This window comes from Odocoileus virginianus, chromosome 3, assembly GCF_023699985.2.
Source record: "Odocoileus virginianus isolate 20LAN1187 ecotype Illinois chromosome 3, Ovbor_1.2, whole genome shotgun sequence".
NCBI lineage: Eukaryota > Metazoa > Chordata > Mammalia > Artiodactyla > Cervidae > Odocoileus > Odocoileus virginianus.
In genome coordinates, this window is record NC_069676.1 from 15,845,171 (window position 1) to 16,071,488 (window position 226,318).

Genomic DNA, 226,318 nt, shown 5'->3' on the forward strand with positions numbered 1-226,318 from the left:
GGCTTGGCCAATGAGAGTCGGGTGGGGGCCCCAAAAAACTTTGCCTGAAGTCTGGTCTTGCAGGAAGGGAGAAGCAGACAGAGCCCCAGCAGACCAGTTCCCCACCCCTTCATCCCCAGCATTTGTCCCACTGGGAACTTGGGGAGCAGGGCACTCCGGAGGGTCCTTGGGGACAGGTGTTCCCATGGATACAGCCTGCCGCTGCTGGAACAAACCCACACAGTGCTTTACGTGATCCGGTCCTCACTGTGGCCTGTTTGGCTGGCGAGCCCTGAGGTGGAAACCTGGCCTGTCCAAGGGAAGGACATCTGTCCCAAGGGTTGGCAGCCTCAGGATGAGGATGGGAGATGGGAGAGCGGTCGTGGAGGACCTCTTGAGCTGTCTGGCCCAGAGCCGGTCATCCAGAGGCGTACTTTGCTGGGAGAGTTCTGGGAGGTATGGTCAAATTCCAGCAGGGAAAATCAGGTGTCGTGGTGGGCTGTTCGAGGCCCTCGTGACCTCCCATGCAAGGCTCCTTAGGGAACTACCCCTGTGGGAGTGCCCCCAGTCAGCCATTTGTGGGCCCAGGAAAGGGGGAGGGCTGTAACCCTTGGGTCACATGGAGCCTCAGCTTAGGTTGGAGCCCAAGGCTCCCCTCACCAGCATCTCACCTCAGGCAGTGTACCCGTTCTGACCTCTGGGATGAGGGGGAAGTTGGGGCCCCTAGCCCTCTCCCAACTCACTGCAGGCTTTCGATGACAGAGCATCACTTGGCAAAAATGTTTTCTGGAACTTCGGCCAAGATGTAGACAAGGGGTAGCAGAGGGGGTCAGTTCAGAGTAAATCGAGGTCATGGCCCCCACACCTCTCCCTCACACGAGGGGAGAGCAGGTTCCCCTTCCAGTTGCTTGAGCAGGACTGACAGGTGCAGCCCCAGGGCCACACAGGTGAGGGGAGGGGAAACGGTTAGAAAGGCCACACAGCGCTGGGCACTCACTCGGCCGCACAGACTGCATGGGGGCGCTGTCCCCTGGAACAACCCATGGGATGGGAGATGCGCCAGGCTGGCTCACCACCTTCCCGCCCCACCCATTGATGCTCCAGGCTCCTTCCTCTCACTCTCGATTTTACCCTTGGTTGTGGGAGGGGACCAGGAATGACACCAAAGTTCTCTTAGCTCCATTGCAATGTATAGGAACTGCATGGGTCACTTTAAGAATTAAGAGATCCACACTTTGGAGGACTTCACTGATGATCCAGTGGTTAAGAATCCACCTTCCAATGTAGGGGACACAGTTTTGATCCCTGGTCTGGGAACTAAGATCTCACAAGCTATAATGCAACTAAGCCCATACGCCACAACTTCAAGAGAAGTCCACGTACCACAAGTAGGGAAAGCCTGTGTACCGCAATGAAGACCCAGCACAGCCAAAAATTCAAACTGAAACAAAGATAGTCCTGCTTCCTACACCTTGAGGATCCATGGCTGCATTGGAGCTGAGCTGTGGTTGGCTGGTTGTCATGATCCTTAATTTTGTAACATCCCACGGAGAAGAAAATGGCAACCCACTCCAGTATTCTTGCCTAAAGAACCCCATGGACAGAGGAGCCTGGTGGGCTACAGTCTATGGGGTTGCAAAGAGTTGGACATGAATGAGCAACTAAACTACCTCCACCATGTTCTAAAACACTTAATAGTGTGGTTTTGGAGCCAGTCATTCTGTTCAGACCTTCAGCATCATCTCTGGGAACCCACGCAGCTGCACCCATTCTGCCTAATGGAAGAGATGGAACCCCCCAGTGTATGTGCTTGGGGAAACTCAGGCAGGCCCAGAGAGGTCTGGGACCTAGGTAACAGTGTAACACCTGCTCTGTTTCACCTGGACTTGGTCCCCTTGAGGGGCTGGGATTGGAGTGAGGGGGTGGTACTTACATTTCGGAGCAGGTTCTTCTACTGGTAGAAGGTCAGGACAGGTCCATACAGGGTGTAGTACGTCTCCAGGTGCTAGCGGAGGGCCGCCTCACAGTCATCTGCCCAGTGTTCCATGTGGTCCTGGCTTAGGGCAATCCATCATCGTCTCCATCGAACAGTCAAATGTGATGATGACGTTGGGGGCCCAGCCCACCTGGGCATCCATGAAAGGGGGCTGGGTGAGGAAGAGGCTGAATGAGGTGGCCTCCTATGCCCACCCCTGCCCCGCGATCAGGGATCTAGGGTGGTGCTGCCCCAGTAAAAAACCAGGCCCCCCCTGGGTCTGTTTTATTCTTGTCATTCCAAGTTTTTCTTCTATGTGTTTGTATTTTGGACAGGTAGGGTGTTTGCAGAGCTCATAAGCCAAACAAGACCAGTGGGAAAGGGTGAAGAGTCTCCTTGCTGCCCCCAAGCACCCAGTTTCACCCTCCCTGGATGCAATCAAGTTAATCTGATTCTTGTTTCTCCTTCTGGAACTCATTGGGCATATACCAAGCAAGTTTGGTTCTGATGTTATTTTTCCTGCTTTTTCATAAAGACACTGATTTGCCCTTTCACTTAGTAAGCTGGAGATGGTTGTGTATTTGACACACAAGGAAGATACTTGTGTGTATTTTATTTAATCACTAGATAGTATTCTGTTCTGTTGTTGCTTTGTTTAGTCACTCAGTTGTATCCAACTCTTTGGCGACCCCATGGACTGTAGCCCGCTCTGTTCATGGGATTCTCCAGGCAAGAATACTGGAATGGGTTGCCATTTCCTCCTCCAGGGGATCTTCCCCACCCAGGGGTGGAACCTGAGTCTCCTGCATTGCAGGTGGATTCTTTAACTCCGAGCTGCCAGGGAAGCCCATTCTGTTGTATGGATGTGTGTCATAATTTACTTAACTGGTTCCTCGTTGATGGGTATTTCTATTGAAATATTCCTTTTAAAGGGCTTCCCTGGTGGCTCAGATGGTTAGGAATCCACCTGCAATGCAGGAGAACTGGGTTCCATCCCTGGGTCATGAAGATCCCCTGGAGAAGGGAATGGCAACCCACTCCAGTATTCTTGCCTAGAGAACCCTATGGACAGAGGAGCCTGGGGGGCTATAGTCTGTGGGGTCGGAAAGAGTCAGACATGACTGAGCAACTAAACACACACACGTTCCCTTTAAGACGGATTTAAGCAGTTTTCCATTGCTTTCCTCTCCTACAAGCACTTTGGGGAAAGAACAAGCGTTTCCAGCTCACTGCTGCCCTCTCCTAACTCCAGGGAGACCTCCCAGGATCTCCAAGGCCACCCAGCTTCATTCATCGTAAGAGAAATGCCCATTTCAAATCACTAAGAGGGACTTCCCTGATGGTATAGTGGATAAGAACTTGACTGCCAATGCAGGGGACATGGGTTCAATCTCTGGTCAAATCCCTGAACCCCACTTCTTAGTTCTTCCAGAATTTCCTTTCGAAACAGAAACTGTCAGCACATTAAAAAACAAAATAACAACAACAACAAAAACCCCACAGCCCCGTGGGATTCATTCTAGGAAAGCAAGGACGGTTCAGTACAATTTATTGTGTTATTATCTTAACTAAAGAAAAGTCATATAAGAATCCTTTTAAACAGAGAAAGAGCAATTTAATTGACAAAATTCACACATTCTTGATTTAATTTTTAAAAAAACACTAGAACTTGATAAACATCCTAAGCCAGCATCTTATTTAATGGAAACATGCTTTCCGAGTAAAGTTGGGAATAAGATAAAACTGCCCACTTTGGGGACTTCCCTGGTGGTCTGGTGGCTAAGACAACCCTCCCAGTGCAGGGGGCCCAGGTTTGATCCCTGGTCAGGGAATGAGATCCCACAGGTCACAACTAAGAGTTTGCATTCTGCAACCAGGCACAGCCAAATAAATATGTAAAGTCACAATAAGGAACACCCTGGCAGTCGAGTGGTTAGGGCTCAGTGCTTTCACTGTCAGGGCCCCAGTTGCATCACTGGTCAGAGAACTAAGATCCCACAGGTCAGGCATCACGGCCAAAAAAAACAAAGGCACAATAAAACAAAAAAATAATTGACAAACCGGGGGGTGGGGGGTCAGGAATTTTGCAACCTATATTACAAACAGCTAATATATAAAGAGTTCCCTAGACTCAAGAAGAAAAAAAGACCAACAATCCTCTAGGATGGGGAAAAGTGAGCAAAAGATATAAAGAGTGCACTGAAGAAGAAATGAAACTGGCCCAGAAGTTTGGAAAAGATGCCCAGCTTCATTCATCATAAGAGAAATGCCCATTTAAAGCCACTCAGGGGGACTTCCCTGCTGGTACAGTGGATAAGAACCTGCCTGCCAATGCAGGGGACATGGGTTCAATCCCTGGTCCAAGAAGATGCCACATGTCTCCAAGCAGCTAAGCCCATGTGCCACAACTATGTAGCCACAACTATTGTGCATTCCAGAGCCCGCTAGCACAGAGTTTTAGCCAGTGGACCAGTGGGGAAGTCTGAGGAAGACTTCTTGACATTGATGTAAAAATCTCAGAGTATACTGTAAAGTTAAACAAAAAAAGTCTGTTGTATATGGAACGCTAGTTTTTATGAGGAGGGACACACACACACACCTATATTATATTTGCAAAAAGAAACATCAGAAAGGACAATCCAAAACTTAATGAAAATGTTTGCATACAGGGAGGGGAGGGCACAGTTGGGGGCAGGGGTGGATCTACTTTTTTAATGTGACTTTGAAATCATTAATCATTAAGTGCATATGCAAAATGTTAATTTAAAAAAGCAATCCCTGAATGTTGAAAGCCAAGCTGAAACGAATGAATCCTGTGTCGATGTCATGCCACAAATGCAGGGAGAAAATAATTATCGTTTTTGTGGTCCATCCACAGGGAGAGCTATTATAAGGAAAACCAGAAAGTGTTAGTTGCTCAGTTGTGTCCGACTATTTGTGACTCTAGGGACTGCAGGCTGCCAGGCTTCTCTGTCCATGGGGTTTCCCAGTCAAGAATACTGGAGTGGGTTTTCATTTCCTTCTCTAGGGAGTCTTCCTGCTCCAGGGATTGAACCCCAGTCTCTTGCATTGCAGGCAGATTCTTTACCATCTGAGCCACCAAGAAAGCCCAAGGAAAACCATAGCTGCAAAGAAGTCTTAAACTTCCTATGGTAGTTTAATTCTCAGTAGTTACCACTGGCATGTTACTTATTTGGAAACTATTTTGCATCTAATAGAATAATGCAACTGAGAATATCAGTGGTTTTAGGAAGCAGACTTTTTAGGGAAAAGAGAAAAGTAAAACACTGTGATGTTAAATGTGAGCTGGAAACAACAGTATGAACTTGTGATATATATATATATTTTTTTTTTTTTCCTTTCAAAAGTATGTGTTTCCTGGCCCTGTCTGCTGGAGAGGCCTGGAAACGATGAGCACCCATAGCAGTGAGTGCCCCTGGGCCCCAGATGGAACACCACTGCCCAGAGGCCTCCAGGAGAAATGGCTGATTTTCCAGGGCTGGGCCAGAAATGTGAAAGGTTGGGGTAGGAAGTCTTGCACAGAAAGAAAGCGAGAAGGTGAATGTGAAATGGAGCTGTGCCCTGGAGGGCAATGTGCAGCATGAGGGAACTCCTAATGGCCCCAAATGAGACACGTTGACTAACAAAAAAGAAGACCGATTATGGGCATCATCAAAAAGTCCACAAACAATAATGCTGGAGAAGGTATAGAGAAAAGGGAAGCCTCCTACACTGTTGGTGGGACTGTAAATGGGTGCAGGCCACTATGGAGAACTGTATGGCAGGTCCTCAGAAAACTAAAAATAGAGCTACCGTAAGACCCAGCAATCCCATTCCTGGGCACATATCTGGAGAAAAGCATAATTCAAAGATACATACACCCCTATGTTCACAGCAGCCCTATTTACAATAGCTAAGACACAGAAGCAACCTAAATATCCATCTATAAATGAATGGATAAAGAAGATATGGTTCATATATACAATGGAATATTACTCAGTCATAAAAAGGAAAGAAATAGTGACTTCCCTAGTGGTTCAGTGGCTAAGACTCTGCACACCCAATGCAGGGGACCTGGGTTTGATCCCTGGCTAGGGAACTAAAATCATACATACCATGCAGTGTGGCCAAGAAATAAACATTGGAAAAAGAATGAAATAATGCCACTTGCAGTGCCATAGATGGACCTAGAGATAATCATACTAAATGAAGTAAGTCAAAGACAAATATCATATGATATCAGTCATATGTGAAATCTGATTTTTAAAATGGCACAAATGAACATATTTATAAAACAGAAACAGACTTACAAACTTATGGTTTCCAAAGGAGGCATGTGGGGAGGAGGGGAAAGATAAATCAGGAGCTTGGGATGAACATATACACAGTATTGTATACAAGACAGATAAGCAACAAGGACCTACAGTACAGCAAAGGGAACTCCACTCAATATTCTGTAATAATCTATGTCAGAAAAGAACCTGAAAAAGAATGAGTATATATACAAACGAATCATTCTTCTGTACACCTAAAACTAACACAACATAGTAAATCAATTAGACTCCAATAAATTAAAAAAAAAGAAGACTCACTTTAAATACTTTAAGTACACTTATTTTACTGAGATGGTCCGGAGAAGGCACTGGCACCCCACTCCAGTACTCTTGCCTGGAAAATCCCATGGATGGAGGAGCCTGGTAGGCTGCAGTCCATGGGGTCGCTAAGAGTCGGACATGACTGAACAACGTCACTTTCACTCTTCACTTTCATGCACTGGAGAAGGAAATGGCAACCCACTCCAGTGTTCTTGCCTGGAGAATCCCAGGGACGGGGGAGCCTAGTGGCTGCCATCTATGGGGTCGCACAGAGTCGGACATGACTGAAGTGACTTAGCAGCAGCAGCAACTGAGATGGTAAGGATGCAAGAGAACAAAAACATGGGGAGACAAAATAACGAACCTCACTGTCACCACTGGAGGCAGCTAGGACACCCCCAACCCCTCAGTCTGAAAATGGGCTCTTGGAAGGGAGAAGATGATCTTGTGTCCCACCTGTCTGGCAGGAACCAATATATTTCAAATAGCCCTTGTTGAGGAAGGACATTCCTTCTTTAAGGGAAGAATATCAGCTAATTGATGTGGGGGAAACCAATGACTGATCTGGAACATGAAGTTACTGACTCCGATCAGCAATGAATGAATCTATAAGATAAGGGGCCGGCGGGGGTGTATTACGGCAGCCCTTGATTGACCCGCTATCCTAAATTTGTGAGGACTGTCACACCAGGTACCACCGTTGAATGACTCCAGCCACAGAAATTCCATTTCCTGGAGACTTCCCTGGTGGTCCAGTGGTTGAGAATCTGTCAAGGCAAGGGACGACGGTTCCATCCCTGGTCCGGGAATTTAGATCCACATGCTGCGAAACAATTGAGCCTGTTCACCGCAAAGGCTGAGCCTGTTCTCGAGAGCCTGGGAGCCTCAACTACTGAAGCCTGCGTGCTTCAGTTGCTAGAGGCGGTGCTCTGCAACAAGAGAAGGCGCTGCAATGAGAAGCCTGCGCACCACAACTAGAGAAAAACACACTCACAGTAACCAAGACCCAGAGCAGCCCAAAATAAATTTTTTTTTAAAAAAGAGATTCCAAAAAAAAAAAGAGATTCCACTTCTTCACAGTTCTGGAGACTAGAAATCTGAGACTGAGGTGCTGGCAGGATGGAGTCCTCCGGAAGCCTCTCTCCTTGGCTTGTTTTCTCCCTGTGTCCTCAGTGGCCATTCTGTCCACGTGTAAGTCTCCTCTTCTTAAAAGGCCACCAGTTATATTGCGTTAGGACCGAGACAAAGCAACTGATCACAGTGGGCCAACCTTACTTCAATCCTGATTAAGACAAGATGTGAAAAGAAAAAGATTTTGAGGTGTTCACAAGAATTTCCATAATGATTGGTTATTTCACAACATGGAAGATATTAAGGTGTGATAATGGAAGCATGATACAATTTTTACAAAAGCCTTCACTTTTTAGGAAGTATGTACTAAAATATTCATGGATTAAAAAGAAAAGAACAGGGACTTGCCTGGTGGTCCAGTGACTAAAACTCCACTCTCAGTGCAGGAGGCATGGGTTGGGGAACTAGATCCCACATGCTTCAACTAAGAGTTCTCTAGCCACAACAAAAAATCCCACCTCTGCAAGGAAGATTGAAGATCCCATATGCTGCCACTAAGACCCAGCACAGCAAAACAAAACAATTTTTTTTTCAAGAATTAAGGACTTCCCCCGGCTTCCCTGTGAGTCAGACAGTAAAGAATCTGCCTGCAATGCAGGAGACCTGGATTCAACCCCTGGGGTAGGAAGATTCTGCTGGAGAAGGGAATGGCTACCCACTCGAGTATGCATGCCTGGAGAATACCATGGCAGGCTACAGTCCATGGGGTCTCAAAAGAGTCAGACATGACTGAGCGACTACGACACTGGTGGTCCAGTGGTTAAGAATCTGCCTGCCAATACAGGGGGCATGAGTTCCATCCCTCATCAGGAAGATCTCAAATGCTGCGGAAGAGCAACAAATCCTGGGAGCTGCAACTACTGAAGCCCTAGGATTGTTTCAGTGCTCTGAAACAATAAAAGCCTGAGTACCACAACAAAGTGTAGCCCCCACTGTCTGCAACTGGAAGAAAAAGCCCACTTGCAGCAACGAAGACCCAGCACTGCCCTAAATAAATAAATAAATTTTAAAAAAATTCATTGACTGACTTGAGTTCACGTTTCACTGCCTGCACTATTATTTAAGGCTTTGAATTCTATCCACTTCCCTTTTCTACTTTTTTTTTTTTAAGATAATGGTAGCAGTTTGGGAAATGGAAGGTGGATGTCACTTGCAATGGAGGTGACTGTGAAAACAAATACAAACCAGGGCTGACAGACTGGTTCTGATATTGGGTGAGCATTGCATGAGATGTGGCCCTCCCTCGGAGCCAGATGAAGGGTCCGGCAGAAACCCTCCACCATCTCGGCAACTTCCCGTGAGGCTATACTTAGGAAAAAGTTTGAAAACACACATCATTATTGTAAAACCTACTTCTGGAGCTTCCCTGGTGGTTCAGTGGTTAAGACTGCAGGCTTCCAGTGCAGAGGGCGTGGGTTCAATCCCTGGTGGGGGGACTAAGAGTCCCACACGCCTCAAGGCCAAAAAATTAATAATAAAACATTCTCTTGTGAACTTCCCCAAATCATTGGTCTCATAATATAGCTGATCCTTGGGGGGAAGCATGATTGGGCCTTCTGTCCCTGGGCGTCTTGGGGAGACTGTTCATGGATCTCCTGCACAACCCGACCTGATGCAGATAGTCACGGCTACTGGTGTCTGGTCTGGTCTGGCCCACTGGCCCTCAAGCCAGTGCTTCCTGGGGGCTTCCCGTGTGCTCATTCAACAGACGCTGCTTGGGGACTTCTCTGGTGGTCCAGTGGTTAACACTCTGCATTCCCACCTCCAGGGGGCACAGGTTCAATCCCTTGTCGGGGAACTAAGATCCCACTTGCTACAGGATGTGACCAAAAAAGTAAAAAACAACAAAAGCAACAACAGCAACAAACAGATGCTTCTTGCCACGAGCCAGGCCAAGTTCTAGACAAACGGCCAAGGACCCCTCAGTTCCCCAGAGCATGTATTCTCAGGATGGGAGCAGATGTGACTGCAGTCAACTCAGAAACAGACGTGACAGCTTCCCTGCATCAGCTTCACTCGCAGTGAGGAGATGCTGGTGGTATTTCTGTGCACGGACGAGGAAACAGTCTGGGAGTGCTGACCCAGAGTGGACACATGGAGACAGCAGCGGAGTGGGACCTCAGCCCCGGTCTCAAGGACTCCAAGGCCAGCATGTGAACTAGGCCAGCCCACCACCTCCCACAGAGTAGGGGCCAACCTCAGAGAATGTTCTCTGCTTGGGCTTCAGTTTTCCTGTCTATAAAATAAGGATGCTGCTCTTTTGGGAACGCCGAGGCAGTGTCTAGCTCTGGGTTCCTGTGAATTTCAGCACCTTTGTCTCCCCAAAGCACAGAGAAAGCAGGAAGGATAACAGGAAGAATTCCCGGGCATCGTGTTCTTGTTGTGGAGCTTCAGCCTCAAGCCAGACTCACTGCTCCAACTCACACCAGCCAGAGTAGCCTGAAACAGGCTCAAAAGCCTGGCGGGATCAGGGCTGGAGGTCTAAACTGGGTGGCTCCAGGGACGCCTTTTAATGCAGACCCTAGATGGACCCTAAGGCAGGGGCCAGATGGCTCACAGAGATCAAAATTCCCTGTAAAGAAAACACACTCTTGGGACTTCCCTGGTGGTCCAGTGGCTAATCCTCAGCACTCCCTATGCAGGGGACCCAGGTTCCATCCCTGGTCAGAGAACTAGATCCCACATGCCACAACTCAGAGTTCTACATACCACAGCTAAAGATCCTGAATACTACAACTAAGGCCTGGCGCAGCCAAAATAAATAAATATTTAAAAAAGAAAAAGAAAGAAAACCCACTTTTGGAAATACCCTGGTTGCCCAGTGGTTAGGACTCCAAGCTTTCACTGCTGAGGGCAAGGGTTCAGTCTTTGGTCAGGAAACTAAGATCCTGTTTATTTTCATTTTCTCACTTCTTAGAGCCACACGGGTACCAGAGAAAAGCATGTGTGCTGTGCTTCTTAGCGTGAAGCTACCACACAAGCAGGATCCTAAATGGGCCTCTGTAAAGAAGAGGGAGCGGGTGGGTGTAGGGGAGCCGGCAGGGAACAGAGGGAGCACATCCCATCCACGTGTTAAAACCGGAGCCCTGGTCCTGCCTTGGCTGCCTGAATGGTGTGACCCGGGCTAGCTCCCTGATCCCTCTGTGAAAAAGCAGGGTGCCTGGAACGTTCCGGAAGATCAGAGTTCATCTGTGCGGAGTGTGGAGAACAGTGCTGGGCTGGTGAAAAGCTCCGGAGGACTTCAGGCTGCAGTTGCCATGGGGACCAGCAGGCTCCCGTGTTGCCAAGTCAGGCGTTTTTTTCAGGAGGAGCCGGGAGTTTTCATGTGGCATCTCTGGATTTTTGAAGGTTGGCCACGAATTTTAAAAAAAAGTGTGAAAAGCTGAATAGTCCAAACTGAACATGTCAGTGGATCACGTGGGACCCGAGGCCCTGGGGGTTTTGCAGCCTCTGTCCTGGTGCTTTGCAACGACCTGTGGAGACCATTCAGCTGGCATGGGTGACTGGGTGTCTACTCTAGGCCAGGTGCTGGCTAGAGTCATTCATTAGCTTGGCCTTTGCCCTTCAAGCTCCCAGACCTGGAGAGGGAGCCACTATTTGCCTTTTAGCTTCATCACAACAATCTGGACAAAACTGCTTCAGTAGAGAGGTGCATACAGAGGGCAGGATGAGGGGGCAGGGAGGGCGGGGGGCAGCCCCCTGCGACCTTTGTCTGATTCCTTCCCCACGCCTGGCACCTGAATGCGTTTCTACGACATTCAGCAAGCCCAGCAAGTCCCAGGAAAGCCTGGAGGCCCCTAGCCTGCCACAGTTTCTCTTTTCCTGCCAGGTATGCTGCAGTCCCTGGGATCGCGAAGAGTGGGATATGACTTAGAGACTGATCAACAGCCTCTCTGGGATGTCATTCTGTTTTCTGTTCTTCACTGCACTTATTGCTACCAGAAATTCTGTTGTATTTTGCATGGAACATATTGCTGGTCCCCGACCCATGTGTCTGGTGAAGTCCAGAGGACTTAGCTTGTCCTCAAGAATTATTTTGGGCACAGGAGGTTGAATAAACGGGTAAGTAGAGAGCTACAGTCCATCCTTACGATCCAGAGATGATGCTAAGCCCACATGCCACTCAGTGGGCAAATAGTTTGTCTACCAGTTGCCAGGGACTGTGTGGAAAGTGCGAGAGTTAGTCACTCAGTCGTGTCTGACTCTGCCATCCCATGGACTGTAGCCTGTCAGGCTCCTCTGTCCATGGAATTCTCCAGGCAAACATACTGGAGTGGGTAGCCATTCCCTTCTCCAGGGGAATCTTCCTGTGCCAGGGATTGAACCCAGGTCTCCTGCAAGCAGATTCTTTACTGTCTGAGCCATCAGGGGAAGGATTGACTGTGTGGGAAGATGCTAAAATGACTTTGTCCTCACCCTTGAAGAGCTCACCTGGGGGTCTAGACACTTCCAACCATCTCCCGACCATCCCCTAATTAACACAAAACTCCATTTCCCTGTCATCAGCTCCTCTTGCCTGATATCTCCATCTGAGGTGGGGACGAGGCCTGGTTTCATGCCCTCTCGGGGTCACTCACAAAACGCTCAAACTCCTTGGCTTGCCTCAGCTCCTGGGGGAAGCTGTCAATGAGGAAGCCCTGGCTCTCTGGGCAGGACAGTATGCGGATGCTGATCACATCAAGGATGACTCCCTGGGGAGAGAAGGGGAGGCTGTATTCAGTGCTTAGGGGGCCCCTCACCTACGAGGTCACCTAGGCAAGTTCTGGTGAATTCAGGGGAACATTTGCTGGGTGCCCTGGATCCTGAGTCAGCTCTGATGAGCTGGGGCCTATGGGGGCACTTCTGAGAATGGGGCTCAGCGACTGTCTGCTGGGGCGGGGGGCGTCTGCCCCACGCCAGGCTTATTGGGCTCCTTTGCTCATCACTATCATGAGGAACTGGGATGACCTCCATCTTATTGTGAGGAACTGGGGGCAGAAGGGGCCACTGACAACATGCCCAAGGTCACAAAGTGAATAAATACTAGCTATGTTTACTGAGGGCTTCCCGGGTGGCTCAGCAGTAAAGAATCCCCCTGCCAATGCAGGAAATGAGGGTTTGATCCCTGGGTTATGAAGATCCCCTGGAGGGGGAAATGGCAACCCACTCTGGTGGGTTGCCTGGTAAATCCCAAGGACAGGGGAACCTGAAGGGATCAAGTCCAGAGGTCTCAGAGTCTGACACAACTTAGTGACTAAAACAACGATAAAGAAAGTTTACTAAGTGCGTCTTAAGGGCCAGGCACTCTGCCAAGCCCTTTATAGGAACGAACTCATTCACCCCGCACCCCAGCCTTCTGCTGAGGGTCCAGCTGCTCTCCCATTTTACAGTTGAGGACACAGAGGCTCGGTTGACAAAGCAGCAGCCAGTGGCCTCTGCCCTCGAGAGGCCCCTTGGCTCCTACAGGGTCCTCCTGGGAAGCTCCTCCCAGTGGGCCCCCTCATCCCTCTGCTCCCCTGCCCGAGAGCTCTCACTGTGGGCACTGGGATCCCTGCAGCATGAGGTCATGGACCTTCCGGCCCTGCTGGGTGCCCCGTTGGGCCTCCTGCCGCAGCAGCTGGCCCAGCCCCATGTGGCAGAAGCCATACTTGGTTGCCATGTATTTGCACTGTGTCCCTTTGCCGCAGCCTGGACCACCCATCACCAAGACAGTCGGGGGACTTGAGGATGTCTGCAGTGCCCGAGAAAGAGACAGGGGAGAGGGGTTGGTGCCTGTAGGGGTCAGTTGGTGCTGAGGTGATTGTGCCCACAGCTATAGTGGGTGAAACTGGACACATGTCTGCTGGCAGACCTACTTCTGCCCTAGGGTGGTATCTGGGGGTGCATGTCCACACCCAGTGACATATCCAGGCACAGCACCATTAATACTGCTACAGGTCATGTGGATGAGGTGTGAACCCAAGCAGGTCAGGCCCTTTGTGTGCAGCATCTCCTTGAAGCATCACCCCTTTTCACAGTTGAGGAAACTGAGGCTCTGAGATGGACATGGACTTGTCCACCCCTCCAGTCTCAAACCATACCACCCTCCCTTTCTTTACTGTGTTTCGGCCCAGTGGCCTCCTTTGGGACCCTTGTACTCATCACCTCCCTGTTGCTCCTCCCCCACCTCCACCCCCGCTGGAATTCCATACGGCAGTCCCTTCAGGTTGCAGCTCACCCCTCAGGTCTTCTCGAATCTCTGTCTAAAGAGATTGTTGTGTTACTATAACGTAGGGGGCCGGGAGGAGGGGCGTGTGCACACCTGGACTTGAGGGGGGTTACCTGCATTCTCCGCCCTCCACGACCTCCTTCCCTTCCCCCGAGTAAGCCAGCCACCCCTGCGACGTTTCCCTTCTTCTGGGGCCCCAGGGGCCTGCCCATTTGGGGCAGCTTGGACTTGCAGAAACCCAACCCGCCTCCGGACCGTGGGATGATCGCGCTCCATCCCCTACACAGGCCCTGACCCCTCCTGGTTCGATTCAACGTCACAAGAGCCCCTGGCCCGATTTTTTGGCGAGATGATAGGGCTACCCCCGAGGGCAGTGGGGAGAAATGAACCCCAAAGAGGCTCAGGTAGAGCCACAGCAGTTGGCTGCCAAGGAGGCCTCGGTTGCTGTGGTAACGCGGCCTCCTCGGACTCACTTCCGGAGTAAAGTGGCGCATGCGCAAATAGCCCGACAGGCCGCAAGGGTGGCGGGTTTCCTCCCTTCCTTCCCAAGATACCCCGCGGTCCTGAGATGTAATGTCACTGGGGGCGTCCCCACACCACCTGATTGGGTTACCCGCATGATGAGGTTATCGGCTTGATGGAATTATCGTGATATTATATATACCCTGCGGGCCGCCAGAGCGCTAGATACAGAAGGCGCTAGCTACCTTCAGTTCGGAGTAGGTTACTTCGACTAGGCCTGCAGGATTTCGATTCCGGTTTAGGCGGCTGCGCAGGCGCAGACTTGGCACAGGCGGTCTCTAGCTGATCGCCGACCCAGCTCGGCCTCCGGATAGCTTTTCCCAGGATCGGTTGTATCCCGGGCTTAGGGTCCGCGATCGAGGCCAGAGACCCGACACTTTGAGGGCGGCCTCCGCGGGACCGAGGGACGCGCACCCCGAGGGAGGCGTAAAGAAAGGTTCTGACCGGACCCGGGTCAATCGCGCATCTCCCATGGCGGCCCTTGTAAGTGTGCGGCAAGGCGGTTCGGCTGCGGTCCTGGTGGTGGCCTCTGTAGCCTCTCACACACTGTCCTGCTTTCTCTCCCCTCAGGGCCCCAGCAGCCAGAATGTCACTGAGTATGTCGTCCGAGTTCCCAAGTAAGTCCCTGATCCTGCCAACCCCCTCTCCCTCCAGAAAATGTTTAAATCTCGAGCCTCCAGGAGTGTCTGATTCTTCTTCCAGGACTGGGGTTGAGCCGAGGCCTCTGGGGCATCACTGTTTTTTTAATAGAGTGAATGAATGAGTACATTAATATACAGTAACACGCAACCTCCCTGCCTAGGATTCCCTCAGCCAGGAATGGCAACTGTGACTCTACTGGGTGGAATATTTTTGATCCTGCAAAATTCCGTTACAGTATTTTCCTCCAGGAGGCATTCCCTGGCTGTCCACCCCCCTGCCCAAGGCTGAGTTCCCAATTATCCCATCTTGGGTTCCCAGAAATATTTGTCCCTAACTGATCTCTGGTTTTTTTTTCATGGGTCCCTAGCGTTGCCCAGCACAAAGGACTGAGCCTGGGAGGGTTTACTGAATTAATGAATGATTGACTGAGCACTGCCTCTTCTTTCTTGTCCATTCCAGAAATACCACCAAAAAATACAATATCATGGCTTTCAATGCAGCTGATAAAGTCAACCTCACTACTTGGAATCAGGTAAGTCCAAGTTCTGAGGATGTGAGAAAACCTGACCCTGGATTTGATGTAATAGTTGCTTGGTTGTGATAGTAACTAAGGCTTAGTATCCTCCTCTCTCCCCATATGCAGATAAATAATAACTAAGGCCCAGGCTGAGCCTCTGGGCACCCCTGAGGGCAAGAAATGTATGACCGTGCAGGAGGTTTTCTCCTGAAATTTGTGCCCATTGATGGGCATTTGGGGTCGAGATCTATCTGGGCAAGAGAGGAGGGGGCTGCCTCCTAGAGGTGACAGAGCTCCCATTGTAGGAGATTCCAGAACGGTCTTTAGAAGCTGTCTTAGTTGTTGCAGGCTGCTTTAGCAGAATTCCAGAGACTGGGTGGTTTATAAACAACAGATGTTTATTTCCCACAGTTCTGGAGGCTAGAAGTCCAAAATCAGGGCGCCAGCAGATTTGGTATCTAGTGAGGGCAGGCTTCCTGGTTCATAGCTGATGCATTTGCACTGTACCCTCACCTGGCAGAAGAGGGACACAGCACTATGGAATCCTTTATTAAAGAGGGCACTTATCCCATTACTAATAGGCTGCAGCCTCATAACCTAATCATCATCTATCAGAGGCCTCGCCCCCACATACCATCACACTGGAGATTAGGTTATATGCATTTTGGGGAAATTCCCTGGACATACAGCGGTTAGGTCTCCAGCTAGGACTCCAGCCCATTCACTGCAGGGGCCCAGGTTCCATCCCTGGTGGGGGAACTAAGATTCCAGAAGCCCCGGATCACAGCCAAAAAGAATGCATTTTGGAGGCACGTAAACATTCATCCATAGCAGAAGCCATTAAAGGGTTACAGTCTGTAAAGAGATTTGTCCACTGTGGGGTCGAGGGCAAGTGAAGGGAGAACGGTGGGGGTGAAGGCTCTGGACCAGGTGAGCCTGTGATGGGGTTTGCAGCTTACAAGTGATTTGACTCTGGGGTGTCTTTTTTCTTTTTTTTTTTAAATTTGGAAATAACTTCAAACTTTCAAAAAGCTGCAAAAACAGATATCGCAGTGGGCTTTAGACAGATCCCTTCGCCCACATTCACAGAGCCTCTTTTCGCCAAGCGGGAAGTTGGCTCTGAGGGTCCATCTCTCAGCCTGTGGGGAGGAAGGGGTATCGTTGGATGAGGAGCAGGCTCCCTGATGAGAAGTGTCGCCTTCCGTCCTCCCAGGCCCGGCTGGAACGAGACCTGAGCAACAAGAAGATTTACCAAGAGGAGGAGATGCCTGAGTCGGGCGCCGGCAGCGAGTTCAATCGCAAGCTCCGGGAGGAGGCGCGGAGGAAGAAGTACGGCATTGTCCTCAAGGAGTTCCGGCCAGAGGACCAGCCCTGGCTGCTGCGGGTCAACGGCAAATCGGGCCGCAAGTTCAAGGGCATAAAGAAGGGCGGCGTGACAGAAAACACCTCCTACTACATCTTTACCCAGTGCCCTGATGGGGCTTTCGAGGCCTTCCCTGTGCACAACTGGTATAACTTCACGCCGCTGGCCAAGCACCGCACGCTCACGGCCGAGGAGGCTGAGGAGGAGTGGGAGAGGAGAAACAAGGTCCTGAACCACTTTAGCATCATGCAGCAGCGGCGACTGAAAGACCAGGACCAGGACGAGGAGGACGAGGAGAAGGAGAAGCGCAGCCGCAAGAAGGCCAGCGAGCTGCGCATCCACGACCTGGAGGACGACCTGGAGATGTCGTCCGATGACAGCGAGGCCAGCGGCGAGGAGGGTGAGGCGGGTGGAGCCAGCCCTGGGCGGTGGGGGTGGCAGTTGTAATTAATACAGGTCCTGTGTGATGACAGAGAGGTGAATGCCCCTGAAAGGATTGCTTGATTACTTGCAGACCCTTGGATTCCCTCAGGAGTTTGGCCCCTGGGGGAAGCACTAGGGTTGGTTAGGAGGCCCCAGGAAGGTCTCTCTCGGCCATGGCCTCGACTGGGATTTCCATGGGAATGGCCTTAGGACTGGCCAGTTTGAGTCGTACCAGCAGGCTCTGGGCCAAGGGGTGGTCTCTGGTTGCCCAGTGGCTGGCTGGCCCAGGTGATTTAGGGCAGTTTGGCGGCCCTAAGTGTGAGTTAGAGGAAGGGGTTGGCTGGGGGTGTGGAGTTGGGATCTTGCTTGGCAGTGGGTGATTGGTACAACCCTGGGCCAGCTCTCTGCCTCCTGGAGGAATTGGGGCTGGTCCTGGCATCACCATGGCCCCTGAGATGTCCAGGCATCATTAGATACACACAACACGATGCATGTCCATCTGAGCCCCTCACGTCGTGTATTCTTCCCCAGGTGGCAGAGCCCCCAAGGCCAAGAAGAAGGCACCGCCCAGCAAGGGGGGCCGGAAAAAGAAGAAGAAGAAGGGCTCAGATGATGAGGCCTTTGAGGACAGTGATGACGGGGACTTCGAGGGCCAGGAGGTGGACTACATGTCTGATGGCTCCAGGTGAGGCAGGCGGGAGGCGGGTGTGAGACCCTGGGCCGGCCTGCGGACGCGCTCACTCACCCTCTGCCCGCTCTCTGTCTTACAGCAGCTCCCAGGATGAGCTGGAGGGCAAGCCCAAGGTCACCCAGCAGGAGGAAGGTCCCAAGGGCGTGGACGAGCAGAGTGAGAGCAGTGAAGACAGCGAGGAGGAAAAGCCTCCCGAGGAGGACAAGGAGGAGGAGGAGGAGAAGAAGGCGCCCACGCCGCAGGAGAAGAAGCGGAGGAAAGGTGGGTTGGCCCCTCTGAGCCCCGATCAGGGACAGGGCCAAAGGCTGGCTCAGGGGTCTCCAGTCCTGACGCCCCCTCCTCTGGCCCCTTGCAGACAGCAGCGAGGAGTCCGACAGCTCAGAGGAGAGTGACATCGACAGCGAAGCCTCCTCGGCACTCTTCATGGCGGTAAGGCCTCGCCAAGGCAGGGCCGGCCAGGGAGGATGGTGGGGGGACCCTCTCCCGACATGCGTGCTCAGCCCCAATCTCCACAGAAAAAGAAGACGCCCCCCAAAAGGGAGCGGAAGCCATCAGGGGGCAGTTCCCGGGGTAACAGCCGGCCAGGCACGCCCAGCACTGAAGCAGGCAGTACTTCTTCCACCCTCCGGGCAGCTGCCAGCAAGCTGGAGCAGGGTGAGTAGTGCGCCCCATCCCACCCCGCCCACCCTACCCTGCCCTCTTGACCCCATCCTGGTCTTCCTGTTCCGCATCCTCTGAGCCCCTTGCACACATGATCCCAGCACTCTCCCCCCACCCCCCCCACCCAGTGGTCCAGCCTCCCAGACCCAGTCTCAGTCCCACCGCCACCTCCCACAGGGAAGCGCACCAGCGAAACACCAGCAGCCAAGCGGCTGCGACTGGACACCGGGCCCCAGAGCTTGTCTGGTAAATCCACTCCTCAGCCCCAGTCTGGGAAGTCAACCCCCAGCAGCGGCGACGTTCAAGTGACTGAAGACGCCGTGCGCCGCTACCTGACGCGGAAGCCCATGACCACCAAGGACCTGCTGAAAAAGTTCCAGACCAAGAAGACGGGGCTGAGCAGCGAGCAGACAGTGAATGTGCTGGCTCAGATCCTGAAGCGCCTAAACCCTGAGCGCAAGATGATCAACGACAAGATGCATTTCTCCCTCAAGGAGTGATGCTGCCCCCAATAAACAGGCTCTGTTTTCCATAATCCTCAGTGTCTTCATCCCCACACTCGCTGTCTCTTGTCCCGCAGTCTGTAGATGCCTCTTAGAACTTAATTCCAGAGAAGGCAATGGCACCCCACTCCAGTACTCTTGCCTGGAAAATCCCATGGACTGAGGAGCCTGGTAGGCTGCAGTCCATGGGGTCGCTAAGAGTCGGACACGACTGAGCGACTTCACTTTCACTTTTCACTTTCATGCATTGGAGAAGGAAATGGCAACCCACTCCAGTGTTCTTGCCTGGAGAATCCCAGGGACGGGGGAGCCTGGCAGGCTGCCATCTATGGGGTCGCACAGAGTCGGACACTACTGAAGTGACTTAGCAGCAGCAGCAGCAGAACTTAATCCTCTCCTGACCCCCTCAGTCTCCTCCATGGAGCTGCTGGGTGATTTCTTTCAGCTCTGTCTTCCACTTGGCTGGTTCTCTCTTCAGCTGTGGCTTATCCACCACCTGAACCCATTAAAAGTAGGGCTCCCCAGGTCGCTCAGCAGTAAAGAATCTGCCTGCCTGTGCAGGGGACGCAGGTTCAACCCCTGGGTCAGGAAGTTCCCCTGAAGGAGGAAATGGCACCCCACTCTAGTATTCTTGCCTGGGAAATCCCATGAACAGAGGAGCCTGGTGGGGCTACAGTTCATGGGGTCCCAAAGAGTTGGACATGATTGAGCACACGTGCACAAACCCATAAGTACTCAGTGTCTGTCTTTCAGTTCTGCAAATATCTTTCTTTTTCAGATCAGTGGCTCTGTTTTGAGTGTATGGCCCCTTCTGTTTTTGATGCCTTCTTTTCCATTGTTAGTTTAAACATCCTTGTCTTACAGTCTCCATCACACTCACCTAGTACCTGAAGCAGACGGGCACCCTGTTGTTTTCTGATGCCTCTTTATGATTGTGTTTGTGACCTGGGATGGGAGACTCGTTCCTAGTTCCAGGTTCTGTCTGTGGAGCTCCTGGGTGGCCTGATTTGCAGGCAAGTTCTTTTTTTTTTTTTTTTTTTTTAATAATATTTGCTTTTATTTATTTATTTGACTGTGCTGGGTCTTAGTTGCAGCATGTGGGATCTAGTTCCCTGACCGGGGATCAGACCCTGGGCCCCCTGCATTGGGAGCATGGAGCCTTAGCCACTGGACCACCAGGGAAGTCCCAGGCAAGTTCTTCCAGATGGTTTTTGCATGTGCCTACCAGGTGCCCCAGAAGTGGCTTCTAGGTGGCGCTACTGGTAAAGAACCCGCCTGCCAGTGCAGGAGCCTTAGACCTGGGTTTGATCCCTGGGTTGGAAAGGTCCCCTGGATGAGGACACAGCAACCCACTCCAGTATTCTTGCCTAGAGAATCTCATAGAGAGAGGAGGGTGGCGGGCTACACTCCATAGGGTCACAAAGAGTCGGAAACGACTGAAGCAATTTAGCATGCACACATGCCCCATATGTGTCATTCTAAGATTCTCAGCTCTTGATTCTGTCCCAAATGGCCACAAAATCCCAAACCCCTGTTACTGGTCTTGGCATCTGGACCCTACTTTTCAACTTCCCAGTGGGGTTTCTGGGGCTTCCCTTAGAGTCTCACAAGTTGGTAAGGTGTTTATTTTATCCAGTATGGCTAGGCATTCTGTAAGCAAGAGGGTTCTTTGCGTTTGTGGAGTCTCATTGCTGGAAATGGAACTTGGCAGCAGGAACAACGTTGAAATCCGTTTGAGTGATCCGGCTGGTGGCAGGATGCTGGAGACGGCAGGTGGAAAACCTCCCCACCCAGTTCTACATGCCCTTGGCTGCCGAGCCGGAATGCCTGAGATGGCCGGCTAATTCCCAGGAATGTCCCAGCTCGTTCCAACCTCCCTCCCATCCTTCCGCCAGGACTTTCGTGAAGGAAGTGCCTGTCCCTTACCCTGACAATTTCACCCCTGCTCTGCCTGCCATGTGGACCGAGGTCTGAGGCCTCCCCCACCACACCGGTCTATGTGCCCCAGTGGTTCACATCAGGAGTCTTGCATTCAGTAGGACTTGGGGTTCAAACCCCACCTGTGTCTCTTAATTCTGGGTGACTTTGGATAAGTGACATTCCTCCCACCGACACCCATCTGAAAGTAGTCTCAACAAGCAGTTGAGAAGAAAAAAGCACACCAAAATCACTGAAACAGCCCCCCGTGGGTGGTGCTGCGGTCTTTTCCTACTTCTTGATACAAAGGGCAGCAAAAAGCCCCGAGCTTGCATCTTGGCTCACCTGAAATGGATGAGCTCCTGAAGCACGTGTCCTGGATCAAAGGGATGGGATTGGTGGTTTCTGTAGCCAGTGTTCAACTGCCACTGGTTTACACTGCTACCAACAGGCGTGCCCATTACACACACACACCCAGCCACGTGTAAGCAGACTCTGATGTTTGCCGGTCTTAGGGGCAGTCTCACCTGAGTTTTCATCTGGTCTTGCCTGCACTGAGTTCAAGCACCTTGTCAAACCTACACAAATTGCTTGTATTTCAGGACTTCCCCTGGTGGTCCAGTGGTTAAGGCTCTGGGCTCCCAATGCAGAGACACAAGTTGGATCCCCTGTTCGGGATCTTGCATGACACAGGACATGTCCTAAAATTTTTTAAAAATTGAAAATAAAAAAGATGCTCTTATTTCCTTTGCCTCAAGCATTTTCTGTGTGCTTAGTTGCTCAGTTGTGTCCAACTCTTTGCAACCCCATGGACTGTAGCCCACCAGCCGCCTCTGTCCATGGGATTCTCCAGGCAAGAATACTGGAGTAGGTAGCCATTCCCTTCTCCAGGGGATCTTCCCAACCAAGGGATCGAACACCGAGTCTCCATTGCGGGTGAATTTTTTGCCACCTGAGCCACCAGGGAAGCTTCTAAGAGGCTCTCAACTGCTCAGTACCAGGCACCCTGATACACACTAAATATGTCTTCTGTTTGTCCTCAAGACCTCATGTGGGAGGGCCTCTGTTAGCCCCCTTTCATGGCTGAGGATGGAGGCTCGCTTCCCCAGGGTGATGGAGAAGGGCTGGGAGATTGCCGGAACCAGGGCGGGGCTTAACCTCCCCTCCTGCTCTGATGCCCTCCAACCCCAGGTAGGGCTGGGGTCCCAGGGGACTCAGGTTGGCCTTCTAGAGACAGGAGTCCCTGCAGGGTGAGTTTCCTGCCCCTGTGTCCCAGCTCTTGGCTGTCCCCAGGCCTCTCCCTTTTCCTGTTTTGATACTGCCTGGGCCAGACCCGGAGGCAGGGCATGATGTCTTAATCCTCCAGGCAGGAGCCATGATGGATTCCCCGTCAGCTCACCCACCTCTTCCCTGCATGCACATCCGCTCTATCTGCTGCACAATGTGGGGGCTACTGGGCCCCAGCACCCTGCCCGAGAGGGGAGGACCCCCACTGGGAGACCCTTGGGCCCCCCAACCCTCCCTCCAGACAGCAGGTGGGGTGGGGACCCTGAGTTGCCCTCTCTGAGCTCGGCCCTGGCTGCCGACACAGCCCTCATAAATCAGGGGGCGGAGGGGGTGTTGGACATGGGTCTGTGGAATGTCTGGATGGGGTGTGTGTGTGAGGGGGTGTGCGCCCTTAACTCTTGGAAGGATGGGATGTGAGGCAGGGGAGTGGGGCTGCCTGGGCCTGAGGTGTGCGACGTTGGAGCCTTTGCAACGAGCAGCAGCCGGAAGTGATGAGGTTAATTCCCCAGCTTGGGCAGAGAGGGGATAAATTGAGGGTGCCGGGCATCCGCATCCTCAGGACCTGACCGTCACCATGGCCACAGGAAGAGTCTTGCTAGGCTCTCTGCTTCTCCTGATCCTCCACTTGGACCTTGGTGGAAGCCGGGGGGCCTGGGAGGCTCTGGTGGCGGAGAGAGAGCTCTCATTTGAGCCAGCGGTGGACAGAGAGACCCAGAGGCCACAACCGGGTAAGGACTCCCGGAACCCCGTGCGCTCCCCAACTCCTTTCTGCCCAGACCCTGCCTGCTGTCAGCTGCCCCTTGTCCCTGCAGGAGCCCGCCTGCGCCGATCGCTGACCAGCCCGTGCCAGCTGTGGAGCCTGTCCTTGCCTGTGGCTGAGCTGGGCCTGGGCTACATGTCGGAGGAGACGGTCATCTTCCGCTACTGCGCTGGCAGTTGTCCTCGCGGTGCCCGCACCCAACACGGCCTGACGCTGGCCCGACTGCGGGGCCAGGGCCGAGCCCATGGAGGACCCTGCTGCCGGCCCACCCGCTACGCCGACGTGACCTTTCTCGATGACCGCCACCGCTGGCAGCGGCTGCCCCAGCTCTCAGCAGCGGCCTGTGGCTGCGGTGGCTAAGGATGGCCGACCCGGAGCCCTGCAGCCGCTGGAGAAGCTCAGCTGACTTATTTACTGGAGGCCCAGAGGCCGAGGCGAAGAGAAGGGAAGGTGGGCTGGGGCCACCAGCAAGGGGCTCAATAAAGGAAACTGCTCCTCCAGCCTTATGACTGTGTGTTCAGCTGGGAATGCTCCTGGTTGGGGAAGGGGGAGGAGGGGAGGCAGGTGAGTTCCTGGGTTTCCCCTGCAGATCCTGGCCTTCTTGCAAACAGCTGGCAACAGGAGGCCAGCTTGTCCATTCTCCAACAGTATTCACAACTTTATTCACAAACACGGTGTCCTGAACAGCTTGGGGTAATGGTCCAGGGGGTCAGCAGGCTGGGGGCGGCTGCCCAGGCTCCCCTGGCCCCATCCCCTCAGGGAGGGAGCGGCAAATCACCGAGATGCGACGGCCCCGGGGAATCCGACGCTCCCCAAAAAAGGACTCTTCATCCCGAAGGATCTCGTGGGAGAAGTCATAGCGGGCCGAGCCCCTGCAGGAGAAAACAGAGGATGTGGCTGGTGAGGGCAGCCCTGGTTCCAGGCAGACCAGCCCTAGGGGTAGAGTCTGCTATCATGGCTGAATGACAGAAGGTGTTCCAAATGTTGAGTGGGTGTCTTGTGAGTTACTGGTGGAGTGCAGGCTCCTTGGCTGCCAATACCTAAGAATGTAGAGGGAGCCCGGCTCCAGCAAGAGTTCCAGCCACTCCCCTGGCTCCTGGGTGTGCACCAGTCGCATGACGCTAGGAGACAACAGGGATAGGCCGGCAATGGTGGATCCACAGAACTGGAAGAGAGGACATGGTAGAGGGTGGGTTTTGGCCTGGCCAGCCCATCCCCAGCTGGGAGCTCCAAGCCACTGCCCTCTGCCCACCTTGACGCTGTCCACGTGTGGCTTGATGTAGCCCTGAGGTTCTAGGTCCAGCACGTGCACTGAGGAGAGGAGCGTCTGGCCAGGTCCAAAGGCAGCTGCCTGCACACGCCGCAGGATGGCCTGGCTTGCCTCTGACCAGCGCGACTTCTCTGTCTCTCGGAAGCCGTGGATGGCCTGCCCAGAGCACTCAGGTCAAGCCTGGAAGCTTCCAGGGCTGGGGAGGGATTGGGGGGAGGGTGGTGGAAGTGCAAAGCAAAGGCCTGGTTTTTCCAGGATGACACTTGACCCCAACCCTCAATTCTCAGCTTTGATTCTATCTACCCCATGATGTTTTCTCAAATCCCAACCCCTGCCACATCTGGGTCTGGCTTTAGTCCTTTCTACTCACCATCAGGGTCCAGTTCAGACCCACATTCCATCCCTAACGTTGGCCCGGTTCCAATATTCACAACTTGATTCACCGGGTCCCCGGTCAGCACCCCTCAACCCGTGACCCTCCCTTATCTCGCTCCACACCCGTTTCCACCCCTAACTTTGGTCCTGTCCCTCAAACACCCCCTCGGTTCTGCCTCGTTATGGCCCTGCTCACATCTCCAAAGCGCTCTTCCAGCCCCCAAGACCCCAAGTATCAAGACCGCGCCCCCATTCCCAGGCCCCGCCCAGATGAATCCCCGCCCACCCCAGCGCTCCACTCCCGCCCGGTCTCTAACGTCCCAAGCCACGCCCCGGTGGCTCCGCCCCAGCGCCACCCGCCTCACCGCATCCCAGTGGTCGTATTCGTATCTGCGGCGGCGCAGCTCGGGTTCCAGCTCGCGGCTCAGTGTCTCCTCCTCGGCCGCGCTCAGGAAGCCGGGCCGCACCACTGCCGCGTCTTGTAGGCGGCTCAGCACGGCTGCGCCCGAGCCCCGCACCCAGCCCTGCTGGGAAAGCGTCCGCAGTACCACCTGCCCACCTCCGGCCATAGCCCCGGAGCCGGGTCTTGGAAGAGGGTGGGGCCAGGGCCACGGCCCCTCCCAGGGTTATTGGCTGTGGCTGCACCGAGTCCCTCCAGCAATTGGCTTTCCTCAGAGTCCCGCCTCTCGTTCAAGGGTTATTGGTTGTTACTCGGCTCGTCCTCTCAAGCTATTGGCTCTTCCCAGAACCTGCCTCCTCTCCGGCGCTATTGGGCCCTTTCGACCACAGAGACTCAGACTACTAGTTGTGCCTCAGGTCCGTCTTCCAGAGGGCGGTTGTGTCAAAGGCTAGCTATGCTCGGGGGTCAGAGGTCAAGGGTCAGAGAAGGATTGGGCCAAGGCTATGAAGTTAAGGCTAGAGTCCGGTCAGGCTGAGCTGTAGGAGTTACGGGAGTGACATTAAGGCTACGATTATGGGGTGGGACCAGGTTTGTGGACTTAGGGGTTTCAGTCAAAGGTCAAGGCGAGGCGCCTCCCATTCCGACCCCCCTCTCCCTCATCCGCATACAAACAGGCTGGCTTCCAGTTTAAAACAGTATATAAACTGTTTATATACTTTGTTTAAAAACAGTAAGCAAAAACTCCTCTCCCTTTAATGGTAGAATTGGAAGGTCATCATTTTTCAGCCCTTAGACAACTGGTTTTAAAATATCTTCTGCTAGAAGCCACCCTCACGCCGAGGTAATCGGCGGAAAAGCGGAACCTGAATCGGATCAAACTTGTCTAGATTCAGACACCAGGTACCGAAAGTACCAAGGACAGACTCGCATCCTCAAAATTCAGAGGGAAAGTTCATAAGACACACGACCCTGTTTCTCCAACAAGTTAAGTTCAAGAAAAGAGAAGAAAAAGAGGGAGAGAGAGATTTGAGAGACTAAAGGGAAAAATCGCAATAACAAGACACTTACAGATTTATCAGCCAGTGGCAATGCCTGCACCTTATTTGGATCCTGATTGGAAAAATTTAAAAAAAAAAAATAGTGATCACCAGGGAAATTTGGACGCGGTTGAATATTCGACCACGGTAAGTGTTATTTTTTCCTGGTTGAAAATGATATTGTGGTTGTCTTCTTCAGGACAAAGATTCCTTGTCCTTTATTAACCTTTTTTGAACATTTTATAAATTCTGTAGCACTTTACAGTTTTTAAAAGTTTCACACACGCATTATTTCATAGACTCTCATAATAATAACCTTTTTAAAAAAATTCCCTACAGCTATATTGCCCCTCCTCCTTCCCTCTCCCCACTGGTAACCACTGGTTTGTTCTGTGTGAGTCTGTTTTGTTTTGTTGACTATTTTTTAGATTCTTCATAATAGTGATATGATACAGAATGTCTGTCTGATTAACTCACTTAGCATAATACCCTCCAAGTCCATACATGTTGCTGCAAATGGCATTATTTCATTCTTTTTTATGGCCGAATAATATTCCATTGTGTATATGTACTGTATCTTCTTTTTTTTTTTTTTTTTTGTATTGTATCTTCTTTATCCATTCATCTGTTGATGGACACTTAGATTGCTTCTGTATCTTGGCAGTTGTAAATAATGCCATGAACATTGGCATGCATGTTATCTTTTCTAAATAGTGTTTGTGGTTTTGTTTTTTTTTTTTTTGATATATACCAAAAAGAGTGGAATTGCTGGGTCATGTGGTTATTCTGTTTTTAGTATTTTTGAGAAATAAAATTTCTTATCCTTTTAGAAATACATACTGAAATATTACAGATGAAATGAAAAGCTGGGATTTGCTTCAAAGTACTACAAAGCCATGGTAGAGGCTCTGTAGAGGTAGGGGAGGGACGAGTCATAATCAGCCATGAGTTGGTGTGGTGGGTACATGAGACCTCATTATTCTAGTTTCTCTACTTTTTTTTTCCTATTTAAAAAAAAAATTACTACAGGTGATTTTTTTTTTTTTTTTGCAGCACCAGGCTTTATTGCTGTGTGGGCTTTTCTCTAGTTGTGGAGAGCAGGGGCTCCTCTCTAGTTTTGGTGCACAGGCTTCTCATTGTGGTGGTGACTCTTGTGGAGCATGGGTTCTAGGGCATGTCGGCTTCAGTAGTTGTGGCACACAGGCTTAGTTACTCTGAAGCATGTGGAATCTTCCCGGACCAGGGATTAAACCTGTGTCCCCTGCATTGGCAGGCCATTCTTAACCAATGGACCACGAGGGTCTTCTCCACTTTTGTATATATTTTAAATTGCACAGAATGAAAAAGTTCAACCAAATGTAATCGATGAATGAAGCCAAATTAAAAAGTCCTCTATATTTAAAAAAAAAAACAAAAACCAAAAATTGTTCTTTGCTCTGACAGCAAAATTCCTTGAAAAACTTGTCTAGCTCCCAGTATTTTCCAGCCCCTTCTCTCTGGGTCCACTCCAACCTGGCTTTTGGCCCCCTAGTACTAAAAGTGGTCTTACTGAAGGCCATTCCCAGGTGGCACTAGTGGTAAAGAACCTGCTTCTTACTGCAAGAGATGCGGGTTCGATCCCTGGGTCAGGAAGATCCCCTGGAGAAGGGAATGGAAACCCAGTCCAGTACTCTTGCCTGGAGAATCCCAAGGACAGAGGAGCCTGGTAGGCTACGGTCCATAGGGTCACAAAGAGTCGGACAGGACTGAAGTAACTTAGGGATTTCTGTGGGGCCAAGTGCCATAGCTAGTTCTTAGCCTGACTGCTAACTCATGGACACACTGGTCTCCTACATTTTTATTCCCAACCCTGACTCCAGATTTAACCATCCCCTGGGATGTCTGCAGGGGGGGGGGGGGGGGGGGATGGGGAGGGTTGGGGAGCGGGGGAGGCACACTAGACTTACAGACATCCAAAATCAACTCCTGATCCTGACCCCTGCTCCTCCCCTCAGCTCTCCTGGAAACATCTCATCTTTCTTTCCATCTTTCTGGCTGCTTTGGGCCAACACCTAGGAGTTTGGGAGATTTCATTCTCTCTCAAATCTCACATCCTACCTGTAAGCCCTGCCTTTAAAACCTGGCTGGAAACTGACCTCTCTCACCATGTGGCTGGGGCCAGGTCACTCCTCCTCTGGGTGGTACCAAGTCTCCTCACTCCAGATTTCTGTGCTTGCCGGCCCTCCACCCACCATTCTGTGGTTCCTTTTTGTTCCTCTTCTTTTTCTTTTGGCTGTGCTGGGTCTTTGTTGTGGTGCAGCTTCAGGAGTTCCAGCACTCAGGCTTAGTTGCACTATGTGGGATCTTAGTTCCCTGACCAGGGATCGAACCCAGACCCCCTGCACTGGGAGTGCAGAGTCTTAGCTACTGGACCACCAGGGAAGTCCCCTGTTCCTTTTTTTTTTTCAGTTCTACAACTTTATTGCTACCAACCCATCTCCCTCCACCCTCATGCACAGTCAGTTAACCCCATGGACTGCAGCCCACCAGGCTCCTCTGTCCATGGACTTTTCCAGGCAAGAATACTGGACTGGGTTGCCATTTCCTTCTCCAGCCCCTGTTCCTCTTCTTGAAACCCTCCATGGGGCATCTCCCTCCTATCTCAGACCTGCTGCTGTTTAATCACTAAGTCGTGTCTGACTCTTTGCGACCCCATGGACTGTACCCTGCCAGGCTCCTCTGTCCATGGGATTGTCCTGGCAAGAATACTGGAGTGCATTGCCATTTCCTCCTCCAGGGGATCTTCCTGACCCAGGGATCAAATCTCAGCAGGTGGATTCTTTACCACTGAGCCATCTGGGAAGCCCTACCAGACCTTTTATGATCCATACTCTTCCTCTTCCAGCTCTTATCTCTACTCTTCCCCTCACTCCCTCCCTCCCTCCTTCCAGCCACCCCAGCTCCCTCGTGGTTCCCCTCATGTGCCAGGCATAGTCCTGCCACAAGACCTTTGCACTTGCCATGCCTTCTGCCAGGCCTGCTGTGTCCCAAGATAGCAATCTGGCTCCCCCCACCCTTACCTCCTTCAGATCTTTGCTCTAATGTTACCTTCTCAGCAAGGCCTATGCAGGCCACCTCATCTCACTCTTGTCACACACAAACACTGCATACTTCTTTCCCTGATTTAAAAAAAAAAGCAACTGTCTACTTTCTCAAGAATGTAAGTTTCTTCAGGACGGGGACTTCTGTGTCTTCTTCACAGTAAGTTGTGGCCTCTGGAGCAGTGTCTGGAGTGTCATGCCAGCTCTTAGCTCTGCTCAAGATGAAGGTCAGGGTGAAGGCACACATGAGCCAGGGTAGACGCCAGAGGGAAGGCGCCAGAGCCAGGAGCAAAGGCTACAAAGATTTAATTTAAAATCACAGTGTCTCAGCTGGGCTACCCACCCACAGGGGCACCCCCATATCCACAGTTCCTCAAGGGGCCCCTCCAGGCTCAGTGTGGAGGGGCTCGCAGGCCAGGCACCTCCGCTCTCCCTGGGAGGGCGAGAGGGAGGCCAGTTCTCAGGTGCTGGCTGGGGCGGGTTCTACCGCTGTTGGCTCCCCCGGCTCCTTCTGTACCAGCTCCGGCTCGTCCTCCCCATCCTGTGGGGGATGGACTAGAACCTTGTCCAAGATGCCGAACTCCTGGGCCTCCATGGGGCTCATGTAGCGGTCCCTCTCCATGGCCGACTCTGCAGGGGGCGTACAGGCAGGATGCGGGTGGTGAAGAATGGACACCCAGAGGCCACGTTCCAGTCTTCAATCAGCCCAAGTCCACCCTGTGTGACCCTGGCCTCCCCATCCCTGTGCCTTGAGTTTCCCCACCAGTAAAATACCTGTTTATTGTTTTTTTAGCTTGTTGATATGTAAATACACATCTAGGAAAGGGCACAAACTGTGGAAGTGGACAATGTGGTGATTTCCAGACTGAACCCACATATGCGGCCAGCTCTCAGATCAGACCTCCCAAACCCCACTGGGGACACATCCAGTTGCTAAGTCCCACCCCCCCTGCCCCACCCTGCTGCTGCTAAGTCACTTCAGCCGTGTCCGACTCTGTGTGATCCCATAGACAGCAGCCCACCAGGCTCCCCCGTCCCTGGGATTCTCCAGGCAAGAATACCGGAGTGGGCTGCCACCTCCCTCTCCAATGTGTGAAAGCAAAAAGTGAAAGTGAAGTCGCTCAGTCGTGTCTGACTCTTAACGACCCCATGGACCGCAGCCTACCAGGCTCCTCCATCCATGGGATTTTCCAGACAAGAGTACTGGAGTGGGGTGCCATTGCTTTCTCCCTGCCCCACCCTAACAGTGGCCTAATGGCATAGAGGTTATGCCAGTTTTTTGCTCTTTAAATACATAATCACAGGGACTTCCCTGGCGGTCTAGTGGTTAAGACTCCACACTCTCAATGCAGGGGTCCTGGGTTCCATCCCTCATCAGGGAACTAGGTCTTACGTGCTCTAGCTAAGACCTGGTGCAGTCAAATTAAAAAAAAAAAAAAAAAAACTCTACACTTCACTGCCAGGGACATGGGTTGGACCCTTGGTTGGGGAACTAAGATTTTGCATGCCGAGCAATGTGGCCAAAATAATTAAAGTTAATTAATTAAAAAAGTAAATAAACGTATAACCAGAGCATTTACTCCTTTTCCCACTCAGCACTGTTTTGGAGATTTATCTCAGTCCTTGTGGCTGTGTAGCATCCCACCTCATGAATATACCACCACTGGCCACTCATTCTCCTGCTGTCAGGCACTTGGGACTGTAGGAACAGAACTACATTCCCGTCTGCATCTTTGGACAGAAGCACTTGATTCCCTTGGCTACAGGCCGAGCAGAGGAACCAGGTATCTTTCTGGGTGTTCACCCTCAGTGCCCTAACAGCTTCCTGAAGTGGTTGTAGTTATCACTATTGCCTGCAGTTGATAAACATTCCAGTGGCTCCACGCTCCCCTCAGCATTCAGTGGTGTCAGTATTTTCTATTTGAGCTGCTCCCGTGGATTGAAATGGAGCAGGAAATGGCAACCCACTCCAGTATCAGGAGGCTGGAGGGCTACAGTCCGTGGAGTCTCAAAGAATTGGATCCAACTGAGCACACATAGCACAGCAGGCTGAAATGGTATCTCATCAGGGCATTGATCTGCCTTTCCCGAATAACTGATGATGTCATTATTATAATTTTTTCTTTTTTATTGGCCACACCACATGCAGCATGTGGGATCTTGGTTCCCCAACCAGGGATGGAACCTGTGCCCCTTGCAGTGGAAACACAGAGTCCTAAGTACTGGACCTCCAGGGAAGTCCCACTGATGACATTTCATTATTAAACATCATCACTAAAGGTGATGAGAACCTTGGCTTCTGTTTCTTGGCCATTTGGAATCTTCTTTGTGGGAGACCCTTGGAGAAGGCAATGGCAACCAACTCCGGTACTCTTGCCTGGAAAATCCCATGGACAGAGGAGCCTGGTAGGCTGCAGTCCATGGGGTGGCTAAGAGTCAGACACGACTGAGCAACTTCACTTTCATGCATTGGAGAAGGAAATGGCAATCCACTCCAGTGTTCTTGCCTGGAGAATCCCAGGGACAGCAGAGCCTAGTGGGCTGCTGTCTATGGGGTCGCACAGAGTCAGATATGACTGAAGTGACTTAGCAGCAACAGCGGCAGTTCAAAACCTTTGGACCTCTTTCAGTCAAGTTTTTTGTCTTTTAATTTTTACATTTTTATTATTATTTTTTCTTGGCCACACTGTGCGGTATGTGGGATCTTAATTCTCTGACCAGAGATCAGACCCGCATCCCCTGCAGTGGAAGTGCAGAGTCTTAACTACTAGACCACCAGGGAAGTCCCTGGGTCTCTAAAAAAAGTGCTCAGAACAGGGGTTCTCAACTGGGGGTGGGGTGGGGATTCTGATCCCCAAGGGGACACTGGGGAATGGCTGGAGATGGTTCTGGCTGTCACCCCTGGAGAGGCTGCTGACAGCTGGTGGGCAGAGCGTGGGGATGTGCCACACATCCTGCAGGGCCCTGGAGGGCCCCCACCACAGGACGATCCAGCCTGGTGTCAGCTGCACCAGGTCCAGAGGCCTGACCGGTATGCCTGTGTTGGTTCCAATAAAAGAGCAGCCGAGGGCCTTGTAGGGGACGCTCACCGATCACCTGCAGGGTCTGTTTGGTGTGCTTGGCATAGATGCTGTAGAGCTGCTTCTTGAGCTTCATGATCTCCTCCGCCTGGATGGCGATATCTGTGGCTTGGCCCTAGGGGGCCATCCCAAGAGGGAGAAGGTTGGGATCAGGGTCTGCCACTTGCAGGGAGAGGGACTCAGGAGACTGCCCTGGGCTTCTGGCTGCCAGCATTCAGGTGCGTAGAACAGGCCTCTGTGAATGCCTCCATAGCCTGTTTCATCCTCACCACCTCCAGGAAGGCTCTCTGTATTAACTCTATGTTCTTATTTCTGGCAGCTGGTCCAGAAGGGAGGGAGCTAATTTCCTAGAGACATCAGAAAGCTGCCCAGAACACACTTTTCACATGCAAAGCTGCCAATCGAAGCCCACACCCCCACCACCTCCTCTGCAGAGCTCTCACACCCTGGGTCACCATCCTCCTGCCCTTTCACCCCAGGGTACCAGATAACTAGGTACAGTCCCTACGCCCTAGAGCCCACCAACACTATTCACGCTAGCCCATCCTAACCTCACACGTTCTTTCCAGCAGAAACCTCGAAGAAGGCTCCTGCTCACATTCTCCTCTTGACCAACCCTTGGTGCCTATGTGTGTGGTCCCCAAGGCCTGGCACACTCCCTCCTCTTGGGATCTGTGAGTCACAAACTATCTTTTTAATGGCAACCCTCTCCTGATCAGTTGGCCTCACCATATCTGCATACCAACAAAATCTACATTTTAAACCCACCCCATCACATGACTCCTGCCTGTCTGGCTGGTTCACCTGTCTAGCTAGACCCCCATCCCCACCCCCAAAGCAGCTCTCAGGGCACACTCACCCGGGCACCCCCAGAGGGCTGGTGGATCATGATGCGGGAGTTGGGGAGTGAGTGGCGCATGCCTGGGGTGCCAGCGGCCAGAAGTAGGGAGCCCATGCTGGCCGCCTGGCCCACACACCACGTGCAGATGGGGTTCAAGATGTATTGCATCGTGTCGTAGATGGCCAGGCCCGAGGTCACCACGCCACCTGTGGATGGGGCCGAGAGTGAGGGGTTGTGCCAGCTACCCCCCGCCATCCTTTCTCCTAAGGTCCTGGAGAGGGCTGGGGTCTCAAACAGAAATACTCCCAGGGGTAGGAAGGTGACACAGGCCAGGTGGTGGTAGCAAACGACGCCTGGCTCCAAAGTGAGCTGACAGTTGCCACACTTCCATGTGGACCCAGTGGAGGATGAGATTGGTCACATTCTCAAGAACTGGGAGAATGTAGTAACTACGAGTGAAGACTCTGGAGCCAGTCTGCCTGGGTATGACCCCTGACTGGGCAGGTCATCACATATGACCTTGGGTAAGTTACCCAGCCTCTTGGAGACATGGTACCTCCTTGTAGGTTGGAGATAACTAAACACAACCCATCACGTGAGAGGCTGCATGAAGAAAACGAGTTAAATGCTTTTAAAGTGCTTATAAAAGTGCCCAGCACAGTAAATGATCTATTAAGATTGGCTATTCAGGGAATTCCCCATGTGTCCAGTGGTTAGGGCTTTCACTGCCATGGGCCTGAGTTTGATCCCTGCTCAGGGAACTAAGATCCCACAGGAGGAACAACTCGACCAAACATAAAATAAATTGGCTGTTGGCTATTCTACCTTTTTGGGGGGATAGGGTGGAATCTACTAGTTTAAAAAATTTTGACAACCGAGTCAGGTAGGTAAAACATTACATATGGGATCAGAGGCAGGTTCAGATGCCTCTTTAAAAAAGCAAGGGAAGAGGCAGATTTTGGAGGTTTCCAGACCCTCTGGAGATTCCGAAGGAAGCTCTGCCCCCTTTCTTGCTCCAGAGACAGAACCTCCCTGATTAGGGGTTCCAGTGTCTGGAGTCACCTGGTGTGTCCCCAGGAGTGCCCCTGGCACCCGGGGAAGGCACTGCTCACCGGGGCTGTTGATATACATGTGGATGGGCTTCTTGTTGCTTTCCGACTGCAGGAACAGCAGCTGCGCGATGACCAGGCTGGCGACACTGTCATCGATCTGCAAGGGAGGAGGGCAGGGGTGTCCCCAGATGGGGGTGAAAGCTAAGGGCGGCAGTTATGGGGTGGCTGGGGTTGAGTCAGGGCACCAGAATGGTGGTCAGGGCCCAAGTAAGACAGATCGGGAAGCGTTCAGGACCAGGAGTGGATGTGGTGGGGGGTGATCCGGAACCAGGGGGTTGGGGACACAGGAAGGGGGGACTCAGGCAACAGGAAGGAAAGGGGTGAGGAGGTTGGGGAGGAGAGACTGGAGCCCAGGAATGGGGAGGAGGATCATTGGTGAGGGAGCGAGTCAGAGATTAGGGAGGGAGACGCAGAGGATTTAAAGGAGTCTACAGGCCAGGAGGGAGCATCAGGGGGCTTATATGCCCAGGAAGCAGGGGGTGTCAGATTGGGACCAGGGCGTCAGCCTAGGGAGGAAAGTCATGGGGGAGAAGTCAGAGGATCAAGGAGGTTTGCGGAGATCTGGGCAGGCGAAGGGGTGGATCGCGGCGCGAGGCACTCACAGGGCCCATGACGCACACAATACGCTCCCGAAGCAGTCGCGAGTAGATGTCATAGGCGCGCTCGCCGCGACCCTGGGGATGAAAGACGCGGGTGAGGGTCAGACGCCCTCCATGCAAGCCCTTGCACCCACGGGCCGTGTCCCCGCCCGGCCACTGTACCGTCTGCTCCACCACGATGGGGATGAGCGGGAGAGCCCGGGCCGCCGTCGCGTGCAGGCTCCGCTGCGGGGCCAGGCGATTCTCGGGCGTCCGCTGCAGGGGAAAGCGGGCGGCGAGGCGAGGCCCCAGCGCTGGGCACAAGCCGGCCGCCACCCGGCCCCCCCTAAGCAGTATTTTGGGCCACATCGCGTCGCACGTCCCTCCCGGCTTCCGTACGATGCCGGAACTACAACTCTCAGCGTGCTTTGCGCCCTCGGCGCTGGCTCACGAGACCGCCCACTTCCGGGAAGCATAGGGCACGCTTCGGGGCGGGGCGATGGAGGGGCGGAGCCAGAGACGTGGTGCTCGAGTGAAGCTGGAGAGCTTCTAAGATAACTGAGTCTTTCTGAAGAATCGTCATAGTTTTCTGCTTTTCACTGCTAATTTAACCTAGCTTTGAAGGATGTATAGGAGTTTGTTGCGTAGGGAAAGGCATTCCTGGCAAAAGGAGGACAATGGACAAAGGTGTAGAGGGGTGAAGGAAGGCTCCTGGTAACGTTTGGAACCTTTTTGCCTCTAGATGGTCTCAGGTTGGACTCTCTTTCATCTTTCAGTTCTAATGTCACCCGGGAATTGTTCCTTATTTTGTCTCCAGAGCCTAGAACCATTGCCTGGCACACAGTAGGTGCTCATTAAACACAGTAGGTGCTCTGAACCCAGAGATGAAGTGGTAAAGGAGGTAGCTTAAGAGCTTAGGGCTTACTTCAATAAAAAATAAAAACAACAACAGCAAAAAACTTAATGTAACTTTTAGGAGTAAATTAACATATTTCAAAACTTAAAAAGAAAGAAGAACCCAGGGCTTTGAAGGCAGCTTTCCCATATGCCAAGCCTGGTTTAGCCACTGACATGCTGTGTGATCTTCAGGTATATTGCTTAACTCCTCTGAGCCTGAAGTTTATTGTTTGGAAGATGGTGATGATCAAACCGGTTTTACAGGGAAGGATTTGAGGATTCCTGCTGCTGAGGCAGCAGAGTGACGTTCTCTGTGTTTAAATCTTGGCCCCACAGTCATGGTCTATGCCCGGGTTGGAAAAGAATTTCCAGACATGAAGCAGAATGAGAGGAGAATAAAGTTTATTAGAGTGGGAGACACTGTTAGAACAGTGGGCCAGCTCAAGGGAGATCCAACGTTGAATAGGGGTCCTTAGTCTACTTTTATACCCAGCGTACAAGGAGTGGGATAGGGGTCTTGCAGGTCATTTGCTGATTGGATGATGCACGTATACTGGGTGGGGGAAGAGTAAGGCAAATACCCTCTCCCTGTGTGGGGTAGGAGGGGAGACAGGAGGACCTGAAATCTGTTAATAGTTACAACATGGGGGAGAGAAGGATGATAAGGGTCTGGTTTTTCCATTCCTGCATTCCAAGACCCTCCTTGGTTTTATCTGCTCTTTAGTCCTTGGGTCACCACACCCTGAGCCTTAATTTCCTCTCTATAGAATGGACATAATAGTAATAAACTACATCCTGGGGTCATTGTCAGGTCCTCAGAATTGGACCTGGAATGTAGCAAGGACTTGATTTGTATTAGCTATTGACATGTATTTGGTGGGAGAGATTTCTCTCTCTCTCTCTCTCTCTCTATATATATATATATATATATATATACACATATTTACTATTTATATATTATATGTATTATTCTATATATATTTAATTTATTTATGTTTAACTGGAGGACAGTTGCTTTACAACATTGTGTTGGTTGCTGCGGTACAGCGACATGAATCGTCCGTAGGTCTACATATGTCCTCTCCCTCTTGAACCTCCCTCCCACCTCCCACCCCATCCCACCCCTCTGGTTTGTCACAGAGCACCGGATTTAAGCTTCTTGGGTCATACAGCACATTTCCACTGGCTGTCTAATTTTACATATGGTAATTGATGTGTATTAGTTATTGTAGGTGTCCAATATGCTACTGGAGATCAGTGGAGAAATAACTTCAGAAAGAATGAAGGAATGGAGCCAAAGCAAAAACAATACCCAGTTGTGGGTGTGACTGGTGATAGAAGCAAGGTCCGATGCTGTAAAGAGCAATATTGCATAGGAACATGGAATGTTAGGTCCATGAATCAAGGCAAATTGGAAGAAGTCAAACAGGAGATGGCAAGAGTGAATGTCAATATTCTAGGAATCACCGAACTAAAATGGACTGGAATGGGTGAATTTAACTCAGATGACCATTCCAGAAAAACATCTATTTCTGCTTTATTGACTATGCCAAAGCCTTTGACTATGTGGATCACAAGAAACTGTGAAAAATTCTGAAAGAGATGGGAATACCAGACCACCTGACCTGCCTCTTGAGAAACCTATATGCAGGTCAGGAAGCAATAGTTAGAACTGGACATGGAACAACAGACTGGTTTCAAATAGGAAAAGGAGTACGTCAAGGTTGTATATTGTCACCCTGCTTATTTAACTTCTATGCAGAGTACATTATGAGAAATGCTGGGCTGGAAGAAGCACAAGCTGGAATCAAGATTGCTGGGAGAAATATCAATAACCTCAGATATGCAGATGACATCACCCTTATGGCAGAGAGTGAAGAGGAACTAAAAAGCCTCTTGATGAAAGTGAAAGAGGAGAGTGAAAAAGTTGGCTTAAAGCTCAACATTCAGAAAACTAAGATCATGGCATCTGGTCCCATCACTTCATGGCAAATAGATGGGGAAACAGTGGAAACAGTGTCAGACTTTATTTTGGGGGGCTCCAAAACCACTGCAGATGGTGATTGCAGCCATGAAATTAAAAGACGCTTACTCCTTGGAAGGAAAGTTATGACCAACCTAGATAGCATATTAAAAAGCAGAGATATTACTTTGCCAACAAAGGTCTGTCTAGTCAAGGCTATGGTTTTTCCAGTGGTCATGTATGGATGTGATAGTTGGACTGTGAAGAAAGCTGAGCGCCGGAGAATTGATGCTTTGGAACTGTGGTGTTGGAGAAAGGGAGAGTCCTTTGGAGACTGCAAGGAGATCCAAGGACCTGTCCATCCTAAATGAGATCAGTCCTGGGTGTTCATTGGAAAGACTGATGCTGAAGCTGAAACTCCAATTACTTTGGCCACCTCATGTGAAGAGTTGACTCACTGGAAAAGACCCTGATGCTGGGAGGGATTGGGGGCAGGAGGAGAAGGGGACGACAGAGGATGAGATGGTTGGATGGCATCACCGACTTGATGGATATGAGTTTGAGTAAACTCTAGGAGTTGGTGATGGACAGGGAGGCCTGGTGTGCTGCGACTCATGGAGTCTCAAAGAGTCGGACACGACTGAACGACTGAACTGAACTGAACTGAACTATTGTGTTAGATCTGTAACCACGGGCATCCAAGAAGCCCTCCCAAATGAGGGTCCATTTGGCATGGGTTTTCCTGGAGAAGGAAATGGCAACCCATTCCAGTATTCTTGCCTGGAAAATCCCATGGATGGAGGAACCTGGTAGGCTACAGTTCATGGGGTCGCAAAGAGTCGGACACGACTGAGCGACTTCACTTTCTTTCTTTCTTTGATGCATATGTAGGCGTTCACAGGCAGAACATTCCTAATTGCTGGACTCTAAACTCGAAGCGTAGTTTTGTGCCTGGTCTGATGAAGAGATAGAGAAGGACACAGACACTTTTCACTTTATGGAATCAGGGGCAGGAAAGAGGAAAGAATGTGAAAGCGAAAGAGTATAGAGGAGACCTTGGAGGTACATGGGCTTCCCTGGTGGCTCAGCTGGTAAAGAATCCACCTGGAATGCGGGAAACCTGGGTTTGGTCCCTGGGTTGAGAAGATCCTCTGGAGAAGGGAATGGCTACCCACTCCAGTATTCTGGTCTGGAGAATTCCATGGACTATATAGTCCATGGGCTCGCAAAGAGTCGGACACGACAGAGCAACTTTCAGTCGCTCACTGGAGGCACCCTGGTGCCAGGAGAGGTGTTTCCACTGCAGTGATTGAAGAAGTGGGTGAGCAGCCTTGGCCCTTCCAGTTTCTGCGATGAGTCAGGTGGGTGACCCTGCCCAGCCGGTTTCCCTGAGGCTGGAGCTCCCACCCTGCCTCTGGGGAGAAGGGCTGTCCCATCAGTTGCCACCACCCCGCAGTGCCCCGCTCAAGCGCTGCCCCACACTCCTGCCCTCACTGCCTGTGTTATACCTCCTCTATCTAGGTAGGCACAGTTCAACTACTTTTCACCTCCTGCATCCTTGTCATTACCCTCAGTAACACCCTTGTCAGTGTTGCAGCTTCTCCCCTGCTCTGGACTCCTTGCTGTTATTTCATTCAGCAGCCTGAGTGATCCTTGTAAAGGCTTTTTTTTTTTTTTTTTTTTGGTGGGAGAGGGCAGCCCCTGGGCCTGATGGCTTGTGGGATCTTAGTTCCCTGACCAGGGATTGAATCTGGGCAAATCCTAACCACTAGACTATCAGGATACTCCCCAGAAGCTAAGCCACATCCCTCCCTTACCTAAAATCCTCCCCTTGGCTTCCCATCACCCCTGCTGACCTCTACCCTCTTCTCCTTCCACCCTTTCTTCTCCACTTGGCTTCAGGAGCCACGCTGGCCCACTTTCTGCTCCCCAGACATGCCAAGTGCCTTCCAACCACTTGGCCTCTGCTTGTGTCCTCTGCCTGAATCTTGCTCAACACAAAAATCTCTATTCAAACACCACCTCCTTAGGACTTTCCTGGTAATCCAGTGGCTAAGACTCTGCTCCCAAAGAAGAGGGCCCGGGTTTAATCCCTGGTCAGGGACCTAGATCCCACATCCTGCAACTAAGTTTTTATGCAGCAACTGAAGATCCCATGTGCCCCAACCAAGACCTGGAACAGCCAAATAAATAAATATTAAAAAAAAACAAAGCCAAAAAACCATTACCTCCTTAGAGAAGCCTTGTGAAATGATATTTATTTGTTTTTTGAGCAACCTCTTCTGATATATTCTATTTTATTATCTTCTATTCCACTTCATTTAAACTGGGGTTTTCCAACTTCAGGACTATTAACATTCTGTGTTGGATGATTCTTTGTCTGGGAGGGGGTGCTGTCCTGGGTACTGTAGGGTGTGGAGCAGCATCCCTGGCCCCCACCCACTAGATACCAGTAATCCTCTCTCTATCAACCCAAACTGTCTCCAAAGTTTCCAGGTGCTGAAGTGCCCCCTGCCCAGGATAGACCTGCTTCTGGTTGAAAGTCACCAATCTAAAGTGGGCAGTGACCTGAATTGAAAAAAACAAAGCAACTTTTGAACAGCACATGGCACATTATAGGCACTCAGATATTTATGAGTCTCTTGTTTTTCCAGAATTTGCACTGAATATTCCCAATGAATGAATGAATCAGGGGAGGAAGAATCAGTTTGACCACTTGGCTGCAAATCAGTCCATCCTACCAGTTGTTGGCTTTCCCTGGTGGCGCTAGTGGTAAAGAATCCTCCTGCCATTGCAGGAGATGTAAGAGACACAGGTTCAATCCCTAGGTTGGGAAGATCCCCTGGAAGAGGAAATGGCAATTCACTCCAATATTCTGGCCTGGGAAATCTCACGGACAGAGGAGCCTGGTGGGCTACAGTCTATGGGGTCGCAAAGAGGCGGACACGACTGAGCATCTGAGCACCAGTTTTCAGTCCAGGATCTGAGAAAACTCTGATCACTGTTTCCTTTTCTTAGATGAATGCAAAACAGGCCTGTTGAATTGATAGAGATTGAAAATTTTTTTAAAAAAGGAAAGAAAGAAGCAGAAACCTTGAGGGCTGAATAGGCTATGGGTAAATGGATTCCCCTAGGTAAAGGCTCGCCGAGGGTATTACTACTGGAATTGAAGCTGACACCAAATTTCAAATTCTCACAATCTACTTCTAGAGACTCATTTTTAGGAAATGGTCCAAGGCGAGATTTAGCCACAGGGCTGTTTATGACAGAACAGATCTTCCTTGACTAATGATGAGGTTACATCTCATAAACCCATCATACATGAACATATCATAAGTTGAAAATGCATTATGGGAAATTCCCTGGTGGTCCAGTGGTTAGGACTCCCAAGTTCTTACTGATGGGGCCCAGGTACTATCCCTGGTTGGGAAATGAAAATCCCACAAGCCATGCTACTGCTACTACTAAGTCACTTCAGTCGTGTCCGACTCTGTGCGACCCCATCCCTGGGATTCTCCAGCCATAAGGTGAGGTCAAAGAAGAAGAAGAATAAAACACAAATGCGCAACTAATTGAAGAATTCACATCCAAGATGGCTCACTCACATAGCTAGCAAGTTGGATAGTTGACTACTGTTGGGAGGCTTCAGTTCTTTCCCAAATAGACCTTTTGATTAATTGAGTGTCCTCACAACATGGCGGCCAGCTTCCCCCTAGAATAAGTGATCCAAGAGAGCATGGTGAAAGCTGTAATATGTTATATAGCTCAGCTTTGAAACTCACACATGGTTACTTCTAGTGGTCACACAGGCTTACCATGATTCAGTGTGGGACTAGGGACTATGCTGGGGGTGACTGCCAGGAGGTGGGCATCATTGGAGATCATCTCAGAGAGTGGCCGCCACACCCTTGCATCCTAGGGCTATGTTTCTCAGCATCCCTTGCATCCCAGGAGCCATGTGATATGTTCATTCACCAAGGGACCCTGCAAGGAGATGCTGTGTGACCCTTACAAGTCCAGGAGCTTGAGGAGCAGGCATGACTTCTCCCCTCTCTTTTGACTCCCATCAGCTCTCACAGCTGAATCCAGTGGCCTGATAAACGAGGAGCCTGGGAGGGGAACCACCTGCCAATCAGAAGCACAGTTTTAAAAAGTTATTTATTTGGCTGCATGCAGGATCTCTCTCTCTCTCTCTCTTTTTTTTTTTTTTTTGCAGCACATGGGATCTTTAGTTGTGGCTTTTGAACTTTTAGTTGCGATATGCAGGAGCTAGTTCCCCAGGCAGGGATTGAACCTGGGCTCCCAGCTTGAGGAGCTTGGAGTCTTGGCCACAGGACCACCGAAGAAGTCCCAGGAACACACATTTTGGATTTTTTTCTTCTTATATTTTGGGTTTTAGATAGCTAAGCAACAAATTTCCTGAATAAATTAACAAAAAATTGTAAAGCAATTATCCTCCAATTAAAAATACATTTAAAAATCATACCCCCCAAAAAAAAGAAATTAAAAAATGAACAAACAAGGTTCCATCATATCTGAGTCATTAAATATTTTGGGTTGTTTGTTGCAGCATCTAGTATTACCTAATTAATTCAGGAACGGATTGAATTTGGTGAGAGAAGGGGAGGGAAGCTTCAAACGTGCCTGGCTGGAGTCACTGGGGGCATGGAGGTGATTTTTACTGAGATGGGGATGTCAGTTTTGGGTAAGATTAGGGCAGAGTCTCTCAACTTTGACACTTCTGACATTTGGGGTTGAATTAGTCAGCCTTTTGGCTAAGATCAAGTATACTATGGGGACTTCCCAGGTGGCACAGTGGTAAAGAATCTGCCTGCCAGTGCAGGAGATGTAAGAGACACAGGTTTGATCTGCAGGTCAGGAAGATCCCCTGGAGGAGGGACCTGATGGGCTATCATCCATAGGGTCACAAAGAGTAGGACATGACTGATTGACTAAGCACACAGCACACGGGTCCCCAACCTCCGGGGCACAGACTGGTACCCTCCTGTCAGATCAGCAGAAGCATTAGATTAGAAATAAAGTGCACATAAATATAATGCACTTAAGTCATTCTGAAATCATCCCTCCCCACTCTTCTCCACCCCTCCACCCCACCTCCAACCCCAACCCGGTCCATGGGAAAATTGTCTTCCATGAAACCGGTCCCTGGTGCCAAAAATGTTGGGAACTGGCAGCCTGAAGTTCTTTGTTGTGGGGGTTCATCCTGCACACCTAGCCTCCATTCACTAGATGTCAGTAGCGTCCTCCCAGTCATGTCCACCAAGAAGGTCTCTAGACATTGCGCAATGGCCCCTGCTCAGAACCACTGGGTTGGGATCTGGGGAGCTATGGCAGCCTGTGGATACCGGAGTGGAGACTTCCAGGAAGTGGATGGTTCTGTAATTCTGGCACTCAGGTAGCATGGGAGAGCTCTCCCTTCCCCACCCTGTCCCAGGAACACTGGGTTGAAGTTAGAGGAGGGAGCCGGGACTGGGATGGGGGCAGTCACAGGCCCAAGGAAGAGAATGGTCCAGCAGAAGAACGAACGTGGCAGGTGGACAGGCTGTTGAGATCAGCCGTCAGTTTCAGAAGCATCAGATGCTTTGGGGAGCCATTGAGCCGGGAGAGGGAGGTTGTGGGGGTGGGGTGGGGTGGAGTGGAGGGGAATGTTAGTCACTCAGTCATGTCCGAGACTTTGCGACCTCATGAACTGTAGCCCACCAGGCTCCTCTGCCCATGGAATTCTCCAGGCAAGAATACTGGACTGGGTTGCCATTTCCTTCTCCAGGGGAATCTTCCCATTCTAGGGATTGATCCTTGGTCTCCTGCAATTGAGCGGGGGTGGGGGGGGGCATTTAAATGGGTTGTCAGCAATGACAAAGATAGTGTGCATTCACTTTTTTTTACCCCCCTTTCTGGCCTCACTGCATAGCAGGTGGGATCCTAGTTCCCCAACCAGGAATCTAACCTGGGTCTGCAGTGGGAGCTGAATCTTAACCACTGAACCACCAGGGAAGTCTCTGTGTATTCACTTTTCTTGACTGACACGGAAAGAGTCCCATGGTGTAACTTTTAAAAAATATTTCATTTATTTATTTTTGGCTGTGCTGGGTCTTTGGTGCTGCATGTGGGCTTTCTCCAGCTGCATCGAGTGGGGGCTGCTTTCTAGTTGGGATAGGCAGGCTTCTCATCGAGATGGCTTCTCTTGTTGCAGAGCGCAGGTTTCAGAGCACAGGCTTCAGTAGTTGTTGTGCATGGGCTTGGTTGCTCTGCAGCTTGTGGGATCTTCCCAGACCAGGGATCGAGCTGGTGTGTCTCCAGCATTGCAGGCAGTTTCTTAACCACTGGACCACCAGGGAAGCCCCCCATGGTGTAATTTAAAAAGTCATTGGAATATATGAAAATTCCAGTAGTTAGGACATTGAGCTTCTGCTGCAGAGGGCATGGGTTTGATCCCTGCCTCAGAAACTAAGACTCCATATGCCTCTGCCATTTTCTGTTTCTGTGAATCTATTTCTGTTTTGTAAATAAGTTCATTTTTATCGGTTTTTTTAAGATTCTGCATGTAAGTGATATGATATGGTACGTGTCTTTATCTGTTTGGTTTACTTCATTTAGGATGATAATCTCTAATTCCATCCTTGTTGCTACACATGGCGTTATTTCATTTATTATTATATATATATATCACATCTTTATCCATTCATTTGTTATGGGCACTTAAGTTGCTTCCGTATCTTGGCTATTGTAAATAGTGCTGCTGTGAACATTGAGGCACGTGTATCTTTTTGAATTAAATTTTTCTAGATGGCTTCAATTTTTAAATTGGAAAGTATTCAGTTATTATTATTTTTTTTGGCCTGTGACATGTGGGATCGTAGTTCCCCAACCAGGGATTGAATTCGTGCACCCTGCATTGGAAGTGTGGAGTCTAAACACTGGACCACCAGAGAAGTCTCCAATCATTGTTCAGTGATAATTATTAACAGTTTAGGGGTGGTGGAGTAGGGGAGAGAGTCCTGGGTTCAGTCTCTACCCCGCTACTTATTTCCTGAGACCTTGAATGAGGTTCTGAAAGTTTTGTAAGTGTATTCTCCTTACCTGACAAATGGGGAGAATCTTCTTCTGGGCAAGTAATTAGGTATTAATACTTCATAAAATTCTCTCTGTTACTTCACTGCCTACACACAACACACACACACACACATATATGCACACATATACACACATGCACGCACATACACACAAACCCTCAAGAAATGCAATCCATCTGGTAGACCAAGCCTATAAATTTCAATATTCATGAAAAGAACACAACAGAAAGTGGTGGGAAACCGTGAAGTTTTCTAAACTTAAGTCATTCAAATGTGTGCCGGCTATACAATCATGAATAATTTTACTGTAAATCCCCTCGTTTAAGACATTCAAATATACATTTAGTTTAAAATAGAAACTTTAAATGACTGCCATACATGGAAAAATGGAATGACATACCAGAAATAGATGGAAACTGAATTTAAAAAAACACAGTGAAAGCAAAACACTGTTTTTAAGTGGAGAGAGAGGAGCCTGTCTTCTCCATATGTTCCTGGTAAGCTGTTCTGGAAATTCACAGTGCGAATGCCTCAAACTACCAGTGGAACCGTGAGCTAAGCCCATTATACCCTGACCCATTTAAAAAAATATATTTATTTATTTGGCTGTGCTGGGTCTTAGTAGTGGTATGCAGGATCTGTTAGTTGTGGCATGTGAACTCTTAGTTGTGGCATGTGGGAGTCTAGTTCCCTGACCAGGGATCAAACTCAGACCCCCTGCATTGGGAGTGTGGGAATGCAGGGTCTTAGCCATTAGACCACCAGGGAAGTCCCACCTGACCCATTTCTGCTATGAACCCAGGACTCCATCACCCAAAGACCACAACCCTGTACACCCCTATTTTTTTTAACCTTCTTTCTTCCTTGTTCAACTTGGTTTAATATCAACTCTATTGACATGTAATGTCCAGTTCATAAAATATATCCATTTCAAGGCTTTGTGTTTAGTCCTCTCTGACTCTTTGAGACCCCATGAACTGTAGCCCACCAGGCTCCTCTGTACATGCGGATTTTTTTCCAGTCAAGAACATGGGAGCACATTGCCATTTCCTCCTCCAGGGGATTTTCACTGCCCAGGGCTCAAACCAGCGTCTCCTGTCTCCTGCATCTCAGGCGGATTCTTTACACTGAGCTATCTGGGAGGCCCCAGGTGGCTCAGTGATAAAGAATCCGCCTGCCAATGCAGGAGATGCAAGAGACATGGGTTAGACCCCTGGGTTGGAAAGATACCCTGAAATAGGAAATGGCAACATGGTCCAGTATCTTGCCTGGGAAAAAATCCCACGGATGGAGGAGCCTGGCCAACTACAGTCCATGGAGTCGCAGAGAATCAGACGCAACTGAGCACAGTTTAAGTATATAGTTTGATGAGTTTTGACAAACCCACAGTGTCTCCACTTCCCCAGTCAACACAGAGAACCTTTACATCACCCAAGAAAGATTGCCCTGGGTCACTTTGCATTAACCCTGTCCCATCCTCATCTACAAATGACCATTTATCCGATTTTCTGTCACTCAAGATTAGATTTCCCTTTATTAGAATTTCATGTAGATGAAACCATATAGTAAGCAGTCTTTTGTGACTGGCTTCTTTCATTAACATAGTGTTTTCGAGAGTGACTGGTATCGTTGTGTATATTCATTGATTCATTCGTTCCTTTCAAGGCTGAATAATATTCCATTGTGCGGATGTACCAGAGTTGATCTGTTAATCCCAACCTCCTAATGTATCCCTCTCCCAGCCACCCCCTCACCCCTGCTTTCCCATAGTTTTTTTTCTATGTCAGTAAGTCTGTTTTTGTTTTGTAAATAAGTTAACTTTGTATCTTTTTTTTTTTTTTAGATTCCACATATAAGTGATATCTTAGGCTGTTTGTCTTTGATCATCTCTAGTTCCATCCATGTTGCTGCAGCAGGTGGCAATATTTCCACTCCTTCCCTTTTTAATGTCTCTTGAACCCACTCTAACCAGACTTTCCCCCCACAACTCCACTGAGACACAAATGGGTGAGGTCACCAGTGACTTTCAAATGGCCAGATCTGACGGTCAGTTTCTTTTGATGGATCTCGGCTGTGGTCCCTGGGATCTTCAGTGACATTTGGAATCTTTGGTTGTGGTGTACGGACTCTCTAGTTCTGGTACGACAGCTCAGTTGCCCTGAGGCTTGTGGGATCTTAGTTCTCCAACCAGGGATTGAACCCAGGCCTTCAGCAGTGGAAGAGCGGAGTCCTAACCACCAAACCACCAAGGAGTGCCCCTAATTTGTCAACTTAAAATACTTTTCATGTTGAAACATTTCTGTTGCAACAGGAAAGTTGCAAGACAAATGCCATGAACTGCCATGTATCTTTTACCCAAATTTACCAATCACTACTATTTTGTCATATCGCCCGCCAGTGTCCACCTCTGTGTGACCTCATGGACTGCAGCCCGTCAGGCTCCTTTGTCCATGGGAATTCTCCAGGCACGAGTACTGGAGTGGGTTGCTGTGCCTTCTTCCCTTCCTGACCCAGGGACTGAACCCGCGTCTCTTGTGTCTCCTGCATTGGCATGCGGATTCTTTGCCCCAGTGTCACCTAGGAAGCCCAGGATACTCTCTTGCTGCTGCTGCTAAGTCGCTTCAGTCGTGTCTGACTCTGTGCGACCCCATAGACAGCAGCCCACCAGGCTCCCCCGTCCCTGGGATTCTCCAGGCAAGAACCCTGGAGTGGGTTGCCATTTCCTTCTCCAATGCATGAAAGTGAAGTTGCTCAGTCGTGTCCAACTCTTAGCGACCCCATGGACTGCAGCCTACCAGGCTCCTCCGTCCATGGGATTTTCCAGGCAAGAGTACTGGAGTGGGGTGCCATTGCTTTCTCTGGGATACTCTCTTAGGTAACCATGATTCATTTATCAAATTCTGAAAATTCCTACCTATTTAATACTATTATCTAATAAACAGTCCATATTCAAAAACCTGGGAAATCTGGGAAAGATTAAGGGCAGGAGGAGAAGAGGGTGACAGAGGATGAGATGGTTGGATAGCATCACTAACTCAATGGACATAAGTTTGAGCAAATTCCAGGAGACAGTGAATGACAGGGAAGCCTGGTGGGCTACAGTCCATGGGGTTGCAAAGAGTCAGACATGACAGAGTGACTGAACAACAACAATTTAAAGTTCACCAATTGCCTGATCATGTCTTTCAGAGCCTTGGATATTTTCAGATTTAAAATTTTTGCCCTTCTGTGCCTGTAACCATGATTTACTTAAGCATCATCTTTAAATTAAACTCACTTTTCAAAAACATGATCCCATACACTTATTTCAGGAGGCAGTTGTACATTGCACCCCTAAATGGAAAGTCAGAAAAGTAAGCAAGTAGAAAGCAGCTCTGGGACTTCCCTGGCAGTCCTGTAGTTAAGAATCTACCTGCCCTTACTATATCCTTCTACTTCTCTGTGTATTCATTCTATTCATTTTTGAGTGTTTGATGTTGGAGCTCTAACCAAAAATCTTTATCTACTTTATTTATCTACTTTAAAAAGTTGTAAGATATAGTGGAACTATATGTAACCTTGTTCTGTATTTTCCAAGTCTCCTGTAAATGTGTTATTGTACTTTCATAATTTAAAAAAAAAAAAAAAAAGAATCCGCCTGCCACTGCAGGGGTTCCATCCCTGGTCTGAGAAGATCCACAAGCCATGGGACGACTAAGTCTGTGTACCACAAGTACTGAGCCCAACACGAGAAACCACCACAGTGAGGAGCCTGTGCACCACAACTGGAGTGTAGCCCCCACTTGCCACAACTAGAGAAAGCCCATGCAGCCACGAAGACCCAGCACAGCCAAAAATAAATAAAGAAAGAAAAGAAAACAACTCCAAAAGCTTATACTGGTGTATATGCATGTAGACACCAGATGTACACATGCAAACACATACACACAAATATACACAGACACACACACACAGACACAAATACCTCAAGATAGGGAAGTTAAAGGTCAAAATGCTAATAATACTGAGAGTATATCTGGGTGGAAGATTCCCCAAACTTTCTCCTATTTTTAAATGTTTAATAGGAAGTGGTTTTTCTTTTAAAAATCTGTACTGTTGAAATCTGTCTTAGCAATTTAAAATGCACCGATTTCCATTAGTTATTAGAGAAATGCAAGTCAAAACTACAATATCACCTCATACCAACCAGAATGGCTATCATAAAGTTCACAAACAGTAAATGCCGAAGAGAGTATAGAGAAAAGGGCAAACCCCTACACTGTTGGTGGGAATGTAAATAGGTGCAGCCACTAGAGAATGGTATGGTGCTCCTCAAGAAACTAAAAATAGAGCTCCCACATTCCCATTCCTGGTCATATATCTGGAGAAAACCATAATTTGAAAGATACATGCACTGCATGTTCATCGCAGCACTGTTTACAATAGCCAGGACATGGAAGCAACCTAAATGTCCATCTGTAGATGAATACATAAAGAAGATATGGTACATACAGTGGAATATTACTCAGCCATTAAAAAGAATGAAATAATGCCATTTGTAGCAACATGGGGTGCACTGAGAGATTGTCATACTGAGTGAAGTAAGTCAGACAGAAAAGGAGAAATATCACATGACATCCCTTATATGTGGAATCTAAAGAGAAATGATACAAGTGAACTTACTTACAAAACATAAACAGACTCATAGACTTGGAGAAAGAACTTATGGTTGCAGGGGTGGTGGGGGAAGGATGGTGGGAAGGGATAGCTAGGGAGTTTGGGATGGACATGTGCACACTGTTAATATTTAAAATGGATAACCAACAAGGACTTGCTGTATAGCACAGGGAGCTCTGCTCAATGTTATGTGGCAGCCTGGATGGGAAAGGAGCCTGGGGGAGAATGGATACATGTATACATGTGGCTGAGTCCCTTTGCTGTTTACCTGAACCTGTCATAGCATTGTTAATCAGCTACACCACAGTACAAATAAAAAGGTTTTATAAAACACACAATAAAAATAAATGGGTACAGCTATTGTTTAAACTATGAAACAAAGTAACTTCCTTGTTCAGAAAATGGACACCTGAAACTTAGTTTTCATTAAATGAAGTCATTAGTGGAAGTCAGAAAACCAAAATAAACCGCACTGATTTCAGTTTTCCTCACTGTGAGCTCTTGGTCAAGCCTTGTATGTGCCATGTTTTTAAAAAGAAACTAATTATTAAATGAAGGACCTTAAAACAAACAAACAAAAAAGCTTACACTAAGGCATTTTAATTATCTGACTGATGGTGTTGGTTTCACAAATGTGTACATATGTCAAGACAATATCCAGTGATGTATTTTAAATGTGTGCAGTTTATCAAATTCACTTGTACTTCAATCAAGCAGTTTTTTAAAAACTGAAGTATAGTTGATTTAAAATGTTGTGTTCATTTTAGATGTATAGCACAACGACTCAGATATATATGTATATAAAGAATCTGAAAAAATTTAAAATACTGCAAAATATTGAGTAGAGTTCTTGTGCTATAGAGTAGGACCTTATTGTTTATTTATTTTCTATGTAGTAATGTGTATCTGTTAATCCCGGCCTCCTAGTTTATCCTTCCTCCCACCTTCCCCTGGAGATGGATGGTGGGAAAGGTTTTCCAACAATGTGAATGTACTTAATGCCACTGAACTCTGCACCTGAAAATGGTTAAGATGGCAAGTTTTATGTTCTGTGTGTTTTCCCATAGTTAAAAGTAAAACTACGGACTTCCCAGGTGGTCCAGTGGCTGAGACTCCAAGCTCCCAATGCAGGGGGCCAGGATTCAATCCCTGATCAGGGAGCTGGATCCCACATGCCACAAGTAAAACACAGCCAAATAAATAAATAATTATGTACAGCCAAATAAATAAATAATTTTAAAAAGTAAAAATAAAACTTAAGATAATTATAGTGAAGAAGGCTTCAAAATATCACAGGCTGTTAATGGCATTTTAAGTGAAGAAATTAGGAACAAACATACAATAGCACCAACATCTTTATAAAAAATAAATAATATGAATGATTGTTTCAGGTAAAAATACCCTAACAGTTAATTCATAAATAATATGAATGATTGTTTCAGGTAAAAATACCCTAACAGTTAATTCTGGACTGTAAGATTTTTGGCCAGTTTCATTTTCTTTTGGCCACTTGTGTTTTTCTGTAACATACATCAGACCTTTTCCTGGGTGAGAAGAGGTGGTTGAGTCGTGGCTCATCATCAGCCTTCTTGATGGACACACCACTGGCGTCTACCTCCCACCCTTACAAACCCCACAGGAGCTGACATGAGGTGGGATGCCAATGTCCGTCATGGACAGAGTCCCATCCACAGCTTCATGAGGTCCCTATGATGGTGAATGAGAGATGAATGAGGTTCCCATTCCGACCCCCCACCATGATCTCAAGTTCACGCTCATCCCCAAACCTATCCCAACATTGTCCTCAAACTCACCCGCCAACACTGTCCCTGTCCTCACCTGTATTTCCATTCCCAGTGCCTTCCATCTCCAGTACTGCCTTTAGCCTTGTCTCCAATCCCAACTCAGCCTTCAGCCTCACTCCATAGTTATCTCCAGGCTAGTTCCCCACCCTATATCCATTCTCACCCCCAATTCCATCCTCACATCCATCTCAACCCCAATTTAGTTCAACCCCAGGTTCCCAGTCCTGAGATCCCTCTGCAGTGAGTAGATGACTTGTCATTTGGTTGCTCAGTCCTGTCTGACTGTTTTGTGACCCATGGACTGCCGCCCACCTGTAGGACTGTAGGGCCCTCTGTCTGTGGGATTTCCCAGGTAAGAATACCAGGCTGGGTTGCCATTTCTTTCTCCGGGGGTTCTTCTCAACCCAGAGACGGAACCTGAGTCTCCTGCAGTGCGGGTGGATTCTTTACCCCTGAGCCACCTGGGAAGTCCAAGTAGATGATTAGTTCCCTCCAAATGTCCACATCCTTGTCACTGAAACTTGGCAATATGTTACCTTCCATGGCAAAGCCCCATGGATTGTAGCCTGCCAGTCTCCTCTGTCCGTGGGATTATCCAGGCAAGAGTACTGGAGCGTGTTGCCATGCCCTCCTCCAAGGAATCTTCCCATCCCTGGAATTGAACCTGCATTGCAGGCAGATTCTTTACCTTCTGAGCCACCAAGGAAGCCCTTCCATGGCAAAAGTGTCATTGAATTGAGGATCCTGAGAGAAGATTGTCTTACATAGCGGATCCAGTCTTCACAAGAGTCTTTATAAGCAAGTTCAGATCAGAGAAAAGGGGGTAAGATGGAGTAAAATGATGACATCCAAAGAGGGGATGATGTACTTTGAAGATGGAAGAAGGGGCCATGAGCCAGGGATGTAGATGGCCCCTCGAAACTAGGAAAATCTAGAGTTTGGACTCTCCCATGGAGCCTCCAGAAGGAGACAGCCCTGCCCACAGCTGGATTTTCCTCCCATAAGACTCCTTTCAAATTCCTCATCTCTAGCACCGTAGGATAGGAAAGGTGTGTTGTCTCAAGTTGCCGTCTGTGCTAATTTATCGCATGCCCACGGAGACCTGTCACCTCTCCACCCAGCCTCTGGCACTTCCCACACCTGCCATCTGGCAGGAGGTGAGCACCACCCCTACAGCACCCACGCACCTGTCTCACCATCCTGTTGCCCCATCCATGTGTGCGGGCAAGCTCCCAAACTCCACGCGGGGCTGGGCGTAGGCATCTCATAATCTTGCTTCCAGCTGTTAAACCTTGACCGGGATCCAGGAGAACCAGATCCTGACAACTATTCCTGGCCCAGATTTGACTAGGGAGGGACGCGGGAGGCTGTCTGCTTCCAACTGGGCTCAGAGAGGCTGGGGTGATGGTGACGGTCGTGGGCTGTGACCACAAGTGAGGTTGCTGCTGATCTAGAGGAGTAGAGAGCCAAGCCAAGTTTTTAATCCAGGCTCTGGAAACTTTTGTCACCTCTAAATGTGACGTCTTTTCCATTCCTTCAGAGGATCTTGAAGGTGACGGTGTACCTGGCAGAGTGTGAACATCAAAGTATTTGACATATTTTAGATGATGGTGATGATGGAGGTGGTGATGATAATGGTGATAATGGTGATGTGTGGAAAATTCTTAAAGAGATGGGACTATCAGACCACCTTATCTCTCTCCTAAGAAACCTGTATGCAGTACAAGAAGCAACAGTTAGAACCTTGCATGAAACAACTGACTGGTTCAAAATTGGGAAAGGAATACAGCAAGGCTGCATATTGTCACCTTGTTTAACTTATATGCAGGGTACATCATGTGGAATGCTGGGCTAGATCACTCACAAGCTGGAAGAAATATCAACAACCTCCGATATGTAGATGATGCCACTCTAATGACAGAAAGTGAAGAGGAACTAAAGAGCCTCTTTTTTTTTTTTTCCTTTTAAAATTTATTTGGCCATGCTGGGTCTTTGCTTATGTGAAGTGTGAGTGTGAAAGTTGCTCAGTTGTGTCTGACTCTGTGACCCCATAGACTACAGCCTGCCAGGCTCCTCTGTCCCTGGAATTGTCCAGACAAGAATACTGGAGTGGGTAGCCGGCCCCTTCTCCAGAGGATCTTCCCAATCCAGGGATCAAATCCAAGTCTCCCACATTGCAGTCGGATTCTTTACCATCTGAGCCACCAGGGAAGCCCTTAGTTGTAGCACATGGGATATATTTCCCTGACCAGGGATTGAACCTGGGTCCCCTGCGTTAAGAGAATGGAGTCTTAACCACTGGACCACCAGGGAAGTCCCTAAAGAGCCTCTTGATGAGGGTGAAAGAGGGGAGTGAAAAAGCTGGCTTAAAACTCAGCATTCAAAACTAAGATTATGGTATCCAGTCCCATCACTTCATGGCAAATAGATAGGGAAAAACTGGAAACAGTGACATTCTATTTTCCTGGGCTCCAAAATCACTGTGGATGGTGACTGTAGCCATGAAATTGAAAGATGCTTGTTCCTTGGACGAAAAACTATGACAAACCTAGACAGCATATTAAAAAGCAGAGATGTCACTTTGCTGACAAAGGTCCATATGGTCAAGACTGTGGTTTTTCCAGTAGTCATGTACAGATGTGAGAGTTGGACCACAAAGAAGGCTGAGTGCCAAAGAATTGATGCTTTTGAACTGTGATACTGGAGATGCCTCTTGAGAGTCCCTTGGAAAGCAAGGAGATCAAACCAGGCAATCCTAAAGGAAATCAACCCTGAATATTCACTGAAAGGACTGATGATGAAGCTGAAGCTCCAGTTCTTTGGCCATCTGGTGCAAAGAGCTGACTCATTGGAAAAGACCCTGATGCTGGGAAAGATTGAAGGCAAGAGGAGAAGGGGATGACAGAGGATGAAATGGTTGGATGGCATCACTGACTCAATGGACATGAGTTTGAGCAAACTCTGGGAGATGGTGAAGGACAGGGAAGCCTGGCATGCTGCAGTCCATGGGGTCACAAAGAGTCAGACACAACTGAGTGAACAACAAAAACAGGTTATGATGATGGTGATGGTGGTAATGGTGGTATAATAGCCTCTTTTAATTCAGTGCCAGCTCTGGGCTAAGCCATCAGCATACATACACAACTCAATAGTTCCCAAGTTTCTGACTTTACAGATGACCCTCAAGATTTTCCTATATCCACCCCCTCCATAAACTCTTATCTACTTAAGGTATTTTGTCAAATAACACCTCCTTTAAAAACCTAGATCTATTACTTTAAAATTGGGGTAAAATATACATAACATGAAATGTACCATCTTAATTTTTTTTAGCCACACCCTGAAGCATGCAGGGTCTTAGTTCCCCAACCAGGGATGGAAACTGTGCCCTCTGTATTGGGAGTGCACACTCTTAACCGCTGGATCACGAGGAAAGTCCCCGTCTTAACCGGTTTTGAGCCTAAGTTCAGTGGCATTAGGTAGCGTCACATGTTGTGCAACCATCCCCACCATTCATCTCCAGAACTTTCTTATCTTCCCAAGCTGAAACTCCGTGCTCATTAAATACCCACTCCCCACTCCCCACCCCCCACCCCTAGCCCCTGGCCCCCATTTCCTGTCTCTATGGTTTGAGGTCCTCTAGGGACCTCCTGTGAGTAGGATCAGGCAGTATCTGTCATTTTGTGACAGGCTTCTCTCTCGCTGAGCATCATATCCTCAGAGTTCATCCATATTGCAGCAGGTATCAGAATCTTCCTTTTTAACATTGAATAATATCCCTTTGCTTGGATGGACCACGTTTGGTTGACCACCAATGAAAACCCCAAACCAGTTACTTAAAAAATTCTTTATATTGAAATAATTGTACACTCACAAGAAGTTGCAAAAAGTGTACAGACAGATCTATATCCTTCTATCATATTTCTCCAATTTCTCTTACCTGGGTTACATATTATATAATGATACAATTTCAAAACCAAGTAACTTATGTCAGTGTGATTTATAGACCTTATTCAGATTTCAACAGTTTGTCATTATTCATATCTGTGCATTTATATCTGTCTATGCAGTTTTTTTCACCTGTATAGATTTTTGTAACCACCACAAGCATTATAAGGCTTCAGTCAGTTTATTTTTAAGAAGAAACTTGTAAGAACTCTGCCATGAATGGAAAGTGGCTATGAACAGCTGGAAGACAAACTTACTTTAAAATAAATACAGTATAAGTAAATAATGTCTAGATGGTCCAGCTGGATACTGTTGCCTGCTGAAGGGCTTTTTATCAAACAAAGGGATGAAATGTTGAGGCATAAACATATATGAGCCCCACTTCTGTAACAATTGAGAATTGAAAAGAGTAAATAGATTTCTCACCACACAGCTAAGTGATTCTGAAGCAGGTCCACCTCACCAAAAGATGTTCTCCCTAGGGAAATGCTATATCAGCTTATTAAATCTTCACAGAATCCCTAAGAGGGAAGTACTATTATTTCTCATCTTACAGGTGAGAAAACTGAGGCTCAAAGAAGTGCATTCACTTGCCCATGGTCACACAGCTTAGGAATGGGAGGAACTCAGAATTCAAACTCAAGTCTGTCTGACTCTCAAACCAGAGCTTTCCGCAGCCCTGGGAAGTCAGGACTGGGAACCCTAGGCCTGGAACTCCAGTCTCCTCCCATTCATTGGAAACTCAGACCCTCCAGGTATTTGAGGTCTTGTCTGCCCAAGAGAAATGGTTTCAATCCACCCCAGTCTCCCATAGCCCAGACAGGAAGACTGAGGCCCTCAAAGGAGGTCCTATCACCAAAGGCCCCCAAGGGAGCTGAGTGGAGTCCATTGGGGCAGGTACGCAGCTCTTGGCCTGGATCTGGGAGGCTGTGGTGTGTAGCTTTGGTGGCATCTGGGTAGTGGTTAGAAACTTGGAATCAGGAGCCTGCCTGTGTGCACATCTTGGTGTCCTCACCTTAAAGGATCTTGCCCTCTGCCTCACTTTGCCCATCTGTAAAGTGAGGACGGTGATGTAACATCACCAGTATTTAAAATTACTGTTCCAAGGAACAGTCTCCCTAACTCCCACTCCTAGGGAGCAGGGAAGGGAGGCCCCTTTCCCACTCCCCCTTGCCCTCCCTGGATGGTGCCAGCCCCTCTGCTTTCGCCCAGGGCAGCTGCCACCACCTCACAGGCAGGCTGTCCCTGGTGCAACCAGGGAGCCGTCCAGCAGGTTTTTCCTCCTCTCGACCTGCGTGCCGCAGGGCACCCCGCCATCCTCTCCCCGCCTTGGCTGGGCCTGTCCCTCTGTAGGCTCAGATGCTGCTCTCTGCCAGACGCAGCCAGCGGGCGGCAGGTGAGGTGTCAAGATGCCCAGCATCTTCGCCTACCAGAGCTCCGAGGTGGACTGGTGTGAGCCCAACTTCCAGTACTCCCAGCTGGTGGCCGAGTTCTACAACACGGTGAGGGGCCGGGAGGGGGGGCTGGCGGGACAGTCGCAGCTGACAGGGGTTCAAGCCCCAGCTCCTCCACCTCCGGGAAATCCTGCTCCAGTGGCCCGCCTTTCTGGGCCTTGGTTTGCTCATCTGTTAGGCAAGGCTTGCCTTGCTGGCTTTCATTCATCAGACTGTCTCTGTTTGGCAGGAGCCTCGCAATAGTGATCTGAAAAAGAGCCCTCTCTGCCCTCCTGGAGAGGAGGATACAGAGGCTACCCCGGGCATTCACAAGCCAGGGTGATGGTGCTTTAAAGGGGGGTGCACAGGCAGCTTCAGAGAAGCCGAGAGGTGGCTTCTGAGCCAGTGGTGGAGGGGTGGATCGGGGAGGACTTCCTGGAGCAGGTGGTTATGTCTACTTTATTCTCAGCTATATTCTCAGCCCAGGGTTACTAAATCATCTGTTTACTGGGACTGTCTTGGTTTCAGCACCATAAGTCTTATGTCAGGAGACCCTTCAGTTTCAGGTATAACAGGATGACTGGTCATCCTTTCCCCAGCCCTTGCTATGGGGGCACATCAAAAGAGCTCAAAAATCCTGTGTCGATGGATGTGTCAGTGGCAGTGGCATTTAACTGAAGCTTGAAAGACGTGAGTGACCAAAGGCACGTGCGGCTGTGCTATCCTGTGTGGGGTGCTGGGGACATTTCCTGGAGCCCCCAGGATGGTGGGTAATGAGGAAACATCCTTTACTCTGTGCCCTGCACATAGTACATGCTCAATAAATGATGAGCATGCAATCTTGCATGTAATGGCCTTTATTGAGCACTTACTGTGTGTCAGGCATCGTCCTAAATATTTGGCCTGAAAAACCCCATTTAATCTTCCCTGGGAATTAGGCACCACATATAAAGGTCCCCCGGAGGAGGGCATGGCAACCCACTCCAATATTATTGCCTGAAAAATCCCATGAACAGAAGATCCTGATGGGCTATATAGTCCATGGGGTTGCAAAGAATTGGACACAACTGAAGCAATTTAGCATGCATGCATAGTATATGGAGTTAGTTAATTCCATTTTCCAGGTGATGTAACAGGCATTCAGGGAGACTGAAGGATATGCCCAGGGTTGCCCTGGTACTCAGAGATGGGATTTGAAGTTGACACATCCAGGAGAGGTTTTTTTCTTGGAGAGGGGGGAGTTCAGTGCCACGATACCCAAGTTGCTCTGACTCTGTTACCTTTGACCTCACCACTTTCCAGAGCTGGAACATGAGAGTTCCAGAACCAAGGCGTTGCTGAGGTTGCCCCAGCTTTTGAGGTACGGACTGTTCCTGGTCCTCAATGGCCTTTTCTTATAAAATGAGAGGGGGCTGAATATGCCAATGCCTAGAGGCAGAGAAGAGGGTTGGGGGTTCTGGAACCCTCCTCTCTGCTTTCCCCAGCAGTTCAGAAAGTTCCATCTCCAGCCCCACCCCACAGAAGGCATGGAGAGAGGGCTGGCTCAGGTGTGGGCTGCATCCAGATCCGTGCGCTCTTGTGCAAAATTCCCCTCCATGCTATCCTTCTTCTTCAACCTGTCTCTCTCTCTTTTTTTTTTTTGCTGTGCCTTGGGGCTTGCAGGATCTTAGATCCTGGACCAGAGATTGAACTGTGCCTTCTTGCAGTGGAAGCACAGAGTCCTAACCATTGGGCTGCCGGGGAAGCCCTCAGCCCATCTCTAAATGTGGAAAATTGAATAGCCTGCAGATAACTCGCCAAGGCTGTAAGTCTAAAAATCAGTTCTGGTCATGACACGTATTCAGACAGAGATTTCTACATCATTAGCATCCGATACCTGCCTTTCCGGATGCTTATCAGACAGAAACAGAAGTATTTACCTTGAACATCTTTTTTTTTTTTTTCTTTTTTGGCTCTACAGCTTGTGGGATCCTAGCTCCCCGACCCCAGGGATCGAAAGCAGGCCCTGGCAGTGAAAGTGCCAAGTCCTAACCACTGGACCACTAGGGAATCCCCTAGGATGTCTTTTATTCTACTCAAAAGGCTTTGGCAAATAGATCAAGGCATGGGGAATTGAATCTGAGTTGTTATAGAAGAGACTTTCTCCTCCAACACACTTCTGAGTTCCCTAACCCCATCACTACAGCTAATAAGGCACATACTTCGGGGATCCACAAACTCCTTATATATATATATAAAAGTTTATGTATTTATTTTTGGCTGTGGAGGCTTTTCTCTAGTTGCGATGAGCAAGGACTGCTTCCTAGTTGTGGTACTCGAGCTTCTCATTGCAGTGGCTTCTCCTGCTGTGGAGCCCGGCCTCTAGGGCACAGGCTTGAGCAGTTGTAGCGCGCGGGCTCGGTAGTTGCTCCAGAGCACAGGCTCAGCAGTTGTGGTGCACAGGCTTAGTTCTGCAGCATGTAGGATCTTCCCAGATCAGGGATCCAATCCGTGTCTCCTGAATTGGCAGGCGGATCCTTTACCACTGAGCCCCCACACACTCTTTCTGTGAAGGCCAGATAGACAGTGTTGTTTAGTTAAGTCATGTCCAACTCTTTGGCGACCCCATGGACTATATAGGCCACCAGACTTCTGTCCATGAGATTCTCCAGGCCAGAGTACTGCAGTGGGTTGCCATGCCCTCCTCCTGGGGATATTCCCGACCCAGGGATCAAACCCAGGGATCAAATCCCTGTCTTCTGTATTGGCAGGCAGATTCTTTACCATCTGAGCTACCTGGAAAGCCCAAATAGATAGTTTTGGATTTTTGGGAGCCACATGACCTCTTTCAAAACTACTCAGTTCTGCCCTTGTAGCTAGAAATCAGCCAAGATGATATGTAAACAGAAGAGCATGGCTGAATGCCAATACAACTTTATTGGTGGACACCAAAATGTGAATTTCAAGTTAATTGTCACATGTCACAAGACACTGTCCTTGTTTTAATTTTTGAAACCTTTTTTTTTTTTTCCCGGGATGTTCCCTGACCAAGAATGGAACCCTTGCCACCTGCAATGGAATCTGAGTCATAACCACTGGGCCACCAGAGAATTCCCTTTTTGTGACCTTTTAAAATTGTAAACATCATTCTTAGCACATGGGCCATACAAAAGACAGTGGGCTGGATTTGACTCAGGGGGGCTGTAGTCTGCCTATTCATATAAGAAGTTTTTCTTTTTTAAAGCCCAAAAGAAAACAATGTATTTTTTTCTTTTTGGCCTCTCAAATCAGGAGTTAAAAATGAGTTGTTGTTGTTGTTTTTATGAATGTGGGCAAACTCACATTCTGTGGCCTCCTGCAAGCAAGCTGACAACTTGTGTCAAAGAATCAATTTACAGGGACTTCTCTGGTGGTTCAGTAACTAAGATTCTGTGCTCCTAATTCAGGGGGCCCAGGTTTGATTCCTGGTCCGGGAACTAGATCCCACATACCACAACTAAAAGTTCGAATGCTGCAACTAAGACCTGGTGCGGCCAAGTAAATAAATATTTTAAAATATTTTAAAAGACATCAATTCACAAATAAACTTTAACCTTGACCCTGCTATTGTACCTCTAGGAACTTTCACCAAAGAGATAATCCCTATGGCTGGCAAAGTTTGTGTTTAATGTCATCTCTGGGACATTTGCAGTGGCAATAAATAAATGAATAAAAAGGAAGCCATAGAAAATTCCTGGTAGTTTGGTAGTTAGGACTCTGCCCTTTCATTGAAGAGTGAAGTGGAAGTGTTAGTTGCTCAGCTGTGTCAGACTCTTTGCGACCCCATGGACTGTAGCCTGCCAGGCTCCTCTGTTCACAAGATTTCCCAAGCAAGAATACTGGAGTGGGTAGCCATTCCCTTCTCCAGAGGGCCTTCCTGGCCCGGGAATGGAACCTGGGTCTCCTGCATTGCAGGCAGATTCTTTACCATCTGAGTCACCAGGGAAGAGGACTTGGGTTTAATCCCTGGTTGGAGAACTAAGATCCTGTAAACTGCACAGCCAAAAAATAAAAAGAAGCCATAATATTTTTCACCAATCTGTGTAGTGCTGAATACATGTCAAAATGCTGGCAGCTATTTAAGAGCATGTTTTGATCTAGGTATGTAAATGAAAGACGACGTAGAAGAAAAAAATTTTTTAAGTTATTGATTTATTTCTGGTTGCATCAGATCTTAGTTGTGCCCACAGGCTCACAGCTCAGTAGTTGCAGCACTTGATCTTAGTTGCCCTTAGTGTGTGAGATCTTAGTTCCCCAACTAGGGATTGAACCTACGCCCCCTGCATTGGAAAGTGGATTCTTAACCACTGGACCACCAGGTAAAGCCCATGAAAGAAATTTTTAAGTCCATTCACAATCCATTTAGGAGTCATAACTTGTAATTGGAAAACAGTGCTCTCTGAAGAATCTTTTGCTTTCTTGTTGATCTTCTGGAAAGGAGCTGTGAGCCTGGGATTGGTAGAGGCAGGGCCCAGCCCACCACAGTCAGGGTATAGAGGAAGGATGTGCTAGAGGACTTGGCTCAGGTTTCTGGAGGCTTCATGGAGGAGGGCACCTAGGAGTTGGGTTTTGAAGGAAGAATAGGAGCTCACCGAGGCAGGTAGGAGTCTGGGAAAGAGAGCAGAAGAGAAGAAAATGATGTGCTAAGTTCTGGAAGTAAAAGAGGGAAAACCAGTTTGGGAAAGTGTGTCTCTGTGCCCAAAATATGGGGCCAGAGATGAAAGTTTTTAAAAAATTAATTAACAAATTTTATTTTTGGCTGTGCTGGGTCTTCGTTGCTGCTCAGGGTCTTTTTCTATTTGCAGCAAGCAGAGGCTACTCTTTCATTGCTGTGTGCATGTGCAGGCTTCTCATCGTGGTCGCTCTTCTTGCTGAGCACGGGCTCTAGGGCACTCAGGCTTCAGTAGTTGTGGCCCACAGGGCTTAGTTGCTCTGCGGCATGTGGAGTCTTTGCGGGTCTAACCTGTGTCCCCTGCATTGGCAGGTGGATTCTTACTCACTGAGCCACCAGGGGAATGCAAAGATGAAGTTTTCAATACTGAGTTGGAGTGTTTGAAATTTATCCTGTATTCATCGATTGACTCATTATCCATTCAGCAAAAGTGCTGTAAACCGACCTGTGCTGGGTGATTCCAGGTCCCAGAGAGGCTTAGGGCCCCCAGGCTGTGGAGGGGGTGGTTCAGAGTTAGGAATGGACTCCTCCCACCCCCATGGTTAGCTCGTGACTAAGGGAGAAACAGGGCTCCGGAAGTAATGGTGGGGAACCATGGGGTGGGGTGTGACGCCCCCGTTTGGTGGGTGGGGAAGGGAGCCTCGATGCTTAAGCAATAAGTTAATGTTCTCTAAGGTGGATGGGTCAAAGGAAACAGCATATGCCAAGGTCTTGAGGTGAGAGCAAGAACTGGTAGCTGGAAGCCAGCACCTAGGCTGCCTGCCTGAGGGGAGGGACGGAAGGTGAGAGAAAGGGCTGGTGAGGTTTCCAGAGGCCAAGACAAGGCTGCCAGGTGGAAGAATCCATGCGCCTTCGTGGGGGCACTGGGAAGCCATGGCAGACTTGGGAGCATCGGGGACTCCACAATGTGGGGGTGGCTGGGACACCTGGCCAGGAGTCTGGAAGTGTGGTCCAGCTGGGACAGAGTGTGGTGGGGGTGTGGGAGGGGTTGGGATAGGATGAGCATGGGGAGAAGTCGAGGTGCGTGGGCCACCCCAGTGGGTGCCTGTTTGCTTTGGCTTGGTGGCCTCCTTCTGGGCTGCTGTTATGTTGGGAAAGTTTCAAGTGGTATAGGGAGATATTTCAAGGCTCCCTGCCCCCTTTTACTCCCAGAGGCAGCTGTGCTGCTGAAATTTCTTCCCTGGGATCCTGCCAAAGTTTCAGAAGCAATGCATCCCATCCTCTCTAGAAAACTCCCTCCCAGATGCTCAGATCCAGAGCAGTGGGATGGCGTGCCTGCTGTGGGGACTTGCATGGGCAGGTGGGAATGAGTAGGGGGAGTCTAGTGGGGGGTGGGGATCGAACAGATGGGGAGATAAGAGCCAAGAAGTTGCCAGCTGCAGTGCCCACACCTCCATCGGCTTCCTCACCTCCTCTTCTGACAACCTTGGCATGGCTGGCCTCTGCAGTGTGCTAATAACTCCCATCTCTCTCTTCCCTGGATGCTGTGTGACCCAGGCTCAAGGCCCACCCCTCTCTGAGCACCTGGCTGTGACTGACAGGTCCCATGAGCTCAAAACTACACCTCCCTCTTCTGCCTTTCTTCTCCTCAACATTCGCAGCAACAGCGATTTCTTTCCTTTTTTTTTTTTTTTTTTTTTTGGCTTCATCGCACATCTTGCAGGATTATATTAATAGTTTCAGGGACCAGGGATTGAACCTGTGCCTGGCAGTGGAAGCGCCAAGTCCTCACCACTGGACTGCCAGGGAATTCCCATAGCAACAGCGATTAATTCCAGAGCACCTCTGGTATGCCAGGCCCGACAGAAACCGAGGAGGGCATGGTTCCTGCCCTCGGGGAGAGCAGATGCCATGAATAGAATAATTGCACATCTGAAACTGATGAGAATGCCCCTGCTACAGCCTGGGCCCAGACTCAGTAGGTCCCTCTGGATCTCTCTTCTCCTTTGGAGAAACAGGCATTGGTGACCCCCACCCTGCTAGCCTCCTGGCACTGATGCCGGGGTAGATTGAAATGACCCCTTTATTTCCCTCCTCATTTATCAGAAACTGATGGAATCAGGCACTGCTCCAGCTCCAGCGATACAGCGGTGATCAAAGCAGACAGAAATGCCTGTTCTCATGGGGCTGGAATGGGTCCTCCCCAGTGCCCCAGCAGGTAAAGACCCCATCTGCAATGCAGGAGACACAGGAGATGTGGGTTCAGTCTCTGGGTGGGGAAGATCTCCTGGAGGAGGAAATGGCAACCCATTCCAGTATTCTTGCCTGGAGAATCCCTTGGACAGAGGAGCCTGGTGGGCTGCAGTCCATGGGGTCACAGAGAGTTGGACACGGCTGAGCGTGCATACATGGGCAGTGGGGTTGGTGCCCTGGGAGATGGAAGCACTAAACAAGAGTCAACGGTATGGGATGCCAGGCTGTGGTATGTGCTAGGGAAGAAAAACTCTTTCATTCATTCCTCCTATTCAGCAGATATTTACCAAGTTCATGCATGGTGCTCAGTCATGTCCGACTCTTTGGGACCCCATGGGCTGTAGCCCGCCAGGTTCGTCTGTGAACTTTTCCAGGCCAGAATACTGGAGTGAGTTGCCATTTCCTGCTTCAGAGGACTGAGTACCTATGCAACAAGGGGGCTTCTGTGGAGTGCTGGGGCTTCCCAGGTGGCTCAGTGGGTAAAGAATCTGCCTGCAATGCAGGAGATGCAACCTACTTCAGTGTTTTTGCCTGGAGAATCCAAGGGATATACATATATACACACACAAAGAATACATATAAAGTGTATATATACATATATATATATAAAGAATACACACACGCACACATTTTTTTGGTCATGCCACACTACTTGTGGGATCTTAGCTACCCCCCTAGAGATCAAACCTGGGGCCCCAGCAGTTAGAATGCAGAGTCCTCACCACTGGATCACCAGGGAAATCCTTTTCCATGTTCTTTCCCATTATGGTTTATTATAGGGTATTGAGTATGGATCCCTGTGCTGAAAAGTAGGACCTCATTGTTAATTTTATATTCGGTAGTGTGTATCTATTAATCTTAAACTATAACTTATCCCTCCTGCCCCCCCAGCCATGTTTCTTGATTTGATTGATTCAACAAATTCTTTTGGAGTGCCTACTGGGTGCCCAGCTTTAAAGGCATTGGTGACACAGCTGAGGATAAAACAGGTGTTTTCTGTCTTCATGGAAGTCACTGTAGGTGAAGTCGTGCCTTGGAAAGAAGCATGTTTTTAAAAAATATTTATTTCTTTAGGCTGCTCTGGTTTTCACTGCTGTTCATGAGCTCTCTTTGGTTGTGATGTGTGGGGGATACTCTTCATTGTGGTGCACAGGCTTCTCATTGAGGTGGCTCCTCTTGTTACAGAGCACAGACGCTATAGCGTGGACTTCAGTAGCTGCGGCTCTGGGCTCACTAGTTGTGACTCAGACTTAGTTGCCCAGCGGTGTGTAGAATCCTCCCAGACCAGGGATCGAACCTGTGTCCCCTGCATTGGGAGTATAGACTCTTAGCCACTGAACCACCAGGGAAGTCCAGGGGCTGTGGTTTTAGCCCAGGATGGTGGGTAAATGAGAAAGGCTGAGATGAGGTGAGGCATTAATTCAAGTCAGTCTTCCTTCTTCCTTCCTCCCTCCTCCATCTCCTCCTTCCCTTCCCCCATCTCTCTCCCTTTCCTCCTTCCAGCCCTAAGGAATCCAGCCACATCCACTTACCAAATGCCGTGCCAGATTTTGATGATCCAAACAGCAAAGCATTCTAGAATAATAGCTGCCCCATGGCACACTGCACAAGTGCCAGGCCCATGTATGCACTACTGACACATATTCTTTTTTTAAAAATTTTTTTTTATTTATTTGGCTGCATCAGGTCCTAGTTGTAGCATGCAGGATCTGTTAGTTGTGGCATGTGAACTCTTATTTGCCACATGTGGGATCTAGTTCCCTGACCAGGGATCAAACCTGGGCCCCCTGCTTTGAGAGTGCAGAGTCTTAGCCACAGGACCACCAGGGAATTCCCCTGACACATATTCTTTGCATGCACTATTCTCTATAAAAATTTCCTGGGCACCTACTGCATGCCAGGCACTGTTCTAGACACTGGGGGCTGGCAGCAGTGAACAAAACTGCCAACCCGCCCTGGTCTTGCAGCACTCAGTTCTCTCGCCCTCACTGTGGTGCTCAGAGATAGGGTCTGTGGGGTTTTTTTTCTTAATATTTATTTATTTTTGGCTGCACAGGGTCTTCGTTGCTGCTCTGGCTTTGTCCAGTTGTGACAAGTGGGGGCTACTCTCTCGTTGCAGTGTGCAGGCATCTCATTGCAGTGGCTTCTCTTACTGCGGAGCAACCAACTCTAGGGCGTGTGGGTTCAGTAGCTGTGGCGCACAAGTTGAGTTGCTCCTCAGCATGTGGGATCTTCCTGGACCAGGGATTGAACCCCTGTACTGATAGGCAGATTCTTAACCACTGGACTACCAGGGAAGTCCCAAGGCCTACATTTTATAGAGAAGGAAAATGAGGCACAGAATAACCCCCAAACTCTGACTGGATACCTGATAAAGGGAGGGATTTTAGGGTTTTTTTTATTTCTTTTTTTGGCCATGCCATGTGGCATGCAGAACCTTAGTTCCCTGCCCAGGAATCAAACCCATGCCTCTTACAGTGGAAGTGTGGTGTTTTAACCACTGGACCACCAGGGAAGTCCCAGGGACTTTATTTCAGACACTGGTAATTTTCTTGAAGGGAGGGTTCCCTGATGGCTCAGATGGTTAAAAAAATAAAATAAAATCTGCCTGCTAATGCAGGAGACTGGAGAAGACTCTTGAGAGTCCTTTGGACTGCAAGATCAAACCAGTCAATCCTAAAGGAAATCAACCCTGAATATTCATTGGAAGGACTGATGCTGAAGCTGAAGTTCCAATAATTTGGGCACCTGATGCAAAGAGCTGACTCATTGGAAAAAACCCTGATGCTGGGAAAGACTGAAGGCAGGAGGAGAAGGGGACAACAGAGGATGAGATGGTTGGATGGCATAACCAACTCAATCAACATGAGTTAGAGCAAGCTCCAGGAGATAGTGAAGGACAGAGGAGCCTGGTGTGCTGCAGTCCATGGGGTTGAAGAAAGTCAGACACAACTTAGTGACTGAACAACAACAGCAATGTCCTTGAGCACACAGGCAGGACTGAAGGGGTGGATGATTGTTGAGCGAATGAATGAGTGAATGAATGACTGAACTGAGGTGAAGTCACCTTCTGGGGCTGGGACCCAAGCAGTCCAGCTCACGTGCGTGAGAGCTCAGGACTGGCCATAATCTCAGGTGGGTGCCTCGCCCAACTCTTGGAGTCTGGGTGGGGCCAGTGATTGGGAAACTTGGGCTCTGATTCTATCAGAGACTCCGGAGCCACTTGGAGCTTATTAGTCACAGGCACCGCCCATCACTGTGTCCTCATTCTACACACTCAAGGACATTCAGAACCCCTGCCTTCATTCTGCAGGCAGCTGAGCTTGGAGCATCTGTACCAATAATAAGCCTGCTGTTATTATCTCCTTCAACAATAACAAGAGCAGCAGCAGCAACCTTTACTATTTCTTGAGCTGAAACCATGTCCCCAGCAAGGTAGCTTTTCAATGCCTGGCCTCATGCACCCCTCATTCCTTGCCAACAGCCTTCATGGTAGCATTGCTGTTGTTCTTGTCCAGTCACTCATCATGTTCAAATCTTTGTGACCCCATGGACTGCATCACACCAGGTTCCTCTGTCCTTCACCATCTCCTGGAGCTTGCTCAAACACATGTCCATTGAGTCAGTGATGTCATCCAACCATGTTGTCCTGTGTTGTCCCCTTCTCCTCCTGCCTTCAATCTTTCCCAGAGTCAGGGTCTTTTCCAATGAGTCAGCTCTTTGCATCAGGTGGCTAAAGTATTGGAGCTTCATCTTCCATAGAAGTCCTTCCAATAAATATTCAGGGTTGATTTCCTTTAGGATTGACTCATTTGATCTCCTTGCTGTCCAAGAGACTCTCAAGAGTTTTCTCCAACACCACAGTTCAAAAACATCCATTCTTCAGCACTCAGCCTTCTTTATGGTCCAACTCTCACATCTGTACATGCCTACTGGAAAAACTATAGCTTTGACTATTCGGACCTTTGTCAGCAAAGTAATGTCTCTGCTTTTTAATACACTGTCTAGGTTTACAGCAGCAGCAGGTTTACAGTAAAATAGGAGACGATCATCAAAACCTAGACAGCATTGATGATTCTCTCCTATTTTACTGGTTCATGAAAGGGGGACTCAGAGAAATTAGATGACACATCCAGGAAACAGGGGAGCCCCCCTTTAGTCATCACCATACATCTAGTCCTCGTGTTTTTCTTTAAATTAAAAAAAATTTTTTTTATTTATTTGTTTGGCTGCACTGGGTCTTAGCTGAGTCTTGTGAGACCTTTAGCTGTGGCATGTGGGATCGAGTTCCCTGACCAAGGGTGGAACCCAGGCCCCCAGCACTGGGAGCGCAGACTCTTAGCCACTGGACCACCAGGGAACTCCCATCCTATCTTTCAAAGCATGTGGTAAAAGCAAACTTCAGAGCTGTGCAACCTCAGAGAAATTACTCCTCCTCTCTGAGACTTAGATTCCTCACTGCCAAACAGGGACTAGAAAGCCTGGTCTTGATGGGTGTGTGAGGATTAAGAACAACCTGTAATGTCACGTGCTCAAAAGATTGGAAAGTAACTGTTATAGCGCCTTCTATTCAGAACTTTCTAGATGTAGGACCCTTTGCCAAGTATTTTTTAAAATTCATTACTTTTTTTGGCTGAGCTGGGGCTTTGTTGCAGTGCCCAGGCCTTCTCTAGATGCAGCATGTGTGGGCATCTCTTGTTGGGGAGCATGGGCTCTAGGTTATGTGGGCACAGTTAACTTGATGCCACTCAGGCTTAGTTGCCCCTCAGCATGTGGGATCTTCGCGGGCCAGGGATTGAACCCATGTCCTTTGCATTGGCAGGTGGATTCTTAACCACTGGGTCACCAGAGACACGTCCTTGCCAAGTGTTTTCCCGTGTTCGACAGGTAAATCCATCTGAACTGTTTTGAGAGCCAGTCAGTAGATCACTCTCCTCGTTCACCTTCATTAAGAAGCTGTTTAGGGATTCCCTGGTGACTCAGTGGCGAAGAATTCCCTTGCCAATGCAGGAGACACACGTTCGATCCCTGATCTGGGAAGATCCCACATGCCTGGGAGCAGTTGAGCCAGCGCACCACAACTATTGAGCCTGTGCTCTAGACCCTGGAAGCCCACAGGCCACAACTACTGAAGCCCGTGCTTGGAGCCCTTGCTTTGCAACAAGAGAAGCCACTGCAATGAGAAGCTCGTGCACCACAACTAGAGAAAGAGCCCAGACGCAGCAACAAAGATCCAGCACAGCCATAAATAAATAATTTTTTTTATAAAATAAGAAGCTGTTTAGTTCTTCTTCAGTTTTTGGCATCAGAATGGTATTATCTGCATATCTGAGGCTGTTGATACTTCTCCCATCAGTCTTCATTCCAGCTTGTGATTCGTCCAGCCCAGCATTTTGCATAGTGAAATCTGCATAGAGGTTAAATAAGCAGGGTGACGATATACAGTCTTGTCATACTCCTTTCCCAATTTTGAACCAGTCAGTTTTTCCATGTAAGGTTGTGACTGTTGCTTCTTGACCCACATACAGGTTTCTCAGGAGACAGGTAAAGTGGTCTGGTGTTTCCATCTCTTTAAGGATTTTGCGTTTGTTGTGATCCACACAAAGGCTTTTGCATAGTCGGTGAAGCAGAAGCAGAAGCAGCTTTCTCTGTGATCCAACAGATGTTGGCGATTTGATCTCTGGTTCCTCTGTCTCTTCTAAACCTGACTTGTACATGTGGAAGTTCTAGGTTCACCTATTGCTGAAACCTAGCTCAAAGGATTTTGGGCATAACCTTGCTAGCATGTGAAATGAGTGCAATTGTACAGTTGTTTGAACATTCTTTGGCATTGCCCTTCTTTGGTATTGGAATGAAAACTGACCTTTTCCAGTCCTGTGGCCACTGCTGAGTTTTCCAAATTTGCTGACATACTGAGTGCAGCACTTTAATACCAGCATATTTTAGGATTTAAAATAGCTCACCTGGAGTTCCGTCACCTCCACTAGCTTCGTTCATAGTAATGCTTCCTAAGGCCCGCTTGCTTCACACTGTAGGATGTTTGACTCCATGCCATCATGGTTGTCTGGGTCATTCATTAAGACTTTTTTGTACTGTATTCTGGCTCCTGAGGTTATAATGGAGAACGGGGAAGCCACAATCCCTATTTTCAAGACTAGATGTAGCAGGAGACCCAGATAGTTCCAGAACAGCGAGACCAGGGTCAGGAACATGGGGCTACATGGGACACAAAGGAAGACCACCCTGACCCTGCCTGGTGGGCTTAGGAAGGCTTTAGGAAGAAAGCAATCCCCAGGCTAAATACAGAGTAGTTGGGCTGGCACAGAGGGCTGCGTGGGAATGAGAGCCCTACAGGCAGTGGGAAGAGTCTGTGCAAACTCCAGGAGGTAAGAAGTAAAGTATGACTCCTTTGGAGGAGCTGAGTTATCCTTTCCACCCGGCTTGTACAGTTGAAGGTGGGGAAAGGTAGTTATGGAGGGAGTGTGTAAGCCAAGTTAAAGAATCTGGATTTGAGGTATGGGAATCACAGATGTGTTCTAAGTGGAGGCTTAAGAGTTTGAGAGGCTGGATGGCTCAGCATCTTTAGGCATGCTTGGTTTCCCCAAAGGCTGGCATGTGGCTGAAGATGGAGGGGACATCAGATTTGTGAGGGGTTTTTGCCCATTCAGTATCCATGGCTCCCTTTCCCCATCATCAACCACCTGGTTATGGTCTTGGTGGGATGGTCACTCAAAGTCATCTCCTCCAAGGATCGGATGTGGCCCAGGCTACACTCTCCAGACATTTTTTTTTTTAAATTTGGCTGTGTCAGGTCTTAGTGGTAGCATGTGGGATCTTGCGTTGCAGCTCGTGGACTCTGCGGTTGTGATGCATGGGCTCCATGGTTGTGGCACATGGGCTTAGTCGCTGTGTGGCATGTGGGATCTTAGTTTCCCAATCAGGAACTGAACCTGCTTCCCCTGCATTGCAAAGTGGATTCTTAACCACTGGACCACCAGGGACATCCTCACTCTCCAGAATTTGAAGTTTGGGCTTGCACAGAAGGACTGAACACAGTTGATTTCATTCATACCCAAAATTGCCCCCTGGAGAGATTGTCTATTAAAGCTACCAAATACCAAAAATACCAAAGCTATTCTGGTTTCTGGTTTTCCTGTCCTCTGCAATACCTTTAATTATTGAGCTCCTTGTAATGAATGAATGAATGAACAAATACATGAATAAATAATTTGGTCAATTAAATAAGTAACCACACACGTGCACACACACACACACAATTTATATTTATAGTTTAAGTTCACCAGAATCATTTTCTGTTGCTTGCTATGAAAGAACCCTAGCTAATATACCACTGTTGATGGATTCATGGGGCTCAGCCTGTAGAGAGCTACCTTACCACTCCTGGGCATTTGTCTGGAAAAGATAAAAACACTAATTCAAAAAGATGCATGCGCCTCCATGTTCATAGTAGCGTTGTTACAATAGCCAAGACATGGAGACAACCTAAATGTCCTTTGACAGGTGAATGCATAAAGAAGATGTGGAACATATATACAATGTAATACTACTCAGCCATAAAAACAAGTGAAACAGGACCCCCCTGGTGGTCCAGTGGTTAAGAGTCTGCCTGCCAGTGCAGGGGATGTGGGTTTGACCCCTGATCAGGGAGCTAAGATCCCTGATGCCATGGCACAGCTAAGCCCATGTGCTGCAACTAAAGCTGCACACACACCCAGAGCCTGTGCTCAGGAACAAGAGAAGCTACTGCAACGAGAAGCTTGTGCACGTATTGAAGAGTAGACCCTATTCACTACAACTAGCCCCCATTACGCACAGCACTGAAGACCTAGCACAGCCATAAATAAATAAAATTTTTTTTAAAAAAAGAATGAAACTTTGCCATTTGCAGCAACATGGATGGACCTAGAGATTATCATACTAAGTAAAGTAAGTCAGACAGAGACAAATATCATGATGTCACTTACGTGTGGAATCTGAAAATAATACAAGTGAATTTATTTACAAAACACAAAGAAAACAAACTTATGGTTCCCAAAGAGGATGGATACACCAGGAGCTTGGGATTAACAGATACAAACTACTGTATATGAAATAGATAAATAAGGACCTACTGTATAGCACAGGAAATCACATTCAGAATTTTATAATTACCTATAATAGAAAAGAATCTGCAAAAGAACAAATATATATAACTGAATATACAAATATGTATAACTGAATCACTTTGCTGTACACCTGAATTTAACACAACATTGTAAATAAGCTATACTTCAATTAAAAAAAAACTAACTTAAGCAAAAACCCAAACAAAGAAACAAACGAGGGGGAAAGAGAGAATATTGGAAAGATAGTGAGATGTGTTAAAAAATGGGAAGATGGGAAAATAGAACTGAAAGAGACACGTGCTCCCCAATGTTCACCGCAGCACTGTTAATAATAGCCAGGACATGGAAGCAACCTAGATGCCCATCAGCAGACGAATGGATAAGAAAACTGTGGTACATATACACAATGGAATATTACTCAGCCATTAAAAAGAATACATTTGAATCAGTTCTAATGAGATGGATGAAACCAGAGCCCATTATACAGAGTGAAGTAAGCCAGAAAGATAAACACCAATACAGTATACTAACGCATATATATGGAATTTAGAAAGATGGTAACGATAACCCTATATGCAAGACAGAAAAAGAGACACAGATGTATAGAACAGACTTTTGGACTCTATGGGAGAAGGCAAAGGTGGGATGATCTGAGAGAATAGCATTGAAACATATATATTATCAAGTGTGAAGCAGATCGCCAGTCCAGGTTGGATGCATGAGACAAGTGCTCAGGGCTGGTGCACCGGGAAGACCCAGAGAGATGGGATGGGGAGGGAGGCGGGAGGGGGATCAGGATGGGGAATACATGTAAATCCATGGCTGATTCATGTCAATGTATGGCAAAAACCACTACAATATTGTAAAGTAATAAGCCTCCAACTAATGAAAATAAATGAAAAAATAAATAAAATATAGCAATTAAAAAAAAAAAGGAAAGATGAGTTGTTTTAGGAAGGCTGGGACCCACAGTAGGTCTGCAGGATTCAGCAGATGTGCAAATACTGTCCTCAAGCATTTGCTTTTTTGTTCTCAGCCTTGTCTTCTCATGGGTGGCAAAATGGTTGTCACATCTTATATATCACAACAATATCCCAGGGCCTCTGTAGAGAGTTGTCAATGATGCAACTCGATCATGGTGACTCCCAGGCTTTGTGCCTGCTCCAAGTTTCAAATTCCTAAAAGAGAAAGTCTGATATCCTGCTTTGGCATGGGTATCTATTCCAGTGGGGTAAGGTCTTGTGATATAGACAGGGTAAGTTGGGAAGGGGGGGATCTCTGTGTTCTAGGATAGCTGCTGTGAAGTGGGTGACCCTCCTGGAGATGTGTTTGACTTTGTCCATTGATAAACATCAGAGACTTTGGCATGGAAAACAAGGACACAGGTGGTACCATGGGCTGGGAAACCAGTTTGCCAAGGCTGGGCTCTTAAATGGTGACCTTTGAGCTGATTCCATCATTGTCCCAGGAGAGCTTTGGGTTCTCCTGGAATCAGGAGGGCTCCTGTCTTGGGAACCTGTACAGGTGACCAGGACCTAGGCTAGTAGATGCTGACCTTGTGTCAGGTGAATGATTTTCTCCAAACCCACCACTGTGCTCTGTATTTTTTTTTTTTTTTTTAATAATTTGGCTGCTTCAGGTCTTAGTTGCAGCATGAAGAATCTTTAGTTGTGGCAAGAGGAATCTAGTTCTCTAACCAAGGATAGAATTCGGAACCCCTGCATTGGGAGCGCAGAGTCTTAGCCACTAGACCACTAGAGAAGTCCCTGCTCCCTGTATTTCTTTTCTTTTTTAGTGCTTATTTATTTGGCTGAGTTGAGTCTTAGTCACAGTCTTAGTTCTGGCATGCAGGATCTTTTGTTGAAGCACATGGACTCTCTACTTGTGGTGTGCAGGCTCAGTAGATGTGGGGGCTTAATTGCATGTGGGATTTGAGTTCCTTGACTGGGAATAGAACCCATGTCCCCTACATTGCAAGTGAAGGTGTTAATTGCTCAGTCCTGTCTGATTCTTTCCCAACCCCATGAACTGTAGCCTGACAGGCTCCTCTGTCCATGGGATTCTCCAGGCAAGAATACTGGAGTGGGTAGCCATTCCCTTCTCCAGGGGATCTTCCCGACCCAGGGATCGAACCCAGGTCTCCTGTATTGCAGACAGATTCTTTACCAGGGAAACCCCCTGCATTGCAAGGTGGATTCTTAACCACTGAACTGCCAGGGAAGTCCCCTCGGGCTGTTTTTTAGAAGTGAGTCACTAGGGTATTGCATTGTCTTTCCTTGTCTACAAGGCCAAGGCCAGTTCATGACCACTATGTTTGCATTTCAGTCCATAGGAAGTAGAGAGCAAGGCTCAAGCAGCTTCTCAAGAACTGACCTGGAAGTTATATTGATAGATTCATTTACAGTTCTATCCCATGGGCTAGAGCAGATCACAAGGCCACAGTGAGCTTCGAGGAAGGCTGGGGAATATAGTCTTTAGTTGAGTAGTTGGATGCCCAGCTCAAACCTGGAGGACACTGTTGCTGAAAGGAAAATGTTAGTAGATAGTCTTCACCATGTGCATTGAATGAATTAGTGAGCCCACAGTGTAATGGATGGAGTAATGGATCTACCAATGAGTGGTTGACTGGTCAGCTAAAAGATGGCTAGACCCTGGGTTGGTTAACTGCCTGAAAGATGGCTGCTGACCAGTTGGGTAATGACTGAGGGCCACCATGCTCGGCCTTCCCTGTCTGACAACCCCTCATCATGTTTTCCCCTTCCTTCTCCAGTTCAGCAATGTCACCTTCCTCGTCTTTGGGCCCCTCATGACATTTCTGATGCACCCATATATCCAGAAACGCTCCCGCTACATTTATGTGCTCTTTATTCTCTTCACAATCACAGGTAGGTGGGGACATTGGGACAGTGGGGGCGCGGGTGGAGAGCAAGCGGGATGACACCCTTGACCACCTGTCTTTGTCTCTCCCTCCAGGACTGTTCTCCATGTACTTTCACATGACGCTCAGCTTTCTGGGCCAGATGCTGGATGAGATCGCTATCCTGTGGCTGCTGGCCAGCGGCTACAGCATATGGTTGCCTTGCTGCTATTTCCCCACCTTCCTCGGGCAGAACAGGTAGGGCAGGGGCCGGCCCTCTGTCAATCCGACCGGAGCCCATCTATCCTCCAGGCCCTCTTTGGAGTTCCTCCCCTCAACACCCCAGGACTTTTTCCTGACCCTGTCTGACCTAACCAGACTTCCAGGCACCCCTCTTCTGAGCATCTTTGGGACCCTGGAAGTCATCCCCTTGTTGTTCAGTCACTCAGTCATTTCTGACTCTTTGTGACCCCATGGACTGCAGCCCCCCAGGCTTCCCTGACTTTCACCATCTCCTCAGGTTTGCTCAAACTCACGTCTTTTGAGTTGGTGATACCATCCAACCATCTTGTCCTCTGTTGTCCCCTTACCCACCTGCTTATTCTTCCTCTTATCCCACCTGGAGAGTTGAGACCCTCTCCAGAGCCTTTCTGCGCCTACTTTGGGGTCCCAGACACATGTGTGCTCAGTCGTGTCTGACTCTTTGCAACCCCATGGACTGTAGCCTGCCAGGCTCCTCTGTCCATGGGCTTCTCCAGGCAAGAATACTGGAGTGGGTTACCAGTTCCTTCTCCAGGACATCCCAGGACCCCATGCCTAAGCTTACCTGGGGCCCGAGACCTCTTCCCTGAGTCTGTCACCTGGTCTCTCTGGCATCTTTCATTGGATCTTCTTGGGCCCCCTTTTTGTTGACTTGAGACCCATCTGAATCTCTCTCCTGACCCTGTTTGACCCACTTGAGCCTTCCAGGCTGTTGCTGCTCGTCAGTCAGTCAGTCGTGTTCGGCTCTTTGCGACCTTATGGACTGTAGCCTGCCAGGCTCCTCTGTCCATGGGATTCTCCAGGCAAGGATACTGGGTTGTGTTGCCATTTCCTTCTCCAGGGGATATTCTTGACCCAGGGGTGGAACCCGGGTCTCCTGCATTGGCAGGTGGGTTCTTTACCACTGAGCCACCGGGGAACCCCAAGCCTTCAGGACCTCTCTCCTAATAGTTTCTGGGACCCCTGGTGCTCCTTCCTTAATCCCACCTGGCTCACCTGAGACTCTTGCCTGAATTTACCTGGGCCTTGGGACCTTTGTCTGACCTTTTATACTGAGCCCACCTGGGAGTCTTAAGACCTTTTTCTGAGCTCAATTGGGCTTCTCAGAACCCCTTCACTTTTCTCATCCATCTCAGCCATGAGATTTCCATGTGACTACCCAAACCCCACAGGAATACCCCTCAACCACCCTCCCCCTGCCCATCACAGCTGAGCCCTTCTCTTTCTCCAGGTCCTGGTACATCTCACTGATCGTCACCATCACCCTGGTCAGTACCTGCTTGTCCTTCCTGAAGCCCACGATCAACGCATACGCCCTAAACACCATTGGCTTGCACATTGTCTACATCGTGGTCCAGGAGTATAAGAAGTGGGTGTGACTGCAGGTGCCCAGAGAGGTGGCGCCCCTTTCTCTTCCAAGAACTGCACCCATCTGCCAAAGAAAAACCTCACCATGTTCCCTTCCCCAGGTTGTTCGCCTGCTAGGGGCAGGACCAGGATTTGAAACCTAAGGCAGAGTTTGTCCTTCTCTGAAAACGTCCAAACACACATACAAGTGGAGGGCATTGTATCATAAACCTCCATAAACCAGCCCCAACATCATGTTGCCAACCTGCGTTCCTTTTTTCTTCTTCTTGGCCACATGGCATGTGGGATTTTAGTTCCCCAACCAAGAATGGAACCTGCACCCCTTGCATTGGAAGCTCAGAGTCCTAACCACTGGACCACCAGGGAGGTCCCCAACCTGTATTCTCTATCCCCCTAGATTTCGTATAATGTCACCCATTAATTGTTCAGGGTTTCACTCTCCTGATAAAAAATTACCATTTTTTAAAATATTTATTTATTTATTTGCACCAGGTCTTTACTTGGCGGCATACAAACTCTTTAGTTGTGGCATGTGGGATCCAGTTCCCTGACCAGGGATTGAACCCGGGTCCTCTGCACTGGGAGCATGGAGTCTTAGCCACTGAACTACCAGGGAAGTCCCCAAAAATTACCATTTTTAACCCATGCTATGTCTTGGCAGGCTAGAGAAGGAACTCCCAAATGGGGCCATTTAAGGAGAGTTGTATAAAAGGGTTGTTTACAAAGGAGAGAGCAGACTGTGGGAACATCACTAGAGATCATTTAGAATCCCTCTGTTAATAACAGTGGGACTCCATGATCATCAGGAGACCTGGGATGGGGAGTGATGGAAAGGAGTGATTGCAAGAATCTGGAAGGAGAGAGGTAGCAGAGAGAGTCTTCTTGGCCAGAGCTGTGACCTCCAGTTGGTTACAGTCAGCCTGAGCCAATCCCAAAGGGAGGTTGTATGGGCCAAATCTAGGATAAGGGCCAAGTCTTTATCCTTGGGCTTCCAGTTGGGTAAGTCAATGATTTCCAGTTGGGTTGGCCAACAGTTTCCAGCTGGGATGGCCAATGGTTTTCATTTGGGTTGGCCAATGGTTTCCAGCTGGGTAGGTCAATGGTTTCCAGTTGAGTTGACCAATGGGGAGCCCCAGCAAGGAGTCAAATGGTGGAGGGAGGGTACTGTTGGAATATTTATTTCCAGGTTCACCTAACTCAGCTCCCCTACCCCATACCCTGCCACCCCTTGAGACTCAGGGCTGAGTGGAAAAAGGTAGAGAAGGATCTAGAGAGACGAACGGAAGATGCTTCCTTAGAATAGCATCTATAAATAATACCCAGTTTGCACTGACCTTTCCTCAGTTTCCCAAAGACGTCTTCTTGTACTTGGTCTTGTTTAAATCAGAAGATAAACACAGTCCTTCAGGTCTTCCTCCTTTTATAGCAGTCCTTTCCTCCCTCCCTCTTTCTTCATGCCTCTGGTTTGATAACAGAAACTCAAAGATTTGTCCTGTAGGACATCCTGAATTTTGGATTTGGCCAACTGCTTCCTGTGGTGTCTTTCAACCTGTTTCCTTTTTTTTTTGTCTGTAAATTAATAGATCTAGTTTTAGCTTTAACTTTTTTTTCACTTCATGTGTGGCACTGGGTGCTGCTTGTGCCAGCCCATTAAGACCTCATAATGAGTGGTCATCCAACATTTAGTGCCATTGTGTTTGATCTGTGGATTCAGATGGTGTCATCCAGATCCTTCATTATAAAGTTTTCTACAGACCTTTCCCCTAATGATTTCAGCAGCCATTTCATGCTGTCTCCACCCGTGATCTCCTTAGAGGGTGCAAAAGGGTGATTTTCAGATTCTGTTATTCCTTCTGCATTAATTATCTGGAGTCCATCCAGACAGACAGAAGAATGTTTGCTCATCAACCTTGAAATACAGTTTGGACAGGAAAGACAGTACAGGGCATTAATTATTTCCCTTTTAAAAATTAATTTCCAGAGCAGCAAGTTGGTGCATTAGTCATCTCTGGTAAGGACCAATGAAAGTTGTTTTTTTTTTAAGCATGAACTCATGGACTTTTATCTCCGAAGTGTTTCAATCCATTGCAATCACTATGCTATATTTTTAACTTTTTATTTTGAAATAATTACAGGCTCAGAGGAAGCTGCAAAAATAGTACGGAGTCCTGTGTACCCTTCACCCAGATTCTCCCCACCTCCCCCAGAGGCAGCATCTTGTGTAATTACATGTATGTGTACATGCTAAATCACTCAGTCATGTCTGACTCTCTGTGACCCCATGGGCTGTAGCCCACCAGATTCCTCTGTCCATGGAATTCCCCCAGGCAAGAATAATGAAGTGGGTTGCCATTTCCTTCTCCAGGGAATCTTCCCAACCCAGGGATTGAACCTGTGTCTCCTGCATTGGCAGGCAGATTCTTTACCATCTGTACTCAGATTTTACCAATTCTTATGTTTGTGGTTTTGTTTTGTTTTGGTGTTCAGACTGTCCCCTTTTAGGCTAGCAGGCAGGGCTTGCACTTTTACCCATGAAGGAGTTATTGCCTCATTAATCTCTCATAAGCTCTTTCCCAAGAGACATTGGGTTAGTTCTGCTGTTGGGGAAACACATATTGTAATCCTGAATTGTCCCATGACATGGGACACCCTCCCACACACATCCACACTTATTCTCAGAGCTATGTAGACATAAATTCTCATGCAGCAGCCCACAGGAGCACATACACTTACACCCCAGAGCACAAACACAGAAGGGCTTGTTGGCTGCGGCTTCTGTATTCTGATAAACCTGATGCACACCCCACATACCGGCTGAGTAACCTTGGGGTGGGGGCTGGGGCATACTTACTCTCACATGCCTCAGTTTTCTCATCCACAAAATGGGAACAATAGCATTGCTGTGAGGAACCAGTATCTTGTAAGTGGTCCCCATGTGTTAGCATGGGTCTGGCCCCTCCCCCACTCTGCCCCCTTGATCCTTCCCTCCTCCGAGCCTCCTCTCCTGGAATGGAGGAATTTCCCATCAGCCCCCTGGGGCTCTGCTAGCTGAGTCAGGCTCTGATCTCCCTTCTTCCCTCCCTAGGACCAAAAATAAGGAGCTCCGGCATCTGATTGAGGTCTCCACGGTTATATGGGCTCTCGCCATTACTAGCTGGATCAGTGACCGCCTGTTTTGCAGTTTCTGGCAATGGATTAATTTCCCCTACCTGCACGGCATCTGGTGAGCATTTACCCTATGGTCTTGGGCTCTCGGGGCTTCTCTGGTGGCTCAGACAGTAAAGAATCCACCTGCAATGTGGAAGACCTGGGTTCAATCCCTGGGTCAGGAAGATTCCCTAGAGAAGGACTTGGCAACCCATTCCAGTGTTCTTGCCTGGAGAATTTCATAGCGGAGCCTGGCAGGCTACAATCCATGGCATTGCAGAGTCAGACATGACTGAGCAACTAACACTTTCACTTGGGTCCTAAAAGCAGAAAATCTCAGATGCCAGAGTTTGGAGCAGGAGCCTGGGGGAAGCGGGGACAGGCACAAATACTGGGATGTGTGTGTATGTCTTGGGGGTGTGTGGTCAGGAGATCCCTTTCGATGGCCAGGATCCAGGAGAGGTCAGGAGAGGTGGGGCTGGGGCCATCAAGCTGACTGCTGGGGCATCTTTTCCCCCTCTCCACTTTGTCACCCAGGCATGTACTCATCAGCTTCACCTTCCCCTATGGCATGGTCATCCTGGCTCTGGTGGATTCCACATACGAGATGCCGGACCAAACCATCAAAGTCCGCTACTGGCCTCGGGACACTTGGCCCGTGGGGCTGCCTTACGTGGAGCTGGGTGATGACCACAAGAGCTGCTGAGGTCTGCCAGGGCTTCTTGATCACCCAACACCTCCGTACCCACAGAGGACAGCGGCCTGAATTGGGATACTGAGAGACACTCGCAGTTCTGCCCTCCAGCTCCCTCTCCCCATCATCCTGGTCCTCCGCGCCCCCATACCGAGGCGGGGGTGGACTTCATCACCTCTCTGTGCTATGGTCTGATAACCCTGGAGCTCCCCTCCATGACCCGCCCCCATTCTCTTTCACTTCCTCTTCCAGGTTCACTGTTTCACACGACCTGGTGGGGCTGAATCACTGAAGTGCTGTGCTTCTGTGGCAGCCACTGGGAATGACCTCAGGCTGGGGCTTGGTCCCTGGGCATCTTATAAACAGTGGTGGTCCTGTAAGACTCTTCAGACCTGTCTTTGGCTGTGCAGTGTCACTGATACTTGGGAGGCAGCCTAGAGAATGGACATGTTTTCTGGTCACCTTGCACTCAAGCATGTGTGCTAGTGGTAAAGAACACACCTGCCTACGCAGGAGATATAAGACGCAAATTCTATCCCCTGCATCAGGAAGATCCCCTGGAGAAGGAAATGGCAACCCACTCCAGTATTCTTGCCTAGGAAATCCCATGGACAAGAGCAGCCTGGAAGGCTACAGTCTGTGGGGTCTCAAAGAGTTTGAACATGACTGAAGTGACTTCATGTGCATGCAGAGATCTCAGGGGTCCTCACGTGCTCACATGGACTTATGGGGCTGGTAGCGTTGGAGCCTCATGGAGGCCTGTACTGGGTGACATGGGTGCTGTCAGGGCATGGGCATCAGGTCAAGCGCTGCGGTGGCTGGTTGCTGTGTGCTGTGCTTAGTCGCTCAGCTGTGTCCCACTCTTCATGACATAATGGACTGTAATCCACCAGGCCCCTCTGTCCATGGGAATCTCCAGGTAAGGATACTGGAGTGGGTTGCCATGCCCTCCTCCAGGGGATCTTCCCAACCCAGGGACTGAACCCAGGTCTCCCACATTGCCGGTGGATTCTTTACCATCTGAGCGACCAGGGAAGCCCATGAATACTGGAGCAGGTAGCCTATCCCTTCTCCAGGGGATCTTCCCAACCCAGGAATTGAACTGAAGTCTCCTGCATTGCAGGCAGATTCTTTAGCAGTTGGTACCAGGGAGGCCTGTGGTGGCTGGTACAGGCTCTCAAAGTGAGAGGAGAGGGAGGAGGGTGGTTTCCATGATGGTTAAGAGCTCAGGGCTTGGAGTCAGGCAGATGCAAATTTGAATCTTGCTCCACCATTTCCTACTTGTATTTTCTGAGGGAAGTGATTTTTTTTCCCCCCTCTACCTCTGAAGTTCAAGGACATTGTCTGTAAAGCATTCCTTCCTTCCTTAGATTTATGCATAGATAAAACAGGAAAACATACATAAAGTGCTTAGAATGGGGTCTGGCAAACATCCACCCATCTACTCCATCTTTAATTTGTCTGTCCATTCATACATCCATCCATTCTTTTGAAGTCTCCATTGAACCATCCATCTATCTGTCCTTTAATTTACTCATCCAATAGTTCATTCATTCATTGTTTTACTCTTTTATTTGTTATCTGTCTTTTTATCTACCATTTATTTATTAATGTATCATCCATTCATTCAGCCATCTGTGCATCCATCTATTCATCCATCCATCCATATATTTATTACTCATCCTTCGATCGTCCATTATTCTTACATATATTCCTGTATCCAGCTGTTAACCATCCTTCATCCATCCATCCATCCATCTACTCATCCACTTCATGCATCCATATATTCATCTTTTCACCATTCATTAATCATTATTCTTCCATCCATCCATGTAGTCAACTGTTAACCATCCTTCATCCATCCATCCATCCATCCATATTCAGCCATCTTTTCACTTGTCCATCCAATTCATTCAATCACCCTTCCACTCATCTATTTCCCCACCTGTTCATTCCTCCCTTCCTTCAGTCATTCATTCATCTCTTCAACAACTGTATTCTGAATTCCTACTATATGTTTGACAGGAGTCCTCAGGTACAACAACTATATACTGAGTTCCTACTATATGTTTGACACCAATCCTCATATAAGACAGCAAAGACATGCAAAGTACCTGCCCTAATGAGGAGGCACACTTTAGATAAATATAAAAGAGGCAACTGCAGTCACAGATGGGTGCTGCGAAAAAGATAAAGCAGGGTGCTGTTCTCAAAGATCATGGGGAGGGGGAGCAGCCCTTTCATATGTGTGATCAGTTGGGAAGTGCACTTTGCAGCTGAGCCCTCAGTGAGGAGGGAGCCAGACGTACCTAGAGCTGGGCAAGACCATTCTGGGCAGAGGGAATCACAGGTGTCATAGAAAAGCATCCACTTCCTACTCCCCTTGTCTCTGTCTCTAAATGCATGACCATGATTTGTCCCCAGATTCTGGCTCCTGCTGACCACTCCATATAGCCTCCTCTTGGGGCATGGAGGCAGTGAGTAGGTAGGAAGGAGGACCAGGGAATCATCCAGTTTGTAATTCTATCTCACCGTGGGGCCTTGGCAAGCCCCCGTCTCCATCATGGAGGACTAATGGTGGCAAAGGACAAAATGTTCAGCTCTAGCTGGCTGGAATGACAAAATGATAATCAGCACTTATACTTTTGAAGTTAGAGACAGACTGCAGGTATGGCTGGATCTAGGCTTTACTGTTGGCTCAGACAGTAAAGAATCTGCCTGCAATGAGGGAGACCCAGGTTTGATCCCGGGGTCAGGAAGATTCCCCCAGAGAAGGGAATGGCAACCCACTCCAGTAATCTTGCCTGGAGAATCCCAAGGACAGAGGAGCCTGGCAGTGACAGTCCATGGGGACGCAAAGAGTGGGACATGCCTGAGTGACCAACACTTTCACTTTCAGGCTTCAAATAATGTCACTGTGGCTGAGCTTCTCTATCCTGGAGTACCTCATGGGTGGGAAGTGGCTGCAAGCAGCGCCAGGCTTATAGCCTTCCAAGATCAGAAGTATACACTGAAGCTCCAAGAACACATGAAAAGATGCTCAATATCATTAGTCTAGTAGGAAAATGCAAATAAAAAACATGAATACCATTTCACATCCACTCAGTTGGCCATACTTTTTTTTTTTTAAGCCAGGAGGTAAGTGCTGATGAGAACATGGAGAAATTGGAACCCTTGTGGGTTGCTTGTAGGAATGTAGAATCATACCACAGCAGTGGGAAAGAGTTTATCAGTTCCTTAACAAGTTAAACAGAGTCACCATGTGATCCAGCAATTCCACTGCTAGGCATATAGACCAAAGAACTGAAAACAGGTATTCAAAGAAATATTTGTACAGAAATGTTCATTGCAGCACCATTTTTTCTTTTTAAAAAATTAATTTTATTCAAGTATAGTTGATTTATAATGTTTTGTCAATTTCTGCTGTATAGCAATTAATTCAGTTATAGATATTATTTATATATATTATTCTCTTTTAAGAATTTAGCTGGGAGATAATTCCTTTACCATGTTGTATTGGTTTCTGCCGTACAGCAACTTGAATCAGTCATAAGTATGCATGTGTCCCCTCCCTTCTGAACCCTCCCACCCCAACCCTATCTCACTCCTCCAGGATGTTACAGTGCATCAAGTTTAGCCCCTGTGTTATGCAGAAGCTTGCCACCAGTTAGCTAGTTTACATATTGTAATGTATATGTTTCCACACTACTCTCTCAATTTGTCCCACCCTCTCCTTCCCCCACTGTGTCCACACGTCTGTTCTCTATGTCTGTGTCTCTATTTTGCCCTGCAAATGGGTTCATCAGTACCATCTTGCTAGATCCAATATACATGCATTAATATACAGTATGTATTTCTCCTTTTGACTTACTTCACACTGTATAACAGGCTCTAGGTTCACTCACCTCACTAGAACTGACTAAAATTCATCCCTTTTTATGGCTGAGTAATACTCCCTTGTATATATGTACCACAACTTTATCCATTCATCTGTTGATAGACCTCTGGGTCGCTTCCATGTTCTAGATATTGTAAATAGCATTACAGCACTATTGATAAGAGCCAAAAGGTGGAAATAACCAAAATGTTAATCAATGAATAAACAAAAGTGGTATATCCATACAATGGAATATCATTCTGCCTTAAAAAGGAATGAAGCACTGACACGTGATACAATATGGATGAAACTTGAAAATATTACACTCGGTGAAAAGCCAGACACCAATGGGCACATAGTCTATGATTTCATGTTGTGAAATGTCTAGAACAGATAAATCCACAAGGGAAAAAAGTCAATCAGATTAATGGTTGTCAGGGGCTGAGAGAGGGCATCCCAGGTGACACTCGTGGTAAAGAACCTGCCTGCTAATGCAGGAGACATGAGACTCAGATTCAATCCCTGGGTCGGGAAGATCCCCTAGAGGAAGGCATGGCAACCCACTCCAGTATTCTTGCCTGGAGAATGCCATGGACAGAAGAGCCTGACAGGCTCCAGTCTATGGGGTCACACAGAGTTGGACATGACTGAAGTGACTTAGGACACATGCACACAGGGGCTGAGAGGAGGAAATGGGGAGTGAGTGCTCATTGGTGTAGGGTTTCCTTTTGGGGTGAAGAATATGTCTTGGAAAACTAGATAGAGGCGATGGTTACACAACACTGGTAAGGCTCTAGTTGCTTTTGAATTGTACACTTAAGTATAGTTTCTGATTAGTTTTAGGTTAGGTAAATTTCACCTCAGTTAAAATTTAATAAAGCTCCCAGAGTTGGTCTTGGCTGGTGTTAGGTCATGTCCTCCCTCCCCCCAATCAATTCCAGTAGCCAGAAGGAGGCAGCTGTTTGATTAGCCAGACTTGGGTACGTGATTCCTCTGCAGAGGGAGGGGAGCCTCAATCTGACTATGACTGATCTGGGGGGAAGAGGGAACAAGTATGAGTTGAAGTCCAGTGTTAAGCCCGTGCCTATCATGAGCTGGCATCCTCCAGAGGGGCTGCCATTTAAAACACACACGTTCATATCGGCCCCCAGGGGGAGCCCTCGGATCGAGGACTGTTGCCAGGGAGAAATAAAAAGGAGAGGGGCTTCCCTGGTGGTCAAGTGGTTGGGTTCGCCCGCCAATGCAGGAGACACAGGTTCGATCCCTGGTCTGGGAAGACTGCATATGCCATGGAGCAACTAAGTCTGTGCACCACAACTGCTGAACCTGTGCTCTTGAACCTGGGAGCTGCAACTTCTGAGCCCATGTGCTGCAACTATCAAAGCCCAGGCACCTACAGCCTGAGCTCTGCAAGAAGAGAAGCCGCCACAATGAGAAGCCCACACCCTGCAATGAAGAGTAGCCCCCACTTACTGCAACTAGAGAAAGCCAGTGCTTGGCAGTGAGGACCCAGTGCAGCCAAGAAGTAAATAAATATATATGTTTTAAAGGAGAATGATGCTAAGAGAGAAAACATTGCAAATGTCCAGGGTAGCACCCTTTTCTGGGGAAATGCCTTGTGGCACATAGTTTGGGTCTGCTCCAAAACCATTCATGGGACTTCTCTATAGCTCAGATGGTAAAGAATCTGCCTGCAATGCAGGAGGCCTGGGTTTGATCCCCGGTTCAGGAAGATCCCCTGAAGAAGGAAGTAGCAACCCACTCCAGTATTCTTGCCTGGAGAATCCCATGGACAGAGGAGCCTGGCAGGCTAGAGTTCATGGGGTCTCAAAGAGTCAGACACGACTAAGTGACTAACGCACACACCCAAAACCATTCATGGCTCCCCATTGCCTATGGGATAAGGGCCAAGTGCCTCGGTATGACATTTAAGGTCTGCTCTGATTTGAAATTAATCTGGGGTGGGTCTCCGACATCCCCATTGGACTCTGCTCCAGCTTGGTCTTATTCAGCATTGCTGTGAATGGCTGTGTGTACATTTGTGGCTGGCAGGAAACTGAGAGGTACAGGAAACATTCTGCAGTAGTTGGTCTCTGGTCAGGAGGCCAGAAGAGGGCTCCAAAAAAAGTCTGGGAGGGCTGAAGCACCTACAAGGTGAAAGGAAGTGTAATTAATACCATGCGCTCCCTTTGGGTGCAAGTAAACTGGAACACTAGAGGGCGATAGAGACCTAATACAGCAGTTCAGTTACAGACAGCTGAACTCACTACTTCCAAAATGTTACATTCTACCTGTGGGAGTCCTGCTTCAATTTCACTCTTTGTAACAAATTTGAATGACATGTATCTTTCATGCATTCTGCCAAGTGCTCAAATTGCAATCTGCTTTTGTTTCTTTAGATCTACTCCCTTTGCTCACACTGATGTATTTGAATAGGAAACATTGTGTCACTTTCAAAAGTCACTTGTCACAGATACAAAATAACCATAAAACTAGATACAGTAACAACAAAAAATTATTAACTTAAGCTCAGTGATTCTTAGCCCAGTCTGCACATAGAATCTCCAGCTGATTTTTTAAAAATTTTAATTGAAATATAGGTGATTTATAATGTATTAATTTTTGCTATATAAAAATGATTCAGGTTAACATACATACATACATATATATATATATATATATATATATATATATACATTCTTTTAAAAATTGTTTTCCATTATGGCTTATCACAAGATATTGTATACAGTTCTCTGTACTATACAATAGGAGCTTGTTGTTTACCCAGCTGATTTTAAAGACATGTTGGAAGAGGGCAGAGATACAGATAAAAAACTGGTGGTTACCAGAAGAAAGGTGAGGAGAGCCAAAATAGGTGAAGGGGATTAAGAGATACAAGCATTGTTGCTTTTTTACTAGATGTAAAAAAAAGTTACAAGGATGTAATATATAGCACAGAGAATATAGCCAATATTTTATCATAATCTTATATGGAGTATAATCTATAAAAATATTGAATCATTATGTTATACATCTGAAACTAATATTGTAAGTCAACTATCCGAGTGCTAAGTGCTAAGTACTAAGTCACTTCAGTCGTGTCTCTTTCCAACCCTCTGGACTATACCCATAATCTTTACGCTCCTCTATGGAGTCCTTTTTAAAGTTTTTTTTTTTAAGCACTTATTTTTATTTATTTGGCTACACCAGGTCTTACTTGCAGCACATGGGATATTTTGATCTTCGTTGCAGCATGTGGGATCTTTAGTTGTGGCATGCAAATTCTTTTGTTGCAGCAATAGGATCTAGTTTCCTGACCAGGGATTGAACCTGGGCCCCCTGCATTGGGAGCGTGGAGCCTTAGCCACTGGACCACCAGGGAAGTCCCATGAAGGAGCCTTTGAATGTGGGTGGGCTTAGAGTATGGCGGAAGTGACTCCATGTGACTTCTGAGGCTAGTTCATGCAAGGCAATGCAGCTGTCTGTTATTTTGGGGGGGATACCCACTCTTGGGACCCAGCCACGACCATGCTGCGAAGAATCCCAAGCCACCATGTGCAGGAGCCCACGTGGAGAAGAACCAACAGCTGGCACCATCTTCCTGGCATGATGAATGAGTTGTGTTGGAGAGGTTCTTCATTCAGCCTTAGTGAGTTCACATCATGAGGGGCAGAGATAAGCCGTTTCTGCCAAGCCTTGCCCAAATTGCAGATGCTTGTAACATCTGGATAATGTGTGTCAATCATGCACGCATTTGTAGTTTCTCAGTTGTATCTGAATCTCTGTGACCCTATGGACTGTAGCCCGCCAGGCTCCTCTGTCCATGGGATATTTCAGGCAAGAATACTGAAATGGGTTGCCATGCCCTTCTCCAGGGGATCTTCCTGACCAAGGGATCAAACGTGAGTCTCCTGTGTCTCCTACATTGCAAGTGGATTCTTGATTCACTGCGCCATTGGGTTATCAATCATGCATTCTGCTCAAATTACTATTTGCTTTAAGTTTTTCTTTAAATCTACTCCATTCAGGCACACTGATGTAGAGAGGAAACAATGTGTCACTTCAGAAGTCCTTTGTCACAGATCAAAAATAATCACAAAAATTAGATACAATAACAACAGAAGTGTTATTAACTGCAACTCAGTAATTCTTGACCCAGTCTGCACAAGAGAATCCCCAGCTGAATTTCCAAAAGGGGGGATGGGCGACCTGGCCCTTTCTTACTTCAAATGAATGAAACCAAAATCTCTAAAGGTGACTGGGTCCCAACAATAAATGCTTAGTGTTGTTCCAAGTCACTCAGTTTAGGGTGGTTTTTTATACGGCAGATGACAACCAGAGCAACTTTGTGTACAATGCCAACTTCTAACTTTGTTGTTGTTGCTGATTCGCTAAGTTTGTGTCTGACTTTTTGTGACCACTTGAACTGTAGCACACCAGGCTCCTCTGTCCTCCACTATCTCCTGGAGTTTGCTCAAATTCATGTCCATTGAGTTGATGATGCTATCTAACCATCTCATCCTCTGCTGTCCTCTTCTCCTTTTGCCTGCAATCTTTCCCAGCATCAGGGTCTTTTCCAGTGCTTCAGCTCTTTGCATCAGGTGGCCAAAGTATTGGAGGTTCGGCTTCAGCAGCTTGTACCAATATCTAAACATCGTACCCTCCTCTGAAAGAAATCAAGTGTTCACCTTCAATGCCATTCAAGTTTCAATCTCAATCCTACTCCCTCCCTACCAGGAAGTCTTCTTTGATTTCCTTACTCAGGAAACATGTAGAGATGCTCTCGTCGGGGAGGCTGCTGGTAGTGCCCGCCTACTAAGCAGGCACTAAGACACAGGTGGCAGATATGTAGCTCTGGACTCTCCGTGGGTCCCTGGCTCTGGCATATACTGGACATGGGACATTGGACAATGCAATAACCTCATCTGAGCTCCGGTTTCCTTTCCTGTAAAATGGGGGCAACGACACCTACCTCTTCATATTGCGATGATTAAATGAGTTTAAAATTCATCCTCTGGAGCTTGTATACAGCAGGCGTTGGCCAGGATACGGCCATACTAATGAGAAAATGGAGCAGCGCTCTGCTTACCTCCTCAAGGAAGGAAAACAGTTGTTCAGTTTTAGGCAATGGATGCTTTTTTTTTTTGACCACACTTGACTGGGCTGTGCAACTTGTGGGATCTAATTCCTGTACCAGGGATTGAATACAGGCCCTTGGCAGTGAGAGCTTGAAATTCTAACTACTGGACCAGCAGGGAATTCAACATCTTTACATTTTGAAGTTACTTTACTATTCTAACTTTGAATTAATTAATTAATTTTGCCTGCTGTGGGTCATTGTTGCTTCAAGTGGGCTTTCTCTAGTTGTGGTGAGTGGGGGCTACCCTCTAATTGCAGTGCATGGGGTTCTTGTTGCACTGGTTTCACTTGTTTCTGAGCACGGGCTTGTGGCACAAGGGCTTTAAGTTGCTCCTCAGCATATGGGATCTTAGTTCCCCCAACAAATGATCAAACTTGTGTCCCCTACATTGGAAGGTGACTCTTAACCACTAGACCACCAGGGAGGTCCCAACATATTTACTTTTCATTATATAAGCTTCCCATATACAGAAAAGTATAGAGATCGGTTTGACGAAATCCTATATGCCCATCACTTAGATCGAACAGTTCTTAACATCTGCCATATTTTCATCTAGTTTTAATTTTTTTAAATTTTTTTTAGTTTTTAAATTAATGTGTTTTAAAGGCAATTAGCCTGGTGGCATTTTAGCCCTGTGCAGCTTTTAAAAGTAAAGAATTTTTCTACACAACTGTAATTCCATGATCACACCTAACCAATTACAAGTTGAAATATAATCCAATTCAAGTTCAAATTTCCCCAGTGACACAGCTGGTTTGTTCAAAGCTAAGATCCAATGAAGGACCTTACATTGCATTTGGTTGTGACACCACCTCTTTGAACTCTGAATGGTTCTCAAGTCTTTTCTCCCAGACTGTTGAGAGTTTCACCTTTTGAATTTGTTCGATTGCTGCTGCTTCTTCCTTTGTTTTCTATTTTTTTCACTGCACCATGTGTGACATCTGGGGACATTAGTACCCCCAACCAGGGGTTGAACTCACACCCCACTGCAGTGAAAGCCTGGAGTCTTAACCACTGGACCACCAGGGAAATTCCTTGCCTGATTTCTTCTCATGGTGTCACCTCCCATGATCACCTACCCTGCGTGTTTCCTTTGTAAACTGGAACTAAAGGTATGATTCAAATTAAATATTTGGGGCAAGAATAACTTCTTTTTTGGTGTGGTGTACCACCCACTGCACCCTAGCAGGAGTTCGTCATCTGTTTATCCCACTGCTCTGCTGCTAAAAGTGGTCACCGAACTAAGCTGGCAACAATATGATGCTTCCATGGGAACATCAATTTTTTCCCTCTGCATCTAGCAGGCAATCTGTCAAGAGGTCATGGTGGACATGATGTTATATTCTCCAGTCTCCCACGGACTTTTCAGTTAATGGTCGACTGTCATCTGCAATGATTAGCTCATTAGGGGTTTCAAAACAGTGTTGTTTTTTTTCTGTCTTCCTTTTATTAATAACATTATTATTGGTTGGCATCATTGTTTAGCATTATTGTTGCTTATTTTCTCAGTATGACCTCCAACCTCCCCCCCCCCCCCCCCCCGCCCAAAAAAAAACCCAGGTGGCCCTGCCCTAGGTTTAAAAGTATAGTGTTACTATGTACTATGACACTGACTCTTAGCAATTCTTGTCTGGGCTTCTTTTAATTCCAAAGTAACTGATTTTCCGACGTTTTTCTTCACTGCAAAGCACCGGCCACACAACCTAATTAATATTTTGCGAGCATGCTCAGTTGCCTCCGACTTTTTGCGACCCTGTGGACTGAAGCCCGCCAGGCTCCTCTGTCCACGGGATTCCTCAGCCAAGAATACTGGAGTGGGTAGCCATTTCCTCCCCGAGGGTATCTTCCCGACTCAGGGAGGGAACACACGTCTCCTGCGTCTCCTTACATTAGCAGGTGGATTTTTAAATTTTTACCACTGAGCCTGACACTTAAATGAGAAATGTGGGGGGTACCCAAACAAACCAAAAAACCCCGATTTTTAATCTTATAGAAGGAATTTAAAATAATTGCACAAGGGGCCCCAAATCGCAGGCAGAAGTCCTAATGTCCACAAGAAAAGTGGCTTACAAGATCATGAAAAAGATGGGGCGATACGTTTACGTCCGATCTAAACACAGTTTACAAGTCACAGTGAAGGTATATATTCATGGGTAAATTAAAAATCGGTTTTTGGAGGGATTGGCATGATAATTTTCGGGAATAAATTGAGAATGTCTTGGTTATGTCAATGTAGCCGGTATCAGATTTGTATCATTCAGACTAGCATGAACTATCATCAAAAGGTACTGTGATAGTCCCCATTTTACTGATGCAAACTGACCCTCGGGGGAGAAAGGGAGTGAACCATAATAGAGATCCAGGATTGTAAAATTAATCTGTAGTTCCAGAGCCCAGGGCTCATTCCATCACACAGTAGCAACACGTGGCTAGGAAACAAAAATGTCCCAGGGGATGCCTCTCCAGCGTTCCAACCGCCAGCTCAGCTCGGGCCCGGGGAGGCTCGGGCCCCAGGGATGCTCAGGCCAACGGGTAGCGCCCCCTGCGGACTACAGTGCGCAGGCGCGGCACGCTCGTCCCGCCCCCACCCCCCTCCACGTGCTGCGCACACCTCGCGCTCCCTTCTGCTGGGCTAGCCTCGCGCCTCCCTCCCTCCCTCCTCCCGCCCCTCCGGTCCGAGCCTCCCATTGGCTGCGGGCTTCGTCCCTCGGACCGCAGCCCGGCAGGCCCCCACTAGGCCGGAAGTCCCACCCCACGAGTGGCTGCCCGTATCGTCGATTGGCCCAGACGTCTGTCAGTCCGGGCGGCTGGCCCGAGTCGGTGGCGGGGGCCCGCGGTCGGTGCGCGACCCGGGCTGGCGGCGGTTTCCGGTTCCGCGGGGCTGGCGGGCGGGCGGGCGGCCGGGAGCGGCGGCGGCGGCGCCTGACAGACAATGAGGGCGGCGGGGCGGCGCTGAGCGGCGGCTGCGGCGGCGAGCGACGCGGGGCCCGGGGGCGGGGCGGGGCGCCAGCCATGGACAATCAGGTGAGGAACGGCCGCGCCGCCCCAGCGCAGCCCGCGCCGCCCGCCGGGCCCCCTCTCTCCCTCCCTCCTTCCCTCCCTTACCCGCCCGCCCGGCCCGGCCCTCCTCGGTCCCGGCCTCTCCGCTCCGGCTCGGCGCCCGCCCGCCCCGCTTTGTGCGCGCCCACCGCTCTCCCGGGCCTTTATGTGGGGCGGGGGCGCCCCTCCCCCATTCGCGACCCCCGCCGGGTTACAACGCCTCAGACTCCCCTTGGAATCTCGGTCCCTCGCTGCCCAGAGCCCCCTGGGATGGCTCTCGCATCCCCGGTCCGGCCCAGATCCCCGTGGGACACGTCTTGTGACCCCACTACAACCCAGACCCTCTGGGACTCTCCTCGGGACCCCAGGCTGGCCTGAATTACTTTGGGACTCTCCTTGCGACCCCAGTCCGACCCAGAGCCCCCCGGGACATCCCTCCGGACTCTGGCCCAATCATGACTCTCCACAGCCATCCCCGGGGTCCCTTTAGAGTCCTTTGATCCGAGCTGTACCCCCTTTCCTCTCTGAATCCAGGGCAGTTGGTGTCTCCTGCCTGCTCTGGCCCCTTGGCCCTGCTTCCCCTCACACTCTGTCTGTTCTCCACATTAAACCTTTGCTGGGGGTTGAGTCCCCCTGGAACTCCTGGTCTTCAGCCTCCTCCTTTGAACCCAGGCCCAGCCTAACCTCTCTCCCCTCTAATCCTGCCCCTGCCTCAGCCCCAGCTGAGCCTCAGCCCTCTTCTCAAACGCTGGCGAGGTCCCAGGCCTTTTCTCACCAGGACCCCGGCCTACCTTGAACATCCTTCGTTTCGGATCTGGGCCGGCTTCCTCAGCCCCCTCTGCTCTGATCACTCTCCTTCGGGTTCCAGGGACCCAAAGGGCTGTTTCTTCACCTTCAGACCCTCTTTGACCAGATCCAGGGACCATTTCTGCTCTGATCTGGAGCCCCCACACCCTTCACATACCAGATGCCTCACTCCCCTCACTTTGGGCCCTCTTTGCCCCTGTGACCCTGATGCTGCCCCACATTGCCCTCCAGCCCCCCAATCCAGAGCTAAATCTGGTTCCTGGAATCACAGCTATCCTCCTTGCAGAGATCCCCTTGTCTCTTTCCTGATGTTCATGGTCACCCACTTCCTTCCAACATCCCCTAGTCTGGTGCTGTGACTTTGACCCACTGTCCTCCGCCCAGCCCCTGTATACCCCCATGTTCCCTGCCTTCCCCAGCATCTTGGAGCCTCCACCCAGAGACTTGCTGCAAACCCAGGGTGTTCCCCAGCCCCCCAGACTCCCCACGGACCCTCTCCCTTTGGTCTGGCAACCCAGAGTCAGTTTCAGTAAACTCAAGCCAGGGACCATTGCAGCTCCCTACATAGGATCAACTCTCTCTTCACCCTCATCTGCTGCCCCTGGCTTCCCGGGGCGCGAGGCCAGGAAAGGCGGTGTGGGGCTGTGGGGGTGGAAGCTGAATTCCCCGCTTTTAGTGAGGGCAGGTTGGGGCGTCCCTGGCTGCCGGCGCCACTCAGGCGGCTCTGGCTGGTGAGGCGCTGTGTGGCAGTTGGGTTTCAGGGGTGGGGGTGCAGGAGGCATGCCCCCCTGCCCATCCTGGCCGCCTGGTGGCCCAGAATCACTGAGTCCTGTGCTTGGGGCACCCTCTCACTGCAATTTCACTTCAGCCTTGATGCTGTACCTTTCTCTCAAGAGGTGAGGCATAGTTTATGACAGCTGAATGGGGATTTCTGCAGGGTGGGGTGAGTTCATTTCCCTTGAAGGGACCGAGCTCGAGGCCTCCGATCTTTATTGAGTTAGAAAACAAAATAGACCTTCAGTGTCCACTGTTAAGGCAGCTGGACCCTGGGAAAGTCTTGCTGGACAACCCGCAGGTGCAGAGCAGGACTTCTGCCCCTTACCCCACTGGGCCCCCAGGGAGACATTTCAGGCCCATGGGCGTCCATTCACCTTGTGATGGGGGGGGTGGGGCCTGGCAAGCTGTGGTTGTCTCTGTGAGTGAGACAGGGCAGCGTTCTGGGCTGGCAATGCAGGGAGACAACAGTCCTGCTCTGGGGGCAGGTGAGCCGCCTGGACCAAAGAGTGCCATCCCACCATTGTCTGGTGTGACAGTTGCTGGCAATTGTGATTCAAACTTGAACCAGAGTGAAAAAGTCGGTTCTTCCGTTGCATGAGCCGTGTCTTAGGTGTTCAGGAACCACCACTCCTGAGGTTCCAGCCGCCTTGTTGGGCAGTGTGAAGAGGTGCCCTTTCCTCCATGGCAGGAGGTTCCACTGGACAGCGCTGCTCAGGATCTTTGCGCATGCAAGTGCAAGTGAAACTGGCCCCAGAGGAAGGTGCATGCCACCCCAGTCCAGTTCTTCGTCTGGGCTGTGTTCTCATGCAAATGTGGGAGGGAGAGGCCCCAGCTCTGAGCCCTGTCCCTTCCTCACGGCCCCAGGGGAGGCAGGAGAGAATGGTGTCCCTTATCGATCTGAGTGGGTGAGCCAGCTGTAAGCCGTCCAGGAGGACTTCAGGTACGGGATCTGGGGGGTGGGGTGGGGTCGGGACCCTTTGAATCCAGCAGAGCCGGCCTTCTCTGCCTCCCCTGGGACGCCCCACACCTGTGAAGGCCTCAGTGTGATAAGGAACAGTGGGTCTCTCCCCCAGGCCTCTCGCTTCGGGAGGTTTTGGTTCTCTTGGCCTTCCTGGTGTGTTCTCTAGAACTTTCTGACCCAGCTGAGAAAAGAGGGGGTTCTGCATTTGGCTCTGGGCTCCCAGAGAAAAGTCATTCCAGTTCCCTTTGCCCTGACCGTACACCCAACTGTCTGATCCCTCCAACCTCTAGTCTGTCATTGCTCATCTGTTTCCTTCGGGATGTGATGGTGGGTTTTCCTTTTGGGCTGTGCAGCTCTTGGGATCTCAGTGCCCTGTGCCTGCGTGCTCGGTGGGTAAGTCGTGTCCGACTCTTACGACCCTATGGACTGCAGCCCGTCAGGCTCCTCTGTCCTTGGGGTCGTCCAGGCAAGAATACTGGAGTGGGTAGCCATTTCCTCCTCTAGGAGATCTTCTCAACACAGGGATTAAACCCGTATCTTGCATCCCCTGCATTGGCAGGCAGATTCTTTACCACCTCATCACCTGGGAAGTCCATCTTAGTTCCCTGACCAGAGATCAGACTTGTGCCTCCTGCAGTGAGAGTGCAGAGTCTTAACTACTGGCCACCAGGGAAATCTCAGGATGTGTATTTTTTTAGAGGAACGTGGTGATGTATTTTGGGGGGCAGGTCTTTGCTTACTTAGGGGTCCTGGCTAGCAGGCATATGATCTACAAAGATGGTGGGCAAGGAATGGGCCTGACTATAGACTGAGCAGATGCTGAAAAGGTGGGAAAGTTTGCTGGGGGACCGGGGGCTGCTTAGGGAGCTAGAAGTGGTGTCAGTGTCTGGGGGTTTTGCTCCCCAAAGGCCCAGGGGTTCCTCCCTTTGCAGAAATGTCAGACCTGGCTGCCGAAGTGGGCAGCTGACCCACTGAACCACAGGTTGAACTGACGCTCGATGACGCTTTGTTTGCTAAGCCTGGACTTGGGAACAGCTTTCTGTGACCATGCTCTGCTGCTCTGGATGGGAGGTGTGTTTCTCACGATGGAGGACGGCCCGTGTTACAGAGGAAGAGTCAAGGCTGGGGACGTGCTTGGGGATCTCTCACTGTTTTGCCAGACCTTTTCCAGAGAACCTCGGGACCTGGCAGAGTGCTAACGAGAGGGTGCAAGAGTCCTTCCCAACCCGGCTCTGAAGCTGTCACCCGGCAGATTGGCCTGCCAGCCTTTAAAGCTGTGTTGTAACGCGCTTGAGAGCAGGGGCCAGAGCCTCACAACTCCCCTTCATGTCCCCCACAGTTTGTAATGTGAAGTTTTGCACTTAGCTTTACCAACTGTCAGCTTAATAAAAGGGGCTAGGAACCACTCCCTTTGTTACCAGGTCCACCGGCCCTGGAATAGATGCCTTCATCTGGTTGTTCATGTTCAGAATCTCCCAAGACTGTTCCCTGGAGAACTTTGGGGTCAACCAGCATATTATCTGCATGTCAGTGGGCGTTCCCTACAGATTTAAAGTATTAATATATCTGGTACCAGGCCTCCCTGCTGGGCTGCTGGAGGTCAGGCTGCTCAGCCCCCTGACAACCCTGAGGATCATGGGTGTATTTGCTTATCCCCATGGTCTGCACAGGTGGCCCTAGTGATAACGAATTGCCTCCAATGCAGGTGATATAAGAGATACGGGTTCGATCCCTGGGTCAGCCGGGAAGATCCCCCTGGAGAAGGGCATGGCAACCCACTCCAGTATTCTTGCCTGGAGAATCCTTTGGACAGAGGAGCCTGGTGGGCTATAGTCCATAGGATTGCAAAGAGTCCGACACGACTGAAGTAACTTAGCACGCATAATAGTGGTCTGCTTGCTTATCCTTAGTGTCCCGAGACACATTCATTGAGTCCTTTCTTGTCACTTTGTCCTTAACCTTGTGCCCCAGGACTGAGGCTGGTCAGAACCAGAAGAGGGTGCAGGGGCGGCCACCAGCCCTCTGTGGGCCAGTGGTCAGAGGCCCAGGCCCTCCTGTGGCTTTTGTGAGAAGTCCCCACCTCTGGGCAGTGGTCCCTGCCTGAGAGGATTGACACAGAGGAAGGGACAGCTGGAGCCAGCTCTGGTTCAGTAGCTGCTCCAGGAGCCCCCGCAGGGCCCCCAAGGAGAAAGTTGTGTGAAGAGCACTTTCTTTGGATTTGTGTGGCTATGGTTCCGTGAGGCCGGTACCCCGCCCCCTCCCATCCCCCTCTGTGGCTGTGTGTGGACCACATGGCCAGTGACCCTGCTGGGTCCCGTCAGACTTGGCAGAATCATTTCAGGCCAATGAGGGGTCCCTCAGTGATTCCTTCCCCTGGGAGGGGAGGAGATTGTGCATCCGAGGGATTTCACAGCAGCCGCCAGACTTCAGGCATAACTAGGCCACTTGGTAAAGTGCGAATTCCCAGAGCGAAGGGTGTCTGCTGAAGAGAATTCCCACCAGAAGAGCCGGGGAAATCTTACAGACACTCGGTGTCGAAGACCTGCCTTTTGGGGCTGGGTGGCTGGCTGGGTTCTGGGTTTGAGGGCTTCAGGAAGGATCTGGGGGAGCAAGGGCTGCGAGGCGAGAGGAACTGTGGGCCCCAGGCTGGCAAGGCCTCCCGGTCCACACCTGGAGGGATCTGGGCCAGCCGAGCCGTTGGCCTGCTTTGCAGGACTTGGGATTCTGGCCGTGGGGTTCCAAGTGCCTACTGCCAGTTGGCCTGGAGTGAGGGTAGCGCCCGGCGGAGGCCCTCAGCCCAAGCTTAACTGTCCCCAGATGGCCCTGGGAGCCCTCCTTCCACTCAGGTTTTAGGGAGGTTTTCCCAGAGGTAGAATAGTTAACCCCTTCCGGGACAGGGTTGGAATGTGCCCCTTTGTTCTGGGCTTTTGTTGGAGGAGGGGGTGGTGAAGTAACCCCCAGATGAGATGCTGAACCAAGGCAGTGACCGAGGCCCGCCCTCGCAGGCTCTGCCATCTCCCAGCAGCCGAGTGGCAGGTGAGAGGCATCATTTGGGGCAGCACAGGCTTGTTAACCCGGTGGCAGCGAACCTCTCCAGCGGACACCCTTCCTGGAGCAGAGGCTGAGGGTCTGCTTCGGTTGCTTGGTTCTGTTGAACGGGGAAGGAGCCCAGGTGGAGTTGGGAGGGAGGGGCAGAGCAGGTAATAAATCACTGAGACTCGCCGAGCTGGAGTAGCTGGCGGGGGCTTAGCTTAGCCTGCCTCTGCTTCAGCGTAGCCTGAGCGTCTCACTGATTCAGTGTTTTTTCCCCTCATATCGTGTCCCCAGATCTGTGTGATTCCACCATCTTTACTTCTCAGAAGATTCCAGCACTTGAAGGAGATCCCCTCTCCTGGGTGCAGCGGTGCATGGCATGGTCGTCGGCCCCTGGGGTCTCGGGTTGTTGAGGCTGAGCTGGCGCCAGCCCCCGAGGGCAGAGATGCTGCCTGGGCCCAGGCAGGGCTTTGGGCATGGCCTGTCGGCAGCAAAGATTACCCACTGCGCTTCAGAACCTCCCTGTTTACTTTGGCCTGTGGCGCGACTTTCTGGCACTCCCATCTTCCCCCTCGCATGGAGCTGTGGTCTTCCCTTCTTTCACAATCACGGCTTGGCTGCCTGCTGGTGTGCCCTGGGTGGGAACCCCACGTGATGAGACATGCCAGGCGGGCGGTCGAGGTGGGAGCAGGGTTGTGGATCTCCAGCCAAGTGAACAGCAGACCTGGGATTTAATTCTAAAGTACCAGAAGCTGTTCCCAGGGTCTTGTCATCATGATCTGGCTTCCCACCTGGAACCTTGCCCACAGTTCAGGGATTGTCTCCTGACTCCTCAGCGTTAGAACAGGTTGGAGAGAAACGTGGAGTGTGTTACACACTTGTGTATAGGGTGTGTGAAGCAGAGTATGTTACACAGTCAGTATAGGGTGTGGGGGGTGATTATGGCCTACTTGGGACCATGTAAACATCATCGGGATGTTTATCTTGAACGTTGCCCATAAGCAGTGCTCTGCGAATAGAAGCTTGTGGCTGATTTGAGCATGACTTGTTTATCCAGCGTCCAGTCCTTTCCTCCAGCTTTTGGTGGGGTATTTCCCTTCGAATGTCCCCATCCCCCCGCCACTGCTCTGCTGGGCCTGGCTCCACGGGCATCACAGCCTCCCAGCTGCCCAGGGTCTCCTGTCTTTCCTCCATCCACCCGCAGGTCCTCCCAGCTACCTTGTTTCAAGCTCCTCTTCTAGCCACTCCTTCCAGCTGCCTCCCAGCAGGCTTGTGGTCTGTCTGTCCTAGTCTGCCTTCAGCCCAGACCATACACAGTTGCCCAGGGTACTTCTCACTCAGTGCTGTTTCCCTGACTCCATCACCTGTGTGTAGCTGGCGATCGCTTCTCTTGTGTTAAATTGAAATACTCCATCTGGATCCCCACCCCTCCTACCAGTGGGCCTGCCCTGCAGGGGGGGTCTCTCTGCTCTGTTTCCGAGCAGCGCCCCAGGGCTGTGGTCCTGCCAGCAGGGGAGGGGCTCCTGCCATTTTTACAGCTCACTGAGCACCCACAGCCTCCCACCATTCCGCACGTGGAGACCACCCTATACTCAACTGTCACCTTGGCCCTTCCCCCCAGAATGTGCCGCTTAGAACTCCCTGATTTAGGAAGCCTCTCTAGTTTAATCCTGTGTGGTTGACACCTCGAGCAGTGTGGTTCCAGGATAGAGGGTAACTGGAGACAGCAGAGGGTGCTCAGGGGCAGGGTCGGGGTGAAGCACACCAAGGTGCGGGCTGTTTGCGGACGGTCGTGGAGACCAGGGCCTGCTTGGTTTCCAGTGTGGGGACCGATCAGATAGGGCTCTGGAGAGAGCAGCCCTGAGCCAGGGCTTCAGGGATGAGTGTAAGTTCAGTCTGCAAAGAAGTGAGTGAGGGCTCCCCGGATGTGGGCTCACAGCCAGGAAGGAGCACACATGCCCAGTGGGTTTGGGGATGGCTGGTGCCTGACAGAATGGGGAAGCAGGGTGTGTGTGTTCCCCGTGCATCCTTGGTTCACAGCCCCTAAGGTGTGTCCAGAGCTTAGCAGCGGCTGCTTGTGAGTGAGTGCAGGTATGTGCGCGTGCACAGCTCTGCAGCATCCTCTCTCTGAGTCAGATGAAAACGTGGTGAATTAGGAGCATCCCAGACTTGGGGAAACGCAGGCAGGAGGTGTGCTGAGGCTTATGGACTTGACTCAGACTGCAAAGGGTGAGCCCTGTGTCCCAGGCAGTGACTGAGCAGGCGGAGGAGGAGGGGAAGAGCAGGAGGATGTTGGTGGCGGGATCTAAATGGGTAAAAGAGGCAGGCACCAGAGGGGCTGTGGCCCCTGGGGATGCTCGGGGTCTGGTAGTGGAAAGAGGGCGGAGGATGCAGAGAGAGGCTTCTGGTCCAGGCCCCGGCTGGCGAGCCTGGCGGGGGAGTCTCCAGGATGTGTGGGATCTGGCGGCCCACGTGCCCTTGGTTATCTTGGCACTTAGAAGCAAGTGTCCACTTGGCCTCCGCCTTCTTTGTAATGTTCTTGATTTTGATACTGGGTGTCAGGCTCTGTGTGAACGAAGTTTGGGGAGGGTTTTCCAGGCCAGAGGGGTGTGTGCAGTGGGTCCCCATGGGCGCTCCAGAATTTGTGAAGTGTGGGGGCTGCTCACTTAGGGGGGAGGGGCCAACACGTGTGCAAGGAGGGGAGTCTGGCTGCCTAGGCCATGGTCCACCTGCACCTGTCCCAGGTAGCTTTGTTCTTGCCGCCGCCCCCCCCCCCCCATTCTCACTGCAAACCATCATTGGTGTGGGTGACTCAGGTGACCCTCAGGGTCTCTGTTCTCCGGAGGCACTCTATGGGATGATGGATGACAACAGGGCTTTAATCAAGGACTGGTGTGGGTTGGTCAGGATGGCAGAGTGGCCCTCGGGTGACCCACACACACTGGCCTGAATCTCCATATAGCAGAGCCATCTCTCATGAGCCATCTCTCAAGGCTCAGTCTCAGAGCCTTGGTTGCCTCACTTGTAGAGTGAGGTACAGCCCACCCTTCAGGTTGGTGTGTTCCGCATCCATGTTTTCAGTCAGTTGTGAAGCGAAAATATTTGGGGAAAAAAGTTACAGAAGGTGCCAAAAAGTAAAACTTGAATTTTGCTGGACCCTGGCACTGTTGACATAGCACTTACCTGTATTTACAACTGTTTGCATAGCATCTGTGTTGTACGAGGTATTATAAGTAACCCAGAGATGATGTAAAGTCTGTAGGAGGATGTCCGTAGGTCACTTGTAAGTGCTAAGCCTTTTTATGCAAGGGGCTTGAGCATCAGTGGATCTTGGTACCCTCTGGTCCTGGCACCAGCCCCTCCCTCTCGGGTCACACTGTTCTTTTTTCAGGAGATCTTGGTGAGGGTTACTGCCCCAGACAGGCTGCCAACCTAAGAGCAGACCAGGCAAGCCACTAGCAAGTGGTTTCTGATGGTGGAGGGTGCTGAGAGGACCACGTGGTCTGAAGAGCTGTGGGGGTGGGAGTGGGTGCTTTCAGACTGGGTGGTCAGGGAAGGCTTCCCTGAGGAAGCAGCTGTCAAGCTGAGACCTCAGTGAGAGGAGCCAGCCAGCTGTGCAGAGCCTGGGGGAGAGGAGGCTGCAGGTGCCTGGGTCCTGGGGTGACTGGGGTGGAGATGCAGGACCCCGGGTGGGCTTGCTGGGGAGAGAAAGCATGTAGAGCAAACACGTGCTCCCCACCCCCTGTAATTGGAGCCTCCCGAGTCCCTTCACTTTTGGGCTCTGTATGCCACCTGGGGTAGGGTGGGGGATGGATGGAGGGGGCGGCCCACATCCCAGGGCCCTGGGCTCTGCGCTGACCCTGCGCCTGCCTCTCTCCCCGCAGTGCACTGTCCAGGTCAAGTTAGAGCTGGGACACCGCGCCCAGCTGCGCAAGAAGCCCACCACGGAGGGGTTCACGCATGACTGGATGGTGTTCGTCCGCGGCCCCGAGCAGTGCGAGATCCAGCACTTCGTGGAGAAGGTGGTCTTCCGGCTGCACGACAGCTTCCCCAAGCCCAAGCGGGGTGAGTGCCCCCCTCCCTGGGGAGCAGCCAGCCTGAACTCCTTGGCCAGCGCTGCTCTGCCCCCGCATGGGTGCGCCCCCCCACCCCCCACTTCCCCCTCAGCTGTGAACTTGGTTGTCAGGAAAGCCCAGCAGAGGTGGTGACGGGTGTCTTGTGTCATTATCGAGGCTCCGGCTCTGAGGAGCTTCCAGAGTATGTGGCCCGGTTTGGAGGGTGGGCAGGGTGGTGTATGACCACCCCATGAGTAAGCAGGAAGTTGCTCACTGGGCCCTTGTCGGCAGAGGAGAGATGCCCTTTCCAGAGCCCCTGACGTGTGGGGCTGGACCAGAAAAGGCAGGCGTCTGGCCCCTGCCTCCTCCTCGTTTCCCCCTCAGGCTGTCCTGTGCCTGAAGGCAGAGAAACTTGTCCAGGCTGCCGGGTCAGAGGCCACTTCCTGGAGACTTTGAGGGGGAGTCGGGGAGCTCCGTGGGGTCGGGCCCGTCTGCCGCGTCACCATTTGGCACCCTGCATGAAGCCCAGCGTGTCACAGGGGTCCCATAAGTAGGCCTCGAATGGATGTGTTGATAAAGGAACAAAAGACTCTGCTCCAGGAGGGCTTTAGGGCAGGGAGAGCTGTTGCCGGGCTGCGGGGGGTGGGGCAGGGGGTTCAGGGTGAGGCTTCACGGGGTGAGAGTATGGAGCCTGTCCTGGGACCTGCTGGGGCCTGGTCCAGAGCCGGCAAGTGTCTGACTGTCCAGCCAGGAGGGGGCGTGTGTCACAGAAGTAGAAACTCCTGGTTCTGGGGGAACAGCAGCTCCAGATTCCTAGCGGCATAGTTAGTGGCCATTGTTCTTCCTTCTGGATTCTTCCATCAGCTTTCAGCTCTTCCTTTCCTTCATTTCTCCTTCCTGACTTTTCACTTCTCTTCCTTCTTCCCTCTCTCAGCCTCTTGGAGAGAGCAGATCGGAGTCCTGATAACAGCAGATACTTGGGAAGCACCTGGTAGTAGTAGTAACAATGATGTAAAGCACCGGGTAACAATAATAACACTGCATGCCACTTATCAGATGAGTTGTGCCCATGAGCTCTTTTTCTTTGCCCCACGGCCCTCTTTTACAGAAGGGGAAGCAGGCTCAGGGGTCTCAATAAGCTGCCCGAGCTTTAAAGCAGGGGTCTGTGCACCGTGGGCAGGGTCTGCCTGTTTCGATTGGCGCTTGGTCACTGACTGTGCCATGAAATAGCAGAAGCCGGGTTGTCTCCTTCTGGCCGGGTGCCTGCTTTCCCTCTCCCGTCCAGTCCCCTTCTTTCCCAGTGGTGATTCCCATCCACTCGCAGAGACTCTGACGTTGGCAGGGGTGGTGGTGCCCAGGATTCCCTTCCATGTCTCAGTGTGGAAACTGAGGTCCCAAGAGGCCTAGTCACCTGTTTGTGGTCACGTGGAAGGGGCACATTCTCCAAGCTCCCAGTGTCTGAAAAATGGGTTTTGGGTGAAGCATACTGTTTTGCAGAGGCAGTTTGCAGTCAGAGTTGAGTAGCTAAACTGTCCTTGTTTGCAAAGCCTATTGGTGCAGCCTCTGTGTAGAGGGCAGCTGCATCATGTGGTAGTAGTGGTTGTGTCACTTAAGTGGTGACTGACACTCTGCAGCCCCATGGACTGTAGCCCCCCAGGCTCCTCCGTCCATGGGGTTTCCCAGGCAAGACGACTGGAGTGGGTTGCCGTTTCCTTCTCCAGGGGATCTTCCCGACCCAGGAATCGAACCCATGTCTTCTGCATTGGCAGGTGGATTCTTTACCACTGAGCCACCCTGCATCACCTGAATTAGATGGCAGATGCCTGTTTGCCATTTGTTTAGTGATCAGGGAAAAACATAAGGTGAAGCAGCCAGTGAATTCCTTACAGGACTCCAGCCTCTGAAGTTATACTTTATGTGCTTAAAAAGTATCTTTTAAGTCAGAGTATACACCCCACAGAGACCCAGCAGGGATGTACCTGGTGGGCATCTCCACCTCCCAACTCATCATGGTGGTCCCACCCCAGGGGCAGCCTTCTAGTCCTTTCTGGGTTGTGTCCCTTCCTTACCACTTTAAAGTGGTAGAAGTGAATTTACTTCTTATTTCTAGATTTTTCACTTTAAAAAAATTTGTTTAACTTTCTAACATGAAAGCTCAGACTATTTCCTAAGCTTTGCCCTCTCACATCCCCACCAAGCGAGGGGTTTGCATTTGGCCACAGTTTGCTGCTGTATCCCTGGGGCTGAAAGGATGGGTTCTCCAAAGCTGTCGGCTTTGGCCAGGGTCTCCTGACTTTCCACTTAGGAAGAGAAGGGCAGGAGCAGCCTGTCTTCCTTGACCCTTATGCCCCTGCTGGGAGCTATACTCAACTTGGTTAAGGTTGTTCCACTCCAGGTTAGAGAGTAAGTCTAGAAGTCGGTAACTGTGAGGGTCACTGACTGTATTGATGCCCTCCACCATCAGGCTGGTTCTCTCTGAACTCTGAGTCACTTGCCCCAAGGAGAATGCTCAAGGTCACGCCAAGGTCAGATGGGATCTTTTTGGTCATCCTTGCTTAAAATTTGGCCCCGTTTTGGGACTTCCCTGCTGGTCCAAGGGTTAAGAATTCACCTGCCAGTACAGGGGACGTGGGTTTGATCCTTGATTTGGGAACTAAGGTCTCACATTGTTGTTAATTATTTGCTAAGTCCTTTCTGACTCTTTGCAACCCCATAGACTGTAACCTGCCAGGCTCCTCTGTCCATGGGATTTTCCAGGCAAGAATACTGGAGTGGGATGCCAGTTCCTTCTCTCAGGGATCCTCCCAACCCAGGGATCGAACCCATGTCTCTCACATCTCCTGCACTGCAGGCAAATTCTTTACTGCTGACCCACCAGGGAAGCTTAAGATCCCACATGCCATGGGGCAGTTAGGCACGCATGCAGCAACTGGAGAGGCCGTGTGCCACAACCGCAGAGGCCCTGAGTGCACAGCTGGAGAAAAGCCCGCATGCTGCAGCAAAGATCCAGCTCAGCCAAAAAAGAAAAGAGAAATTTGGCCCCATTTACTTGGCTTCATATTTGGCCTGTGGCTTTGTGAATACTTTTTGCTTCTTCCTCCCCATCCCTGCATTTGTCTTTTTCATCAGAGGTGCTTTGCCTTTTTCTCCATACCCCCATCATTTCATTTATTCAGTGGAGACTCCCCGCTTCCTCTGGATATTTCATTCCAGCCTCTTCCTCTTCTAATTAGAACTGGCTCCTCTCCAGACCACCTCATTAGCCATCACACTGGGATTTACTTTACTTTTCTCCTCAGGGATTCACCTGACACCCTGTGTTTTGGTTCATTTTCCTGTTTTACTGGAGTAATTTGTCAAGAAGTTTCCTAAGAGACTAATCACTGAAGCAATTTCTGAAGAAAGGTGTGTAGGGAATAAAGTCTTAGTGTATCTAGAGTGCCCTGTTCTGGCCCCACGCTTGAGTGGTAGTTGAGCTGGGTATAATGTTCCGGTTAAAGAATGACTGTCACTCAGAGCTTTGAACGTGTTGCTTTGTCATCTTCTGAGGAATCTGATGCTATTGGTTTCTCGTTCTGTTGCAAGTGATGTGTTTTTTAGTGTTTTTGTTTTCTCTCTAGAAGGACTTAAGATGGTTTTTATGACCTTTCTCGGGACTTTTTTGGTTTGTTTGTTTATCATATTGAATCTTTTTTGGTTCATTTGTTCATCATGTTGGATATTTGGTGCCCTTCATTTTAGCTCTGGAAGGTTCTCTTCTATTTCTCTGACAATTTATTTCCATCTGTTTAATTTCTGTTTTCTCTTTCTAGAATGCTTGTTATGTAAATTCTCTATGTTTAAGTTTTCTCATCTGTAAAATGGGAACAAATGCATTTGGCTCACAGTGTTGTTGAGAGTTGATGGTATAAGATTCTGGGAATACTGCCTGGCACACAGTAGGTGCTTTATGAATATTAGCTGCTTTTGACATGTGTTTAATCCACAGGGTTGCTTTTGCACCTCTCACCTTTCTTAAAAAATTTTTTTTCTTTTCCCTACATTCTGGGAAATTCCTTAGACTTTATTTTCTGGTCTTTCTGTTGAATTAAACCATTGTAAATACTGTATTTGTAATGTCTAAGAGCCCTTTCTTACTCTCTAATTTTCATTTTTGAAAGTACCTTGTTTTCATTTGTTGAGCTGAATTGACTCATTGACTTTGTTTTTTTTCTTTCCTTTTCCCATGTTCTTTGGGAGGAGCTAAGGTGGCCTTGGGGGAGCACGGGACAGCCTGGATCTTGAGCTGTGAGATGCCAGGCGGTGCAGGTTTCTGAGGGAATGAGAAAGTGGTCTGGGGTGGGCTGTATGTGATGTGCCCAGCCAGCACCCACAGAGGATGACCAAAGAGCAGGAGACCTGTTGGAATAGGGATTGGGCCTGAGGTCACCCCCACAGAGTCCCCTGCCTGTTGTCCCCTGGGCAGGGCAACTCCTGACTTCCGGGTGGGCTGACTGTCCCTGACTCTGTCACTTCCGGGTGGGCTGACTGTCCCACTGAAGGTGACCTGCTCCCTCCTGGGGACCTTGGCTTCTGTCACCATCTGGGCACCCGACACCACAGACGTGGATAATGAATGAATGTAGCATTTGGTGGCAGTAATGACTCACATTCATGCCCCGAGGTCAGGTGACAGTGCTCCTGGTGCTCAGCTGAGGACTTGGCCACTGGTGCCCCCAGGAGGCTCTGCTTCGGTGGGTCCTATGGCCAGGTCATGACTGCCCCCTCGGCCCTGGTGGGAAGTCAGGCCAGCTGAGCAAGTCTCATACCCCAGGTGCCAGCCACGTGCAAGGTGCTGGCCTGTCATTATGTTCCAGCCATTTGTGGCTCTTTTAAGAGTTACAGTCCAGACACACGTGTGTAAGGTGTTAACAGGTGGCAGGGTTTTCCTACCTCTTGGTTGCCACGGGAGAAGGTGGGGTGGAAGACATGAGGGGTGGATCTGTACTCTTCTGTTTTTCCTAAAAGCAGGAGAGCAGTGTTTTCCCATTACTCCCAGAGTGATAGCATACATGTCAGAACACTGACAGTGCATCCTGGAGACTGAGATTGGGAGATTGTTTTACCTCTGTTCTGCTGTTCTTCTTGGGTTCTCTCTCTCCCTCCCTCCCTCTCTCCCTCTTCCCTGGGGTTGCTGTGGTCCCTAGGGATGCTGTGGTTAGGTGCTGCAGTGGAACCCAGGCAGCAAGCCCCGTCTTAGACCGGGTCACTTCCATCTGCTAGTGTCCGTGTCCCTGGCCCCGAGCAGAGCCCCAAGTCACATGCTCACATGGGTGATGGCAGGAGGTGGGCACAGCAGAGAGCCTGCCCCGCAGGGAGACCAGGGCTCCCTAGGTCTGGCATCTCAGCCAAGCCTCACTTGCTGCTCTCAGTCTTGAACCCATGCGCCCTGTGGCCAGTGCCAGCTACTCTGCCTTAGCTGGTCTCCAGCCTCTTCCTGCACACTCTCCCACCCCAGGGTGGCGGGGGTCCCCTTTCTCCTGCTCTGCTTCTTCTCTCCCCTGTGACCCCTCTGATGTGGCCCAGGCCTGGGATCTCCGCTCCTGGGGAGTCAGCCTCCTGCAGCGCCCACTGGGCCCAGAGAGGAGGCAGAATGCATGTGCTTCCTGCTGCCAGGAGCTGATGGCACGTCATCTGTTTCTTTTCAGTATGCAAGGAGCCCCCCTACAAGGTGGAGGAGTCGGGGTATGCTGGCTTCATCATGCCCATCGAGGTGTACTTCAAGAACAAGGTAGGGTCCTGGGGAGTGGTGAGGTGAGGGGACCAGCAGCGCACGCGCTGCAGGGTGGATGGTGATACATGTAATGGAGACTCCATGTCAGGCGCCCGCGGTAGAGTCACAACCGTCTCTCCGTGGCGGTCGACTGGGGAGCTGGCAAGTTGGGGAGCAGCAAGCCATGGCCCCGTCAGTCATGCTAGAAGTGGCAGGGTCCCTGGCTCAGCCGTCACATGCTGGGGTGAGGCCGGAGTCCTTGGACGGTCACTGTGGGAGGAGAGGGGAAGATCTGGAAGGTACCTGGACGTTCAACGTAGGCTTTTGGTTGGAGGTGCTTGTGCATCTTTTGAACTGGAACTGTTGACGGCCTTGGGGGAGAGAGCTTTAAGCATTGGTGAATGAGAAAAGCAAGTTGTGTGTATGGTATTTATAGAAAAAAGGAATCATATGTGTGAAAGATGGTAAAGGTAATCCGGGTGGTAGGATCGCAGGAGGGTGTTCTCTCTGTAGTATTCTCTATGTGCTTAAAGTGGAAAAAAATAGAAATCATCTCAGTGTTCAGGCTGTGATAACACAATGTCACAGACAGGGCGGCTCAGAAACACCAGAAGTTGTTTGCTTAGCTTTCCAGCAGCTGGAGGTCCAGGACTAGGCGCCAGCATGGTCAGGGAAGGGCCGTGCTCCAGGTCACATACTCCTCTTGCTGTGCCCTCCCGTGGGGAAGCGCGAGCAGTCTGTGGAAGCACTAATCCCATTCCGAGGGCTCCATCCTTGTGTCCCCAGCACCATCACGAGGGGCGTGGAGTCAGCGTAGAAACTGGGGACACAGTTCAGACCAGAGCTTTTTTTCTGAAGCCCAGTACCCAGCATTTAACCACTGTCTGCCTGGCCGTGAGCCTCTGTTGCTTCTCACAGGTATGGCCAGCCGGCAGTGGTGACTTTACCTGACTCTGAATGCCTACTGGCTGGATGCTTCTCCGTGCATGCAGCTGGACTGGCTGTGGGCAGCTCTGCCACCTCTCAGGGGGGATGACATCCTGGGGGGCCCGTGGGTGCCACCGCTCACTTGACAAGCCGCTTCCTCTGAGAATCCCTGGTGTCAGGGGCAGAGCTCGGGTGCACTGAGGAACATTTCAGTGGGTATGGGATTTGATGGTGGGGCTGCAGGTCACCCTGATTTTCTGGGCGTCAAGGTGACTGGCCGCTGATGAGAGGAGAGCCCAACCTGTCTGCACAGGCACAGGAGGGGCACTGTGCCCCCAGGGGCGTTGGCACCCCGTGGCTTAGGGAGCCAGACCCCGGGAGGCCTCCTGTCACTTGGGGAGTGTGGAGGAGGGCCAGGGCTGGGGTGAGTCCCTGGCAGGTATGTGTCCAGCCCTCCTGCCCCACGGGGAGGCTGTGCAAATGAAATGCTGATCAGAACCCCTCTGGATGGCTAGGGAGATAGAGTAAGTGCATCTGGAGAAAGCAACGTGCATGGATATCTGCAGCGCTGGGCACTGGGGCCGGCGTGGAGCTGTGAGCCCGTTCTCGAGATGAGTGCTAGGTGCTCTCCTGTGCCCTGTGTCCCATGACTAGAATCCTCTGCTCCCGGTGGTGGCTTTGCCCTTAGGGCTGTAGTGGGCAGCCCTGCACTGTGAGACCACCTGGGGAGGGACTGGGATGTGGGTCACAAGTCCCATTGGGTGCACCTCGCGCTCTGCTGGGTGATGCTTATTACTGAGTACTTGGCCAGGCCCCAGAGGGCGGTCACATCCCCAGCCTGCGTGCGGGAGCACCTAGACACCCAGTAACATGGGCTGGGCTGCACCGTGATCATGGGGGCTCACTTGGACTGGCAGAGCTTGTGTTCACATACACGTACGCAAAACAGATGTGACCCAGGAATGATGGCCATTCGTGAATTCTGCTGTTTGCTTGCTTCTACAAGTGTTGTCTAAATGTGGGTCCCTTTGGAGGTTAGTAGAGCCCAGACAAGTGTGGAAAAGCAAGGGCGGGTTTACGGCAGAAGCAGCTGCTGCAGATGTGGGATGTGCGTGATGTAGGGCCATCTGGGGAGGACCTGCTAGTGGCTTCTCCCACCCCCACCCCACCCACGTAGGCAAGAGCTGCCATTGGAGTTAAGCCCTCCTCACCGTTCAGTCATCAGTTAGGTGAGCTGATCATTGCTGTGCTGAGCAATGAGGAGCAGCTGTGGACAAGCCACTTCTCTGGACCCGTCTCTCTGTCTACAAGATAGATTTCAGTCGTGTCTGCTTCTCCGGCTGTTGGGAAGATTAGGAGAGACGGAAGGGCGGGCATGTGGTCTGGTCCCAGCACGGAGTGAGTGCTTCATCGCTGGTGTCACTGCAGGGTCAGCCTGGGCACGCGGGGTGAACGGAGCAGGCAGTCCCTACGGCCTTAGGCCCCAGGAGTTGAGGCCCCAGAGATGAAGGAAGGTGACGGGAGGGCTCTCTCTCAGACGCAGGACGTTTTTTTGTGTGAGCCTGAGGCATTCTGGCTGCATCTGCCCCTGGCCATGGCACCTGCTGGGGAACAGTGGAATTCTGGGTTCCGTGGTGTTTGGCACTAGCACTTATCTGAGGCCACATTCTGTTTGACCTGTTGGCAGGATGTTCTTATACAGATAAACCACTCCTTTCCCCAAAGCCTGGGTGGAAAAAAGAGGGGTGGGGTTGGGTTCTTCTGACTTAAAAAGTTCTGGGCATCGCTGAGCTGTTTCTATTCACTTGCTTTTAATGCCAAATGCAGCATCCTTCCCAGCACCTCTCCTCTGGCTCTGGTTCTCCAGACCCCGTCCAGGTGTCCAGGAGCTTAGCTCTCTCTGCCAGTAGCCATCAAATTAGCACAGATCCTCAGGTCAGGGCTCAGCCCCACGGTGTACCCTGTGACCGGCGCCTCCTGTGCTTCTGATGGACCAGCTGTAAATCAGGGTTTTCCACAGCCCCCTCAGGCTCTGAGAGCCTGAGGTGAAACAGCTCACAGAACTCTGATCGACATTTTACTTCCTGTTTTGGGTTTAGTATGTGGGATGCAGGTCAGAAGCAGCCAGCTGGGAGAGAGGCGGGGCCTGGTGTGGGTTGGGGCAGAACTTCCAGGTCCTCCCCCCCCACCATACCTGCACCTGCACGCTCGCCTGCTCTCCCTGAGGGCTCAGAACCCCATGTTTAGGGGTTTTATGGAAGCTTTGTTAAGAAGGCATGAGTCAGTCACTGGCCATTGCTGACTAACTCAGTCTCCACCCTCCCCTGCCCTGGAGCTTGGAGGTCAGGACAGGGGATGAGCTTCTTGTCAAGACTTGGTCTTTCTGGGGACCAGCCCCATCCTAAGCCACCTAGGGGCCCACCTGGAGCTACCTCATAGAGCACAGGACCCTCCTGTCACCCCATCGCTCAGGAGATTCCAAGATCAGGTACAGAATCTGCCTGAAATTTGGGAGACCTGGGTTTGATCCCTGGGTTGGGAAGATCCACCGGAGAAGGGAAAGGCTACCCACTCCAGTATTCTGGCCTAGAGAATTCCATGGGCTGTATAGTCCATGGGGTCGCAAAGAATTGGACACAACTGAGCGACTTCCAAGATCAGGAACTAGGGTCAAAGGCCAAATGTTTTCCTATGATATGACAGTTGTAAAATAAAATTTTTACTGAGGTGAAATTCACGTCCTGTGCAGTTAAGCATTTTAAAGTGTATAATTCAGCAGAATTTAGTGCATTTGTGATGTTACACAGCCTCTCTAATGTCAAATGTTTTGTCTCCCCATCCCCACTCTCATCTCCTGGCAGCCTCTGACCTGCTTTGTGTCTCTGGATTTGCCTGTTGTGGACATTTCATGCAGAAGGAATGACACAACACGCAGCCTTTTGTGTGTGGCTTCTTTCCCTGAGCTTCATGTTCTCAGGGTTCACCAAGTTGTGCTGTGTGTCAGTGCTTCATTGCTTTTTATGGCTGAATAATATTCCATTGTTTCAACACACACCCCCACACCTCCACACATATATACAGTCGATTCTCCTTCCTCAAAATAATTACGTAAAGTTACCAGGAACACTGAGTTAGTGAAAACTGAACCTTTGCTGCAAGGGGCCTAAAGGTTAAGTTCCTGTGAGCCTCTGGTCACGGTTTTGTCAGCAGAGGGACACATAGCCTTGTTTTCTGGGCGCTTCTGTTTGATGGCTCCTTATTCACTGTTACATTGTTGACTGTTAACAGTGGACTCACAGCACCATCATTCACGCTGGCACTAAGCTTGTCTGGCAGACATATTTTCTCTGGAAGGCACCTCACAGCTCTCCTGGGATTGGGACCCCTGGACAGTACTTTGGCACTGTGCCTGGGGCCGTTTCAGACAGCAGGGGTACAGAAATGAGGGAAAGATGGCACTAGTTCACCAAGAGAAGGACTCTCATTTGGCATGAGAAGTGCATAGGAAGGCAAAGTGCGGCTTGTTCAATGGTGGCTGGGGACGACACATTTTGAGTTAATTTTTGTGTGTGGGATGAGTTAGGGTCTAACTTCATTCTTTTCCATATGATCTTTCAGTTGTCTGAGCACCATTTGTTGAAGAGACTGTTCTTCCCCCGCCGTGAAGTAACTGTAGCATCATCGTTGAAAATCAGTTGGTTGTATATGGTTCGCTTTCTCTCTGGACTCAGTTCTGTTCCATTGGTCTTTACATTTGTCCTTAGACTAGGGCTTCCCTTGTGGCTCAGCTGGTAAAGAGTCCACCTGCAATGCAGGAGACCTGGGTCTGATACCTGGGTTGGGGAGAGCCCCTGGAGAAGGGAAAGGCTACCCACTCCAGTATTCTAGCCTGGAGAATTCCTTGGACTGTATAGTCCATGGAGCCTCAAAGAGTTGGACATGACTGAGTAACTTTCACTTTCACTTTTATACTAGTACCATTCTGATTACTGTAGTTTTGTAAGAAGTTTGAAGTCAGAATATGTGGGTTTTCCAACTTTGTTGGGGTTTTTGTTTGTTTTTTAATATGGTTTTGGTTGTTGTGGGCCTCTTGGCATTATGTATGGATCTGACATTGGACTTTTCCATTTTTGCAGAAGAGACCACTGAAATTTTGACAGGGATTGCATTGAATCTATAAACATTTTGGAGACATTGCCATCTTAACAATATTAAAGTCTTCCAGACCATGGATAGGGGATGTCTTTCATTTATAGGTCTTCTTTAATTTCTTTTCTGAAATGTTTTGTAGTTTTCATGTACAAGTATTTTACTTTCTCTCTCTCTCGTCTCTCTTTTTTTTTTTTACTTTCTCAGTTACATGTTTCCCTAGATATTTTAGTCTGTTGTATGCTGTTGTAAAATGGAATTGTTCCCTTAATTTCCTTCTGGAATGTTCATTGCTGGTTTATAGAAACATAGCTGATTTGTGTGTATGTTGATCTTGTCCTCTGTAACTTCACTGAATCTGTTTATTATCTTTAGCAATTTTTTGTGGCTTCTTTGGGATATTCTGCATAAAGGATCCCATGTGCAAATGGAGCTAGTTTTACTTTTGTCCTGTCAGTTTAGATATGTTCAGACACTAAGTCGTGCCCAACTCTTTGTGACCGCATGGACTGCAGCGTGGCAGGCTTCCCTGTCCTTCACTATCTCTGAGTTTGCTCAGATTCATGTCATTGAGTCCGTGATACTGTCTAACCATCTCATCTTCTGCCGCCCTCCTTTGCCTTCAGTCTTTCCCAGCATCAGGGTCTTTTCCAGTGTGTCTCTCTTCCCATCAGGTGGCCAAAGTATTGGAGCTTTAGCTTTAGTGTCGGTCTTTCCAATTAATATTCAGGGTAGATTTCTTTTAGGATTGACTGGTTTGATCTCCTTGCTTTCCAAGGGACTCTCAGGAGTCTTCTGCAGCACCACCATTAGAAAACATCAGTTCTTTGGCACTCAGCCTTCTTTATGGTCCAGCTTTCACATCCATACATGACTACTGGAAAACCCATAGCTTTGACTATGGGAACTTTTGTCAGCAAAGTGATGTCTCTGCTTTTTAATGTGCTGTCTAGGTTTGTCATAGCTTTCCTTCCAAGGAGCAAGCGTCTTTTAATTTCATGGCTACAGTCACAGTCTGCAGTGATTTTGGAGTCCAAGGAAAGAAAATCTGTCACTGTTTTCAGTTTTTCCCCTTTTATTTGCCATGAAGTGATGGGACTGGATGCCAGGATTTTAGTTGTTTGAATGTTGAGTTTTAAGCCAACTTTTTCATTCTCCTCTTTCACCCTCGTCAGGAGGCTCCTTAGTTCATCTTTGCTTTCTGCCGTTACAGAATTCCTTTTGGTATGTGGACACCTTTTTTCTTTTTCTTGCCTCATTGCTCTGGCTAGGACTTCAGTACAGTGTTGAATAGTAATGTCAAACATGGTCTTTCTTATTTTGTTCCTGACTTAGAGGGAAAATGTTCAGTCTTTTTTTTTTTTATCAAGTATGATGTTAGCAGTGGATTTTTCGTAAATGACCTTTATCAGATTAAGAAAGTCCCTTTTTATTCCCAGTTTACTGAGTGTTTTCATGAAAGGGCGTAACATTTTTTCAAGCACTTTTTCCTACCTCTGTTGAGATAATCATGTGACTTTTCCCCCTTTAGTACTGTGGTGTATTACATCGACTATCATTCCTGGGATAAATTTCCACTTAATTATATGTATAATTTTTTTAATGTGCTGTTGGATTTGGTGTGCTGTTATTTTGACAATTTTATATTCACAAGGAGTATTGCTCTGTAGTTTTCTTATGGTATTTTTGTCTGGCTTTGGTGTGAGGGTAGTACTGGCTTCACAGAATGTTAGGAAGTGTTCCTTCTTCTTCTGTTTTTGGAAGAGTTTGAGTAGAATTGGTCTTAATTCTTTGATTGTTTGGTAATGTTTAACAGTGTAACCATCTGGTTCTGGACTTTTCCCTTATGAATTATGGCGTTGAGCATATTTTCATATGCTTATTTGCCTTTAACTTCTTTGAGGAGGTATCTGTTCAAATTGTCTGACCATTTTCTAAAATTTGGGATGTCTCCTTCCTTATTATTGAGTTTGTAAGAGTTCTCTATGTTTCTGGATATCACTGCTTTGTCAAACTTTGATTTTGCAGATATTTTCTTGGTCTATGGCATGTCTTCTCAATCACTTAATCTCTTAGTGTCCTGCAAAGAGCAGAAGTTCTTGACTTGGATGTAGTTTGGTGTGATTTTGTTATATGTATTTGTAACATAATGTTTATCTGTAACATGCTGCTGCTGCTTAATCGCTCAGTCGTGTCTGACTCTTTGTGACCCCATGGACTGTAGCTCTCCAGGCTCCTCTGTCCTTGGAGATTCTCCAGGGAAGAATACTGGAGTGGGTTGCCTTGCCCTCCTCCAGGGGATCTTCCCAACCCAGGGACTGAACCCAGGTCTCCCGCATTGCAGGTGGATTCTTTACTGTCTGAGCCACCAGGGAAGCCCAAGAATACTGGAGTGGGCAGCCTATCCCTTCTCCAGGGGAACTTCCTGACCCAGGAATCGAACCCGTGTCTCCCACATTGCAGGTGGATTCTTTACCAAGCTGAGCTACCGGGGAAGTCCATCTGTAACATAATATTTATCACTGAAGCCAATTTAAAGTGTAATTCAGTAAGAATGCGCATGATGTGAATTAAGCCAGACACAAAAGGACAAATACTATGTTATTCCACTTGTGTAAAGTTTCTAGAATAGGAGATTTCACAGAGATGGAAAGCAGAATAGTGGTTACTAGGGACTTGGGGAATTATTATTATTTTTAAATTTTGTATTGGAGAATAGACAATTAACATTTGTTGTAATAGTTTCAGGTGAATAGCAAAGTGACTCAGACATAAATATCTATTTATCCATTCTCCCCCGAACCCCCTTCCCATCCAGGCTGCCATATAACATTGAGCAGAGTTCCATGTGTTATACAGGAGATCCTTGTTGATTATCCATTTTAAATATAGCAGTGTGTACATGTCCATCCCAAACTCCCTAACTCCCTAACTATCCCTTCCCCTCCAACAACCATAAGTTCATTCTCTAAGTCTGTGAGTCTCTGTTTTGTGAGTTCATTTTTATTGTCTCTTTTTAGATTCCACATATAAGAGATGTCATATGATATTTCTTTCTCTACCTGACTCACTTCGTTTAGCATGCCACTCTCTAGGTCCATTCATGTTGCTGCGTATGGCATTATTTCATTCATTTTTATGGCTGAGTAATATTCCATTGTAGATAGGCACCACATTTTCTTTATCTAGGGAATTATTTTTTATTGGGTACACAGTTTTTGTTTCAGATGATGAGAACTCTTTGGGAATGGATAGTGATGATGGACATGATGCACACCATCATGAATATACTACATGCCACCAAATTGTACACCTGAAAATGTTTAAAATGTTAAGTTTTGTGTATATTTTATCACAATAAAAATTCATCCAAAAAAAAATATGCGCAGTGGTTTGCAGCCACTATTTCTGTTTCCAGAACTTTCTGATAATCCCAAATAAAACTGCCAATTAAATAACTTCTACCCCCAGTGCCTGGTTACCTGTATTCTACTTTCTGTCACTATGAATGTGCCTATCATAGGTACCTCACGTAAGCGGAATTGTAACAATATGTGTCCTTTGTATTTGGCTTGCTTACTTCATGGCTCATCCATACTGTGGTGTGTGTCAGTGTTTCATTCTTTTTTAATGCTGAGCAATATTCCATTGTGTGGATGGAGCACATTTTGAGTATCCTCTCATCTATCTTGGACATATAGGTTGCTTCCGTGTTTTAGCTACTGAGAATAACGCTGTTGTAAACACAAGTATACAAATATCTTAAAAGAATGAAACTAGAACACTTTCTAACACCATACACAAAAATAAACTCCAAATGGATTAAAGATCTAAATGTAAGACCAGAAACTATCAAACTCCTAGAGGAGAACATAGGCAAAACACTCTCCGACATAAATCACAGCGGGATCCTCTATGACCCACATCCCAGAATTTCAGAAATAAAAGCAAAAATAAACAAATGGGACCTAATGAAACTTAAAAGCTTTTGCACAACAAAGGAAACTATAAGCAAGGTGAAAAGACAGCCCTCAGATTGGGAGAAAATAATAGCAAATGAAGCAACAGACAAAGGATTAATCTCAAAAATATACAAGCAACTCCTCCAGCTCAACTCCAGAAAAATAAATGACCCAATCAAAAAATGGGCCAAAGAACTCAACAGACATTTCTCCAAGGAAGACATACAGATGGCTAACAAACACATGAAAAGATGCTCAACATCACTCATTATCAGAGAAATGCAAATCAAAACCACAATGAGGTACCATTATACGCCAGTCAGGATGGCTGCTATCCAAAAGTCTACAAGCAATAAATGCTGGAGAGGGTGTGGAGAAAAGGGAACCCTCTTACACTGTTGGTGGGAATGCAAATTAGTACAGCCACTATGGAAAACAGTGTGGAGATTTCTTAAAAAGCTGGAAATAGAACTGCCATATGACCCAGCAATCCCACTTCTGGGCATACACACCAAGGAAACCAGATCTGAAAGAGCCACATGCACCCCAATGTTCATCGCAGCACTGTTTATAATAGCCAGGACATGGAAGCAACCCAGATGCCCATCAGCAGACGAATGGATGAGGAAGCTGTGGTACATATACACCATGGAATACTACTCAGCCATTAAAAAGAATTCATTTGAATCAGTTCTAATGAGATGGATGAATCTGGAGCCCATTATACAGAGCGAAGTAAGCCAGAAAGATAAAGACCATTTCAGTATACTAACACATATATATGGACTTTAGAAAGATGGTAACGATAACCCTATATGCAAAACAGAAAAAGAGACTCAGATGAATGGAACAGACTTGTGGACTCTGGGAGAAGGCGAGGGTGGGATGTTTCAGGAGAACAGCATTGAAACATGTATATTATCTAGGGTGAAACGGATAACCAGCTCAGGTTGGGTACATGAGACAAGTGCTCGGGCCTGGTGCACTGGGAAGACCCAGAGGGATCGGGTGGAGAGGGAGGTGGGAGGGGGGACCGGGATGGGGAATACATGTAAATCCATGGCTAATTCATATCAATGTATAACAAAAACTACTGTAATGATGTAAAGTAATTAGCCTCCAACTAATAAAAATTAAAAAAAAAATAAAATAAAATAAAATGCGGGCCAACCAAAAAAAAAAAAAAAAAAAAAAAACAAATATCTCTTTGACACCCTGCTTTCAATTCTTTTTTAAAGTTTTAATTTAACTTTTTAATTGAAGTGTAAGTTGATTTACCCTGTTGTGGGCTTTTGGTTCTTTGGGGTACACACCCAGAAGTAGAATTGCTGGATTATGTAGTACATCTATTTTAATTTTTTGAGGAACCACCATGCTGTTTTCCATAGCAGCTGCTCCATTTTACATATCACCAATAGTACACAAGGGTTCCAGTTTCTCCACATCCTTGTCAACACTTGTTGCTTTCTCTCTTTTTCTGATAGTATCCATAGTAATGAGTGTGAGGTGGTATCTCATTGTGGGTTTTTGTTGTTGACCATGCCATGCAGCTTGTAGGATCATAATTGCCCAACCAGGGATCAAACCTGGACCCTCTGCAGTGAAAACACTGAGTCCTAACCACTGGACTGCCAGGGGATTCCCTCATTGTGATTCTTTTTTTTTTTTTCCCTCATTGTGATTCTGACTTGCTTTCTCTGATGATTAGTGATGTTGAGCATCTTTTCATCTGCTTGCTGGGTGTTTGTATATCTTCTTTGGAAAAATATCTGTTTGAGCTGTTTGCCAGTTTTTGAATTGGAGTTTTTTTTCCTGATTGTCCCCCATGACATGGGGGATCTTAGTTTCCTGACTAGGGATTGAACCTGTGCCTCCTGCCTTGGGAGTTGAGGTGTTAACACTGGACCATGAGGGAAATCCTTGTTTGTATGGTTGTTGTTGTTGAGTTTTAGGTGTTCTCCGTATGTCTTGGGTAGTAATCCATTATCATATATATGATTTGTAAGTATTTTCTTCCATTCTGTGGATTACCTTTCCACTCTGTTGGTCATGTACTTTTCAAAAAAGGTTTTAATTTTCATGAAGTCCAGTTTGTCTGTTTTTCCCTTTCTTGCCTGTACCTTTGATGTCATATCCAAGATATCATTTGTTGTTGTTCAGTCGCTCAGTTGTGTCCTACCCTTTGTGACCCCATGGACTGCAGTGCACCAGGCTTCCCTGTCCTTCACCATCTCTCGGACCTTGCTCAAACTCATGTCCATTGAGTCGATGGTGCCATACAACCATCTCATCCTCTGTCTTCCCCTTTTCCTTCTGCCTTCAGTCTTTCCCAGTATCAGGGTCTTTTCTAATGAGTCAGTTCTTTGCATCAGGTGGCCAAAGTATTGGAGCTTTGGCTTCAGCATCAGTCCTTCCAGTGAATATTCAGAATTGATTTCCTTTAGGATGGACTGGTTTGATCTCCTTGCAGTCCAAGGCACTCTCAAGAGTCTTCTCCAACACCACAGTTCAAAAGCATCAATTATTTAGTGCTCAGCCTTCTTTATGGTCCAACTTTCACATCCATACTTGACTACTGGAAAAACCGTAGTGATTTCTTTCGAACCATATGGAAAGAAATCATTATCAAATCCAATACTGTGAAAGTTTTGCCCTGTGTTCTTCTAAGAATTTTATATTTTTGGTTGTTACATTTAGATATTTGGTCCATTTTGAGTTAATTTTGGATATGGTATTAGGTAAAGGTTGAACCTCATTTTTTTTTTTTAATGGGAGGATAATTACAGTGTCGTGTTGGTGTCTGCCGTACACCAGCGGGAATCAGCCATAAAGATGCCCACACCCTGTCCCTCTTGAGCCTCCATCCTGCCCCACTGAACTTCATTCTATTCAATGTGGATATCCAGTTTTCTCAGCACCATTTGTTGAAGACTTGTCCTTTTCCTGTTGAATGGTCTTGATGCCCTTGTTGAAATCATTTGACCACATATATGAGAGTTTATTTCTGGGCTTTCTGGTCTATTCCATTGGTCTGTATATCTGTCTTTATGCCCAGCACCACACTGTTTCAATTACCATAGCTTTGTAATATTTTTCTAAAAAATTTTTAACTGAAGTGTAGCTGAAGGACAATATTATATAAGTTACAAGTGCACAGCATAATGATTCACAGTTTTTAAAGGTTACACTGCGTTTGCAACTATTATAAAATGTTGACTGTATTCCCTGTTTTGTTTCATCTCTCTTCATAGCGTAGTGTGTACTGCTCTAACTCCCGTCCCTCTCCTTACTCGCCTCACTGGTAACCACTGGTTTGTTCTCTGTATCTCTGAGTCTGTTTCCTTTTTCTTGTATTCACTGGTTTATTTTTCAGATTCCACATATGAGTGATAACATACAGTGTTTGTCTTTCTCTGTCTGACTTATTTCACTTAGCATAATGTTCCCCAAGTCCATCTGTATTGTTGCAAATGGCAGAGTTTTGTTCATTTTTATGGTTGAGTAGTAGTCCATGGTATATGTATGTTTGTATGTGTATGTAGGTATGTATATCTGAGTATGTATCTGTATATGCTACATCTTCTTTATCCATCCATTTTTGATGGTTGCTTCCATATCTTGGCAATTGAAAATAGTGCTGCTATGAACATTGGGGTACATGTATCTTTTTTAATTAGTTTTTTTTTTTTTTTAATATATATCCAGGAGTGGAATTGCTGGGTGATATAGTAGTTCTGTTTTTAGTTTTCTGAGAAACCTCCATACTATTTTCAGTACCAATTTACAGTCCCACCAACAGTGTACAAAGGATCCCTTTTATCCACATTGTCACCAACTTTCATTATTTGTGTTCTTTTTGTTGATATCCATTCTGACAGGTGTGAAGTGCTATCTCATTGCAGGGCTTTTTTTTTTTTTTTTTTTTTTTGGCTGGGCTGGGTCTTTGTTGCGGCATGCAGGCTTTCTCTAATTTTGGTACGCAGGCTTCTCTGGTTGCAGTATGAGGGTTTTTCTAGTTGTGGCATGTGAGCTTAGGTGCTGCACAGCTTGTGGGATCTTAGTTTCCCAATCAGAGATGGAACCTGTGTCCCCTGCATTGGAAGGTGGAATCTTAACCACTTGACCACCAGGGAAGTCCCTCATTGTGGCTTTAATTTGCATTTCTCTAATGATTAATGTTGCTGAGCATCTTTTCTTGTGCCTGTTGGCTATCTGCAGGTCCCCTTTGGAAACATGTCTGTTCGGGTCTTCTGAATGTTTTGTAATTGAGTTATTTGTTTTTCTGATGTTGAGTCGTGTGAGCTGTTTATGTTTGAACACTAACTCCTCAGTCATATCATTCAGAGATGTTTTCTCATTCAATAGGTTGTCTTTCCATTTTGCTGATGGTTTCCTTTGCTGTGCAAAGCTTTTAAGTTTAATTAGGTTCCATTTGTTTGTTTTTGCTTGTATTTCCTTTGTTTTAGGAGTCAAATAAAAAAATATTGCTGCAATTTATGTCAAAGAGTATTCTGCCTATGATGTTTTCCTCTGGGAGTTTTATGGTTTATGGTCTTACATTTAGGTCTTTAATCCATTTTGAGTTTATTTTTGTATGTGGTGTTAGAGAATGTCCTAATTTCATTCTTTGACATGTAGCTGTCCAGTTTTCCCAGCATCACTTCATTGAAGAGACTGACTTCTCTCCATTGTATATTCTTGCCTCCTTTGTGGTAGATTTATTTACCATAAATGTGTGGGCTTACTTCTGGGTTCTCCATTCTGTAGTAAGTTTTGAAATCAGTAAGTGTAAGTTTTCCCAATATTTTTCAAGATTGTTTTGACTCACTGAAGTCCCTTGAGACTTCATGTGATTTGGGGGGTAGAGTTTTCTACTTCTGCAAAAAAAAAAAAAAAAGTTGCAGGATTTTGTTAGGGTTTGCATTGAATCCCTTGATCACTTTAGGCAGTATTGACATTTTAACAATATGAATTTTTCTAAATTCATGATCATGGGATATCTTTGCATTTGTCTTTAATTTCTTTCAGCAGTGTTTTAGTTTTCATTGTACAAATCTTCCTTGGTTAATCCCTAAATATTTTATTCTTTTTGATGCTATTTTAAGTGGAATTATTTTCTGAATTTCTTTTTCATGTTGTTCATTGTTAGTGTATAGAACTGTGGCTGATTTCTTGTGTGTCGATTTTGTATCTTATAACTTTGCTGATTTGTTCATTGGTTCTAACAGTTTTTTTTGTGTGTGTGTAATATAGGAACTTTGCATATAATATTATATCATCTGTGATCAGAGATAGTTTTACTTCTTTGTTTCCAATTTTTCTTCCTTCCTTCTTTCCTCCTCCCTCCGCTCCCTCCTTTCTCTTTCTGTTTTCCTTCCTCCCTTCCTTTCTTTCTTTTTCTTGCCTGATGCTCTGACTATGACTTCCTAGGTGTTGTATAAAAGTGGTGAAAGTGGGCATGCCTTTCTTTAAGGCATCCTCTAAGATCAGGAACATTTTCAGTCTTTTGCTGTTGAGTATGATGTTTACTATGGGCTTTTCATTTATGTCTTCTATTTCTAGTTTGTTGAACTTTTTTTTTTTTTAAATAACAGATGGGTGTTGACTTTTGTTATATGGTTCTTCTGCACTTACAGAGATGTTATAAATGTTGAGCACTATTACTTATAATGTTGCTGCACCTCAGCTAACTTTGCACTTTGGGGAAAAGTATGGATGCTAATAGGCCAGTGGCTGTGTTAGGCATTTTCCCTGACAGCTCCTCCAGCCCTCACATAGTCCCATAGAAGGGTCGGCCCCATGGTCCCATCTCATAGATGGGAAGATGGAGGCTCGAATGGTGAGCCTGCCCAGGGTTGCACTCTTGTGACGTGGGCGAATCCAGGGGTCTGCTCTGATCTTCAGATCTGACCTTGGTTTTTCTCCTGGCATGCTCGCTCTCCTGCTCCCCCAGTCCCGGAATGAACACAGGTCTGCTTGTCCAGTGCCTAACTCTAGCACTGGAAGGCCAGTTTTCTGGGGCAGGGCCCTGCCAGTGCTGTTTAGTATGTCCACCAGCCTTTGGCAAAGTGAGAACACTTGTACCTGATAAATATTTGTTGAGCGGGTGCCTAGAAGGATGAGCCAAATTGATTCTGGAGGGGCAGCTGTTGTCTGTCAAGAAACCTGGTGGTACAGCCTGTTTGTCAGTTCACCCACCCCTACACACCTTTTTTTTTTAAATTGAGGTGAAATTCTCATAACATAAAATTAACCATTTTTATGTGAGCAAGTCAATGGTATTCACAGTGTTGGGCAGCGACCATCTGCATCTAGTCCCAAGACATTCACCCATATCCATTAAGCAGTTGTTCTCCATGTGACCTTCCGTGTCTGGCTGTCTTAACTGTGAGTTCACCCACATTGTCCTGTATCAAAATTTCATTCCTTTCATGGCTGAATGGGTTTCCCTGATGGCTCAGTGGTAAAGAATCTGCCTGCCAATGTAGGAGATGTGGGTTCAATCCCTGGGTCAGAAAGTTTCTCTGAAGGAGGAAATGGCTACCCACTCTAGTGTTCTTGCCTGGGAAATCCCGTGGAGAGGAGCCTGGTGGGTTGTAGTCCGGGGGATCACAAAGAGTTGGATACGAGTGAGCACACATACATACATGGCTGAGTAATTGTGGCTGTACCACAATTTGTCTCCTTTCGTCTGTTGGAGGACATTTGGGCTATTTCTGAATTAAGCTGGCTGTTGAGAATCACCTGCTGCTCTAATATAGCATTGCTGTGAACACGTGTACAGGTACTTGTTTGAAAACCAGTGTTCAGTTTATTTAGGTTTACACCTGGGAGTGGAGTTGCTGGGTCACGGTGTTCTATATTTAACTTTTTGCTGCTGCTGCTAAGTCGCTTCAGTCATGTCCGACTCTGTGCGACCCCATAGACGGCAGCCCACCAGGCTCCCCCATCCCTGGGATTCTCCAGGTGAGAACATTGGAGTGGGTTGCCATTTCCTTCTCCAGTGCATGAAAGTGAAAGTGAAGTCATTCAGTTGTGTCCGACTCTTCGAGACCCCGTGACTGCAGCCTACCAGGCTCCACCATCCATGGGATTTTCCAGGCCAAGAGTACTGGAGTGGGTTGCCATTGTCTTCTCCGTTAACTTTTTGAGACACCACCAAAGTGTTCTCCACAATGGCTGAACCATTTTACATTCCTACCAGCAGTGTTTGAGGGTTCCAATTTATCTACATCCTCCCCAACCCTTATTTCCTGTTTTTATTTAATAACTTTGATTAGTTCCCTGACCAGGGATCGAACCCATGTCCCCTGGAGTGGTGTCCTCTGAACCACTGGACCAGGGAATTCCCTATTAATAACTTCTAGAATTACCTTCATCCTTGTGTGTGTCGTGTGGCATGTCATCGTGGTTTTGATTTGCATTTCCCTGGTGACTAATGATGCAAAGCGTCTCTTCATGTGCTTGTTGATCATTTGCATATCTTCTTTGAAGGCATATCTATTCACATCCTTTGCCCATTTTATTTTTGTTGTTGAGATATAAGAGTTCTTTGTGAATCCTGGATAGGTGCTGTTTTTATTTTTTATTTATTTTTAATATCTTTATTTATTTGGCTGTGCTGGCTCTTAGTTGCAGCACAAAGATCATCAATCTTTGTCATAGCATACAGGATCTTTCAGTTGTGGTGTGTGAGTTCTTAGTTGCAGCATGTGGGATCTAGTTCCCGGTCTAGGGATGGAACCCAGGTCCCCTGCATTGGGAGTGTGGAGTCTTAGCTGCTGAACCACCAGGGAAGTTGCAGGTGCCTGTTTTTAAATGCTTACAGAATTTGCTATGACAGAATGAATGTGTGATGTGAACTTCTTTGTGTTGGGAGCTTAAACTCATCCAGGGGGATCCAGACAGTTGCCCTCCGATCCCGTGTTGATCCAGAAAAGTCTGCGAACTGTGGCTGAGTTGTTCCTTTGAAAAGTGATTGGAGGTGTTGGTTGTGGCCTGGGAGAACATGCCTGGATGAGGTAGCGTGTCCAGGACAAGTAAAGTCTCCGAAGACCAATTAAAGGAACAGAGTCTTGCTGAAGTGCTCCTCTCATTATCTGTTCGGTGTCCCCCAAGTGGCCTGAGGCCTCTTGTTCCAATAAGTGAATTGTATCTTGTGCCCTGGCTGTCCAGTGAGACATGTAAGCCATGTATGTGATAGAAGCTTTTTATTAGGCACATTAAGAAAGGCTGAGAATGAGTGAAATTAATTTTAATATTGTAACTGATTTAACCCTATATCATATATCCAAAATATTACCAGTTCAGGATGTGTAATCAGTGTTTTAAAATCAGCAAGCTACTTTACTTCCCTTTTAAAAATACTGTGTCTTTGAAGTTTGGTACTATACTTATTCCACATCTCAGTTTGGGTAACAGATTTTATTGGAAAGACTTTGTAAGTCTTTTGGTTCCATAAAATTCACAGTCAGAGTAAGAGGTAGATTTGCACATTCAGGTTGCTGAAAATATACTTAAAGATCTTTGAGAACCCAACCAGGATGGACTGGCTCATAGTCATGACTGTTGTTTTCAAGTTTTAATTCTGAAATAATGTTAGAAACTTAGGAACACAGAAGGGTTGCAGAGATCATAGAGAGAGGGCCTGTGTACCCACGCCCAGCTCCCCCTTGTGTTAACCTCTTGCAGGATCACCGCACAGGGTCAGGACAAAGAAAATTAACGTTGGTGTAGTACTTCCTGCATTTAAAACTGTTTAAGTTACTTCTTTTTTCAAAAAACTATTTATTTTTGGCTGTGCTGGGTTTTTGTTGCTGCCCAGGCTTTTTCTCTAGTTGCAGCGAGTTGAGCCTACTCTCTAGTTGTGGTACATGAGCTTCTCATTGTGGTGGCTTCTCTTGTGGAAGCCAAGAGATGCTCCATTGTTGTGGAGCATAGGCTTTAGGGCATGCAGATTTCAGTAGTTGCGGCCCGTGGGCTGCATGGTTGCAGCTCCCAGGCTCCAGAGCACAGGCCTTAATAGTTGTGGTGCACGGGCTTAGTTCCCCTGTGGTGTGTGGGATCTTCCCGGACCAGGAATGGAACCTGTGTCTCCTACATTGGTAGGCAGACTCTTTACGACCAAGCCACCAGGGAAACCTCACCTGTTGCTTATTCAAGCCCCATCCACTAGTTTTAGCCTCCGTTAGTGTTGTTCCATGGTGATTCCCATCTCACTCATTCCTTCTGTATTTATCAGCTGGAATTATTATATAAGGTAGTTGTCCCTTGTACATGCATTGATTTATTCAGCCATTTATTCATGTCAGTGCTTGTGGGGTTTGGGGGATGGGTTATAATCCAGGTCTGTTATTACTCGGTGTGTGGCTCAGATTGTTGCCCCCTGGCAGGTGGGAACTCCCTCCGACTGGTCCCTGTGCCTTTTCATCATGTTCCCATGTCTTGGGGGTGTTTCCTCACTTTCTGGCACCACAAAAATGCTCCTGGCTCATCTTGGTTTTTCCATGCCCCAGCCCTAGAATCAGCCCTTTTTCCAAGGAGCCGTGGTCCCTTTTCCTCCTCCAGGGCATCTTCCCAACCCAGTGATTGAATCTGCATCTCCTGTGTCTCCTACATTGCAGGCCCATTCTTAACCCACTGAGCCATCAGGGAAACCCACTCCAGTATTCTTGTCTGGGAAATCTCATGGACAGAGGAGCCAGGCAGGCTGCATTCCATGGGGTTGCAAAGAGGTGGACATGACTGAGCGACTTACCACTAGAACTTGGTCCCTGTTATTGGAGGAGGTATTTCAAAATGAAGATCTGGGAGCAAAATGTGTTCACTGCTCCTGGGGCGTCGGTGCTTTTAGGTCCCTCAGATGACAGATCTGGGAAGTGTATGCCTGTGTCCTGGCTGCCCCACCTATGCTCATCTCTCTGTCTGCGTAGTAAATGTCAGTTCATACCAATGCCTCAACACCCCGAGTTCATTCTAGCATCACCCCCACCCTGCCCTGTTACTTATTTTAACTTGTTTCTCTGAAGGGAGACCCCTGGCTCTCCCTCCATGCAATGTAGCTGCTTGCTTGTTTAACCTTAGTATGTCTGGAAGGCCGTTTGAGAATCTTGAAGTATTCCTGTGAGAAGTAAGAGTATGGTGTCTGCATGCAGTTCTCCTGTCTTCCACCCTCAGTGTCCATTGAGAGTTCTCTGTGACCTCTCTTTCTTCCTCCAGTGCTGTTGGGGTGGTTGTGTCACACACTTGTGTACACTTAGGTTCATTAGTCATCGTCTGTGCTCTGTCTTGGGTTCCTTCCCCCACCCATCTGGTTATGATTATTATCATTTAAATTTGTCTTCAGTGAAGTTCATTCTGGGTTTTGACATGATAGTCATGTGTCCACCACGACGTCACTGCACAGAACCGACCCCCCTCCCCAGACCCCCTCCTGCTGTCCCTTTGAAGTCAGCTCCTCCCCCCACCCCCAGTCCCTCGAAACTGCTCATCTGTTTTCCATCCTTGCATTTTGCCTTTTCCAGAATGTCACATAAATAGACACATGCAATATGTAGCCCTTTGTGTCTGGTTTCTTTCACTTAGCGAGATGCACTTAAGATCCATCCATGGCGTCGCATGAATGAATAGTCCATTCCTCTTTATTGTGTGGATAAGACTGCATTTGTTTATCCATTTGCTGGTTGAGGGACATGTGGGTTGTTTCCAGTTCTTGGTGATTAAGAATAAAGTTGCCCTAAACATTTGCAGACAGGTTTTTGTGTGGACATAAATTTTCAGCCCCTTTGAGTAAATTCCCAAGAGGGCAGTTGCGGGGTGACACAGAACAGGTATGTTCAACTTTGTGGTTGCCACTTGGCCCCCTCACCAGCAGTGGAGGAGCGATCTTGCTGCTCAGCGCTTGGTAATGTCAGTTGTCTCTTTGCCTTTCCAATGGGCTTGTAGTAGTATCTCTCCTTATAGCTTTAAAAGTAAAGTGAAAGTTGCTTAGTTGTGTCCGAGTCTTTGTGAGCCCATGGACTATTCACTGCATGGAATTCTTCAGGCCAGAAAACTGGAGTGAGTAGCCATTCCCTTCTCCAGGGGATCTTCCCAGCCCAGAGATTGAACCTGGGTCTCCCGCATTGCAGGAGAATTCTTTACCAGCTGAGCCACTAGGGAAGCCATTAATAGCTTTATTGAGGTCTAATTTATGTGTGGTATAATTCATCCATTTAATGTGTACATTTCATTTTTTTCTTTTCTGATTTTGTTCGTTTGTTTTTGGTCATGCCGTGTGACACTTGGGTTCTTAGTTCTCTGACAAGGGATCAAACCCATTCCATCTGCAGTGGAAGTGCAGAGTCTTAACCATTGGACTGTCAGAGCAGCCCCTCATTGGTTTTTAGTATAGTCGGAGCTGTGTAGCCATCACCACTAGTTCCAGAACATTTCCATCTCTCCCAAGAGAAACCCCATCCCCATGAGCAGTCACTCACCATTCACTCCTCCCCCAACCTCTGGCAACCACTGGTCCACTCTCGTCTCTGGATTTGCCTGTTCTGGACATTTCATATCAATGGAATCCTACACTTTATGGCCTTTTGTGACTGGCTTCTTTTATTCACCTGTAATGTTTTCAAGCTTCATCCATACTGTGGCACATGCCAGTGCTTCGTTCCTTCTTACGGCTGAATTTATTCCACTCAGAATGGACCATATATTTTGTATCCATTTGTCAGTTGATGGACATTCAAGGTTGTCGTCACCTGTTAGCTATTTTGTGTGCAAGTTTTCCTGTGCACATACACTTTCATTTCTCCTGGGCACGTACCTGAGAGTGGAATTGCTGGGTCTTTCGGTTAATCCCGTGTGTTAGTCTCTCAGTCGTGTCTGACTCTTCGCGACCCCATGGACTGTAGCCCTCCAGGCTCCTCTGTCCATGGGATTCTGTAGGCAGGAATACTGGAGTGGCTTGCCATTCCCTTCTCTAAAACCAGGTCTCCCGCATGGCAGGTGGATTCTTCATTGTCTGCTCCACTGGGGAAGCCCATAACTTGAGGAGCTGCCAGATCGTGTTCCATGGGGGCCAAACCATTTTACATTGCTACCAGCCGTGTCCGAGGTTCCAGTTTCTCCACATCCTGGCCCACACCTTCCATATCTCTGATTGTCGCCATCCTGGTGGACATGAAGTATAATAGTTGGTGCCTCTTTAGGTTCTGATTTGCATTTCCCTGATGGCTGATGACTGTGAGCATCTTTTCATGTATTCATTCGAAACTCATATATTTTCTTTGGACAAATGAAATGGGCTGTTCAGAATTTTTGCCTTCTTTAAAAAATTGGGTTAGTTTTTTTCCTTACTGTTGAGTTTGAGTAGTTCTTTATATTTAGTACTCTGGATACAAGTTCTTCATCCAGTATGTGATTTATACATATTTTCTCCAAGTCTGTGGTTTGTCTTTTCACAGTATATCTTGCCCAACAAAAGCTTTGTGTTTTGATAGTCCAGTTTCTCATTGTTTTCTCTTTTATGGTCATGCTCTGGGTCTGGCACAGGGCATCTAAAAACCCACAAGCTTGTCTTTGCAGCCCACCCACTGGCATCCTGCTCTGAAACATCTGTTCAGAGAGGCAGAGGAAATTGCCTGTAGGAAGATGGCATCTAGCAGGGGGCGCCATGGTCATTTATTCTTGGCAGTTGGAGGTTTTTATAAAAGTTTATTTACTGGGAGGAGGGGAAATTGCTTCTCTTCTTTTTTTTCCCCCTGATTTATTTTCTTTGATTTATCCATGCAGCAGATATTTACAAGTCTGGGACACAGAAAGGACCAAAGTGGATCCAGACCCATGTGTGGTGGGCTCCTAGACCAAAAGGGCAAGAGGCGCTGGATGAGCAGGGCTGAGGGTGGCGAGGTCTACTCCATCGGCCTTAGGTGCTCTGAAGCTGGGGACACGGGCGCTGCCCCGTCACAGGAACCCGCTGAGAAGGGGGGATGCGGGAAAGTTCCCCTTAGGAAGCCAGGCTCGCTGAGAGCCTTGTGGGTGGTGGAGTCAGCGGGGCAGAGCGGACGGGAAGACGCCCTTCCTCGTGAAGGTGGGGGACGCGGTTTCAGAAGGGAGGGGTGAACACGTTGGGGAGCATCGGAGACATCACCCAGGCTGTGTTGAAGTCATCACACTTGCCGTGTAAGAGGCCTTTCAGGGGGGCTTCCCTGGCGGTCCAGTGGTTAAGAGTCCGCCTGCCATTGAGGGGACAGGGGTTCGATCCCTGGTCCGGGAAGATCCTGCATGCCGTGGAGCAGCTAAGCCTGTGCACCACAACTGCGCCCCTGCACTGTAGAGCCTGAGCGCTGCCCCATGTAAAGCCACTGCGTTGAGAAGCCCTTGCACCACAACTCGAGAAAAGCCCATGAGCAGCAATGAAGGCCCAGCACAGCTTAAATAAAGTTTTTTAAATGGCCTCTCAGGTTTGTGTGTGGTAGGTGGGTGTGCGCTAGACCCTCAGTGAGGCGTCGATCTCTGTGACCTCTGGGTCCATCTACCTCTCTGGACATGAGATCTTGTGGCCTTGCCAAGGTGCCTCTCCTGTTCCTGTCCCAGGTTGTCTTGCGGTAGCAGTCAGGTGACGGGGCAGACCCGGCTCCTCCTGGGAGGAGCTCAGCGGCTGCCAGACTGGAAGTACCTGTCTGTGTCCCAGGGAAGCAGAGTCGGTGTCTAGGGGTCACGTGAGAGGGGTGCTTAGGGGCTTGGTCTCGGGTGTGAGCAGGTGTGGAGGAGCTGATCTTATTTTTTCTCTTTTTCAAATTATAGCTGGTTGTCCCTTAGTCCTGAGTGTTTGGTTTGGAGTGGTTGGTGAAACCAGGAGGTGAAGAGAGTCAGGGATAGGGTGGGGACGAGGTGTTAAGTTCAGAGAACGCCTGCTCTGTCGTTTCTTGCGCGTCACATTGGCCGGAGGCCCCTGCCCATGCCCTGTGATGTCTGTCGGGGAATGAATGCTGACCTCGGCACACGTGGATGTTGAACCCTCAGCTGGGCTGTTTGGGCTGTGAAATCTTCCCCGAAGCTGACTTTGACCCCATTTCCTCTGGTCTCTGCTTCCCTTCACTGTGAGATGTACCGTCAACTTAATGTACTTGGTGGGGAGAAAGAGAAACGCATCAAGAATGTGTGCTGGGGACTTTCCTGGCAGTCCAGTGGTTAAGAATCTGTCTCCCAGTGCAGGGGACATGGGTTCGATCCCTGGTCAGGGAACCAGATTCCCACATGCCTCAGAGCAACTAAGCCCACGCACCAAAACTGCTGAAGACTATACACCTAGAGCCCGTGCTCCGCAACTAGAGAAGCCACTGCAATGAGAAGCCCATGCACCACAACTGGAGAGCAGCCCCTAGTCACTGCAACTAGAGAACACCCCACACAAAGCAGTAAGGACCCACTACAGCCAAAAAATAAGTAACAAAAAAAAAATTTAAAAAGAGTGCGTGCTGACTTCAGGAGACAGCCCAATTTTCAGAGACGTAAAACACGAAGACATTTATTCCAGTTGTTTTCTGCTAATATTAGACATCTTCCCTGCCCTCCAGCCCGCCCCCACAGCAGGCTATTCTTGGACACTGAGCCCTAACCATCACTAACTTTCCATGACTTCTCTCCAGTGCCGTTAACTGAAGTCACAGAAAGGGGTGTCTTGGTACATTTTATTAGGCAGCTTGCGTGGTTTTCTTCAGAAAGAGGTTTTTGTTTGTTTGTTTGTTTTTTTTAAGTAAGATGAAACAGCAAGGCCAGCTTCTGAGCCGGAAGCCCTCGGAGGCATGTCTTTGACATTCCCACTGGCTTGTGCTGGGGGCCAGTGCCTGTGTGTGCAGTGCTGAGCCCCTTGATCCTCTTTCACGCCCCCAGAGGGGCGCGGCTCCGGGTGTCCAGGTTGCTGCTGGTGACTGGCGGGCGTTCCCCACCTGCCCTCAGTGTGAACTGAGACGGCAGATGAGAGTGAGTCCTGAGTGATCAGGCCCTCGACCCCAGGGGCCAGTGGGGAGGCTGCCTGCCCCACACAGGCCCTTGACTCCCTGGCTCTCTGGGCCATGTTGGGCCCAGGAGGTGGGCAGCCTGTGCTCTGCGTTGAGGACCTTGCTGGTTGACCCAGGGGCCCTGGCCTTGCCGGTGGACCACCAAGGAGCCAAGACAGAGGGCATGTTGTGTGAGGAGACCAAGGAAGGTCAGGGGGCTGTCAGCCAGCCGTGTGCTCAGTTTTTGCCTGTAGCGTCCTCTGCATGGGACCCCAGAAGCATCTGTGTTTCCCCGAGGGCAGGTGTGGCGCCCAGGAGAGAAATGCCTCCAAAGGGCGAATGAGCCAGAGAAGAGGTGTCACTGAGTCATCTGCGTGGTCACCCCCCAAAGTGCAGGCAGTGGTGAGGGGCTCGTCCATATCAGCCTGGGTGCTCTCTGGGGTCAGACTGGCTCAGTTCCGGGCTGAGAGGTTGTTCGCATCTTTGCATGTCTGACTCTTGTGTCTCTTTGTGGAAACAGCACCGAGGGTGGAGGTGTCTCAGATGGGGCAGGGAGGCCCAGGGAGGAGACCTAGGACACCTGGCTGGGTCCCCTGAGTTCCAGGCGCCCATGGGCTTACTGCAGGCTTTGTCCTTTCCTCTTTTGGATCTGTTTTTGTTCAAGTTTCTTCATCAGGTTACCATTTTACATGTGTGCTCATGTTGCTGGCTCCTTTCCCACTCCTGTTGGCGTTAGCTTGTTAGGACTCCAGATAACCGAAGCTAATGTCCAGCATGAGGGCACTTGTTTCCATACAAGGTGACCTGACCCCTGCGCCCAGCCCTGGCGGTCTCCCCGTTCACTTGCTGGGTGGCCTCCTGGGCAGTCTGAGGGCCACCACACCACACCACACCACGGTGCTGGCCAGCATCACAGCCTCTCTTCCCACCTGCCCTTGTGCACCCAGAACCCTGGGAGTTTTTCCCCTCCTCTCACCGAGGCTCAGAGAGGTGGAGTGGCAGATCCAGTGTCACACAGCAAGGCAGCAGCAGAGCTGTTTCGACATCTGAGCGATCTCAGACCCCAAAGTCCATGGTTTGGAGCCCACAGTACACTGCTTTCCTTAACACTTTTTAAAAGTTTTCCTCTTACTATGACTACAGAGGTGATAGATGTAGGTTGCAAGGGTTTGAAGTCTTTTCTCCAGCCTACTACCTTGAAGTAACTACTATAACCAGCCTTCTGGAAACAGCTTTGGTGTGTGTGTGTGTGAGTGTGGGGGTGCAGGGAGGAGGGAGAGAGGCAGTTTCAACCTTGGTGTCGGTGGACCCTGCTGTGTCAGCGCCCCCAGCCCTGCTGGTTCTGGTGCACCGGCGGGGCGAGCCCCTTCACTCGCATCAGCTGTCATGGACCCACCTTCCCCGCTCCAGGCCACCGTCATCCTGTAAGCTGCCTCTGTGGACCTCCCCAAACACTTGCCTACTTGGCAGTGGGATTTCAGGGATTGCTTTCCTCCCTCTCTTTCCTTGGTGATCAGCAGTTCTCTCCTGCTGCCTGGAAGCCCCCAGCCTGATCAGCCTGGGCTTGGGGACCCATGGGCCGGCCCAGAGGAGCACAGGAGATGGGGCTCTGCACACGCCCAAGGCTGCGGTATGCCCACCGGTGTCTGCCCACCTTTATTGGTTCCGTGTGACCTTGGCAAATAATCACATGCCACAAAACCTCAGTTTCTTCTCCCAAGGGGCCGTGAAACGGCAGTGAACTCTCAGAGCTTTTGGAGGATGAAAGGAGGTACCATGTAAAGCCTCCCACCAACTGCCCATTCCTGGCGAGGGCTGGCAGAGTGCTGACGATGGGGCTGAGTGTTAGACGTGCCTGCCACAGAAGATCCTGGGCTGGGGGAGCCATGGGAGTGTGAAGGGCTGCCCTGGGCCTGCCTTCACCTTGTCCCCTATAGCAGGATGGAGTCGGCTCAGATAGGTAGTGGTTAGATGCACAGCTGCAAGGAAGCTTGGGGTGGGATCAGCCCTGTACAGGTAAACGTTTAAATATAGAAAACCAAGAACTCTGTAGAGAAGTAGAGAGGGGAACGGAGCAGACCGCACAGCACCACCTCCAGCGGCAGCAGTGACTCACCTGCAGGCGGCTGTTGTTTCATCTCCAGACCGGGGATGCAAAGTCTTATATCAGGTCCTGATTTCAGTCTGTGTCTGGAGAAGATAAGACTCTTAACCAAAAAACCCTAACAGATATCATCAAATCTAGAAAGCAATAAATCAATAATTCTTTAATGTCAAATACTCAATAATGTCAAAGTTGCCTGAATCGTCTCACATTCATGTTTTGAAGTAATTTGTTCAAATCAGGATTCAGATAAAGCCAGTTCATTGCTGTTGGTTGCTGTCTAACGCTTCTTTAAATCTTCTTTCTCTCCATCTCTCTCCCTTTCTCTCCTTTGCAAAGTGTTTTCAAAAGCTGTGGTCCCGTAAGCAAGCAGGCTGGGCCCTGATAAGATTTGGGTTTACCTGGTTTTCCTTTAAGCTCAGCGAATGTGGGAACCCTGGGGCCTCTTATGGGAATGTCAAATAGGCCCCTGGGGCCAGCGTGGGCAGAGGAAACAGCCTCAGGGTTCTTAGGAACCAAGTGTCCTCCTCGGCTGGTGAGGCTGCACTGCATGAGTCTTCTGCGACCTGGGGCGGCAGTGGGCAGGGGCATGGTGGGGGTGTCCTCCAGGCCAGCCCTGCCAGCTGCAGGGAGGCGGCCTTGGAGTGGGCCCTGGGGGTCTGAGGTGGTAGTGGACAGGGACCGGTCCAGAGCTTCTGTCAGCTGGCCCAGGGCTGGGGGCCATCTGCCTGGACAGCACTGTGGACAGGTGCGTGTGCTCCTGGCTTTGGGCGGTGGCACCAGTTGGGCCGATGCCTTCACATCTTAGTTTGCTGAGGCCAGAGAGAGATACTGACCTGGGGAGTGACCTGGGGAGTGCAGGGCCTGGCCTGAGAACACTTGGGATGGGCCCTGGGGTCCCCAGGGATTCCGGGCTTCCAGGGGAATGCCTAAGGGAGTTACTCCTGGGATTGCCTCCTGGTGCAACTTGAACTTGGCCTCTCCTCACCTCACATGCTGCTGGCTCCCAGGCGCCATGGTCCTACCTGTCTCTCAGCTTTCTCAGGAGGCTGGTTTCTTGGTGACTGGGCTGAAAATGGTCCACCATCCACTTGGAAATTCCTAAGCTTCTCCAGCCCCAGGTCTTGTCCCTAGGGAGCTCCAGTCATCTGTGCGTTGGGGCCTGTGTCCACTGCAGGGCACACGCTTGGTGCTGGGGGAGGCCTCTGCCCAGCCCAGACGCCACCCCTAGCTCTACCTCATCACTCACCTCCGGGCATCCTAGGGAGCTACCCCTGGGCGCTGCTTGGGCCAGTGCGTCGTTGCCCTGCTTGGGTTTGTGTGGGTGTGGGAACCGCTCCGGGAGCCAGGGGTTCCAGAGAACACCACCTGCCTGGAGCGTGTGCTGGCCCACTGCCGACCAACCTTGGGTACCAGGCACGTCCTCTGGCCCTGGTTCAGTGTCTTCACCTGTGAAATGGGGACAGTAAGAGTGCCCGGCTGTGGGGATGCTGCACAGGGTCGTTAGCAGAGTAGTGTCCATGTCCCGTCAGTGTGGCCGCTGCTCCAAGGGCTCAGGAGGGAGGAGAGCCTCCTCACCCCCGGTGGTGCTGCGGGCACACGGCAGGCCGCTAACACATCTCTGCAGGACTGATGAGCACGTGGGCACACCCAGCAGACACCGGTGCTTGCTCAGTGCTGCCCTGTGGGGACAGAAGACAAGATGTGCGTCCTGCAGACTGTGATGAACACTGTGATCGAGGATAGTGTTCAGGGGCTGTTCGAGGGCAGCCCTTGGAGGGTGTTAAAGGAGGGGGTTGGGGGTGGCCAGGGCTGGTTAAACGTCCTTGGATTGAGAGGGGGCTACAGCAGAAGCTGCTGCGTGGGAGGGGGCAGCAGGATGAGGAGGGGCTGGCTGAGGGGGCAGAGTGTGTGTGTGGGCAGCTGGACTAGCCTTGTAGCTGTACCACGAGGCTGCATCTCCATGTGTGTGTGGCAGGGGTCACCAGAGAGGGCAGAGGCAAGGGGAAGGCCCGGGCGGAGCCTTGGGAGCCAAGCTTGGCAGCGGGTGGAGCTGGGGAGCACCCCCAGAAGCCTTACCTCACCCGGGGGGTCCTGTGGCTATAGGTCCCATGTCTCCATGTGCCCTCAGCAGGCCTCTTCCTGGGAAGACAGCGGTTTCATTCCTGAGTGGTGCGGAGCCAGGCGCTGTGGCTGTAGCTCACCCTCCCCATGTTGCTGGGGCGCAAGTCGAGGCCAGGAGCGCAGCCCCGCCCAGGAAGGGGTGAGCAGCTCCGTGGAGCCAGGGCTCTGGGAGTACGATGCTCTCACTTCCCTCCATGCCCGTCCTGTGACGGCTGCTGGCCTCCAGGTGTGCCGTCTCAGGTGGTCAGGAAGAGGAGAGATGCCGAGACACGCTGAGGCATTCTCCGCCGTGTCATTTCTGACCTGGGGGGAAGCCCTCCTCTGTGGACCTCCCTTATCTCTTCATCCCAGATCAGGTCACATGTCCAATTCGGGCAGGGCACTGATTTCTAAGTCTGGTGTATGTGGTTGGGGTAGGAACCCACTCTTCCTGCGGGGGAGCTGGCCAGGTCAGGGGAGAAGGGCTGCCAGGGGAGAGGCCATGTCGGGATCACCTCAACCCCCGGTGTTGGCTTGAGAGGGCCTGTTTGCTCGTCTCCTCCCCAGACTGGCAGCTCCCAGAGGACAGGGCCCACAGCTTTGTCATGTGGCAAGTGCACCTTCTACCTTTGTGGCCTGGACTGGGGGGCAGAGTCGTCCACATGCAATTGCGGGACCTCACTCTTGCCCCCTTTGCTAAGAAGCCTGCCCCCACGTAGCCAGCCATGCTTCTCCCCATTCCAGCATCACCTGGTTACTGGGCTTACCTCATGCTGCCAGCCCAGGGATGGCAGGGTGGCTGGGGTCCTGGTGTGCTGTGGCAGCAGGAAGGGGTCCTGGTGTGCTGTGGCACAGCACCAGGAGATGCTGGGCCCAGGGATGCTGGTGGAATGGCTTGGCTGCCCTGCCTTCCTCCCTCAACCCTAACCCACCTGCCCTCCTTGCTTACCTCCTTTCAACCTGCTGAGAAGCCTCCGCTGGTTCCTCAGACTCCTGCTTTCCTCTCTCCCACAGACAGTACTTTAAACATTCAGGGTATGATTCACATGCCAGAAAATTCACCTTGTGAAGCACACAAAGTTGGTAGTTTTGAGTATATTCACCGTGTTGTGTGGTCATAACAGTTTCCTAGTTCCTGAGCAGTCTCATCATCCCAGAAAGAAACCTCTTCCCTAGCGGCTGGTAGCTTCCACATCCCTTCCCCCACCCCCCAGCTGCCAGCCGCTGGCAGCCACCAAGCCACTCTCATCTTGGGCTGTACTTGTCTGTTCTGGATGCTTCATGCACGTGGAACCATATCATGCGTGGGCTTCCCTCCCTGAGCATGGTGTTGTTGAGGGCCGTCCCTGTCTTAACACGTGTCAGCGCTTGGTTCCTTTCCATGGCCGGATACCATCCCATTGTGCGGCTGAACCCCAGTACATTCATCCAGCCACCTGCTGGTGGATGCTGGGCTTGTGTCCATGGCGTGATGATGGCAAGTGATGCTGCCGTGGACATCAGCATACGAGGTTTCATGTGGATGTGTGTTTTCATTTCTATTGGGTAAACATCCAGAGGAGACCCGTGGGTCATATAGTCACTCTATTTAACATTTTGAGGGACTCTTGTCCGCTTTTCCAAAAGAACCACCATGTTAAATTCCTGCTGGCAGCCCTAGGATACTGGCTTCTCCACTTCCTTGCCAACACTTGTTACTTTCCATTTTTTTTTTTTAATTAAAAAATTATTATTTTTTGAATCTTGGCGCAGCCTGTGGGATCTTAGTTTGCCACCCAGGGATCAGACCTGCATCCCCTGCATTGGAAGTGCACAGTCTCAACCACTGGACTGCCAGGGAAGTCCCTATTTTCCTTTTTTAAAATGATTGCCATCATAGTAGGGGTGAGGCAGAATTCTGTGGTTTTGGTTTGTATTTCCCTGGTGGCTAATGGTGTAAAGAGGCCTCCCGTGTGCTTGTTGGTCACTTTTATGTCTTTGGAGAAATTTCCCTTCCAGGAAAGGGGGTTGTGGTGAGGCTATAGGATCCTGGCCAGGCTCGGCATCATTGCTTAGTGGCTGTGTGTCTCGGAGTGCCTTCCCCGTCCGTGAGCCGAGCACCGTGAAGGTTGAGGGGTGTGTGTTTGGGGCTGTGGCCACCGTCAGCAGGATCGACTGCTTCACTAACCAGCTGAGACTGTCACCCAGATCTTTATTTCTGTCTTGGAGCCTGCTTTGCTGGGTCTTCTGCAAACAGTCTGTTAATTTATTTTGGGTAAGCAGGTCGATGGGCAGACACATACAGATGAGTGGACAAGGGTCTGAGAGGAGAGAAGGCAGGGAGCGTGTCCACCTGCCCCTGGCTGTCCCCACCTCCTGCCCCACCAAACAGACTTCCTTGTTTTCTCTGTTCAAGGAGGAGCCGAGGAAGGTTTGCTTCACTTACGATCTATTCCTGAACCTGGAGGGCAACCCGCCTGTCAACCACCTGCGCTGCGAGAAGCTCACCTTCAACAACCCCACCGTGGAGTTCCGGTACAAGCTCCTGATGGCCGGCGGGGTGAGTGCGCCACTCCCTGTGGTCCTGACATGGCCCCTGATGGTGCTGGGGGCACCCAGGGCTTCCCAGCGTGTAGTCGGGTGCCTGAGACCCTGAGGGGCAGGTGGTACGGGCGGCACCCGGCAGCTTTGGAGAGGACCCAGGCATCCCTAGCCTGTACCAGGGCGTTGTCTGTTGCAAATGACTGACTAGTCTTTAGTTATCCTGAAGCTTTTTGTTGCTGTGGGTAATTAGCATCTTCCTCCACAGAGGTGGGTGGAGGCAGGAGTGGGTGTGAGGCCAGTCTCCCAGCCTGGCGTGGAGCTGGAGCCAGTTTTCAACCAGATTGGCAAGGCCACTCAGAGGCTGTGTCATCTGGGGGGTTCCCTGCTGATGCAGGCTTCTGGGGGTTTGTCCTTGAGACTCGGGCCTGGTCAGAGTGTCAGCTCTCAGGACTTAGGTCTCTGCAGGGAGTTGTGTGCCAGTGATCCCAGTGTGGTGGCAGGGGGAGTTCTCTGTAGGGAGCTGTGTGCCAGTGGTCCCGGTATGGTGGCGGGGCTGGAGCACGTGTCAGGGCTCTTGGAGAGCAGGGTGGGGTGCCCACTTTGGGGGGGCAGGTTGGACTGTGCCAGGCAGGGGATGTGTGCTGAGCACACCAGACATGCTGTGCTTGGGACGGAGGAGTTGGGCTCGGGTGTGACAGCCTGTGTGTGTGGTGAGGGCAGGCCCACCTCCCAGTGTGTGCCTTTAGCTTGGTTTTCTTTGGCTCTTGGGAGCAGTCCTTGTTTCCTGTTACTTAATTCAGTTGGGTCTTTTTATAAACTTTTAAACAATATGAAAGAATCACTTTTTCATTGCAGGATGTGTGATTAAGGTCTGCTGTGTCCTTAATAAAAGATGAGTATGTGACCCTAATCTTGCACGTGACGGCTGACAGAGTCCAGTCACGGAGCAGGGATGGGGGGTTGCCTTACACAGATGTTGGCTCTGAAGTTGGCAGGCGCAGCGGTCCTCCCCCAGCTCTGCCTCTCTACTTTGGCGTCTCTGCCAGATGCTTTCCAGAGTATTTCCCCAGCGGTTCCTGGGTGCTCGCCCCAAGGTTGCGTGGTCACCGCTCTCTGGGAGGCAGCCGCACAGAGTGTCCACGGGCCTCTCAGGGCCCAGGACGCGGCACTGAGCCCCTGGCTGCCCATGGTGGGGGCGGCGGTGTTTGCTCTGAGGAGATGAAGACTCAGTGAGCAGCATCCAAACACATAAAACCAGAGGGCAGGAGGCGGGGGAGGAGGTGCAGGAGGGAGGGAGGCCGCGGCTGCCGCGCTGCACTGCCCAGGGCTGTCCTCGCCCTGGGGGTGCTGCCCAGAGAGCTGGCCTGCTGCCCAGGAATTTCTCACCCTTTGGGGCTGTGGGCTTCAGGCACCGGGCTGATGGCAGAGCAGTGCTGTCTGTTCTTAGGAGCCACCCGAGACCTCCAGGGGACTGTGGCTCCCGAGTCCTGAGTCCCAGTCCCTGTTCGCTGTGTTGGGGCACTGGGTCCCAGGTGGGCCGCCTTTTCCCTCTGGTGGCAGGTAGCCCCGGAGGCTGCCTGTGTTGATGTCCACATCGGCGCTGGAAGAACTGGAGGAGCGAGTTGTCTGTGAGCCACAAGGACTGCTCTCTGTGCAGCCCCTTTCCCGGGGTCCCGTGAGCCCTGTCGCTCCTTGTGTGACACTCAGACGGCCTCGGTGGTGACCTGAGCCACTTCCTGCTGGGCCGGGTGGTCGCCTGGCCTCCAGCGGTGTGTCTCATCCTTGGCCCCGTCGGCAGTTGAGCTGCACAGAAGTAGAGGCTCCTTCAGCGGCAGGCGGTGAGATGGGTTCCTTTGGAGCCACGTGCTCCCAGGTTTTCACTGCGAGGCAAGGACACGGGAGGCAGTCACGCGTGTCCTGGGACCGGGTCAGCCTAGGACCTTCCTCTGAAGGGATAGGAAATGTAACGAAAGGAGAAGGGCTGTGGGCGGACAAACCGAGGCTTCCCGTGGCCCTGCCATCCTCCTGGGCTGCCCACTCAGTCATGTCCAAGTGGCCTTCATGTGTGCGGGCCCCTGAGGGCATGATCCCTGGGTGCCTGGAGGGGCCGGCGTGTTCTGGGAGCCTGCTTCAGAGCGCGGTGGTCAGACAGGCTCCGACGAGCAGCGCCGCCTCGGGCCCTGCCACCCTCCTTTCAACCCGGCGTCCCCATGGCTGTGGCCGGGTGTGACCTCAGCCTCCTCAGATGAAAGCTGGGGTTTGTTGGGGAACCCCAGGTTCTCAGAGCTGTTCATGGTGCCTGTTCTATGAAGCTAAATGCTTTCTTTTTCATCATCTTATGCACTTTATTCTTCTGTTCTGGCTCATCACCGTCTGGAAGGCTCCCTCTGAGTGGCTGGCTGCTGGTAGTGTCAGCTCGCTCTTGTCAGTATTTTGAAAACTTGCCCCCAGCCTTCTCCCACTTCAGCTGGGGCCATGGGACCCTGCCGGAGCCCCTCCCGGCGGCACTCTGGCCCTCCCTCCTCCAGCCCGGCCATGCGCCCCCTGTCTGTCCAGCTCACCCACCTGAGACTGGAGAGGGAGTCGGCACCCAGAACCTGGGTGCTGCCTCCACCACGCTGCCTGCTCTGGGTGTCTGGCTGGCTTTCCACCTGTCCCGGCCGTGCTTCTGGTTTGTCTTCCCCACCTTGTGCGGGGCAGCTTGGCTTCGGCGCCTCCTCGTGCTCCTTTGCACGCTCCGCGTCTTCCAGCCGGCCCTCAGGCCCACCACACTCAGCCTTCCTGGGACCCGGCTTCTTCGCTCTCCACCCAGCCCGCTTGGCTCCAGCGCTCAGCGCCCAGCTCCTCCCAGAGGGAAGCTCCCACAGCAGGCTTCCTCTTGCCGATTGGATTTCCAGTCTGCCTCCCTGCCCATTGATAACATCTGTCTCTTCTTTATCACTAGGTGATGGTAATTCCTGAAGGAGCAGAAACGGTGTCCAGGCCCAGCCCCGACTACCCCATGTTACCCACAATTCCACTCTCTGCCTTCTCTGACCCCAAGAAGACCAAACCGTCCCACGGCTCCAAGGTTAGTGAGGCGGCAGGCCCAGTCCTGGGGGCGCGCTGGGGCCCGGCGGCGAGTCCCGGCTCAGGGCGCCCCGCGTCAGAGCTGGACCTTCCATCCCTGGACTCGCTCCCTTGGCCTCCTCTCGGAACTCATCTCTGCCTGCCTGGCTGCTCTGCCCCTTGGTCAGGAGGCTGACCCTCATGACCTCACGGACAGCCAAGTGATCGCAGGCTTCTCTCTGTTCCTCTTGAGGCCAAAGAGCCTGCCCTATTCTTCCTGCCACTGAGTCAGAGGGCCTAGGACCACTGGGACAGACCCTGAGAGGCTCGTGTGCTGGGGTCCATGGACCAAGTGCATCCACTGCTGCTCCCTAGCACAGCTCGGCCACCCTCTCCATGGGGCTGGGCGCCCCTCCCTCGGCTGCTATAGGCTCTGCTTTCTGCTTTGGCAGCAGCTCTCTGCAGAGAGCTTACTTGGGGAAGGGCCAGGTGGAGCCATGTGGGCAAGCACGCTGTTTGCCCTAAGAAGAGATGTTTCATTGTCTTCTCTCAGCCGTCAGGCAGGGGGTGCTCTGCCCTCCCAACACCTCCCTCCCTGAGCCATCACAGCATGGCCTCGAGCCCTCGGGCTGGTACTGCGGTGGACACAGAAGCTCCCAAGTGTGCGTCTTGTCCCGCAGCCGCCTCAAACAGCTGTGTCCCCAAGACTGAGCTACGCCTGGCTCTTAGGGCAGCTGCCGATCATTCACTACCACCCACCCCAAAAGTTTATCCACTTCTCGTCTTGGCAGGTTTCTTGCTCCACTCATGCTTGGGTGTCAGGGGCCTGGGGCACCCGAGGCGGGACAGGTTGAGCTCTCAGGCCTTACATCAGCAGCCTTGGAGGAGTGCCTGTCACCTGGGTGAGGTCTTCTTGGCACTTTCCACAAGACCACTAGGTCTCTGAATCTTCAGATCTCTCTGACTTAAGCCTCCTGGACACATGAGGCCAGAGTCTCCAAATATGGAGTGTGGGTCTGGGGTCTTCCCCATACTGGCATCTGTGGTCTTCCCCTGAACCTTGTGGAACTTATATAGAAGAAAAATTCTTACTCACGATCTTGGCAGCTTCTGTCTCAGTCACCCACAGTTGTCTAGAGGTCTGCTCAGAGTGGGAAGTGCGGGAATCGCCATCTCTTTCTGGCATGTCACTTGCGAGTCCCCTAGGAAGTGCCCTCTGGGTATTGAGGACACTGCAGTGGCCTGCCGGGCAGGGGCTGCTGGCAGCATCTCTTGCTGAGGTCTTTGAGACCCCTGGGGCCCTTATACCTGTAGTTGTACCTGCCATGCTCGGGGGCCTGCAGGCTGGGGTCTGCGTCTCCACCTCTCCCAGTCCAGCGTCTTCCTGCAGCCCCAGGGGCTGCAACTCAGGGGGTCCCTGTGAAGGTTGCTGCATATAGCTCTCCAACAGACACCCTCAGTCCTTCCCTCCGAGTCATCATGCTCTTCCTGCAGCTCCGGAGGCCCTGGCACTTCCCTCAAATGGGCTGTCTGCTGTCCAGACCTGTGGGCTGACTGGCAGAAAGGCTGGGGGGTGGGGAGACATGGCATGGGTCCTTGTAGGGCCCTGGGGCCGCTGGGGAGTCTGGCTGTTGTGGCCCCAGATGGATTGGTCCCTGGTGGTCCTGTTCCTGCCCATAGGCCCCAGAGGGGAGCCTAGAGCTTCCTGGGAGAGGAACAGGGCACCTGTAGCTTCAGGCACCCCGCTTCTCCTTGTCCAGTGTCAGCCAGTTGGTCCAGTGGGCCTTTGTTTCTTCAGCACTAGTCTCAGCCATTTGGGGTCCTTGCTGGCTTTGAGGACACGACTGTGGTGGGTTTCACCCCAAGAACTTCTGCGTCACGCTCCAGCCTTAGTGTGTGACTTCAGAGAGCCTGTCCTCCCAGGAGCCTGTACAAAGCTCTGGCTGAGGAGGCGAAGCTCTGAGGCCCTTGCTAGGTGGGCAGACCCTGGATGGTGGGGAGGCTCTGCTGACTGGGGCTGGGGGGCTTTTGGTGGACCTGCCCTTAGGGGGCTCCGCTCCATGTCTCAGGACTGGGGCTGGGGGGCCCAGGCGGCACGTGGATGCTGCAGGGATAGGCCAGAGTTGTGTAGGGGTCTGTTTCTTGCCTGCCTGCTTGGGGGAGCTGCTTGCTGGGAGTGGAACCCTGAGACAGGCCCCATTCCACAGCCAGCCCCCCGGGGTAGCCCTTCAGACAGGCTTCTAAAGGGAGGCTTGTGATGTGAGTACCTCTTCCCACGACCATGGTGGCATGAGGAACACAGGGGCCGACTTCTCTCTAGGAGGCACTGGGGCCCCATGGCCCCACAGTCCTGCCCCTGAGCCTCTGGTGCTAGTGTGGGACTCAAGTAGGTTGCAGGTGGCCAGGCTGTGCCATCTCTGGGCTCTCTGCGGAGAGGGTTCTGTGGCTGCTCCCAGGGCTGTTAGCACAGGAAGCAGAGGCCCAGCTGCTGGCCTTCCCCTGGCTCACCTAAATCCCTCAGCACGTGGGGTGAGCTCCTCAAGTGAGGCTGCTCCTCCGCTCTGGTAGCTCTTGGTTTCTGGTGAGCTTGGGTCCTGAGAGCCTTGGTCCAGCCGTGCGCCTGTCCCCGGGGCTGGGGGCCGAGTCCAGTTGCCCATCCCGCAACCCTGGCTGTGCGGCAGGTGCTAATGCGGTGTGGACGGGGTGTGGGCACAGCCGGTGTCTGATGGGGCTCTTGGCTGCCTGGGGGTGGGGGGACGGGGCGCTCCCTGACTGCCCTGCCTGGCCTGCACCATCGCCTGGTGAGGTAGGTGGTCATGCTCCTGTTCAGAGGAAGCACAGGTGCACACGCTTGGAGTCCCCCAACCTGACCTTCCTGGAGGCCCAACTCAGGGCTGCTTGCCGCCTCTCTTTCCAGTGGGAGCCCCCCGACCTGGCTCATCGACGCCAGAGTTCAGGCTCCACACTCAACCCTCTGAATTTCTGAGGTGGGGATCCTTGAATTACACGTGATTTAGAAAAGCTGCCCAGGTGGCTTGGGTTCTAGAAGCCAGTTTTCACGCACAGCACTCAGGAACCCAGCAGGCGCTCACTCAGTAAAGGCGACTGTGGGGATCAAGGGGAGATTAAAGAGCCCCTGCGCTGCTGTGCACCGGGCCAGGCTGTCCAGTCAGGGCGGGGCCACCTGGAGAAGCACCTGGCTCTGGTGGGGACAGCAGAGGGGCCCGCCTGCTGGTGCCCCCAGCCCCGTGTCTGGCGGCCTCTGACTCCGCAAGGTGCCTGGGGGGCGTGGTCGGTGTGGCTGGCCTGTGTGTATCTGACTCACCTGCACGCTTCTTGAATCCCTCCGGGGAGTCTTAGCCTGTAGCCGCCCATGACCTGCTGACGCTTCCTAGCAGCTTTAAGGGACAGCTCCATTTAAAACTCTCACCTGCTGCCTTACTTTTTCAAAGCTTTATGGAAGATTTTCTCTAGCTGAGTCTGCATCAGGTGGATTACACTTTGTCGGGGTCGGGGGAGGCAGAGCAGGGCAGCCCTGAGATGCTGCGTGACCGTGTCCCCCTCCTGCCTGGCCTTGCAGGACGCCAGCAAGGAGAGCAGCAAGGCCTGCAAGGCCCACAAGGCGACCAAGGAGCACCGGGAGCGGCCGCGCAAGGACTCAGAGAGCCGGGGTACCTCCAAGGAGCCAGAGCGCGAGCAGGCCCGGAGCGCCAAGGACGCAGCGCGGAAGCTGGGCGAGGCCCGGCCACCCAAGGAGGAGAAGGCCCCGCCACCCAAGGCTGCGTTCAAGGAGCCCAAGATGGCCCTGAAGGAGACCAAACTGGAGGGCATGTCCCCCAAGGGCGGGCCCCCCCCACCACCCCCGCCCAAGTCTTCCAGCAAGAGGCCGGCCACTGCCGACTCACCGAAGCCCAGCGCCAAAAAGCAGAAGAAGAGCAGCTCCAAGGGGTCGAGGAGTGCCCCCAGCACCTCGCCCCGCACCTCGTCTTCCTCCTTCTCGGACAAAAAGCCGGCCAAGGACAAGGGCAGCGCCAAAGGGGAGAAAGTCAAGGCCGAGAATGAGTCCAGGGAGATCAAAAAGCCCCCGGAAGTGGAGGAGTCCAACTCAGAGGACGAGGCCTCCTTCAAGACTGAGGTGAGGCAGCTCCTTCCCCACCCTTCTCCCCTCACCCACCCCGCCCTTGTCCTCTGCTGTTACCCAACCTGTTCTTGTCCTCGCTGCTGGCTCTGAGCCACTCGAAGGTGACGAGGGGTTGGGATGCAGGGCCCTGGGCTCCCACTTGCTCCATGGAGGTTTGGGCAAGCCTTCATGCTGCACCAAGCCTGTTTCCTCTTCTGTCAGGGGCGATGCAGCTGCCTTGTGAGAACTCTGTGGGAACATGGGGTCCCGGTAGAGCATGACACTGGGTACCTGGGTTCACAGCTCTCCTTTGGGCAGCCCCCTGCATGGGTGGAGACTCAACTCACCCATGAGTGATTGTGTCCCACCATCAACTCCTTCCCAGGGTGCCACAGGCTCAGCCGGTCAGGACACCCCCTTCTGTCACTAGTGGTAAGGTATCCACGTGTTTTCATCCCGCTTTCTGGTCTGGGAACCAGAGGCCCTGGGTTCCTCCTGTGGCAGCATTTTCATATAGCTCTGAAGGTCCCCGTCAGAGACAGCTTGAGCCACAAAGGAGACGGAGCCAGGTATTGATTGGTTAGGCAGACCTCTTTGGCCTTGGAGGACCATGTCATCTCTGTGTGCTATTTGGCTTCTGGTAGTTAGAGAAGAAGAACTTGGCTGGATGGATGATAGTTGGATGTATGGTTGGGTGAATGGATGATGGTTGGATGGTTGGTTGGATGGATAGAGTGTTGGTTGGATGGATGGAGGGTTGGCTGGATGGGTATATGGTTGGTTGGATGGTTGAATGAATGTATAATTGGATAGATAATGGCTGGATGGTTGGTTGGTTGGATGGAGGGATGGTTGGATGGTTGGTTGGTTGGATGGATGGATGGATGGATGGATGGGTGGTTGACCCCTTCACTTATATCGCCAACCCCAGCCCTTAGAGACCTTTTATGGTTCCCGGCATCCTCATTCACTCTCAAAGGCAGAAGCTTTGCCTCCAACATTTCTGCTCGGAGCTCCACTGAGACTTTGAAAGTGGTTCCCAGAGATGAAGGCAGAGGTGGTTTGTGTCAGTAGCACTGATGTTATGAGTGTGTGGCTTCCAGGGGCACCTTGTTGGAAGTGTCCGGGGGTAACAGTTTGGCCTGGGGGTAACAGTGTATCCCCATTGATGAGGACATACATGGGGCTGATGATGATGTACACCTAGTGCTTCTTGCACCCAGGAGACTGTCTGCCAGTGAACTTACGGGCGTAGGACCCCGGAATGTCTCTCTGATGTCCAGGGCTGTCTGCCCCCTGGCTGCTGGAGGTTCTTCAGGTGCCCTATCTGGCATCTTTCTCCTCCGTCTGCTCAGACTGGAGCTCTGGGCAGGGTGTCCTTCCCTCCCGTCCACCCTGAATGCTTCCAGCAAGGCCTTCTGTGCCCAAGGCTGGTGCATCTGTGCTGGGAAGAGCTGAAGGCCTTCCTTCCTGTCCCCAGGCGGAGGGGCTCTGGCCCTGGGTGTCCACCTGACATCCTGCTGTGGTGATCCTGGGCACCTGTGCCCCTGTGGGCTGCTCCCTCCGCCTGCTCAGGTGGGCTGGGTGGAAGACCAGCATATCTAGCCTTGGCTGCCTGGAACCGGAGGCTGGCATTGCTCGGGAAGCCTGGGGTTTTCTCCTGGCTGAAGAGACAGGTCTGCTGTGCTGAGAGACTTGTGAACCCCAAGTCCAGGCTGTTTGAGATCCTGCAGCTGAAGCCTGGGCCTCCAGCAGGATCCCAGGGGTCTCAGAGGCTGCTGGATGGTGACTCACACGTCCTGACCCGGGACCTGGGGAGACACAAATGTCCACGGTGAAGAGGGCAAGATGGCCTTCAGATCCAGCCCACCCCCCAGCCTCCCTTGCCTGTCTCAGGCCATCCCGCTCTGGAGGCTGATGGCATCACTGCCAGAAAGCTCTGACCCTGCCTGGAACCCAGGTCTCCCCCTTGGCTTGCAGAGGGACCACAGCTCCTCATCTGTGTGTTGGGCCAGGACCCCAGCTCCTTTGGCTGCTTCTCTGTGGTTTCCTTGGCCATGGGGTCTCTTCAGTCACAGGCCCCAGAGTATGGGGAGCACAGTAGGCCCTCTGCTCTCCTTCTGGACACCCTGTGTGGCCTGAGCCCCAGAGCCTCAGCAGTGCTCACAGCAACCTCTTGAGGGCTCTCTGACCCTCAGGAACCATTATGCTCTTGGGGCGGAAGCCACGTCCAGGTCCTCCCTTCCCCATCCCGCCCCTTGTATTCGTGTGGAAGGAAAAGGGCTGTGTGTGGCTGAGGGGCCCGCCTGGCCTGCCCCGGCCTGCACCCTCCCCAGCCTGCCTCGACCTCGACTTCCGTATGCTTAGCAGGGCCAGCAGGGCAGCTCTTTGGTCAATGGGGAAGCTGAGGCTTAAAGGTGGGGCCTTGATCAGTTGGTGAAAAGCCAGGCTCAGACGCGGGGACCCTGAGCCAGAATAAGAACTCAGGAGTCTGTGCAGGAGGGCTGCGTGGCTTCAGTGGTTGGGGCTGGGGTTCACGCTGGCCTGTGGTTCCCACCCCAGCAGACACTGGCCATCCAGGCTGGTTTCCCAGAGAGGGTCCCCAGGATCTAGCTTGAAGGTGGCCAGGGGGGATGTCGGCAGTGGCGCGGGGAGGCAAGGTGGGGCAGACCCCAGGGGAGGGGACCCTTCACTCTTCAGTCGGTAAGTGTCTGTCCCTGGGCAGTGACTCCTTCTCTGGGTCTGCTGAGAGGAGAAGACCTGCGCCTTCCTGGGTCTCTGGGGGTCAGGACTCCCGCCTGAGGGTCTTCTCTCCCGGGGTTCAGCCAGGATCAAGGAGATGCTGCTGGCGCCTCCACCTGCCTCCCAGCCCACCCCCGCCACCCCAGGTGCCAGGCCGCTCAGCTCCCCCAGACAGCTCCCGATGGCATGTGGGCACTCCATGCCAGCAGGCTTTCTGAACTGTGGACTCTGCCCTTCTGCCCAGCAGAGCCCAGACTGGCCCCACCCCAGGCCCAGCTTTTACTCTGCTGCCCTATAGCCTGTCGGTTTCTCTCTCCCGAGGGCCCAGGCAGACTCCGCCCTGTCCTGGCTCATGCTCAGAGGTCCCATCCCCATGCGGGCCTCTGGAGTGGGAGGCGCCTCGCGGCCCCAGGTGTCTCACCCCCTGGTCTCCAGGGCCTGGAGTCCCTGTGTGGGCTTTTACTGCCCCCTGGTGGCTGAGTCAGGGTGGCCGGCTGCAGGAAGTGGTGGAGAGGGTGTGACTGGCTCTGGGTGCATTGGGGCCACCTGAGTCCACCATGTCCACCATGTCACTGACCCACAGGCTCATTGTCACCTCAGGGGCACCCAGTGGCAAGGAGACAGCTTTTTGTCACTACTCAGCCTCAGGGCTGTGAGGAGATGAGGGGTTACCCCCCTTTCCTGTTCAGCCTTCCAGTTGTGCTCCCACCGGAGTGGGCAGGGCCCACACGTGAGCAGCCACACAAACTGTCCAGCCCTTGCCTCAGCCCTGACCTCCTGCCCAGGTAGGCGGGAGGACCAGCCACGGGCTGGAGATTTAACGTCCTTCAGGGAGACAAGAAAGGTCTTGGGTTGTGTTTTGAATGCAAATAGCTGCATCCTGGGGCTGAAGAGGAGGCGAGGTGGGGCCATGTCTGGAGGGTGCTGGCACCTTGGCGACCTGTTGAGTGCACATCAGGGCATCCTGCCTGGCTGTCTCTGCCACCTAAGGGCTTGGCCATCCATTCCTTCTCTTCTCTTCAGTCGGAAAGCTGACTGTTGTCCTCTCTCTCTTCCTGTCTGCCCCGCCCTGCCCTGCCATGTGGTGAAGTCCGCCCAGTCGAGCCCATCCAATTCCAGCTCCAGCTCTGACTCCAGTTCAGATTCGGATTTTGAGCCGTCTCAGAACCACAGCCAAGGTGCGTGCTGGGCAAGGAGTCAGTGGGGGTGACAGGCTCCCTGACCTCCCCAGGGGCCAGCAGGGCACTAGACCTGTTATGGAGGCAAGGGGTTCACAAGGAATTTCCCGAAGCTGTTGACTCGCTGGAGGCTTCCTCATGTACACCCAGAGTCTGAAAGCTGCCTCCAGAACTGGAGAAACCTGAGGGTAGGGTGGCTCCAGCCTATGCTAAACTTGCCCCCAGGGCTTCCTTTTAGGATGCAGTTTGTCACATGGGACCTCCCAAACTGGCCTGGGTCACCTGGCTGCCGACTGTCCCTCTCCCGGGCCCTCAGCTTTGTCCATCTGCAAAGAAGGGCTTTGAGCTGGGCTTTGGATCTGTGGTAAAGGGCTCTGTTCTGACCTGAGCCCTGCCCTTACCAGGCCTCTCCTCTCCAGTCCTACCAGATGCAGGGTCCTTGCCTCTGCTGCCCCCAGCCAGCCAAGGGCTCCAGCCCAGGCCCCCTTGGCAGCCTGGTCCCTGCAGGCCTCCTGGGGTGCTTGAGGGGAGGTGGCCCAGCCAACCCCTGCCCACCCTCACACCGGAAGCACTTCTGGTGGATCACACAGAATTTCCTCCACAGCCTGGAGCCCTTTTTGAGGATGGGGGAGTGCTGGGGGAGGTGAACGTATTGGGATGGGGGACTGACATAAAGACACAGTCCCGAGGGGGCTGGGGGATGGGGTGCTCTGAGCCCACACTCTCTCCAAGGGTTCTTATCTGTGGGGAAGGGAGGGGGAACCTGCCAGGCGGGGTCATGTGACCAAGGTAATTGAGGGCTTTGTGTCCCTTTGTTGCCTCGGTAACAGGAATATAAACCAAGATGCCGTCTGTAGGGGATTGGAACTGAGTGTCTCTGGAGAAAGGGAGGACGGTGGGATGGGAGCCTTTGAGGGGGCTGCCAGCCGCTGAGGGGGCTGCGAGGGGGCTGCCAGGGGGCTGGGCAGGCTTGAGTAGGGGCACGGGGAGTGGGCAGGGGTGGTGGTGTGTGGTCCACACCTCAGGCCATCTTGCCCTCCTTGGCTGGGACTGGTTCGTGCTGCCTCCAGGCAGAGCTCTGATCCTAGTGCCCGGAGCAGAGGGGAGCTGTCCTTGCCTTGGCAATGGAGGGACCCTGCGTGCCTGTCTCAGGCCAGGGGCCGGAGGCCTGTGAGCAAGGCCAGGAAGGTAGGGGCAGGGGGGGCCAGGGGTCCCTTAAGGAGGAGGTGGCCACAGGGGCAGTGCTTGGAGATGGGCGGCAGTCCCCACCTGGCCAGAGGAACCTCCAAGGTGCGTTTGTGTGGGTGCGTCTTAGGGGTTCTGGCATCAAGAAACTATGTGGCCCTGGGGATGGAGGGGGCTCTTGGGCACAGGTGGGCCCCTGAACCCCCTTCTCTCACTTTCCCTCCCTTCCCCTCTTCCTCCCTTTTGCCCTCGCGGCTCTCCCCAGGACCCCTGCGCTCCATGGTGGAGGACCTGCAGTCCGAGGAATCTGATGAGGACGACTCTTCATCAGGCGAGGAAGCCGCCGGCAAGACGAATGCAGGGAGGGATTCCAGGTGCCCGGCCAGTGGGGAGGAGCGGGCATGGGGGCACCGGGGTGGGGAAGAGAGAACCCACTCGGGAGCCCTGCCTGGGCATTGAGGGGGCCTCCGGGGGCCTCCTTCATCCCAGTGCTGGAGAGCGTGGCTGCGGAGTGGAGGTGGGGCCAGACACTCCGGGAAGGGTCCCGTTGTCACCTGAGAAGTGGGCCGAGGTGGTGCCTAGCAGCCTGACCTGAGCCCAGGCTTATGCCAGCGGAGCCTTGTTTCTCTGCTCTTGGCCCAGGCAGGGGTCCTTCCCCAGGTGGGCGGCACTGGGCTGGGACACACTGAGGACTGTCCTTGGACTCAAAGACACCCCGGGTGGGAACAGCTGTGGCCTGGGGAAGGGCCACGTGGCCTTCCACCCAAGTGGAGTGAGCCAAGACACCTCCTCCAGACACCCCTGCACCTGGGAGTGCGCCCACCTCAGGGATTGCTGTCCGTGCTGGCCTTGGCCCCAGGCCTTGGGGGTGGGCAGACTCAGGGTCAGCAGCTCAGTCTGGGTCCAGTCCTTTCTTCCAATGAGGCCGATCCCTTCTAGCCTCTGGGGCTCTTCACTAGGTCTCACCCAGCAGGCAGGGCAGTGAGCAGTCCGTGCTCATTGTCCTGTGCTGGTGTTGCTTGTAAGAGCCGCCGTCCTGGGGGCCGAGGCCGTGGGAACGGCTGCTATGGGAGCCTGGGCTCCCTGGGCAGGATGGCAGGGGATGGCGCTCAGAGGGACGCCCCTCCTGGGCAGGGAGGAGGGATGGTGACCCGCCCAAGACGGGACTAGTGGCAGCGGTCCCCGCCTGGGTGGTGCTGGTGACTCTTGAGTGCGAACCTTAGTGTGGACCCTGAGTGTGGATTCCAAATGTGGATCCTGAGTATGGATCCCGAGTGTGGATCCTGCTGGAAGTGGGTGTAGGGGGCTCAGGGGCTGGTGAACGTGCGCCTGCTGATGGGGGCTCAGGTGGCAGTGCCAGGGCTGAGCGAGCGTCAGAAGACGTCTCACTGCTGGGTTGAAGGGGTGCAGGTGGAAAGCAGGATGGGGCTGCCTGGGGCACTGCATCCATCAGGAAAGGGGCCCCATGGACCCTAATGCTGGTGCCCAGCCACTGCCTGGTAGAGACAAGGCCGTCAGGCCACTCCTGGGCATGCTCACCAGCGGTTCCTCTCAGGTGAGGAGATGGGCTGTCTGCTTCTCCCTGATACTCTGCCTCTGGGGAGGTGGTGGGGAGAGCAGAGGACTGGAGCCAGGGAAATGGGCAGGCCTAGCCTAGGGGTGCATGAGGCAGGAGCCTCTGAGGGTCAAGGCTGCAGCCAGCATTCTGGCCCTGCCTTTACGCCAAAGCCCAGCTCAGCAGGAGAGAGGCAGCAGGCAGGAGCGACCATATACCTGATGGATTCTGCCCAAGGGTGCTGTGCGTTGCCACCCAGAAGCAGTGGGAGGAGGGGGAGCTGGAGAGGGGCTCCGTCTGCACCGCCTGCTGATCTGTGGGGGAGGGGTTTCTGGAAAAGCTAAAGGAATGGACCAGCTCTTTCCATCCAAACTGAGGGCGGTGTGAGTAGAGGGAAGCGCTGTCAGGTGCAGGCTGGCTGGGGGCATCAGGCAGCCACACCCTTCCCTCTGTGAGGGGGCGCCCCCCAGGAGGTGCGGACTGGATCCCCCCAGGAGGGGATGGGCGCCTGAGATCACCACTTGGGCACAAAGGGCCCTGTGTTCTTTTCTCCCGGGGTGTCAGGCTGAGGTGGAACCATCCGTCGCTGGCCATGTCTCTCCTGCAGGCCCCTCCACCCACACAGCAGTGAGCATGGAGCCCACCCACCTGGAGTTCTGACCTCAGAGACACACAGGGACTCCAGAGACCCAGGGGCACCCCAGAGCCCCACAGGGCAAGCATGCTGGTCTCTGGGTTCCTTGCTCTTTGACGGCAGCTCAGAGACTTTTTCTATTAAGTTGGCAGTGGCTGCCTGGAGCTGGGTGAGGGGGTCTCCGGACCTGTAGGGGGAATGCTGGGTGCTGGCCTGGCCCCAGGGAAGGGCTGAGTCCGTCCCAGAGCTTCACTGGGGGTCTGCTGGGCAGGACTGCCTCCCTGGAGCTCTGGGTGGCCAAGGCCTAATGGGGTCGTTTCCATGTTCAGGTTGAGCTTCAGTGACAGCGAGAGCGACAATAGCGGAGATTCCTGCCTGCCTAGCCGGGAGCCCCCTCCGCCCAAAAAGCCACCTCCACCCAACAGCAAGGTAATTTCCTGGAGGCCAGCTGAGGGTTGGGCCTGGCATTTGCCAAGTCTCTGAGGCTGAGGGTGGGGGCACAGTAGAAGGTGAGCTCACCTCTCAGGTCCCAGTAATAGTCTGCTCCCTGGGATGGGCTACTCTTACAGTCGGGTCCAGGGCCAGAGGAAGGACAACGGGTGGACCCAGTGGGGGCTGGGGAAGGGGGCACAGGCCAGCACTCACACAGACTGAGGTTCACCCCACAGGCATCAGGCCGCCGGAGCCCAGAGCCCTGCAGCAAGCCAGAGAAGATCCTTAAGAGGGGCACCTACGACAAGGTAGGGGCCAGGACGGTGAGGGGGCTACAGCCAGGTGGGGCCAGGACGGTGAGGGGGCTACGGCCTGGTGGGGCTGGGACAGTGAGGAGGCTACAGCCTGGTGGGGCCGGGACGGTGGGGGCCTATGGCCAGGTGGGGCCAGAACAGTGGGGGGCTACGGCCAGGTGGGGCTGGGATGGTTGGGTACCTATGACACAGCACCCAGGGTGGGGTGGGGTTACGACAAGATGGGGCTGTCGTGTTGGAGGGCACCAGCCTGGAGCTGCCTGGGTGTGGCACGGGTTGGGAGGGGCAAGTCACCCCTGAGTGCCCCTCTGCCCGCAGGCCTACACTGATGAGCTGGTGGAGCTGCACCGGAGACTGATGGCCCTGCGGGAGCGCAACGTGCTGCAGCAGGTACGGACAGATCCCTGCCCCAAGACTCCCAAGGGCATGGGTCTCAGAGGAGTCCTAGGTGGGATGCTCTCAGGAGCATTAGGCAGCCCTCAGGAGCCGCCTCCTTTTCTTTGAGGGCCTGGTGGGGGGCGGGGGCCACCCCAGCCCAGCATCCTGCCCATGAAGCCTCCCTGTCCCCTCCTTCCAGATCGTGAACCTGATCGAGGAGACTGGTCACTTCAACGTCACCAACACCACCTTTGACTTTGACCTCTTCTCCCTGGATGAGACCACCGTGCGCAAGCTGCAGAGCTACCTGGAGGCCGTGGCCACATGACCCTGGGCCGGGTGCCGGGCCGCAACCCTGGGGTCCTGGGAGGCCACGTCCGGGCCCCGCCTTCCCCCTTCTCTCGACTCACCCGCCCGCAGCACTGCCTTAGTGACCGCCCTGTCCTTGGCCCACATGGCCAGCTGCACTTTCCTCATCAGGAGCCCTGGGGCAGAGGGTGGCCAGGCCGGCGCTGCTGCTTCCCGACACCCAGGGCTGTTACCTGGGCCCCCCTGGGAAAGCGGCTTGTGCTGGAGGCGGCACCAGGCCTCACTCCTGAAGGGGAGGAAGCGTGCCCTGTGTTGGGGGCCTGGCTCCATAGTGGGGCATGTGGCACAGCTTCACTGCCCGGGCCCTCTGAGCAGCGGGGGCCCTGCCTCCAGCCTCTCCAAACGGTTCAGAACACACCCGCCGTGCTCCAGGACCTCAGAGGGCCCCCGCTGCACCTGGACGGGCCCCACTCACCCTCCCGTGAGCTGACACAGTTCCGTGTCGGCTCTCACTGTGCTGGGACGCGTGCTGTATAGTCCTCTCCCTGTTATATATGTGTCTGCACTCTAGGTACCGCAGCAGGTTCCAGGGGTGTGTTTCCGTGGCAGCAGTGCACGCTGGGGGGTGGGGGGTGTGTAAGGTGGGACTTGTAGGTTAAGATGTCTCCACTGGTCTTGTTGTCGTCGGGCTGGAGGCCGAGCCGGAGCACCAGCCGGCCCCTCCAGGGGTAGGGAGGACGCCTCTCCCTTCCCCCGGCCGGTGAACACTATGCGCCACCATCTCCGGAAGCAGCCCCCGGCCCGGGGCTCGTCCTCTTCCTCCTTCCATAGGATCCTCTTCCTTCTGTTGACCGAGTCTTCAAACTTTGAAAAAAAACATGAGCTTTTGCCAAATAAGACGGGATAGTTTGTGGAGTGTTTTGCGGAGCGTCAGGACTCAGAGCCAACCCCTCACGCCTGGGCCCCGGCGGGCAGCAGGCCTTCCCACCCCTGCGAGTTGTGCCAGTCCAGGGCCAGAGACCCAGCGCCTCGCACACCTGAAACTCTCCAAGGGCCAAGCCAGCTCCTCCTCCCCACCCCGGCCGGAACGTCCTTGTGGGGAAACTCCTGGGCCTGGGGGCCTGTTCGTGCGGCCTCTGCTCTCCCAGACCTCGACTCCAGGCTCCTCTGGCCCCCACCGGCTCCAGCAGAGGAGGCCTGGACCAGAGCTGGGCTCACCTCCTCCCCCACCGCCGTTGGATGGCCCCTCTCTTCCCGGTTTGTGAGTACACACGTGGGGTGCGCCAAGCCCCCCCTTCCCTGTGGTCCCCGGGCATTGTCAGTGCTCCAGTTTGGTCTGTCAGGCAGACCCCCCAACACTCCCTCAGGAGCCCCGCCCCCAAGGCTTCCCCAAAAGCCAGCCTTGCTGGTGAGACCCCAGGACCTGGGGAGGCCCAAGAACTTTCCGAGGAAAATGCCATGACTCCTCGCCACCTGCTCTGAATCTCTCCCAGCCCCACTGCCTCGAGGTATCAGGAAGAGGGCAGGCCACGTGGCAGGCTCTGTGCCGCCACCCATTTCCCCAGGCAGGCCAACAATACTCCGAAGTGGGGCACCTCTCCTCTGGAAACTAAGACATTGGACAGAAGGGACTGGCCTGAGGGCAGCAGCTGCCGGGCCCTCTGTGCACAGGGGCCGCCAGGGTCACGGGTGGGAGCCTCAGTCCAAGGGCGCTAGTCTTTTTCCTTCTCAAGGAGCTCCTGACTTGGTGACTCGGGCAGCCCTCTGCTCAGGAGCCGGGCTCTGCGCCGGAGGCAGCTAGAGGAAGGCTGGGCTCGTGGGTCTGCCCTTAGCAGCAGCAGAAGCTGGCCCTGCTTCTGATTTCCAGGGCCTTCAGAAGCACCAACCCATTTCTGTTACCTCCTCTGGCCAGAAGGCCCCTGCGCTGTCCTCTGGACCTACTCTGGGCTCAGTGCTGGCCCTGCAACCACCTGATGGACGTGCCAGGCAGCCAGGGCCCTGGCCACGGCATTCCCAGCTGCTCCCCCACCCCAGCCCCAGCTGCCCGGCAGCTGGGCCCACCAGGGCTCTGGGGAACACTTCCATAGGAAGGGCCGGCACTTTGTGATGGCCGCGTGTTTAGTGTTAAACCCCCTTGCCCCCAGTGCAAATCCCCGTGTTTTGCTCTCTCCTGAACAAAATGTAAACCGACGCCTGAAAGCGAAAGGTATCGAATACCTTTCTTACCCACAAGGGTTTTTTGTTTTTGTTTTGTTTTTTTACAAAGAATGTGTCTCACTAGGAACTAGGACACTCATCAACCTGAGACCAACTCCTGGATAAAAGGAATAAAGGAGAATCGTGTTTGTAATAAGTCACAGGATTGTGTCTGTCCTGGGTTTCAAACTTTCTTTTTGTTAAATTGTGAAATTATGGAGGAGTTTTATAGAAAAAAAGTGAAATAAAGTCAGACGGGAACGCAGAGCTCTGTGTAGGGCTTTGTGCGTCTGCTTGGTTCGCTCTGTCGTGGCATTGGTGAGTGGAGGCACAAACTCCCACAGGGCCCCTTCTCTCCTCTCCCCGTCTCAGCGTTTCCAGGTGGATGACCGGGAAGAGGAGAGGGGGTTGGAGCCAAGCGAGGTGGGCACCAGGAGTGGGTGCAGGGAGTGTGAGCAAGGCTGGCATCCCAGAAGATATGGATGGCACAACCAGAAACCTGAGAGGTGCAAGATGGCAGAGAGTGAACTCTGCCATCCTGATTTTGATGGTGTGTTCTTTCCTTGAAAGCAGGGAGCAAATTTTGGGTTGAAAAGCAAGCCTGACCTCAAAATATGGATGAATGGGTGGGTGAGTAGATGAGTGAGTGGATAGATCATGGGAATCGGTGAGTGGATGGATGAAAACCAGACAGAAGATGTGGGCAAAGACATCCTTTGTGAGGTGCCAGGGTGCTTGTCAGCCAGTTTGTCCATGGGGTTTGCTCTGGACTTGGTGTGGCAAAGCTGAGTGAACCCCAAGGAGACAACTCTCCCAGGCTCTATCTAAGCAGTCTTGTCCACCCTGTGGGCTCCAGTCCTACCAGAGGGACAGAAGATTCATTCCAGAATGGTCAGCATTGGCCAGTACCCTCCAGCCACTCTGCCCACAGCAGGTAATTAAAATCACTTCTGTCATTTGGCAGCCACTTGGGGAGACAGCTGGCCACACCAGGGTACTCAAGATAATTTTGTCTGTTTTCTAATCAGTAGCCAGAATTTCCATTTTCAGCATCCAGGCTGTGCCCTCCCTGCCCTGTCTTTCCTACCAGGGATTCTGCAGGCTTTTTTGGGACGGTTTCTCATCTGAGCTCCTGAATTAGGGACACAGAGTAAAAGAGGGTCTAGAATGGTTCCCACCGTTCCCAGACACCGCCCCACCCCCTCGCCCCACCAACACACACATACACAGAGTAAAGGACAACTACGTATAAAAATACGGTAGGGTTTGCTACAAACCAGGTGTTGGGCTGAGAGTTGTTGCACAGATTCCACAACCACTCGGTTAGGGTAGGCACTGCTGTCAGAATTCCCACAACCGGTGAAGAAACATTCTGCAAGAGTTGACTTTCCTACATCCATACAGCTAGGAGGCACATTCCCGACACTCAAGATCAGGTATGTGTTAACTTTATTGCTTACAGTAAAGATTTCTTTGTATTTACCCATATAATCACCTCCTGGGGTATGCTTTCTGAATTTCCATCTGGAATCATCTTCCTTAAGCCTGAAAAAAATCTCACTAGCATTTCATTTATTGCAGTGATGAATTCTCTTAGCTTTTGTTCATCTGTAGACACCTTCATTGTATCTTTATTCTGTGAGGATATTGTCATTAGGTATAGAATTCTAAATTGGCAGGTATGGTCTGTCCCCACCTCCTGCTTGCTGCTCCATCATCTTTTGGCTTCCATTGTTTCTGTAGAGAAGCCAGCCCTTCAGTGTCATTTGTTGCCCTTTTGAGGATCATGTGACTGTCATCTCTGGTGCCTTTAAGATTTTGTCTTTTAGTTGGAAACAGTTTCATATATTTTAATGATTTGTTTCTTCTATTGATATGACATCTGCATCCCTTTTAAATGCTTTTGCCTTGAATTGTTCCAAATATTTTTTCCAATCTTTTTTCCTGTTTTTGGCCAAGCCACACAGCATGTAGGGTCTTAGTTCCCCAACCACGGATGGAACCCACATCTCATGCATTGGAAGCATGGAGTCTTAACCACTGGACCACTAAGGAATCCCTCAAATTTTAAGTTTATATTTTGGTGATGCAGGCACAAGTACAAAGTTTCCAGGGACACATGTGCTGTGAGTGGTGATCCTCATTCTTACTTCTTTTCCTTCTCCACTTTCTTGCACAGCTCTTAAAAGCCATCTGTGCATGAACAAGACAAAACTGTACCGGTGATACCATACATACATCCTTTTCTCTTACTATATCTTAGAGTTCATTCCAAATTAGCATGCCATGTAAAGGCACCATAATTTACATAACTCATCCTGCTGGTGGGCATTTAGACTCTTCCCTCGTTTACTTCCATGACCACAGGTAACTGCACATGTTCAGGTGCGTGACAGCATCTGTGCTCAACAGCTTTTGTGGTGGATCCGCCTGTTTTCTACCAGGTTTCTTGGTATTTGTGTCTGTGTGCTTTTGTGTCTATGTGTATTTTTAGGAGCTCCTTATGGAATATGTAACGTAGGGCTTTGGAATGTATTCTGTTTCCCCAGCTTGTCTGTAGGTTTTGTTTATGACATTTCCACCATGCTGAAGTCCTTTCTTTCAGTGGTTTTTGGGTTATTAACATTTTATCTAGGATGATTTTTTTTTTTTTTTAAGTTCTCTCCTGGTTTCTTCCCTCCCTCCTTTCTTTCTCACCTTCCAGTTTGCCATGAGTTAGGGCCCCAGTGATACATTACTCAATTCCTGCATGTATTTGTCAGTCCCTGACTTCTCTCTTCTGCATATCTATTTATGTCCCATCACTGAGCTTTCAGTTACTTCTGCTTTATCATTTCTTTAATATGTGGTAGGGCAAGCCTCACATCCCCACCCCACCTCCCCATCAGTATTCAAGAAATCACTCCAATGTCCTTGCATGCTTGTTTTCCCACATAAACTAATCAGCTTATGTTTTTGAAAATTTATCTTGTTCTGAAGTTTTACATTAACATTCTGTTTTGAGTTCTGATTTTTAAAAAAACATACTGGGTAGCATTTGGTGGGGTCCCGGAAAACTCTCATTCATATGTCTTCATATGTTGCTTCTCGCGTTTTCTGCTTCTGCACGTCTATGACATAGGTTGGAACCTATCTATCTACCTTTCAGATCTCTAACCAACTGTTCTCTCTGCAGCCACCAGAGGGCGCCTGTGAGCTCCTGAGTCAGATCTGGTTCCGTGCCTCCTGCCCTCCCCCTGGGCTCCCTCCAGCTAAAAGCCCCGGGTCCTCCCCATCCCGCAGCCCACAAGACAGCCATCCTCGCTTCCTGCCCTCACCTCCCTCTCTACCAACCCTCTCATTTTGCTCCAGCCAAGCAGGCCTCTTCTCTTCCTCCAATTGGCCAGCCACGTTCCTACCCTAGGCCCTTAACCTCTGCCTACAACACCTTCCCCGGAAAGTCACACAGCTCCCTCCCAACCGCTTTTAAATCTCTTGAAATTTCTGCCTCATCTCCTTGGTCACCATGTTAAAATTTCAAACCCCCAACCCTGGCTAGTCCACCCGCTTCATGCTTCAGTTTTCTCTGGATCACTGTGTACTCAATGCATACTTTATTATGCTGACTGGACAAGCCCCTTGAAGTCTCTTACCATGTGTCTCAATCTGAAAACTGGGCATTTATTCATTGAACGCATACCTGAGGAGACAGTGCTCTCCTAAATCCTGGGGTCCCATAGGGAACAAGGCAGTCCGGCCCCTCACCCTCATAGAATTGACCAACTAAACAAATGATACAACCATGGTAGCAGGTGGCCGATAGGGCTGAGCAGAAAATTTTAAAAGGGTGTGGGAGTGGCGGGGGTGGGGAGGTGGGGAGGGCGGTCAAGAATGACCTGGCTAAGGAAATGGGACTCATTGGAGAAGAGTCACAGTAACAGCAACTGTAAGACTATCTAATGTGGATGCAATGCTTGTGTGCCAGGAGCTATTTGATACGCGTAAATGCATGAAATCCTTATAGAAAATCTTCGTGCTAGGTGCTATTATATTTTACTTTATATATTTATGTAAAAATGTCAATATCCCTCGTCTTACAGATGGGTAAACTGAGACACAGTGAACCTGGGTAGTCTACTTTTTTTCACACACAAAAAAAGTCGCACGCATTTAAGGTATATATGTTGATGAGTGAGGTTAAGTAATTTGAGCAAGTACGCCCTGGGTGATGGGGGAAGCTGAGATTCAAACCTGTGAACTCGGGCAGCTTCAGACAAACCAACCAGAGACACGGAGTGAGGGTGCCTCCAACGCCGCCAGAGCAAAGACATGGCGCGCAGGCGCAAGAGGGGAGGCGCGGTGCCAGGGGAGTGGCGCGCAGGCGCAGGAGCCGGAAGAGGGTGCGACGCAGGGCACGCTGGTTCCTGAGGAAAGCCAGGAGGCGCTCCCGTAGTGCTCGACGTAGGTGAGCCGGTGGCCGTCGTGCCAGTGCTTGGAGCTGAGCCGATATAGTTGGCCTACTTGATGGCCTTGCCCAAGACCGTGCCGTGCTCGGTGATGGACGCCTCTCTGACGAGGGCGAGCTCGTGCCACAGGTTCTCCCCGCCATCCCGCTTCGTGGGCCAGTAGCGGTAGGCTGTGGGCAGGTCAGAGACCTCACGTAGGCGAGAAAAGGGAAGGGGGCGCAGAGACGGGGTGTGGCACCGATGGTGTGGCTAACCGGGGTTCTTGGTCTCTTGAATCAGTAGAAACTGTTGAGGCCAGAGGGAAGTTGAGGCAAGGCTTCACTGGGGTCCCTGCTGTAGCAGCGGAGGGAGAAAACAAGTGACAGATGTCCGTCCTTGCTCTGAGAGCGGGGAGCCGAACTGGTTCCTTATACGGGATGGGTCCAGGGGGTGGGCAGGAGAGGTGGCTTGGGTGGTGCTGTTTGGGGTTTTGTCTTTTGTGTCTTATTCGTAATTTGCCCCCGTTGCTTACGCACACAGTTGTTTTTAGTCCCTTATAGTTTCTTTGTGTTTTCTCACTGGAGGAGATGTTTGTCCAAGGGCGGGCACAGCAGCGACGTGTCCCAAGTCCCAGCCTGTCTCAATGCAGGTAGAGAAAATGGAGGAAGAATGGGATGGGGGTGGGGGGAGAGCCATGAGAGAGAGAGTGAGAAAGACCAGGGCTTGCTGGTGGAGAAAGAATGCAGGGACGGGTGGACAGACAGATACACGAGAGAGCAGAGGACAGCAGCAGACCCACCGGCAAGTAGGCAACTCAGTCCTAGTGGTCCTCCTCTAGACCCCTCCCCACCAGGGTCAGGTGCCTCTCACAATGGGTGACCACCCCCCTATACACACACACACACATACTCCTAGCCCAGTATCCAGGCAGAGGGACAGTGACCTCTTCTCCAAAACTAAAGTTCTGACTGGACCCCCAAGGACCCCACTGATTGAGGGTCATTTCTGAGGGACCCCCCCCCCCCCTCAAATAGCCTCTCTGGGAGCCCTGCCAACCACAGTCTGGGCGTAAGGAGCCCCTGACTGGCTTTCATGTCTGGTGGGTGGGGTCTCTCCTTCACTGAACTCTGTCCTGGGTGAGGACATGGCTTCCAGGGTACTTTGACAAGTCTGTTCTCACCTGTCTGTGGGGCACCTGCTCTCCAGGGACTGGGCAGACAGATATTCTCAGAGACACAGTTGCAACCAAGTGGAAGGTGGGGAAGGCACAGGGCTCCCCTCTAGTCACAGGGTGGTCATGAAAGGCCTCTCTGAACAGTGAGTAGGAGTGGACCAGGCAGAGAAGGGAGGGAGAAGCATCTGAGAAGAGAGCAATGTGTTTTAGGCTGTTGGGACTGGGGGAGAAGAAGTGGATGGTGGGGAACGAAAAGAGACAAAAGGGCCAGATCACATGAGGTCCTCTTGGCTGTGTTAGTAAAGAATTGTTTTCTGGTATTTCTGTGCCCATCCCACCCACATGCAGTGTTTCATCCCTGGTAGAGGCTGAAATCTCTGCCTTCCACTCAGCAGGCATTTTCACCTTGTCTGTCATCAGGAGGGCAGTGCCTACTCCTGTCTCCAGTTTCTTTTTATCTGTTTTGGTCACCTCCCCACCTGCTGCTCCCTGCTGCAGCCACCGGGGGAGCAGCAGTCTCCAGCGTGAACATCCAGATCATTCCTGCCTGTGGCCAGCTCCTGTAACGTCACTGGATTCCACAGCCTGAATCCCTCCTGGAAGCACAGCCTCCTGTGCCTGTGCAGAGGCCAGTCTTGGGGGTTGGGGCAGAGGTCCACCCAAGAAGCCCCTTCACCCTGTGCCTCTGCAGCCCCTGGTTCCCAAGGTGACAGTCCCCAGGGAGGCTGCTGCTAAGTCACTTCAGTCCAACTCTTTGAGAGCCCATGGACCGTAGCCCACCAGGCTCCTCTTGCATGGGATTTCCCAGGCAAGAATACTTGGTGGGTTGTCACCTCCTCCTCCAAGGGATCTTCCCGACGCAGGGGTCAAACCTGCATCTCTTTATGTCTCCTGCATTGGCAGGCAGGTTCTTTTCACTAGCACCACCTGGGAAGCTCCCCATCCCCATCCCAGGGAGGAGCTGACCAGGGAGAACCTGGTCTTAGGTTCAAGTCTGACAGCTGAATAGGATTCCAGAGTCAGTGCTCAGCGTTCATGGTTGGCTTTCAGAGAAAGCATTCACAAGGGAGCCTGAAAAAGAGAAATGAGATGAGGAGGGAGATAATGGAGGAGGCAGACACAGAAGGTGTGATGTCATGGGGGCCAAGGAAGCAGAAGGTTTCAAAAAGCAGAACAGCAATAGCAGGACCTAGGGCCCCCAAAAGGTCAAGGACCTATGCCCAGGGGGCTCGTGAACTTGTTTACCAACCAGGCATGTCCTAGAGTCTCCTGTGTGTGTGCAGCTACCTTGTCGAATATTGTTGGATGCTGTTGAGATTGATGAACTGAGAAATCATTTAAAAGCCTCTCTGGTTCCTCAAAAAATTAAACATAGAATTACCATATGACCCAGCAATCTTATTTCTGGTTATGGAACCGAGAGAATTGAAAGCAGGGACTAGAAGAGAGATTTACACACCCACATTCACACACAGCAGCATTAATCAGAGTAGCCCAAAGTGACCCACTCTGACAGATGAATGGAAAAACAAAATGTGGCCCAATGGAATGTTATGCAGCTTTCAAAAGGAGAGAAATTCTAACATGGGCTACAATATGGATGAACGCATTGAGGAACTTATGCTCAGTGATATCATCCAGTTACAAAAAGATAAATATTCCACTCATATTAGGTACTGAAATGAGTGGGCTTCATAGAGACAGGAAGTAGAATGGTGGTTGCTAGGAGAGAGGGGAGAGAGAGTGTGTGGGGAGTTGTTTAAAGTGTACAGATTTTCAGTTTTGCAACATGTACAACTCAATGCACTTAACCCCATTGGACTCTATATTTTTAAATGGTTAAAATGATAAATTAACATAAAATAGTATATTTTACATTTACCACAAATTTAAAAGTACATTTTAAAAATGCCTTTTTAAACTTAGTAGCTTTTCATTTCTCAGAGAACAACTATTTTTTTTTTCCACTTATTTTTATTAGTTGGAAGAACAACTATTAAGAGAGCAGTGAGGCCAGACTGAGAACTGTTGAGAAAATACATATATTTCTTTACTGAGTTTGAACATTTTTTTGACAATATAGACAGCTATATTTCTTTGATGAGGGATAAGTATTGAAAAGAAAGTAAAAACAAATATTGACAAAGATATGTTGAGCATAAAAAAATGGCCTATATGTTTTGAGAAATACATTGGCAGTGAAGTATCTAGATATATTATTAACACAGATCGCCTCCCCCAGCTTTCCCATATATTAATATCAACCATCTAGAAAAAGGGAGAAACCACATCCACAATGGAAACACAGGCTATAAACTAGAGTTAAGTTGACCGGACACTATATGAAGTAGTTAATAGATAAAATCATTAAGGTTTAGGGAACTCCCTGGTGGTCCAGGGGTTAGGACTCTGTGCTTTCACTTCAGGGGGCACAAGTTCAATGCCTGGTCAGGGACCTAAGGTTCCACCAGCCTTGGAACATGGCCCCCCAGAATTTATTAAGGTTTTCTAAAGAAAAGATATGAGTAAATTGAAAAAGACATCAATGAATGAGAAGGCTGGATCTACATTGTAAAAGTTAAACTCTTCTGTAGATTAGTCAGTATAAACAAGCAACTTGAATCAAAATCTCCACAGAAAGTTTTATGGAACTTAGGTTGTTTTAAAGTTTACATAGAGGGCTCCCCTGGTGGCTCAGTGGTGAAGAGTCCACCTGCCAATGCAGGAGACACAGGTTTGATCCCTGGTCCAGGAAGATCCCATGTGCCGCAGAGCAACTGAGCCTGTGCGCCAGAACTTTTAAGCCTGTCCTTTAGAGCTGAGCCTGGGAGCTGCAACTACTGAAGCCTGTGTGCTCCAGGGCCCTTGATCTGCAGTGGAAGAGGCCACTGCAGTGAGAAGCCAGTGCACTGCAACTAGCGAAACACCCACGCAGCAACGAAGACCCAGCAGCGCCACAAATAAAGTAAAACAGAGGGTCTACATAAATACTAAGTGCAAGAATAAAATAACAAAGGAAGCTTTGTCTTGCCAAAATCGAAACATAAAGCTATCATCATTAAAACAACATGAAGGACTTGTGACCGGAATGTACAAAGAACTCTTGTGAGCCAACAATAAAAAGACAAAGAATTCAGTTTAAAAATGGGCAAAGAGTTTGGACATGTGTCCAAAGAAGATTCATGTAGGGATATTTGTGATACAGCCCAATGATGGAATATGACTCAGCCATAAAAACAAATGACTGATATGCAGAAGTGAACTCATGCTATGAGGGGAAAGCCACTCGAACAGCCACTACTGGCCTGGAAGGTGATGAATCCCAACCCCATTCCAACAGGCGGAAGCTAGGAAAATAAAAACTGTATCCCCCAGAATCTCATATAGAGAGGGTTCTGGACATAACTTGGATTCCACTAATCAGGACTGATTTGGACATGACCCATGTCATGTTCCCAGTAGAAACTAGGTGCTTCTGGGGCCAGCAGCAGGGGCATCAGCTTCTTGCCTGGGCCAGAAGTCTCCTGACCCAGCGGTCTCTTGGGCAGAAGTAGTTTTCCTGGTCCACAGCAGAGATGGTGTGGTTCCACTGTCAGCTCAAACCAGTCAGTCCTAAAGGAAATCAACCCTGAATATTCGTTGGAAGGGCTGATGCTGAAGCTGAAGCTCCAATACCTTGGCCACCTGATGTGAAGAGCCAACTCATTGGAATAGACCCTCATGCTGGGAAAGATTGAGGGCAGGAGGAGAAGCGGGTGACAGAGGATGAGATGGTTGCATGGCATCACTGATTCAATGCGCACGAGTTTGAGCAAGCTCCAGGAGATAGTGAAGGACAGAGAAGCCTGATGTGCTGTAGTTGATGGGGTCACAAAGAGTCAGACATGACTGAGTGACTGAACAATCACCACCACCTTCAACTACTGGAGAGGTGATGGAGCCTCCTGGACTGGTGAACTAGAAGTTGTTCTTAGAACATACTCTTCCAGCCCCACTAGTGATTCCCAACCGCCCCCCCCCCCCCGCAAATTATTTGAGTTATGACTTACAAACCATAAAATTTACTCCTCATAACAGTACACAGACTTGTAATAAATTCATACTGCGTGAAACCATTGGGACCCTCTGGGCTTTTTGTACCTGGGTGTCTGTTTTCTTCTTCCTGTCCGACTCCTGGGAGAATTGTTCCCATGTGTAGGTGTGTTTTTGATGTGTCTGTGGGGGAAGGTGAGCTCTCCATCCTCCTACTCCACCGTCTTAATCCCCCTTCCCTGGTCACAACATTTTTAAATAAAAATATTTACTGACAGGGACTTCCCTGGTGGTCCAGTGGCTAAGACTCACTCGAAATGCAGGGGGCCCAGGTTCGAGCCCCTGGTTGGGGAACTAAGATTCTACATGCCTCAACTAAGTAAGACCCAGTGCAGCTAAATAAAAATATTTTTTAAAAAAATAAGTTAAAGTAAAATTTATTTATTTATTTAGCTGCATTGGGTTTTAGTCATAGTGTGCGAGATGTTCATTGTGTCATGAAGGCTCTTTTGTTGTGGCACATACACTCCCTAATCGTGGCATGCAGGCTTCAGCATGTGCAGGCTCAGTGGTTGCGGCATGTGGGCTCTTAGTTGCTCAGCAGCATATGGGATCTTAGTTCCCTGACCAAGGATCAAACCCATGTCCCCTGCATTTCTAGGCAGATTGTTAACCACTGGACCTCCCTGGTCACAATATTTTTATCCACTGATCTGTACATACTTGGATCATGTGTATTTATGTTTGACAACACCTTAATAGACACAGATGATTCACTAGCATTGAGCTCATGGCCAGCAGCACTGTAAGTCATGCCTGAATGAAGCTTATTTTGCATGTGTATATTTTTCCATAAGGCACCTCATAGCTTTCTTGAACTCAAGACCGCTAGTCAGCACTTAAGTACTACACTTGGGGGCTGTTTTTAACAGTGAAACCACCAACAAAAATGCAGAAAACATAGCACTAAATAGACCCCCCAAAGACACAGGTTCACAGCTGAAGCCAGGAGGCACCTTGTTGGACCTTCAGCAAACCACAAACATGCATGTTGGGTTGTTAAACTTTTCCACTGCTCCACCCATTTCCAGAGATGGCTATAGAAATGCCAGATACATTAATTTTGGGGGTTAGTTGCTCAGTCGTGTCTGACTCTTTGCAGCCCTATGGACTGTAGGCCACCAGGCTCCTCTGTCCATGGGATTTCCTGGGCAAGAATACTGGAGTGGGTTGCCATTACCTTTTCCAGGGAATCTTCCCAACCCAGGGATTGAACCCATGTCTCCTGCGTTGCAGGTGTATTTTTATCTTTACAGTCTGAGCCACATGGGAAGTCCTCAGTGAGCAGGCAAACTTGTAAATATGGAACCTGCAAATAAAGAGGATTGACCATACTTACATAGTAAAAGTAGAAAAACTTACAACTTGTTGAGGAAGACTTTAGCCTTATCTCTGTCAGATGCTCTTTTGTGAGGAGAACGTCTGTACATTTCTGATCGATTTATCATTTGGTGTTTTAAAGAGGAAACAGAAAAAAAAAAAAAAAGGAGTGCCTCTGGGCATCTGGGACCTGAAGGGGACACTGGAAGTTTCCTTCTTCCTGCGCTCGTGCTCGGTCCCTCTGTATGCCAGGAGATGTCCCCTGCCCACTCTCTACCTGTACTGATACCCTTTCAGGAACTGATAACTGTGTGTGTGCCATATCAGCTTTGGTTTGTCCAAACACAGACTATTGGATGAGAGAGAAAGAAGGTTCTATTTTCTTTCAAGCTGCTGCTGTCTCACATCTTACAACAACAGCAGACTCATTTATCCCAGAAGATGTAATTCATTAAAAAATCACAGCTATTGGGACTTCCCTAGTAGCTCAGCAGTAAAGAACCCGCCTGCCAGTGCAGGAGATGCGGGTTTGATCCCTAGGTTGGGAAGATCCCCTGGAGGAGGAAATTCTCCGGTATTCTGGTCTGGAAAAATCCCATGGACAGAGGAACCTGGCAAGCAACAGTCTATAGGGTTGCAAAGAGTCGGACACAACTGAAGCGACTTAGCCCGCACTCACACCTTCCCAAGACTCAGACATGTGAACTCACACAGCCAGTCAGAATCTAAACCCAGAATCTGAACTCCTTGACAAAGGACAAGCTGTCCACATCTGGCCAAAAATCAGGACATGGGGCACTAGAGAGCTTTATTGTCAGAACTCATCGGACAGGTTTTTAAGTTGCTTCCAGGAAGATGAGTGGGTTTGGGGGCCGGTTTCTTCTTCAAACCGGGCTTTTCTTCTCTGGTGTCTCTGCCAGTCCTCTGGGGAGGGGAAAAAAAAAAAAACAGTTGAAACCCACCAGGCCAGATCTTTCTTCTGAACAGGCAGTTCTTCAGGGTCATCCTCATCAGTTTCCTCAGGCTCACGCCCCGAAGGCCTGTAGGAATTCCAAGGTCTATGCTGACCTTGTTGCTTCAAGAGGCATGGCCAGTCCGAGAGCGTTTACCTCTTCCACAGGTGGATGACAAAGAGACCGATGCACAGGGAATGTGGCTTCTTAATAACACAAGAGACTCAAGTCCCTGTGATGGGGTCTTCCTCTTGCAGGCTAGAGAGAGGAGAAAGATAAGTTCTCATATGGGGACCCTTGGTATATGTGTGTTCATTCCCTGACATCCCACCACCCAGGGACTGTAAGATGGAACTGTTCCAGAATAAACAGATCCCCTTAGAAATTAAGAAAAAAACTGAATTCCTCTCCAGTGAACTTGAACTTGATATTTACCTTTTAAAGAAATTTATTTTTTAATTGAAGGATAATTGCTTTACAGAATTTTGTTGTTTTCTGTCAAACCTCAACATGAATCAGCCATAGGTATACATATGTCCCCTCCCTTTTGAAACTCCCTCCCATCTCCGTCCTCATCCCACCCCTCTAAGTTTATATGGAGCCCATGTTTGAATTTCTTGAGACATACAGCAAATTCCCGTTGGCTGGCTGTTTTACATATGGTAATATAAGTTTTCATGTTATTCTCTCCATACATCTCACCCTCTCCCCACCTCTCCCTAAGTGTATAAGTCTGTTCTCTATGTCTCTTTCTCCATTGCTGCCCTGTAAATAAATTCTTCAGTACCATTTTTCTAGATTCCATATATATGTGTTAGAATACAATATTTAGCTTTCTCTTTCTGACTTACTTCACTCTGTATAATAGGCTCTAGGTTCATATACCTCATTAGAACTCAAATGTGTTCCTTTTTATGGCTGGGTAATATTCCAGTGTGTATATATACCACAATTTCTTTATCCATTCATCTGTCGATGGACATTTGGTTTCTTCCATGTTCTAGCTATTGTAAATAGTGCTGCAATGAACAATGGGATACATGTGTCTTTTTCAGTTTTGGTTTCCTTAGGGTATATGCCTTGGAGTGGGATTGCTGGGTCATGTGGTGGTTTTATTCCTAGTTTTTTTCAGGAATCTCCATACCATCTTCCATAGTGGCTGTATCAATTTACATTCCCACCAACAGTGCAAGAGCATTCCCTTTTCTCCACACCCTCTCCAGCATTTATTGTTTGCAGACTTTTTGATGATGGCCATTCTGACCAGTGTGAGGTGATATCTCATTGTAGTTTTGATTTCTCTAATAATGAGAGATGTTGAGCATCTTTTCATGTGTTTGTTAGCCATCTGTATGTCTTCTTTGGAGAAATGTCTTTTTAGGTCTTTTTTCCACTTTTTGATTGGGTTGTTTGTTTTTCTGGTATTGAGTTATATGAGCTGCTTGTATATTTTGGAAATTAATCCTTTGTCAATTGTTTCATTTGCTATTATTTTCTCACATTCTGAGGGTTGTCTTTTCACATTGCTTATAGTTTCCTTTGCTGTGCAAAAGCTTTTAAGTTTAATCAGGTCCCACTTGTTAGTTTTGTTTTTATTTCCATTACTCTAGGAGGTGGGTCATAGAGTATCTTGCTTTGATTTATGTCATTGAGTGTTCTGCCTTTGTTTTCCTCTAAGAGTTTATAGTTTCTGGTCTTAAATTTAGGCCTTTAATCACATTTTGAGTTTATCTTTGTGTATGGTGTTATAAAGTGTTCTAATTTCATTCTTTTACATGTAGCTGTCCAGTTTTCCCAGCACCATTTATTGAAGAGGCTGTCTTTGCCCCATTGTATATTCTTGCCTTCTTTGTCAAAAATAAGTTACCCATAGGGGCATGGGTTTATTTCTGGCTTTCTTTTTTTTTTTTTTTTTCATATTCAGTGTTTTTATTTAATTTTTTTCAGCAGACAATTTACATACCTCCCCACCCCTTCCTTTAAGTTAGTGTTGACAACGTTCCATAATAAACTACTTAAAGAGAAGCTTTGGTCAAGAATAGAATGAAATTGCAAAACAAAACGAAACAACCCCCCAAACAAAACCCAAATCACTGCTGCTTTAAAAAAAACCAACACTTTCACCAATTATGTTCAAATGAAACACACAAGGAGGTTTGCGCCATGTACGTCTTCAGTGTTTGCTGGGGGCGGGCTCCCCTCCCCGTGCGAATGGCGGAGCTGCCCCGGCGCAGCCGGTCCGTCCTCATGCTGGGTCTGGAGGCACGCTCAGCTTCACATTATCCGAAGACCCTGGATGGAAGACTCTAAGGTCTTGAAATCCCAAGTGGTCATGGCTCCGTCGATGCCGGTAGTGCAAAATTTGCGACAATCTTGCTTGTCCGCCTCATAAATAGACACTTGGGTGATGCTGTTGTGGTGCAGCGTCTCCAGCGCCGTGTTGCGGTCCTCGGTTGTGGCCCGCTTGTCCATGCTGCGGAAGCGCTCCATGGCTGACACGTTGCGCTGGATTCTCTGTTTAGGGATGTCCAGCTTGGAGACAAAGGTCAAGCAGCTGCGGTCCTCGTAGTTAAAGAGCATGGGGCAGCAATCGTAGCCAGCAGCCACGACGCTGTTCTCTGAGATGAACGACACACTCAGGAGGGGCAGGAACTCTGTCTTCAGAGTTGAGACCTGCACGCTTTTTGAGGCGTCAGCAACGGACACGGTGCTGTCGTGGCTGACCCAGGCCAGGCGGCTGCCACTGGCCGAGAATCTGACCCCGTGCACCCAGACGCCAGTGCCGCTGCCACCGAACTCGGACATCAGCTGACCAAAAGGCATCTTGCTGCCCCAGGGCGTGCTGGCTGGCTTCTCATCCACTTCTTTAATGTAGGCAGAAAACACTCTGCATTTGAAGTCGCAGGATCCCGCGGCCAGCAAGACGTTGTTGGGATGCCAATCCAAGCTGAGGACCGTGGAGCAGATGGGCTTTTTAATGTGCTTGCTCACCCACCAGTCATTTTCAGACTCAAAGTAACAGACGGAGATGAGTCGTGCTCTGCTACCCACAGCAAACTTGTTCTCTAGCGGGGACCACTTGACGAAAGTGGCCGCCCGGTTAATTCTCAGGATCACCAGGGTTGGCTTCCAGACACCATCCTTCTGACTCCAGACGTAGGCATTGCGGTCAGCCCCGCAAGTGACGATGTGATCACTCTTGGGAGCCCAGTCGATACCTGTCATGTGTCCATTGTGTTCCTTGAGTTCATGAGCTTTCACCCACTGGCCCCCGTTCTTCTTATAGATGTGGACTTCGTGATTACTGGGGCTAAGGGCGATCTGGGTACGATCCCTGTTCCAGGCATGACAGGTGATTGGCTCCAGTAAAAACTGATGCAGGGACATTATTCTTAGTGTTTTCAAAGGATAGAAAGCTGGGATCGGGGCCGTCCGGACGGGCTCGGAGCACTGAATTCGTGGACTCTGGTCAGTCGAGGCGAACAGGCTCCGGCGGGCGCGGGCGGAGGACTATTTCTGGCTTTCTATCTTGTTCTATTGGTCTGTATTTCTGTTTTTGTGCCAGTACCATACTGTGTTGATAACCGTAGCTTTGTAGTATAACCTGAACTCAGGAAGGCTGATTCCTCCAACTCCATTCTTCTTTCTCAAGACTGCTTTGGTTATTCAGGGTCTTTTGTGTTTCCATACGAATTGTGAAATTTTTTGTTCTAGTTCTGTGGAAAATGCCATTGGTAGTTTGATAGGGATCACATTGAATTTGTAGATTGAGTTTGGTATAGTCATTTTCACAATATTGATTCTTCCTACCTAGAAACATGGAATATCTCTCCATCTTTTTATGTCATCTTTGATTTCTTTCATCAGTGTCTTATAATTTTCTGTGTACAGTTCTTTTGTCTCCTTAGGTAGAGTTTATTCCTAGATGTTTTATTCCTTTTGTTGCAATGGTAAATGGGATTGATTCCTTAATTTCTTTCTAATTTTTCACTGTTAGTATATAGAAATGCAAGTAATTTCTGTATATTGACTTTGTATCCTGCAACTTTGCTAAACTCACTGATTAGCTCTAGTAATTTTCTGATACTATCTTTAGGGTTTTCTATGTACAGTATCATCTCATCTGCAAGCAGTGAGACCTTTACTTCTTTTCTGATCTGGATTTTCTTTATTTCTTTTTCTTCTCTGATTGATGTAGCCAGAATTTCCAAAACTATATTGAATGATAGTGGTGACAGTGGACACCCTTGTCTTGTTCCTGATCTTAGGAGGAATACTTTCAGTTTTTCACCATTGAGAATAATTTTTGCTGTAGGCTTATCATATATGGCCTTTACTTTGTTGAGGTAGGTTCCTTCTATGCCCATTTTTTGAAGAATTTTAATCATAAATGGGTGCTGAATTTTGTCGAAGGCCTTTTCTGCATCTATTGAAATGATCATGTGGTTTTTATCATTCAGTTTGTTAATATGATATATCACATTGATTGATTTGCATTTATCGAAGAATCCTTGCATCCCTGGAATAAACCCAACTTGATCATGGTGTGTGAGCTTTTTGATGTGTTGCTGAATTGTTTGCTAAAATTTTGTTGAGCATTTCTGTATCTATGTTCATCAGTGATATTGGCCTGTAATTTTCTTTTTTGTGTGTGTTATCTTTGTCTGGTTTTGGTATCAGGGTGATGGTGGCCTCGTAGAATGAGTTTGGAAGTGTTCCTTCTTCTGCAATTATTTGAAAAAGTTTTATAAGAATAGACATTAGCCCTTCTCTAAATGTTTGATGCAGAGTTCCCATGAAGCCATCTGGTCATGGGCTTTTGTTTTTTGGGAGATTTTTGATCACAGCTTCAATTTCAGTGCTTGTAATTGGGTTGTTCATAATTTATGTTTCTTCCTCGCCAGTCTTGGAAGATTGAACTTTTCTAAGAATCTGTCCAATTCTTCCAGGTTATCCATTTTATTGCCATATAGTTGTTACCATAATAGTCTCTTTTAATCTTTTGTATTTCTGCATTGTCTGTTGTAACCTCTTCTTTTTCATTTCTAATTTTGTTGATTTGATTCTTCTCTTTTTCTTGAGGAGTCTGACTGAAGGTTTGTCAATTTTGTTTATCTTCTCAAAGAACCAGCTTTTAGTTTTATTAATCTTTACTATTGTTTCTTTCATTTCTTTTTCATTTGTTTATGCTCTGATCTTTATTATTTCTTTCCTTCTAATTTTGAGCTTTTTTTGTTCTTCTTTTTCCATTTGTTTTAGGTGTAAAGTTAGGTTGTCTATTCGATGTTTTTCTTGTTTCTTGAGGTAGGATTGTATTGCTATAAACTTCCCTCTTAGAACTGCTTTTGCTGCATCCCATAGGTTTTGAGTTGTCGTGTTTTCATTGTCATTTGTTTCTAGAAATTTTTTGATTTCTTCAGTAACCTGTTGGTTATTTAGAAACATGTTGTTTAATCTCCATGTGTTTGTGTTTTTTAGTTTTTTTTTCTTGTAATTGATATCTAGTCTCATAGTGTTGTGGTCAGAGAAGATGCCTGATGCAATTTCAATTTTCTTAAATTTACTGAGATTTGATTGGTGACCCAAGATGTGGTCTATCCTGGAGAATGTTCCATGTGCACTTGAAAAGAAGGTGTATTCTTCTGCATTTGAATGGAATGTCCTGAAGATATCAATAAGATCCATCTCATCTAATGTATCACTTAATATTTATGTTTCCTTATTAACTTTCTGTTTTGATGATCTGTCCATTGGTGTGAGTGGGGTGTTAAAGTCTCCTACTATTATTGTGTAACTGTCAATTTCTCCTTTTATGTCTTATATATTGAGGTGCTCCTACATTGGGTGCATAGATGTTTACAATTGTTATGTCTTCCTCTTGGATTGATCCCTTGATCATTATGTAGTGTCCTTACTTATCTCTTGTATCTTCTTTATTTTAAGGTCTATTTTGTCTGATATGAGGATTGCTACTCATGCTTTATTTTGCTTCCTATTTGCATGGAATGTATTTTTCCATCCTCTCATTTTCAGTCTACATGTGTCTTTAGGTCGGAAGTGGGTTTCTTGTAGATAGCATATATATGGGTCTTGTTTTTGTATCCATTCAGCCAGTCTGTACCTTTTGGTTGGAGCATTTAATCCATTTACATTTAAAGTAATTATTGATATATATGTTCCTATTGCCATTTTCTTAATTGTTTGGGGTTGATTTTGTAGATCTTTTTTCTTCTCTTGTATTTCTTGACTATATAAGTCCCTTTAACATTTGTTGTAAAACTGGTTTGGTGATACTGAATTCTCTTGACTTTTGCTTGTCTGAAAAGCTTTTGATTTCTCCATCGATTTGAATGAGATCCTTGCCGAGTACAATAATCTTGGTTGTAGATTTTTCCCTTTCAGTACTTTAAATATATCCTGCCATTCCCTTCAGGCCTGAAGAGTTTCTGCTGAAAGATCAGCTGTTAAGTGTATGGGGTTTCTCTTGTATGTTACTTGTTGCTTTTCCCTTGTGGCTTTTAATATTCTTTCTTTTAGTCTTTGTTAGTTTGATTATTATGTGTCTTGGCATGTTTCTCCTTGGGTTTATCCTGTATGGAACTCTTTATGCCTCTTGGACTTGATTGACTATTTCCTTTTCCATGTTGGGGAAATTTTCAACTATAATCTCTTCAAAAATTTTCTCACATCCTTTCTTTTTCTCTTCTTCTTCTTGGACCCCTATAATTGGAACATTGCTGTGTTTGATACTGTCCCAGAGGTCTCTGAGACTATCCTCAGTTCTTTTCATTTTACTTTAATCTGCTCTTCAGAAGCTATTTCCACCATTTTATCTTCCACCTCACTGATTTGTTCTTTTGCCTCAGATATTCTGCTATTCCTTCTAGAGTAATTTCATTTCAGTAATTGTGTTATTTGTCTCTATATGTTTATTCTTTAATTCTTCTAGGTCTTTGTTAATTGATTCTTGCATTTTCTCCATTCTGTTTTCAAGGTTTTTGATCATCTTTATTATCATTATTCTGAATTCTTTTTCAGGTAGTTTGCCTATTTCCTCTTCATTTATTTGGACTTCTGTGTTTCTAGTTTGTTCCTTCATTTATGTAGTATTTCTCTGCATTTTCTTTTTTTAACTTAGTGTGTTTGAGGTCTCCTTTTCCCAGGCTTCAAAGTTAAATTCTCTCCTCCTTTTGGTTTCTGCCCTCCTAAGGTGGTCCAGTGGTTTGTGTAAGCTTAGTATAGGGTGAGGTTTGTGCTGAGTTTTGTTTGTTTGTTTGTTCATTTTTCCTCTGATGGGCAAGGCTGAGTAAGGTGGTAATCCTGTCTACTGATGATTGGGTTTGTATTTTTGTTTTGTTTGTTGTTTAGATGAGGCGTCTTGCACAGGTGCTACTGGTGGTTGGATGATGCCAGGTCTTGTATTCAAGTGGTTTCCTTTGTGTGAGTTCTCGCTATTTGATACTCTCTAGGGTTAGACCCTGATGCTGGGAGGGATTGGGGGCAGGAGGAGAAGGGGACGACAGAGGATGAGATGGCTGGATGGCATCACCGACTCGATGGGCATGAGTTTGAGTAAACTCCGGGAGTTTGTGTTGGACAGGGAGGCCTGGCGTGCTACAATTCATGGGGTCGCAAAGAGTCGGACACGACTGAGTGACTGAACTGAACTGAACTGAACTGAGGGTTAGTTCTCTGGTAGTCTAGGGTCTTGGAGTCACTGCTCCCACCCCAAAGGCTCAGAGCTTGATCTCTGGTCAGGAATGACAATTCCACAAGTGGTTTGTTATGGCACTAAGTGAGGTGAAAACAAATACCCAAAAACGAGAAACCGAAGGTGAGCCCCGGACAAATGGCGGTTACAGAATCAGGCAGATAATAATTCAAATAGTGGGATATACGCATATACGTATATACCCATTAGCAAAGTCAAAACAGCCCAACAAAAATAAAGTACAATAGATTGATCCAGCAAACAAAGAAACCAAAAATTGTATCTACCAGTTAAGAACAAAACTAAAGCACAAACCGGAAAACAAAACTAAAGCAAGGTGCCAAGTGGGGAATAAAGCAATGAAAACAAAACTAACCAATATGTTGAGAGGAAAGGAAAGAAAGAAAAAAGAAGATATATGCAAAGTTAAATAGAGGTGGATAAAGAAGATTTGTATATATTAAAGATTAACTGCAAGGGGAAAAGAACAGTAGGAAAAGCAAACAAAGGAATAAATGTAGAAAAAATAATAATAGATTTTAAAAAATAAAAAAATTAAAGAGAAAAGAAAAAGGAAAAAAAAGAAAACTCCACAGAACTGCAAAAGCCCAACATGGAGGCAGAGGTTTATAACAACAATGAAAAGTGTGACTGAAAAAAAAAACTCAAAAGCTTAATTAGATTTCATAGTGCCAATAAAATCAACATCTGCAACGGGTTGGGGGGTAGGAAAAAAACAAACAAAAGAAAAAAAATTCCAAAAGACTCTATAGAACAAGTCAAAACATAAGAATAATAAATGTTTTTCTTGAGTCACTGCTGTCAGAGTCCTTTCCCTCGCTGGGAGTCACAGTCACCTCACCTCCCTAGGATGCCCTCCAAGACTGTGCTGATTTCTAGACCTGCTGTGGGGGCAGCTCAGATTCTAATCTGGTCCTACTCCTTTGTGTTCTTGCCTTCAATATCCATGGCTATCAGAACTAGTGTGTTTTCTTTTGTGGGCGCTCTCAATGTCCTTTTACATATTCCACAGACACAGAGCTGCCTAGTTGATCGTGTGGATTTAATCTGCAGCTTGTACAGCTGGTGGGAAGGTTTGGGGTCTTCTTCCTTAGCCACACTGCCCCTGGGTTTCAACTGTGGTTTTATTTCCACCTCTGCATGTGGGTCATCCACTGGGGTTTGCTCCTGAGGCTGCCCTGGAGGACTTGGGTCTGCTCCAGTGAGGGCCAGATGTGGAGGTGGTGCAGCTGCTTGGGTCGCAGGGGTTCTGGCAGCACCAGGTCCTCAGGGGAGTTGGCAGCTAGGGCAGCAGGAAATATAGTGCTCTAGAAGGGTATGACAATCAGTATTGGCCAATATACTCCAGTATTCTTGCCTGGAGAACCCCCTGACAGAGAAGCCTGGCAGGCTACAGTCTACAGGATCGCAAAGTTGGACATGACTGAAGTGACCCTGTGTGCGTAGATGCAAGAAACTTTTTTGCCTGCAGCAGCTCTGCCCCAATGGGGGTTGAACATGAAGATGGCGCAGCTGCTTGGACTGTGAGGACCCTGGCAGTGCCAGGTGTGCAGGGACGCGGACTGCCTCTGCTGCAGGAGCTATGGTCCTATCAGAGTCTCTTTTCAAGCCTCTTGTAGCTGGCAATCAGAAGGCCTCTTTGGCCAGTCTTTCTCTGTAGCTGCGCCCGTTCAGGCGCTTAGAGGGCGCCCCTGCTTGGGGTCCTCTGTTGTTCCATGCATCAGGCACATAGAGAGGCCCCCATGGCTGGGGTCCTACTTTGTAGATTGGCATGTCTGGCACTTAAAGGGGCACCCTAGGTGGGGTCCTACTCTATAGTTCAGTGCGTCTGTCTATTCAGCTGCAAATGCTGGGGTGTGGGGAGAGAGAGGTCATGGTGATGGCTCCACCCCCTACGCATGACTCAGCAGTATCACCTTGCTTCCATGGCTGCCTGGCTTTCCTCCACAGGCATCTCCCACCACAATCTCTTCCCTCACGTCCCCTCGATCCGTCTCTCCACCATCAACAGCAGCCCTCACCCTGGGATTGCTCCACGGTCCCTAAGCTCCAGCTCCCAGCTGCTGTGCCTTCTAGGGGACCTGCATCCCTGCCTGGGGGTATGTATGCTTGCAGCAAGGACTGTCTGATTCTCATTCCATTTAGGTTGCCATGGATTAGCTGATTCACTCTCAGCCGTAAATGTTTCTCCTCTGACTCAGACAATTGCCCTGATGTGGGGATCAGACCCCTGCTTTGGTTTCCCCACCCACTGAGGGCACGTCCAGTCCTGCTAACACACCTGCTTTCCCCCCTAGTTCCTTCATCCTACCGAGTTTTGCATGGTTCTATATATTCTTTTCTACTAGTTAGGTACTCCTATCTGCTGTCCGCTGGTCTGTATGCGCTTTTGTGTATGAAGGTATATTCCTGATGTATCCGTGGAGAGAGATGTACTCCACGTCCACCTACTGCTCTGCCATCTTGTTCCTCTTCTGATACTTACTTTTTATTTGCCACACTAGATAGCTTGCGGGATCTTGGAACCCGCAAGATCCCTGACCAGGGACTGAACCCAGGCCCTCGGCAGTGAAAGCCCTGAGTCCTAACCACTGAGCCTGCCAGGGAATTCCCCTCCAATGAACTTTAGAGTGGCACTCTCCAAGAGAAATGTCACGTGAGCCACCAATGTAATGTTAAAATTTCTAGTAGCCACACAGAAAAGGAATTGATGAAATTGATTTAGGTGCTGTAAGATCCCCTGGAGGAGGAAATGGCAACCCACTCCAGTATTCTTGTCTGGATAATCCCATGGACAGAGGAACCTGGCAGGCTACAGTTCATGGGGATCACAAAGAGTTGGATACAACTGAGCGACTGAGCACACACACATATATACACACACATTTTTTGGCCACACCACACATGTGTGGGTTCCTAATTCCCCCACCAAAGATTGAGCCCACAACCCCCACCCCCCAGCATGGAAAGGCAGTCTTCACCACTGGTCCACCAGGGAAGTCTCTATGTGCTATATTTAATATTATCAGGTATGTCCTAAAGAGTATCATTCCAACATTCAGTGTTTTAAAATATGAACATGGTATTGTATGTTCTGTTATTTCATATCAGACTCCCATGCCCAGTGTGGGTTTTATACCCACACCATGTCTCAGTTTCAGATGGACCACCCTGTGGCCAGTGATTTCCATACTGGACAGCACGGGTTCAGAGAGGGTCCACCTCCTACCCCCACACCAATGTTGGATGGCCTCTCATCCAACTGCAGAGTGAACTCAGAAATCTTGCAAAAGATACTGAATGGCAAATGGGATGTGTTTAACTGCTGGGCTCACTTGCAAGACTCTGACACATGAAGGTGTGGAGGGGTTAAATCAGTTAATGGTGAAGGAAAGAAAAAAAAAAAAAAAGATACAGCAGTATTACAGGCTGGATTGCATTCACCTCCATCCTGACACCCAAGCCCTTAGGATGGGAGTATATTCGGGGATGGGAGTCTTTATGGACAGAGGTCTGCAAGTTAAGATGTGATCACTGAGTGGACAGTGATCCAGTATGACAAGTATTTTTCTAAGGGAAAATCTGGATACAGATGCAGGGAGAAAACGGCCGTCTACAACCAAAGGGACTTGCCAGGTGGTGTTAGTGGTAAAGAACCTGCCTGCCAATGCAGGATACATAAGAGATGCGGGTTCGATCCCTGGGTCAGGAAGATCCCCTGGAGGAAGGCTTGGCAACCCACTCCAGTATTCTTCCCTGGAGAATCCCATGGACAGAGGAGCCTGGCGGGCTACAGTCCTTAGGGTCGCAAAGAGTCGGACACGACTGAAGCGACATAGCACGCACACAACAAACCAAGGAGAGGGGCTTCGGAAGGAACCAACGGAGCCAACCAGCCTTGACTCTGGGGAGACTTCCAGCATCCGGGACCCTGAGGAAAGAGATTCTAGATGTTTAAGCCCTGGGCCTGTGGAGCTGTCTTCTGTGGCAGTCCCAGGAAACCAACGCAGGGCGTCAGAGCAGGAGGATTTGACCCCGAGAGAATTATCCGTAGGCCCCGAGACAACGGACGATGTGTCCCCTCTGCCCACACCGTGCGTCGTGCTGGGTTTCTGAAGCTACCTGTGACTCCTGGCATCGCGGAGGCTCCTTGTGAGAAAGACTTGGGGGAAAGGGAGGGTGCAGAGGGGTAGTGGGAGGAGCTCAAGTCTCTGTCACTCACCTCCCTGGTGGTCCACTGGTTTCGAATCCACCTTGCAATGCCAAGGACACAGGTTCAACCCCTTGTCCCCGAAGATCCCACTTGCTGCCAAGCAACGAAGCCCGTCCCCCGCCCCCGCCCCGCGACTGCTGAGCCCACACTCTAGAGCCCATGCTCTGCAGCAAGAGAAGCCCGAGCATGGCGACTAGGAAAACCCTCGGCACCAGCAAGGATCCAGTGCGGCCCAAAAAATGAGGTCTCCATGCCACTGCTGGGATGGGCCGTCACACCTCATTCCTTGGGTTTCCGGCCAGTAGAACCCCCCCGCAATAGTTTCTGACAAAAGGCCTTCTCCAGAGAGGCCACCAGGAAACATTTGGGCATTTCACATTTGGGCTCTGGTTTCGGATGCGAAGTCTGCCTGGCTCCCTCTGCCAGGCAAGTGGAAAAGGCAGGAAGAACAGCTAACAGAAGTGACAGCCAGGCAGGAAGGAGTTGGCGTGCCCCACTGGGACCCGGGTGGAGGGTGAGTGGAGGGCAAACACCGTCCAGAGCCCACGGCAGCCAAGCGTGTGTGCACATGTGGAGACCACCTGTGTTGGACTCATCTGAGGCCCAGCCAGCCAAGCCAGTCTCACCATCAGGGCAGCCAGGACCCGCTCCGCCAAAGAAGTCACTGGTAGAAGCTGTTGATCTGCCTTTTGTATTTCTGGTGGACGAAGTGTCGTTTAATCTTTGTCGTTGGGCCTGCCCAGAAAGGAGAAACCGGTTCAGATGTGGGGGTGAAATAAGAGTCCGTGTACCCTGGGCGTGACCAGGCAGCAGGATCTCGTGGCTGGGGCTGGGCTGGTGGCTGGCCATGCCCTCATCTTCCTGGGGCACCGCCATTGCCATTTTCGGGGATGGCAAAGGAGACTGCCTGCTTCACACACACAGCTCCCTTTCTGGGAATAAAATCTCAACTCCTTAGCACAGCTGAACATGACCTCTCTCCACCCTGACTTCACAGGCCTCCCAGTTGTTCCCACGACTCTCCGGACACCGTCCTGCCTGAGGGCCTCTGTACCTGCTGCCCCCTCAGCCAGGAATATTATTGCCCTTCGATTGTTTGCCCAAAAGGCTCCTTCTCATCCTCTGAGTGTTACCCTAAGGACCACTTCCTGAGAGCAGCCTTCCCAGATCCTCCTGGCCAAAGCAGCTTGCTGTCCAACCCCTGATCCGTCATCCCTCTAGTCCACTGTCACACCTGCTACACTGCCCAGTCTTCTCGCCTCCCTGACACATCAGAGTCTGAAACTACTGGGGGTGGGGTCAGGGGGAGGTGGACACCGTCCCCCTCTGTGTGGCCCCCCTTGGTCGGCAGCTGGTCCCACAGACCCTCTGATTCCCAGAATAAGACATGTCTCCTCAGCGCCCACAGGGCCCTGGACTGTACCACCAGGGGACCAGCCTCCAGGTGTCAAAGCTCTCCAGGCCACTCACCTAGCTCTCCGCCACTGATGGAAAAGTCTTTCTCCAAGATGACCCACTTCTGAATCTTCTGTGCGTTGGAGATAGCTTTTTGGTTGACAGCATTGATGCCTTTCTGGATGGCCGTGTGGACCATGGGGTCTTGCAGGTTCAGGATCTCAGACACCGTGGTCGCCTGGCTGCCCACCTCCCGGCAGAACTTGATCGCCTCCCAGTTCAGCGTGTCCAGTGGCTCTCCAGTCATTCTGTCAACCTCGCACTGCCCCCGCGACACCCCTGTCACAACCCCTAGTATCCAGCCCCAAGGACCAAGATGCGGCTTCCCACCTGCTGGAAAACCCACATTACCTTCAGCGTCAGGAGGATGCTCAGGAACTTGGCCTTGTCGCCCACCAACATGGCGTTACTAATGATGGGGATCGTCTCCTTAACCAGGTTCTCGATGGGAATGGGGGCCACGTTCTCGCCACCGGCTGTGATGATGATTTCTGAAACGAGGCATGACTGGGGGTGCGTTCAACCAGGACAGCCCAGGAGCCCTGTGCCTTTGCAGATCAGAGGGGCCCAGGTGTCCGCAGCAACAACCACTCCCCTGAAAAACCCCGGAAGCAGAGGGGCACCCCTGCCCTTGGCCAGGACACTCTCCATGTCCTTCTCCAAGCCCCAATCACTCTGACCCTCCTCCCCCATCTTCTTCAGATTCCCATCAAGCATCCACATCCTGAATATTCCACTTGGACAGCGTCTTATCAACTCCTGGCCTGTTCCTTGGTCCCCCGTACCCTGAACCAGGCCCTCTGGTATGCCCTTGCCTGGAAAATAGTCAAGCACTTCTGACCATGCCCTGTCTCTCTGTCTCCTGCTGTTCCCATCGTCTGGCAACTCTCAAAGACCCCAAGTCCAGGCCCCTCACGGGGGTGTGTGGTGCCTTCCTAGTTTTGGCAGGCTCTTAAAGGGTCGTGTCACTGTCTCCCCCTGCCTGACACCCTTCAGGAGCTCCTCCTCCCGCCCCAGACACAGTCTTCACTTGTTCCTCCATCCTGGGACACCTGCTGCTTCCTGTCCCACCCCCCCCCCCCAGACACTCTCCATTCCATCCTGTGATCTTGCAGTCACCTCCGCTGAGGTCCTTATAGCACTAGGAATGATCTGTTTGAGCCCATGATGGACATCTGTGATATCATCTGCCCAGTGACTCCTCCATCCTTCGAGTTTCTTTAGAGAACTACCCTCCATCTCTGTGTGATCTGGGGAGGGGGTGGGCTGCTGGGGTAAGCCTGTGACCACATCAGACCAGTCAGTGTATTTCATCCTCTACAGTGATTCATTCTGAGATGGGATACTGACCCAAGAAGATCCAGTGGGAATCAGGCATAAAACTTGCTGACGCTGTTGGGAATAGTACACTCTTTGCTCAACTTTTGGGTGTTACAATGAGCCTAGACTGTTGGCAGCCATCTTGTCATCAAGTTGGAAAAGCCTCCTCAAGAATGGCATCAGGGAGCTCCCTAGTGGTCCAGACGTTAAGAATCTAGCTTCCAATGCAGGGGATGTGGGTTCAATCCCTGGTCAGGGAACTAAGATCCCACATGCCGTGCGGCAACTAAGCCCTTGAGCCACAACTACTGAGGCCACATGACAAAGAGCCTGCATGCTGCAACTGAGACCAGACGCAGACACATAAATAAATGAATAAACAGACAAGGATGGCATAAATACAGAGGGGGACTTGGTCACAGAAGGATAAAGAGATTCTTGTGATGTCATTTTGGCACCTGGATCCAGCCATGCCTGAGGCATGCACTTTTGGACTTTCCAGTTTTGAGCCAGCAGCTTTACTTTTCCACACAAACCTGCTTAAGAAGGGTTTTCTGTTGCTTATCACAGAAATAATGGTAACATAGCCCTCTTACTGAACAGTTACAGCCTATGTCAGGCTCCATGCCAAATGCTCTACATCAGAGGTTGTGGGCTAAATTCCACAAGGCTCCTTCTGCCCGTTTTTGTAAAGCCACAAGCTAAAAAGTTTTTACATTTCTAAATGGTTGGAAGGAAATCTAAAGAAGAATATTTGTGATACATGAAAATCCTATGACATTTGTATTAGTGCATGGCCACGACCATAGGTCTGGACATCAACTGCGGCTGCTTTTGTCCCACCGCTGTCAGACACCCTGTGTCCTGCAAATCCCAAACATTTATCCATGGGCCCTTTAGGGCTTCCCTGGTGGCTCAGTGGTATAGAATCTGCCTGCCGATGCAGGAGATACAGGAGACATAGGTTCTGTCCCTGGCTCGGGAAGATCCCCTGGAGAAGGAAATGGCAACCCACTCCAGTATTCTTGCCTAAAGAACCCCATGGACAGAGGAGCTTGTCGGGCTACTGTCCACGGGGTCACAAAAGAGACACAAGTTAGTGACTAAAACAGCGACCAACTTTATGGGAAAAGTTGACTGATCCCTGTTCTGTATCATTTCATTTAATCATGATGACTCTGTAGTTACTGTTATCCATAAATGACGGGAGGGAACAGAGGTTTGAGGCCCAGTGTAGGCTTCTTTTCTGGCTCCATCCTGCTGAGGGCCAGATGCTGGGCACAAGGACAGCACTGGGCTGGACAGCACACGGGCTGGGGTGTCCCTGTACATCCGTGTGAGCACCCATCCCCATGAAAGGTGGCAAGGCAGAGCCTTCAGTGTTCAAGGCCGGCCTGCTCGCTGGAGGCCCCTGGGAACCCAGCCCCAGTACCTTTGATGCGGCCGGTGATAAAGAGGAAGCCCTGATGGTCCAGGCGGCCCAGGTCCCCAGAGTGGAGCCAGCCCTCCTTGTCAATGGCCTCCATGGTCGCGTCTTCCTGCTCCAGGTAGCCCATGAAGACATGCCGGCCCCAGAGGCAGATTTCCCCCACGCCATCCTTGCTCGGCTGGTACAGCATGTTCTTGCACCCTGCCACAATTTTGCCAGAACTGCGGGGGGACAGGAGGGAGGAAGACTGAGACTCAGGGGCAGGGGCCGAGGTCACCTGGTTCCTGACCCCTGGCTCAGCTGGCCTGGACTGGAGCTGCCGCTGCATCCTCCCCAGGACCCAGTGGGTGCTTGTGACTGTTGGCTGAGTGGAGAGAGGGCTGGTCCCACCAAGGGAGTCAAATTCCCAAAAACCTGGTGAACTGGGCTTCCCTGGTGGCTCAGTGGTAAAGAATCTGCCTGTGATGCAGGAGACAGCGAGTTTGATCCCTGGGTCAGGAAGATCCCCTGGAGAAGGAAATGGCTACCCACTCCAGTATTTTTGCCTGGGAAATCCCATGGACAGAGGAGCCTGTTGGGCTACAGTCCACAGGGTCGCAAAGAGTCAGACATAACTGAGTGACACTTTCACTGGTGAACTGGGAAGCCCAGTGGAGTTGTAAGTTGGTTTTATCTTCACATACGTGGCAGAAAGACTTCCCAGCAACGGGATTCCCCAGTGTCTGAGTGGTTGGTACTCCATGTTTTCCCTGCTAAGGGTCTGGGTTCCATCCCTGATTGGGGAACTAAGATCCCGCAAGCCACAAAGAGTGGCAAAAAAAAAAAAAGAAAGAAAACCAACCAACCTGAGCAACAAAACCCTTTCTATAAAACAGGAATGTTGCCCTGAATGCAGTGACCAGGACAGCTGATTTTAGGTAAAATGACCAGCCAAAGTCTCTTTAAAGTTACTTCCACAGGACAGAGAACACTAGTGAAATCTGGATTTTCATTAATGATAACCACTTGGGAGGGTGGTCTTAGGATGGAGAGAAGGAAGTATTTTCTTTCTGCCTGGCTGAGATCTCTTCTATTGGCAGTTAGAAGGGTCAGTGGTTTTAGGGTGAAGTGTAGAAACTCCCATAGTCAGCAAGTGGAAAAAGAAGGCAGGCCTGAGATGCTTAAAATGTATATGAATGCATAAACGTGGACTCTGGAAAAAGGGTACAGGTGAACAGACATAGAGAACAAGTGTATTGACCCCACTGGGGGAAAGGCAGGGTGGGATAAATTGGGAGATTGGGATTGACATGTATACATTACAATGTATAAGATAGATAACTAATGAGAATCTATACAGGGAACTCTACTCAATGTTCTGTGGTGACCTAAATGGGAAGGAAATCCAAAAAAGAGCAGACACACACACACACACACACACACACGTGACCAAGAACTTCCAGATGTACAAGCTGGGTTTAGAAAAGGCAGAGGAACCAGAGATCAAATTGCCACCATCTGTTGGATCATAGAAAAAGCAACAGCATGCCAGAAAAATATCTACTTCTGCTTCATTGACTACGCAAAAGCCTCTGACTGTGTGGATCACAACAAACTGGAACATAGTTAAAGAGATGGAAATAACAGACCACTTTACCTGTCTCCTGAGAAAACTGTATGTGGGTCAAGAAGCAACTTGACTGGTTAAGAATTGGGAAAGGAGTATGACAAGGCTGTATATTGTTACTCTGCTTATTTAACATATATGCAGAGTACATCATGCAAAATGCCAGGCTGGAGGAATCACAAGCTGGAATCAAGACTGCCAGAAGAAATGTCAACAACCTCCCATATGTAGATGATACCACTCTCATGGCAGAAAGTAAAGAGGAACTAAGGAGCCTCTTGATGAGGGTGAATATTGGCCTAAAACTCAACATTCAAAAAACTAAGATCGTGACATCTGATCCCATCACTTCATGGCAAATAGAAGGGGAAAAAGTGTAAGTGCAAATAGTGACAGATTTTATGTTCTTGGGCTCCAAAATCACTGCAGCCATGAAATTAAAAGATGCTTGCTCCTTGGGAGGAAAGCTATGACAAACCTAGACATCACATTAAAGAGCAGAGACATCGCATTAAAGAGCAGAGACATCACTCTGCCAACAAAAGTTCATATAGTCAAAGCTATGGTTTTCCTAAAGAACGTCGACATTCTAGGAATCAGTGAACTAAGATGGACTGGAATGGGTGAATTTAACTCAAGTGACCATTATATCAACTACTGTGGGCAGGAATCCCTTAGAAGAAATGGAGTAGCCATCATAGTCTACAGAAGAGTCTGAAATGCAGTACTTGGATGCAATCTCAAAAATGACAAAATGATATTTGTCCATTTCCAAGACAAACCCTTCAATATCATGGTAATCCAAGGCTATGCCGCAACCAGTAATGCTGAAGAAGCTGAAGTTGAATGGTTCTATGAAGACCTACAAGACCTTTTAGGACTAACACCCAAAAAAGATGTCCTTTTCATTTTAGGGGACTGGAATGCAAAAGTAGGAAGTCAAGAAATACCTGGAGTAACAGGCAAACTTGGCTTTGGAGTACAGAATGACGCAGGGCAATAGCTAATAGAGTTTTGCCAAGAGAACACATTGGTCATAGCAAACACCCTCTTCCAACAACACAAGAGAAGACTCTACACATGGACATCTCCAGACGGTAAACACTGAAATCAGACTGATTATATTCTTTGCAGCCAAAAATGGAGAAGCTCTATACAGTCAGCAAAAACAAGACCGGGAGCTGACTGTGGCTCAGATCATGAACTCCTTATTGCCAAATTCAGACTTAAATTGAAGAAAGTGGGGAAAACCACTAGACCATTCAGGTATGACCTAAATCAAATCCCTTATGATTATACAGTGGAGGTTATGGAATTCCAGTTGAGCTATTTCAAATTCTAAAAGATGATACTGTGAAATTGCTGCACTCAATATGTCAGCAAATTTGTAAAACTCAGCAGTGGCCACAGGACTGGAAAAGGTCAGTTTTCATTCCAATCCAAAGAAAGGCAATGCCAAAGAATGCTCAAAGTACCACACAATTGCACTCATCTCGCACACTAGTAAAGTAATGCTTAAAATTCTCCAAGCCAGGCTTTAGCAATACATGAACCATGAACTTCCAGATGTTCCAGCTGGTTTTAGAAAAGGCAGAGGAACCAGAGATCAAATTGCCAACATCTGCTGGATCACCGAAAAAGCAAGAGAGTTCCAGAAAAACTTCTATTTCTGCTTTATTGACTATGCCAAAGCCTTTGTCTGTGTGGATCACAATAAACTGTGGAAAATTGTGAAAGAGATGGGAATACCAGACCACCTGACCTGCCTCTTGAGAAACCTGTATGCAGATCAGGAAGCAACAGTTAGAACTGGACATGGAACAACAGACTGGTTCCAAATAGGAAAAGGAGTATGTCAAGGCTGTATATTGTCACCCTGCTTATTTAACTTATATGCAGAGTACATCATGAGAAACACTGGGCTGGAGGAAGCCCAAGCTGGAATCAAGATTGCTGGGAGAAATATCAGTAACCTCAGATATGCAGATGATACCACACCTATGGCAGAACGTGAAGAAGAACTAAAGAGCCTCTTGATGAAATTGAAAGAGGAGAGTGAAAAAGTTGGCTTAAAGCTCAACATTCAGAAAACTAAGATCATGGCATCCGGTCCCATCATTTCATGGCAAATAGATGGGGAAACAGTAGAAACAGTGTCAGACTTTATTTTGGGGGGCTCCAAAATCACTGCAGATGGTGATTGCAGCCATGAAATTAAAAGACGCTTACTCCTTGGAAGGAAAGTTATGACCAACCTAGATAACATATTAAAAATCAGAGACATTACTTTGTCAACAAAGGTCCATCTAGTCAAGGCTATGGTTTTTCCAGTGGTCATGTATGGATGTGAGAGTTGGACTATAAAGAAAGATGAGTGCTGAAGAATTGATGCTTTTGAACTGTGGTGTTGGAGAAGACTCTTGAGAGTCCCTTGGACTGCAAGGAGATCCAACCAGTCCATCCTAAAGGAGATCAGTCCTGGGTGTTCATTGGAAGGACTGATGTTGAAGGTGAAACTCCAATATTTTGGCCACCTGATGCAAAGAGCCAACTCATTGGAAAAGACTCTGATGCTGGGAAAGATTGAGGGCAGGAGGAGAAGGGGACAACAGAGGATGAGATGGTTGGATGGTATCACTGACTCAATGGACGTGAGTTCGAGCAAACTCTGGGAGATGGTAAAGGACAGGGAAGCCTGGTGTGCTGCAGTCCATGGAGTCACAAAGACTTGGACACGATATAGTGACTGAACAACAGATAACTGATTCACTTTGCTATACAGCAGAAAATAACTTTGTAAAACAACTATACTCCAATAAAAGTTTTTTTTTTTAATGTACAAAGAAGCTTTTTATGACTTACTGATTAAAAACTTTCCTAGGTGTGTAGGAAAACTCAGAAGCTATACAAATTTGATGGGTTCATCCAAGGAAAACTAAAAATATTCTACACAGGATAAAAATAAGAAAAAACCACCTGTTTAACAAAGGACTACCCTTTGGTTTGGGGGAAAAAAAACAAAGCTCAAGTGGACATTTGGGTTTTACACAAAACAGACCCAGGTACAGTTATGGGCTGGAAGGGGTGGATACTGATGTACAGAGTAAAGAAAGAAGCAAGAGATGGTTTTGCCAGATTGGGAAGATCAGACTTCGGTTTCACTAAGTTCAAAGGAGAGTGGAACCTGGCCAAACACGAGAGGAGACTCGACCTTGCGGTATGGTGCTGTTAGTAGGGGACATGGGGGCAGGGAAGGATGACCAGGAGGTCCTGTGAAGGAACATGGCTCCCAGACTCCAAGTGGAACTCGCCTTTGGTGTTTTACTGTGTCAGTGTAACTGGGCTCCATCCTGTAGTCCAAGCTGAGCTAAACTTGGGAGAAAGCCAGAGGGGCTCGGGGACATGGACAAAGCACCTTGGAGAAGAAGAGTCCCTGGGTCTCAGGAGGTCAACCTGGGGTGGGACATCTGGAGGCAGAGCTCTGAAGTGACAGATAGGGAGGGTACATACATAGAATGTTTGGGAGACCTCCCTCTTTGTCCGCGGGCTCTCGGACAAACTGGGGCTTCCCACAGTCATGAAGATTTGGAGCCTGGAGGCTGGAGACACCAAGTCAGGATTCATCGTAGCCCAGAAACCCTCCCACCTGCATCCCCTTTGACCCAGCGTTGCCAGAGGGCCAGGTGTCTGCCCAGGAGACCAGTACCTTAGAACCTTGTAGTTTCCCAGGGTGGATATTGAGTGGGGTCCTGAGCTCTCACTCATACCATACACCTCGCCTATTGGTATGTCCAGGCTTAAAAAGAACTCAGAAGTCTCCTTGTTGAGGGGTGCGGCCCCGCTGATAAAAATGCGGCAGTGATCCAGGCCAAGGGAGTTCTTTACTTTGGTGAACACGAGTGCCTTTGCCATGCGGTAGCTCATGGGAGGGTCATGTTCCCTGTGAATATGGATGCCAAGGAAGGTTCTGTAGCCACAGTGCCACACGGGGGGTGGGGGATGGGACCCAGCTGGAGAAGGCTGAGCCCATTCACCCACCACCCTCCATGCCTGGCCCCAGCGGTCCCGCCACTTACCCTAGCATCCTTTTTGAGTTGACCTTGAAGCCAATATTCCTTGCCCACAGAAACACCTTTCTCCTCAAGCTTGAAGACTTGGCAGCAGTCTCCTTTATCTTCTCATGCATCTTTTCCCAAATTCGGGGTACCCCCAGGAAGGCAGTAGGCTTTACCTCTTGCAAGGTGTTGACCAAGGTGCCCTGCTGGGCACAGAGTTCGGTCAGCAACACCTGCACCCCAGGTGTCCATCTCTCCCCAGCCACTGAGGGCAGCCCAGGAGAACTTTCTCTTGGCTTTCTAGACCAAGGTGAGCTCCTGACCCACGGGAGCCAGCCCATTGACTAGCCAGTGGCCAATCAGTTTAACCCATTCTCCCTGGGGACATAGTGGAGCATACAGACTGGTAGAATATTTTTGGAAGGCAGTGTGACAGTGCTGTTAACATTTTAAATACAGCTAGGCTGTATTCTGTGGGTGATAGAACTCAGCTGGACGAAAGACTCCACAGAGAAACACGTGTGAGATGATCTTAGTGCATAATTTTGTAATAAAATGAAAACAGGCTATGTAGCCAGTGTGGGGGGGATCGGCTGAAGAAACTGTGGCCCAAGCATGAAGTGGAGTATCATGAAAGATTCTCCCTCAAATTGATCTACAGGTTCAATGTCATCACTATAAAAAATAGGCAAGCTATTTCATACCAACTGACAAGCTGCATGGAAATGCAGAGGACCTAGAATAACCAAAGCAATTCTGAAAAACAAAATCTGAGGACTTAGTATCACTTGATTTTGAAACTGACTATAATGTAGGGTGATCAACTGTCCCGATTTGTCCAGAACTGGACGTGTTCCTGGAGTGTGGGGTTTTTACTTATGAGCCTGGGAGAGTCCTGGTAAACAGGGACAAGGTGATCTCATCACCAAAAAGCTGGAAAAATAAAGTCAGTGAGGTTTTGGTGTAAGGATAGACATAAAGATCAACAAAACAGAACTGAAAATCTAAAGATGAATCTTTACATTTATGATCAATTGATGCTCAATAAAAGTGCCAAAGACAAACAAACAAGTAGAGAGTTAGCTAACTTAGAGCATTCTTGCCAGACACAAAAATTACCTCAAAATGGACCACAGACATAAAAGTAAGAGCTATTAACAGATCTAAAAGCCCTCCAGAAGAATACATAGAAGAAAATCTCGGTGCCTTTAGATACAGTATGTGTAGGTCACTCAGTCGTATCCGACTCTTTGTGACCCCATGGGCTGTAGCCCACCAGGCTCCTCTGTCCATGGAATTCTCCAGGCAAGAATACTGGATTGGGTTACCATTTCCTCCTCCAGCCCTTAGGGTAGGCAATGATTTTCTTACAAATTACACCAGAAGCATGAAAGGAAAAAAAAAATCAATAAATTGGAGAGTTAACACTCTTTAGAGGTGAACATTTTCTGTTTTCAAAAGATACTAGTAAGAAAATGAGAAGACAAGCCACAGAACTGGGAGCAAGTATTCGCAAAACCTATATTTGATAAACAATTTTTATGAAGAACACAACATTCAACAAGATGATGTACAACTCAATTTTTACACAGGCAAAACTGTGAACAAGAGATTTTTCCGAAGAAGATACACAGATGGCTAATAAGCACAAGAAAAGTGGCTCAACATCATTAATCATTTGAGAAATGCAAATTAATAGGAGAGAGACCACTTCACATCTGCTAGGATGGCAATAATAGTAAAAACAAAAACAGTAAGAACAAGTGTTGGTGAGGATCTGGACCTCTCATACACTTCTGGTGGGAATGTAAAATGGCACAGCCTCTTTGAAAACACTCTGGCAGTTGCTTAAAATGTTAAGACAGGGAATTCCCTGGCAGTCCTGTGGTTAAGACTCCGTGCTCCCATTGCAGAGGGCACGAGTTTGATCCCTGGTCAGGGAACTAAGATCCTGTGCGCTGAAGCCAAAAACAAGTTAAAACAGCTTTGTACCTAGTGCTAAGTTGCTTCAGTCATGTTTGACTCTTTGCAACCAAATGGACCATGGCCCACGAGGCTCCTCTGTTTGTGGGATTCTCCAGGCAAGAATGCTGGAGTGGGTTACCATTCCTTCTCCAGGGGATCTTCCTGAGCCCAGGGATCAAAGCCCCATCTACTGGGCCTCCTGCACTGCAGGCAGACTGTTTACCGCTGCGCCACTGGAGAAGCCCACTGATATTTCTGAAGATATGCACATTCCCAGTAAGTGGGGTAAAGATGAAGACTCAAATAGCTTCACATCAGTTCAGGTCAGATTTAACTGCCAAAAATGTTTGGTTTATGGAGGGTTTTGGAGCTGGGAATACTGAATTAAAGAAAAAAAATACGCTACACACACACACACACACACACAAATTCTGCCTTTAGTACCATTGACATTTTAGTCTTAGGTAGTTCAGTATACAGTCTGCAAAACCATGGACGCCATGACTTGGATAAAGACAAAAACAAAAAGAAGGTGGTTAACTGATTCACATGCTGCTAAAGGGGAGCATTAGCTGAGGACAGAGAAGGAACCTCTCACCCTACCAGATCTGGGCCTTGATGGAGCTATCCACCCTTCCAAGCTGCCCTTAACCTTGACCCCACACCCCCAGATCTGGGCCCTGATGGAGCCATCCACCCATCTGGGCTGCCCTCAACCTTGATACCTTGAGAGCGTCTGGTTCAGCAAAGTAGATGAAAGCCCCGACCTTTATGGGCACCCAGACGTCCATCATCTGAGCTGCAATGTGGCTGAGGGGAAGGTAGCTGACCACCACCTCCTGCTTTTCGGGGGCATAAGCCAGGTTGTAGACCCTCGCCACTGACCCCGCCGTCCACGTGATCTAGAACACAAGCTGAACTTAGGATCCAGTGAGATCCGACATACTTCCTCCTCCTCACCTGAGAGCTGTTTAAATGCAGTTCTTTAACAAACGCAAGGCACCTCCTAAACGCTAGGCACTGCTCCTGTTCTTTACAAACATTGAGTCGTTTAGTCATCTTAACACTGGGGTTGATAACTGTGATTCTCCCCCATCGTTGAGATGAGAAACCAGAGGCACAGAGAAGTTCACTAACTTGCCTGAGGCTGGGAGGAACTGTAAACTACAGTGGGCAGCTTTGGGGGATTACCAGACACCCCAGGATCCAAAAGGAGACCCTAGAGTCAGGATGTCAGAAAATCTGAAGAACTCACTAAGTGTCTCAGAAGCAATCTTGACTCTAGGGGCTTCCCTGGTGGTCCAGTGGTTAAGAATCCACTTTATAATGTGGAAGATCAGGTTCAATCCCTGGTCAGGGAACTAGGAGCCCACATGTCGCAGGACAGCTAAGCCCGTGCACCACAACTGCTGAGCCTGCTTGCCACAGTGAAAGATCCCACATGCCATGACTAAGACCCAACACAGCCACACACACAAAAGAAATCCTGACTCCACCATTTACTAGCTGAGTGACCCTGGGCTATTTGCTTAAAATCCCTTGCAACCTCTATTTGCTCATCTGTAAAATGGGCACAGAATTTCCTTGTGCCAACATAAAATTAAGAAACTAACACTGTCCAAAAAACAAAAAGACCACCCTTAATCCCATGGAATAAACACTCCAACAATTAGTGTATTAATGTTTTTCTTTAAAAATTAAAAAAAAAATTTTTCCGTTTATTTTTATTAGTTGGAGGCGAATTACTTTACAATATTGTAGTGGTTTCTGTCATACATTGACATGAATCAGCCATGGATTTACATGTATTCCCCATCCTGATCCCCCCTCCCACCTCCCTCTCCACCCGATTCCTCTGGGTCTTCCCAGTGCACCAGGCCCAAGCACTTGTCTCATGCATCCAGCCTGGGCTGGTGATCTGTTTCACCCTAGATAATATACATGTTTCAATGCTGTTCTCTCGAAACATCCCACCCTCGCCTTCTCCCACAGAGTCCAAAATTCTGTTCTGTACATCTGTGTCTCTTTTTCTGTTTTGCATATAGGGTTATTGTTACCATCTTTCTAAATTCCATATATATGTGTTAGTATACTGTATTGGTCTTTATCTTTCTGGCTTACTTCACTCTGTATGATGGGCTCCTGTTTCATCCATCTCATTAGAACTGATTCAATTGAATTCTTTTTAATGGCTGAGTAATATTCCATGGTGTATATGTACCACTTCCTTATCCATTTGTCTGCTGATGGGCATCTAGGTTGCTTCCATGTCCTGGCAATTATAAACAGTGCTGTGATGAACATTGGGGTGCACGTGTCTCTTTCAGATCTGGTTTCCTCGGTATGTATGCCCTGAAGTGGGATTGCTGGGTCATGTGGCAGTTCTATTTCCAATTTTTTAAGAAATCTCCACACTGTTCTCCATAGCGGCTGTCCTAGTTTGCATTCCCACCAGCAGTGTAAGAGGGTTCCCTTTTCTCCACACCCTCTCCAGCATTTATTGCTTGTAGACTTTTGGATAGCAGCCATCCTGACTGGCATGTAATGATACCTCATTGTGGTTTTGATTTGCATTTCTCTGATAATGAGTGATGTTGAGCATCTTTTCATGTGTTTGTTAGCCATCTGTATGTCTTCTTTGGAGAAATGTCTGTTTAGTTCTTTGGCCCATTTTTTGATTGGGTCATTTATTTTTCTGGAATTGAGCTGCAGGAGTTGCTTGTATATTTTTGAGATTAATCCTTTGTCTGTTGCTTTGTTTGCTATTATTTTCTCCCAATCTGAGGGCTGTCTTTTCACCTTGCTTATAGTTTCCTTTGCTGTGCAAAAGCCTTTAAGTTTCATTAGGTCCCATTTGTTTATTTTTGCTTTTATTCCCAATATTCTGAGAGGTGAGTCATAGAGGATCCTGCTGTGATTTATGTCAGAGAGTGTTTTGCCTATGTTCTCCTCTAGGAGTTTTATAGTTTCTGGTCTTACATTTAGATCTTTAATCCATTTTGAGTTTATTTTTGTGTATGGTGTTAGAAAGTCTTCTAGTTTCATTCTTTTACAAGTGGTTGACCAGTTTTCCCAGCACCACTTGTTAAAGAGGTTGTCTTTTTTCCATTGTATATTCTTGCCTCCTTTGTCGAAGATAAGGTGTCCATAGGTTCGTGGATTTATCTCTGGGCTTTCTTTTCTGTTCCATTGATCTATATTTCTGCCTTTGTGCCAGTACCATACTGTCTTGATGACTGTGGCTTTGTAGTATAGTCTGAAGTCAGGCAGGTTGATTCCTCCAGTTCCATTCTTCTTTCTCAAGATTACTTTGGCTATTCGAGGTTTTTTGTATTTCCATACAAATTGTGAAATTATTTTAGTTCTGTGAAAAATACCGTTGGTAGCTTGATAGGGATTGCATTGAATCTATAGATTGCTTTGGGTAGTATAGTCATTTTTACAATGTTGATTCTTCCAATCCATGAACATGGTATATTTCTCCATCTGTTTGTGTCCTCTTTGATTTCTTTCATCAGTGTTTTATAGTTTTCTATATATAGGTCTTTTGTTTCTTTAGGTAGATATACTTCTAAGTATTTTATTCTTTTTGTTGCAGTGGTGAATGGTATTGTTTCCTTAATTTCTCTGTTTTCTCATTGTTAGTGTATAGGAATGCAAGGGATTTCTGTGTGTTAATTTTATGTCCTGCAACTTTACTATATTCGTTGATTAGCTCTAGTAATTTTCTGGTAGAGTCTTTAAGGTTTTCTATGTAGAGGATCATGTCATCTACAAACAGCGAGAGTTTCACTTCTTCTTTTCCTATCTGGATTCCTTTTACTTCTTTTTCTGCTCTGATTGCTGTGGCCAAAACTTCCAAAACTATGTTGAATAGTAGTGGTGAGAGTGGGCACCCTTGTCTTGTTCCTGATTTTAGGGGAAATGCTTTCAATTTCTCACCATTGAGGGTAATGCTTGCTGTGGGTTTGTCATATATAGCTTTTATTATGTTGAGGTGTGTTCCTTCTATTCCTGCCTTCTGGAGAGTTTTAATCATAAATGGATGTTGAATTTTGTCAAAGGCTCTTTCTGCATCTATTGAGATAATCATATGGTTTTTATCTTTCAATTTTTAATGTGTTTTTATCTTTCAATTTGTTAATGTGTTCAATTTGTTAAAAAACAAAAAGACCACCCTTAATCCCATGGAATAAACACCCCAACAATTAGTATATTAATGTTTTTATTTAAAAATTTTAAAAGTTTTATTGGAGTCTAGTTGCTTTATAACCCTATGAATGTTTTTCTTTCTCCAATGCATACTTTGATGTAAAGTTTTAGCATATCTATAATTTAGCAATCTATACTTCTTACTGGTATCATAAACTGGTCATTAATCCAGTCACATGGGCCTCTGCACTGTTATTCCAACAGGTCAGGCAAGGTCCTGCCTCAGGGCCTTTGCACTGGCCATTCCCACTGCCTGGTATCTGCTTCCTACAACTGTCTCCACAACTATTAATAACTCCTTGGATGCTGAATTGCTAGTTAAATTTCACCTCTTAGAGAAGCTGTCTCACCCCCAAACCGAAGCTTCCAACATCTGTCTAATCCTCTAAGTACTACTTGCCACAATCTCAGTGGTTTTATTTATTCGTTCCCTGCCTGTCTTCCTGGGGGCCATGATTGGGTCTGTTCTGTCCAAAGCCATTTACCAAGCACATAGTAGATGCCCAGTGAATTTTTGTTGAGAAGGGACATTTAAGATCAAGGAAACATGTAAAACCCTTCGCCTGTAGTGAGCCCTCAAGATTCATCCCTTGTCTTTCTCTGGGTCTCAGGATGGAGGGATTTTCCTTCTGCCACCATAAGCACTGTCGCTTCCAGAGTCCCAAGGAATCCAGCACCTATTTGTTGAGGTGCATGCAGACTGTGATTAAAGTAATTCAAACACCCGTGGGTTCAGAACCTAGCTCAAGCTCACTCTTTGCTCTCTGACCTTGCTCGAGTCATGTCCCCTCTCTGAGCCTGTTTCCCCATCTGTGAAAGGGGTTAATGACACATCTTACCTCATGGTGTTTCTGTGAGGGGTTATGTCTGTTTCTCAGCATGGCCTAGTATTCTATAAAATGGGAGAAACTTTGAATTGTGGACATATGTTGAGAACCTGGGACTAGCTTTGACTTCTTGCTATAAAAATGATGACGATTATGATGATTTTAACTCATTAGTGACTGGAGGATTCTTGCAGAAACGAATGCCTGCAGCTCGAGTTTTCATTTTGGCTGGCCAAAAATCAATTCTGTGATTTCACTAACACTGTTTTGCAGGTCATTACATTCAGCAGTTTACACTTGACACACTTATAAAGTCTTCTCTAGCATCATGAGTTTCACTTTCCATATCAGAATCAATCACTAAGGTTTTTTTGTCTTCTTGTTGGTCTACATTCGTATTGTCTGAATCAGAACTATGTTCTGAAGAACTGTCATATTCTGAGACACTTGTATGTACATTGCTCAGACAATCAGAGAAAGTATTCCCATAAAATTCACTGAAAAATTCATCTTTGCATAAAATTTCACCATGTGTCATCTTTGAAGATTTTACGGTAATAAATTAGCACTTATCACATACACAAAGTTGGAACAAAAACCTATCAGAGAAAAACATGAATGATAATGACAGTTGTAAGTTGTCTAATGAAACTTTGATCAGCTTTAAGCTCTAACAACTCCACAATTGATGTTAATTGTATCAGTGTCTAAAAATGTACTGATATGTCTCCAGTCAATAATGGACAACAAAAGATGTATTAAAATGTCTCCAGTCAATAATGCATTAAAAGTCACGATAAGGGACACTGATGAGGCTGTGTGCCAGGTATCACTCTGAGCATTTATATCTGTGTGTAGGTTAAGTGAAGTGCTAGCTGCTCAGTCATGTCTGACTCTTTGCGACCCCATGGGCTGTAGCCCTCCAGGCTTCTCTGTCTATGGAATTCTCCAGGCAAGAATACTGGAGAGGGTAGCTAGTTCCTTCTCCAAGGGATTCTCCCAACCCAGGGATTGAACCTGGGTCTCCTGTATTTCAGGCAGATTCTTTACTGTCTGAGCCACCCGAGGAAGCCCATGTGTAGGTTAAAGATAGCAGCAAATTCTCTGCCACACCCTCCATTCAGAGCTAGAGTCTGTTTTCCTTTCCCCTCACAGGGCTGGTACAGTGGCTGGTTTTGACCTGCAGAGTGGGGCACCATGTGAACTTTTGGCACTGAGCCCTAATAGACATCAGCCTGTGCCTTTACATAGTGTGTGCTTGCCCTCGAGGGAGCCAGCACCACATTGAGAAATTCAACCACCTCACTACCTCCATGCCACAGAGAAACCCAAGCCCCAGGAGACATGTGAGTGAAGCTCCTTTTGGACCTGTTAACCCAGCCTGGGCACCAGCTGAGTAACCCCAGCTGACACTCTGTGGGGCAGAAAAGACACTGCTGAGCCCTGGTCCAAATCTGAGACCCAGAAATAACGCACTGTTGGTGTTTCAAGTCACTCAGTTCTAGAGTGGTTTGTTACACAGCAGTAGCTAACTGACACAGTATGGGACATAATTTAACCTTCACAACAACTCTAAGAGGCATCAACTGTTCTTGTCTCCATTTCACAGGTGGGCAAACTGAAGCCCAGAGAAGTTAAGGGAGTTTTCTCAGGTCACACAGCTAGCAAATGGGGGAGCCAGGATGAAAATCTAGGCATACTTGCTCCAAGAGCTCAGCGTTCATCAATTGTCTTCAAGGAGATGATCTCAGCAGACATGAAGCCACTAGGAGTATGAACACTGACCAGGGTAGGGTGGGGGCTTCCTCAGACCCTCTTCATTCATTTCAGTCCACAAAATGGATTGAATCCTCCTGTATGCCAAGCACTGGAGACACAGCAGTGAACCCAACAGACTACTGCTGCTCTCAAGGAGCTGATGTTCACGATAAACACGTGACTGTATATAATATGTCAGTGCACGGAAAACAGTAGCCAGAGGGGATCAGGGACTGATGGAGTGGTTTATTTTTATTTGCTGTTTTGAACGTGAAAGTCAGGGAGGACTTCACGGAGGCGGTAACATTTGAGCAGGGACCCCCAGGAGGTGAAAGAGGAAGTCAAATTGGTCTCTAGGAAAAAGAATTCCATGCAGAGGGAACAGCCAGAGCAAAGGCCAGTGTGTACTGCCAACTCTGAAGCTGGATTGGTGCAAAAAGCTATTATAAAGTAGAAACGCTGGGACTTCCCTGCTAGTCCAGGGGTTAAGACTCTGTGCTCACAGTGTAGGGGGCCCAGGTTCAGTCCCTGGTTGGGGAACTAGATCTGACATGCTGCAGCTAAGACCTGGTGCAGCCAAATAAAGATATATATATATATATATATATATATATATATATATTTTTTTTTTTTTTTAAAAGTAAGAAATGCTTCATTGTAAAACTAGCAGTCTTTCTGACTCACAAAGGGGAGTGTACGTGTTGGGTGTATGTCCTACCAGACACTTTTCTGCTTTTAAAGCTTACAGGCGTGTACATCAGTCTCTACCTTTTTCAATTTTTGACAAAAACCGCCTTGCTCTGCATACTGTTCTTCAGCTGGCTTCAGCATATTTATAGTGATCTCATCTTTAATAATCTTTACACCTTAGCCACATAGATCAACAGCGTAGCTGAAAATGTGGACCGTGACACCAGCCTGCCCAAGTTCAGATCCTGGCTCTGCCATGCTGCTTGCTGTGTGACCTGGACCCAGCATTTTAACATCTCTGGGCTTCAGTTTTCTCATCTGTAGAAACAGCGGCCACCTGATAGGAACAGATAGAATCATAGAATCACCGAGAGGATTTACAAAGTGTAAAACTCTCGGGATGGACCCTGGCATATCACGGGCATGTAACAGAAATGAACCATCACTGTCTTTCTTGTTCTTTAAAAAAAAACAAACAACAGCTTTATCAAGGTGTAATCGACATACAGAGAACCACCTGCATTTGAGGTGTACAAGTTGGTGCATAGTGACTTATATATGCAGCCATGCAGCCATCCCCACCATTGAAATGGTGAATGTTCCCTGTTCCCATCGCCCTTTGTCATGCCTCCTTTTTGCCATCCCAAGCAGCCACCATCTGCTTTTGGTTCCTGTAGACAAGTTTGCATTTTCTAGGGTTTGCACCACACAGGCTTATTTTCCCAACCAGAGTTTGAACTTGGGCTCTTGGCAGTGGCACACGGATCCCAACCACTGGTCCTCCTAGGAATTCCGTTTCTAGGCTTTTATAGAAACAGGATCTTTTATTTAGCTACAGTTTTAAATTACAGTTAGGTCATTATATTCACTTTCTAATTTATTTTTTAATTAATTTATGGCTGCCCTGGGTCTTTGTTGCTACACATGGGCTTTCGCTAATTGCAGCGAGCAGGGACTGCTCTTCGTTGTGGTGCGTGGACTGCTCATTGCGGAGGCTTCTCTTGTTGTGAAACATGGGCTCGACGGCATGCCGGCTCGGTACTTGCTGCACTTGGGCTTAGCTGCCCTTCTGCATGTGGACTCTTCCCAGACCAGGGACTGACTGTGTCCCCTGCATTGGCAGGTGGACTCTTAACCACTGGACCTCCAGGGAAGTCCCTTTCTAGGGTTTTATATAAATAGGATCTTTTAGCATGGATTCCCCTATTCTTTCCTACCAGTGACCTAAATTACCATCAGCTTTGGACTCCACTCAGACATGCATGCATTTCCCCCAAGCACAGAGCCTTCCTCAAGTAACTAAAACATCAGCTCCCACTTTACCCCCTGAAATTCAGTGTTTACACTGCCCTTTCACATACTTATTTTATCAAGCATGGTTCTGAGCTCAGACAACCCAGGAGGCAGGGACTTTTACATCACACCCATTTTACAGATGAGGAAACCAAGGCTTAGAGATCTTGGACGTGTTGCCCAAGATCATAGAGCCAGGTCTCCTGCAGAGTCCCTGATCTCAACCCCTGCACTATGCTGCCCCGACCTTGGAAGTGTTGGCTTAAGTCTCTCTGACCCACAGATCAAGGTCTCCCATGCCATTGTGCTCCTAAACACCACTGTGCTCTTGTGGGTCAAGAATAAAAACAGTCTGAAGGCCTCTGCCCCAGGGCAACGAGACCCTGGAGGCTGCGGAGCCCAACCCCATCAGCAGAGACAGCACTTACATTGTCATGACTGAGCATCACCCCCTTGGGTTGGCCTGTGGTCCCGGAAGTGTAGATGATCACGGCACACTGATTGGCCTTCTGGCTTTTTATGATCTGGTCCAGCTGGGCATCAGGAATGCTACTGCCAAGTTCTAGGAAGTCATCCCACTACGGAAAGAAAAGACCAGCAGAGAGTGGCGGCTCAAGGGTGTGAGGGGGCCCCTGGCACACCAGGTGTTCCCCTTCCCCAGTCAGGTCTTGGCCCACCAGCTGCCCTGGAAGGATGATTCCCAGCAGGAGGAAAGGCACTTCATACAGAGGCCCCTGAGACACCTGCTTCTCCTCCACTTCCTTGGCAGGCTATTCAAGCATCTCGGCCTCAGTTTCCTCATGGGTAAAATGGGGATGATGTCAAGGCCCAACTCTTTGGGTTGTTCTAAGCAGTAAATGGGTCACTGTGTAAAATGGTTAGAACAGCAGAGTTCAGGATCATTTGTTCTCTGCCTTTCCAGATTCCACTCGGCACCTCAAACTTAGTGACCAGATTGATGGAACTGAAGGCCATCCTGATTGGCTTAAGCTAGAAGGTCCCATCTGCCTGGGCCACAGTGGTTGGACTGGTTCTGGACATGTGACCTCAGACGGCCCAATCACAGTGAAGGTCAGAGCTTTGGCTCTAAGTGCTGGGACATGAATGAGTCATCCGAACATGAGGTAACCTGAGGAGCTGCTGGACTATCTCAGGACTAGAGGGAAACAAGGTTAGTGGAGAGCAAAATGGAGCCTACTAAGTCATTTCAGTTGTGTCTGACTCTTTGCAACCAATGGACTAAAGCCCATCAGTCTCCTCTGTCCATGGGGATTCTCCAGGCATGAATACTGAAGTGGGTTGCTATTTCCTTCTCTAGGGGATCTTCCTGACCCAGGGGTTGAACCCACGTCTCTTATGTTTCCTGCACTGGCAAGCAGGTTCTTTACCACTTCACCACCAAATGGAGCCTTGGGCATGTTATCTGAGCTCCTGGTTCCAGCTGTGCATGGGTTGTAGTTACATGAGCCAACAAATGATCTTTGAAGCTTAAGCCATTTGGAGTTAGGCTATCATCACTTGCAGCCAAAGATATCCTTAGTAATAAGACATACATCATCTCCCTCTGGCAGATGAAGAAGTGGAGGCTCAGAGGCAGTAAGTTACCTGCCCAGGGTCACACACTAGGTAAACAGAGGAGCTAGCATTTTAACCCAAGAGTCCAGAGCCTGTGCTCTTAATTACCTTAGAATTTGATGCCTCACAAGGAACTGTTGGGCTGTATGAACCAAATTTCACATGAGAGCTGCAAAAATGCTGTCTGTGATCCTCCAGTGAGGAGGCTCTGGAGGAGGACAGTATCCTGTCTGCAAAATAAAGGGCTCTCCATGGCCTCCAGAAATGGCCAGCATTGCCTGCAATTTGACAGGTCAGCGCTGGCCCCATCCAAAAGGAAAGGACCTTTCACCAGAGCATCCCTAACAGGGTAGCGTGATGATGAGAGGAGCAGTGCACACAGGCCTTTGGAGGGACCCTGTCCTTTCTCTGAGAAATGCCCCAACCCCCCCCAAGGATGCTCCCCTAGTGGCAGGTGCAGGACCTCATCCTCCCATGGCCACAAATGATGGGATCACATAGACACTTGACCAACCTAGTCCAATGTAGTCCTCTGTTGGAAATATGGAATTGGTTCCGAGTCCAACTCCAGGCATCACCACCTGCCCAGTTAATGGTCTTCTTCTGTCATCCCTCTGCCCTCAAATCTCACCTTTTAATTTCCCAGGCATTTCCTTTTTCTCTCAGTTCTAATGAATGTATTCCTAAACTGAATCTAAAAATGGGAGGTTCTACTCCCCCTGGCAGAGAAGTAGATATCTAATCTGTCACAAAACTGTTGCCTATAAATCACTGTCCTCAACTAGGAGCAGTGTTACCCATGCCCCCCTCCCCCCCAGCCAGAGGACCTAGGCAGTGTCTGAGGATATTTGTGATTGTTTCAACTAGGATGTAGTAGGTGGAGGGAGGCCAGGGTTGCTGCTTAACACCTTAAAATGCACAGGACGGCCCCCGTGATGAAAAATTATCCACCCTGAACTCTGCTCAGTGTTATGTGTCAGCTGGATGGGAGGGGAGTTTGGGGGAGAATGGATACATGTTTATGTATGGCTGAGTCCCTTCACTGTTCACCTGAGACTATCATGATATTATTAATTGGCTATGTCCTAATACAAAATTAAAAGTTCAAAAGAAAAAAATTATCCACCTTGAATATCCAATGAGGCTGAGAAACCCTGCCGCAAATACTGTTTCTAACAAAAGGGTTTAACTTATCCAGACTTAAGATCTCGTTGCCATGATGGTCACTTTTAACCTCTGAAAGGCCTGTGATTCTGATCAGTTGTCTTACTTACTTGGTTATCATCCTGGTCTTAATATTCTAAGGTTTTCTGAAAGGTGCGTGAGCTGGTGAGTGTTTCAGCCAGAAAGGATCACTGTCATCTTTCCTCCCACTTGAGTGGAGGGAAAACCAAATAAATTCTGTGACATGTTAGTACTTCTGATTTGGATCATGGGTTTGATGGCCTGATCTCAGGAACATTAACAACAGGAGCCTATGCTGGTCCCTCACAGACCTCCTGCCCTGACGTCTATGAGTTAACTTGTTGTATCCTTAGAAACAAGACCCAAGCCCTCTCCTTTGGCTTAAGTGGGCCTCTGTTGCTTGCACTCAAGCATTTTCTGACTCTAGAAGGCCCTGAGGCAGAGTGAATTTGCAAAAAAATAAAAAAAGGCTGTGACATGTATGATGTCACACAGTTTTCAGGGGCCCTGTCCCTCCCTTAGTAAGAGGTGGAGTCTGGTCTGCAGCTTGGCCTCGATGTGCTCCTTCCAAGAATAGGACATTCAAGGCAGGACAGCTTCTGCCTGGATATTTCTCTCCTCAAAACATTCTCTCTGGAGACTCCCAGTGGTCCAGTGGTTAAAGACTCTGAGCTTCCTTCTACTGCAGGGGGCGCAGTTTCCATCCCTGGTCAGGGAATGAAGATCCCTACATGCTGCCCAACATGGCAAAAACAACAACAAAACAAATAAAAAACCACTCTCTGTGGAGATCTGAGCTACCAAACAAGCCCACAGGTCCTGAAGACATCGCAGAAGCAGAAAAAGAGAAAGAAAGGTGCTGGAGGAGCCCCAGATGCAGTCAGGACCAGGCTGTGAACCAGGGGCTTCTCTTTGAGTGCAAATTTTTTTAGGGAATTCCCCCCCAAAAAAGCTTGTAATCAAGATAAATAATATTTCGATGCAATATTTTAAAAGTCAATATCAAAACAAAGCAAATCTGTGATGGAGGAAACATCAAAATTTGAAAAAAATGGCAGGCTCCAATAGGGCTGTTGGTCCAAGCCATAGCAGAAATGGGCGCCCCTTGTATGTGTATTTTCATACATTAAAAATAGCTAATAGTTTTAATAAAGATACTGATGACTTTGCATCTGTGAGAGCCAGGAAAGTAAATTTATAATAAATTCTGACTTGAATATAAACTAAATACTTAATGTTGTGAGTTCCAACACATCTTATTTTCAGTGCTGCAGTATTTTATCAGTTACACTTTGTGTCTGTGGGCATGCATGCGCTCAGTCTGTCCCACTCTGGGACCCAATGGACTTTAGCTCACCAGTATCCTCTGTCCATGGGATTTTTCCAGGCAAGAACGCTGCAGTGGGTTGCTGTTTCCTATGCCAGGGGATCTTCCCCGCCCAGGGATCAAACCCACATTTCCTGCATTAGCAGGCATATTCTTTACCACTGTGCCACCAAGGAAATCCTCAGTTACACTAATGCTCTGGAAAAAAAAAAAAAGACACCTAATAATAAAATGATTGGTACTGTCTTATGCCACCAATTCTGGGGGTGATTTGTTACACAGAAATAAATTACCAGAACAGACACCTTCCGGGAAACCAGACCCTTCATGGCACAAAAAAAATTCTCTCAAAAGCCTCACCGCCTCCCCTTGTGAGGGCTCACCTTCTCCCTTGCCCACCACCCAGTGGGTGGGTGAGTCCCCACCCACTTCCATGGGCTTCCCTCCTAACTCAGTTGGTAAAGAATCTGCCTGCAATGCAGGAGACACAGGTCCGATTCCTGGGTTGGGAAGATTCCCTGGAGAAGGAAATGGCAACCCATTCCAGTATTCTTGCCTGAAAAATCCCATGAGCAGAGGAGCCGGGCAGGCTGCAGTCCATAGGGTTGCAAGGAGTCAGACACAACTTAGTGACTAAACTACCACTACTACTACCCACTTCTGAGTCCTAGCTCATTTCCTCTGTATGGCTCCGCCCTCCCTCTCGCGGTCACCACACAGTTCCATTGCAAGTCCCCGCCCACTTCCCTTGTATTGCGCCCCCCCTTCCTTTTCCAGTGCCCTCCTTCCCTTTAAGGCCCTGTCCTCTACTTTGCTGAGACTTACAGAGTACAGATTTTCACATTTGCGGTCGTCCACCGGTGGCTTGTACTGAACGATCGCTTTTAGGGTCTCCATCTTGTTGCTCGGAATCTGAAAGAAAGTTGTTCAGTCGCTCAGTCGTGTCCGACTCTTTGCGACCTCATGGACTGTAGCTCGCCAGGCTTCCCAGTCCTTCACTATCTCCCTAAGTTTGTTCAAACTCATGTCCATTGAGTCGATGATGCCATCCAACTGTCTCATCCTCTGTCGCCCCCCCTTCTCCTCTTGCCCTCAATCTTTCCCAGCATCAGGGCCTTTCCAGTGAATCTGCTCTTTGCATCAAGTGGCCAAAGGATTGGAGCTTTAGCTTCAGCATCAGTCCTTTCAATGAATATTCAGGGTTGATTTCCTTTAGGATTAACTGGTTTGATCTCCTTGCAGTCCAAGGGACTCCCAAGAGTCTTCTCAGGTACCACAAATTCGAAAGCATCAATTCTTTGGCACTCAGCCTTCTTTATGATCCAACTCCCAACATCCATACATGACTACTGGAAAAATCATAGCTTTGACTATACAGACCTTTGCCAGCAAAGTGATGTCTCTGCATTTTTAATAAGCTGTCTAGGTTTGTCATAGCTTTTTTTCCAAGGAGCAAGCGTCTTCTAATTTCATAGCTGCCATCACCCTCCCCAGTGATTTTGGAGCCCAAGAAAATAAAGTCTGTCACTCTTTCCATTCTTTCCACATCTATTTGCCATGAAATGATGGGACCGGATGTCATGATCTTTGTTTTTTGAATGTTGAGTTTTAAGCCAGCTTTTTCACTCCTCTTTCACTTTCATTAAGAGACTTTTTTGTTCCTCTTCATTTTCTGTCATTAAGGTGGTGTCAATTTGCATTATCTGAGGCTATTGATACTTTTCCCCAGCAATCTTGATTCTAGTTTGAGCTTCATCCAGCCTGGCATTTCACATGATGTACTTGGCATATAAGTTAAATAAGCAAGGTGATAATATACAGCCTTGATGTACTCCTTTCCCAATTTTGAACCAGTCCATTGTTCCATGTCTGGTTCTAACTGTTGCTTCTTGACCTGCGTACAGGTTTCTCAGGAGGCAGGTAAGGTGGTCTGGTATTCCCATCTCTTTAAGAATTTTCCACAGTTTGTTGTGATCCACACAGTCAAATTTATGCATGGACCTCAGGATAACCTGGCCCAGAAGCATGTCCTAAGCTCTCTCCCGCAGGGACCCCTGCCTCTTTCCCTCCCCTGCCCACACAGTAAAATTTGGCTCTGTGTCTTGACTGGTACTAAGCAACCCGGCCTTAGGACTGCTGAGTTCTTTGTGGTTGGTATCAGTAGATGCCAACCACTAAAGAGGGCTGAGGGCACCAGCCTCCTGAGTTCTGCTGTGCTGAGTTGTGGCTCTTGGCTGGTGAGTCAAAGGACAACCTTCTTGGCTCCTCCTCTCTTGGCACCTTGAGCTACGCAGCCAAGATCCAGCCAAACTTCTAGTTGGCATCAGGCCACAGAAGTTCTCCATGAAGGTGGCCAGAACCTGGGCAGGTTCAGAAGGCTCTACCTAAACCTAGAACTGTAAGGTTCAGGGGATTCTTGTCCCCTGCAAGAATCTCGTCATTCATGCAAGGGGAGGACACTTGGGTCTGTGGCACATTCCTAGCCAGTGCAAAGAAGATGTCACTTCCAGCATCAAGAATGCTGATTATAGCCAAGTCTCTGCCATGGCCTGGAGAGAGAAGATGACAGCAGTGCTTTTAACATCTGGACAAGAGTTTTCCAGAAAGAGAAGGAACAGACGTCCAAAAAACCTGAAGCAGGCAGTGGCTGGCATGTTTGAGGGATGTAAAAAGTCCAGGATGGCTGGAGTGAGGGTGGAAGGGAGGAGTCCAGGGGAGGAGGCAGCAAAGGGTGTGAGGGCCAGGAGGCCTTGCCCTGGGGAAGTGATGGCGAGGAGTCTGCCATTTATTCTGAAGGAAGAAGGAAGCCCTGGAGGGTTACAGGCTGTGAACATCACCAAGAAAGAAAGATTTCCAAGCAGACCTGAACATGCAGTTTGGGAGGAGCCTGGCTCTGAGTCTTTCACTCAGAGCAACAAGAACAACAAATCTTCTGCAAACTGCATCTTTGGTCAGTCTAAGTCTCTGTGTCCATGCTCAGTCATATCCAAACCTTCGCCACCCAACGGACTGTGGCCCGCCAGGCTCCTCTGTCCATGGGATTCTCTAGGCAAGAATCCCGGAGTGGGTTGCCATTTCCTTCTCCAGGGGATCTTCCTGACCCGGGGACTGAACTCATGTCTCCTGCATTTGGGACATTGGCAGACAGATTATTTACCACTGAGCCACCTGGAAAATGAAACTAGGAGATGGAAGTAATTCAGATATTGCTTTATGCCTGTGAGGTTGAAGATACCAGACCAAGGACTGGAAGTCATAGCAGCTTGGTGGCTGCAGGGGAAGGATGGAACACAAAGCATTTTCTAACAGTGGGAAAACCCAAATCGGAAGCCTATATTCACAGTAGGAAGGGAAAGGGTCCTACCCTCACTCATCACCAGTCACCTCGCAATGAACAGGACAGACAGGACATGAATTGAGTACCAGGGACCAAAGAAGCATGGCTTCAGAAAGCAATTTCAGAAAGAAGAAGTCTGGGGAGTTTCCTGGCAGTCCAGTGGTTAAGACTCCATGCTTCCACTGCAGGGGCCACAGGTTCAATGCCTGGTCAGGGAACTAAGATCCTGCATACCACGTGGTGCAGCCAAAAAACAAAACAACAGAAAGACAACCAGAAAGGAGAAGTCTGTGCTTCCTGAACCAGCTCAGGTTAGGTATTGCATTGAAGGAGGCCTTGTGGCACAAAATGTCCACTTTCATTAAGTCAGGCTGGATTTCATTGAGTCTGGTGAATCTATCCTAATTTCAGTGAAGTTAATATGTGGACAAACACCCTTGATGTTCAGAGGATACTGTCTTTGGCACTGATGGCAAGACTTGAATCTCAACTTCAGAAATATGAAGTGTGTAACATGGGAGAAATGGAATAGGGTATTAAAGAAACAGTCAGAGGACTTCCTTGGTGGTCCAGTTGTTAAGACTCCATACTTCCAATGCGTACTAAGATCCCACATGCTGCGTGGTGCGGCAAAAAAAAAAAAAAAAAAAAAAAATATGGAAGGAAAGGAGGGAAGAAAGAAATAGTCACAGTAGCTCTTGGGCTGAGCAATGACTCTGGCCATGGAGGTTCACTCTTCCCAAGGACTTCCCTCCTTTCAGAATACTTCTGTGAAAAGCTAGTTCAGACAACTGCAATCATTCAAACACAAATCATGGGCAACGTTTCTCCAGCATCCATACACAGATAATGCAAGGAGAAGAAAAAGGAGTAAGAGAGGAGTCAGATTTCACTGAGTACAAAAAGCCATGGTAGGATTTCCCTGGTCATCCAGTGGACAAGAATCTGCCTGCCCCTGCAGGGGACATGGGCTCAATCCCTGGTCGAGGACAATTCCACACGCTGCATAGCAACTAAGCCTTCACAACCACTGAAGCCTGCACGCCCTAAAGCCCGTGCTCCACAACAAGAGAAGCCATCACAATCAGAAGCCCTCTCACCACAACAAAGAGTAGCCCCCATTCACCACGACTAGAGAAGGCCCACGAGCAGCCACGAAGACCCAGCACAACCCAAAAGAAAAATTTTAAAAAGTCACAGCAAAGTGGAGGAAGATTGCCCCCCCCCCAACTTCTAATATAAAATGTAAGATGTAACAAGCTCAACACAGCTTGAAAGGAAGGACCCAAAGCAAACATAGACACCCTGGGGGGAGAGCCAGACATCCACCAGGAAGTCGTGAAGCAGGGACGTAGTCAGACATGGGGAGGAGACAGCAGAGAATCACAAAAGCATTTCAGAAAAGACGGTGAGTGTAAGAGATGACAGTCGAAAGCATGACAAGGCTCAAGATAACGTTTCTAAGAGAAAACTGATAAACAGTGGGCTGTATATGAAATAACACACAAATGCATTTTTAAGAATGGAGGTCCAGGGGACTTCCCTGATGATCCAGGGGTTAAGACTTCACCTTCCAATGCAGGGGGTGCAGGTTTGATCCCTGGTCAGGGGTACCGCCCTCAGCCAAAGAGAAGGAAAACATAAAACAGAAGCAGTATTGTAACAAATTCAATAAAGACTTTAAAAATGATCCACATCAAAAAAATGGAGGTCAAGTAGGAAAACAATATGCTTTGGAAGTTAAACTCCTCCACTTTGCACACATCCATTCTTCCTTGGTGATGGGCGGGCAACACTGTGGTGGTGGGCGGGGGATGGGGTGGGGTGGCAGTTGTTACCGAAAGGATTTTCTGCAACTGTGCACCATTTTCCACCAGCAGGATGTTCACTTTGGCATGAGTAATGACATATTCACAGGCATCCGCGGAGTTGGTGGCATAAATACCAACACAGAAGCCCCTGGGAAAAGAAAACACACGCATGTGTGTGTCCACCTACCTGAGTCAAGAACTTCCTGGAAGGGGAGGAAAGGGTCTGGGGGTAGGGTCTGCCGGCAGGTTCTGAGTCTGAAGTCCTGCCACCAGCTTCCCTCCCTCCACAACTGGACAATGACGAAAAGGACAGGAATGACAGTGATGATGGACTCGTGATGTTGCTATGACACGGAGCCCTCACAGTACCCATTTTACAGATGAGGAAGCTGAGGCTCAAGGGCAGGAAGTCGCTTGTTCAGGGTCCCATAGTAAATAAGAGGTGGGGTTTGGAACCCCCCACCCCTCCCCCAGCCACCTGTTCCCTTCACTCACAACCTTTTCTTCTTGCTTTCAACCATTATGTGGTGGGTTTGTATCTCCCTGCTGCCAGATGACCTCAAGGAGCTTTCCAAGCACTTATTGGCTGCTTCCCTTAGTGGTGTTTCCCTTCAAATTTCCTGCTCCTTTAAAATCTTTCCATGTTTTTATTTCTGAGCTGTACAAGTCCTTTGGTGTATTTCAGATGACTGGGGTGTGTGTGTCTATCTCACTGGCTTGCCTAGGGCTCTCTGCTCATATCTCAGTGGAAAGCTGTGCAGGCACCAGGCCCCTGGAGCAGCAGCCCTCCACCCCACCACAACATTCACAGGGTCCAGGGCCCAGGATCTTACCCTGCGAAGGTGGCACCAAGAGCTGCAAGAATCCACTCGATGGAGTTAAATCCAAGGATGCCAACTGAGTGGAAAGGCTCCAAGCCCAGCTGGGAAGGCAAAAACAGGCGGACAAGCAGAAAACAGAGACACAGAGGAGGTTTGCTTCCAGGTGGGACCTGCTCATTGGGAGAAGGTGGACTCCAGAGCCCACGGAAGTCACGTTGGGGAAAAGCCCATGTTGAGATGGAAATCCAGAGTGTGATTTTTTTGTGTGACCCTTGGGAGACTGGTTTGCCTTGCTCTACTTAATACCCCCTTTTTTATTCTAATTTTTATGGATTTTAGTTTTTAATCATTCTAACCAACTTTAAGTGCACAGCTCAGTGGTATTAAGCTCCTTTACCCTAACCCCCTCCAAAAAAATCCAGGGGAATTCCCTAGTGGTCCAGTGGTTAGGACTTCATGCTTTCAGTGCTGAGGGCCCAAGTTCATCCCTGCTGTGGAAACTAAGACCTCGCAAGCCTCACAGTGTGACCAAAAAAAGTACATTCACACTGTTATGCAACCGTCCCCACCATCCATCTCTAGAACTTTCTCATCTTCCCAAACTGAAACTCTATCCCCATGAAACACTGATTCCCCAGCCCCTGGCCCCCACCATCTATTATCCTTCCTGCCTTGTGGATCTGACTCTTCCAGGGCCCTTCCATAGAGGAAGGAACTGAGGCTTCCTGCCAAGAGCTAGCCATGCTTAGAAGTGGACCCTCCCGCCTCAGTCAAGCCTTCCAATGATGTAGCCTGGGCTGATAGCTTGACTGCAATCTCATGTGAGATCTTGAACCAGATACATCCAACTAAACCACTCCGTAGAGAGGGGACAAAGATATGAAAGAAAATTTTCACCAGTTAACCTTCTTTCTTGGGGTGCCTTGTGCATTTTGTCCTATATGTATTTACACATAGAAGGAATGATTTAATACATGATGAACAAATAAAGGAGTGAGTGAACCACACATTTACCTTGAGCATGGCTCTCGCAGTCTTCCGACAAGCCTCATAGTACTGGTTGTAGTTCAGAACGTCCCACTTTCCATCCTTCTTTGATGCTAGGGCAGGATAAGTCCCAAATCGGTTGACTGACTCCCGAAAAAACTCAGGGATGGTCATGGGGCTCTCATGGCCTGGCCCATGTCTTGATAGCCTCATAAGGACTTCTCCATCTCGGTGAATGGTCCACAGCCTAGGAGTAACTGCAGATAACCACCAGGCTTGGATGGCACACATTTTATATTCACTTCATACTCAGGAGGCGGGAGGGGGCTCTTTTTTTGCCACTGAATGAATCCCACGCTTCGAGTGAAGTCACATGGTCAGTGGTGGCCTACTCTATCTTCCCTGTTCCTGTTTATTTCTTCCTTACCCTCCACCAACAGTCTATCATGAAAATTTTCAAGCATACAAAAAGTTGGATTTGTATAGCAAGTGCCCTCTTACCACCAAATCCTACAGCTGTTAGCACATCCAGCCATCCCTCTGTTTATCCATCCATCACACCATCTTCCTTTTTGACACATTTCAAAGAAAGCTGCGTCCATTTCACTCTTCAACATGTGAATCATTTTTTAAAAATTTTATTGAAGTATAGTTGATTTACAATGTTGTGATAATTTATGCTGTACGGCAAAAGTGACTCAGTTATGCACACAGATGTTCTTTTCCACTGTGGCTTGTCGAGGAATATTGGATAGAGTTCCCTGTGCTACACAGTAGGACCTTGTTTATCCATCCTCTGTGTAATAGTTTGCCTCTGCTAATCCCCAACTCCCAGTCCATCCCTCCCCCACCCCCTTGGCAACCACAAGTCTCTGCTTTATGTCTGTGAGTCTGTTTGCTTCATAACTTCATTTGTATCTTATTTGAGATTCCACATATAAGTGATATCATACGGTATTTGTCATTCTCTCTCTGACTTAGTATGATCATATCTATGGCCATTCATAGGTGGTAAATGGCATTATTTTATTCCTTTTAGAAACATTTGAATTGTTTGATGTGAATCAACCTTTAGCATTTGAATCATTAACTAGAAATATATGTATACACACCTATCTGCATTACATATATTATTACATCTGTACCATAAGTATAATTACATTTATACTATATTTACATATATATAACTACATCTGCACTATATATATAATTATATTCTTATATAGTAAGTATATATATGTACTATATATATAATTATATTCTTATTATATGTATTATTGGACTTCCTGGTGACTCAGGGGTAAAGAACCTGCCTGCCAATGCAGAAGACTCAGGTTCAAACCATGGGTTACAAGGATTCCCTGGAGAAGGAAATGGCAACCCACTCCAGTATTCTTGCCTGGGAAATCCTGTGGATGGAGGAGCCTTGCCGGGGGGCACAAAAGGTTCAGACACAACTCAGCGACAGCAATATATATTATTATATATATATTATTACATCTGCCACACACATACACACACACACACAATTACATCTGCACTATATGTAATATGTAATGTATAATGTGTATATGTATAATATTAAATATATTATATATGTGTGTGTGTATGCTTTACCCACACAGGCACACCATCCTAACATGCTTAGTCACTTAGTCATGTCCAGCTCTTTGTGATCCCATGGACCATAGCCCGTCAGGCTCCTCTGTCCGTCGAATTCTCCAGGCATGAATACCAGAGTGGGTTGCCACGCCCTCCTCCAGGGGATCCTCCTGACTCAGGGATCGGACCTGAGTCTCTTGCATCTCCTGCATTGGCAGGTGGGTTCTTTACCACTGTGCCACCAGAGAAGACATAGGGAGCTTCTATTATTAATGCCTCCCCCCCAGTACAAGGGTTACAACTGAGACTTCAAAAGAGCAGGTGACTTGCTCACAGAGCTCTGCTCTGAACAACAGGCCCCAGCTGTCACTCCTTTATGTTGGGCCCCTCTGCTACCCATCACATGTAGAGACTTGGCCCCCCAGGTTCGGGCACCTCAGCCAAGGCCAGCAGCTGGGGCACAGAGGGGCTGTGCCCAACTCTCCAGCCCGGCCTCCTTTATAAACAGTGGTAAGTCAGAGCACTTTTCTCTCTCTTGCACAACGTACCTTGTTCTTGGCTCATGTCTACTTTGAGGTCCTCAGCCTTCTCTTCTTGACTCATCTGGGTTTCAGGCCTTCTGGATCTACAGAGACCATTGTTCACCATGCTGCAAGGCATAGAGCAAGAAACTTAGCATGTGCTACTAAGTTGCTCCTGTTGTGTCCAACTCTGTGGACCCTATAGACTGTAGCCTGCCAGGCTCCTCTGTCCATGGGATTCTCCAGGCAAGAATACTGGAGTGGGCTGCCATGCCCTCCTCCAGGGGATCTTCCCGACCCAGCGATCACACCTGTGTCTCTCACATCTGCTGTATTGAAAGGAGGGTTCTTTACCACTAGCGCCACATTGGAAGCCCCGGGAACTTAGCAGGCCTGGTAAAGGAGCTGCAGGTCTGAAGCCAGCTCCAGTGTTGACTTAGTCATGTCGCCTAGAACCCCAGGATTGATTAGTCATGCCTGTCCTGGGCCTAGGAGGAGAGGAGCCAGGACTGCATGCCAGATCATCCAGCAATTGTAAATCCAGAGCATGTGCAGTCTTCGAGTTTCCAGAAGATTCTCTTGAACAATGAGAATGTAGAAGCTAGATCTATATGTGATCCTATGGGTGAGAGAACATTTTGGAGTTTCCTGAAGAGAAGCAACTCTCCCAAGAGAGTTCTGTTCTGGTTCGTTTCCTTAAAGATAGTACAACACAAAAACTCAAAGGCCTTAAAGGATAAAACAGAGTAAATTTTGGCACATAAAAATTTTAAGCTTTTCAAACAGCAAAGAATACCATGAACAGAATCAAAAGATCAACAACAAACTGAAAAAAAAAAAAGAAAAAAACATGGGCAACACATGTAATCAACCAAAGCCTGATTTCCTTAATATGTAAAGAATACCAATGAATCAATAAGAAAAAGACCAATAGCCCAATGAGAAAATGGGACAAAATCTTGAATTGACAGCTCTCTGAAAACAGTTTTAACTGACTTTTAAAAACAGGAAAAACAGGGAATTCTCTGGTGGTCTGATGGCTAAAACTCTACACCCCCAGTGCAAGGGGCTCGGGTTTGATCTCTTGTCAGGGAACTAGACTGCACATATTGCAACTAAGAGTCTGCATGCTGCAACTAAGATCTGATACAACCAAATTAACTTTAAAAAAACAGAAAAACATGCTCCATCTCAGTCCAAAGAGAAATACAGTAGAAAACATGATGCAGTTTTCACCTAGATGAAGTAAGACTCAAAAGACTGAAAAAGAACTTATGTTAGTGAGGGAGACTTTGGGATAACAAAGGCTCTCCTATACTGGGGTAAAAATCGATGCAACCCCTTTAGAGGATGTTTTGTCAGTAATCAGACTGAAGTTCACACAATCGTAAATCCATTGGTAGAGGCCAGTGCAGATTCCAGGCCACCCAGGATCCTTGCATGCTCAGGAACCGGACACCACTGTTTGAATCCTTTTGTGTGTGATGTGGGGCGAGCACCACTCCTTAACCATCCTTGACTTTCTTTGTTTTTTTTTCATCCTTGACTTTCAATATGGTAATCCTTAAATCAAATAACATGCTTCTAAACATCTACATAACAAGAATTAATAGTTTTTCTCCAGACATCCCTGGTGGTCCAGTGGCTAAGACTCTGCACTCCCAATGCAGGGGGCCTGAGTTTCATCCCCAGTCAGGGAACTAGATTCCACACACCACAACTAAAGAGTTCACATGCCACAACTAAAAATCCTGCATGTGGCAACTAAGACCTAGTGCAGCCAAATAAATGATAAATATTTGTAAAAATCAATTATTCTCATGGACTAAATTGTCTTCCCTGAAATCTGTATGTTGAGGCCCTGGCCCCCGAGTGATTGCATTTAGAGATGGAGTCTTGAGGAAAGTTGAGTGCCTGCTCATCACAGAGTCATGTCTGACTCTCGTGACCCCATGGACAGTAGCCCACCAGGCCCCTCTGTCCATGGGATTCTCCAGGCAAGAATACTGGGGTGGGTTGCCATGCCCTCTTCCAAAGGGTCTCCCTGACCCAGGGATCAGTCCCACATCTCCTGCATTGGCAGGCGGATCCTTTACCACTGCGCCAGCTGGGAAGCCCCTTGAGAAACATAACCGAGCTTAAATGCGGTCACAAGAGTAGGGCCCTAGTCCAATAGGACTGCTGTCCTCCTAAGAAGAGAAAAACAGCTCTCTTCCTCCACCATGTGAGGACACAGTGAGGAGGAGGCCATATGCAAGAGAGGCCTTAACCGACACCAGCACTGCTGAGACCTCCGTCTGAACTTCCAGCCCAGCCACAACAAGGAAAAGAAGGTCCTGTTAAGCCGCCCAGTTCTACAGTGTTTTTGTTAACTGCAGACAGTTACATAAATATCTTGAAAACTGTTTCTTAAATGAGCTCATGAATTCCATTTTGTTCGTAGAGTGGAATGTTATTTGGCCATGAAAAGGATAGAAGCACTGACACTCGCTACAATGTGGATGGACCTGGAGGACACGATGCTCAGTGAGAGAAGCCACACACAGAGGGACACGCAGTGTGAGTCCATTTATATAAACGTTCATAGAGACAGAGTGGGTTTGTGGTTGCCAGGGGGCTGGGGAGGGAATGACGAGTGACTTTTTATGGGCACAGAGTTTCCTTGTGGGGCGATGGAAATGTTTTGGAACTAAACAGAAACAAAGGTTGCTCAAGGTTGTGAATGTACTAGATGCCACCCAGCCGCTTATCTTAAAATGGTTAATTTCACGTTATGTGACTCTCACCTCAATTAAAAAACACCAGAAATGTTGATTCACACTTCCCGAAATGGAACGTTCTCCAAGACATAAAATTAAATAAAAAAAGCAAGATCCTAGACAACAAATACAGAAGGTGACTGGGCAGGCAGATGGATCCATGTATGTGACTCAAGAAAAAAAAGTTCTGCGTCTCTAGTCTAAGAGGTCATTACCTCCTGGGCAGACACGATGCAAAAATGCCAGCAGTCTAACCCAAAGTTGACCACCAATGCCCTGAAAACAGGAAGATGAGAGAGAGGTCTTGGGTCACACAGTCCCCAGGCGCCTGTGGCCGTCAGTGGGCCTGCGCTGGTCTCATCTGGCTTTACCAACACCAGGAACCCACCCTGCATGATCAGCAAGGGGGTGGGAGGGGCTCCACCCCGGGGGTCAGCCTGTCTCCTACCCGGGTGTTTCCTGATCATCTACTACTGTGAGCCAGGCAGGGCTGTAGCTAGTGGGCAACCAGATGGACAGAAATCCCTCCTGAAACCAACATTCTAGTTGGTGGAAACAGCCAGGGAACAAAGATCAAAGAAGACAGTAACAGGATGCACCTCAAAAGCATCAGGCTGAGAGAAAGAAGCCAGGTACCAAAAGGCACAGAGTGTGTGAGTCCATTTGTAGGAAACATCCAGACAGGCAAATCTGCACAGACGGAGTGGGTTTGTGGCTGCCTGAGGCTGAAGGAGGGGGGCGGGGAATGGCTGCTTAACATACATATGGTTTCCTTTTGGGGTGTTGCAAATATTTTGGAATTACATTACTGTGGATGTACTGCATGCCACTGAAGTATTCATTTTAAAATGGAGAATTTGGGGGACTTACCTGGTGGTCCAGTGGTTAAAGCTCCAGGTTCCCAATGCAGGGGTCCTGGATTCGATCCCTGCTCAAGGAACTAAATCCCACATGCTGCAACTAAGAGTTCAAACACTGCAACTGAAAATTTTGCATGCCACAAATTAAAGATTCCATATACTGAAACTAAAAGGTCCTGCATGTTGCCATTTAAGATCTTGCATGTTGCAACTAATACCTGGAACAGCTAAATAAGTAAATAAATACTAAAAAAGACAACCCCATCAGAAATGGGTTCAAGCCTTGAACAGAGAGTTCACAGAACTGAATGGATTATAAACCCAGGACAGGATGCTCAGGTTCCTTGGTAATAAGGGAAATGCACATTAAGACCCTAGTGAGATATCACTTTACCTCCAGTAGATGTGCAAAAATGCATCAGATGCTGGAGAGGAAGAAGAATGGGAGCTCTCCTCCCTTGCTGGGGGAGCTAAAGATGGCATGGCCCGTTGGGAAAGCATTGTGGCATTAATGGTTCAAAGTGAACACATGCATATCCCTGACCTGGCATTTTTACTCCCAGATATATATACCCAAGGGCTTCCCAGATGGCTTAGTGAGTAAAGAATCTGCCTGCAATGCAGGAGACACAGAAGTCAAGGGTTTGATCCCCAGGTCAGGGAAGAGGGCATGGCAGCCCACTCCAGTATTCTTGCCTGGAGAATCCCATGGACAAAGGAGCCTGGCGGGCTACAGTTTACAGGGCCACACAGAGTCAGACATGACTGAAGCAGCTGAGCACACACATATACCAAGTGAAACTCTTGCATATCTGCCCCAGGAGACATGGGCAAGAATGATCATATCGGCTGTGTTCATAAGAACTGCAAAGTGGAAACAGCCCGAAAATTCATCAGCGACAGAATGGATGCAACCATCATGAAATACTATGCAGTGATGAAAATGTAGGAACAGACACAAAACCCCGGGTGCATCTCCCAGCCTTGATGCTGGTAAAGAAGCAGATGGCAGTATGATTTTATTTGTATAAAGTTCACAAGCAGGCAACATTAGTTAGTCCTTGTTTAACTGGTAAAACGAGAAGGAAAAGCTCTTCAGGCAATTCAGAACAGTGTTACCCCATTCAGGTGAGGGAGGAACAGGAGGAAAAGGTAGGACACAGAAGACTTCTAAGTCACTAGTAATACTCTATTTCATAAAGTGAAGTAGGTACACAGACATGTATAGCTATTTATTAAACTGTACGTAAAATGTTTTGTGCATCATTTTATATGCAAGATGTGTTTCACAATTTTTAAAAAGCCATGTGGGGTTCATTAGAGCAATGGATTAAGAATTCTTATTGAATTTAAGGGACAAGAGTGAAAACTATACCATCTCAAGATATAATTTGATGAAATATCCACTTTTTAAATGAAAATCTCTTAGCCCATAAGAAATGGAAGTGTCTGCATAACTTGATAAAGGCTGTCTACTAGAACTATGAATATTATATTTAACAATGGCAACAGAACCATCAGAAGAATTTCCATGAAGTCAGAAAGAAGATGAACACATCAGCTGTCACTTCTACTAGTCAGCATTGACATGGAGGTCCTTAGTCAATGCAATAAGACAAGAAAAGGAAGGGAGAGGAATTAAGATTGAAAAGATGCAACATCGCCACCGCATGTGATTGACTGCCCCTATAGATATTCAATCAACTGAAAAGCTATTAGAAATAAAAACCGTTCTGGGACTCCCCTGGCAATTAAGACTCTGCACTTACAATGCAGGGGGTGCAGGTTCAATCCCTGGTTGGGGAATTAAGATCCTGTATGCTGCTTGGCACAGCCAGTTTTTAAAAAATAATAAATAAATAAATAAAACACCTGAGAAAAAGGAAAAAAAAAACAGTTCTTTAAGGTGATTACAGAAAATCAATATTTAAAAACCAATAGCATTCTTGTACACCAGCAGCAACCACTTAGAAAACGCAGTAGAAAAAGACATTGAGAGTCTAGCTCAAGGCCAAAATGTGTGTTTGAGGTGAATCCAACTCCTAGTGAAATATGCCTGAATGTTACACTGACATACTGCTTATCGAGGGCTTCCCAGGTAGTGCTAGTGGTAGAGAATCTGCCTGCCAATGCAAGAGTTTTAGGAGATACAGTTTCAGTCCCTGGGTCAGGAAGGTTCCCTGGAGTAGGAAACGGCACCCCAGTCCAGTATTCCTGCCTGGGCAGAGGAGCCTGGAGTGCTACAGTCCATGGGGCCGCAGAGTAGGACATGACTGAGAGATTGAGCACACACACAGATATATTGAAAGTCAAGTATGACTGTCAGACAGCAAATCCCAGAGGACCCGGATGCGCCCCCACCTCCCACAGCACTGGCACCTTCCACTTTTCACCAGGTATGGTTCTGGCCATCACAGCAAAGCATGGGTTGCAGAGACATCTGGGCACTCGGGGTGTTTTCTTCCACAGAAATGACAAACAAGTTGCTCCTCCTGGAAACCTGAGCATGGGCTGCCCCTTCCCAGCCCTCGTCACCGTCGATGGTGGTGGTGATGAGAGGCAGGAATGCGGGCAGTTTTCCTTCCCAACAGCCCTTCTATCCCATTCAGGCTTCCAGAACCTTCCTCCCAGTCACCTCTTGTGACATCACTGGCTGCCCCCGCCTTCCCACCCCACCACACCTCCACTCCTGCTTCCAGAGCAGGAGAGCAGCCATTCTCTTTCCACCCATCCATCCCTTCATGCATTGCACTCCTTAACTTTTGGTGAAATTCATATGGAGCCACAGCACTTACGTCAGGCATCGTGCTAGATGCTGAAGATGTGAAGAAGTGCAGAACCAGATGAGGTCTGTTCAGGGAGACCATGGGAAACCTGGAGTCAGACAGAGAGACCCAACATATGTCAGTGGAAAGGGTTTGCTAGTGGGACCGGCCTAGGCAGGGAGGTCGGGAGAGGTCCCTGGAACTGAGTTCTAAAGGCTGGGCAGGTGTTAGCCTGACTCACTGCTTTTCATCACATGCCCTGCTCCATGCATTCTCAGTCTGCTTCTGCCTCCTCTCGCAGTTGCATCCCACTGCCTAAAACAGCTCCTGGTCAGGCACGCAGCAAGTATGTTCAGTCAGTTAAGACTTATTGCCCAACCCTCAACATTCATAGGAAACTGATACTAAAGCTGAAGCCCTAGTACTTGGGCCACCTGATGTGAACAGCCAGCTCATTGAAAAGACCCTGACGCTGGGAAAGATTGAGGGCAGGAGGAGAAGAGGGCGACAGAGGATGAGATGGTTGGATGGCATCACTGACTCAATGGACATGAGTTTGAGCAAACTCTGGGAAATGGTGAAAGGGAGCCTGGCATGCTGCAGTCCTTGGGGTCACAAAGAGTTGGATGTGACGAGCAACTGAACAACAACCACCCAAACACCCTGCCCTGTCAAGAGGCAAGAACAGGAGTGTTCTACTGTCTCTGGAGCCTTCTGGGTGGTTCCCATCCGTGGCTGAGCAGTGTCACCCTGAGAGCCCCGAGTCAGCTGAAGCTGGAGAGTGAGTGTCCACCAGCAGCCATTCTGACTGTCTTCTCCCAGCCCCTCAGCCAAAGATCACCCCCCAGGCCGCCTTGCTGCAACATGTGGCCCTCTGGCTACACCCTGACCTGTGGAGTGTGGAGACAGGTAGTGCGGGGGTCACTGTAGAGTCATGCCCCTAACGGAAAGGAGGTTGGGACCCCCTTTCCCTAGTGGGAGGCTGAGATCTGAAGCAATCACCTTGGATAGGAAGGGAGCTGAACAGTGAGGAGGCAACGCAATAAGAGGGAAGGAGCCTGGGTCCCTAATGACTGTGCAGCCACCTTGCTAGTCCTGGACAGATAGAGTTTCGTGCACACACACACACACGCACCTTCACATGTTCACACTCACACGTATACTCATCTGCACTCACACCCATGCACACATTCTCCCACAATCATACCCATTCACCCCCTCAAACACACCCTCCTACAGACCCACAATTGGGTCACACACTCAAGTCACATACACCCTCTTACAGATACACAATTATAGTCACACAGATGCACTCACGCACAAATTTCTATACAGACACATAATTATATACACATGTGCTCAGCACGGGTATACACAACAACCTCACATTCTTGTGCATCCTTATTGGACGCAGGATTGCATACACATGTGCTCTCACACGTGCGCTCACACACCTTCTCACAGATATTCTCACACACGTGCACGCACAACTGTCTTGCCACGGAAAGGTAAGTCACCCAGGAAAAGCCCATCCAGAAATATCTCAGCGGATGTCCACCCTGATCGCGTTCAGGGTTGAAGGGCGCACTGAGAGCTTCCGGGAATGCTGCTGGAAGCCGACCTCTGCTCCTGGTGGCTTGGGATCTGCCTCCCCTGAATAGCTCCCCGCATTGAGGGTCACCCTCCCTTCCCAGGGCCACCCACACTCACGTGGGGGCATCAAGCCGCCCACCCATCACCCCATCTCAGGGCAATACTGAGAGGGGTCCCAGCCACCGAGCCTCCATGGGGGAAGGGCATCCTCTCTGCCTTGGAGACTGGGTTCTGACTCCTCCCCTCCCCCAGGGTCACCCCTGAGTGCTCCCCAAATAAACCTTTCACAAGCTGAGTTCGTCCGCCCTGCTTCCCCGTGAGCTCCACACGTAGCAAGAGCAGTCAGCGCTCCCCCTAGAATCCCTGTGTTGACCTCGTCTCACTTTTCTCCTACCTGCCCTAGATAAGCTCGCAACGGGGACCTTTCAATGCCCCACCAGTGGTGGCCATCAGCAGTGACCACACCCTCCGGGTGGTGGACGAGCCCCTTCTCCAAGCAGAGGGACAGAGTCGATTCCAGGCCACTGCGCACATTTTAATCAAGGAAAGTCTGACAGTAGAAAACAGGATTGCACGGAGGCAGCGGCTGCAGAAAGAAAAGCCCTGATTGGGCAAAATCTGTCCACCCCAACCCTGCTGACCCCGGAAGCCTCCCCCGCCCCACCTCCAGAGCCAAGGGCAAAATGAAAGTCGCCTCAAAAAAGCTAAAAATAGAGCTACTATATGATCCAGTAATCCACTTTTGGTTATATAATCTGAAGGAAATGAAAACGCTATCTTGAAGAGCTGTCTGTACTCCTGTGTCCACTGCAGCACTCTTTATAATAGCCAAGAAGACCTGGAGACAACCTAAGTGTCCATTGACAAGTGAATGGATAAAGAAGATATGGGGTGTGTGTGTATACATATGATATATATTAAGCTGGAATCAGGATTGCTGGGAGAAATATCAACAATGTCACATATGCAGATGATATCACTCTAATGGCAGAAAGTGAAGAGGAATTAAAGAGCCTCTTGATGAGGATGAAAGAGGAGAGTGAAGAAACTGACTTGAGACTCAACATTAAAAAACTTAAGATCATGACATCTGGTCTCATCATTTCACGGCAAACAAGGGGAAAAAGTGGAAACTGACAGATTTTATTTTCTTGGGCTCCAAAATCACTGGTCAGTGACTGCAGCCTTGAAATTAAAAGATGCTTGCTCCTTGGAAGGAAAGCTATGACAGACCTAGCATATTAAAAAGCAGAGACATCACTTTGCCAACAAAGGTCCATATAGTCAAAGCTATGGTTTTTCCAGTAGTCATGTATGGATGTGGGAGTTGGACCATAAAGAAGGCTGACTGTTGAAGAATTGAGACTTTTGAATTGTGGTGCTGGAGAAGGCTCTTGAGAGTCCCTTGGACAGCAAGGAGATCAAACCATTCAACCCTAAAGGAAATCAACCCTGAATATTCACTGGAAGGACTGATGCTGAACCTGAAACTCCAATGCTTTGGCCACTTAATATGAAGAGCCAGCTCATTGGAAAAGACTCTGATGCTAATAAAGATTGCAGGCAAAAGGGGAAGGGATAGCAGAGGATGAAATGGTCAGATAGAATCATCGATTCAATGGACGTGAATTTAAGGAAACTGAAGGAGCTGGTGGAGGACAGAGGAGCCTGGCGAGCTACAGTTTGTGGGGTCACAGAGAGTTGGACACGATGTAGCAACTGAACAAAATGATACATATTTATGTGTATATCAAGAATGCTATACTTCGCAATCATTAAAAAGAAGGAAATTCTGGCAATTGAGACTATATGGATGAATCTTACAGACATCATGCTTACTTAAATGTCAGACAGGAAGACAAATACTGTATGATCTCAATTATATATAGAATCAAAACAAAACACAGCAGATGGTTGGTTTTCAGAGGTGGGGGATGGGGAGACGGGTGAGGTGGTCAAAAGGCGCAAACTTCCAGTTATAAAATCTGTAAGGATGTAACACACAGCATGTGACTTCAGTTAATAGTACTCTATTACAGACTTGAAAGCTGCTTGGACTTCCCTGGTTTTCTAGTGGTTGAGAATCTGCATTCACAATGCAGGGGACACGAGTTCAGTCCCTGGTCCAGGAAGATTCCACACTGCAGGGCAGCTAAGCCCATGTGCCTCAACTACTGAAGCCCCAGCCCTCGAGCCTGTGCTTTATGACAAGAGAAGCCACTGCAATGAGAAGCCAGTGCACTGAGAGAAAGACCCAGTGCAGCCAATAAATAAATAAATATTTTTTTAAAAAGCTGCTAAGAAGTCGATCTTAAAAAGCCTCACAAGAAAAAAAATTGTAGCTATGTAAAGTGATGATTAACTAGACATTGTGGTGGCCATTTTGCAGTGTATTCTGATATGGGATTGTTATGTTGTACACCTGAAACATATTGTATCAATTGCATGTGTGCTAAGTCACTTCAATTTGCGTCTGATTCTTTGCTAGCCTATGAACCTTAGCTTGCCCGGCTTCTCTGTCCATGGAATTCTCCAGGCAAGAATACTGGATTGGGTTACCATGCCAATTATACCTCAGTAAAACAAAGTTCAAAAAAAAAATAGCAAAGCAAAAAAACTCCACAAATTCAGGTAGAGGCTGGATTGGATACAAGGGGTGGTGGTTCGGAGATTTCTACTATATATGCCCCAGGGTGATTCTCATTTGTTCTTCCAGAGGAAAACAGTAACTTTCCTCCCAGCTCTCCTTCGTGGGAGTGCGCGTCTCTCGCACCCAGCCAGAGTGAATATGACATGGCATCTGGGGTGTCTATGGCATGCAGCACAGATGGAGTGCTCTGACATTTGTCTGCTGTGTTTTAAAGTCTTTACTTTTTTTTTTTTGGCTGGGCCAGGTGGCATGTGGGATCTTAGTTCCCCAACCAGGGATCAAACCTGGGCTCCTTGCGTTGGGAGCACAGAGTCTTAACCCGTGGACCAACAAGGAAGTCCTAAGTTTTTACTTTTCGATTAAGGTAATTCATACCCCTTGTTTTGTTGTTTTTTGAGTATCAGAAAGGTTTGTAGCAAAGCGAAAAAAATGCCCTGTTCCACCTCTGCCTCCTCAAATTCCACAGGTGTCCCTTCCCCAGGAGCCAACAATTATCAACACTTTGACTCTTTCCTTTGATATTAGCCTCAGTTTTTTTAATTTAATTTTTCATTTCATATTGGAATATAGTTGATTTACAGTAGTGTGTTAGTTTCAGGTGTCCAGCCAAGTGATTCAGTTATATATATATATAACCGTATGCTTGTAAGACCTGTAAGATTGTTCTCTATGTCTGTGACTATTTCTGTTTTGTAAATAAGTTCATTTGTGTCATTTTTTTAGGTTCTACATGTAAGCGATATTATATGATACTTGTCTTTCTCTGACTTACTTCACTTAGTATGACAATCTCTAGGCCCATCCATGTTGCTGTAAATGGCATCCTTTCTTTTTTTTTTTCTTTTTACAGCTGAATAATATTCCATCCTATATAGGTACTATATCTTCTTTATCCATTCCTCTGTCAATGGACACTTAGGTTGCTTTTGTGTTCTGGTATCGTTAACAGTGCTGCTGTGAACTTTCGGGTGTATATATCCTTCTAACCTCAGTTTTAGATTTTATCCTCTGACTTCCTGTTATGGCCTTGCTCTCTGATGATTTTCATCTATATCATTACATGAATTAATATTTCATTATCTATCCTCATAACAGCATAAAAAAATACATCCTCATATGAACTGACCACTTCATAAATTGAAAATCTAGGAGAAAACCAGAATCCTCCAAAACTTAAAGAACTTCAGGAATTTTATTACATCTTTGTTTTTAATCTCAGGGTGGACTTCCCTGAGCATGAAAAGTGTATATTCTGAAACAGTCCTTGTCTGGGAAAAAAGAAACACAGTCGCGTCCACTCCAAAACACAGTTCAGTTCAGTTCAGTCGCTCAGTCGTGTCTGACTCTTTGTGACCCCATGGACTGCATCACCTCCGGCTTCCCTGTTCATCACCAACTTCCGGAGCTTGCTCAAATTCATGTCCATCGAGTTGGTGATACCATCCAACCATCTCATCCTCTGTCGTCCCCTTCTCCCGCCTTCAGTCTTTCTCAGCATCAGGGTATTTTCCAATGAGTCAGTTCTTTGCATCAGGTGGCCAAAGTATTGGAGTTTCAGCTTCAGCATCAGTCCTTCCAATGAATATTCAGGACTGATTTCCTTTAGGATGGACTGGTTATATCTCCTTGCAGTCCAGGGAACTCTCAAGAGTCTTCTCAA

General features: G+C 49.0%; 7 protein-coding genes and 1 pseudogene across 19 annotated transcripts; 4 read left to right on the top strand and 4 right to left on the bottom strand.

Annotated features, from left to right (window-relative positions):
• The first annotated feature begins 14,406 nt into the window (after positions 1 to 14,406).
• Positions 14,407 to 19,220, top strand: GTF2F1 (general transcription factor IIF subunit 1). Its single transcript, XM_020916798.2, has 9 exons — positions 14,407 to 14,872; positions 14,960 to 15,006; positions 15,491 to 15,563; positions 16,762 to 17,311; positions 17,866 to 18,019; positions 18,105 to 18,286; positions 18,381 to 18,454; positions 18,541 to 18,679; positions 18,863 to 19,220. Exons 1-9 carry the CDS (start codon positions 14,861 to 14,863, stop codon positions 19,183 to 19,185), a joined length of 1,554 nt encoding a protein of 517 aa, XP_020772457.1. The 5' UTR covers positions 14,407 to 14,860; the 3' UTR covers positions 19,186 to 19,220.
• A 3,551-nt stretch (positions 19,221 to 22,771) lies between these two features.
• PSPN (persephin) lies at positions 22,772 to 23,512 on the top strand. Its single transcript, XM_070464856.1, has one exon. The coding sequence runs from the start codon at positions 22,967 to 22,969 to the stop codon at positions 23,510 to 23,512; it is 546 nt and encodes a 181-aa protein (XP_070320957.1). The 5' UTR covers positions 22,772 to 22,966.
• A 270-nt stretch (positions 23,513 to 23,782) lies between these two features.
• On the bottom strand, positions 23,783 to 25,428 carry ALKBH7 (alkB homolog 7). The gene is made up of 4 exons (XM_020916785.2): positions 25,163 to 25,428; positions 24,405 to 24,578; positions 24,193 to 24,317; positions 23,783 to 24,024 (listed from the first exon to the last, which is right to left on the bottom strand). Exons 1-4 carry the CDS (start codon positions 25,364 to 25,366, stop codon positions 23,862 to 23,864), a joined length of 666 nt encoding a protein of 221 aa, XP_020772444.1. The 5' UTR covers positions 25,367 to 25,428; the 3' UTR covers positions 23,783 to 23,861.
• An 84-nt stretch (positions 25,429 to 25,512) lies between these two features.
• ACER1 (alkaline ceramidase 1) lies at positions 25,513 to 83,158 on the top strand. Of its 6 annotated transcripts, XM_070464853.1 has the most exons (8): positions 25,513 to 25,613; positions 26,020 to 26,381; positions 74,501 to 74,615; positions 74,704 to 74,845; positions 76,080 to 76,217; positions 78,352 to 78,447; positions 79,302 to 79,439; positions 79,901 to 83,158. In XM_070464853.1, exons 2-8 carry the CDS (start codon positions 26,286 to 26,288, stop codon positions 80,067 to 80,069), a joined length of 894 nt encoding a protein of 297 aa, XP_070320954.1. In that variant the 5' UTR covers positions 25,513 to 25,613; positions 26,020 to 26,285; the 3' UTR covers positions 80,070 to 83,158. The 6 variants fall into 6 exon arrangements, with proteins under 6 accessions (XP_070320954.1, XP_020772440.2, XP_070320955.1 ...); XM_020916781.2 differs by having other exon boundaries at positions 25,513 to 26,381; XM_020916779.2 differs by lacking the exons at positions 25,513 to 25,613; positions 26,020 to 26,381 and adding an exon at positions 56,527 to 56,790.
• CLPP (caseinolytic mitochondrial matrix peptidase proteolytic subunit) lies at positions 29,604 to 35,347 on the bottom strand. The gene is made up of 6 exons (XM_020916784.2): positions 35,109 to 35,347; positions 34,950 to 35,021; positions 34,348 to 34,444; positions 33,254 to 33,441; positions 32,404 to 32,509; positions 29,604 to 29,944 (listed from the first exon to the last, which is right to left on the bottom strand). Exons 1-6 carry the CDS (start codon positions 35,292 to 35,294, stop codon positions 29,775 to 29,777), a joined length of 819 nt encoding a protein of 272 aa, XP_020772443.1. The 5' UTR covers positions 35,295 to 35,347; the 3' UTR covers positions 29,604 to 29,774.
• Positions 83,159 to 91,797: 8,639 nt separating the features above from the next.
• Positions 91,798 to 156,612, top strand: MLLT1 (MLLT1 super elongation complex subunit). 2 transcript variants are annotated; one of them, XM_070464857.1, is made up of 12 exons: positions 91,798 to 92,098; positions 101,576 to 101,756; positions 107,434 to 107,516; positions 138,129 to 138,272; positions 141,201 to 141,326; positions 144,885 to 145,439; positions 149,257 to 149,344; positions 150,795 to 150,903; positions 153,048 to 153,147; positions 153,387 to 153,458; positions 153,783 to 153,854; positions 154,042 to 156,612. In XM_070464857.1, the coding sequence occupies exons 1-12, from the start codon at positions 92,087 to 92,089 to the stop codon at positions 154,168 to 154,170; spliced, it is 1,671 nt and encodes a 556-aa protein (XP_070320958.1). In that variant the 5' UTR covers positions 91,798 to 92,086; the 3' UTR covers positions 154,171 to 156,612. The 2 variants fall into 2 exon arrangements, with proteins under 2 accessions (XP_070320958.1, XP_070320959.1); XM_070464858.1 differs by lacking the exon at positions 141,201 to 141,326.
• Positions 156,613 to 168,148: 11,536 nt separating this feature from the next.
• ACSBG2 (acyl-CoA synthetase bubblegum family member 2) lies at positions 168,149 to 220,280 on the bottom strand. Of its 7 annotated transcripts, none has more exons than XR_011486725.1 (16): positions 220,044 to 220,280; positions 214,059 to 214,159; positions 211,936 to 212,165; positions 210,934 to 211,022; positions 210,128 to 210,248; positions 205,778 to 205,864; positions 201,294 to 201,443; positions 192,811 to 192,987; positions 190,142 to 190,323; positions 189,772 to 190,005; positions 184,463 to 184,680; positions 182,062 to 182,201; positions 181,726 to 181,972; positions 180,882 to 180,990; positions 168,467 to 168,568; positions 168,149 to 168,281 (listed from the first exon to the last, which is right to left on the bottom strand). XR_011486725.1 is itself a non-coding variant. In XM_070464859.1 (15 exons), the coding sequence occupies exons 1-14, from the start codon at positions 220,088 to 220,090 to the stop codon at positions 180,917 to 180,919; spliced, it is 2,097 nt and encodes a 698-aa protein (XP_070320960.1). In that variant the 5' UTR covers positions 220,091 to 220,280; the 3' UTR covers positions 177,067 to 177,324; positions 180,882 to 180,916. The 7 variants fall into 7 exon arrangements, 2 of the variants coding, with proteins under 2 accessions (XP_070320960.1, XP_020772451.2); XR_011486726.1 differs by having other exon boundaries at positions 168,426 to 168,568; XR_011486727.1 differs by having other exon boundaries at positions 220,030 to 220,280.
• LOC110152963 (actin-related protein 2/3 complex subunit 1A pseudogene) lies at positions 170,205 to 174,166 on the bottom strand (annotated as a pseudogene).
• Positions 220,281 to 226,318: the final 6,038 nt, after the last annotated feature.

Bases quoted from the DNA above. Each gene is read 5' to 3' on its own strand.
- GTF2F1 (XM_020916798.2), top strand. The intron at 15,007-15,490 runs GTAAGTCCCTGA...TGTCCATTCCAG, and splicing joins TATGTCGTCCGAGTTCCCAA to AAATACCACCAAAAAATACA. The intron at 18,680-18,862 runs GTGAGTAGTGCG...CACCTCCCACAG, and splicing joins TGCCAGCAAGCTGGAGCAGG to GGAAGCGCACCAGCGAAACA.
- PSPN (XM_070464856.1), top strand. From the start codon at position 22,967: ATGGCCACAGGAAGAGTCTTGCTAGGCTCTCTGCTTCTCCTGATCCTC.
- ALKBH7 (XM_020916785.2), bottom strand. From the start codon at position 25,366: ATGGCCGGAGGTGGGCAGGTGGTACTGCGGACGCTTTCCCAGCAGGGC. The intron at 24,318-24,404 runs GTGGGCAGAGGG...CCTCTCTTCCAG, and splicing joins CACACGTGGACAGCGTCAAG to TTCTGTGGATCCACCATTGC. The intron at 24,025-24,192 runs GTATTGGCAGCC...TTTCTCCTGCAG, and splicing joins GGCTCCCTCTACATTCTTAG to GGGCTCGGCCCGCTATGACT.
- ACER1 (XM_020916781.2), top strand. From the start codon at position 26,286: ATGCCTGCACCTTATTTGGATCCTGATTGGAAAAATTTAAAAAAAAAA. The intron at 74,616-74,703 runs GTAGGTGGGGAC...CTCTCCCTCCAG, and splicing joins TATTCTCTTCACAATCACAG to GACTGTTCTCCATGTACTTT. The intron at 76,218-78,351 runs GTGGGTGTGACT...AAATAATTACAG, and splicing joins GTGGTCCAGGAGTATAAGAA to GCTCAGAGGAAGCTGCAAAA.
- CLPP (XM_020916784.2), bottom strand. From the start codon at position 35,294: ATGTGGCCCAAAATACTGCTTAGGGGGGGCCGGGTGGCGGCCGGCTTG. The intron at 33,442-34,347 runs GTGAGCAGTGCC...CCCCATCCACAG, and splicing joins CATGTATATCAACAGCCCCG to GTGGCGTGGTGACCTCGGGC. The intron at 32,510-33,253 runs GTGAGTGTGCCC...ATGGCCCCCTAG, and splicing joins AGCCCTCTGGGGGTGCCCGG to GGCCAAGCCACAGATATCGC.
- MLLT1 (XM_070464857.1), top strand. The intron at 101,757-107,433 runs GTGAGTGCCCCC...GTTTCTTTTCAG, and splicing joins CTTCCCCAAGCCCAAGCGGG to TATGCAAGGAGCCCCCCTAC. The intron at 150,904-153,047 runs GTGCCCGGCCAG...TTCCATGTTCAG, and splicing joins AATGCAGGGAGGGATTCCAG to GTTGAGCTTCAGTGACAGCG.
- ACSBG2 (XM_070464859.1), bottom strand. From the start codon at position 220,090: ATGTCTCTGCAACCCATGCTTTGCTGTGATGGCCAGAACCATACCTG. The intron at 211,023-211,935 runs GTAAATGTGTGG...TTGCCTTCCCAG, and splicing joins CTGCGAGAGCCATGCTCAAG to CTGGGCTTGGAGCCTTTCCA. The intron at 192,988-201,293 runs GTAAGTGCTGTC...CTTGTGTTCTAG, and splicing joins TGATGCTCAGTCATGACAAT to ATCACGTGGACGGCGGGGTC.